General features: G+C 40.7%; 4 protein-coding genes, 1 non-coding gene and 1 pseudogene across 6 annotated transcripts; 3 read left to right on the top strand and 3 right to left on the bottom strand.

Annotated features, from left to right (window-relative positions):
- Positions 1-2,951: 2,951 nt before the first annotated feature.
- On the bottom strand, positions 2,952-85,539 carry LOC121459273 (HORMA domain-containing protein 2-like). Its single transcript, XM_041668804.1, has 10 exons — positions 85,492-85,539; positions 84,188-84,329; positions 79,777-79,840; positions 79,269-79,305; positions 75,219-75,239; positions 74,039-74,065; positions 67,543-67,610; positions 64,321-64,472; positions 63,908-64,161; positions 2,952-3,056 (listed from the first exon to the last, which is right to left on the bottom strand). Exons 1-10 carry the CDS (start codon positions 85,537-85,539, stop codon positions 2,952-2,954), a joined length of 918 nt encoding a protein of 305 aa, XP_041524738.1.
- Positions 55,960-57,000, bottom strand: LOC121459571 (high mobility group protein B1-like). The gene has a single exon (XM_041669463.1). It carries the CDS (start codon positions 56,995-56,997, stop codon positions 56,353-56,355), a length of 645 nt encoding a protein of 214 aa, XP_041525397.1. The 5' UTR covers positions 56,998-57,000; the 3' UTR covers positions 55,960-56,352.
- A 57,660-nt stretch (positions 85,540-143,199) lies between the features above and the next one.
- Positions 143,200-258,176, bottom strand: LOC121459290 (myotubularin-related protein 3). Of its 2 annotated transcripts, XM_041668840.1 has the most exons (20): positions 257,995-258,176; positions 210,364-210,416; positions 199,258-199,335; positions 194,691-194,780; positions 194,217-194,333; positions 188,873-188,955; positions 186,384-186,550; positions 171,824-171,920; positions 167,399-167,512; positions 161,175-161,380; positions 159,772-159,903; positions 158,977-159,088; positions 155,347-155,542; positions 154,368-154,553; positions 153,582-153,752; positions 152,292-152,437; positions 149,561-150,959; positions 148,272-148,382; positions 147,745-147,833; positions 143,200-145,245 (listed from the first exon to the last, which is right to left on the bottom strand). In XM_041668840.1, exons 3-20 carry the CDS (start codon positions 199,258-199,260, stop codon positions 145,074-145,076), a joined length of 3,591 nt encoding a protein of 1,196 aa, XP_041524774.1. In that variant the 5' UTR covers positions 199,261-199,335; positions 210,364-210,416; positions 257,995-258,176; the 3' UTR covers positions 143,200-145,073. The 2 variants fall into 2 exon arrangements, with proteins under 2 accessions (XP_041524774.1, XP_041524776.1); XM_041668842.1 differs by lacking the exon at positions 148,272-148,382.
- Positions 207,579-208,337, top strand: LOC121459291 (glutathione S-transferase P). Its single transcript, XM_041668843.1, has one exon. It carries the CDS (start codon positions 207,642-207,644, stop codon positions 208,272-208,274), a length of 633 nt encoding a protein of 210 aa, XP_041524777.1. The 5' UTR covers positions 207,579-207,641; the 3' UTR covers positions 208,275-208,337.
- On the top strand, positions 249,299-249,720 carry LOC121459272 (annotated as a pseudogene).
- Positions 258,177-275,711: 17,535 nt separating the features above from the next.
- Positions 275,712-275,816, top strand: LOC121459938. The gene has a single exon (XR_005976007.1). It is a non-coding gene; the product is annotated as a U6 spliceosomal RNA (small nuclear RNA).
- Positions 275,817-288,358: the final 12,542 nt, after the last annotated feature.

The following is a 288,358-nucleotide window of genomic DNA, read 5'->3' as shown; positions in this document are numbered from 1 at the left end:
TATACAAATCACAGTTAGCATGTTACCACAGAAACAAACTAGTACTTTCCAAAGAGGACACGATTAGGTATTCACTCACGTGTGCAGAGCTAGACTGTCACTTGGGCTTCCTTCCAAATGACATTCATTATAATTGAACATTGCTTTTACTATGAGAATCTGTGGAAGTCACTGAAGATCTCATACTGTTGGTTCTGAAGCCATAAATCAACAATTCTCAGTTACACTCAAAATGAGCTCTAATGTTTCTAGAATTTTAAATACCACAGAAGTTTGAACTTATCTCAGTGCAACTTTGACACTGATACCATTTCCAGCCTCTTCCTGGCAGATGTGAGCTGGAGAGTGAAAGAGCCTAGACACCAGAGGGACCTGCAGGAGGGGAAACGAAGGTGTGGTTTTGGTGCCTGGCTTCAAAGGCTAGAGGCAACGCTGAGCCCAGCCTATTTCTTTTTAGCTAGACTAATTTCTGTACAGAGAGCAAACCACTCGCCAAAGTCAAACTTCCCCACATGAGTTTTAGTTTAACAATGCCCCAGTTTCCAAGCTATCGTCTTCTAATCTTTGTAACTGTGCTGAGGAAGCAAGCATAGCCAGGGTGAGTGAAGGGCCAGCAGAGCACTATGCGGCGTCCTGCCCTGCAGCTGGCTTCTCATGGAGTCACCGCTCCTTTCCCCACCGTTCTCTCCCTCCTTCCCTCTTTTCCTTTTCTTCTAGTTTTTGATGTAGTTGTATTTATTCATTTTCTGACAGCTAGGGACAGAAATGAAAGACTAAAAGATTTCTTTCCTTTAAATAAATCTTTCAGTGAATGAAACTGAATGTCTTCAGTCCTTGATAACTAGCTAGCTATTTTACACGTTCTTGTTTCTCAGATCTTCTTGATAATAGAGCCCCTTCCCTGTGCGGCTACCAAGGACAGGTATCCAGTAACTTCTCTCCCACCTCATGTACTCACTGCATCAGAATCACACTGGACCCAACGGCAGTGAGAAGCTCTTTAGTTGAGAATGGGGGAATTAAAAGATAAAGTCAGATCACTACAGACAATTTTTAAACTTTAAGGATCATTGTCAATTTTAGGCTAAGTTTCTAATAAAAGTAAACATAAATTGCGAGCTAAATTCTTTTAAACAGAATGGTTCCTTCTGAAATCCAGATTGACTAATTACTCTGTACAATTCATTTGCTCTGTAAATCAAAGACCCTCGAGATGTGAAGTCCCTGTGTGTTCACAGCTCGTGGTGACTCAGCTCGTCAACTGTGAGACAGCCCCCTGCAAAATCCTGACGACCTGCGCAGCTCAAGAGCTCTTCCTTACTCTTAGCCAAACTGACCTCTTGACGCTTTTACAGATTTGGTCTTGGATCTGCCCTCAGGAGAGACACAAAATAAACCTAATCCCTCTACTAGACAGCAAATCTCCTTATGTTATTCTCTTAAAAGAAATTATGATGACTCAGGCTACACTTCTATCAAGGATATAATAAACCCAATTACCTTTCCCCTCCTGCTCCTTTTAGTGGCAGAGCAGGCTTACATGAAACTACTTAATACACTAGGCAGGGAAAATCCAACCCCCTCTTCCACCACAGTCTTTGGTGCTTTACTCAGGTTTAAGGCTTCAATTGATACTCAGCCCTATGTCCTCAGAAACAAACTAAAGTCCAGCAAAGGGCAGTGCTAGACAGGCAGGCTACTTTGACTTTCCTCTGTACCACAGATTTCTGCAGACTAAGGTACATCCGGCCCAGAGATACTCTTTTGTCAAAGGTCATATGATCTCAACTTCTATGATAGAATCCTAAGAATTTTCCACAGGACTCAGCCCTGACAGTTTGGTTAGGTTCAGTTAAACCATACTGTGTGATAAGCACTCAAATGCGGAGAGCCACACTGCCTTGGAGAAATACTGATCTAAGGGAGAAGAGCAGCAAGTGTGAGATACGACGAGAACGCCCTGCAGGCCTGGCGAATGGCTCAGTGCATAAGGACACTTGCTGCCAAACCTGACGACCTAAATTCAGTCCCCAGAATCCACATGATGGAAGGGGAGAACCAACTCCAACAAGTAGTCCTCTGATTATCACCCATACACCATGGCAAGTAAAACACACACATACACATTTAATACTTATCTATCCCATTTATTAAGTTCAATTATTAAATTCAATGTTACATAAATCATATAACAATTCTTTAACTCATTTATTGTTCATAGCACATTAATTGTTAAGCCTATCAAAATTCTTCTAGAATAGGGAGAGGACAAATAGAATCACCTACAAGTTACAGACTGATAAACTCAAATATTTTTTGGAAAATATTCAACATAGGTCTTACAAGGGAACCAAGCTCCTGAATTGTTGCATGTCAGCTGTTTGGGACTGGCCAACAAAACAGGGCCTAGGCCCAGAGCTGAGGAATTTCACAGGGAAGACATCTTGGTCCACATGCTGCTGGCCAACTTTGTGATTGAAGTCAACATGTAAATCACGTCTGGCTAATCACCTCCATGCATATCCTATGCTATTCTGTGCGAGTTTTAATAAATCTATAGAAGGATTCCAACACACAGGGTACAGCAAGTCAGAATATCTCTCAGTAGTCCAGATATCTGGAGAGTTTAATTATGTAAAGAAAAACCCTCTTCTTTAAGAACAGCAACTTATTTCTTTTCAAAATAGCTGCTGTGGTTCTTTTGCAAATACAAAGTCTGTCTCATCTCTAACTTGGCCGTGAGATAATGCCATCCCACAGAAGCCCTGGTGATCTTGTTTCCTTCTGGCAAACTGAACCCATGTCCTTCTCAGCAGTTTGGCAGCTTAGTAAACTGAATAAAAAAAGTTGAGCAAAAACTTAAAAAAAGTTTGGTGATAAAAACTTACTTTCCTGTTACACTATTTCATACATGTTTTTGCAGAACAGATGTAGTTAAAGGCACCGAAGTTTCATTTTCTTTTTGGGATGAGGATTTTCACTGGCTCAGTGACCTTCCTCTTCTTCCCGGAGCTTTCAAAACTTGACTCAATGTGCACAAAATTCACTCTTTGAATCTGTGAGAATTACCAAAGAGAGGTATAATTCAGCAGAGATGTGACATCTACACAAGACATGTAGAAGACAGGAAGACTAAGCGTGCATAATGGATCCAAACCTGCTGCTCTCCTGTGGTCTTGTTTGGCCTGGCACATAACCCTGCTGCCAGTATCAGAATTTGGCATTCCAAGTTTCAGGACTGAAGTCCCCTGGAGGCAGCCAGTTTCTGGGACAGTGTCTTGGCTCTTTCTAGTGAATTCAGCACATACAACTCTTGAGGGAAGGCTTGTTGATCAAGGTGTGGGGCCAACAAGGAGCAAGTAAGGGTCAAGGGAGATCTAGGGCACTGATTACTTAGAGGCAGACATAATGTAAATCCCTTTTTTAACTAGCAGAGAATACAACCTTGTCTTTTCTGAAACTGTTTAGACAAAGGCTTACAAAGGACAGTGACTCCTTCAGCTGCAGAAAAGGATATATTATTGATTACAGGGGAGCTGATCAGTGAATTATTACTAATCATCAACAATAAGACAATTTTAGTGAAGATCTTAGGGCTTATTTTTGCTCAACTGAATGAGTAAGTGGAGGTATATATGTTCTGCCAGACAACCCCTGATGCCTGGAGTTCCAAGAAAGGTATAAAGGGCATTGTATATTATTCAGCTGCTAGAAAGGAATAACGTCCCCCCACCCCCACATCTTCTGGTGCTGTGGAAGGAAAATGTAATCCAGTATATTTTAAAGCCAGACTTCTCAGAATGAATACAAGAGGCTCCAACATTATCCCTCTTTTCTATTGTAGTAGATGCAGGTTATTATTGATATAGTATAACTGTTGACAGAGATTGCTGCCCTGCCCTATCCCGTAGCCATTCAGCCCCAAATAAACACACAGAAATTTAAATTAATGATAAACTGATTGGTCTGTTAGCTCAGGCTTCTTATTAACTAATTCTTACATCTTAAATTGGCCCATTATTCTTGGGCCATGTGGCTTGGTAACTTTATGAGTGAGGCAGTCCCATCTTGCTTCCTCTTGGTCTGGGTGATAACTGCAGACTGCGTCTTTCTTCTTCCCAGAATTCGCCTGTTCTCATCGCCCCGCCTCTATTCCCTGCCTGGTCGCCCCTCCTATCCTTCCTGCCTGGCTACTGGCCGATCAGTGTTTTATTAAAATACAAGTGACAAATCTTTACAAAGTACAAGACCATTGTCCCACAGCATTTCCTGATGGCCCATATGTCTGAGTTCTACATCCAGAACAACCTCAAGACTGCTGGCCGAAATGATCAAGCCTCACAGGATGGCTTTAATTTCTCATCCTCTTGTCTCCATCTCCCAAGTTTTGACATTTCAGGTGTATATCACTACAGCTAGCTGATGTAGTGAACCTGAGCCACATCTCTAGCCCTGCTGTATTTTTAAACATACAGTAGTTCTTAAGGCGTTTCTTAGCTAAGCATGTTGGCTCATATCTCTAACCCCAGTTCTTGAAAGATTGTAGGATTATTGTAAATTCAAGGCCACCTTGGACTTCAGTGTCTCATAGAGAATAAAACTTAAATCACAAAATTCACATGGGCCTGAAAAAACTCACTTTCTGCTGTGCAGTACTTCACTAGTTTCCATTGTTAATTTAGTAACATTCTCTGCTTAAGAAGCCTAAGAACAGGATTTGCCTTATGCACAGATAAGACAGCCACCCGATCTGCAGTATTTAGATAGCATTGTGAAAGGTCTTTTCTTTGTAAATGACTGTTATACTTCCCTGTATATTCAAAATGCTTTTTATTTGAACATTGTTCCATCTTTTTCTCTTTAGCTGTCTTTTCTGTTTTCTATCCCCCACCCCAGTGACTTTATTATCTCCTAGGAATCAATTACATTTCATAAGCAGCAAGCCCCTATAGTTAAGCATTCAATGTAGACCTCTTCTAAACCCCACACTTGCATGTATATCTAACAGCCCACTATAAGTCTCTACATAGTCATTCCAAAGAAAACCCAACCATACTATGTCTTAGATTGGAATTCATCACCTGCTTCTATAAGCCTTCTTCCAATCTTTGTTTACACCTAAGGTATTCAAGTTAAAAGTCTGAGATTGGGGAAAAGCTCATGAGGCCTCAACCCTAGGCAATGAACTAAAGGTTACTAAGGGATATTGAGTGGGAGAAATAGTCTTCCCCAGGGAAGAGTACACCAACTGGTTATCCAATACCAAATGGTCAGCCCTGAAAACACACATACAAGTAACATTATATGAACTGATCAAGCTGTCTTTATATATTTAAGACTCCATCACCCCACACACATACCCCCACACCCTCACACCCCACCATGCATTCATGTGCCTAATGGCAAAGAAAAAGAGAGCATGAATTTGAAAGAGAGCAAATGGGACGTCTGGAGGAAGAAATGACACAATCATATTCCAATCTAAAAAAAAAAACCCTAAATTAAAAAAAATTGTGATTCAACCATGGCCACCTTGTCATTCTCACTCTGCTATATTAAATCCTGTTGATTTTATCTTAACAGTGTTCAAATCCATCTGTGTGGCCAACAAAAACAAACTTGATGGCATTTTTATAAACTTTTTGTCTCATACTGCTTTGAGCTATTTTTTGTCTGGTTGGTTTTTTGCTTGTATATTATGATTTCTGATTTTGTGTTTCTGTGGTTTTGTATGTGTGTGTTTGTTTTTTGGTTTGTTATCTAAAGAAAGGACGGACTTTGAGTTGAATGGTTAGGGAAGTGGGGAGGAAGGGGGAGGGGAATGCATGATCAGAATATATTATATGAAAAAATTTTCCACCCATCTGTGTTTTTCTACTATATCTAATTTAGTGCAGGCCAATGTCATTTCTTCCCATTTATAGTTGCTGTTTGGCTGACCAACTCTTCAGTCTTCAATATAAGCAGTGTTGTATCCACCTCATCTGACCAGTCATTCTTCTGTATCACTATTCACTCCTAACAAGTCCCCACTCACCAGGATGAAGCTCAGTGTTTTCCTGCCTCGGCCCTTCTCTACAGCTTCCACTTGCCCTCATGCAGATCTCTAAATGTGCCCTTCTCTCCCTTCAGACTCTGCCTTTATGCTCAGTCCTACTATTTTCTCTTCCTTTCATCTGGCACAGGGTAGCCCTACAGCTTCTACTATCTTCCTTGCCATCCTGACAGCTGTACTGTGTTCTTACCCCTTTGTAACATTTACTACAAAGAATTACCAGTCCTTCTTACCAGTCTTCCTCCCAGTCCTTGTGATAAGAAACAATATTTTAGTCATCTTTGCATTCTTAGTTTCTAGCCTCAAGCAGGAACCCTTTAATTTATTCCCTGAATGGAATGAACACATGCAATACTGAAATTGACCAACTGAGTGTGTGTGTGCATTTGTGTTTTTGGAGGTATACATGTATGTATGTGTATATGTACCATCCATCTTGTTTGTCTTTGAGGCAGGGTCTCTTACCGGCCTAAAGCTTATTGATTAGACTTGGCTGGCTGATCAGCAAGTCCTATAGGGATCTGCCCGTTTCTGCCTCCTGCGTCCTGGGATTATAAGCACATACACCATGTATGGCTTTTATTATTATTATTATTATTATTATTATTATTATTATTATTATTATTAAACAAGTGGGTTCTGGGGATTAGACTAAGGTCTGTGTTTGACAAGACTTGTACTGAATGAGATATCTCCCAGTCTTTGAAACTGATGTTTTAGCCAGGCACTAGAATAATATATCTAGTAATATAAAGAAAATAATCAAAGTCAATTTTCAGGATTAAGCTTTGTGAAGAGTCATTAAGCACATGATTACAATATAATACAATGCTATATTATCCAAACAGACATCCATCCTTTCAGCAATTACTGTCTATGACACAAATCTAAGTGAACAAGAGTGATAAAAGTCCCTGTCCCATGGATTGTGTAATCTGATTACATTACTTTTTGGCTTAGTAATTTCCAATGGCATCACTTCAGGTTTGGCTGTCTGCTTGGAAGTAATGCTTCTTTACAACTCCTGTTTCCTCAGGAAAGTGTTCACAGTGCTACACACTTTGGCAGGCCAGGTGAGAGCTTACTGGACCCCTTGAGTGAGTATCTCCTCACTTCTCTGGTCACGTCTGAAATGCAACCTTGTGCTTTGATTTCATACCCCGCTCCCTTTTGATTCTAGTCCTTTGCATGTGATACTTCATCCTAAAATACTTTTTCTTATATCTTCACTTGTAGGTTCTGACTCTGATGAAGAATTATTTCACCAAAGAAATTTTGTCCATCCCTGTGATATCACTACAGACATATATCTAGTTCTCTAGTTTCTAGCTACTAATTAATGCCTCAAGGCATGTCACAGAAACTCAAATCTTCCGTCTTTCTCTGACCTTTTTCTGATAGTAGATGATAGGTAAAGAACAGCAGATATTATCTTCATTTCAGACAGTGATCTGTCTCATAACTGGAAGCTGCAGAGAGAGGTCAACAAGGCTGAACGAAGACATAACAGTCTCCTTCATCTAGTCTGTTAGCATTATATTCCCAAATGAGCCCTTGAGGTTCCTGACCCATAGAGAACATGCAAGCTTTGTGCCCCTTCTCCTATACTCCACCATGGGCACCTTCTAATACCCTTTATAAACATAGTGTGTCCCCACAAATTCTATGAGCCATTCAAACAAATTATTTGAACTTCAGGGAGCTGTGGGAATCATAAATTGTGCCAATGGGTCAGGGGCACAGGAAAAAGAAATATCTGTACCTTGCAACTGGTATCTGAAGTGTGTGTGCTTGGGGGCTCAGGATTCACTTTACATAGACAGTGTCAGAATGGAATTGAGTTAGAGGACACCAGATTGGTTAGAGCAAGCAGAAATGATAGCTTGCTTTTTGGTGAAGAGAAATCCTCATACCTTTCAAGTCACAACAGTCTTCTGCGTTGGAGCTGGGAGATGGCTTAGTGGGTAAAGTACCTGCTGCTCAAGCATAAAGTCCTGAGTTCATGTCTCCAAGCACTCATGTAAAAGCGGGGTACAGTAGTAACATCTATAACCCCAGTTCTGGGTGAGGGTCAAAGATAGGTGGATTGCTGGAGCTCAATGGTCTGCCAGTCTGGCTGAACTGGTGAGTTCCAGGTCCTAATGACACTGTCTCAAAAAATAAATTGGAGAGTAACTGAGGAAGGCACCAGATATTGACTTTTAGCATGCATGTGCACACACAGAGAGGCACACATACATATACATGTATCCTGGAACACATATGAACACATACACACATATAATGTACACACATACACAGAAAAGGGGGAAGAAGTCTTGTGTTGAGGTGTGAAAGCAAAGAAAAATAGTTTGCTTTATTTAAACAAACACAATCCCAATCAAGTTAGGTTTCACCAAACATACAATCTATAGAATTCTAGATTAGAAACATGCCGTTTTTGTCACATTTGAATCAGCAACATCTAGGAAGTGCCCTGAATGTATAAGAGACTAAAGAATGAATGAATCTGGGCTGGAGAGTGCCTGCTCTTCCAGAGGTCCTGAGTTCAATTCCCGGCAACCACATGGTGGCTCACAACCATCTGTAATAAGGTCTGGTGCACTTTTCTGGCCTGCAGACATACACACAGACAGAACACTGTATACATAATAAATAAATAAATACATATAAAAAAGAACGAATGAATCTTCAAACAGCACCATGTTTGCAATGTAGAAATGTAGCAGAGGCATCAAGTGAGTGCAAGATGATGGACCTGCATACTGTTGTGATCAGGTGATAACTTGAGTGGCAGTGGAGATGTACAGAAGTCAAACTTGAGATCAATAATTAGAAGCCAGAAGATTGGTCGCTGCATGTGATGGTAAAAGAGATTTGGAACATCAGCAATAACCATAGGCTTCTAGTTTGCTTAATGTATAAACGAAGGTGATATTCTCTAAACTAAAAAACAATGGGGATTTTAAACCTGGTGAGAATAGAGAGAGTACCTACAAAATTTCCACAGGGACATATTGAACAGAAATAAGCAGAGGTTTGAGTATCAGGAGAAAACTCTGGTTTAGAGATGTAAATCTGAGAGTCAGCTGCCTGAATAATTAAGGCCCTGGGTGTGGAAGTGTTTGCTTATTAGGAGAGCAGAGCGTGAGAAGGAAAAGGGATCAGGACACAGCCTTAAGGAATCCCAACATTTGGAAATTAGCCAGTAAGAGGAGCCAACAAACAAGACCGAGGGAGGAAACTGCCAGCAGACTGTCAAGAAACCCAGGTGAGAGCGATGCTGAAAAGGAGAGGTAGAAAATAGAAAGGGGGTGGTCGGCATTATCAAGTGCCGCTGAGAGTAAAGGGTGATCAGGACCCCAGAGACTACTGGGTGCACTGGATTGGTCCGAGTAGAAGTCATCTGAAAAGTGAATAAATAAAAAAAACAATAAAACTTTATGAAAGCCAAGAGCCTGGGGAATAAGGAGAACAGAGGAAAGATACTGATTTGTGTCGTGAAGAATGGGCAGCCGTTTGCCAGGCTGCAGGTGGCAGAGACAAAGGAGAGGTCACTTGCAACAGAGTTCAGCAGATTTAAAGTTGCTGAGTTATAAAAAAACAAGGAAAGAAAAAAAAAAAGACAAGAAAAGTATATGGGAGAGTGAGAAATGTCCCTCTATAAGAGCAGCTCTCAGGGCTAGGTTTTATATATCCTCCAATTATTACTCAATATTATGTTAGTATAAATTAACTTATCAAATAATCTCCAGGTGTCAGCCAGCTGGAGCCAGGTCTTTCAGGCTTTGGAAAGAAAACGATATATTTCCATACGCAAGAGAGAGCAGTTCAGGCCACGGTAATTCCCCTGCATCAGGAGGTAGACCTGCATGGGGAACCAAGGGATGGGCTGTTCCAGGCATCCAGGAAATACAGAGAACTTTACATGCTTTGGATGAGAATGCAATGAATTTTGTTTACTCTAAGCTCATTATTCAAGTCAGATTTGGCAAAAAATGTTTTTTCTATAAAATGTTATTTCTCTGGTGTGAATTCATAACCAAGCCTTAACTACGAATTCTCTGTCATTTCCCAAGTTAAGAAGTTCTATAGTCCAGAGTTTGTGCCCCTATAAGGAAGTTGCAGCATTGATATCAGTTTGATTCTTCTCCCATTTATCTTTCTGGCATCATGAAAAGATTAACAGTAATTTAAAAATAAATGATATTAGCATAAATGTAGGTCATGTTAACATTATAATGAATGTACAGTGTCAAGGCAAATGCTTATAGAGAACACTTATCTCTAACTTCAGGGGAGCTATGGAAATGCCGATGTGTTACGGGGCCTTAGGAAAGCTTTGTTCATTTGTTTAATTTCTTTATATTCTATTACAGAAAAGGATTCTGAACCAAAACTAGTTTTATTTAGGAGATTAATGTGTATTCTTCATAGCGCTTTAACTAGATAATTGCATTTACCTCAAGAAGCTGTTATATAAATTATCTTTTCATGTTCTCTAAGGTAAAAGTCTTACAATGAACTCAGGTGTGGTGGGTATATGTCCTTAATTCCAGAACCACTGTCCCTAGAAAGGCAGATATCTGTGAGTTCAAAGCCAGGGCCTACATAATCTGTTTCAGGACAGCTAGAGCTACATAGTGAAACCCTGTCTAAATAAGTAAAGTTTTATAATGACTGAATCTGATAAATGCTGTTTGAGAACTCTTTCTGTTGCAGACACTGTGCTAAGTACTATAGAGCCAAAGGAGATCAAAATGCACCCTATGTCCTTAAAGAGATCCTGGGAGGAAAAACAGACAGGATGGATAATATAACAGCCATGTTTAAGGCCGGACAGTGTTGGCGCACACTTTTAATCCCAGCACTCAAGAGACAGAAGCAGGCAGATCTCTGTTCAAGCCAGCCTGGTCTACAGAGCTAGTTCCAGGACAGACAGGGCTGTTACACAGAGAAACCCTGTCTCGAAAAACAAAAATAAAACAACAACAAAATGTTCCAAAAAGATCTTAATCATTTTTCTTCTGGAGACATATCAAGGTTTCAAAGACATAAAGCTTGAACTAAGAATTACAAGTAGACAGACACTCACCAGACAAATGGCACAGGAAAGAGGGTTGCAAAGGTGACATTCTAGACAGAAGGAACACAAGCACAGGAAGGGATGAGGGCAATGGACTGCAAACACCCTGAAATGGTGTGTAGACAAATGGTTCCCAAAGCTCATCAGTTTTAGACAGATATCTAGGTCAGTATTGTGAAGGGTGATGGGAGAGGTTGAGCTGAGAAGCAATGGCACTACTTCAAAGGAGAAGTGATCTGCAAAAGCAAGAGTAGTAGCAAGGTTACCGGGGGAATACTGACAGGCCAGAAGGGTAAGGCGAGAATGAAAGCCTAAACTTAAGCCCTACTTGGACCTACCTGTTCATTGGAACCAGCACAAGAATGGAAAAGCAAAGAATGAAAAAAAAGGACAAAGTAGCTGTGTCTGGTAACGCTACTGACCACGGTGAGAGACAGAGAAAGCTAAGGGTATAGGAGCTGTGAACAGGGTGACTAGGATGGGTGGGAAAAAACTTAGTGCATTTTCAAGATTCTGAGTGGAAGATGAGATATCCCAAAGAAAGACACCCGTAAGAGTGAAATAAGTGGTAGAGGAGACTGTACCAGCAGGACACACTGAAAGAAGTATTCGGACAAAGGAAGGGAGAGTGTTTTCTGACATTTGGAAGAAAAGAGATAAAGTGGATTTATAGATTTTTCTCCTCCTCTTCCTTCTCCTCTTCCTCTTAACAGGTTGCTTTGACTAGAACTTGCCATCGGGTAGGCCCTTAACTCACAGAGATATGCCCTCTGCCTACAATGCAGATACTTCTTGATTGATCATGGAGTTTTATTATGACAAATCTGCTATTATGCTGAAAATATACTAAGGTAAAATGTATTTAAAACACCCAAGCTAATGAATGTCTCAGCTTAGCAGCACAGTACACTACAGAATATCAGTTGACTGTGGTCAGCCGAGAGCAGTGGCTTATGGCCCTGTCCGGCATCACACAAAAATGCAGGCAAAGGAGGCAATAAAAGACTTGTGAAAATAATGTTCAGGTGACTTAGGACTCAGATAGTTTTAAGATATATCACTTCCAGCCTACTTCCATCTCTCTGGGACTCACTTAGCCTCCTGGTGCTAACACAAGGTCCCCCTAGTTTTTCCCTACTACCCCTTTCTAGCACATCTCCATTCCTTCGTGACTCCACATTAATCCACAGAATGGTGCCCTATAAGGGACTGACAGTCCCATCCTTGGCTTTATCCTCCTTTCCCTCCTCTATTCCAGTCTCTGCATACTACTCTTAAGACCTGCTGCTGCCTGATTGCCTGGGCCCCCTCTCCCTGCTCACCTCTTTCCCCTTTGGACTTGGCCTCTTGGTATGGAGTTAGGGTTCCCTAGTTCTTCCTTGCTGCCCCTTTCAACCTTTCTTTCTAGCCCATCCCCATTCCTTTGTGACTCCCTGGGAATCTGCAGAACTGCTTTGTCTAACAAAGACTCACAGCTGCCATACTTGGCTGGGACTTGGGGACACCTATTGCTGATACACTTGACTGGGACCCTGATTGGGGCAACAGCAACCAAAGATAGGAACCCATCCATCAAAGGCTACCCACCCATCGATGGTAAGACCATATATCTACATCAAGAAACACTTCAAACATAACTACAGATGTCTAGATTCTAGTGCTGTGGGATATCTTTCTGCACGCTGTGAATATGTGTTGCTTTCATTGGTTCATAAATAAAGTTTCTTTGGTCTATGACAAGGCAGGATAGAGCCAGGTGGGGAATGCAAGCAGAGATACAGGAGAGGAAAAGTGGAATCTGGGAGACACCTTCCAGCTGCCAAAGGAACAACATCCCAGCAGACCAGTAATGCTATGGCCATATGGCAATACTTTGATAAATAGAAATGGGTTAATTTAAATGTAAGAGCTAGCTACTAATAAGCCTGAGCCATCAGCCAAACATTTGAAATTAATATCAAGCCTCTGAGTGGTTATTTTAAAAGCAGCTACAGGACCAGGCAGGATGAACCAAGACAATATACCTCCCCAGAAGACAGCAACTATATTGTAACAGTCCCCAATAAAAGTGATTTAGTTGAAGCACAAGACAAGAACTTCAAAATAGTTATTAGGAATATGTTCAAGGACCTTAACAATATGACAAATAAACGTCTTGATGAAGACCATGAAAATTAAATATGAAAACAACATAAATACATAAAAATAGAACTCAACAAAGAAATAGAATCGCTAAAGGACAAACTTAAATAAAACTCAAAATGAAAATCTCAGGAAACCTAGCAAAAACCTCACAGGGAAGCCTCACTAAGAGATTAAAAGTCATAGAAAAGAAACTTTCAAGTCTTGGAGACAAAGTAGAAGAAATAGGTGTCTCAGTCAAAGAAAATGTTAAATCTAAAAAAAGTTCAGGCACAAAACATCCAGGAAATATGGGACACTATGAAAAGACTAAACCTGTATATAATAGAGGAAGAAGAAAATCAGGTCAAAAGCATAAAACAATTTAAATAACAGCATAGAAAAAAATTTCCCCAATCTAAAGAGATACTCAATAAGGCATAAGAGGTATAGAGAACACCAAATAGAACCAGAAATGAAACTTCTCACAACACATAATATTCAAAACACTAAATGTACAGAAGAAAGAAAGGATTTAAAAACCTTCAAGGGAAAAAGGCAGGCTCATTAGAATAACACTTGACTTTCCAGTGGAGACTTTGAACACCAAAGGGGCCTAGACATATATCTTATGAGTTTTCAAAGACCACAGATGACAACCCATACTACTATACCCAGCTAAGCTTCCCATTACAATTGATGGAGAAAGAAAATAAGCTTCATGATTAAAGATAAATTTAATCAATTTTTACAGAAGGCACTAGAAGGAAAACTTTAATCCAAAGAAAAGGTTAACAACACCCAATAGGACATAAACAACAAGTAATCACAGAACAAATAATCAAAAAAAGAGGAGGGGGCAAACATACCACCACAACAAAATAACAGAAATTAATACACACTTCTCTGCTCAATATTAACTCTCAATAATAACTATCTCAATTCCCTAATAAAAAGACATAGAAAACATGATCCAACTCTTTGCTCCATCCAAAAGACACAGAAAGAGAATCCAAATCAGAACAATTAAAGATATAAAGGCAGACAGTACAAGAGACACCAAGGACATTCTGAGAAGCATAAGGATATACTTTAAAAATCTACATTTCATCAAACTGTAAAACCTAAAAGAAAAAGATGAATTTCTTGATATATAATAAAAAAGTAAAAAATTATACATACTTATAACCCCAAGTGAAATAGAAGTAATCAACACTAAAAATCTCAGGGCCAGATGGATTCTGCACAGAATACTACCAAACTTCAAAAAGAACTAATGCCAATCCTCCTCAAATTATTCTGCAAATTAGAAACTGAAGAACCATTAACAAATTCTTTCTATGAAGCCACTGTTACCCTCATACTAAGACCATGAAAGGCCCAGTTTCTGTACAGCAAAGGGCACCATCACTCAAAGCATCAGACTACCAAATGGGGAAAAATCTTCACCAACTATACATTTGATAGAGGGCTAGTATCTTTAGAATGTACAAGGGACTGAAAAACAAAACAAATAACCCAATTAAAAATGGGGTATATGCCGGGTAGTGGTGGCACACGCCTTTAATCCCAGCACTCGGGAGGCAGAGGCAGGCGGATCTCTGTGAGTTCGAGGCCAGCCTGGTCAACAAGAGCTAGTTCCAGGACAGGAACCAAAAGCTACGGAGAAACCCTGTCTTGAAAAATCCAAAAAAAGTAAAATAAAATAAATAAATAAAAATGGGGTATAGATCTAAATAGAGAGTTCTCATCAGATAAAACACAAATGACTGAAAAACACTATTAAAAAGTTCAGCATCATTATTCATCAGGGAAATGAAAATCAAAACTAATTTAAGATTTCATCTTTCTCCAGTTGAATGGCCAAGATTAATAAAACAAATGGCAGCAATTGGTGGTAAGGGTGTGGAGAAAAGGGAACACTCACTCATTCACTGCTGGTGGGAGTGCTCACTGGTACAGGCACTATGGAAATCAGTGTAGAGGTTTATCAAAAAGTTGAAATTAATCTACTACAAGATCAAGCTATCCTACTCTTGAGTGTCTTTCCAAAGGACTCTCCATCTTACTGCAGTGACACTTGCTCATCCTTGTCTGTTGCTCTTACATAATAGCTAGAGTTGGGAACAGCCTGGTATCTATCAGCTGATGAATGGATAATGAAAATGCGATGCATCAACAAAATGTGCTGTTATTCAGCTGGTAAGAAAAATGAAATTTGCAGGTAAATAAATGGGGCTAGAAACAATCAACCCCAGTAAGGTAACCCAGACACCCCAAAACAAATGATTTTTTTATAGGTGTAGGTTAGCTTTTAAGCTTTGGATATGTGTATTTCAATTAGAATGATCACACAGATTAGGTAGCAAACCCTGTCTTGAAAAGCCAAAATAAATAAATGAATGAATGAATGGGAAGCTAGGAGTAAATGGGGGAAGGAATAAAAGGCAGGGTAAAGAGGGGAATATGGGGAGAGATAACTAACAGCAAAGCTTTTGAAGTCATATAGTCGCCCACTACTGTAGAAGCTTCCTATATATAATATAAAGTTAAATGAAATCACCATATAATGGCAGGGACAATGTCCCAACTAGACATTTTTTACCACCATATGGTTATTTACCATTTGTATTATCATCTTTTGTGAACTGTTTATTAGACTATTTATTGGCCAGTTGTTTGAGTTCTTAATTAGGTTTTAAAAATTTTTTAGTTGTTTGGGAATTTGATTCAATGTTATTTGGTCATTTTTACCTTTGGTTTCCAGACCAATCCCCTCTCCCTGCCCACACAAATCTGTGTGTTCTCTCTCTCTCTCTCTCTCTCTCTTTCTCTTTCTCTCTCTCTCTCCAAGTCTAATGTGTGCTGCCCATATACTCTTGGGTGTGTGGCCATCCACTGGGGTGGCCAATCTATTAGGAGTCACATCCTTGAAGAAAACTGATTCTTCTCCCAGAAGCTATCTATGGTCAATCTTAGACATAAGACTTCACGTTTTAATCCCTCTCAGTGCCGGGATTTTGTCTAGGACTTATGCATGCACAACTGATTTCAGTTCACATGCGCAACTGCTCTGTCATATCCAGAAAACATCCTTGAAGTCATCTGTAACCTCTGACTCTCACAACCTGTTCTAGTGCTGTGAAGAGACACCATGACCAAGGCAACTCTTCTAAAAGAACATTTAATTGGGGGCTCTCTTACACTATCATCATGGCAGAAAGCATGGACGTACACAGGCAGATATGGAGCTGGAGAAGGAGCTGGGAGTTCTACATCCTGATGTAAAGGCACCAGGGAGAGAGACTCAGCCTGGCATGGGTTTTTGAAACCTCAAAGCCCACCCCCAATGACACACTTCCTCCAACAAGGCCACACTTTCTAATCCTTCTAATTCTTCCAGAGTTCCACTCCCTGGTGACTAAGCTTTCAAATATATGAGCCTACAGGGGCTTTTCTTATTCAAACCACCTCACATCTGTTCACTCCATCTTCTGCAATGACCCCGGAGCCTTGGGAGGAGGGGATGTGATGTAATGCCTCATTTAGTGCTGAGCATTCCAGTCTCTCATTCTCTGCACCTTGACTTCTGTCATCCCCTGAGAGAAGTTTCTCTGATGAGGGTTGAAATATGATGAATCTATGGGTATAAGGACAAGTCCTTAGGAGCTAGTTTAATATTATGTCTATTTAGCAGAATGATGGTGGAATTTAGCAGAATTCTCCCTTAGGACCTGTGACCTTTCTAGCTACAAATTTTAGCTTTCATAATGGTGCCAGGTATGGATTTCATCTTGTGGAATGAGCCTTAAATGCAAGAAAAAAAGTGGCTACTCCCATGACATTCAGGTCATTTATTGTACCAGTAAGCATGTCTCTCTAGGCCACAACAACTGAGTAAACCTGATGTTCACTTTTCTCCTCCAGTAGCACGTGGAGTGCCTTCTAGCACGATGAAAGCTAGCCAATACGGATGAAGATCTCAGGTCTGTACCAGTTTGATTTCTCCATGATCCATGACACAAGTACACAGTGTCTTCAGCAATACGGCCTTACCATCAAGTTCTGGAAGGTAACCAAGAGTACTGGCAAGAACCTGTAATGTTTGGGATTCTATGTACCCTTGCTAGCTAACAACTACAAAAGTGGAACACTCTTAACAACTTTTAAGAGGAAACTAACATCTGGCAATGTGCTTTTTCTTAGCCTGTGGTATCTAGTAGGAGCATTATTGCCCTGGCATAGAGTAAGTCTTTTAACTATTTTTATATATGTGTATATATTTATTTTAGAAAGCATCTACAGTAGTAGGTTTCCTTATGATTCTTCCAAAAGTCTTCAGTGTTAATCTTTATCCATATTCCTTCTCTGTCCTCCCACCCCCACCATATTTAGCCTTTCCTGTTCCATATTACTCCTTTCATATCACTGCAGTCTATCTCCCCTCCCCTTGGAACTGCCCCCCAACTACATTCTATCCTCCTTCCTTAGAAGACTTCCATGTCTCATTATTAGCTTCCTGACCTTTGTGAGTATTCCAAATGAGACATAGATATTTGAAGATTCAAAAGCTAACATCCACAAACTCTCGAAGTCATTCAGCACTTGTCTTTCTGTGTCTGGGTCACCTTAGTAAAAATGGTGATTTTCAGCTCTATCTACTACTTGTGAATTTTGTAATTTCATTTTTAGCAGTCAAACAACATTTCATTGTGCAAAATACCAGCACTGAGAAGGAGAAGTGGACACAAAGACCCACCTCTAGCCAAGAAGCTGCTTGCAATTGATACCTGTTGACAAAAAGAAAATTAGTTTTCTCCAATGGCAAAACCAATATTCTTCCAGGTTCCATTTTGTGTGTGTCTGTGTGTGTGTGTGTGTGTGTGTGTGTGTGTGTGTTTGCTTTTAAAGAATAAATACATGCAGTTGGGTACAGGATCTCAGAGGAGTTGGGGAAGAGAAAATAATATAATCAAAATGTATTATATAAATTTAAGTACAAATTTAAAAAGTCCATTGTTAAAATGTACCACATTTTATCCATTCCTTAGTTTTAACTCCTTTTATATGTGTTTATGCATCTATTTTAGGAAGCTTCTACCATAGTAGGTTTACTTACACCTTGTTTCAAAAGTTTCTAGTGTTCCTTATCTTTCCTCATATTCCCTCCTGTTTCCATTTCCTGGCTATTGTGAATGCAGCAGCAATGGTCCTGGATGAGCTAAGTATCTCTATAGTAAGATATAGAATCCTTTTGGGAGTAGATCCAAGAATGGTATAGCTGAATCATGGGGCAGATTTCTAGCTTTCTGAGGAACTTCCACACTGATGTCCATAGTGGTTGTACCAGTTTGCACTCCCACCAGCAATGAATAAGTGTTTCCCTTTGTTTATATCCTCATTTCTTGTGTTGCTTTTTTTCAACTTGACACAAATGTAAGGGAACCACAATTTTGAGATTATCTCCTTCAGACTGGCCTGTGTGCATGTCTGTGGCAGGGGGTATTTTCTTTCTGCTAATTGAAGTAGGAATACCCAGCCTTCTATGGGCAGTACCATCTCCAGGAATGTAAGCTTTAGCTATATAAGAAAATTAGCTGTGTGCTCAGTGGTTAAAAGCACTGGCTGCTCTTCCAGAGAACTTGGGTTTGATTCCCAGCATCCACATGGCTCACAACCATCCAGTTTCAGAGGATATGACACCCTCTTCTGAACTCCCTAGGTACTACACACATATGCACAGACATATATGCAGGCCAAAACACCCATACACATTGAGTACAAATAAATAAATCTAAAAAGTAAACAGTAGTTATATGAGCCAGAGGAAGCAAGCTAGTAGGTAGCATTTCTCTGTGGTATCTGAGTCAGTTCCTGCCTCCAGTTCTGGCCATGGCTTCATTTGATGATGGATTGTAACCTGTAAGCTGAAATAAATCCTTTCCTTTTGGTTATGGTATTTACCACAGAAAGAAAACTAGAAAATTCCTCTTTTACAGATGTGGAGACTGATGATCAGAGGATTGACATGGCATATCCTATCCACTTCACACATTTAGTAAGTATAATCCAGGTCTCCTGATATCAAACTCAGTGTTCCTTATAATTTACTCCTTCAATCCAAAAGGAGGGAAACAAAAGTAGGGCATTTTAGGAGAGGTCATCAGAACTCTATGTTAGGGCTTCCAGGCTGCTACAGGGGATCACTCCTTTCTTGAGCATAGTCTACTGTGACCTAAACACAGATGAAACAGAATTACTACTCTTATTTTAAACCCAAGTTTTCCTTATGACTCTTAAATTTCTGTTCATCATTTCCCTGTCATCAAAATGGTGTACACAGCATTCTTGTAATGAGTAAATGGAATGACACAGATAGAATGCCTAAAAACAAAACAAAACAAGACAAAAGAAAACAAAAAAACAGGATCTCACATGTACAAGTCATCCGGTGACTGACAGTTGCAATCACTCTCACTGCCTCAAGATGCTCCTGTCATACTGCATTCCTTGGCAGGCTAAAAATTGGGTCCCAAGAGGTGTCTATCTCCTAAGCCCTGAAACGTGTGACTGTTCCTTTATGTGGGAAAGGCAAGTACAGAGATGCTGATGTCATTAACAATCTAAAGATGGAGAGTGCAGTCTTAATTACCCAGGTGGGTTTAGATGATCATACGTGTGCTTAAAAGAGGGAACATGGAGGGACATGAACAGCGAAGACACTGGTGAGCACACAGGGAGGGTGCAGTGCTATGGCACAAGTCAAAGAAGACCGCTGGCTACAGTTCTGCAAAGAGCCGCTCTGTAGAGGCTGTCCGAGTACAGCATATATGCAGAGCTTCCTAAGGATCACAGCGGTAGCAGAGATATAGATACAAATAAATAAGATTCCTTAAGACATGAAGATTATTGTAAAAACAATTGTTCCCAAAAGGAATTATTATATTAACTAATCCTGACCAAAATTCCAATAATATGCATGTTGGACCTTGTTACATGGATTCTAATAACCATACAGAAGAAAGAGACTACTGTAGAAACATTTAAAGAGGAGAATTATAAAGGGAAAGAGCTAAACTTCCACATGCCAAGACAAACCACAAAGTGAGAATTAAAGAATGGTAACAATGTCACAAGAGTAGATTAACAGAATAACAACTGTAAAGCATCTACTTGTGTCTAAGAATATGACATTACAGTTTTGTCAGGGCAGAGTAGACTGTTTGAGTGGTTATCAATACAGGGAAAAGTCTTCCTACTAGAAAAAAATTCAGATATCTTAAAAAGTCAATTTTTTTTTTAAAAAAAAGCAAATTAAAAAAATTAAGCTGGGCAGTGGTGGCTCACGCCTTTAATCCCAGCACTTGGGAGGCAGGGGCAGTTGTATCTCTGTGAGTTTGAGGCCAACCTGGTCTACAGAGTGAGTTACAGGACAGCCAACGCGACACAGAGAAACCCTGTCTTGAAAAACAAAACACAAATACCAAAAAAGTGTTAGAAGTAAATATAGAATATTTTGATTATAACTTTAGCATTGAGTGTTTTCCTTATCTTTTCTTCTCTCCCTCCTCCTCTTTCTCTTTGTTTTTCTTCTCCTCTTCTTTCTTCTATATAGGCTAGCTGTCCTGAAACTCACTCTGTAGACCTGGTTGACCTCAAACTCACAGACATCCCCCTGCTTCTGCCTCCCCACTACTGGGATAAAAGGTGTGCATCACCATGCCTAGTGGGAAGAGTTTCTTATAAAAATATATCAATGAAACAATGGAAATACATCCACATTCAAGGGTTGTAAGACTTGATATTAACAATGTCAATACCATAGATTCAAAGCAACTTCTTTCAAAATTCCAATAATGGGATTGCTCATTATTAAGTGAGATGGCTCAGCAGGTAAAGGCTTTGCCGCTGCACCTGATGGCCTTGGTCCAACCCCTGGAACCAACAAGGTGGAAGGAAAGGACTGACTGCCAAAAGTTGTCCTCTAAGTTATACATATGTGTCATGGCCTCCTCCCTAATAAACAATGAAAAAAAGTCCAATAATGTTTCTTACATAAATAAAAATAGGACTATTCTAAAATTTATAATGGGGTATAATGGCATAGCTCATAGTGGAGCCTTTCTCTACCGTCTGATATGTGCACACCATTTATAGTATAACTCACAATAGCAAAAGTGGAAGCAATCTACATGTCTGTCCTAGTCAGGGTTTCTACTGCTGTACTGAAAGATCACACCTGAAGGAAAAAGAGCTATCTGGGGAAAAAAGGATTTATTTGGCTTACACTTCCAAATCACTGTTCATCATTGAAGGAAGTCAGTACAGAAACTCAAACAGGGCAGAAACCTGAAGGCAAGAGCTGATTGCAGAGACCATGGAGGAGTGCTTACTGGTTCACTGGTTCCTCATGGCAGGTTCAACCTGTTTTCTTTCTTTTTTACTTTATTTTATATTTTATTTTTTGGTTTTTTGAGACGCGGTTTCTCTATAGCTTTGGAGCATGTCCGGAACTAGCTCTTGTAGACCAGGCTGGCTTTGAACTCACAGAGATCCGCCTGCCTCTGCCTCCCAAGTGCTGGGATTAAAAATGTGTACCACCACTGCCCGGTTGGTTTGTTTATTTATTATTTATTTATTTATTTTTGTTTTTCGAGACAGGGTTTCTCTGTAGTTTTGGAGCCTGTCCTGGAACTAGCTCTTGTAGACCAGGCCGGCCTTGAACTCACAGAGATCTGCCTGCCTCTGCCTCCTGAGTGATGGGATTAAAGGTGTATACCACCACTGCCCAGCTATTTAGTTTACTTTTAAAAATCATAACTTATTCTAAAACATTACTAGATGCTTTTCAATATAAGTCATTTTTTTTTTAAAAACCAGGCAGTGGTAGCATATGCCTTTAATCTCAGCGCTAGGGAGGCAGAGGCCGGTGGAAGATGGATCTCTGTGAGTTTGAGGCCAGACTGGTCTATGGAGAGAGTTACAGGACTACACAGAGAAATCCTGTCTTTTTTTAAATTTTTTTTTTTTTATTTTTTCGAGACAGGGTTTCTCCGTAGCTTTTTGGTTTCTGTCCTGGAACTAGCTCTTGTAGACCAGGCTGGCCTCGAACTCACAGAGATCCGCCTGCCTCTATGTCCCGAGTGCTGGGATTAAAGGCGTGTGCCACCACTGCCCAGCAAGAAACCCTGTCTTGAAAAACAAAATAAAACAAAAAACAAATAAAAATTATTTCTCTACTTTCAAATAACTAAGTAATTCATTTTGCATTCTGGTGGTAAAGATGGACACACAAAGCATAAAAGCTCTCACACGCACATACTTAAGTAGTTATAAAAAAAGAAAAAGTTTGTGTTTGGATTGTAGTATGAATAGAAGAAACCTTCAGGCAATGAATGATAATGATGACATTATTAGATGTATCACATCTGATATACATTTGTTGACTCTTCTAACAAAAGAAGAGGGTTGGGTGGTGGCACACACCTTTGACCCCAGCACTCAGGAGACAATGCCAGCCAGATCACTGTGAGTTTGAGGCCAACCAGTCTACACAGGGAGTTTCATGACAGCCAGTACCACATATCAAGACTCTGTCTCAGAGAGAAAGAAGAAAGGCTGAAGACAACTGTCAAAAGAGGAGTAGGCACCTAAACAATATTCTTTTTAAAAATATTAAATTATATTTATTGATTGGTGGTAGAGGATATATCAAAATGCTCTTGTGGAGTTCAGTGGACACCATGCAAGAGCAGATTCTTTTTTTCTACTTTGTGAGTCTCAGGGTTTGAATTCAGGTCGTCAGGCTTGGTGGAAAGCACCTTTACCTGCCAAGCCATCTCACTAGTCCTAAACTTAATTTTTAAAAAAAAGGATTTATTTATTTTTATTTTTGTGTGTGAGTGTTCTACACTAGTACTCATCGAGGCCAGAAGAGAGCACTGGATTTCTTGGAACTAAAATTGCAGACAGTTGTGAGACACCATGTTGGTGCTGGAAACTGAACCTGGGTCGTCTGCAACAGCAGCCAGTGCTCTTAACTGCTGAGCCATCTCTTCAGAGCCCACATTCAACATTCATATCAAAGTTTTTGACACAAAATGAAAGCCAGTCTAGGTAGCTCACCTCCTGATTCTAGCTCTCAGAAAGCAGAGGCAGGAGGATCCTGAGTTCCAGGCAAGACTGGGATATACAGTGAGATCCTGTCTTAAAAAAAAAAAAAAAAAAAAGCTGGGTATGGTAGTCCACTTCTTTAATCCCAGCACTCAGGAGGCAAAGGTAGGTAAATCTCTGTAACTTCCAGGCCAGATCCAAGCTAGCTGGGGCTACATAGCGAGATTCTGTCAACTACATATATCCCAAAATTGGAAAAAAATACTCAAAAATATTTAAAAAGAAGTTCCTAATAAAAAATTAAAACAATTATACTTTTTTTCTTGATCAAATTTATTAATACATTTAAACCACTTCCTATATAATCAATGAGTTTTCTGCCATTAAGTTTGTTGGGATCTATTTAATTTCCTGTTTAAATTTTTGTATTATTTATCTATTTCTATGTCTAGTGCATTCACGTAGTATGAACACAAAAGCTAATTAGGAAAAGTCTACAGTGGGTCTGTATCCTGGAGTTACCTACCCAGTTACCCTGGTAAGAGACTTATGTCTTGAAATTTTCATTTTCATGAATCTTTGCAGAAAGTACCTATTCAGTTGGGAGTTCTGCTTCAGGCTTCCTCCATTCTAAACCTTGCCCCTCACAGAAACCCACCAAGCAGTGGCTCCTCCCACGAAGCTGCTCAAGACCATGCTGACAGGGTATTTAAGCTCCAGTCCCTAGACCTGCCAGTGATTTATCTTCTTCCTCCCTCCCGCCTCACCTCTGGGGGTCTTGAGAGTCACTCAAGAGTGCTTGGCTCATTAAACCTGGACTTTTAAGTAAGCTTGATCTGGCTTATTGTGTCAGCGGAGAAAGCCACTATGGCGATACAAAAATACCTATCAGTACCTGTTCTCATTTTTAAGTCATCTGCACAATTAAAAACTGAATATAAATAAAATAAAATTGCTATATAAAATTCATGTTATTCTTTCCAAACTGTTAATGTAAAACTATATCAGACCTCGTTACAGTGAGATATGCAAGGCCGAGGGTCAACAGAGATACTCTCGGTCCCTGAGATGGAAGTTTCACTTTTCTCATCTAGCAACCACATGGTTCCCCTAGCTAAAGGAAATAAAAGGGAAGGTAAAGGAGAGAAAGGCAGAAGACTCAAATTTCCTAGCTAAGTGCTGTGGTGGTAAGCAGGGCATGGCGGCAGCAAGAGGGCAGGGATTGACACTAGAGCATTTCAAGGTAGTAAGACTTAGAAACCACAAACTCTAACCAACATCTAACACAAATAAAATGAAGAAAGGGCTAAAAAACAGTACAAGCACTATGCTTTAGGAATGCAGAAGGGCAAGGAATGGAGGGAAGGACTTCATAAATTAGCCTGGAGCTGGCTGAACATGTCTGACAAGATTCTCCTCAGAGTGCACAAGTTTTCTCTGACTCATGAAAACTGAGCTGAGACTATGCCAGAGCAGTGTGCAAAGACTGGGAAGGAAGTCTTTTGTAATCAACATGGAAAGGGAAAGTCTAAGAAAACTTCAAACACACAAATGTAGAAATAACAATAAGAGACCCACTACTGGTCTTCAGCTGCATGTCAGAGAATTTTTGAAGCTTTATTGTCTAGTTAAAATTAGGGCTGCCAGACCTTGTTCTACTCAAGAGATGCCCAGTTACATTTCTATGTTTTAGGTGTCCCTCAAAGTGTGCAAGATGAATCATCACAGCATGCATGGAACCCTGCTGGAGAAAACATAAGTGTTATTTTGCTGCTGCCACTGTTTGCACTTTTGAGAATCAAACCCAGGGCCTTACACACAGTAGACAAGCACCCTACCACTGAGCACACTCCTGGCCCTGAACATCAGTTTTTAAAAATACATTCTAATCCCATCACTAAGTTTTTGTTTGGCATACAAAGAAAATCCCTTTGTCTAGCATTTCCTATAACAGGAAATACTGTTTGCAGTATTTTGAAAAGTTCTTTAAAACCTAAGGCTGTTGAATATTCACTGCAATGCAGCAATGCTTCAGAACACAGCTACATTACACACCTAAAGTGTGACATATGTTTTCCAGACTATAAAGATTTTCCATGATGTGTCTAGGCTGCTCAGTTTCCAGTTAAACACAATTTAGATGCAGGGCCATTTCACATCTAGCATAGCTGGGGAGCTGAGTGGAACAGAACTGTTGCAGGGCATTTGACATTTTGACTCTGAGGCTTTCGGGATTTACTGACGCAGACTGGAAAGTTTCCACCAGAGTTTAGAAGAGCATCTCTCATTTTTACCTACTGTCTCTCAATCTAGTACCATGCCCAAAGCCACCCAAGTACTAAGAACGTGACATTAGGGTACACAACAGTTTTAAAATGGGATGAGATACGATTTTTTGCCACTATAGTTCACAATTCTGAGTTCTAATAATCCTGCTCAGAAGTTATCTATCCAAGTGATATGAAGAAATACTTAGCCTTAGTGTCAGCTGTGCTCCTTTCTCTTCTCCATGCTTTCCACTAATTGCACTGCAACTGACCTTTTGAGTTTTGACTTTGTGGGTATAGAGCTAACTCCGGGCAATTTTTATAATTTACTCAAATTTTTGTGAAAAGTTACCCTTGAGATTTCCACTAAGGTAATGAAAAGTTAACTGAGGGAGTTCTTTGGAGAAGGGAGATATATCTTAGGAGATATTGCTATAGCACCTCTTTTAAAATGTGTGGTGCGTGCGTGCGTGTGTGTGTGTGTGTGTGTGTGTGTGTGTGTGTGTTGCATGCTGTTTATGTGGAGGTCAGAGGAGAACTTATAGGAGTCAGTGCTATTCTTTCACCAGGTGGGCTCCAGGGATTGAGTTAACTTGGTAGCATGCCTTCACCTGCTGAGCCATCTCGATGGCCCTCAATTTTGATTGTTTCACACTGGGTGATTTTTGTTTTTTTGTTTTGTTTTGTTTTTGTTTTCAGTTTTGGAGACAGGTTTCTCTATGTAGCCCTGGCTGTCCTGGAACTCACTTCATAGACCAGGGTGGCCTCAAACTTGTAAGATCTACCTGCCTTTGCCTTCTGAGTATGGGAATTAAAGTCATGTACTACTCCCGTGTGACTCTAGGTGAGTATTTTCACACATGTAGGACTTAAAAAGTTTTCATGCAATATTACATATGTAAATAAGATCTTATGTTTGCAAATGTTTGACATAAAGGCTAGTATACGTTGAACATTCAATACAGATTAGTTGCATCTAGTTGAACATTATCTGATTTTGTTGAACATAAGACGACTATAAAATGAAATACACTCTGAGTTGGGATGGTGACTTAAAATTAACTTTATTTGGGGGATGAGAGTGTAAGGGATCTCTGAGTGGCAAGTGAAAGTCCACGTCCTATTATAAAGTTTCTCATTTTAAATCCCAGCTGCAAACTTCTACTCTTCCCATATTACAACAGTGGAGGTAAACTACACATGCTTGAGCATGCTGAACCCACAATGAAGAAAATTCTGAGAGGAGAACTGAAACTGGAGACACCAAATACCAGACAGCATACAAACGGAGACATCCTTTTAAATCCCATCAAGAAGCAAGAGACATTGTGGAAAGTTAGTCCTCTGGCTCTTTTCATGTTATAGGATATAAGGTAAGAATCTGGGAACTGGGTTCTATAACTGACTTGCAAGTTTCCACACAGAAAAAATAAAAAAGGAAAGAGACTCATATTTGCCATGTTGCAACCAGGGATGCTTTGAGGATTAATGACATAATGTCTGTAAAGAGGTTGGAGTTCCTCGGAAAACAGACTCTACCATAAATATAAAGTTATAATATTTAGGCTTAGTCCACAATGTGAGACCTGGTTTCTTTGGTACATGAGGTCATCAGCAGTTCTGTAGAATGTGCTCAAATACTCACCAAGCAATCTTTTAAGGCCCTCATAAGTAGACTGCCCAGCCAATATGAGCCACCTGGTTGGAGAAAAAAAAAATCACAGAGCCAGTTTTCCTTCTTCATGGCTCCAAGAGGATACATGTGGGGAATGTTGATTCCATAAAGGAGAAAGGTGTAGCCAAGACAACAATTCCACAGCATAGGGCAGTGGTTCTCAACCTTCTTAATGCTGTGACCCTTTAATACAGTTCCTCATGTTTGTGGTAACCCCCAACCATAAGATTATTTTGTTGCTACTTCATAACTTTAATTTTGCTACTGTTATGGATTATAACATATATATGTGTGTGTGTTTTCCAATGGTCTTAGGTGACCCCTGTGAAAGAGTCATTCAACCCCAAAGGGGTCAAGACCCACAGACTGAGAATCACTGATTTAGGGTTTCCAAGCAATGCAGTAGGAGTTTGGCTCAACAAAATTCTTATCATTATTCTGACTTAAAGACTAATTTATGATTCACACAAGGAAACCTTGGAGTAAGTATAGGAATGAGAAAGCTTCTTGGAATGGTTGGCTTATATACTGAAAATATTTGGAGGCAAACTTAAGGGTGTTAGCTATTTTCCTGGGCTAACTGTAATGTCTAAGAGTTTAATGTCTTTGACTGCAGGACACTGACTCCTCCTCATTTATTTCTATGGTAAGGTTATCAGGGTTATCTTGCAGATACTTTAATTTTAACATTCCAAGGAACAGTCAATTCAACATAGGCATAGCTTTGTAAAATCTTGTGGTATACTGAATGATAGTAATGTTATTATGTAAAATATTTGCATTTCTCAGTTTTGAAAGATAAAATGAATTGTATTCCAAAAGCTTCAGGCATCAGATCTTCAAGATTTGAGGTTCATAAACATAACTCTCAATATCATTATCTCTCAATAGTAATGCCGAGACTGTTGTAATACCACAACATTTAACAGAAGATGAAAAAATACAAACGAGCCTTTTATTTGGCTGCTTTGCCTCTACATTTATTCTAGTTAGTTGTTCTTTCAATGGCTTCACTTTTTACTGACTAGTATGGTATTTTGGACAGATTGTTGGTAAGCACAGAAAAAAAATTTTAAGGTAAAGGGAACAGAAAGGGTATAGCCTTCTCAACATAGTAAAGATATAATTTCTAAATAAAACATTGACCTTAATTCTTCTTCCTCTTTCTAATCTTTATCAGCTCAGTTCTGAAGCAGATGTGAGGTGTGTCTAAGCAACTGCATGAAAAGAATGGAGCCTAAGCAATATATAGAGGATTCACAAGGAAGACAGGATTGGTGTAAGGAGGTTGGGTGTCAGAACATGACCAGGTTTAGGATTCCTTTGTAGAATTAATCTACATAAAGAAAAGGCTTATTGTAAAGTATCAAAGATCAAGTGGGGTGAGAAGCAGTTTGCGTGGAGAGTCAAGAGTCCTGGGGTGGGAGGGAGTGATACAGGTATATGTGAATGTGTATGAAAAGTGAAGATAGGAACTTGGTTACATTCCAGGGCACTAACTAAACATGTTATGGACTGACGGAGCCCAAGCCCTCACTGATAAAAAAATTACAAATATGAAAAGTGAGAAAGCCAGAATGATCTTTATAGATCATTCACACTGAGTTGGCAGTGTGAAATCATGGACTTCCACACAGATACATAAACATAGGTGTGGGTGTGTGTTTGTATTCATGCATTTGTGCACTGACATGTATTCTCAATATCTGTCCACTGAAAAAGCCCACAGCTTTGCTACTAAAAGAAACCACTACAAACCCAGGGGTTTCAGAGAAGTGGCTGATTCTGGGACTGGAACAGGTAAACTATAAATCTGGGACAGCTTGTTAAGCCTGATGTAAGGAAGTACTAAAAAAAAAAATTAGGAAAACACTTAAGCCTTCCTGGTAGGATAATCAATCACTACCAAATCTCAGAGATGATCTGAGCATAAAAATAGTCAGCAGTGGATAAAATAAAGACTCATGAATTCATACTGATATAAATGAATAAATGAGAAGTTTGATGAACATAGAGATAATGTACAGAGTTTCAGAGCACTTCCACATACTGATCAGTTGCAAAAAATTAAAAAACAAAAAAGACTGACTTTGTTATAGAGAAGCCTGGCAGATACCACCTTAATCAAATTACCAAGTAAACATATTAACAATGGGACAAATCAAAATCATTTGCCACTTGAAGGAAATAGTGACTATTCAACACTGCTTCTGGGATATTTAAAAAACACACATACCCTGAAACTAATCCTGAGGAAACACCAGCTGAATGCATAATGAATGAGCAGTTAAGTTTGTGCTGTTAAAGCATGCCAGTATCAGGATGGTCAAGGAAAGACTGAAGACCTGTTCCCAACTAAAGGATGCTTAAGACATTTAACAACTAAATGAACCACCAGGAATCTGACCTGAATCCTTTTGCAATAAAGAACATTAGGATAAGTGGAAAAACTTGGGTCAAATAAAAGTAATCCATAGAAGTTTATTTCTAGCTTTGATGGTTCTGTTGTGACTATGTAGAAGAATGGTCCTATTTCTGGGAATTGCTTAAGTTTTCAGGGGTGATAAAGCAAATTGTTCAAGAAAAAAAAAAAAAACCCAAAAACCTGATTTGGGATAAACTTGCAGTTTCTCTATAAACATGGCATTATTTCAAAATAAAAGTAAATAGAAAAATGTTGACTTTTTAAGGAAAATATTTTTAGGAAAAGGACTTGTCTTTTCTGTTACACACATTTTTTGACAAATATTTTGGAAAATGAAGACACTTATTCTTTTCTAACCTAGCTACCGACTGCTCTGTGATAAGTACATGCACAAGTCAGGTGTAAAAAGGTACAGCACTAGTAGGGCAGTGGTGGTGCATGCCTTTAATCCTAGCAGTCAGGAGCAGGTAGATCTCTGTGAATTCAACCTGGTGTACAGAGTGAGTTCCAGGATGGCTAGGGCTACCCAGAGAAACCCTGTCTCAAAAAACAAAAACAAACAAACAAACAAAAAAGCACAGTGCCAAACAAATTGGAGACAATGAGAAGAAATTGGAAGGATGTAAAGTTATAGTCTGGACTGGAGCCTATCAGAAATGTCTTTTAAGACCATAGACATCTTTAAAAGACAATTCTGGATGTTTTAGGTCAACTAAACCATGCAAGGAAAAAAATAAAGGCAGAGAGATCATTACAGAGGTGTTATGTACTATTTGCTTTGACTGGCAGTAGATAGAATTGGTTTGATTTAAAATATATCTTGAATGGAAAGCTCAGGGGATTTCCTGATGAACTAGATGTGAGTTATGAGTTAAGCAGGATGACTCCCAGGTCTTTGACTGAAGTAACTAGATGAAAGATGGTATTATTTACTGGAAAGCAAAGGACTGAAGAAGTGTGATGTTATCTTTAATTGTCAACTTGATAGAACCTAGAATCACCTGGGAAAGCAGTCTCAGGGACTGTCATCATTGACTTAGGCAGTGTGAATGTTTCAGTTAATTAGTAGGGGAGGCTCCAGTCTGAGGTAGGAGGGACATCTGTTTATGCGTTATTTTCATTGGTTAATAAAGAAACTGCCTTGGCTTTTTGATAGGGCAGAATTTAGATAGGCGGAGTAGACAGAACAGAATGCTGGGAGGAAGAAGGCAATGAGGCAGATGCCATAGCCCTCCTCTCCGAGATGGACACAGGTTAGAATCTTCCCTGTAAGCCACCACCTCGTGGTGCTACACAGATTATTAGAAATGGGTTAAGCAAGATGTGAGAATTAGCCAATAAGAGGCTAGAACTAATGGGCCAGGCAGTGTTTAAATGAATACAGTTTCTGTGAAATTATTCTGGGGCTAAGCAAACTGGGCGGGAGCTGGGTGGGACGAAAAGCAGGCCTGCTTGCCTTATCACTACACCAGTCCACTGTGGGTAGTGCTATTTCCTAGGCAGGGGTTTCTGAATCCTATTAGGAGTAGAGAAATCAAGTTGAGCACCAAACAAGGGAACATATGTGCATTCATTTTCTCTCTGCTCGAGATTGTAGATGTGATGCTGTTTCAAGCTCCTGCTGCCGTGACTTCCCCACAATGACAGACTCTGGCCTGTATGTAACTGGTTTCTCCCCTCAGCTGTTTTCTGTCAGGGTATTTTATCACAGCAATAGAAATGAAACTAGGACAAGAAGTGAATAACGATAGGAAAATGAAAAGAATTGAGGACTAGATAATGGAGCTGTGGAGATGAAAGCCCGATTAAAATGGGTTAAAAAGAACAGAAAGCAGAGAAGTACATACAAGACCTTAAGGAAATATCATTCAAGGTGGAAATAGTTTGTATATGTAGTAAAAAGGACATTTTGGACAAGATAAAATACATTTGTTAAAATAAGGAAGCATAAATGAGCTTGACTATTTTCTCATGCCAGTAAGAAACCAACCTGACTCCAGGAAGGAGAATATGTTGGGCAATAGTGAAAAAGAAAACAGGTAGGGTGGAACCAGATTAGGAGCAGCCTGAAAGCTGGGTAGAGGTGTTTAGACTTGATGTAGTAGGAAATGGGAGCCATGAGACTTGTTGATTTGAGAAGTGATACAATCAAAGTTATAGTTAAGTTAAAGCAGATCAGATGGTGGTGAGGAAGCTGTAGAGGGTCTGGAGGCAAAGGAAACAATTCACACGGGAGTAGATGAATGTTTGGACTCACATTTTTTCTGTAAGATCACACTGGAAACTAAAGGCTTGGGGGAAAATTTGAGACACTGAGAGCCAGGGATATTGGGCAGGAAAATGTGTTCTGGGTGTGGAAGGGGATGGGTGGTAGTGAAAAAACTGATGTGCATACTGAATTTAACGTGGCAGTGGGACATACAGGGAGAAATGCTGAATAACAGCTTAAAGATGCAGAAATAAACATTTGGGACAAAGTGACCGACTTCAATCTAGTAAATCAAGCACTCCCTCAGATGGATGTGGGGAAGAACAGAAGCAAAAGAGAAATGTGTGCAAAGTCAGACAAATGAAAAGGAAACGAGAAGCCTATAATTCCAGAAATAAGGGATGTTTCAAAAAGAACATAATCAATATCATACAGTAGTTCCAGAAGAATGGAACAGGAGCAAAGATTATACGACTTTTTAATTTAAAAAATTGCTTTAGTTTGAAGAAAACGGCTACAAAAGTAGCTGCAAGAAGCAGCTCATTTTCTGCATGGAAGAACTGGTAAGGAGGAGCCAATTTAGAAGGAATCTGTAAGGCAGGGAAAGAAACAGGACGACAACTAGAACATGGGTAACCAGGGCTGGCTGAAGGCTACATTTCTTGTTTTACCTACTGAATCTTACATCAGTGTCTTCAAATTTCCCTTACGTTCCTCTTCTCTGAGAATTTCAAAGTCTAACTTTTGAATAATTTCAGGTTTATGATACAAAAGTAAATGGAAGAATTTGACCTCTCTGTCCTTATAAATCAATCGGAAATTATTTTTAAGATTTTTTTTCCAAAATTAAGCTTAGAGTTGTTCTGATAAGCTCTCAGAAAATTCTGAATGTGAAAACTTTTAAAGCCAAAGGTTTTGTTTGCTTGTTTGTTTTGTTTTTCTGAGACAGGGTTTCTCTGTGTATCTTTGGAGTCTGTTCTGAAACTTGCTCTGTAGACCAGGCTGGCCTTGAACTCACAGAAATCTGCCTGTCTCTGCCTCCTGAGTGCTGGTATTAAATGTGTGTGCTGCCACCATCCAGCTCAAAGTTTTAAGACAATCTAGTTTATATCCAGTGGCCTTCTACCAAGCTGAGATACTTATTTCCAAATGTAGCACAATGTATTAATAGTTTCTCTTCAGGTCATTCAGGCTTATTCTCTAAATATATTTGTAGTATTTTTACACTATTTTGAAGTCTATTTAATATAAAATTTTATTTAATCTTTGGCAATTCTTAAATCCTGTACAAAACATATTTATATATTTATTCATTCTTCAGATAAAAATACATAAAAATCTTCCAATACTATGTTCTCTAACTATTTCTTGAAGTATTTTCTGAACCAAAATGATGAATTGACATTTCCTTTACAAACCTCACTAGAGCACACTCCCAGCATTCCACAGGCAAAGGTAAGAAAATCTCCGTGAGTTCAAAGTCATCCTGGTCTACAAAGTGAGTTCCAGGACATCCAGGGCAACACAGAGAAACCTTGTCTTGAAAAACAAAACAAAATAAAACAAAACAAAACAGGAAAACTTCACCAGAATGTGATAAATTTCAAAGGCAAAAACTTATAAGGACAGAAAGCATAAGAAGACAATAGCTGGGCTGGAGAGATGCTTCAACAGCTAAGAGCAGTGGTTGCCCTTCCAGAGGCCCTGAGCTCTGTTCAGTTATCTTTAAGTAGGTAACGAGAAAATATGCACCACCCAAAATGTGGGACAAATCCAAGAGCAGGAAACAAGATACCCAATATCGGCAAAGAATTCCCTGAAAGCTGACAAAGGATGGTTTTAGGATGAGAACAGTACCAGCCAGAAAACCTTAGATGCTGATCAAAGATGAAACTGATGTTTGCGACTGGGAGAATTTGACCAGCATTGTGTACCAGAACCTTCTATGATGATGGGAGTTTTCATAAGCATACTGTCTAACACAGTAGCTACAAGCAAGAGTTTGTCAGATGTGCAAACACAAACATCAAAGACTGAAGCCATTATTTTATTGCTCTAGCAAAATTTATTAAATCAATCCTTCTCTGAGGGACATTCAGGTTATTCCTAATTTAGAACAATTATAAATAAAACTTTAATCATAATACTATGAATTAGGGGTTAAGATCATTTGTTGCTCTTCCAGAGGACCCAGATTTAGTTCCCAGCACTCATAGCAGTTGGCTTACAAATGCCCGTTATTCCAGCCCCAGAGGGTCAGATAGCCTCTTCTTGCCTCTTCAGGCACCACACACATGTGCATATGTTCTCAACACACACACACACATAAATAATAAATCAATTTTTTAAAATAAAAATACTATGAATAACTCCTTTTTCACATTCAACTGTAGGCAGGTGGATCTGTGAGTTCAAGTTCAACTAGTGTACACAGAGAGTTACACCAGCCAGAGTTACACAGTGAGACCCTGTCTCAAAACAAACTCCATGGTCATGAGGAAAACCACAAAGAAATGCACAATTAAATGCATCTATTTTAAGTGTATATATTTTTCTGTTTCGATAAAAGGTAATCATAGCACAATGAAGATATAGAACATTCATCATTCTAAAAATGTTCCCTTATGTCATCTCATCAACCAACCCAGACAAATATAGATTTGCTCCCTCTCATTATAAATCAGTTTGCTTTTATTTACATACATATTTTAAATAAGGTCTCACTGTTTAGCTCTGGCTCATCCTTGTGTAGACCAGGCTTGTCTTAAAGTCAGAGATCTGCCTGCCTCTGCCTCCCAAGCGCTGGGATTAAAGGAGTGTACCACTTAGCTAATCAGAGTTTACTTCTTTTAAGTTGTACAAATGTGTTCTTTTGTTTGGCTAACGTATAAAATTCATAAAAATTGGCCTGTATCAGTTGTTTTTTATTGCAAGCAATAATTCATTTTCCAAAGACATCAAAATTTGCTTATTCTTTGATGTACTACTGACATTTGGGTTGATTCCAGTTTGAAGTTATTATAAATAGACTTGTAATGAATGTGCACATAAAAGCCTTTATATGATTATGTGCTTTCATTTCCTTTGCTAAATACCAAGAATAAAAACTGCTACATTATGTAGTAAGTACATGTTCATAAATGCTGATGTCACCTCACAAAGCACTAAGACACGATTATTTTGGGCTTTTGTTTTGTTTCCTTCACTATGTGTCAACTAAGTTTCTCTTGTTGTACAATTCAAATTCCCTGACCTATTATGGCCTCTTATCTGCTAAACCTATCCAGTGATGTTTTCAAGTTGCAAATATGGTATTTGTCAGATCTGTGGTTCATTTTGTGCTTCTCTCTTTAAAAACAAACATTTCATATTTTCTTTCCTCATTATATCATGCTTTTCTTTAAATCTGTGATCACACTCATAATAGCTTTCTTTTAATTTATCTTATTGAGGTCTAATCTGCATAAAATAAAAACCATCTGTGAATTTTGATAAATGCATACACATTAACTACCAAAGTCAGTTCTATTAACAAACTCTTTTGTTCTTAGGACTCCGATTCAGCTTTCAAATCAATTTTCTATCTCTACAGTTTTCTTTTGCAAAATATTGTATAAGAGGTCGTCAGCTTCTTGAGTATCCATGTAAGGAACTCCATAGACTGCTCCAGCAAAGCTGAAATAATACTGTTTTTAATAAAGTCTCAGTCGTACTTGGAAGCACATGCATGTCATCCTAGTCCTGAGGCAAGCGAATCACATTTTTTTATTGATTTTTATTGAGCTCTACATAAGAATCACATATTTAATGCTGTTTCGGCTTCACAGAGAGATCCTGTATTAATAAAATAAAGTCTCTTGAAGCACCCCGAGTAATACAACAAATGAAGAGGTCTTTATTCAAGAATAGCTACTAGAAATTGCTAAGAATAACAAAAATCTAAGATATTTGAACTAAGACCATTTCCCCCACCATCTCAGTTCAATGAGACTTTATTCTGCTCTATTCCATTGCTGACTAGCTCAACCAAGAACAGAGGCTCTTGCTGCTAAACTCTAACACTGAGGGCTATCATCATACCCAAGAAACATCAACATTTACTTTATTCTCAGATACGTACTGCTGGCCATAAGAGCCAAGACAGTACAGTCATATGGAGGCATCCTTCTTTCACCCAACCCACATGGATGAGTTCTGTGTACAGCATCACTGAAATTCTGCAGCCCCTCTTTTGCCTTGGCAGTGAGTGCCTCCATGATATGATATGCAAGTAAGGAAGATCTGGGTCTACTGCCCCCACTCCACCTAGCACTGTTTTGGTATAAATGTGAAATGCCCACACAGGTTCATATGTTTAGACAGCTGGTCCCTAGATGGTCTTGTTTTAGGAGGTTCTGGGCTCTGGCTGGCACTAGAAGGCTAGTCTCAGGAATGGGCTGCTGAGAGTTACAGCCTGGCCCTCCTTCCAAGTCTTCCTGCTTCTTGATCTACCAAGATGTGAGGAGCTGCAGAGCATCCTGCACCATCACAGACTAAATCCATGGACACTCCAAGCCAAAATAAACCTTACCTCCCTTAAGTTGTCTCCATTTGAAACATTGCCACAGTGATAAGAAATACTAACCCAATACAGCTTCTGAAGCATCACTGTTACTCAGAGAAACATGGTATTGTCCTCACCACTAGCCCCAAGGCTGTGAATCAAAGACCGTTTTAAGGAAGTTAAGTAAAAGCTGAAGAGAGATTGGCTGGTTTACTGTTGATAAAGGTAGAAGACACTGTAAGATGATTCTTTCTTGGGGAAGACTCAGAAAATGGGTCATTTTTTTTTTTCTGGAGTCAGAAACAATTTTCAAACACAAAACCCCAGACACATCTCTTCAAATGAGTTCAACCATGACTGAATTAGGCTAACAACTGTGACTGGGGTAGGGAATAGGGCACTGTGGAAAACAGTATTATCAGTCTCTAGCAATTTTAAATCCTGAGTGTGGTCTTGTAAAGAGACAGTGGAAAGTCATATTAAATTATTCTTATCCCAGTACACCTTTAAATCCCAGTGCTGAGGGGCAAAAATTGGTGGATTTCTGAATTTGAGACCAGCTTGGTTTTCACAGGAAGTTCCGGCCAGTCAATGATAAGCCACCCCCACCCCGCCATCACAACAGAACAGCCTACTATCACCAGTGTGACTATGGACAAACCCATAGCAGAATCCCTGAAGGGCAAAATCAGAGATAGTACTGCAGATGAAAAGTCAATTAACTGTAATAATCTAGCCAGTCATTAAATAAATAAACAGCAATAATCAGCCTTAAGGAGTAGGGAAAAAACCAGAACTTGAGTTGTTACTTTATCTAAAAGGTCAAATTTCAAACAGAAAGCTGTGGAACATAAAAAAAAAAACAAAAAACAAAAAAAAAAAAAACCATGACCTGAACTGGCAAGGTGTCCAAGTGACCAGATGTCAAATAAAATGCAGACTTCAAGATGCCCATTATAAATATGTTCAAGGGGGCTGGAAATATGGCTCAGTGGTTAAGAGCACTGACTGCTCTTTTAGAGGTCGATTCGCAGCACCCACATGGCAACTCACAATTGTCTGTAACAACAGTTCTAGGAGACCCAACATCCATGGCAAAACACCAAAGCACATAAAATAAAAGAATACGTTCAAAGAACTAAAGGAAACTATGATTATAAAAGTAAGTGAAATACAAAAGCATAAATTAAATAGACAATATCAATAAAATGATAGAAATTACTAACCAAATGGTAATTCTGGAGATAAAGAAAATTAAAAAAAAAAAATCACTAGAGAGATTCAGTAGCAGTCTGAACTAGTGAAGAAAACAATTAGCAAACTTGTAGATACAGTAAAATAAATTATAAAATTAAGAAAAATGTTTGGAAAATGAATGACAAACTATATCTATTTTGGTGCTCCATCAGATTATAATAGAGTTGTAACATGCCTAGTGAAGGCATGGACGAAGAAGAGAGAAAATTGCAGATGAAAAAGAGCCACCAGACAATGAATAATGATCAGTTTAGCAGAAGCGTTTGCAGGCCTTAACAAGTTCTTAAAAAGCTTAAGAGCCAAACAAAACAAAACAAAATAAGAACTTAAAAACCTAGATAACAAAACTGAAAGGTTTTCATCCATAATGACGAATATTTGTGTGCATATAAGCAAATCTATAGGGAAATAAATAAATAAGAAAATCGGTCATAGTTTTTAAAATGGTACATTCTCAGCTGAGCAGTGGTGGCCCACACCTTAATCCAGGACTCAGAAGACAGAGGCAGCAGGATCTCTGAGTTTGAGGCCAGCCTAGTCTACAGAGTGAGATCCAGGACAGCCAGGGCTACACACAGCCCTGTCATGAAAAAAAAAAAAGCAAAGAAAGATACATCCTCAAGAAAACCCTCAGAAGGTCTTTTAGGAAGGATCCTGGAAAAAGGCAAGTCACAGGAGTGGACAGCTCCCAGAGAACTGCTGACTCTGAAGCCCCAGTAGAGCGATATGGAGTAAGATGATGGACAAGATGTGGAGTGGGAAAATAATGATACCAATTATTCTGATCTGGTATAGTCCCTAGGCTCATGTATAAGTTTGTGTTTTTGTTTTCATAAACAAATTTCCAAAATAAAATAATAAAAACAAATTTTAATAGAAAAGTTTCTGAAATATATAGAAAGAAACACTATTATGGCTATATAAATGAGTATAGTAAACTGAGCGTTATTGTAAATAAGTCAAAATGTTTTTTAAAGTTTATAAAGCTAAAATGTTAAAGCAAACTAATTGACCATCAAAAGAAGAAAAAATTAGTGTAGTCTAAGTGTAGAATGGCTATCAATAGTTTGCAGTAGGGTGAAGTAATGGGGGCTGTTAGTCACTTACCACTCAGGTCTGACTCACTGAGAGCAACTTGCAGCCTGGCAAGCTTCTTTGTGGTAAGTGCCCTACGGAAGCACGCCATTCTCAAGTCTGCCATACCATATTTTTACTGTAACTTTTCTATGTTGAGATACGTAAATACTCACTACTGTGCTGTCACTGCCTACACCAATTAGTAGAGTAACATCCTTTCCAGGTTTGCATTCTGTGATAATAGGCTACACCACATTGTTAAACTATGTTGTAGGCTATCTCATCTAGGTTTGCTGAAGTACGTTCTGATATTCATACAACAGTGAAATCACCTAACAAGAGTTTCCAGCAATGTGTATGACTGTACTATAAAAAGTTCTTAAACTGAAAATAAAAGTCCCAGTTATTTAAATAATCTAAAGAAAACAGTACTGCTAAAACTGCCCTTAAATCCAATTTTCAAAAGCAGTATAAATGTATAATTTTCTTTCACCTATTAAAAGAAATTATATAAAAAATGTGCATATGATATAAAGTTTCATCTATAACACAAATAAATATATTTTTTTGCCTGTACGACACAAAGGAGTCAAGTGTCAATAAGAAAGGAGATCATCAGCACGCTTTAACCCCAGTACTGGGGAGGCAGAGGCAGGCCGATCTCCGTGAGTTTGATCTACAGAGCAAGTTCCATGAAAGCCAGGGCTACACAGAGAAATCCTATCTTGAAAAAAAGGAAGGAAGGAAGGAAGGAGGGAAGGAAGGAAGGAAGGGAAATCATCGTGTTAAATAAGTTGGTCTCAGAAAGGGTAAATATCATTTGTTTTTATTTTTTTCTCAAATGCAGAGCAGTCGTGACAGAAAAGCAGAAAGTGACTATTTTGGAGGAGAAAGCCTAGCAAAAAGACTAAGGGGAGGCAAGGAGGGCAAGAGGGGGAATATGAGCAAAGCACAATGATAGACATTTATAAAAATGTCACAGCAAAACTGGGCGGTGGTGGCACACGCCTTTAATCCCAGCAATCGGGAGGCAGAGGCAGGCGGATCTCTGGGAGTTCGAGGCCAGCCTGGTCTACAAGAGCTAGTTCCGGGACAGGCACCAAGGCTACAGAGAAACCCTGTCTCGAAAAACCAAAAAAAAAAAAAAAAGTCACAGCAAAACCTGTTATTTTGTATGCTAATTAAAATTAACTAATGAGAAAAAGAGATACTGGGGGATAGGAAGATGGCCCAGAAGGCAAAATGTCTATTGTGTAAGCATGAGGGCTTGTGTTCTAATCCCCAGAACCCATATAAAGCTGGATATGGCAGCCTCAAACCTGCTATCCCAGAGCTCCTACAGTGCCCGGGAGGAGATAGAATTCCCAGAAGATTGTAAACCACTGGCCTGGTGTACACAGCATCAAATGACAAGAGACCTCACCTTAAATCAAGTAAAAGAAGGGACTGACATCCAATACCATCCTTGACCTCCACACAAGTGCCATGGCACACATGAATCTGCACACACACACACACACACACACACACACACACCGTACATATACATACACACAGACACAGACATTAAAGAAAAAAGAGGCACTGGGGAAAAGTTGCACTTAGCCAGGAAAATGGCTATGGCTACAGGTAGAAAAGTAATAATTATAACAATGGTTGTACTTTTAACTTTAAGCAGTCTAAAGTATATAAAGCAATAATACCACAAAAGAAGAAGAGTACTGGGTCTATGTAAGGGTAACACTGAAATATCTCACTGGAATTAAACTAGTATGTAGTTGAAGCTGACAATGATAAATTGGTGTATGTATATATATATATGTGTGTGTGTGTGTGTGTGTGTGTGTCTACTCCAGTTTCAGTAATGAGTAGGATGACTAAGTAACTGAAGAGAAAACCCTCAATATCATAATGTAAGACATCTTCCAGCATCAACTGTAAGCTTGGTATTTTTTAAAACAAATAGAAATAAAGCAGTTCTCTAACTACAACTGAATGAAATTAGAAACCAATAAAGAATAAAATTTGGGACATTAAAAAATATGTGGTGATTAACTCCAATGAGGAAATGGCCCCATGTATCTGTAATCCTAGCATGAGAGGCTGAAGAAAAAAGGATTATGAGTTTGAAGGCATCTTAAGCTACACCATAAGTTTTAGGCCAGCTTGGCCTAAATACAGAGTGTCATCTAGTTTATATAAAAATTAAATTGGGTTGGAGAGATGGCTCAACAGGTAAAGGTGCTTGCCTTCAATCTTGATGACCTAAATTTGATCCCTGAAACACACATGGTAGAAGAAAAGAACAGACTCCTGTAAGTTGTTCTCTGACCTTTAAACACACACACACACACTAAATAAATATAAAAAATTAAAATACAGACAATCAAGGCTGGAGATATTGTTCAATAGTAGATATAATACTTGCCAAGCACACAGAAGTCCCTGGGTTCAATTCCCAGTTCTGCAAAACAAACAAATAAATAAACAAAAGCAAGTAATCAACATACTCCTTTTTAAAAATTAGTTCATTGAGAATTTCATACAAAGAGTTTTGACTATACTCCCCTTTCCGAAAATCTTCCCAGATCTATTCACCCTCTGCTTCCCTTCCCACCCAATTCTCTTTTTGTCTCCCCATCAAAGACAGTTTGTGTTGTCCAAATCTGCAACCAACATACTCTGAAATATTCAAATATATCAGAAAGAAAGCAGAAAACACTGAGGCAAAGTAAATTGAAAACAACAAAACACATGCAGCTACCACTCTGCTCACAGGAATTTACTACTGCACATGTAGCAGAAATCTCATGCCTTTAGTGTATACATGTGTGACCCACCAAGAGGTGCCTGTCATTTTCTCTTTTATCACAAGAGACACAACTAACAAAAAAGAAAACCAGGCACAGGATAAGAATATCTACGACGACATTGCCACAGAACTGTCTCTTATATGAAAATCTCTTTAAAGCAAGAAGTTGAGATTCTTTAAAAATACCACCCTCTAGCTGGGCACTGCTGGTGCACAACTTTAATCCCAGCACTCAGGAGGCAGAGGCAGGTGGATCTCTGTGAGTTCGAGATCAGCCTGGTCTACAAAGCTAGTTCCAGGACAGCTAGGGCGTTACACAGAGAAACCCTGTCTCAAGAAAGAAAAAAGAAAAAGAAAAAAATTAAATTTAAAAACCCACCTTCTTCATGATCTACCTAACAAAGTAGACTACCTTACCACCTAACAAAATCCATTTTTTTTCTTTGTTAGCAGACAGCTTGAATCTCAGACAAACAAAGCTATTTCTTACTCCCTCACCCACTTTGCTTTCAATTAAACTTTTCCATGACAGTGTACTGTCGCCACCACAGTCATTTCTGTAATTCCTGGGTCAAAGTTCTCTTTTGTCCAATATGATCCTATGAGCCCTGCAGAGAAGTATGAGGGTATGCAAGAGTTGTTCAACTTGGAGCCCCCAAACATGATTTCCACCAACAACTGAACAGCTGCCTGAAGTTCCCTTCTCCAGAGTGACCATAACCAGTATGCTGTCTCTGGGAGTCACCGACTCTGTCAGTTCTTTCATCCCTGCAGGCAGAAATTCCCTCTTCTTTACTCTTCCCTGTACTTGTAAGTGGCAGTTGGGCAGTGGAATATGCCATTACTGGGACCTGGTGAAGTTTCTAGAGTCCAACTGTATCAGGGTTTAAGTTTCTTTTATCTTTTCCTCTTAGCCCTCATTTAAGATGCTGGTCCCATAAGAAGACCTCCACAGGGTCAGTCCTCCTAGCTGAAAAATCAACAAGTGGTTAGTATGTCATCTGACAGGTTCAAATCTTCTGTCATGTTTTGTTGTTATTTATTTAGTGTGGTTATTTTTCCTTTTCTCTTCTTCTCCTTTCCTTCTTTCCACACTGCTCCATCTGTCTTGGAGCCCTTTAGACAAACCTGTCTGTGCCCCTACCCTCTGTACTTTGTTTTTTGGGGAAATTCTCTTGTTCTACTCTGATGGCCCAAGTGAGTCCTTTCAGAGCTAGGCCAATCTTATTGAACATGGTACTACTATCTCAGCTACACTTGCAACATCTCTCTAGAAAGCCACCTACCACCTCAAACACATCATTTGCTGTTTTAACCTTGTATCTAAATTGGACTGTGATTTAGGTTTTGATGAGAACTGGCACAAAAATCAACATCTTTTGGGTCAGAGAGCTGGCTCTGCCTATAAGGCAGGCTCACATTTAAGACTCCTCATCTGTGGACTGGAGAGAAGACTCAGGGAATAAACTGTTTTCTGCACAAGCATGAGGACCGAAGTGTGGACCCGAAACATATGTAAAAGCTAGGAATGTGGTCCATATGTAATCCCAGTTTCCAGAAGGCAGACCGTGAATCTCCTGAGGCACCTAGCTAAACTAGTTGGCTGGCAATCTTTGAGTGTAACTGAGAAATCCTGCTCAGTCAATAAAATGGAGAGCAGCCAAGGAAGACACACACCAGTTCTGGGCACACGCATCAACACATACAAATACTCACTCTGCTGGCTAGGTTTTAGGTCAACTTGATACAGGCTAGAGTCATTTGAGGGGATAGAGCCTCACTGCCTTCATAAGATCTGCTGTGGGGGGGGGGAGGCTGGAGAGATGGCTCAACGGTTAAGAGCATTGCCTGCTCTTCCAAAGGTCCTGAGTTCAATTCCCAGCAACCACATGGTGGCTCACAACCATCTATAGTGAGATCTGGTGCCCTCTTCTGGCGTGTACATGTTAATAAATAAATAAGTCTTTAAAATATTAAAAAAAAAAAAAGATCTGCTGTAGGCAAGCCTGTAGGGAATTTTCTTAATTAGTGATTTATGGGCTGGTGGCCCACAGTTCTATAAGAAAGCAGGCTAAGCAAGCCAGGAGGAGCAAGCCAGTAAAACAGCGATGAAAGGAGACAGAGACAGAGACCCACATTGGAGCACCGGACAGAAATCTCAAGGTCCAAATCAGGAGCAGATGGAGAGAGAGCACGAGCAAGGAACTCAGGACCGTGAAGGGTGCACCCACACACTGAGACAATGGGGATGTTCTATCGGGAACTCACCAAGGCCAGCTGGCCTGGGTCTGAAAAAGCATGGGATAAAACCGGACTCGCTGAACATAGCGGACAATGAGGACTACTGAGAACTCAAGAACAATGGCAATGGGTTTTTGATCCTACTGCACGAACTAACTTTGTGGGAGCCTAGGCAGTTTGGATGCTCACCATACTAGACCTGGATGGAGGTGGGTGGTCCTTGGACTTTCCACAGGGCAGGGAACCCTGATTGCTCTTTGGGCTGACGAGGGAGGGGGACTTGATTGAGGGAGGGAAATGGGAGGGGGTGGCGGGGAGGAGGCAGAAATCTTTAATAAATATATATATATATATATATATATATATATATATATATATATATATAAACAGCATTCCTCCAGGGCCTCTGCACCAGCTGCAGCCTCCAGGTTTCTGTTCTGTTTCAAGTTCCTGTCCTGACTTTCTTTGATAATGAACAGCAATGTGGAAGTGAAAAGCAAATAAACCCTTTCCTCCCCAAGCTGCTTTTAGTCATGGTGTTTCATAACAGTTGTAGCCCTAAGATATCCACGCACATATGGATACACATAACATATATGGACTGAATACCTATTAGATTTCCTTAAAACTAAATGGAGAATCAGAATAGATTCTTTAGAGATCCAGCCTGTACCGTCTCAGGCTACCGTTGTCCAATTGGGACAGATCTATAAACATAGCTCGTAAGTATGTGGGAGGAGTATCATTCCTGGGTTTTATACCATTATATTTATAGGAGTCCTAGGTATAGAGGCTCTGAAATTATTCCAAAAGATAAAGAAAAAGAAGAAGATAACTGTCTTTTGCAATACTGCTTGGCCTCAATATGTGTTTTTTGTTTGTTTTTTATAGATAGAGTTTCACTATATAACCCTAGCTGATCTGGAATTCAATATGCAAACCAGGCTGGCCTCAAGTTCACAGAGATCCTTCTGTTCCTGTCTCCCAAATGTTGAGATTAAAGGATTATGTCACCACACGTGGCTCAATATGGTCTTAATGACAAGAAAAGATGGCCTCTTAATATCTCTCTATATTCTAATGACATTTTACCATGAACTGCTGCTGTAAGAGACAAGAAAATGGGAAATCTGTACATACAGACTTTTATGTTCAGTCATCCAAGATCCAAAAATTAAAAAAAAACATAGCATCTACATAGCTCACAATTGCCATTTTAAAAACTTCTTTCAGAAGAGACAGATATTATATTCTATATGACACACTCTATACCCTGTGCCCATGGCTGGATTTAGGGCCTCCTGACATCTTGCCCCCCACAGTGTTTTCTCTATTACCACTACTTCCATGTGGAACTGGTCCACTTCTGCATTGCTAGACTCCTCAAGAAGCTAGCCCTTACTTTTCCTATGGGACTCGTGGACAAAGCTGGAATCAACTATTAGAATTTTCTCATTAAGGGATATATCTACTTGGAAAGGTGGGGTAGCTTTTATTAGAGTATATGTCTTCTTCTCTATTTCATATTTAGGACATGAAAAGAAAACTTTGCCAAGCTTTCACAATTACAGTAAGTTCCAGGATGAATTAATAAAATTCACAGCTTCTCCTATTTCTTCCCCTAGCATGTGTAATGACAGTTTTGGTTCATTACTGCATAACTGCTATAAAGACTAAATTAATTGTGATGTTGTAGGATATTCAGATCACACTTTCACACTCCCAAGGCTGCCAATAAAGTTTACCTTGAATCATAGACAACAACATCCACATAAAACCCGAGAGAAGCACAGCTTCTTGGTAGCAGCACTTTCTTGGGTGGGCTCTGTTTGCTAAGGCAAGTGTGCCTCATTTAAGAGAGGCTTCCTGACTCAGCTTTAGCTGCAAAAACCTTGCAGCCCTTTTAAGAGGCTCGACCACAAAGCACTTAAATGGTGTTTATGAATAGCTGATAGCATGCTTCTTGGTGGTGGCAGGGACCTTGAAACTCCACAGAGTTGTGGCAAAAAACACGGCTCCCACCAGTACCTCTGCCATGAAGCTGTACGCTCAGAAAGCTAAGGAATGGGGTAAATCCAGCCGTCAAAGCCATGGCTTTAATCTTAGCCATATCACTTAGCAAATTAAAGACTCATAGTCAGAAAAAGATACATACAGTAAAGGCAGATTCAGACCAAAAAAAAAAACTCTCTAAACGGTGTACAGTGTGTTTAAAAATATATGTAGTTCTGGGAGAGAAAAGGAAAAGGATAAAGTCCTTAGAAAAAAAGAAAAGAGAGAAATTGGGTGTGGTGGCACACAATTTTAATCCCAGCACTTGGGAGGAAGAGTCAGGCAGATCTCTGTGAGTTCAAGGACAGCCTGGTCTACAGAGTGATTTCCAAGACATCCAAAGATACACAGAGAAACTCTGTCTCAAAAAATCAAAATTAAAGAAATAGAGTAAAAAAATTAAAGCCACATTAAGATGGAAAATACACAGAGAATCTGGATTCTGTATGTGTTTGTGTTGTCTTTGAACTGTATGACTGCTGAGGAAGGAGCAACAGCTGCTAGAAGACATTTGATTATAAATGCTGCTAGATTAATCCAACATATATTTTTAAAATGCCCTGACTTCAAATTTTAAGCCAAAAGATATGTTACTTTGAAGAAGAGGTTTTGCTTTTGTTTCCACAGAAAATTCATTCTGAGTTAAGAAAAATCAGGTTTGATCAATGAAGATCTCCCCCCCCCCCCGAGAAATCTCTGATAGAAGCAGATGGTCCAGGTGTCTGAGTTCTACATCCACAATAGCCTCAAAACTGCTAGCTGAGATGAAAATGCTAAAGAAAAAAGAGAAAAGGTACCAAGCCACGTGGATAAACATAGATAAGAATTATGGGTTAATTTAAGTTGTAAGAGCTAGTTAATAATAAGCCTGAGCTAATAGACCAAACAGCTTTTAATTAATATAAGTCTCTGTGTGTTTCTTTGTGGCTGAAAGGCTGCAGGACCAGGAGGGACAGCAACTTCTAACTACAAATGGCACGCAATGTGGGGCAACTACATCCACATAAAACCTGAGAGATCTTGGGAAGGAATTCTAGACACAAAAGAATAGAGTTAAGTACGGCTTCTTGGTAGCAGCATTTTCTATGTGGGATGTTTGCTAGAGGCAAGTGTGTAGTCTTTATGAGAGGCTTCTTGACTCAGTGTTAGCAGCAAACACCTTGCAGCTCTTTTAAGAGGCTCTGCCACCAAACACTTAAATGGTGTTTATGAGCAGACACCAGCATTCTTCTTGGTGGGGGCATGGACCTAAAAACTTCACTGAGTTGTGATAAAAAAATATGGCTCCTTCCAGTATCTTTGCCATGAAGCTAGACCCTCAGAAAGCCAAGGAATGGGGTGGATCCAGGTCCCAAAGCCTTGATGTTAATCCTAGCTATATTGCTTAGCAAATTAAAGACTCACATGGTCAGAAAAAGAGAGATATACAGTAAAGACAGATTCAGATGAAAAAAACTCTAAACAGTTTACAGTGTGTTTAAAAATATATGTAGGCTTAGGAGAGAAAAGATAAAGAATAAAGAAAGTCTAAAGACAGACAGAAAAAAGAAAAAAAGAGAGCAGTTGGGTTTGGTAGCATATGCCTTTAATCACAGCACTTGGGAGATAAAGGCAGGTGGATCTCTGTGAGTTCAAGAGCAGCCTGATCTACAGAGTAAGTTACAGGGCAGCCAAAGATACACAGAAAAGGCAAAAATTAAAAATAAAAATAAAAGAAATAGAGTAAAAAAACTGAAGCCACATAAAGATGGAAAATACACAGAGAATCTGGATACTGTAAGTGTTTGTGTTGTCTTTGAATTGTTTGACTGCTGAGGAATGCCACTGGATTAATCCAACATATATATTTTAAAAGTGCCTTGACTTCAAATTTTAAGTAAAGATATGTTACTTTGGAGAACAGGTTTTGCTTTTGTTTCCATGGAAATGAGAGGCTGTGGATTCACTCTTGGTTAAGAAAAATCAGGTTTGATCAAGGAAGACCCACTGGAAAATCTCCAGCAGGAACAGATGACACATTATCCAACATTTCAGAGCAGCTCTGCTGCAGTTTTCTCTGAGTTCCACATCCAGAACAGCCCCAAGACTGCTAGCCAAGATGATCCAGGCTCACAGAATACTCCAGTCAGGACTTGATCATAATCTTAAACTTTCTTTAGGTCCCCATAAGATTATCAGCGCCCCCAATCATCAGCAAGTAGCCTAGAAAACTATACCCACAATCCTAAAAAAAATGAATTATGGACGTTTGTCTTTGTTTAGAATGTTGGTTACAAGTTGTTATTGATAATGGTCAGGAAAAAAGCTCAAGAAAGGAAAACAGATTCAGAGTCCTTGTTTTGAAAAGAAAACAAGAGGAAGTGCTATGGGATAATGCTCTTGTACCCTGTAAAGATTTGTCAGTTGTATTAGTTTATAAAACACTGATGGGCCAGTAGCCAGGCAGGAAGTATAGGCATGGTGACCAGACTAGGAGAATTCTGGGAAGAGGAAACACTCAACCTATAGTTGCCACCCAGATGCAGAGGAAGCAAGATGAAAATGATGCACTGAGAAAGAGTACCAAGCCACATAGCTAAACATCGATAAGAATTATGGGTTAATTTAAGTTGTAAGATCTAGTTAATAATAAGCCTGAGCTAATAGGCCAGACAGTTTATAATTAATATAAGCTTCTGTGTGTTTCATAAGCCTGAACTAATAGCCCAGACAGTTTATAATTAATATAAGCTTCTGTGTGTTTCATAAGCCTGAACTAATAGCCCAGACAGTTTATAATTAATATAAGCTTCTGTGTGTTTCATAAGCCTGAGCTAATAGGCCAAACAGTTTATAATTAATATAAGCTTCTGTGTGTTTCATAAGCCTGAGCTAATAGGCCAAACAGTTTATAATTAATGTAAGCTTCTGTGTGTTTCATAAGCCTGAGCTAATAGGCCAAACAGTTTATAATTAATACAAGCTTCTGTTGTTTCTTTGGGACTGAATGGCTGCGGGACCAAGCAGGGCAGAAACTTCCATCTACAATTAGCTCTTTGCTACAGCACCATGCCTGCTTGCCTGCCTGATGCTTCCCAACATAATGGAAATAGACTAACCCTATGAAACTGTAAGCAAGACCACAGTTAAATGCTTTCTTTTATAAGCTGCCTTGATCATGGTGTCTCTTCACAGCAACAGAACAGTAACTAAGACACAGACAAAAACCCTAAATGGGATCACAGTTGTGATGCCCACAGGGAACAAACAGAACATTTTTTTTACCTGTATTTTGCCAAGGGTATAAAGAAGTGCATAATGAAACCAACTTATTACAAGGCTTAGGAGATCATATAGAAAAGGGATGAAAATCCAGTTCTATTTTTTTCTGGCTTTTCTTGACAGGATTTCTCTGTGTAATCCTGACTGTCCTGGAACTCATTCTATAGACCAGGCTAGCCTTGACCTCAGAGATTTGCCTACCTCTGCCTCCGAAGAGCTGAAATTAAAGGCATGTGTCAATATGTCTGGCTATTTTTTCTTTTTAAAAAACATTTATTTCTTTGTTTGTTTATTTATGGAGGTTTTTCCATGTGATAGGTAAAAGGACCTGACTCTTTGTTGATACCGAATCTGTTCATTTTGCTCACTGGCCTTTTTGAAATTGATATTCAGAACTGCCACTGCCGCCACATTATATATCAGAGACTAGCCTTGAACTCTTGATCCTCCTGATTAAGCCTCACAGCTGGGATTACAGGTATGTGCCACCATGCCTAGATTCCAAGTCAATATCTTTATGTATTTTGAGTCCTGGGAAACACCACCCCTCTGTTAGGAAGGGATCTACTGACTAAATGAGGAAGAAGCAGTTCATTAACTGGAAGCCACAGTTGAAGGTGCCCCTAAAACAGGGTGTTCATTGGCTAGTCCTTTTTAAAGAGAAAAAGTTCTCCTCTTAGTATCTTTCAAGGAATACTTGATTTAGCATAATTCATACTCTGGGATACCACAACCCGAGGGCATGATTTTAACTTTCCCCCGGTCGTATCTAATTAAAACTTTGGGTCCAATACTCTTAGAAAAGATAGTGCCCCTTAAGTTCAAAGTCCTTCATGGAATACAGACCCTACTACAAAAATTCTTGGCCACCAGTTTATTTAAGCCATGCCAATTTCCATTAAGTTCTCTAGAAAACGTCACTATGACAGGATCTTAGAGATATAAGTGAAGTTGTTGTTCCCCATCTATCTTATAGTCCGAGAATTCTAGACTTTATTCAAATAAAAGCTAAATATTTTACTATTTTAATATTAAACCACTTATTACTTTACACACTATTTTACTCAGATACATGGTTTATCTTTATTTTTAAATGGAGGAACTCCAAAATTCAAGAAACTATCCAGTATACCTGGATTTGTAGCCTTAGGAATTTAGGGACAGTCTACCTGTTTGGTAATGCTATACCCAAGACCTAATGACATTATAACTTTAAAATGAATCCTATTATAATATAGTGATAATGACTTATTGATACTACCACTAAGATAGATTCAGACTACTGTACCATAGTTACTTTTTATTTTTCTTCTCCTTTGTGTGTGTGTGTGTGTGTGTGTGTGTGTGTGTGTGTGTGTGAAAGAGAGAGAGAGAAAGAGAGAGACAGATAGACAGACAGATAGACAGACAAAGACAGGCAGAGTCACTCTAGCAATGGCTGGCCTGAACTTGCTGTGTAGATCAGGCTGGCCTCAAACCTGCTCCTTTCTCAACCTGCTAAGTGCTAGTGTTACAGGTATAAGCGCCTATATCAGGGCACCATAATGACTTTTAATTTCCTTGCTGATTACCTTTTAGAATCCAACATGTAGGATTCTTACCCTAGAAGTCTGCACACTAGGCCCCAATGGAAAGCAGGCTAATATTTTGTAGTCTAAATCCAAATCTAAAAGACATGTTTGAGGGTTTCTAGGCTTGAAAGATTTCTGCTAAATATGGGCCCTAAATTATATCCTCTTGTAAGAAACTCTAAAGGAAGAGTAAGGAAGACCTCTTTGCTAGGCTAAAGAGTGTCAGAGGGCATTTGACCAACTGAAGACCAGACTAAGTCATACACCTCCATGTTAGGTCTCCAAATAACTAAACCTTTCATGTTTTCTATGTATGAAATGCTAGGTTATTTAAAAGCAGTAGCTACAACTACTTCAGTTTAAAAGGTTTACAAATTAACTTTGAGATATGATACGAAGTTCAGAAACTGCCCAGTTTAGAGTTTCAGAAATCAAGGGGCACCATTAACTTGCCAGAAGACTGACAAAATATCAAGCCCTGCATGTGTGTTAAAACTTGAAATTCAAGTCAGGCAGTGGTAGCACACACCTTTAATCCCAGCACTTGGGAGGCAGAGTAAGGCAGATCTCTGTGAGTTTGAGGCCAGCCTGGTCTACAGGAGTTAGTTCCAGGACAGGCTCCAAAGCTACAGAGAAACCCTGTTTTGGAAATAAATAAATAATAAATAAATACCTTAAAATTCAACTACCCTGCTCCCAATTTTGATTTCTCTAGATTATAAATATATAGAGATCATTAGACAAATCTTTCCCAGCCAGTCCTACTTGAAAGGTATGCTTCTGATTAGAGTTAAGGCTGACTGTTGACTGAAGGCAGCAGTTTTGTAGAAGTTGGTTAAGCAATGGTGCAGTTGTTGACTGCCATGATACCATAGAAGCAAGTGCCCTTCCTCCTTATGCCCTGGCCCCCAAAGCAGAGCTCCCTTGCCCTTCTCAGGTCCTACAACTAGGCCAATAAAGGATCTTAAGTAGCTACACAGACTTGATGTAAGCATTTCTAGTACTGCAAGTCCACGGGCTTCTGGAAGAGAATATTAATGGTTCTTCAACAGTTCAACTCTCTAAACAAATTAAATAACTTATTACAAGGAACATGAACAGGATGCATTTTTAGCAAGCCAAAATAATAGCATATTACAGATAAGATTGCAAAGAATGTAACAAAACCCAAGCTCACAACATAGGATCTCACAAAACAATATAAACTAATAGTCTTAGTGCTAGATTTTCCTGACCTAATCAAAATGCTGAATGCTTCTTGATCAAGTATATAAAAATGGAATAAGTGGGGATTATCTATCAATGACGCAAGCTATTTCACAGATGAACAAAAGGCTGATTGTAGAGGCATATTATTAAATACTGGGATAAAGCCACTCACCAGAGAAGGCATGCCCCCAGGGACCTAATAAAAGGCTACCTCTATAGAAAAAGCACTTCTAAAATTACTTTAAAAAAGTGTTTATTGCTATCAAATTTGCATATAAAATAAGGCTCAAACCCACTCAGCACCTCTACAACTTGGAACACCTGTCCAATACCTAGGTACCTAATAAGGGGAAACTGGCAATTACATTTTACTCAAATGCCTCCTAAAGCTGGACACTTATTAGTGTCTACAGATATTTTTACAGCATGGATATAAACTTTCCCTACTAGAGTAGAAAAGACTATAGCAATATCAAATGCCTCTTAAATTATTCTTCTACTTAGGCTATCAATATCCCTCCTAAGTGATGATGGGCCTACTTTTATTGTCAATGTAACTTTCTACAACTTTTGGGATTAATTATAAGATGCATTCTGCCTGTCATTCCCAGTGCTTGGGAAAAGTGAAAAGTGTCAATTCTAACTTAAAACAGTCTTTCGAAACTGGACGGTGGTGGCTCAGTCCTTTAATCCTAGCACCTGGGAGGCAGAGGCAGGTGGATCTCTATGAGTTCGAGGCCAGCCTAGTCTACAGAGTGAGTTCCAGGTCAGCCAGGATTGCTTCACGGAGAAAGTCTATCTCGAAAAACAAACAAACAAAAAAGTGTATGTATAAGTTTATAAGTCTATGTATCTATGTATGCATTAATGGAGGTAAGCAGAATCACAAGGCAGTCAGATTTATCAAACAGTTGTAATCAAAAAGCCATCCTCAGAATGCAGAAAAACTAGAAGCTTCTGAAAAGTGATTTGATAATATTCATTCAAGAGCTATAAAAATTTTAACTGTAAATTTCATTCCTGCCACTGTGTATCCAATAGAAAATAAGGAAAGGAGCTTTCACACCTGTAAAGGCATTTATTACAATGCTATTATAATACCATTATCAGGAATTAACCTATCTCTCTGTCACTAAGAAATGGTTGATTCTGATTTACAGCTTTGGAGGGTCTAGTACCTGACTGATTAGTCCCACTTTGAGTCTATGACAAGGAGTACATCATAGTGGGAGCATGTGGCAGGACAGATTGTTCACTTCATTACCAGGAAGCAAAAAAGAGGATAATTTTCAAAGGATGCCTCAGTGACCCACGGACCTCTTACTAGGTTCCACCTCTTAAAAGGTTTCATCAGTTCTCAATAATGCCTGCCTGCAAACCAAGCCCGTAAAATACACAGTACTGGAGAACATTTAACAGTCAAGTATGCCAGCCTAAATATTTTAAAATGAGAAATAGCAGAAAATTCAAATGAACCAACAAATTCAGTGAACTTCACATATAAAGACTAGGGTAGGACACGTAACATAAGTGCTAAATAAAACTATATATGCATGATTGAAATAATATACAAATAAGTCTATCCATTGGAAAATATTGGAAAGGATGGGGCAAACAAAAGTAAAATTTGTTTTGATAGGACAGTAGAACAAGTAAAAGATTTGAATTTTTAAAATACTTTAATGTTGTTAACTGCATTGTTTAAAAAGTTCTTTCAGCCAGGTTGTGATGCCGCACGCCTTTCATCCCAGCATTCGGGAGGCAGAGGCAGGTGGATCTCTGTGAGTTCAAGATCAGCCTGGTTTACAGAGTGAGTTCCAGGACAGTCAGAACTGTTACACAGAGAAACCCTGTCTCAACAAACAAACAAACAAACAAAAAGTTTTTTTCAGACTATGGATAAAGTTCAGTAGTAGAACATAAACCTAGCATGTACAAGGCCTGGATTCCGTTCTCAACAGCAAAACTAACCAAAGAGTTCTATTGAGCCAAAATCAACCTCTTCCCCACCTATCTGCTCTGCTCACAACTGCTATTTTCATCCACTGTATCCTTATGCCACAGAAACTACATAAAAAATACACTTGAAGTATGTGAAAATGATAATTACCATTTAATTATTTTAATTAATTTCGTTTTCTGGCCCTCCTAAACACAGACTGAATGTTAAGAGACCCAATCAGGATCTGTAGGTATCTAACACTAAGAATGCCTCACACAGTTCAGTCAGCACAGCTGTGGTAGGGCCAGGCTTGAGAAGTATTTCAAAGCATAATCAGACTGAAACATATCCAAAAGGATATGCAGTGCAAGGAGAAAATAAAGATTGAATATGTTCTTGGGAAGGCTGCTCGGAAGAATGATAGTGCCACAGATAAAAAGCATGAGAGGAAAATGATGTTTTGTCAGACACTGAAATTCTATTTGAAGAGGAATACGACAGATCTGTATGTAATACAAGTCTGTATATTGATGGTACTATGGTACTGTGGTGGTTTGAATAAGAATGGCTCCCACTGGCTCATATAACTGGAGTATTTTATGCTAAGCAAATTACAGACTCAGAAAAACAAATGCCATGTATTCACTCATATGGAGACTCTAGATTTGAGTGTGTGTGTGCACGTGCACACACGCGCATGTTTAGTTATCGGGAGTGGCATTATTTGAAAGGATAGAGGTATTAGGCAGTGTGGCCTTGTTGGAGGAAGTGTGTCACTGTGGTCACATGGACTTTGAGGTTTCAAAGAGCCCATGCCAGGTCCAGAGTCCTCTCTGTTTGCAAACCAGGATGTAGCTCTCAGCTACTCCCTGTCAAGATAATAATGGACTAACCCTCTGAAACTGTAAGCCCCAATTAAATGCTTTCTTTTTATAAGAGTTGCCTTGGTCATGGTGTCTCTTCACAGTGACTAAGACGGGTATGCAGGTCTGTACACGGATGGAACTACGAGGAATCTGTACATATGCAGTGCTATATACTAAAATGAATAACCTGTAGTATACAGGTCTGTACATTGATGGAAAGATCAATGTGAAGTCAGAGAAGACAAAGATAAAAGAAACCATGAGCTAAGTAGAAAACAGAAGCAACAGATGTGAACAGCACAATCAAAACATGACTTTTTAGCCAGGTGGGTCATGACACACACCTTTAATCTCAGTACTATGGAAGCAGAGATAGGTCAGTCTTTGAACCTGAGGTCAGCCTGGTCTGCGAGTTCTGGAATTGTCAAGGCTACACAGAGAAAACTGCCTCAAAAACAAAACAAAAGATGACTTTTTGAAAAGATTGATAAAAATACTGGTTTGGGGCATGTATAATAAAAAAAATGGGACTCAAATAAATAGCACTTGATACAAAAAAAAGAAACAACTACAGAAACATAATACATTTCTAAATTGTGAGCATCCATAAATAACTCCACATGGTCAGACACCTATATGTTCATATGTGTTCATATGTATATACATATGTATGTATGTATATATACACACACATAAATATTTATGGTGATTTTATTTCTGTTCCTCTCAACCTCTATTCCAGTACTGGGGCAAACTGAAGCCAGTTCCTCGAGGGTGCTCAACACATACTCTACTATGGAATGACTCTACCCCCGCATAAACAAAGAACAAACTACTTCTTTCCCTGTAGTTACTGTCCCCTCCCTTTTAGTGAAATTCAAAGAGAGTAGATCTCTGTAAACTCTGGAGTAAACAAGTATTTATTTTCTTTAAGTATTTTTTTTCTGTGTATATATGAGTGGGTGGTGCCCACAATGCCCAAAAGAAGGCACTGGATTTCTGTCTAAGTTTCCTAAACAAACATTTCATAAGCAGTATTCTAAGATGCTGACTGTAACTGAAAAGACTAACAAATTGGATTTTTTTTAATAAAAAAATTGTATTTACTTAGAAGCATTCAGAATGTCAACAAAACAGCTGCAATTTTTTTTTTGCAATTACAGAGTGGTATTCAGTTAACAGAACAACAATTATCTTCGTATAAGCTGCATCATAGACAACTGAAGATGAAAAAAAAAACAAAAAACAAACAAACAAAAAAAACCTACCGTCCCCATATATAACTAATTTGTGCTGTGCACCAACAAGAACCTGCTTTAAATTTCCATGCCAATTTACAACCCCCAGACTGTACCAGGCAAGGTTAGTGGCTATTGAAAATACCACTAGGACAGGGCTATCTAAAGACACATTCGGTAGTGTGTTAACTATACAAAAAAAGACACTGTACAGTTTAAAAACAAATCTTACACAGCCTTACATTTCAATTTTTTTTCTTTAAAAGGAGTGAGTTGTGTACAGGGGGGTTAAATGCTTTATAGACAAGAAAAAAAACTGCGCTAGAACCAACTTATTCATCATCATCATCTTCTTCCTCATCTTCGTCTTCCTCTTCTTCCTCCTCTTCATCCTCTTCGTCTTCCTCATCTTCTTCCTCTTCCTTCTTTTTCTTGCTCTTTTCTGCCTTGACCACCCCCTTTTTCGCTGCATCGGGTTTTCCTTTAGCTCTGTAAGCAGCAGTATCCTTTTCGTACTTCTCCTTCAGCTTGGCAGCCTTCTTTTCATAGGGCTGCTTGTCATCTGCAGCAGTGTTGTTCCACATCTCTCCCAGTTTCTTTGCAACATCACCAATGGATAAGCCAGGGTGTTCTCCTTTGATTTTGGGGCGATACTCAGAACAGAACAAGAAGAAGGCCGAAGGAGGCCTCTTGGGTGCATTGGGGTCCTTGAACTTCTTTTTGGTCTCCCCTTTGGGGGGGATGTAGGTTTTCATTTCTCTTTCATAACGAGCCTTGTCAGCCTTGGCCATGTCTTCAAATTTCCCCTTTTCTTTAGCAGACATGGTCTTCCACCTTTCTGAGCACTTCTTGGAGAACTCTGAGAAGTTGAGAGAAGCATCCAGGTGCTTCTTCTTGTGTTCCTCCCGGGAGGTTTGCACAAAGAATGCATACGAGGACATTTTGCCTCTCAGCTTCTTAGGATCTCCTTTGCCCATGTTTAGTTGATTTTCGTCCGCGAGGCACAGAGTTGCCCAGTGCCCGTCCGGCTCTCGCTTGCCCCGGTGCTGTCTCTATGGAGCTCAATGTACTGCAATGGCTGTGAGAGCGGGAGCCAGCTGGATTTTTTTAAATTAAAAAATTCTGCTCAAAATTTTGGTAATATAAATTACTGATCCACACATTTTTTTTTTTACCCTGAGTAACTTTCCAGTACTTGGATTACTGGTTTAACAGAAGTCAAGAAAATAATCTTATAGTACCAAATGCCATTCAATTGCGTACAATGTACTTTATTGTAAATAATGGTGAACAGTGGTCAAGAGATAGTTTTATATTTCTTTTAAAAAGAACTGTTCATAAAACATCTCTACAAAACAATTAAAAAGAAATTTATAAAGGTAAATAAGATTTTACTATACGTTTGGCAAATTACATCTATGTACAATGTTTCTGTATAATTCCTACATATCAGTAAGTCAGACAAATGTGCTGATTTTCACTATTCAGTAGTAAAGGAAAATGAACATTAAAGTCACAACAACATACCCTGCACCTCACCATACCCTGCACCTCACCATACACTGCACCTCACCATACCCTGCACCTCACCATACACTGCACCTCACCATACCCTGCACCTCACCATACCCTGCATACTCACCATACCCTACACCTCACCATACACTGCATACTCACCATACCCTGCACCTCACCATACCCTGCATACTCACCATACCCTGCACCTCACCATACCCTGCACTTCACCATACCCTGCATACTCACCATACCCTGCACCTCACCATACCCTGCATACTCACCATACCCTGCACCTCACCATACCCTGCACCTCACCATACCCTGCATACTCACCATACCCTGCACCTCACCATACCCTACATACTCACCATACCCTGCACCTCACCATACCCTGCATACTCACCATACCCTGCACCTCACCCTGCACCTCACCATAGCCTGCATACTCACCATACCCTGCAACTCACCATACCCTGCACCTCACCATACCCTGCACCTCACCATACCACTGCATACTCACCATACCCTGCACCTCAACATACCCTGCACCTCACCATACCACTGCATACTCACCATACCCTGCACCTCACCATACCCTGCACCTCACCATACCCTGCACCTCACCATACCCTGCACCTCACCATACCCTGCATACTCACCATACCCTGCATACTCAACATACCCTGCATACTCAACATACCCTGCACCTCACCATACCGTGCATCTCACCATACCCTGCATACTCACCATACCCTGCACCTCACCATACCACTGCACATCACCATACCCTGCACCTCACCATACCCTGCACCTCACCATACCCTGCACCTCACCATACCCTGCATACTCACCATACCCTGCATACTCACCATACCCTGCATACTCACCATACCCTGCACCTCACCATACCCTGCACCTCACCGTACCCTGCACCTCACCGTACCCGCACCTCACCGTACCCTGCACCTCACCGTACCCTGCACCTCACCGTACCCTGCACCTCACCGTACCCTGCACCTCACCGTACCCTGCACCTCACCGTACCATGCACCTCACCGTACCCTGCACCTCACCGTACCCTGCACCTCACCATACCCTGCACCTCACCATACCCTGCACCTCACCATACCACTGCATACTCACCATACCCTGCACCTCACCATACCCTGCACCTCACCATACCCTGCATACTCACCATACCCTGCATATTCACCATACCCTGCACCTCACCATACCACTGCATACTCACCATACCCTGCACCTCACCATCCCCTGCATACTCACCATACCCTGCACCTCACCATACCCTGCATACTCACCATACCCTACACCTCACCATACCCTGCACCTCACCATACCCTGCATACTCACCATAACCTGCACCTCACCATACCCTGCACCTCACCATACCCTGCACCTCACCATACCCTGCACCTCACCATACCCTGCACCTCACCATACCCTGCATACTCACCATACCCTGCACCTCACCATACCCTGCACCTCACCATACCCTGCATACTCACCATACCCTGCATACTCACCATACCCTGCCCCTCACCATACCACTGCATACTCACCATACCCTGCACCTCACCATACCCTGCACCTCACCATACCCTGCACCTCACCATACCCTGCACCTCACCATACCCTGCACCTCACCATACCCTACACCTCACCATACCCTGCACCTCACCATACCCTGCACCTCACCATACCCTGCACCTCACCATACCCTGCATACTCACCATACCCTGCATACTCACCAGAATGCTTATCACTAACAAGATAAAACACACTCAGTATACAAAACATACCTGGAAAAAGTGATGGAAATAGCCAAAGGAGATGAAGATGTGACATGGCCGCAGCTACATTAAGGAATGTAACTTGGCAAAAGCGCTTTGGAAGCTGCTTTTTACTACCTATCAAAGCTAACTGCACACATATCCTTTGGCATAGCAGTTCTACTCCTATCAATCTGACTTCCACTAGAAATGTGTGTGTATCTGACTGAAAAACATGTTCCATAAGTCTCAGAAGTACTGGTCCCAATGACCCCAAGTTGAAGCATATTCAAATGTACACCAGCAATAAAATGAAAAAATATCTGCTAGCAGAAGGAAGGGTGGCAATGTTCTTGTTAACTAGCATAGGAACTGTGAGGTTAAAACTCTTTCTAAGCAGGAGGTACCCTACTTTTTGATGTGACTGATGTTATTATCAGATTATTCAGTAGTGCCAAGACATGGTGAGACTAGCAATAATCCATGAAGCACAATTTAAGGAGGCTCTCATTTTTGGCACTTGAGGGCATCCAACTCCCTGGACATGTTTTATGTTGGTGGTATAGTGGTGAGTATAGCTACCTTCCTAGACATCTTGCTTGCCTCACCCATTTCCCAGCACAACTGTTCAGTTTGTGGGTATTTACTGAGATATATATTTTTCTGCATGTATATAATACTTTGACTTAAAACTGTCAAGAGGTCTGATCTATCTCATATCATAAATAAAATAAACTTCAAGAAGCATATATATTAGATTATTATTCATCATCTTAAATAGAGAAGGATTTCTTAAGGGTATCAGAAGAGTCTACATTAAGTAAACAGCTTTTCTTTCCCAAAGGCCTTCTAAAGACAGTGAGAAGACAAGCCACACATGTAGACAAATAATTACAACACTACTAAGTAAAAAAATGGCTATAAGAATTTTTTCTTTTAATTATGTGTATCTGTGTGTGTGCATGTGCACATGCGCATGAAGACAGGTACCCTCAAAGGCTAGACAATGCGTCCCTTTGGAGCTAGAGTTCAGGCAGTTGTGAGCCACCTGACGTGGGTGCTGCGAACTGAATTCAGGTACTCTGGAAGAGCAGTATACAGTGTTAGCCACTGAGCTACCACTCTAACCTCCCAAACATTTTTACATCAATGAAGAAAGATAACTCTTATGCGCCAGAAAACTAGGATGACTAATGAAAAGATGCTCGAGTATCAGCAATAAGGAAATATGCTAAAATCATGCAGTGTTAGCATGTCAAGCAGACTACAAAAAACATAAATTCAAGCAATAATAAGTACCTGCAAGAATACAAGATCTCTCTTCCACTGTTGGTACAATAAATACAGGTACAGCACTATTTTGTGCTTTTTATCAAAGTTGAAAATGTGCAAGTCTGTGGTGGTTTGAAAAGAATGATCCCCATAGGCTCATATATTGTATGCTTATACATCAGGGAGTGGCATTATTTGAGAACAATCAGACCAATTAGGAGGTAGGACCTTGTTGGAAGAAGTGTGTCACTAGGGATAGGCTTTGTGTTTTCAAAAGCCCATTCGAGGCTTAGTCTCTTCCTCTTTATGGATCAGGATGTAGCTCTCAGACACTGTTCCAGAGTCTGCCTGAACGCTGCAATGCACCCTGTCATGATGATAATGGATTAACCTTCTGGAACTGCACACAAGCCCCCAATTAAATGCTATCTTGTCACAGAGACACTTCATGTTGCCTCTTTATAGTCAACAGTGACTAAGCTAGTATATTTCCTATAGACACTCCTGCATGTGTACCAGGAAGTGTGCATATAAAAGCAGTACACACCTTTTTAATCTCGGCACTCAGAAGGCAGAGACAGGTGGATCTTTGTGAGTTTGAGGCCAGCCTGGTCTACAAGAGCTAGTTCCAGGACGGGCTCCAAAGCTACAGAGAAATCCTGTCTACAAAACAAAACAAAACAAAACAAAAAAAACAAACAACAACAACAAAAAGAGTTTTGGGCCAGCTAGACTACAATATCTAGACGAGGGAGATCTTAACAAAAGGGGCAGGGAGGGGAGAGGAAGGAAGGAAGAAAAACTAGTAAAATACTAGTCAGGCTTAGTGACCCCTATTTCTGGTTCCACTACACGAGAGGCTAAAGCATATCTCCACAGACCCAGGGATCATTTGAAGTTAGGAAAATGAGATTAGATTAGGCAACACAGATTCTGTTTCAATAAACAAAAACAAGGGCCAATCTGAGTGTTATAAAACAAATAATCCCAGCACTAGAGAGGTAAAAGCAGGTAGATGTCCATGAGTTCTAGGCCAGCCTGGTCTATAGTGCAAGTTCCAGGTCAATCAGGGCTACATAGCAAGATTCTGTCTCAATAACAACAAAAATTTAAAAAAAAAAACAAACAAACAAGAGAGTAGGTCACACCGTTGGAAATGAAAAAAATATGCACAGTAATGAAATCACATTTTTTGACAGTCAAGCAAAAGACAGAGATCACAGAGTACTTGATTTTGATTACTTCTATATATTTACATTCTCATAGAGAGTGAAATTACAAAGAACCATCAGAGCTATAGAGAAAGAACTTTCTCAAAAACCTTTTGTTGGTTTTAAGGTAAATGTTCTATGTATTTGTGTGAATATGTGTATAATTGTGAATACTTTCTAGGAAGAAAAACAATAGAAATACTTAGTAGGAAAATGTCAATAGGACATAACCTACTAAATTCTCTAATATAACTAGATCACTAAGAGAGGAAACTGAATTAACCAAGTTACCACAAAATCTAGATCCTTGTAAATACAGTTTCCCCTGTCAGGCTGTCCTGCTTACATTTATTTGGCAAAAAGAGACAAAAAAGAAAATCTCTTTTTTTTCCTTTTGGCTTTCTAAAACATGGTCTCAGATAGCCCAAGTTGACCTTAGACATATTATATAGTTTAGGATGGTTTGAACTTCTCTTATTCTTGCCTTTGCCCCTACAGTTGGAGGCATGTAGAACCTTGTAACTATGTAAACCTTTTAATTTATTTATTCTTTTATTTATTTATTTTTAATTATGTGTATCCTATAAAGAAAGTATTCACATTCACACACACTCACACACATATAAAGGATATATGCATGTATGGACAGGTATGTACATGTGAGTGCAGGTGCCCATGGAGGCTAGAGGTGACAGATGCCCCTGAATTTGAAGTTATGGAAGGTTTTGAACTACCAAACATGGGTGCTGGAAATGAAACTCAGGTCTTCTGTGAGAACAGTATGAGCTCTTAACCATGAGCCATTTCTCCAGTCGCTTGAAAAAAATTTCCTTTCTTTCTCTCTCTTTCGTGTTTTTGTTTGTTTGTTTGTTTTGAGACGCGGTTTGGTCTATAAAGCAAGTTCCAGGACAGGCTCCAAAGCTACAGAGAAATCCTGTCTCGAAAAAACAACAACAACAAAAAACCCTATTGTTTGTTACATTTGTCATATTTATTGAATCGAAACCAGGACTACCTCCCTTTCAATATACTACATACAATACAGAATTAAATATTTGGAAGGTACTTTTAGAAGCTACCCAGCATAGTCATCCAAAAATATTTCTGTAATAATAATAATTGTTGTTGTTATTGTTGTTATCATTATTATTCATATTGGTGTTTTGCCTGCATATATGTCTGTTGAGCATGTGTATGCCTGGTAGTCACAGAAGCAAGAACAGGGTGTCAGATTCCCTGGAACTGGAGTTACAGACAGTTGTGAGCTGCCATGTGGATGCTGGGTCCTCTGGACGAGTGCTCTTAACTCCTAAGCCATCTCTACAGTCCCTATAATCATCTTTTTAAAGTAGGATTCTAAGGCAAAAAAAACAAAAAGTTATTTTAATTTCAAAATACCTCCTGAATTATTTTTATAATATCCCTTCCCACTAAACAGCCTGAAAATGATTTTGTTCCAGAATCTTTTTAACTACAATGTCAGCACAAAGCAAACATTATTATCCAGACAACGGCCAAGGTCTCAGCTTTAAGTCTCTACAGAAAGAAAGTCAAGTGCTCTAAGCAATGCCTTTATCAGCCCCACTGGCTGCAAGCCCACCAACCCCTCAGCTTTCCCCAATGATCAAACCGCAATGCTTGTCATAGAAGTTGGTTTCATTCTTTTTTTTCCTCTGATTCAGGTTAATCTGTAAAATTTTCTTACCTAACCCTCTTGTGCCCAGTTACTACAGTAATCGAGTTAATGTATACTTTTATTGACTATAAACTTGCCAGATACTTAAAATATTTTAAGTACTAAAAATGTTACTTTTGAAATGTGAAAAAAATAAATATATAGGTACCTTTTAAAAAAAAATAAAGCACACTGGGATTTTTTTCTTATTGCTAGACAATAAGAAACATGTATTTCCTTCTGGAAGACTTTTTTTTTTTTTTTACTAAAAAGTTCTTGACGTCAGAGGCTAGTTTTGTTTCAGTTTTCATACACGCCATGCTCCGCTGGACTCTGTTACAGTGACATGACCTGAATACACACTGAAAATGTCAACTGTGTTTAAGTGAAGCAGTGAAGGAGCACTAAAACTTGGCCTTACTTGGTTGCTGCTGTCCTCTTCTTCCTCGTCACAGTCAAGACCCTGATGGGCTATCTCGGTAGTGCCATTCTCCTGAGTGGGACTGTTCTCCCCATCAAGCATTCTGGTGGCCTCGGTTGTAACTTTTACTTTCATGCTGTGAAAGCCAGAGGAGACTGAGCCCATGCGAAGGCTCACAGGCTCCCCATCAAACAGCAGGAAGTGTGAGTTACCCCCTTCTTTAAAACCAGGGGGTTGGTAATCATATGGTGTCACTGCAGAAAGGGCAGAAAAAATTAAGTTTCAATAGAACAAGTGACAGTAATACTTCACATATAATACAAACATCTTTCGAATGCTTATAAAATCCTTCTACTTATAGACAGCATCACTTTAGTACTTAAGAAGGAATTTGACCAAAGGTCTTTACCTACCTGAATTATAATAATGGAGTCTCATGGTAAGTATAACATCATTAGGAAGGGGTCCAAGGTTCTGCATCAGTATATACAATTGACGGATTAGTAGGGTACAGGCCTTCTTAATATCATCACTGTTTATTCCACTTTCGAAGCTTGTACTACTACTATAATCACAGAAAAGTGGTACTTTCAATCATATATAGTATTTACAATATACTCCAAAACAATACAACTATTGACTATGTCACCTAATAAATTAAACATGAGGATATTTTTGTAGACAATTTTTAAGAGGTAACTTAATGGAATGATAGTACTTTCTGTAATGTACATGCAAAGGATTTCTGAATAATAAACACCCCTAAGGCATTTTAAATATGATCATTTTAAAATTTTGGCTTTCAAATAACCACATCTCACAGTAAAGAGAATAATGGTCTTGTAATTAGGTGACCTAGCATCGAGTAACAGTTGCGCTGTTAACCAGCTGAATGACCTCAGTCAAATCGTTTGCACCTATTCTAGGTCAGTTAGCCCATTTGAGAGATAAGTTTATGGACATTTCTGCAGCTCTTCAAACATGAAATCAGTCACTAGTGCTACACTTATCTACCATATGATTGTCTCTTAAAGAAATCCCCTCCTCATTCTTGCATGGATTGCTAAAGCATCTATTCTTATTTCTTTTTGTCTACACTGCAAGACATTCTCCATAAATTAATACTCCCAATAGGAGAGTCTCTGTTCATGTCACCTTCTTAAAACTCGTCTATTACCTCCATCACACAATCAAATAAAAGAAATGGTGTACATACAACTAATTATTTTCACCTCTACCCTCCCCTGAAGCTACGCCCACATGTATTTGCAGATGCTATTCACGTCGGCTGTACTGTGCTGATGCCCTGCTGCACCTATCCAGCTCATGTGCCATCTCATCTCTTCAAGTCTTCCCTATACTCTTCATCTTCCCCTCAGAAAAATTATTTGTCCCCGTATAGACTACGAATGGCTAACTCATTTCCACACCACTAGGCTTGGTCTCTAGCTACCTAGTAAAATTTGCTGAACTAATAAATGAGTGAGAGTTGGGCTAATTATCTTCTAATTAAAAATCTTCATTTCCCTCCAACGATTTCTTCCCAATTAGTCTCACATTTAAGTACCTTCAAGGACGAGCTACAACTGCAATTTATTTGCAGTACCTTGAACATATTGGCACTAAGCAATGAAAAATCATCCAAGTAATTAAACTGTTAGGTCTTTCCCTGATTTTTGGAGAAAGTGAGAAATCACAGCATAAACATATATTAAGTAGATATTTTAGCTCCTCTATCAATTTCCAACAACTACAAGTTTTGTCTACTAGGATTTTTAATCAGTCAGAATGAAGGAATATAAACATAATAGTCCATGGGGCCAGATCATATTCAGGACCCTCATTTAAGCAATCATTCTAGAAATATATGCTATATATTAACTTCTCATTTCCTTAATATCAGAAAGATTTACCTATTTGCTTTACTGTTAACCTTTCAACATGTGTCCCTAAAACAAACAAAAAAGGTTAATCTGGTTGCTAAAAATACGTATATTGAAGTTTTGGAGAGTAAGAGCAACTGTTTGTGGTGGGGGAGAGTGTGAAATACAAGGTTTGCAGCTGGGCTTCGTAGAGCAAACCTTGCCACATGTTAAGTTCAAGGTCAGCCTGAGCCACATGAGACAATACCTCCAAGAAAATAGTATATAAATACTAGTTAAATGTGGCTGATACTTTTATTTTATTTTATTTTTTGGTTTTTCTAGACAAGGTTTCTCTGTGGTTTTGGAGCCTATCCTGGAATTAACTCTTGTAGACCAGGCTGGTCTCGAACTCACAGAGATCCGCCTGCCTCTGCCTCCCGAGTGCTGGGATTAAAGGCGTGCGCCACCACTGCCCACCTGGCTAATACTTTTAATCTCCTTTCTGGAACTGACTTTTCCTCTTATATCTGAGTACTTTCTGCAAGTCTCAAATATGAGAGGAAAATTAAGGAAGTATTTGTGGTAGTTCAAACGTAATTGGCCCCCATAATCTCATAGGGAGTGGCACTATTAGGAGGTGTGGCCTTGTTGGAGGAAGTGTGTCGCTGTGGGAGTGAGCTTTGAGGTTTCCTATGCTCAAGATACTGCTCAGTGTCTCAGTCATCTTCCTGTTGCCTGCAAGATCAAGATTTAGGACTCTCAGCTACTACTCAGCACCATGTCTACCTGCATGCTACCATGTTCCCCATCATGATGACAATGGACTGAACTTCTGAAACTGTGAGTCACCCCAATTAAATGTTTCATTTATATGAGCTGCCATGGTCATGGTGTCTCTTCACAGCAATAGAAACCCTACAACAGTACTGGAGAGAAACCCTCAGCTCTCCAGGAAAACTAGAGAAAAGGTAGCATTTTTGCCAATTTTTTTCTTCAGAATTGTTTCTTTCAGGGTATCTATCTCCCTTATTGGAAGCAGTTTTCTACCCGTCTTTTTACAGTATCTATTTCATCTACTTCTACTACATTTCATCAGCAGTCCTTAGTTCACCATGCCTGTTGACTGATCTGAAGTCAAAAGCTTCTGAGAGAAGAATGTTGTTCCTTAACAAACATTCCATGTGCACAAGGGTCTTCCTTGGTTTTGCTCTTTGACTTGTTATTGGATCTAAAACATGGATTTTAAGACTTGATAGGGAAACACAGTGCATATGAGTTTCCCAAAGAGTGGCACACAGAAAATGGTATGTGTATGGATAACCAGATGATAGTATATGTAGGCAAATTAATCTGCCAACATTAAAGATGAAAAAGATCAACAGAGCCAACAGATTAATACCAACAGAGCCACTGAAACAATAGCCAGAGACAGTCATATAGGTTCTTTTCCTAACATCATGTTGACAGCCTTATTAATATATTTTAATTATGTGTTGTTTGTTTTTCAATATTTATTTATTGTTATTTTTGGTTATGTGTAGGCGTGTCTGCATGTTGGTATGTGCACATGAGTGCAGGTGTCCTCAGAGGCATGACTTCACTTAGTCTATAGACTTCAGATGTTAAAACAACTATTATCATTTCTACTCATAATAGTGGGGTTTATAGGGCTTATGAGAAAATGATTTAAGGCTTTCCTCTGGCCATATAGAAACTTATTTTACTTTACTCCTATACATTTCTTGAGTTCATTAAACAATTAGATTCTACCTGTCAAAGTCCATAGTGGTTCCCTTTTCTGTGTATTTGAATTTGAATTGGTATATCTCAGTTACTTTCTAGAAAAAACAAAGAGAACAGAGAAAGAGGTTAATTGTGAAACAAAACCACATTTTTACCTGATAAAAAGGAACATTTCATTGATGCTTCCTCCGAATGTTTCACAGCATTACTTTATCCAGGAGAAATGATAACTTAATCTCCCTCCTCTCAGCTAAAATTAAGTTAGGTAGCAAATATTTCCATTAAATTTTACCAGTTGAGGAATTATTCAGTCATGTAATGAATATTTCATCAAATGTCTACTTTGAGCTAGAAGGTGAACAAGGCAGAAAAGATTTCTTTCCCACCGAATCTACAAAGATTCTAGCTCATAAACAAAGAAAAGATAATTTCAGATAAAATAAGTGTTATGAACAATATAAAGTGGTGGTAGGAAGTACAAAATAGAGAAAGAAGTGCTAGATTCAGAGGGGTCAAGGAAGACTTGCCTGAAGATGTGGTATTTTGAGATGAGCCTCATGACATGTCAGTCATATACAGACACGTGGGGTAGTGCCTTGGGTAGACAGAGCAGTAATGCAAGAACTCTTAATTGAGAAGGAATGTATTTTTTTTAGAGTCCAAAAGAGGTGTGGTTGTGAAACTGTTTGCAGCAGTAAGGATTTTGAATTTTATTCTAAGATCATCAAAGTCTACTGAAGGTTTAAACAGGTCAGAGATCCCAAGACCTGATCATCTGTATGCCTTAAGAATACAGACAGTATGTTGGTTTGAATAAAAATGGCCCTCATAGACTCATATGTTTGAATGCTTAGTCACCAGTGAGGGAGTGGAATTATTTGAAAGGATCAGAAAGGTTAGGAGGTGTGACCTTGTTGAAGGAAGTGTGTCACCAGTGATACCAGGCCCAGTGTCTGTCTGTATCTCACCACCCCCTCTTGGCCTACAGATCAGGATGTAGCTATCAACTACTGCTCCAGCACCCCCTTGCATTCTGACATGCCCCTCACCATGATGATAGCAGACTAAACCTCTGCAAATGTAAACAAGCCCCAATTAAATGCTTTTTTCTTACAAGAGTTACCTTGGTCATGATGTTGCTTCAAAGCAAAAGAGCAGTGATTATGACAGACAGGAAAGGACCAGGTGTGGTGGCATGTGCCTTTAATTCCAGCATTTGGAAGGCAAAGGAAGGTAGATCTCTGTGAGTTTGGAGCTAGCCTGGTTTACACAGCATGTTCCAGGACAGCCAGGGATACATAGAGAGACCATGTCTCAAGAAAAGGAAAAGAAAGGGAGGGTGGGAGGGAGAGAAGGAAAAAGGAAAGAAGGGAGGGAAGGAAGGAGGGAGAAAGGGAAAAGGAAGGAATACAGACAGAGAAGTCATAAGAACAGCTAGAAAGTCACTGTGGTAATTTAGGGAAGGAGTGAATGGCAAGAAAGATTTAAAAAATGGAAAAAGGAACTATGGCTTATGGCATCAAGTCTTATTTCCTGCACTAAAAACTATTATTGCTATCTGCTCTTAAGGGTTTGGTAGAATACAGGGAACAAATTTCCTCATAAGAAATATATACTATTGAAAATAAACTAGTTCTTTTTATTAAACTGGTTCAGGCTGGTGACATGGCTCAGAGGTTAAGAGCACTGGCTATTCTTCCAGAGGTCCTGAGTTCAATTCCCAGCAACCACATAGTGGCTCTTGACATCAGTAATGAGATCTGGTGCCCTCTTCTGGCCTGCAGGCAGACCTGCAGGCAGAACACTATGCATAATAATTTTTTTAAAAAGTGTTTACAGTGCAAGCCTGATGACCCAATTTTTAATCCAGGGACCTACAGTGGAAGAACTGACTCCTGAAAGTTGTCCTCTGTTCTCCCCGCTCTTGCTGTGTGAAAGCACATATACATGGATAAATAAAATAAAAATTAATTTAAAAGATTTCCGCTTAAAAATAAATGTTTCACTCAGATAAATTTATAGTTTGTAGACAGAGCTGAAGATGCTAAAGGCAGATAGAGTATAAGTTAAAATCAGAACACAGAATATGACCTTCATTCATCTGGTTCAGAATAAATCCTTGACAATGTGGAATTGAGGATGTTAGCGTAACCAAGAACAGCGTTAGTGTTCCTGTTACCTTTCTCTATGATTTGGTCTCATAGATCTGCTGATCTTATACTTTGGCATACAACTTAATCACAGGTGAGCAGGTCCTGGGAAGTTAGCTCATATTGCCTGAACCTAAAAGACTGATTGTAATAAGTTAATTTTAAAAGAGAATTGCTTTTACTGGTCAGCCTATTTGAAAAAAATCAAAGGAAGCTCAGAAGGCTGTTTTGTGAATACAATAGAAGAGATGGGTCAGATTAGACATAGCTGCAGGTGCCTAAAAGCAACAGGTTCCCTCTGGATGGGCTAGATACACAGTGTCCTCTTAGCCAGTGGGAAGTGTAATTGTTAAACAAACAATGCCTATTCTTCTTGCCTGCCCACATTTCTAGTCAACTCTAGCCTCTTCATACCATGAGAATGTATTTTGTAAATAAAATGGACCTTTAAGTAGTTGGTAATTTTTTATTATGTGACTCCTAAACTGATTGTTTTACTGTAGAGATATATAACTGCTTTACAAAAGATGTTAATCGCAAGGGTAGAGAGAAGGCTCTGGTTAAAAACACTTATTACTCTTACAAAGAAGTTGGGTTCAATTCCCAGCACCTGTATGAGTTCTGGAGACCTGACACCCACTTCTGGCATCTAAGGGCACTGCACACACATGATGCACATACAGACAAGTAGACACAAATGCATGCAAATTTAAAGAATAATTATTTAAAAGTGTAATTCTTGATAATTTCAAACATACTCAGGCTGCTTCTCACTCTACATTCAAATCCACTGGAAAGACTTCTCAAGTCTGTCTCCAAAGTGGATCACAAATCCGTGTGATCTTTATTCTCTGTTGTCCAGCCAAGAGTTTTTGAAAGTACAAATTAGGCCAGGTATAGATTACACATACTTGCATCCCCAGCTAATCAGTATGCTGAGGCAGGGAATCACAATTTAAGGCTGACCAGGATAACTACAGATACCCAAACTCAAAATAATGTTTTTAAAAAAAAGCCAGGGTTGAGTTCAATTCTGAGGACTATAATAAAACAGTAAGATTGCTAGTCTCACAAAATTCATACACATAGTTCTTAATGATTTATAACAATTTAAGACTTATTTAGCTTATGTGCCTTATTAATATTCTCCTACATTTCAGTCTGTGCTTGTAGAAAAAAAGCTCATTATCACTTTATATTAATTTAGTTACTTTTCTCAGGTTATCTCTTTTTTGTTTTGTTTTGATTTTGTTTTCATTTTTTGAGACAGGGTTTCTCGGTCTAACAGTCCTAGCTGCAATGGAACTCGCTCTTGTAGACCAGGCTGGCCTCGAACTCACAGAGATTCACCTGTCTCTGCCTCCTGAGTGCTGGGATTAAAGGCGTGTGCACCACTGCCTGGCTTAAGTTATCTCTTTAAAGAAAGCAATCAGAACAAAACTGTGAGTGCAAATGTACCACAACTGTGCACACTTACCCTACTTCTGTACAAATGTACCACAACTGTGCACACTTACCCTACTTCTGTACAAATGTACCACAACTGTGTGCACACTTACCCTACTTCTGTACAAATGTACCACAACTGTGTGCACACTTACCCTACTTCTGTACAAATGTACCACAACTGTGTGCACACTTACCCTACTTCTGTACAAATGTACAACTGTGCACACTTACCCTACTTCTGTACAAATGTACCACAACTGTGTGCACACTTACCCTACTTCTGTACAAATGTACCACAACTGTGTGCACACTTACCCTACTTCTGTACAAATGTACCACAACTGTGTGCACTTATCCTACTTCTGTACAAATGCACTACAACTGTGCACACTTACCCTACTTCTGTTACTTCTCAACTAAACACATTGGGATTTAATCTATGGTTCAATTATTGTACTATTATTGTACTATGATCTCAGGAGTGCTGTTAATTTTAACACCATGTGTAAAGTCTATTTTTCTTCCAAATAAATAAGAATAGTTTTATTTTGTGCTATTTTGTTTATGGAAGGTTATCCTTTCAGGGGTATGACTCAAACTTTTGGCACAGTATCAATAAATGCCAGAGACTGTTTATCTGAAAATGTTGTTTCATGAGTATTTATGAGAATGAGATCAGAGAGCTACACAATTTTCTCAGTGCCTTGATGTTAGGCAGTAGCCAAGAACACTGTAGAACTATTGTAGGAGTGATAATGTAATCATCATTGCTATAGTGATTTGAATGAGAAATGTCCCTTATAATCTTAGGTATTTAAACACTTGGTCCCCAGTTGGTGGCATTGTTTAGAAATGTGTGGAACCTTCAGGAGGAACCTTGCTGGAGGAAATGTACCATTGGGGGTGGACTTTGGTAGCTTATAATCTCATTGCCTCTTCCAGTTTGCTCTCTCTGCTTTGTGTTTATGGTTGAAGTTGTAAGCTCTCAGCTTACTGTTCCCGCTGCCATGCTTGTTCCTTGTTCCTCCCTGCCAAAAGGAGCTCATTTCTCAAAAACTGTAAGCCCAAAAAAACTTTCTCTAAATTCTCTTGGTGACTGTGTTTTATCATGTCAACAGAAAAGTAACTAATACAAATGCTTTGTTTTGAGTTGGTTTGTTTTGTTTTTAAATTAACCTGTGGTGTTTGAAGTTTTTTATTTTATTTTTATTTTTGTTTGTTTTACTTTTTATTTTTTGTTTTTCAAGACAGGGTTTCTCTGTAGCTTTGGAGCCTGTCCTGGAACTAGCTCTTAGAGACCAGGCTGGCCTTGAACTCACAGAGATCTGCCTGCCTATGCCTCCCAAGTGCTGGGATTAAAGGTGTGTGCCACCACTGCCGAGCTTCCATTTTTTTTAAAGACTCAACTACTCTATCATTTTTTAGTAATGAGAAGTGTGCCATGAAAACCTAGTACTTAGGGATTGCTACTATAGTGTATAACTGGTTAAGTATTCAAAGTATTTTTGTTGCGTCATAGAGAACTTGGAGAAAAAATTAGGGGTCGGATGGAGCTCAGCTGGTAGAGGGCTTATCAAGCATACACAAAGACCAGGTTCCATCTCTAAGACGGAGAAAACCAGGCATGTGGTGCCTTGTAATCTCAACACACTCACATAAACAACTAAGGCTTTTGGTGGAGGCAGGAGGATCTAAAGTTCAAGGTGATCCTCATCTACACAGTGAATTCTAAAAACAGAGGATTGGGGAAAGAGATTCAGGAAGCAGAACCTAAGACCAGTTTGGCCATTAAGGAATTGCTACACACTTACTCGTGTGCAGCCATTTCCCCTTTACTTACATGGTTATTTGTAATCTTGCAAAAAGAAAATACTCAGGACTTAAAAACAATTTAGTCTTGAATATCACCAGTTAAACTAAATCCACTGGCTTAGAGAAGGAACATTCAAAGCAAGGGGAAAAAAAGAAAAAAAAAAGCTAGGAGAGACAAAACAGAATGAAAAGCCAAAGGGCTTTCTCGCTCCATCTCTGTGTCACAGGTACAAAAGTCATGACAGTGGCGCAGTAACACGTGTTTAAGGCTGTTCTACGCACTCTGAAAGGTAGAAAACAACAAACACCCTTATCCTCAAGAACTCCAAATAGTCTTAGGAAATATATGAATCAACTGAGAGGGTTAAACTATGGAGCTCTTCTGGGAAAGAACTTTAGAAAAGATAGAAGTTATTACAGTGAGTCAAAGAGGCTTTCACAAAAGACTTGAATACCAGCAGGCCAGCGAAGTTTAGGAATCACTAAGCAAGTTGGAGAATCTAAAGATAGGAATAAAGACTAATGCTCTCAAGCCCAGTGTGGAGGAGGTGTACAATTTTAATACCAGCACTTGGGAGGCAGTGGCAGGTGGATCTCTGTGAGTTCAAGGCCAGCCTGGTCTACAGAGCAAGTTCCAGGACAACCAGGGCTACACAGAGGAACCCTGCCTTAAAAAAAAATTAAATTAAATTAAAAAAGAAAGAAAGGAAGGAAGGAAGGAAGGAAGGACGAACGAACTAATGTTCTCAAAGTCTGTCAAAACATCAACAAGGAGAAATCTGGTGGTAAAGAGCTCAGAATTATTCTGAATCTTTTATTTTTCCAAAAGATCATAAAAAGAAATAATTAAAATAGATAAAGTATGGTCACTGAACATTTATATTAATGTTGAAATGTTACAGAAAAGTCTCAGCTCTAATCAATGTTGTTTTTCTTTTTTCTAACACTCTTACACAGTTTCTTAAAAAATTACATAATAAAAGACTAGTTCCACATACAATAAAATATAAAGTTCACGATAAACTGCTCTGTTCCTGTGGTTGTCTAGTAACAATCTACAGCCTCAACTCAGATAAACATACCTATATATGATACATATATTACCATCTTACCTCAGGTTCCTTGGGATTTGTGTACAGCTGTTTAAGAGAAAATATAGAGTACTTAATTTCCAAAATTTACTAGATTACTGCTCATTCAATACACCGTCTATGTAAAGGATTCAATTTGTGCTGTTAACTGAGTACTACCTGGGCATATTTCAAGCTAGAGATAGGATTAACCCTTACTTTATTAAGAACACAGAATCTTTTGTTTGTTTTTTTCAAGCCAGGGTTTCTCTGTGTATCCCTGGCTGTCCTAGAACTCTGTAGACCTGGCTGTCCTCTAATTCACAAAGATCTGCCTACCTTTGCCTCCAAGTTCTAGAATTAAAAGCATGTGCCACCACACCCAGCAAGAACACAGAATCTTTAGATCTATGAACACTAAATATGAGAAAGTTTCTTTTTTAAGATTTACTAAACTATACAGTGTTTTGCCTGCATGTGTGCCTGCACAGCAGAAGAGAACACCAGATCTTATAAATGGTTGTGAGCCACCATGCGGTTGTTGGGAATTAAACTCAAGACCTCTGGAAGAACAGTCAGTGCTCTTGACCTCTGAGCCATCTCTCCATCCCTCAAGAAAGTTCCTTAAAATTGATGTAAAGTATCCGTAAGAAAAATTACAGATATGACTGAGCTATAAAATAGTTAAATAATTAATATATATTATCAATGGTATCTCAATTTTCTACCATCATTTTATACCCATGGGTATATAAAATTTCAAAAAAAAAGTCCAAAAAAACTTCAAAACAATAAACTTTAAATCTGTTACATAACTAAAAAAATGAAATTGTGTCAATAATGGTATATTCTATATGTTCTCTCATGTAATATGTCAAAGAAATATACTGAATATTTATAATATCTTATTAAAGCTCTGATATATCCATTTTTTTCCTTGTTTTTGTTTTTTGAGACAGGGTTTTTCTGTGTAGTTCTGGCTGTTCTGGAACTCACTCTGTAAACCAAACTGATTTTGAACTCACAGAGATCTGCCTGCCTCTGCTTCTTGAGTGTTGGGATTAAAGGCATGTGCCACCCCTCCTGATTGATATATTCAATTTTTAAATGTTAAAATGCCATAAATCTCAAAAAGGGAGAAAGAGAAAGATTACTGTCCTAATGCTTCACTTGCCAAAAGTCAATGCAGAGTCAGAGATTTAGTCTTCAGGTATGTACTTACTGTTAGCACTGCCATGTGAAGCTTCAAGAGAAAAGAAAACTGCGTTATTATATGGTTGTACTATTGTATTGTCATTTCTGATGGAGACTAATTCAAATATTACTTCAGAGAGGTTCCAAAAACTTGGGTGGGAAAATATTCAGAGGGCCAGAAAAAGGAACTAATAATTTCACTCATTCAAACAATGTCTATTACAAACACTGTCTTTACTGGGACAGAAGAAGGATACCAAAAAGAGCTGTTATTTTTCTAATTTGGGAACCAACTATATGCAAAACAATTCATTATTGATCAAAATATACCACAAGAATCTCTTAAAAGTACTTTTAAAACTAATCTAACAAGTTAAAAATATTAGAAAGTCTGTTATATCTTACGAATTCTTATCTCTCTATATTCCACACAACTATAAAGACATTTTCTCAGCTTTAACAAATTTTTAAATATATAGACATATATACAATCAAGTCTATGATAAATTTTTAAACCTAAAATATAAAATTTGAGGACCATTAATTCCATAGCAATTGACTAAAACTCTTTAGTGCCACCATGTGGCTATTTTTGTATATAACTGATTTTCATAGCCACATAGTAAAACTATTAATCATTTATTACATTATAAAATGTAATAATTTTTTAATTATACATTAAAAATCTGATCACTGATATCAAGAAACATGCAAGGGAGACAATAAGAAAAAAAATCACATGGATACACTATTATATTCATGGTTGGGTTTTTTTTCTGTGAAGAAACAATACAAGGTGTAAGGAGAACACCAGATGGGGACAATTTTAGCTGCAGGAAAAAAAGGAAAAACTGGAGTTAGGCAGGACATACACATGGGGTCTGGACAGAATTTTTCAAGCAAGAGGAACAGTATTGCAAAGATAAAGTAACTGACATGCTCTGGAGTCTCTATGTAGCTCAAACATGGGAGTGAGGGGCTATTTTGGAAAAGAAAACAGGAATCATTCAGCCTTCTTGATTATTTGAAGGACTTTAAACTTTATTTTAAAATTCTCAGAAAATTTTTAGGCATAAATAATAACATGATCAGACTTCAGTTTCTGAAAGAATGTAGTGTGGAAAGTGGGCGGGATTGTACAAGATGAGAGTGAAAATAAGGAGAAAATTATATAATTCCTTTTTATAAGAATTATTTTAATATACACATGCTTATTTTAAAGAATTCAAATTTTAAAAAAAATAATTCAAATTTACCATAAAATAAAAAGTACCCAGAGTTTTATAATTAGTAATATCATGGTCTTCAACAGAACATCTTCCAAGGGCTCTAGTTAATCAAAACTTGAAACTACATTTTTTTATTTTTAAAGAAACAGAGTCTTGTTTCATAGCCTGGATAGCCTTGGTCATGATCTTTCTGCCCCAATCTCCCACTGAACTACTTAATTTTATATACTCCCTGCAATAAGATCATATGAGAAAAGTTATAAAGCACTAACAATCAAAAATAATGTCAGTACTATTTAAGAGTCCATCAGGCATGTCCACCTTTTGATACTGTGAAATGACATTGTCATCTACAAAGTGCACACTGGAAAACCATGTAACTGAATTACAAAAAAACTACAACTGTCTGATGCTTTAACTGTTTACAAATTTGAATTGGACCACATTCATAGTTATCCTGAGCCACACGGCCCACAGACTGTGGATTGGACACAACTGTATCTAAGGTTTTGCCTATTCTTTTTTTTAAGACATATTAACTTGTGTGTATATGTTCTTGTCTGCATGTATATCTGTGCAGTATTGCATGCAGTGCCCACAAAGGCCATAAGAGGGTGTCAGGTCCCCTGAAACTAGTTACAGATGCTAGTGAGCTGGGTGCTGGACGCTGGTCCTCTGGAAGAGCAACCAGTATTCTTAACTATTAAGCCAACTCTCCAGCCCCAGAGTTTGTGTTTTCATGTTCCCAGAACAGTTCAACTACTGTTTTCTATTATTAACTCACTCAATATTTTTTAATTTGAAAGTTTCATTTATTATTTCTGTATATGTGTGTAAAATTCAAGTGTCTGGAGTACACATTCCATAGAATGTAAAAGTCAGAGGACAACTTTGTGGAGTCAATTTTCTCCATTTTTACATACATTCCAAGGATCAGTAGGTCGCAGGCTTGTGTGACAAGTACCTTTATCTGCTGAGCCATCCTGCCTGCCTCTAAATCACTCCATTCCAAAAATAACTTTCACAAGGTAGGTTCTGTTATGTCACATTTTTTGTTGAAAAAATAAGATACTGTGGTAGGCTGCTTGCCCAAAGTCACAAAGATATAAATAACAAAATCAGGATTCACCTCAGACTGACTATAAGAATGCTGATCTTTTTTAGTATTATTATTTTTAAATTTATTTTTATGAGCATGAATATTTTGTCTGCATACATGTATGTACACCATGTGTGTGACTCTTAGAGCCAATGGAATTAGATGGATGGTTATGAATCACCATGTGGGGGCTAGAAATTGAATTCTGGTCCTCTGTAAGAGCAACAAGTGCTCCTAACCACTGAGCTATCTCTCTAGCCCAAGAATGCCTGCTTACATTGTAATGCCTCTGGATAATGAACATCCAGGATATGATGCTAATTAATCCTGTGATGACCCTCAACCCATTCTCAACTTGTCCAAGTGCTCAGAGGCTTCAAAGATCGATAGTCATTTTTTCTTAAGCTAGAGATATAGTTTGCAGGCACAGCACTAGACTAGGATGTGTGAAGCCGTCCTGTACTCATCCCCAAAGATTCTTTCTTATAAAGATTCCCCTTAAATTTCTCTGCTGGGTTGAGCCCCTCTATTGTTCTGTTTTCCTGATGCATAGATTCTCCATCTTTCCTTTGGCATGCACAGTTAGGAGTAGTACTGTTTGTTACTTGTACTGTGACAAGGTGATGTCAAAATCTCTCTGCATTTTTAAGTTATCAAACTGACATGGAAAACATCAAGTCCAATATGACAAAAGTACTGACCAATCAGAAAGGGTGCAAACTTAACTCTCGAGTTGGGTTCCATGAACAACTTTTAGACTCTTTAATTGGTGACCTTTACAGAAGTCTGGGAAGTCTCAAAAGAAACTCTGGTGGGGCAAGGAGGAAAGTGTTGGTAGGAATTCACACTAGGACACCAAAAAGCAACTTCCCATTCATACAGAAGTACTGGCCAATAGTTTAACAACAGGTACAGCTGGGCAAGTGTGTAACTGCTAACCATCAACACTCACATGGGCACTACTCACCTTTTGTCACAGTCTATAAGCCCTTCCCTTATCTGTCTTATCTTTGTATATCTCTGTATATCCTCTAGGTCAACATGGAATAAATCATGAATAATAACTTCACTCAAGAGAGGGAATGTATAACTACACTAAATAATTAAATAAAAGCTTAGTCACCCCAACAGTTCTTAAATTGGAGCTGAAGAGTAAAGACACAGGAAAAGTGAAGGAGCATAAAGGCAGCAGTTTCATTTATATGCATCTGATCTCTTCAACCAGGCCTAGAGCCTTCGTTTTTCATGCTCTTCCTAATTGTCTAGGGAAGCATGAGAGATCATATGTATGTAAAATTTGAGCTGTGTTTTTAAAAAAAAATCAGTTATACATGAGTTATAGAATAGAATAAAATAAAATAGGGTAAAAACCCATTATTTAACTATTTTTTCCTTTCCCTACTGCAAACTGAATTACCACTATTCTGAACATATCCAATGTGCTACCAGATTGTTGTCTTCCCTAACCCACATCCTGTGGATCTTGTCCAGTGACTTCAGAGGAAATTTTGTGGTTAAAAAGATATGAGTATATAAAAAAGAAGAATGGAACTTTCGTTTCTAATTGATGTTAAGGGAGACATCACTGGGACAACAAAGACAAAATAAAAGAGAGTTGACTGGTGAATACAAAGGTAGGCACTGTTACACTGTTAAACACTACAAGATACAAAGTCTAAACACTTTGTAAACTTTTTTAAAGGTTAAAAGACAGTCTTTAATCCTGATGTAAATTTTAAAACATTCTTACGTATCTCTTCTCCAAAGCATCAAAACAACCTTGAATCCTGTTAAGAAATAAATATCCAATGTCACTTTGGACCACATGAACAGCCAAAAAATAAATCCAAGTATATAATTAGTTTACACTTCTATTTTGAAGTATATAAATTAACAATCATCTTGCCTTTTCTGTTTAGCCACATTTTAATTCTCCCAATACTTTTCCATATATTAATGGAATATTATAAAAATAGACAAGCAGTTCTGAAGCAGAGTCTTTTCTCTTCCTGTAACCACAATGTTAGGACACAGATATACCTATGATGAATAATCAAATTTAGAATTTTTTCTTCATACAAGTCCATTTTCTTCTAAAACTAAATCAATAGTTTAAAATAATACTGAATAGCTGCTACGTTTTCCAGGAAAGAGGACTAAGAAAAGTGGTTTAAGGAAATTATTTTACAAAATAAAGTCTTATGGGTAATTTCAGCCATGACAAAAAATGTTGTTCAAATTTTACAGAATTTGCTTACCATTTAATAATATGTAATGACCCAGGGCACTTTTTGTCTTCCCGGAGAATTTTTAAACTGAGGTCTAAAAAAATATAAATGCAACTGTTGTACTGAAAAATCCATGCCAAATACTGCATTTCCTGCATATTTTCTCTCTCTCTCTCTCTCTCTCTCTCTCTCTCTCTCTCTCTCTTGTTTTTCAAGACATGGTTTCTCTGTGTAGCCTTGGCTGTCCTGGAACTCACTCTATAGTCCAGGCTGGCCTCAAACTCACAGAGAGCCACCTGCCTCTGCCTCCTGAAAGCTTGGATTAAGGTATTTACCACCACTACCAGATACATTTTTAAATTTCTAAATACCTACTTTAAAAATAAATTCTATGTTAATAATTATCTCAGTACAAATTTTGGAAGCACTTTGGCAGACTTCCCATTCTACAGTGTAGCCCAGCCGAGTTTATTGCAAAGTTGGTTTCTATTACTTCATTGTTTCCTTCTAAGTAATCTAAGCTATCACTGAGATAAATCTCAACTGACAATTTAAACATAGTCCAAATTTAATTCTTTATTATTTCTTTCCCTCTCAATGAAAAAATTAAACACAAATGTATATATTATTCTCAAACATTTCCATGTGAAATATAACTACTTTTCCATAACAGGAAAGAAAAGAAAGACATTACAATTTCGGGTTAAAATTAGTATAAAATCATTGATTCATATATGATTTAACAGGAGCTTCTTGAATTTTGAAATATTTATTAATTTATGGATTTTTGTATATGTATGTACAAGTGCAAAAGCATGGGCCACGTTGCATGTGTAGCAGTTAAACAACTTACCGGGATCTCTTCTCATGATGTGTTGGTCTCAGAGATTGAATTTATTATCATTACCTTTGGCAGCAAGTACATTTATATCTGATGAGCCATCTCACCAGCTTTCCGTCTTTCATCTTTTAATATTGTTTTCCTATACTAAAGTTAACATCACTTCCACTATTGTTGAAGGATATGAAAATTATCCTAATTTAACAAATACTTAGAAATTATTATTTTTTTTTGCGAGACAGAGTTTCTCTGTGGTTTTGGAGCCTGTCCTGGAACTAGCTCTGTAGACCAGGCTGGTCTCGAACTCACAGAGATCCGCCTGCCTCTGCCTCCTGAGTGCTGGGATTAAAGGCGTGCGCCACCACCACCCGGCCTAGAAATTATTTAAAAAGAAGAGTGTTGTACAAACATGGAATATGGAACAATCTTTCTGTACACAGTGAATAGGTAATATTCTCATTGGTTAATAAATAGCTGACTGGCCAGTAGCTAGGCAGACAGAGAAGTTAGGCAGTACTTTCAGACCAAAAGGGTGCAGGAAAGAAGGAGGGCAGAGTCTTAGAGGAAGAGGAGAGAAGCAAGATAAACATGCTGTGCTAAAAAAAAAAGTATCACCACGTAGTAGAGTGTAGATAAGAAATATGGGTTAAATTAAGTTGAAAGAGCTAGTTAGTAATAATGCTAAGCTATAGGGTGATCATATATAATTAATAATAAGTCTCTATGTGGTTATTTGGGACCTGGCCAGCAGTCCCAATGAAAAATTCCACCTACATATGAACATTTTTGTGACATGTCACTTTAAATACAAAAACATTGAGGAAGACTCACTTCTACTATAAGTCATAAAAAATGAAACTATGAAAAATGATTTTGTCTCCATGCCTACAGAAGTATGAGCCAAAACTCCTAGAAAGAAGCTGCCCTTTACAAGGCTGACTGGTTAAAACTTCAATGATTGTGGAAAGCTTGGAATGTTGCTGGTCCAGAGTCTAACTACAAATATCTTCTGCTGTCACTAGTCCCCTTAATACCCATTTATTGCCTACATGTTTATGAGCTAACATCCTTGGGTATATTAGGTGAGTCTTTTGGGGAATGTACTGACAGACTTGCTAGCTTACACCAACACAAAAGCTGAAACTGTCAGCAGACAGCACCTAAAGCTGATAAGCAGAGATTTCCCCCACTTCGCTATACCCCCTACCATAAAAGTGTTTGAAAAGTGCCTTGATTAGTGACTTTCTTTTTCTGTCATAAGAACTTCATGAAACTACTTCCATACGAGAACATGGAATTTGGCTTTGGCAGCAACATAAATTTTAATCGCTCATAATTGGCTCGAGAATAAACTCTTTTAACTTTTTTTGTTTTGTTTTGTTTTTGTTTTTTTCAAGACAGGGTTTCTCTGTAGCTTTGGAGCCTGTCCTGGAACTAGCTCTCAGAGACCAGGCTGGCCTTGAACTCACAAAGATCCGCCTGCCTCTGCCTCCTGAGTGCTGGGATTAAAGGCGTGTGCCACCACTGCCCGGCCCTCTTTTAACTTTTGAGGTTAAGAGCTGTGTTTTTCTTTTTTTTTTTTTTGTCAACAGTAATAATTTATATATAACAAGTATTTAATTTTCCAAAGCATGCCTTCTTTTATAATTCTGTGTTCCAAACAGGAGGGGAAGCTAATTATATGATACCTGTAAACAGATCTGTAAGATCCAATTCCATAAGTTTAAAGAAGTCATTAACACAAAGAAAGGTGCCATGATTACAAGTACCAAGCTTATGTGTTTACAGCAAACATGCATTTCACTAGTGTTCATTTGGTGAATCAATATTGTTAAGAAAATTACACTGGAATGAAGTCATGGTATATTATTAAATATAAACATGAGAAATTTCAAATTAAATTTTGAAAAAGTAGCATCTTAAAAGGAAATGTGTGGTTCTCTATATTTATTTCCCAAATGATAGTTCCCATTTTAGTGATTAGCCAACAAGACTAATCTTGTTATAACAATGCTTTTTAAAATTTTATTTTATTATCTTTATGTGTATGGGTGCCTTACCTGCAAGTATGTCTGCACACCATATGTGTGTCTGGTGCTAGGGAAGCCAGAACAGAGTGTTGCATCCCCTGGAGCTAGAGTTACCGATGGTTGTGATGTACCATGTGCATGCTGGAAATTGAACCAGGTCCTCTGGAAGAGTGCTTTTAACTACTGAGCCATCTCTCTAGCCTACCAGTTGGTGCTACAGCGCATATGGAGAGGTAAGAGGACAACTTGGAGAGCTGGTTTTCTCCTTCCACTGTGTGAGTTCTGGGGACTGAACTCAGGTTATCAGGCTTAATGGTAAACACCTTTACCAGCTAAGCCATTTTGCTAGTTTTTTGTTTTGTTTTGATTTGGGGTTTGTTTTTGTTTTGTTTTGTTTTGTTTTTTGAGACAAAATTTCTGTCTCAAAACAGCTCTGGCTGCCCTAGAATTCACTTTGTAGCCTAGGCTGGCCTCGAACTCATGAGATCCACCTACCTCTGCCTCCCAAGTGCCAGGATTAAAGGCAAGCACCACAACATCTGGCTTGATTTGTATTTTTAAGACAGGGTCATCTATGTAGCCCTGGTTGGGCTAGGATTCTGTAATCAACCAGACTGACCTTGAACTCAGAGCTCTTCCTGCCTCTTCCTGAGTGCTGGAATTAAAGATATACACCAGCACATGCGACCCACAACTCAGGTTTTCAAACAATCATAAGATTTTTTTTTTTTTTGGTTTTTCGAGACAGGGGAGAGCCTCTGGTACAATTTATTCTAAGGAGCCAGATACAGCTTGAAATATAAAGTCATAATAGGGTAAATTTAAGGTCACAAAGAAACAGAAAAAGTAAGAGTTGAAGAACTTGGGGCCAGTGAGATAGCTCAGTGGGTAAAAGTGCTTGCTACACAGGAGTGAGTTCACTCCTGGGATAACCACAATGAAAGGACAGATTGACTAAAATTGGTCCTCTAACCTCCATGGTCGCATATGTCTATATATGAAATATACACACACACCAATAATAATAATAATAATAATAATAATAATAATAATAATAATAATAATAAAATGAAGAGGTAGGACTGGCTATTTTAAAAAGAACATAACTGATTAAAATAACTGTCTAAATAACCATACTAATCAACAAATGGATTTGCCTCTCCCACGCATATTTGTATATGTTAATAAGGAGAAGTTTCTTAACGGATTCCTTTGAACTTCCTCAGGGCAAAATGCATACCTCAAAGGACAAATTCAACCAAGGCACAAAATAATGTAAATCTTCACCATTAAGACAGATTTTTGTTCTGACTTTTATAGGGATGGCTTAGAATTAGTAAACTTAGCTCTACGCGTTTCTTTTTTCATTTGATAGCTAGCTAGAAGTGAATGGCTCCTTTAAGTAAAACCAAAACAAACAGCAAAATTGAAGTGGAAAATGAATTAGTAAATTGATTCTGAAGAACATGCCCCTGAGTTAGAATTAATGCACTCTGTGGAAGAGAGAAGGTTTGCTCTTGCTAAGAAGAAAAGGGACACTAGCCAAAACAATCATTTAATTCCACTTTACCATCCAAATGGCGATCTCTATAAGAACTCTCTGGGAACAGGCCCCTCAAATATGTTATACATGAGATGGAAGTAGCAAAAAGTTTCTTCACCATTATCAGTGACTCATGTTCATTAGTGATTAGGGCTGGGAAAATTGTGCTCTGGAAGAAAAACAAAGATGAAAATAAATCAGTATTCATGACTATATTCAGCCCACCAAACAATTGCCACAGGTCAGATGGAAAGACTTTTAAGATTTCAAATCTGATACATTTATAAGTAATCCAAAAGAAAACAGGGCTCTGGATACTGTGTTAAAATAGATCTTCTCACAAGCAAGGCAAAACAGAAAGGCAGGCAATTACTCAAATAATTCAGGACTAAAACAATTTATTTCAATGATCCATTGACCTAAGGCAAAATAGGAAGTTTTACTCTAATTATATAACCTCATACAATTATATAACTTTACACTCACCTCAGGCTTCTCTGGAATCTGAATTTTATTTACACTGCTCTCTCCAAAGTAACTATGTACGTCTATCTCACCCCTGCTTCTTCCTATCCCATATCAATGTGTAGCTTCTTGGCAGCATTTTACACTGTATCCGTATTTCTCCCACAAGTTACCTTAACACTACTTTGTTTTGTTGTTTTGGCAGAACTGGGAATCAAACCTAAAACCTTGTTCCATGTTGAACAAAAACCTGTTACTGAGCTAAACTTCTACCTGCTAAAACTATTTCAGCTCTCATCCATCCATACACACCTGACTCCCACCCCACCCCGAGTCTCATTTGTTTGTTTGAATAAGGTCTTCCTGTGTATCCCTGGTTGGCCTGGAATTCAGAATTCACTCTGTAGATCAGGCTGACCTCCAACTCAAAGGTCCTGTCTCTGCCTCCCAAGGGCTGGGATTGAAGGGTGCACCACTACACCCAGCCCATTTTTCTTTTCTTTCTTCCTTCCTTCCTTTCTTTTTTTTCTTTCTTTCTTTCCCTCCCTCTCTCCCTCTTTCTCTCTCTTTACTCCTTCCTTTTTTCCTTTTTTCTTTCTTTCTTAACCAGTTGTCCTCCCCAGGAGTCTGTTTTCAATCCTCTCCTCTACTCACAGTTCTCTTGGATAATCTCACGTCTTCTCACAGCTTCAGTTATAGCCTGTAGAAGACTTCAATTTCCAACTTATGTTTTCTGCCTACACTTTTAATATCTGGACATCTGTTCCTATACTGCTTTGTAGACCCTGAAATTCAATTTATCTCTGCTGCTCTAAGAATGTTGCCCAGTTTCATTCCTAGACAAGTAAATCATTTATTCCAGTTACCAGGTTGCGAATTTCATTCATCTTTGACTTTCCTCCATCATATGCCATATCTAAACCACCAAACTGTCTCTTTTTATAAACAATTTTTAAAAGCATGAAAAGAAGCAAGAAAAGTTCTCTCTGTGCTAAGTGTATGCCCCTGTGTGTGCAGGGACACACATGTAGTTATACAACCATGTATGTACACATGCATGTGGACACCAAAGGCTACCCTTAAGGTGTGGGTTTGTTTGCTTTTTTTTGTTATTGTTACAGGGTCTTTTACTGTCCTGGGATTCACTAATTAGGTGAATCCCAGTAAGCACCAGGGACCACCTGTCTCCACCTCCCCAGTGCTGGGATTACAAGTGTGCACAACGCCTAGGATCAAACTCAGGACCTCATACTTGCAGAATGTAAAGTTACAGGCCCTAGCCACTTGAGAGTGGCTTGAGAGTGGACTGGTAAGAGGGAGGAGGTGTGATGAAGAGGTTAAGGGCACAGACTCTGCATCCCAAGAGCCAGGTCCAAATCATTATTGTGTTACTACCATGATTTATGATTTGAGCAGAGGTCAGCAACCTTGTATAGTTGATGTCCAGATAGTGAATATTTTAGGTTCTGCAGTTAATTCTCTCTCTGCAATATAAAAGAAGATGCAGACACCATAAATAGGTGATTGTATTACAATAAAACTCTATTGCTAATAAATTGTTGCAGGTACCTGATTCTGCATTGATCCATCTCTCTTGTACCTCAATCCTTTTATCTGTAAATAGGCGTAATACTAAAACCTACTTTATAGAGGATTAAATAGAATAAAGTCTATAAAATGCTTCTATGGTCCCTATTTCAATCATTTATTGCTTTGGTTTTGTTGTTGTTGTTTTGGTTTGTGTCTGCATGCATGTGTGCATATGTGTAGTTTTACTTGTTATGTATTACTCTGTTAATTTGTAAAACATCAATTACAAAGCAAGTTCCAGGACAGACAAGGATACACAGAGAAATACTGTCTGGAAAAAAATAATAAAAGAAGAAAACCAAAAGAGAATGTATGTACTCTAATGGAATTTACAACCCAGGTGGAGAGAGAGAAAAGACTTGGACTAAAAGAGCAGAGACTGGGTTTCAAATGAACAGACAGACACTAAAGGTTGCACATGAAAGACAAGAGGAGCAGAGGCTGCACATGCAAGACAGGAGCAGTGGTTTACCTGAATAGGAAAGCTGTGGGAAAGCGAGACTACACTGGGCCCTACGGACAAGTGGCAAAGACAAGGAATGCTACTAGTACAGGCAAGGGGGCAGAAGTGTTGTAGTCATATCAGGGGCATGACTGTCAGATCAGGATAACCAATGCTGAGTGTTTAAGAAGGGTAGATATGGGAGAGAATCAAACAGAAGTCAAGATGCCCCAAATCTAGGACACTATACTAAAAAAGCTGTATTTAATCTTTAAAGCAACAGTAGATCCATGAAAGTTTGAAAATAATTTTCATTTTTAATTAAATATTTTTTTAATTCTGTCTTTGGGACTACCAGAAATATTTTAGAGAACTGCTGAGCCCTGCCAAGATTATAAACGGCAAAGTACTAGTCCTAAAAAGCTCACAAAGTTCTTCTTAAGAGCAAGTCATCCCTAGAACATTTTGTTGAAAGAAAATCTCCAAATAATACAATGTATTTGGTTAAGTTAGGGAAATTCCAAAATGTAGCAACAGAAAAAACTCTCTGAGCTGTTGTTACTAGAATGAGGCTACACTAATGTATGTCATCAGAACTTTAGAAATAAACACGCTAGAATTTCTGTTTCCAGGCCAGCAAAATTGTTCCTCGTATAAGGGCACCACACTTGATGGCCTTAGCTCCATCCCCAGGATCCACAAAGTGGAAAGAAATTCACTGGGAAGCCGGCAACTGATCTATGCAAGCACACATGGCACACTGCCCACTCTCCTCACTCAATTTCTTAGTTAGGGTTTCTACTTTTGTGATGAAACACCATGACCAAATCCAACATGGGGAGGAAAGGGTTTAACTTGTCTTATGCTTCCAAATCACTCTTCATCACTGAAGGAAATTAGGACAAGAACTCAAGCAGGGCAGGATCCTGGAAGCAGGAGTTGATGCAGGTCATGAAGGGGTGATGCTTACTGGCTTGCTCCTTGTGGCTTGCTCAGCCTGCTTTCTTATAGAACCTCCCTATCAAACACTAATTAAGAAAATGTCTACTAATTAAGGTCTGCTTACAGCCCAACCTTACAGAAGTGTTTTCTTCTTTTCTTCTTCTCCTTATTCCCTCCAATCTCCTCTTTTATTATTTTTCAAGACAGAGTTCCCTTCTGCAGTTCTGATTGTGCTAAAACTTATCCACCTTGCTCTGCCTCCAGAGTGCTGAGATTAAAGGTGTGTGCCACTACCACCCAGCTAGAGATGCATTTTTAAATTTTTTTTTTAAAAATATATATATACTAGTCCCAGTTCCACCTCCCCACTTCTTCCACCCCCACCTTCCCCTATTCCACCTCTATCCACTCCTCAGAGGAGGTAAGGCCTCCCTTGGGGAGTAACAAAGTCTGGTATACCAAGGTGAGGCAGGAACAAGCCCCTTCCCCATATATCTAGGCTGAGCAAGGTATCCCTCCACAGGGAATGAGGTCCAAAAAGTTACTTCATGCACCAGGATAAGTTCTGGTCCCACTGTCAGGGCCCTCCCCCAACAAATCAAGCCAAATAACTGTCACCCACATTCAGAGGGCTTAGTTTAATCCTATGCAAATCCCTGGGTGTCAGGGTCCATGAGCTCCCACTAGCTCAGGTCAGTTGTGTCTGTGGTTTTCCCAGTCATGATCTTGATTCCCCCTTGTTCATATGATCCCTCCTCCCTCTCTTCTACTAAGCTCTAGGAGCTGGGCCCAGTGCTTGGCTATGGATCACTGCATCTGCTTCCAGTTACTGGATGTAGGTTCTGTGATGACAATTAGGATAGTTGTCTGATTATAGGGGAAGGCCAGTTCAGGCACCTCCCCATTACTTTTAGGAGTCTTAGCTGGGGTCATCCTTGTGGATTCCTGGGAATTTTTCTAGCACCTGGTTTCTCCCTAATCCCATAATGGCTCCCTCTATCAAGATATTTCTTTCATTGCTTCCCCTCTCCATCCCTCCCCCACCTCGGCCATCTGGAGCCCTCATGTTCCCATCCCCTATCCTCTCCCTTCTACTTCCCAGGTGACACAGATCTTAACTAGTTCCCTTGCTGGGGCTCTCCACGTGTGATCCTCTTAGGATCCTTCTTTTTACCTAGCCTCTCTGGGGTTGTGTATTGTAGCCTGGTTATACTGTGCTTAATGTCCAATATCCACTTATGACTACATACATGTTTGTCTTTCTTGGTCTGGGTTACCTAACTCAGAGTGCTTTTTTCTAGTTCCATCCATTTGCCTGCAAATTTAAAGACGTTATTGTTTTTTTTTTTTTTTTTTTTTTTTTTTTTTTTACTGCTGAGTAATATGCCATTGCGTAAATGTACCAAATCTTCCTCATCCATCCTTTGGTCGAGGGGCATCTTGGTTGTTTCCAAGTCTTGGCTACTACAAATAATGCTGCTATGAACATAGTTGAGCAAATGTATTTGTGGTATCAGTGAGCATCCTTTGGATATATGTCCAAGAGTGGTATTGCTGGATATTAAGATCGATTACCAGTTTTCTGAGAAAACTGCCATACTGATTTCCAAAGTGGCTATACAAGATAGCACTCCCACCAGCAGTAGAGGAGTGTTCCTCTTACTCCACAACCTCTTCAGCATAAGCTGTCATTGCTGTTTTTGATCTTAGCCATTCTGACAAATATAAGATGGTATCTCAGAGTCATTTTGATCGCATTTCCCTGATGGCTAAGGATTTTGAACATTTCTTTAAGTGCTTCTCAGCCATTTTAGATTCCTCTGTTGTGAATCTGTACCCCATTTTTGAATTGGATTATTTGGTATTTTGATGTCTAGTTTCTTGAGGTCTTTATATATTTTGGAGATCAGCCCTCTGTCTGATGTGGGGTTGGTGAAGATCTTTTCCCATTCTGTAGGCTGCCATTCTGTCTTATTGACCATGTCCTTTGCCTTACAGAAGTTTCTAAGTTTCAGGAAGTCCCATTTATTAATTGTTCTCAGTGTCTGTGCTACTGGTGTTATATTTAGGACTGGGCTCCTGTGCCCATTTGTTCAAGGCTACTTCCCACTTTCTCTTCTATCAAGTTTAGTGTAATTAGATTTATGTTGAGGTCTTTGGTCTGTTTGAACTTGAGTTTTGTGTATGAGGATAGATATTGACCTATTTGAATTCTTCTACATTTCTTTTTTAAAATATTTATTTATTATGTATACAATATTCTGTCTGTTTGTATGTCTGCACCAGACCTCATTACAGATGGCTGTGAGCCACTATGTGGTTGCCGGGAATTGAACTCAGGACCTTCGGAAGAGCAGGCAATGGTCTTAACCACTGAGCCATCTCTTCAGCCCGAATTCTTCTACATTTCAACATCCAGTTATGCCAGCACCATGGGTTGAAGATGCTTTCTTTTTTTTCCATTGTATAATTTTGATTTGTCAAAAATCAGGTGTTCATGGGTGTATGGATTAACATCAGGGTATTCAACTTGATTCCATTGATCCACATTGTCAGTTTTTATGCCAATACCAAACTGTTTTTATTACTATAGCTCTATAGTAGAGATTGAAGTCAGGGATGGTGATATCTCCAAAAGTTCCTTTATTGTACAGCTTATTTTTTTGGGGGGGGCTATACTGGGTTTTTTCTTTTTCCATATAAAGTTGAGTATTGCTCTTTAGAGGTCTGTGAAGAATTGTGTAAGGATTTTGATGGGGATTACACTGAATCTGTAGATTGCTTTTGGTAAGACTGTCATTTTTATTCTGTTGATCCTACCTATCCATAAGTATGGTAGATCTTTCTGATATCTTCTTCAACTTCTTTCTTTAAATACTTAAAGTTCTTCTCATACAGGTCTTTCACTTGTGGCTATTGCAAAGGGTGATGTTTTACTGATTTCTTTCTCAGACGATTTATCATTTTTATATAGGAGGGCTACTGATTTTTTTTTTTAGTTAATCTTGTATCCTACTACATTACTGAAGGTGTTTATCAGTTGTAGGAGTTCCCTGGTAGAGTTTTGGGGGTCACTTATGTACACTATCATATCATCTGCAAATATTCAATGTTTGACTTCTTCCTTTCCAATTTGTATCCCCTTAATCTCCTTTTGATGTCTTATTGCTCTAGCTAGAACTTTCAGTATTATATTGAATAGAAATGGAGAGATTAGACAACCTTGTCTTATTCCTGATTTTAGTGGAATCACTTTGCATTTCTCTCCACTTAATTTGATGTTGGCGGTTGGCTTGTTGTATATTACTTTTATTATGTTTAGGTATGTTCCTTGTATACTTGATCTCTCCAAGACCTTTATCATGAAGGAGTGTTGGATTTTGTTGAAGGCTTTTTCAGCATCTAATAGGTGACCATGTGGGGTTTTTTTATCTTTCAGTATTTACATGGTGAATAACACGGACCAATTTTCATATGTCAAACCATCCTTGCATCTCTGGGATGAAGCCTTCTTGATCACGGTGGATGATTTTTTTGATGTGTTCTTGGATTCTGTTTGCCAGTATTTTTGCATCAATGTTCATGAGGAAGATTGGTCTGTAATTCTTCCTTAATTGTGTCTTTGTGTGGTTTTGATATCAGGGTAACTGTTGCCTCATAAAAAGAGTTTGACACACTATCCTGAGTGAGGTAAGCCAGACCCAAAACGAGGAACATGGGATGTACTCACTCATATTTGGTTTCTAGCCATAAATAAAGGACATTGAGCCTATAATTAGTGATCCTAGAGAAGCTAAATAAGAAGGAGAACCCAAAGAAAAACATATAGGCATCCTCCTGAATATTAACCTTCATCAGGCGATGAAAGGAGACAGAGACAGAGACCCACATTGGAGTACCGGACAGAAATCTCAAGGTCCAAATCAGGAGCAGAAGGAGAGAGAGCACGAGCAAGGAACTCAGGACCGCGAGGGGTGCACCCACACACTGAGACAATGGGGATGTTCTATCGGGAACTGACCAAGGCCAGCTGGCCTGGGTCTGAAAAAGCATGGGATAAAACCGGACTCGCTGAACATAGCGGACAATGAGGACTCCTGAGAACTCAAGAACAATGGCAATGGGTTTTTGATCCTACTGCACGTACTGGCTTTGGGGGAGCCTAGGCAGTTTGGATGCTCACCTTACTAGACCTGGATGGAGGTGGGTGGTCCTTGGACTTCTCACAGGGCAGGGAACCCTAATTGCTCTTTGGGCTGACAAGGCAGGGGGACTTGACTGGGGGAGAGGGAGGGAAATGGGAGGCGGTGGCGGGGAAAAAGACAGAAATCTTAAATAAATAAATAAATAAATAAATAAGAGTTTGACAATGTTCCTTCTGTTTCTATTCTGTGGAACAATTTGAGGAGTATTGGTATTAGACTTTCTTTGAAATTCTGGTAGAATTCTGTGCTGAAACTATCTGGCTCTGAGCTTTTTTTGGTTGGGAGATTTCTATTTCCTTAGGAGCTATAGGTCTATTTAAATTGATTATCTGGTCTTGATTTAATTTTGGTATGTGATACCTATCTAGAAAATTGTCCTTTTTATTTTATTTTTACATTTTCCAATTTTGTGGAGTACAGGTTTTTGAAGCATGACCTAATGATTCTCTGAATTTCCTCAGTGTCTGATGTTATATCGCCTTTTCATTTCTGATTTTACTAATTTGGATATTCTCTTTCTGCCTTTTGGTTAGTTTGGATAAGGGTTTGTCTATCTTTCTGATTTTCTTAAAGAACTGATTCTTTGTATTGTTCTTTTTGCTTCTATGTTACTGATTTCAGCCCTCAATTTGATTATTTCCTGGTCTCTACACCTCTTGGGTGAGTTTGCTTCTTTTTGTTCTAGAGCTTCCAGGTGTGCTGTTAAGTTGCTAGTGTGAGCTTTCTCCATGTTCTTTATGTAGGCATTTAGTGCTATGAACTTTCCTCTTAGCACTGCTTTCATGGTATCCAATAAGTTTGGGTATGTTGTACTTTCATTTTCATTGAATTCTAGAAGTCTTTATTTCTTCTTTGACCCAGTAATGATTCAGTCGAGCATTGTTCAATTTCCATGAGTTTGTAGACTTTCTGCAATTAGTGTTGTTGTTGAATTCTAACTTTAAGCCATGATGATCTGATAAGATACAGGGGTTATTCCAGTTTTTTTTTTAATCTGTTGAGGTTTGCTTTGTTACCATGTATGTGGTCAATTTTAGAGAAGGTTCCATGAGGTGCTAAGAAGCTGAGAAGAAAGTATAATCTTTTATGTTTGGGTGGAATGGTCTATAGATAACTATTAAGTCCATTTAAGTCATAACATCTGTTAGTTGTCCCCAGCCCCCTCTGCCTTTTTTTGTTTGTTTGGTTTGGTTTTTGAGATAGGGTTTTTCTTTGTAGCTTTGGAACCTGTTCTGTACTTGCTCTGCAGTCCAGGCTGGCATTGAATTCATAGGGATCCACCTGCCTCTGCCTCCTGAATGCTGGGATTAAAGGCATGTGCCACCACTGCCCAACAAATTTCCTTATTTCTCTGTTAAGTTTCTGTGTGGCTGACTTGTCCATTGGTAGCAGTAGGGTGTTGAAGTCTCCCACTATTAGTGTGTTGGGTTTTGATGTTGATTTAAGCTTTAGTAATATTTCTAAATGTGGGTGCCCTTGTGTTTGGTGCATAGATGTTCAGAATTGAGACTTTAAGTAAGGAGTTTTCCTGTGATGAATATAAAATGTCTTTCTCTAATCTCTTTTGATTAATTTTAGTTTGAAGTCTACTTTGTTAGATATTAGGATAGCTACACCATCTAGTTTCTTAGGTCCATTTTCCCAACCTTTTACTCTGTGGTAATGTCTGTCTTTGAGGTTGAGGTGTGTGTGTGTGTTTTTTTTTTAATTTATTCATTTATTAAGGATTTCTACCTCCTCCCCGCCACCGCCTCCCATTTCCCTCCCCCTACCCGGGTCAAGTCCCTCTCCCTCATCAGCTCGAAGAGCAATCAGGGTTCCCTGACCTGTGGGAAGTTCAAGGACCGCCCACCTCCATCCAGGTTTAGTAAGGTGAGCATCCAAACTGCCTAGGCTCCCCCAAAGCCAGTACGTGCAGTAGGATCAAAAACCCATTGCCATTGTTTTTGAGTTCTCAGTAGTCCTCATTGTCTGCCACATTGGAGCACCGGACAGAAATCTCAAGGTTCAAATCAGGAGAAGAAGGAGAGGGAGCACAAGCAAGGAACTCAGGACCGCGAGGGGTACACCCACACACTGAGACAATGGGGATGTTCTATCGGGAATTCACCAAGGCCAGCTGGCCTGGGTCTGAAAAAGCATGGGATAAAACCGGACCTGCTGATCATAGCGGACAATGAGGACTACTGAGGTGTGTTTCTTATATGTGGAAGGATGGATTCTGTTTTTGTACCCATTCTGTTAGCCTGTGTTCTTTTAGAGGTGAATTGAGTCCATTGATAGTAAGAGATATTAATGACCAGTGATTGTTAATTCCTGTTACTTTTGGTTTTGGTGGTGGTGACAATAGTGTGCGTGTGTGTTTCCTTTCTTCGGGATTTGCTGGTGTGAGGTTTTATATTGCCTGTGTTTTCACAAGTACAGCTAACTTCCTTGCGTTGGAGTTTTTCTTCTAGCACTTTCTGTAGGTCTGGATTTGTAGATAAGTATTACTTAAATCTGATTTTTGTCATGGAATATCTTGTTTTCTCCATCTTGGTGATTGATGGTAAAGAGCTTTGCTGGGTATAGTAGTCTGGGTTGGCATCCATGGTCTCTTAGGGTCTGCAGAACCTTTTGCCTGTTCAGAACCTTCTGGCTTTCAGAGTTTCCATTGAGAAGTCGGGTATAATTCTGATAGGTCTGCCTTTATATGTTACTTAGCCTTTTTCCTTTTATTCTGTATGTTTACAGTGTTTTAGTATATGGAGAGAGGACTTTTTTTTTTTTTGGTGATCTAGTTGGTGTTCTGTAAGCTTCTTATACCTTCACAGGCATATCCTTTAGATAGGAAAAATTTTCTTCTATGATTTTACCCAATATATTTTCTGTGCCTCTGAGCTGGAATTCTTCTTCTTCTATCCCTATTATTCTTAGGTTTTTCTTTTTATGGTACCCCAGATTTCCTGGATGTTTTGTGTTAAGAATTTGTTGTTTTTAACATTTTCCTTGACCAATGAATATGTTTCCTCTTTCGTATCCTCAATGCCTGAGATTCTCTCTTCCATCTCTTGCATTCTGTTGGTTCGCTTGCATCTGTAGTTTCTGTTCATTTATCCACCAGATTTTCCATTTCCAGTCTTCCCTCAGTTTGTGTTTAGAGGCATTTTCTTAATTGAGGCTCCCTACTCTCTAATGACACTAACATATTAAGTTGACATAATAGCCAGTACACATAAAAATAAATATAATATAAATAGGCACGTGCACACATGCACAATAAATAAAATTAATAAATAAATTAATGTAATAAACCCTCTTTCAAGTTCCTCAATGTGGTGATTTAAATGAGACTGCCCTTATAGGATCACGTTTGAAATCTTTGTTCCTAGTGGAAGGAGTTACATCATTGAGGGTGTGCTGTGAGGTTTCAAAAACCTATGGTCATTCCCAGTTAGAGTTCATATCTCTCTCTCTCTCTGTCTCATACTTATTGATCAGAATGTAAGCTTGTAGTATGAATAATAAAAACCCAGAGACAAATATTGGGGTTCAAGCTTAAGATCAGCTTAAGATCAGAAAAGTAAAGCAGCCAACCTTTTACCTCTACCAAATATTCAGATCCTGTCTCCACAAATCCTCAAACTCCACAATCCACTGAGTTCCTGTCTCTTCCCTTTTATATTCCTCTCTCCGCCCAGCCATATTGCTCATGTCTCCACCTCCCTAATGCTGGGATTAGAGGTGTGTGACTCCCCAACACTGGGATTAAAGGTGTGAACCACCACCTCTGGATCTTTTTCTGGATCAATCCTGTGTAACCCAGGGTAGCCTTGAACTCACAGAGATCAATACGTCTCTGTCTCCTGAGTCCTGCAATTAAAGGTGTTGCCACCATTCCCTGGCCTCTAGTGGCTTAGCTTTGCAATCTGATCCTCAGGCAAGCTTTATTTATTAAAATACAAATAAAATATCACTACATAAGCTCTTAGCTACTGCTCCAGTGCCATACCTGCCTACTGATATGCTCCCAGCCATGAGGGTCACAGATTCATCCTCTGAAACTGTAAGCCCCCACTAAACTCTTCCTTCTATAAGCTGCCTTGGTCATGGTATTTTATCATGGCAATAGAAAAATAACATTCATCAAATTAAAATTTATTTAGTCTAATTTGGGGGAGCTTTGCACAGTATTTTTAAATTGAAAAGACTTTAGAACTCATTTAACTAAATGTACGTATGTCATAGGCACTAAAGGGAATTCTAGAAAACTAGTGATTTACCATATCATAAAGTTGGCAAGTTACTAGTGTCCTTTTACTATATTATACAGCTCAACAGCTGGACTTCTAATAATTCTAATAAAGTTAATTAGAAGTAGTTACTACCCACAAACATCTTCAGATAAAAAGGAACTTCCAAAAAGTATACACGCATGAGTACACATAGAGACAAATGGACAAGACACACACTCACACCATCTGTACATTCTAGATGTGATTTTGCCACATGTAAGAATGTATCTTCTTTAGTAGTCTATATAATGACAATGAATTATCACTTTATGTTTTTGACAAATCACATTATATTCAGTGATTAGTTTAAAGGTATTTTAATTGATGCCAGGCATGGTTATTCACACCTGTAATCCAGCAGAATGACTATGAGCTCATACCCAACCTGAACTATATAGTGAATTTTGACTATGTACTATACTTCTAAAAAATAAAAACAAAATTGGGGATTTTAAGCCAGGCGGTGGTGGCGCACGCCTTTAATCCCAGAACTCGGGAGGCAGAGGTAGGCGTATCTCTGTGAGTTCAAGGCCAGCCTGATCTACAAGAGCTAGTTCCAGGACAGGAACCAAAAGCTATGGAGAAACCCTGTCTCGAAAATTAAAAAAAAAAAAAAAAGGGGGGTTTTGAACCTATAGATCCTGAGAAGTTAGGGTTTCAAGTTATTGGGTAATAACTGACATGGAATGCACAAAATAACTCACTAAAAACACTCCAAAATGGCAAAGTGATAGAAATAACTCATTTGTGAAGCTAAATAATTTGAAAGTATAAAGACATTAAATACAGGTAGTAAAAGGCCATTTGTAGTAAGAAAGACCAATGGCTGGAAAAGCCTCTGCAATTTTGTTACTCCAGGGACATTTCCCTTTACCTAAGCTAGTCTAATAGTTTAAATGTTACTGGTCATGTTTTTGTAAATATCTAATATATGAAAATACTATACTTTGAAATAGAAAGCATTATCATGTTTTGGTAGTAAAGCATGTTGCTGCTGAAAATTTAACTACTAAGTTGTGTGACCAGGAGCTGGTTACTTTACTTTTCCAAGCTTCAGGTTCTTCCTTCCTTCTCTCTCTCTCTCTCTCTCTCTTTCCTTCTTTTTGTTTTTTGAGACAGGGTTTCTCTGTGTAGCCTTGGCTGACCTGGAACTCAGTCTGTAGACCAGGCTGGCCTCGAACTCAGAGATCCGCTTGCCTCTGCCTCCTGAGTGCTGGGACTAAAAGTGTGTGCTACCACTGCCCTGCTCAGTTTCTTCCTTTCTGAGAGATTTAATTGAATAATAACATAATGCCCTTGGCACAATGCCCAGCACATAGTTAAGTGCTGAATAAATATTGACTTCTGTAGTTATTATCATTGTTTGTAGTATGAGATAACAGAACCACACTGTCACTTGAAATTTACTGGGAAAAGCACTTCATATAACCCAAACAAAGGTACAGTCGAAGCAAAAAAGTCAATTTGTTTAATTTAGAGTGAGAAAAATGCCTGCCATGCTGACTGCAGTTTACACACCCAGCTCAATGTCCCCCCCAGGAGGGAGTACACATTAAGAAGCTAGATGAGATTCGGTGTTGCCGCGGGGAGTACACTGGGGCAAAGCCAGAAAGATGACTGCTTGCTTTAAGCCTGATTTCTCCTTCAACTCCAAACTTTTTCTCACTCTCTCTCTCCCCTATAATTTAATATTCCTTGAAACAAGTCTACATTCACTCTTCTAACCAAACAAACCTTCTGACTTGGCACTGAGTACAGAATAAAGCATCAGTTCTTTAGCCTAGATTTTAAGATCCAAATTAATCTGTTCCCCAATTTCCTGTTCCATTTTGTTTCCATCTCCTGGCCAACGTGAGAGTCTTACTACAGAAGAAGCAGCTTTCCCTAAAGCATGCCATGCTTATTTATTATGAGCCAAGGCACAGGCTATGTTTCCTCAAGAAATTCTCTCTCCTCTATGAGCTTTTTCATCATTTCAGAGTATACAAAATCCCTAAATTGCTACAGTCTGAATTACTGTATTCTTTTATGGGTTCTGAGGTAGAGACAGCATCTCAATCTGGCTTAAGGTGACCTAGAACTCACTATGTAGTAAAACTGGTCTCAAGCTTGCAACAATTCTCCTGGGGTCTCTCATTCTTCTTCACATATATGTAAATATTTATACATATATGTATATTAACTTAATTACATGAATCTTATTTTTCTTAATCAGATTACAAACTTCTAAGATAAGGATCATTTTTTTGTATCTTCTCATAAACCAATACATTATTACATACAGAGTATATATTGAACCTAAACAAATAAATGATGAATTAATGACTGTTCTGGGATATGCTAAATCAGCCTGGGCATATCCAGCAACTAGCCTGACATACTGTAGCCTGTCAAGTCTGAATCATAAATGTCCCCCAAAATTGAAGATATGGTCATCAACCTGTTGTGCTACTGAGAGATGGTAGAACTTTTAATAGGTAGAATCTAATGAAAAGACATTAGATTATCAAGTGAGTCTCCTCCCACTCCCACCCCATTCCTGGCCACCACGGGTGTGCCACCTTGCTCTACTGTATTTTCCCCTGCATGTCCCCATGATGTTCTGCTTTGATACTGAGTCAAAAACAATAGAATCAACTTCTCAAACTGTGAGCCAAAATAAACCCTTCTTCCTCTTAAGTTTATTATTTCATATGCTGTCACCACACAGGAAGTGACTAACACATTCCCCCAGATTCTTAGCATCAAAGCTTCTCACAGTGCTCTCCTATTTAGTTCTGAAAATTACATCACAAGTTTCCTAATTGCCTCAGGAAGCAGATGTCTAATGAAGGACCATTCTCTTTAAACATCTCTTTGTTTCTGATTCCTTTTACTCTAGTAAACATGAAATAAGCACCCAGTAAGTCATTTTGTAATTGGTCTTAATTTTCCAAATATCCCCCTGCCCATTAGGCATTAAAATGTAGACATACTTTCCCAGAGTATTATGTACCAATTAACTGATAAAACCACTCTAACGAAATTTTAAATTAAGTAACTTACTAAGTGGTTATTGATTTTCTTTTAATTCTTAACAAATACCTTAGATGCTTCTAGTGTTCTGGTGTTGTGAGCGAGCTGAGCAGTAGTCATCGTGAGAGTGAGTCAGGATTCTTTCAACAATTCTAACCTGTTAAAAAATTAATTAGAGATTTGGCCTAACATAATACTTCCTATCTTGTCTTTCCAAAGATGAAACTGATTTTAAAATCAAAACTTAAAGTCAAGTAAGTTTAAGGATAGACTGTTTCCCAGACTTTTCTGTTTAAAGAGAAATTTACCAAGCTCAATTTTGAAAACACAAAGGGAGAATGAAGCTAAAATAGTTCTACCTGTCCCTATCAAAAATTATAAAAATCTGAATTAGAAATATTCTTATTTTGAATTTTTCAAATGAGAGCTATATAAATCAACTATAACTTGACAAGTAATTTTAACAATCATTTAAGCTTTCACTACAAGCTTTTTCTAAATCTGGTATGAAGTCTCTATATTAATTTTTCAACCACCCAAAAAAACTATAAGATAATCTATTTATTCATAAACACATTCTCAGAAGAAAGTCCCCTAACGATGCAACATATCTCATTTATCTTTGTTATTCCCTCAAACAGTAACTGTCTTCTTGTGCACAGCAGGGCTCAAAAACACTTCTTAGACTAACTTCTTATTTGTTTACAAACTCAAAACCTATTCAAAAAATGAAATTAACAGGTGTTGGTGAAGAGGTGGAGAATTAAAGTCTTTATGCATTGCTGGTTCAGATGTAAAGCAACCCAGAACACAGTATGAAGTTCTTCCGATTCTTAAACAAATTACCCTAATATGCAGCATTATCATTTCTAAGTATAAAGCCAAAAGAAATAAACAAGGAAGGGAAGAAGCAGGGAGGGTCTCAAATACTTGTTCATCAACTCTCATAGCAGCATTCTTCACACAGTCAAAAGGTGGAAACAATCCAAAAGTTGATCAATAGACAAATGGACAAACAGCCAGGGGCAGTGGCATGTAGGCCCAGCGACACTGGAAGCTAAGGCAATCAGCTCAGTCTAGGAGTTTGAGGTCAGCCTAGATAACATCGCAAGTCCTCATCTTTTAAAAAAAGGGTGGGGCATGAGGGTGGGGAATAGATGAATGGATAAACAAAAATGTGAAATATATATATATATGCTACTCAATCTAGAGAAAAGGATAAAATTACATGCCACAATGGAAATGGTAAATGGTTGGCGTTTGTCACATGACAGCTGAGCATTGCTAGACTGTGCACTGAGAAAGGCTCACATGATTAATTACACATTATGAATAATAGATCACAATTAAAAAGTTGATGAAGTTGGGGGGGCCCAAATTTATACTCAAAGACTAAATCATCATTTTAAAAAGTTTTAAAAGTTATGAATTAAAAGTGTATTTTTCAGTGGAATTTTTTAAAAAGTAAATCTATTTTCTTTCTGAAGATCTTAATTTTATTTCAATTTGGGTCTTATTTGTAATAACCCATTTAAAGAAATTCCACTCTGGCTCACCAGGGCTGTAACCTGTTATATTAGCAATTAAGGCAAGACTCTGGAAGATTTTTACAAATAAGAGGTTAGAATTATTTGAAGACAGTGCCACAAGGTGGTGATAGAGACTATAAGCAGATACTATTTAATTTCTCTTAAATTATTTCTTCAAAACAGCACTAGGTGACACTATTACAATATTTTTATATGAGTCTGAAATCTACCTGATGGTTCTTGAGTAGTCCTTAAAGGTTGTTTTCTTTTGTTGTCTTCAGAATGTAACTGTCAAGTCTGACCCAACACAACTATTTCCTCCCTTACATTTTAAGAAATAAGGAAGGCAGGCTTGAGAGAAGACCCAGCATTTAAGGACACTGGCTGCTCTTTCAGAGGCCTGGGGTTCAATTCCCAGAAGCCACACAAGTGATTCACAACCATCTAAAATGTCATGTAGGCATACATGGAAATAGAGCACTCATATACATAAATAAATATGTCTTTTTAAAAAAGAAAGAAGGAAGGAAAAGAAGAGTAGGTACAAGGGCTTAAGTTCCAGTTCTAACCCATTAGAATATAACCTCCTAAAGAGGAAGCAATAGATACCAGTAATTTTTTTTAAAATCACTTCCTACATTAGTAGAATTTTAGACAATTTCTGTAAGATCATAATATATTTCTGGAATGTCTAGAGAATCAAGACTTAAAAACAGCCATTAGTCAATTAGACCACCATGCACTATTTATTATGCACCTGTATTTTTAGAATATATGGATGGCCCAGATTAAATTAAAATCACTGAAAACTAATACATACAGGGCTGTTTCATCTGAAAAAGGATTAAAGATATTTGTAAAACAAGCAAAATTCAGTTTGATGGAACACAAATGGATATGTAAGAAAAGTAGAAATAGACTTTGGAATTAAGAAATCTGTGTTCTGGGCTGGAGAGATGGCTCAGTGGTTAAGAGTACTGCCTGCTCTTCCAAAGGTCCTGAGTTCAATTCCCGGCAACCACATGGTGGCTCACAACCATCTGTAATGAGGTCTGGTGCCCTCTTCTGGCCTGCAGACATACACACAGACAGAATATTGTATACGTAACAAATAAATAAATAAATTTAAATAAAAAAGAAATCTGTGTTCAAATTTGGATTCTACTACCTAAATTTGTATAACTCTGGCTAAATTAATTCCTCTGCAATCTAATTTCTTTTTTGTAAACATAAACATAGATCCAACTTTTCAGGTCTTATTCAGCATGCATCTGTAGTAGAACCATAGAACAGGGGTTAAGTACCTGGACTTTCCAAACCCTCAGTGTGCAATTCACTATGTAACCTTGGATAAGATATATGCCTCAATTTTTCCATCTGCACATTAAAAATGGAACAGTGACTACTTCACAGTTATTTCAAGATTAAATTTATTAAATTAATGTTACTTGAAACACTTTTTATATATGCTTCATTAAACATAACAAAGCATGCTTGCTTTAAAAGCAACAGAACAAAATACCTACTAGTCTAAGGCATTAGCCTGCGGCTGGTGTTTCTCCAGACTAGCAGTTCCCTCCCACTGTCCTCCCCGTCTTTTCTCTGGCCTACTTTCCTCTGGCATTTTAGTATTCCTCAAGCTTCTGTCCTAGTGTCTTCTATTTTTTTTTTCATTTCTAAACATATCCTCTGAGCAAACAAATATACTCACATTATATCAATCACTATTTCAATTCTAATGATTTTTGTATGTATATGCCCAACCCAGGTCACTCTGGGAGTTACTGACCTACAATTCTGTCCATTAGACAAATCCCCACTTTGATGTCCTTAGCACATCCAAATGTGAATTCTTGCCCCTCAAACCTCTTTCCTACCGAATGACATCATGAAACACTTAATAATTCAATCTGAAAATGTATAACTTAACTCTGCCTTCTTTTCTTATTTCTTTGTTCAGTCAATTTAGTAGTTCTCAAATGTATCAGCTACTCACTTTCTCCACATTGTTGTCAGCTTCTATGGGGGGGGGGTCTTCTTTTGTGGTTAGTGTTGATGCTGCTACTGCTGTTGTTGGGGGTTTTTTATAATTTATTTAATGTACACTGGTGTGAGGGTATCATTTCCCCAAGAACTGAAGTTACAGACAGTTGTGAGCTGCCACGTGGGTGCTGGGAATTAAACCTGGCTCCTCTGGAGGAGCAGTCAGTGCTCTTAACCACTGAGCCATCTCTCCAGGCCCCTACTGTTGTTTTTATAGGCTCTCACTACATGGCCCCAACTTCCTGGAATTTGCTATGTAGCCCAGACAGCCTTGAACTTGAGATGGTTCTGCTGCCTCCACTTCTCAAGTGCTGAGATTACAAGTGTGTGCCACCATGCTAGGCGTGACATTTCTACTTCAGATCCTACCTGAATTCCTCCAACAACCCATCTACCCATTGCTGTACTCTGCCATCTCTGTTGTCTCATACTACAGCCACACTTTTCTAATCACAACCTTGATTATATATTATTTCCAAACTACAGTCCTTACATAGCTCTCCCACTGTCCTCAGAAAAACTCTTCACCACGAAGATCTGCCTGCCTCATGCCTCCCCAACCTCCTCAGTCATTTCCCTTGTGCTTCTGTGCACTGGCCATTAGTATACAGTTAACCTCTACTCTCTCTGACTTTCAGGCTTTAACAATATTTTCCTGGTCAGAAACACCCTCTTCTACTTTAAAACTTATCTACTGAAGATGGTTTAGTTTCCCAAGGAAACCCTGATTTCCATTACCGCCAAGTGTTTGGTATTTTTAAAGGGTTTTATGTTTTGGCTTGATTTTTTCGATACAGAGTTTCTCTCTGTGTGTAGCCTTGACAATCCTGAAACTTGTTTTGTAGACCAGGCAGGGCTTGAACTCACAGAGATTGCCTGCCTTTGTCCCCCAAATGCTGGGATTAAAGGAATGTGCCACCTCAGCCTGGCTTTAAAGGTTTTTAAAAGTGCAATTCAAAGGGTTTTAGTGTATTTACCAAGTCATGTAACCATCAACACTAATTTTTCACCTCGAAAAGAAGCCACATATCTGTTAGCGGTTTCCCATTCTTGCCTTCTATCAGTCCCTGGTAACCACTAAATATACTTGTTTTGCTTTGGAGACAAGGCCTTACCATGCAACCAAGGCAGGTTTCAAATTCATGATCCTCCTGCCTCAGCCTCCTAAGTGTTGGGATTTCAATCATGTGCCAATATACTTGGATTCTAATCCACTTTTCATGTTAAATCACATAATATTGTGACTTTTGTGTCTTGATTAGATGAATTTTTATTTCTTAGAATCACTATAGTTCTGCAACAAAATTAGTTACTCAATATCTCCTGCCTCAATGAGGAAACTCTATAGGAACAGAAAGAGCTTGGGCAAAATGGCTAAAGAGATGGCACAGCATGAAGAGGTACTTATTGCTCAGTCATGAGTTTAAATCCTAACTTTAGGCTCACACAACTGCATGCTGTTTAACTCCAGCTCCAAGTAGTCCTTCTGCCCTCTTCCAGTTTCCATGGACATCCAAACACACATGTGCACATAAACTCATAAAGACACATGCACATATACACAAAATAAGTATTTTAGAAAAAGAATTAATTTTCCAGGAAAATGATAAAATTTTAAGTTAGAGAACATTAAATATAATTTATTTCAAATACCTATCTTTGTAGATTAGAAAACCAAAATCCCAAGAAATCATTGGTTTCCCAGAGTCTAAAACACAGGAAGTTGGACACCCAATAAAGGAGCACTATAATAGTGACTCCCCAGATGAAATTCTCCTTTGGTTTCACTTCATGCACATGACTTACTCCCTTGTTTCTAAATATTATAGCCTCTTTCTGGGGTTAGAAGTTTATCTCAAGATAGTAAAAAGACCCAAATGATTTTTCAAAACAGACAAAATCCTTTTAACTTCTAATTACTCTGTTATTGCTGTTTCTCTCTCTTTAAACGACTGTTTTATGGAGGTCTCCTATCCAAGTTCAACTCAATTAATTTTTGAGCTCACAAGCCCAGAGCCCCCAGGAAGTATGAACTTAAGAGATCATCCTCTCTCAGAGAATACCTGTTTTGTTTTGACTCATTATCTGTGATAATTTGGGTGAGAATGAGAATATCGGCTCCTATAGTTAAATGTTTGGTCCCCAGCTGGTGGAACTCTTTGGGAAGGATCAGGAGGTGTGGCCTTGTTGGAGGAGGTGTGTCACTGAGGGCTGGGCTGTCTGAGGTTTCAAATAGTCAGGCCATTCCCAGTACTTGCTGTCTTGCTGTCTCATGGGAGCTATTTCACTCTCTTGCACTTGTGCCCTATGCTTCTCTCTCCTCTCTCCCTTCCTTCTCCCCATCCCTACCCCTCCTCTCTCTCCTCCTCCTTCTTTCCCCTCTCCTCCCTCTTCCTCCCCCCATCCTACCTTGTGTTTGTAGAACAAGATATAAGTTCTGACTAGAGTTTCAGTGCCATGCCTGCCTGCCTGCCTGCTGTAAGGACAGTCTCTTCAAAAACTGGTGCTGGAACAAAGGAACAACCACAGGAGTAGTGACGTCAGGGCAGAGAAAAAGGATAAGGTGTTAAACCAAATCCCATGCCATATATGAATCTAGATTCCAGTATGTGGGAAAACATAATATTTATCTTTCTGAGTCTGGTTTATTTCACTTAATATAGTGGTCTCCTGTTCCAATTAAAACAACCAAGAGCTATTCATGGTGGAAACTCAAGGTGTACCAGTCTAGTTCTCCCTACTCTCTCCTCTTTGTTTTTAGCGGGAGAAATTTTTCACCATCCAGGGTAGAAAACCGAGTTACCTGATGCTTCCGGTCCTCCTCCGCTCTCGGCCCTGATTCTACTTCTCCTCAGAGGGCTTTCCACTTCCACGAAATACTTCCAAATCAGGCTTCTCAAGGAAAAAGAGCAACAGAGAAGTCTCAACATGGGGACCACAGAACCCCACCCAAATGCCTTCCTCCGCAACCCCAGGAGGCTTAGGCCTTCAGGCCTTCACCTCGGGTGTGAACAGCGAGGCTTTGGCCTTCACCTCAGGCTACTTCGCCTCAGCCTCCTTCACCTCAGCCAGTGGTGGCAGCCAACGGCTTTTGCTAGGAAAACCCGCCCCTCGGGCTTACGAGTAACCAATGGCGCTTTCCGGGCAGGGCCGCAGGTCTCTTCGGGACAACTCTCCAAGGTTCACCCCTCAGGCGCAGCTCCACCTCATGAATATGCAAATAAGGCCTGCGATTCTCGCCCACCCTGGTTCTGGGCGGGACCACGTGCTGTGCCCCCGAAAAACACGTGGGGAACCCCCAGGGACTGCGTGGGGGCCACGTGAGGGGGCGGGGCTTCTGTACGGCTGGCCCGCCGAGGTGAGTGAGCAGCTGCTGCAGGCCAGGATGCCAGACCAGGGTTCCCTGGGGTCCGAGGGCGGAGCTGGTGCCACGGCGCCCTGGCTAGAGCCGGAAAGGCCTGGACTCCACAGGAGCAGAGCTTTGCAGTCCTGGAGGGCGGCTTTGACCTCGTCATCGTTGGGATTCTTCTTTGTGTTGGTGTTTAACTGAAACACGGCTATATTAACCATACTTTGCGCTTATCTTAACCCAAGACTCCCCAGACCTTTCCTGTCTGTGTACTATGGAACTTTCCAGAACTATCTGAAGTTCCTTAAACGGCTGTGGTGGGATTTCCCAAGGCCGTAAATGAATGAAATACTTGACATTTCTTATTTTATCCCCACGGGAAAGGAAAAAATGAGGTTCTTAAGAACACGGGTTTAAAACATAATGAGTAAACCACCATCTGGGTTAAAATAGTCTGGATTTTCTCAGCCTCAGCAGCGGTACCCCTCTCTCCAATCTTGACAATCAAAATGGCTTCTAGATTGCCAGCAGTCCCCTAAGGGGCAAAATCACATTTAATTCAGTTCTGCTTGGGTCTTTACTTTCCAGAAATAACCTTTTGTTTTCTTTTTAAGTTCCAACCACAGCCCTTGCCAGTCTCAAAATTAATTTGCTTCCTGACTGGACCATTAACCTCCTCTCTCTGCTGGTGTCTGTCTTAGTTTGTTCTCTGTTGCTGTAATACAGACCTCATTACCAAAAGCAACGTGGAGGAAAAAAGGGTGTGTTTCACCAAACATGGCTTCCACTCTGTCTTGAAATGAAATCAGGAACTCAAGCAGGGCAGGAGCCTAGAGGCAGGATAAGCAGAAAGCACAGAGGACTGCTATTTCAGCTTGCTTTCTTACACAACCCAAAACAGCCTACCCAGGGGTGACTCCACAGCCTTGCCCACGGGCCAGTCTCTCAGCTGAAGTTCCCTCCTAGAGGATGATGCTGGCTTCTGTCAATTAGACGTGTGTGTGTGTGTGTGTGTGTGTGTGTGTGTGTGTGTGTGTGTGTGTCTTCTGCCAATTTGACCAGTGTGTGTGTGTATGTGTGTGTATGTGTGTATGTATGTGTGTGTGTAACCAGGCCACTATTCTAATTGTCATCTACCTTGCAGTCTGAGCTCAGCCAACCACCACCCTGATCAAAGACCTTCCTCCTTGCCTTTCCACTAGTGGCTGTCTATCATATTCAGTTATTTTTTCTCACTTTCATTGTTTTGTTTTCTTCCCAGAACTTAATATGGGTTTCATTTCCTTGTTAACCTGTCCTTTCTATCTAGGATGTGCATGAGATAACAAGTTTCATCAGAAGACCTGTCTTCCAATATTCAGTATAGTCCCTGGCAAATGGTAGGCACTTGGCAAATATTGGTGAGCCAGGGGTTGTGGTGGGTACCTATAATTCTCAGCCATTTGGAAGGCTGAGGCAGGAGAACTACTCTGAGTAGTTTAGTAAGTAAGGTCCTGCCAATAGATAGACAGATGGATGGGCGGGTGGGTGGGAGAGGCAGTGTAGGTATATAGCTCAGTAGAACACCTGCCTCTTCAGCATGCAGCCCTCAGCTAAGCCCTCATATCCCCAAAGAAATAAATATTGCACCATCAGTGAGATGACACAGTAACTTGTCCTCTCTTCCTCCTAATCGTGTCATCAGCGTTTCTCTTCTTTCCCACTGCTGGCTCCTTGGAATTCCATGTGGAACGTGAGTGGATGGATAAGCAGCTGTCGTGAGTAAAGCCTGCCTGGTGCCCACTGCTGCTAAACTCTTGAGGGGATGTTAATTTTACTTCTTGCATCATGTTCATTGAAGGCATACAAGTAGATAATTGAATGAACTGATCACCGACTTAAGGAAAAATGTTTAGATAATCAAAATTGGCTGTGCTCGGGGAAGCCTTAGAAACCATCCTCGTCTCCTCCTTTGCTTCACAGATGAGGGTTTAAGTATTTGCTCTTGGTCCCTGTGCTTGTTAGGAGAGCAGATTGCAAGCACAACCCTTGGCTCCCATCTCTCGTTGCAAGGCTTTTTCTTGTCCCTAGCCAAGCTAGTTTCTAATTACTTTTCTGTGAGCCCAACCTGCAACTTAAACAGAAATCCCCACCAATTGTGCTTCTTGTCTACCAAAGGCTTGAGCTTGGTGCTCTTAGATCAAGTCCACACTAGGCTAATGACCCAGGGAGCCCAAAAATGGAATATGATACCCTCAATTTTGTGGCTGCCACCGACACCTGCTCCTCATCTTCCTCCTCTTTCCCTTTCCTCTTTTCTCTTCCCTCTCCTCTTCCTTCTCTTCCTGTTCTGCTTCTTCCTCTTTTTTTCTTTCCTTTCAGTAATAAAGACTGGAATTTGTCTCTACCAAAGCAAAGTACGTGGTTCATTTTGGGACAGAAGTGTTTACCGCTTTAGAGAATGACCAACAGGTAGAAACATCCACATTCTCAGAACTTTTATCTTTGTCAGAAATTGGCAGTTGTTTATGTTCTGACGTCTGGAAGTAAAATGGCATGTGAAACATAAAAAGAGAAGTGGGAGAAATCCTATCTGAGAGGACTTCACCGCCCAACCCTTCCTGCTTAGAGCCTTTATATCCTTTGACTCATCCCTCAGTCGCTAGTCAGAATCTTCCCCTTGCATGCTGACGAGGGTTGGTTTGTTTTTTATATTTTGGTTGTTGTGGTTTGGGGGAATTGTTTTTTTGTTGTTGTTTGGTTTTATTTGGTTTTGGTTTTTTGGAGATAGGGTTTCTCTGTGTAGCTCTGACTGTCCTGGAACTCAATCTGTACACCAGGCTAGCTTTGAATTCAAAGATCCACCTGTCTCTGCCTCCTGAGTGCTGGGATTAAAGGCATTAGCAGAATCGCATGGGTTCTTAAAGTCTTCTCCCAAGGCCTGTGATGGCATACTGTACCACAGGAAGAGCAGCTAGTTACCAAAAGGTTGCTACTTAGACCGGGCGAAGCTGCACGTTACATTTAGTTTAATCTGGGGAACCATTTGAGGGCTCTCACAGTAGACATCATATTGCAGACAAACTATATCCCAAAGAGGATGACCTCTCTAGAGGCACGTCCCTCTCAGTGTACAGAACTGATACCAAATCCAGAGGGCAGAGGTTAGCCGCCAGATAGGAAGGGGGAGTTATTAACATGTTTGCTTCCAACCTTCATAGGATGGCTGTCATCACCTCAGCCTCCAGTCCTGCTGCTGGTACTGTCGTGTTACTTCCTCTGCAAGCCGGCTGATTAGCTGTGGGGCTGTGGGAGAGGATGACCCAGACCCTAGGCTGGGAAGTTTAGAGCTTGGTGAGAAAGGGGGAGCTGCAAACACATTGGAAACCCAGAACATATTTTGTATATAGTGATGGGGCAGAAGGGTGTGACGTGGGGCAAAGCAGAAAAACCTTCCACAGGCGCTGTCCACAGGGCAGAGAAAGGCGTTTTAGGAGAGTGCGCACGGTCCCTTTCTTGGGTGATGACTAGCTCGTGCCACCCCGACAACAGCAGGCATTTTACCCCCACTTGAGAACCAAGAGAGAAAAGATGGCATGAGCTCTTCCCAGTGTCGACGGATGGCAGCATGCTCCCGAAAGCTAAATGAAGCCTCTGCCATCTCAAGGGTCTCGCTCGCTTAGGAGCAGAGCTGAGTGGACAAACCCCTCTCATCTGTGTTTTCTTCCTCGACAAGGTTAAGGTGAATGTGGCCCTTCCGTGCCAGCTGTATCGCTTCAAGCGCTCTCATTTCTGTTGGGATGTTATTTTATTTTGGTTTCCATGGGAGCATTCAGTAGTTTTGTGGTTTGAATCTTAAATGTTCTCCATCTACTAAAGGCTTGGTTGCCAGCCTGTTACTGTTGGTAAAACTTTTAGGAGGCAAGGACAGGTGGAAGGAAGGAAGGGAGGAAGGGAGGGAGGGAGGGAGGGAAGGAGGGAGGGAGGGACGGTCACTGTGGGGTGGATTTAGCTCTGCTTCTGCTTCTTTCCTTTCCAGTAGCAGTGAGGTGAGCAGACTGCATGGTCCTCGCTGTGATGCACTACTTCCCCTTGGGCTGAGAAACAAAAGCACCAACCAGACAGCTGAAATGATGAGCCACGGTTCGTATCCGAGTCACGGCACCAAAAAAAAAAAAAAGAAAGAAAGAAAGAAATGATGAGCCAAAGTACATCCCTGAGTTGTTTCTCTCCAGTATTTTAGCCATGGCGCTGGAAAGCTAAAGTAAGTGGCCGTGTGGCTTGGAGCGAGAGTCCTCGAGGTTCGGGTGAATTTATGAGGTGATTCTGGAGTCCTAGGAGTTTTAGCAGTAAAGAAAGAGAAGCAAATTGCTTGTGAGATCCGAAGTTCTGAATGAAACTGACTACATTGTTAGATTACTTGGGATTTCTTTCCTTTAGAGAGAGAGAAAAACATCAATATAGATATATGTGTGTGTATATAGAGAGAGATATGTATGTGTACATCTATATATGTGATTATACATACACATATATATACATACATATATATACATATATGTGTGTATATATGTATATGTATATATGTATATATGTATATATGTGTATATATGTATATATATACATATATATATATATCTACGATTGCCAACTTGGCTGAACTTCTGAACTCTCTTCATCCTCTGGCAGCTAAAGAGAAGCCAATCGATATGAAACAAACTCCCAACTGTAAAGTCTAAACACAAATGCCTGCTCCTTCTGCCTTCATCCTGTCAACCTACAAAACATGGCTTCCTGTGTAAGTGGCAATTTATTGTGGCCTTCATGCCCGCTCAGAGGTGCATATCAACCCCTGCCTCCTTGGGGGCCGATTTCTGACAGGCAGAGCTCTCCATGTGGATTGTCTGCTTCTAGGAAAGCCAGGTCTAATGAGCTGGAACAGGAAGTGACGGGCGCTGAGTGACAGGCTGCTCTGCTGCCTGCTTGAGTGCCCAGGACTAAGAAATGGCATCAAGGCAAACGCTGAGTACTCTAGCATTATAGAAATATTTGGCTACTTGGTTCTGTTTTCCACTAAGTATCAAGTTTTGGGGATATGTAAAACAATGTTATTCTTCTTAATGATCATCCCTTAATATGGAAAGTTTCAAATAAAAAAATAGTTTTGAAACTGGCTTTCCAGTTTGAAACCAGGAATAGCACAGGTAACAGAAGATGACAGTTACCAAAAGGTGGTTTAGAGCTCCAGTGAGGCCATATTGCGGCCTCAGCCCTGGGAGATTTCTTTCCTTAATTCACTCTTAACAGGTGATAATTAAATTTATAGTCTCCGATTGAGAGAGTCTGTAATTTAAGACGTAAAATTCTTAAGATCGCAGCATAGGCAGAACATAATCATGCAAGAAATGTGAAGCAGGCTCCTTAAAGATCCTCTCTGATTAGAGAACAACATTAGTTCCTCACTGCCAGGAAGGACGCTAAACAGCTGGAACTATGAGCCATCACAGGCAAATTACCAACTTCACGTTCCAGTGGGAGGAAAAGGTCGTGACAAAGGCGTTATTCGGATGTTTGCTGGATGGGGAGTCGTCTTCCCGGAAAGCTGGTGGGTGCCCTATTCTTAGTGCGCGCGTGTGCGCGTGTGTGAGTGTGTTCACGTGGGCGCCCTTGTGTGTATATGTATGCAGAGACCAGAGGTCCATCTCAGGTGTGAGTGTGTTCACGTGGGCGCCCTGTGTGTATATGTATGCAGAGACCAGGGGTCCATCTCAGGTGTGAGTGTGTTCACATGGGTGCCCTTGTGTGTATATGTATGCAGAGACCAGGGGTCCATCTCAGGTGTGAGTGTGTTCACATGGGTGCCCTTGTGTGTATATGTATGCAGAGACCAGGGGTCCATCTCAGGTGTGAGTGTGTTCACGTGGGCGCCCTGTGTGTATATGTATGCAGAGACCAGGGGTCCATCTCAGGTGTCGTCCATTCCTCAGGAGCCACCTCCTTTGTTTACTCAGACAAGGTCTCTCATTGGTCTGGGACTCTGGTTAGGCTAGGCTGGTTGGCCAGCAAGCCCCAGGGAGCTGCCTGTCTCTGCTCTCCAACACTGGGGTTACAGACATACATGTCACGCCTGAATTGTTTATGTGGGTTCTGGGGATGGAACTGGGGTGCTTGTGTGGCTATCGTCCCAATCCCAAGAACTGTGCTTTCAAATGTGCCAGGGACTCATTAGCGCCACGTCTGCCAGCACTCAGCGCGGAAGGGTATGCTGTGGCAAGAAGGGGAGGCTCGGGAGGGGAGCTCTGCCTTCTAATAGCTTGTTCTGCCACACTTTCTTATGAAGAGTGCCTAGACATGAGACATGTTGAACTGACACGTTTTTGTTGTTGGGAGAATCCTAAATACTATCCAAGCAACTGTCAGGGATTATTCAAACTCGGCATAGTAAGATTTATCTTCTAAAAGAAATATCATAAATGTCCTATTTTGGTTGTTTATTATTATTTTTTAGGTAGTCGTTTGTTTTTGCAGTTCTGAAGACTAAACCTAGGGCTTTGTACATTCAAAGCCAACACCGTATTGCAGAGCTATATTCCCAGGCCTTTTATACTTTTGTGTGTGTGTGTGTGTGTGTGTGTGTGTGTGTAATCTCAGCACATATGTGGAAGCCAGAGGTTGAGGTTAGATGTCTTCCTCAAGTACTCCTCTCCTTTGTTTTGACACAGGGTATCCACCCACTCAGTGCCTGCCTGGCCAGCTAGCAAGCTGCTGGGATGACTCTTGCTGCAGGCGGCTCGCCAGTGCTAGGATTAAAGGTGCATGCCACTGTACCCATCTTTTTATCGGTGGTGTTGGGATCTGAACTAAGGTCCTCATGCTTGTGTAGAAATGCTTTACCATCTGACTTTTAATGTTTGAGACCTAGTTTCACTGGGGTACTTAGCTTAGGCTGGCCTTGAACTCACTCTGCTCTGTCTACTTGCTTAGATTTAGAGTCACCAAGAAAAGCAGGGTGTGGCGATATGTGTGTGTGTGTGTGTGTGTGTGTGTGTGTGTGTGTGTAATCTCAGCACTCAGGGGTAGGAAGCAGGATTCCCACTCCAAGGCCAACCTAGTCTGTCTAGCAAGTTTTAGGCGAGCTAGGGCCACGTGGTCAGTCTGTCTTTAAAAAACAAAAACAAATGGAAAAAAAAAAATCCACAAGAAACCTAGAAGACAGTGCAGGAAGGCCCTGGGTTTATCTGTGAGGGAATTTCCAGAGGGGATTAAGTGAGAGGACAAGCCCCAGAATGCAGGTGGTGCCCTCCCATGGGGAAGAAGAGAAAGCTTGGGAAGTGCCAGGATTCCCTCTTCCTGGTGGCTGCCACCCCATAAGAATTGCCGTGGTCCACCATGCCTTCCCACCACAGTAGACTAGGTCTCCTGCAAGCATATGCACGCAGAGACAATACACCATCCTCCCTTCGGCTGAAATTTCAGTGGGTGTTTTGGTTCCAGCAGTGAGAGGTGGCATGCTTCTCTACTTGACCATCCAATGACTTTCTTGGAGGCCACTACCTGCTGGACGCTGCTGCCGATCCCGTCTAGTGCGGTCTTCACTTCAGCTATTGTAGTCGTCAGGGCACGGATGTCCGTCTGGTTCCCGTCTGTGGTGTCCCCTTTTGTTGATATTCTCATTTAAGTCTTGCACTGGTATCTGTATTTCCTTTGGTTGACTCAGTTCTCCTATAGTTCACTGAGCTCTTTTCAGAAGTCTTCTGAATTATGTGTTAGAGAAAGTAGATCTTAGGAGATTTATTTTGGTCCTTTGGGCTGTGTTTCCCTGTTATACTGTATGCAGTGTTATTTTGATGGCACATAAGCATTTGAAGAAACACTTGGCCTAGTCTTCACAGACTTCCACTGTCGGCCCAGGTAGGGACTCTTTGTGCCTCTGGTTTTCTCTGGAGCTTCTTCTCTGTGTGTACCTGTCCCCGTTGTGGGAGGTTCTGCAAATCCGAGCTTCTGGCTCCCTCTGGTGTCTACATGCAGTACTGCAAATGGGTAGGTAGGTTCTCTGCTGAGCACAAAGCCACCAGGAGCCTCCTTTGTTCCCAGGGGCTCCTGGACTTTACTAGTTACAACTAGAATCAGACAAGATAAAAACCAGTCCTTGGGAAGATTCCCAGAAAGACAGAAAGTTGGCACACGTTCCATTCTTTCCTTCCAAAAGAAGAAACAAGAACTGGGCACCTTTCCTGGTCACACAGCGCTGTCTGGCTCGTAGAAGACTGTGAAAGCCATGGAGACTTACCTATTCGTTCTTTCCTGCGTACTTTGTTGGGTTTGGTGACTTTCAGTTGGTTCCTGGAGTTTTTGTTAAATCTTTATAAACTGTATATTGTGATATAAAGTCGGTCTATGGTCTATGGCCTATGACTTTCTAGTCCATTATCTTGCCAACCTCAATCTAGATTCTTAACTTTTTGGAATTGTGGTGTGCTGATTATATGAGAGAAGCTGTGAAATCCTACCTAGAAAAAAATACACATGAAATATGAGATATAAGCCAGGTATGGTGGCTCATGCCTGTAATCTCAGCACTGGGAAGACAGAGGCGGGAGGATCAGGATTTCAAGGTCCGCCTCAGCTACAGAGTGAGTGAGAGGTCAGCTTGGGGTACATGTGGTCACCCATTGCTGTGTTTGTACATGTATATGCATATATGAGAGAGAGACAGAGGAAGACAGAGGAGACAGGGAGACAGAGGCTGCATTTGTAGAGTGTTGCATTTATATACACATGACTGTATTCCTGTGCATATGCCCTAATTCAGAAGTCTTGATGGTCTGTGCAGTGAAGAGTTAAATAAGCAACTTTGAGCTACTCAGACTGCACATTTACAAGAGAACGGCGGTGGAGGATGGGCTCTGAAGCTTTGAATATCCTGCCTACAGTCTTTTATCTGCCTGGAGCCTTGGGCCGAGGAATTATGCCGAGACCTACCGGGATAAGCTGTTTTTATGTGCCGGAGATCCTAGGCCTCATTATATCAGTTTGATTTCTGTGCGCACTGGTCGTTCAACAGAGGTCTGTCTAAGTGAGTGACTGAACTGCGATAAAAGTCCTGGACCCTGGAGCTCACGAGAGCCTCCTCCTTCTTGGCACTTTGGACACACTGCTGAGAGACGTACTCTCTCTGGAACAGCAGCTGGATGCTCACTCCTGATCTCTCCTGGACTTTGCCCCATGCACCTTTTCCCTTTATGTCCTGATCTCTAGCCTTTCATTGTGATTAGTTTAACTGTGAGCATAGCCACGTTTTCCGAGCCCACTAGCAAATTACCTCATCCTGGGGACCATTCCTGCTCTAAGCTGCTTGTGCTGATGCGGCCAGCCTGCCAGGCCCGTGGCAGTGTGTGACCTCCTGTCACTTAGCACTCTCAGCATGTATAAGTTGGTCCCAACAGAATGTCACTTTCCACATGCTCCAAAAGTCCAAGGATTCCAAGGCGGGTAGGTTCAGACCTCAGCATCATCCTCCCCAGCTCCCCAAATCCCAGTAGAATGCCTGCATGTGGGTTGGTCTCTTAGCCTTCTTGCTGCTTCTAGTTTCTCTCAGCACAGCATTCTGCCATACCGCCCCCCACCCCTACCTGCCACACACACACAGCTGAGGGCGTTTGCTCTGAAGCCACCCGTGGATACCTGAAGCAGAGGCACTGTTGAACCTCACCTCCAGCGCCTTCTGTGGCGACTCACCGCCTCCAATGCTGCACCGTTGTGTTTGCTATTGGAGGCATCAAAGCCAGCACGGGCTTCCTCGTACTTCAACTCCGTCAAGAGTTTGCCCTCATCAGAACTTTTAGCAGCTTCCCGCTTTAAGCATATGATTTATTTTTCTTTACTCGCTACCTCAAGAGTCTTCACCTTTCACCTGTACCCCCGCCCCCATTAACCTCTTTCTCCAGTTTTTCTCTCCGGACCCTTCTCAACAGTATCAGTAGCCCCTGGTGCCACTGTCTTGTTTCTGCCACTATGGCGTTGGAATTATATGGTATGAGCTCTTTTATGTCTGCCTTTTTTCTTTGGCTGGCTGCTGTTGGCTTGGTGAGATTCCTCTGAGTTGTTTGCTTGTGTGGTGGTCTGTCCCTCTCATTGTTGAGACATATTCTGTTGGAGATGCCACAGTTTAATTATTTCCAGTTATTTAGTTATTTCCAGTTTGGGGTTCCTGTGAACTAAGCTTCTAGTCACATTTATATCTAGTTGTTTATGTGGAAATATTTTATTTCTTTTAAGTAAATGCTGAAGACGATTACAGTGTCATATGGATGAGCATGTTTGTGAGGGGTTGCCTAGTATTTTCTAATGGCTTTCCAGGTCTGAATTCCAGCTAGCAATATGGGGAGGAGTCCCACCTCTTCACCACCGCTGCTAGTCTCTTCCAGCTTCAGCCGCTTACAGAGTATATAGTGGTAACGTGGCTCTAACTGGTGTGTGTCTAGTGACTGATCGTGCCAGGCTTCTTTCAAAACCACATACCTGCTGCAACTGCAGTTCCAACAGACCTGACGCCCTTTCCTGACCCCTGTGGGCACCGGGTATGCCTGTGGTGCCCATTCATTCTTACAAACACTCCTACACATAACAGAAAATAAACAACTTAAAGCTTACATTTATTTCTTCTCTGTGTGTGTGTGCATGGGAAGGAGTGGCAGGGTGCCACAGCACTCAGACGGAGCTCAGAGGACAACTTTTGGAAGTTGGTTCTCTCCTCCAACCATGTGAGTTCTGGGGACTGAACCCAGGTCCTCAGGCCTGGCTGCGAGCCCCTTTGCCCACTGAACCATCCCACTGGCCCTCTGAGCATCTTTGAACAGGTTGATTTGTCATTCTTTTGTTTTCTTTGGTGAAGTCTGTATTTTTATTTGGGCTGTTTATCTTATTACAAAATTGTAAGAGCTCCTTATAGACACACGTGTATGGTTGCATTCGTGCTGGTTTTTGAAGCAGGGTCTGTTCGTGGTCTGAGCACCAGCCCTTTACCCCAAACATGGCTTGCCTTCTGAGTCAGGGTCTCTCTCTACAGTCCGGGGTGACCTGGACTCACTATGTGCAGTCCTCTTGCCTGACGTAGCCCTCAGAGTCTAGGATCCCAGGCCGTGGTGCCCTGCTGTTTCCAGGTGCTTCTCCCAGTGTGTGGCTTCTGCTTTCATTTTCCTGACGATGTCTTGGGCTGAGCAGGCTCTGGTTTAAGTAAGAACATTTCACTCTTCAAGCACTTGCGTTCTGGTCACCTTGACCCAAGGTAAGGGCCAGAGCCCGGGGCAGCTTCTGCGAATGGATGTGTTATTTTTCCAGCAGCGGCTATTTAAAGACTTTTCTTTCCATGGGTGAGTGCACACCTTTAATCCCAGCACTCAGGAGGCAGAGGCAGGCGGATCTCTATATTTCAGGACAGCCTGGTCTGCAGAGTGAGTTCCAGGACAGCCAGGACTATTATACAGAGAAACCCTGTGTCAGAAAACAAAACAAGAGACTTTCCTATCTCCCACTAATATTGGCACCTTTGTAGGACTAATTGTCCCTGAATGTGTGGGCCATTTTTGTCCTCTGTACAGTTCTACTAATCTATATGTCTGCCTTTATGCTTTTCCTGATTTTGTTTCCCATGGTTTTACAGTAAGTCTTGAAAGTGTGTGATTTAACTTCTCTGATTTTGTTCTATGTTTAAGATTGATTTGACTTTGTGTTTTCACTGTAATTTTAGAACCAATTTGTCAATCTCTGCAAAATTACCTGCTGGGATTGCATTGAATCTTTAGATCAATTGGGACCATTTAACATCTTAATAATTCAAGCCTTTTAATCTATGACCATGGATTATTTCCCCCACGTATTCAGGTCGTCTCCAGTTCCACTCAGCAGTGGTTTGCAATTCTCATTGTGCAGGTCTTGTGCGTGTTCTGTTTAACTAATCCCTAGATACTGTCCGTTGGCTGGGGCTGCTATCATTATTCTTTTTTCACTTCAACTTGCAATTATTCTTTGTAGTGGAGAAGTCCAGTGGATTTTGTATGTCTGTCCTATTTAACCAACACAAAGACATCATGTAATGCTTAATATTTGACAATCAAAAGTTCCATATTATAGGTATTGTTATTAGCTCAATTTAGAGATGAGGAAACAGAAACCTGGAACAATGAATTAATTGCTAACATCCCACCGAGAATACGTGGCTGGGCCTGGGAATTGATTCTGGCACCTGGCTTTAGACATCAGAAGTCCTCAGACCTTTTGCTGTTTGGACACCTTCATAGTCTTAGCAATGACTGAGCCCAAGTGTGCGTGAAGAGAGGCGGGTGTGGTTGAGTACTGTCAAAAATGTTGGCTGACAGCTGGGCGGTGGTGGTGCACACCTTTAATCCCAGCATGTGGGAGGCAGAGGCAGGAGGATCTCTGTGATTTTGAGGCCTGGTCTACAAGAACTAGTTCCAGGACAGGCTCCAAAGCTACAGAGAAACCCTGTCTCAAGAAAAAAAAAAAAAAAAAAGAAAAGAAAAGAAGGCAGACTTACCCATCAGATTTCAGTGTTTGCCCTAAGGTTCAGATCAAAATAGGGTTTACCTCTGGGTCAAGGGTAGAGGAATAAAGAAAAAAACTCAGAGAAAGACTCTGATATGTACAGTCCCACCCCCACCCCCTAATAATATAGGGGAGATATGTCCCAGCAGCCCCAGCAGATGCCCAAAGCTTTGAATTCTAGTAGAAATCAGACTTTGTATCTTTTTCTAGAATAGCAATGTATAGTGCAGTGCTGTGTTGAGATGGGGCAGAGCAGTGAGCTGTGTCCAGTCAGTCATGTGACCGTGGCAGTAAACAGCCAGCCCTACAGTGCGAGATGCAGCTTGTTGAAATAAGAGCAGCGGGGCTGCGTCCCCAGCACCCGGCCGCCCACATGGCTAGCTTAGCTTATGCCCCAAAATAATTACACAGAAACTGTATTCTTTTAAACACCGCTTGGCCCATTATATCTAGCCTTTTCTAGGCTAACTCTCGCACCTGGACTAGCCCATTTCTAATAATCTATGTAGCCCAAGAGCTGGCTTACCAGGAATGATCTTAACCTGCGTCTGCCTGGAGTGGGAGAATCATGGCGACTCCTTGACTCAGCTTCTTTCTCCCAGCCTTCTGTTCTGTTTACTCCGCCTACCTAATTTTTTGTCCTATCAGAGGCCAAGCAGATTCTTTATTATTTAACCAATGAAACAACAGATAGAAAGATGACCCTCCTCCATCAGCAGCTAAACTCTGAATTGCAGGTCAGCCACAAGCCACATTGTGAGAGCTTGTCTCGAAGAAAGGAAAGAAAATTAGACCACCTATGGACTGTTAAAGAATTCATATACAAAATTAAAAAAAAAACTCCTTCAAATCAATAAGTAAAAATTAGTGCATTACCCACCGAGAGACTCCCACAAAAATGTTCATGGCAGCTCTTTAATTGACTAAAATTAGATAAAATCCAAATATGTATCAAGAGGAAAATAAAACAGTTTGTGATGTAGCCATATAATGTAATATGATTAGCAGTAATAAAAGAAATGGACTACTAATATACAGAGCACAGATGAATCTCGAAAACATGCTGGGCGAAAAGCCAGATACGGGGCTGGTCTAGCTCCTGGGGGGGCACATCCTGAACCATGCCTTGGAGTCAGCCTCCTACCAACCCCCAAAAGAAAACCACAGAACAATACAGACAACTGGGTGCACTGCACACACCTGAAGCCCCACCGACACAGAAGACTGGGTCAGGAGATCTCAAGTTCAAGGCCAGCCTAGGCAACTTAGCAAGACGCTATCTCAAAAACGGATGATGGTTTGGCTGGAAACCCTGAAATATATACTATACGGTTTAATTCATAAGCCATTAGAAACTAAGCCAAATTAATATGTAGAGATGCATATCAGACTGGTCACGTGTGGTAGACTGGGCATTGACTCGGTAGGACGCAGGCGCCCTTCCGAAGCGGCAACAGTGACCTGTTCCTGGGGCCCAGGTTATGCCATGTGCGTATATGTTAAAAATAAGGTGTATGTCTAAGAGTTGTGTACTTTACTATATATAAACTGTGTGCCAATTTTTATGAGACAAGGTATCACTATGTAACTCTGTCTGCCACCTGGAACTGGCTATGTAGACCAGACTAGCCTTGAACTCATAGAGATCCCCCTGCCTGTGTCTCCCAAGTGCTGGGATTAAAGGTGTGTGCCACCATACACAGCCCTATAAGACAATGTTTTTAAAACTTTAGGTTAAACAAATTGCTGAGGATCCCCAAAGGCCTATTTTTTTTATTTCTGTCTATCAAATTTTAGCACTTTAGGAATTGAAAGAGAAATTTTAAAATATTAGGTCATTAAAATACTATTAAATTCATTACATATTATGTAAATAATGTCTTTATGAAAAATAACTCTATTTTCTTAATAATGATAATAAAACCATCAAGCCTCACTGGCGGGTGCTTGTGTTCCCAGCATCTGAGAAGCAGAGGCAGGTTTGCATTCTAAGCCAGCCTGGGCTGGTCACAAGGCTGTCTCCGAAACCAAAATCAAAACTATTCCTGAGCAAACCGGTACTCTGATTCCCTTGGTGAGAAGGGAGACAGTATTGCCCTTCTTTAAGCTTTCTTTAATGTCGGGCTTAAAAGAAGACAGCTGAGTTCAAAGCCTGCGTCTGATTTAATTCCTTACAACCTCATATTAATCAGCCTTTGGAAACTCCAGTGTGTACCTGGGGGAAAGCAAATGAAAAGACAAATAGCAGGTTAGAATCATTAGGAAAACAACTTGGACCTCGTGACCTTCCCGAGTCTCAGAGAAGCACTAATGTCTCCCCTTGTGGCTGTGCCTTGCTTCCTTGGCTGCTGCTTCCATGTGTGGCTGGAGAAGAAATTAAATGCGGAGTGGAGTCTGCATGCCGAGAACAGCCCAGGTTTTCCACCGTTCCCTTCCCTCCATGACATTTTCCAGGTTTGGTGACTTTGGTGCCCAGGACATCTTTTCCTGTAGTCTTTTCTTCAGTTGGAGACCGTAGTCCTCGTAGTCCGAACAGCGGGTAGACAAAAGCACAGCACGCAGACGGTCTCAAGGTGACCTCTGTCCCTACATTCCTAGGCCCTCTGATCACCTGCTGGCACAGCCAGCATTCGTGTGATCTTCTGTGTGTTCAATATCCAGTTATAAAGCACAAGTGTAAGGCAGGCGGATCTCTGGGAGTTCGAGGCCAACCTGGTCTACAAGAGCCAGTGCCAGGACAGGCTTCAAAGCTACAGAGAAACCCTGTCACAGGTGTAGAAAGGCCACTTGTGTCCTGTCTCAAACACTGTCCCCACCACACTCCACGTATTGTGTTCACATCACCTGCGAGCCATCAGGTTCCTGAGTGACCCAGTGTAGTTTTAGGAGCGGAACTGCTGCAGGAGCAAGTCTTTGAACCGCCAGCACATCTCCCCAGCCAGCCCCTGAAATTTGTCTGTAAATGATTTGGGAAATTTCTGTACTACTTAGACCCACTGGTTTGACTCTGTCAAAGTCGGGAACATTCTGTTCTCCAATTTCCCCATAAGTGGTAATAGATACATTAGGGTGTTTTCCTCAAAAATTATTTTAAACTGTGAAGTGGGAACAGATCTTCAAACAAAACCTTTTATTCAACAAAAACCTTTTATTTCCATAATACTTAATTGCCGCTTTCTAAGGAAGAATATTTTTTAATGGCAAAACCTTGAGACAGAAAAGCAGGCTGCCACTCTTCACTTCCACAGCAAAGCGGCGAGAGTGGGCACCCAGGGCACGGTGTCTGGCAGTGAGAAGGAAGCTGGGGGGCTTCCGAGTTGCTGGAGGGTGACTAGAGCCCCAAGATATGAGGTCTGTTTCTCAGGCAGCTCCATTCCACCCCTGCACTTCAGGCTGCTCAGAACCGTTCAGAACCAGGGAAAACACGCCCCGTAGTGCGTAATCATACACATCTCCAGCCTTGGAGATAAACTCCATCAAGAGAAGGCTTGAGTCTCAGATGAATGTCGAGTGGCCCACTTACTCCCCCACTGAAGTGGTGTTTTAGTGCTGAGACTCATTCTGGGCACGTGTGTGATGTCCTTGTGTAGACCTCTCCCTGGGAGCACGTGGATGAGAAACGTGCCTCCCAGGTCCAAATTGTTTGCAGTGTCGCTAGCTGTGTTTTATGGGGGACACCAGGTATAGAAGGATTCCGACTAAGAGATGAGCAGGGTGGGGAGAACATCTCGACCTGAAAATACTGCCTAAGGTTTGCAGATAAGAAGCAAGAGCCCATCCTGTTCTACACGGCAGCCCAAGTGTGATTCCGTTGTCCTGCGTAAAACCCTTCAGGGTGGGGGTGTCTTAAGCCCACACAGCAAGTGAGGAATTAAAGCCCAGAAAGGGGTCCTGTCCACAAAGTCACCTAGTTAATGGCAGTGTCTAACTAAAACTCTGTGCAGTGTTCTAACGCTGCTCCCTTGTACCGCAACAGCCATTCTAAGGGAAAAAACCCAAATGTCTGACCAGGCTATGAGCCTTTGCTGAAGCTGCCAGAGGACCACCCCGTCCACAAATCTGCTGTTTCCTGGCTTGCTCGCCTCCTCATCTCCAAAGACAGCCCACAGAGTCCTTGCGTGGGACTCCTCTCTGGGCCGCTACATCATCTCTATGCTAAGGCTGCAGTGAGATTGGTCAAATAGTTTCCTGTCTCCAGCACCTTGCTCGATCATCGCTACAGTCTCTTCTGCATTGTAAAACAGCATATTCAAAGGGTTCCGAGGATTAGGAACTGGTCCCCTTTGGAAGACTGTGATTCTGACTATGTCAGGTAGAGCCTGACTGGTATTATCCTGCAATGGTGTTTGTGGTGGTTTGACTCATGTGTTTGAATGGTTGGCCCATAGGGAGTGGCACTATTAGGAGTGCCACTACTCCTTGTTGGAGCAGGTATGGCCTTGTTGGAAGAAGTATGTCACTGTTGGGGCCAGGCTTTGAGGTTTCATATGCTCAAGCTATTCTCAGTGTGGCGTACAGTCTCCTTCTGCTGCCTGCAGATCCAGATGTAGAACTCTCAGCTCCTTCCCCAGCACCATGTCTGCCTATGTGCCGCCATGTTTCTCCGCTATGACAATAATGGGTTAAACCTCTGAAACTGTAAGCCAGCCCCAATTAATGCAAAGAGTTGCTGTGGTTGTGGTGTCTCTTCACAGCAGAAGCAACCCTAACTAAGACAGCAACTGCTGCAAGGGACTGAAAACTGCCACCAGGGCTGTCTTCATGGGAATTGACTGGAACGCCAAGGAAAACAGGGACAAGCACTCCTACCGGCCTCCTGTCTTCTAGTCTTCCTACTGCTCCCAGTTTGTAAGACAGATCAAGAAGCCAGCTGGATACAGGGAGGTTTGTGTGGCAAAGCGGAGTGCAGAATGGCAGGCTGGGAGAATGACATCGCTTTGTAACAAACGAAGACACCAGTGTTCTCGTCTCATAGCGGGGCTATGTCTCAGCAAATCTATTCTAAGTTGAAAATACCCTAAATCAAAAATGTATTTAATGCATGGTTGGTTTCCCTCATGTTATGTGGATGCCTGGGATATAGTGATATTTTATTTATGTTTTAATAAATAGAGCTTGCCTGAATATCAGAAGAGCAAAGTTAAACCACAAGAGGTCAGGCAGTAGTGACACACACCTTTAATTCCAGGATTTGGGAGACAGAGGCAGACGGATCTCTGTGAGTTCAAGTCCATCCTGGGCTATACAAGATCAATGCAGAAACAAACCCAGGTGGTGGTGCCTCACACTGTTAATCCCAGCACTAGAGGGAATATAAAATGGGAGGAAAGAGAGGCGCTAGCTGCTTAGTCTGCGGTCATCCTGCCTTGGTGGAGGTAAGACTTTTCTAGTAGCTTGGCTGCTTTGCTTTTCTGGTTTTTAGGCAAGCTTTATTTATTAAAGCATAAATAAAAATATTACAATATTGGGACCTGTATAAAATGCCCGGGAGTGACTGAGAGTTTCATACTCACATCGCTAGCGCAGGAGTATCTAACGTTTGAAAGAGAGCAGTTGCTACTCAGTGGGTATTATTTTCACACCAGCACGCTAAAACCAAAACTTTCTAAGTCTACAACTCCAATATGTAATGATTCTAAAGCCAGGAAGAAAAAGGCAATCCAGGCTGACTATGCTGGCACATATCTGTGATCCCAGCGACTCAGGGCAACGAAGCAGGAGGATTACAAGTCCAAGGCTAGCTGGGGCAATTTAGTGAGACCTGTCTTAAAATGAAAAGTTAACAAAAAAAAGTGAGCATCTGGAGATATGGTTTCATGGTAGAACACTTGTCCAGCCCATGGGAGGCCCTGGGTGTGGTACCCACAGACTGTAAGACGTAAGCCAGTAACACAGCTGTTCGTTATCATGAACTATTCCACAGTGTGTGTAATTGCATATGCCACTGTTTTTACATCCTGGCGGCACGGTGGGTTTGTTACAGCAGCAGCAGCATAAACTGATGATTAATAGATTGTACTGTCATTTTATGATGCCCACCATAGTTTCCTGTGACTGCTGCCGTTGCACAGACTGTCAACATGCAGCACATGGCTGTGTGCAGCGGTGAGGCTGGTCGCTCCTGTAGAGTAGGAAGCACGGGAGTACTTACATTAACAAAACAAGAAGACCCATGAGGATGGGTTTCTACAGGGCAGAGGGGCTGACCAGAAGAACACTGTCTTAGTTAGGGTTTTTACAGCTGTGAAGAGACACCATGACCACAGCAGCTCTTATAAAGGAAAATATTTAATTGGAGCTGGCTTACAGTTCAGAGGTTTCGTTCATTAGCATCATGGCAGGAAGCATGGCAACACGCAGGCAGACATGGTGCTGGAGAGCAGCTGAGAGTTCTACATCTGGATTGGCAAGCAGCAGGAAGAGAGAACGGCACTGGGCCTGGCTTAGGCATCTGAAACCCCAAAGCCAAGCCCCAGTGACACACTTCCTCACAAGGCCACATGTCCTAGTTCTTTCAAATAATGCCACTCCCTATAAGTCTGGGGGGGGGGGCATTCATTCAAACCACCATAAATGCCAATGGCAAAAGTAGACTAATTTGAGCAATTAAAGTGAAGCAGGAAGTTACATTTGTAATTAGAAAAGATTGTGTGGCAAGGAGACTATTAAAGATGGTAATATGTAAAGGCAGACCACCCGTCTCCTGGAGACTATTAAGGAGATGGTAATATGTAAAGGCAGACCACCCGTCTCCTGGAGACTATTAAGGAGATGGTAATATATAAAGGCAGACCTGTCTCCTGGAGACTATTAAAGATGGTAATATGTAAAGGCAGACCACCCGTCTCCTGGAGACTATTAAGGAGATGGTAATATGTAAAGGCAGACCACCCGTCTCCTGGAGACGGCAGTGCCGACTGTGTGTGGACTCATGTCAGCATGAATTACCTCCCAAAGTATGGAGCAGATACCCCCAGACACTATTTAGACTTTAATAAACAATCATGTAAATCAGTAAAGGAGACGGCAAATCCCCAGATACCATTTGGATACAGTTTTCTCCTAGGGCATGGTAGCTCTTTTATGTAAGCCCCGCATTAGGGAGGTGGAGATGGGGGATCAGGTGTTCAAGGCCATTCTGACTTAGTGAATCTGAGGCCACTCTGGCCCTAGTGAGACTTCCAGTTATTAAGAGTGGGCTTCCAAAGGGAACCGTGTAGGCTGGGAGTATGGCCTGGTGGTAGAGTGCTTGCTGAGCATGCTCAGTCAAGGCCATGAGTTTGGTTCCTAGCTCCCCCACCCTGAGACTGCAAAAAAATTATTCGCAGTTCAAAGTTTCTTTTTTAGGTGCTGGGGGCTTGAACTGAGCACCTTGCTAACACCCTAGCTCTAAGACACCTGCCAAGCCTGGGAGATTCAAAGAGACATTGTGCTGCCTGAGACTTTCTTTTATAAAATCTGCGCACATTTGAAATCAATTAAAATTGTCCTGAAATACTATTTTTCCAAACTTCTAACTAAAATAGTCCAGGAGCAAGCAAAAGGATGTTAAAGCTTATGATAACGAAAGATTACCTGTCTACACAATTGAGTGCTGTCCTGGGAGCAGCAGTCTCCCGGTGGCCCAAGCATGGCCTTCCTGAGGTGTGGGTGGGCCTTGCAAATGCTCAGGTTGTACCAGGTAGCAGAAGTGGCACAGGCTTGGTTTGCTTTGGTTTGTATTTTTATCTTTTTCTCCCTCAGGGCTGAGAGTTAACCTAGGTTTTATATCTGATAAGCAAGAGATCTGTCCAGACCAGTTTGGTTTGTAATTCTGTTATTTTATTTATTTTGAGACAATAGCTCACTGTCGCCCGAGTTATCCTAGAACTTTCTATGCAGATCTAACTGGTCTCAAACTTTCAGAGATCCAGCTGCCTCTGCCTAAGCTGAAATTAAACATGTGTACTACCATGCCCACTTGACTTGTTAGTTAAAAGTAAAATATATACTCTTCATAAATAAAACAAGAAAACACGCCACCACGAAAGCAGTCATCCTGAGAAGGCCTACCTGGCCTGGCGAGCCCTTTAAATCCTTGGCACAGTGGGAGCTTTGGGATGGGTTGGTTCACAATGGATTTTAGGAGAGAGTAGCATTTCCCACTGGGGAGATCCCTTCATACTGTCTCCGAAGAAAAAAGGCCTCACTACAAAGAACCCCGCCACCTGAAGAGCTAGAAGAAGCCCCCAAGCCTCAGTGTGGAGGGCCCAGTGACACTAGGATTTCAGGCACGGGAGCTCCTTGGGCAGAACCCAGCTATTTCATACCAAAGTCTCAAACCATGGGGCCTTGTGGCTGCAGACGTGGACTAGCGTGTGCTATAGCTGCTGAGCTGATGGTGAGGGCGTGTCTAGGTGAAGGGGAGTTACCACACACAGCTTCACACAGCACCTGTATGCCACCCTGGGCAGGAGACATTCCACAGAGACACCGTGCCTTCCCCCTGACTGCCAGACTGGTAAAACAGTGGATCCCGAGGAACAATCTCCTCGGCCTGGGCAGCCAGAGGAGGGATCTGTGTCCCGGGAAGAGGTTTGTAAGTTCTGACACCTTGTCAGATCACCTAGCAGGAGAGCCGGGAGCCTGGAGCCTGGACAATGACTGTGGGACCACACTAGAACTACCTAGTTATGCACACTTCTAGCCCACTATTTAAACCTAAACCTCATGCCAGGACCCCACAGATGACTTTATGCGCACAGGGTGGGTGGGCCACTAAACATCTTCATTTGTTTTTCTTTCCCAAAGTGGCCTCATTGAATATATCTCCTTTCTCTGCTTGCCTGTTTAATTGACTTATTGAAGATAGGGGCTTGTTAGGGTTGCCAGACCCAGACTCTCACTCTTAAGTCTAGTAATAACTGGAAGGCTGAGGCAGGAGGATCACTTGTTTGAAACCAGCACTACATTTAAGAGATACCCTGTCTCTTAAAACCAAAACACACCTCGTGTGATCCCCAGAAGAGCTGCCATAGGCCAGTTCGTGGTGTCAGGGAAAGCACCGGAAATGCTGGCACAAAAGCCTAACGGTGGAGTGGGATTGGGCAGAGACATTTCCCTTGCTGATGGGTACACTTCTTTGTGGTTGGAGTTTGTTTGGGTGGGAGCAGGGATGCGGCCTTGCTTGATTTACCAGAAACATGAATTTTCGTTTTGATGAAAAATAAATCTCTATGCTGGGTCCCAACTTGTTTTACATGTCTTTCTCCTGGCGCTGGCTCCACATGCTCACGGCGGCCTCCGTGCTCTGGGTGGCCACTCCTCCCTCCCCCTCTTCCCTTGCACTTCACAGTACTGTTCTTCAGAGGACACAGTTATTACCCTTATTCTTTTATAATCTCATATATAATCTCATACAAATATGCATATTGTGCATATTTGGTCATTTTATCCCCATTACCTTCCCCTCTCAATACTCCAGCTCACTCCCAGCAAGCTGCATCATATTTTCCTATCGTGTGTGTGTGTGTGTGTGTGTGTGTGTGTGTGTGAGAGAGAGAGAGAGAGAGAGAGAGAGAGAGAGAGAGAGAGACTAAGTTTAATTAGGACTGCTTGCATGAGGGAGAGTTGGTTTGGGTTTTTTTAACCAAGCATGACAACTTACCAGTGGCTGCACTGCTGAAGAAAAGGGCTTCCCCTCCAATAGCCACCCTTACTGCCAACACCTCTCTCTCTCTCTCTCTCTCTCTCTCTCTCTCTCTCTCTCTCTCCTTCCCTCCCTTCCTCCCTCCCTCCCCCCTCGGACATATCTCATATCTACCCCTATATGCAGGACAGAGACTTAGCCTTTCCCTCTCTGTTGCCCAAACACTTCATAGGATCCCCTGTGAGTGCCTAGTGCCTCCTGGAAACGTGCGTGGAGCACTCTTCATGCTGCTCTAGATACATCTTCCTTTCTATACTGCCTGTTGCTTGGCAAGACCATGCTCATCTGCCCCCAGCTCAGATGCCCGTTTGCTGTGTGGCTTGAAGCATCCACTGCCGAGCTGCCTCCTTTTGTCCTTTTTTCTTTTCATTGTTTTTGTTTGTTTGGTTTTGTTTTGTTTTTTTTTTTGGGGGGGGGGGGTTGACATAAGGTCTCACTCAGCAGCTCAGACTGATCTGAAAGTCATAGTAGCTCTCCTGCCTTAGCCTAGGTATGAAGGCAGCTACCACCTTTGTAATCACTGACAAAACCAAAAGCCTAATGGGGCCTCTGGGGAGCTTGTTCCAGCCTTCACAGCCAGAGATTCCTTGTGGAAGGTTTGCTACCTGACGGAATTCCTGTGTTCCTGAGAATGTCTGTCTGTTCCTCCTTGGGATACTTGGGTCTCGTGAAGGGGTCCTTGGGTGCATAGATAGGCAAGCTGTGGGGAGGGTGGAGCCTGAGAACACGCTATGGAGAAAGGCACCTGGTAAAGGACAAGCTGGTGCTAGACATGAGCCTTCGGGGAACATGCTGGAAGGTGAGCTGCAGAAGTCCAAAATTTAGGGTTAGATTTTGTGGTTGGAGGGATGTCAACCAGTTAAACAACAGCTCGGAGGGAAGAAATGGATGGAATGGACTGATAGAGCTTTAAAAGCCCTCAACAGTCCGTCTGGATTGACAATTGTTGTCTTTGAGAATGGGAAACTGGGAATTGGTGTATTTCTTGTATTCTACGCTCACTGAGAATACTCAAGTACTTCTGGAGGTCAATATTCTTGGCCTTATACTGCTTTGCTGAGAACGTGAAGAACTGTGATAATAAGCGTTTTATAATGTCTGCATTCTACTTAACAGGAAATGTTCTTAAGGGTTTTGGGGTGGAGCTGGAGATTGAACCGTGAGTATTAAACCAGTGCACGGTTGCTGAGACATACCCCTAGCCTAGGTTAACTTTTAAACAAGTTTGGCAAACTGAGCAGAGATTTGGCGTCTGGGAGGCAGAGACCAACTTCTTGGGATTCAACTGTGAGTCCTACTGAGAAGGATGCTGCTCCGCTCTGAGTCACTTCCATGTCATTAGAAGGAGCTGGGACCTCAAGTAAGGGGCCCCAATTGCCCAAGTTGGTGAGGCCCTGGTGGTAGCTGGGGCCTTCAGGATGTCCCTCTGGCTCCCCCCTCTGCCTCTCAGGAGCTTCAGATCTTGTTTAACCAGCCCTCCTTCAGTACCTGCAACTGAGTGCCAGAGCCGCTGAGATAAGCCTCCACTCTGAGCTGTAAAGAAACAATTAGGCGCAGTTAATGGCCCATGATTTGTTATTCCTATGTTCTCTTCCCAAGGGTTCACTCCAAGTTATTACCCAGGAAGAAACATAAAACTGCACATAAATCTGTGCATGTCATAGAAACAGAGGAAGCATTTTTCCCTGTGTCTCCCTGTGATTATAATTTGTGGTTCTTCACAGTTGGAACTGCTACAGCTTGGCACAGATGGAAGGGACTGCCACTCTCTGGCTCACACCGCTGCAATGCAGGCATTTGTATAGAGACAGCCACAAAACTTGTGGGTCAGTGCACAATAAACACATGGGGGCCTCTTGCTAAATATATTAGGTCTGTAACTCAGACGCGTCAAGCCCAGGGTGGGAGACCCTCCTCAGTGTGGGGTCCGGACTCAGAAGGAACTATGCCTGTAAAGCCAATGCTGCTCCTGCAGAAAGAAGAACAAGGCCTTGCAGTGGGCTCCTCTCTTTGCAGGGCCTCTGCAGACGGGGAGGGAGCCCTGGATGACGAGGAGAATGAGCTGGCCAGGGGCACTGCTTCTGGAGAAGCTAGTTATTTTCTGTGTGTCTGTGACAAAAGACTTACAGCAGCAACTTAAGGAAGAGTTTATTTTCATGCAGCTTGGGGGTGCAGTCCATATGGCACACAGTGTGGGGCCTGGCACTCTGTCTGCAGTTAGGAAGCAGAGCGAGGAGCATTGGCACTTAGCCTGCATCCTCCTTTGTTTTCCCGATTGGCTTTATGTAGCCCCTAGACTGTTCGGCAGCATCTTTCTCACACACTTCTCTCAGTGTTCCCTTAGGAGGGCAGGGATCCAGGCTTGTCAACATAATCCAGGCCTGATAGAAGCCTGCGCTCCTATTGCTCTGTGACTGGCAACCTCAAATATAATCAAAAGTTCTAATAACTGTGCTAGGTGACCACGTCAAATGGATGAGCAGCCACGTGTAAACTCTCCAGGGATTGCATTCCTGAAGCGTGGAACTAAGCTCTTCCTTAGGAAACTGGGGGCTGGTAGCTCACACCTGTAATGCCAGTATTCTGAAGTGAGTAAGGTCAGCCTGGTCTATATAGAAAGCTCCAGGCCATCCTGGGCTACAGAGTGATACCACAAACTCCCCCAGAAACCCCACACCTGGGTCTGGTATGGTCAGTCACAGCAGACCTGTCAGAGCCAAAAACTGGGTGCTCCCATCAGAAGAGCAAACTCACCAGAGAAGGAATGAAGGTGTGTGACCCAGAGTCATCTGAGGACTTAGGCCAACCTCAGACTGGTAGATCCCTGTGCTGGCCAGTGCTATGTCCACTTGACACAAGTTAGAGTCATCAGAGAGGAGAACTGTAACTGAAAAATGCCTCCATTAAGGGATGTAAACAAGCCTGTAAGGCATTTTCCTAATTCGTGATTTGATGGGGGATGGCTCAGCCCATGGGCTGTTTGTTGGTCCTGGGTTCTATAAGAAAGCAGGTTGAGCAAACCAGGGGGATCAAGTCAGCAAAGAGCACTCCCCATGGCTTCAGTGTCAGCCTCCAGGTTCCTGCCCTGCTGGAGTTCCTGTCCTGACTTCCTTTGATGATGAACTGTGATGTGGAAGCATAAGCTAAATAAACCCTTTCCTCCCTAAGTTTCTTTGGTCATGGTGTTTCATCTCAGCATCAGGAACCCTCACTAAGATACCCCTATCTCATTTTACACACTAAGACCTTCGGGAGGAGAGCATCCATGCCCTGAGAAGTGTCCAAAGCAGGGCTGTGGATTGGGGTTCTTTTTGTGATCTTAGTGAAATAACATGAAGGAAAGTATATGAGACACATACTCAGAGGCTGATGAATGGTACTAGGTACTGATGACATTCATCTCCCATTGTAGTCCTGGAGCCTCTTCTGCTCTCCAAAAACTCCATCTGCCCCCTGAAATCTGCCCATCGTCACTAGACAACCTTGGTCTTGCTGGTGTCTGTTGTCATGTCCTTATATCCTCTACAGAATATTTCTTCTTTCCTAGTTTCCAATTTCATATGGATGGGATTGTACAGTGCACGATTTCAAACACTCAGTATTTTTCTTTTCTTTTCTTTTCTTTTTTTTTATTGAGAAAAGGAAAAAAAAAGTTTCCCCCTCCTCCCAGCCTCCCATTTCCCTCCCCTTCCTCCCACCCTTCTCCCCCTCCCCCCACTCCTCTCCCCCTCCCTCTCCAGTCCAAAGAGCAGTCAGGGTTCCCTGCCCTGTGGCAAGTCCAAGGTCCTCCCCCCTCCGTCATGTCTAGGAAGGTGAACATCCAAAATGGCTAGGCTCCCACATAGCCAGAACATGAAGTAGGATCAAAACCCCGTGCCATTGTCCTTGGCTTCTCATCAGCCGTCATTGATCGCCATGTTCAAAGAGTCCGGTTTTATTCCATGCTTTTTCAGTCATAGTCCAGCTGGCCTTGGTGAGCTCCCAATAGATCAGCCCCACTGTCTCAGTGGGTGGGTGCACCCCTCGTGGTCCTGACTTCCTTGCTCATCTTCTCCCTCCTTCCGCTCCTCATTGGAACCTTGGGAGCTTAGTCCAGTGCTCCAGTGTGGGTCTCTGTCTCTATCTCCATCCATCACCAGATGAAGGTTCATAGGCAAGAGGATAACTATATGTTTTCCCTTGGGTTCACCTTCTTATTTAGCTTCTTTAGGTTCACCAATTGTAGACTCCGTGACCCTTATTTATGGCTAGAAACCAATTATGAGTGAGTACATCCCATGTTCATCTTTTTGGGTCTGGGTTACCTCACTCAGGATAGTGTTTTCTATTTCCATCCATTTGCATGCAAAATTCGAGAAGTCATTGTTTTTTACCGCAGCGTAGTACTCTACTGTGTATATATTCCACACTTTCTTCATCCATTCTTCCATTGAAGGACATCTAGGTTGTTTCCAGGATCTGGCTATTACAAATAATACTGCTATGAACATAATTGAACAAATGCTTTTGTCATTTGATCGGGTATCTCTTGGGTATATTCCCAAGAGTGGTATTGCTGGGTCCAGGGGTAGGTTGATCCCGAATTTCCTGAGAAACCGAAACACTGATTTCCAAAGTGGTTGCACAAGATTGCATTCCCACCAGCAATGGATGAGTGTACCCCTTCCTCCACAGCCTCTCCAGCAAAGGCTATCATTGGTGTTTTTGATTTTAGCCATTCTGACAGGTGTAAGATGATATCTCAAAGTTGTTTTGATTTGCATTTCCCTGATTGCTAAGGAGGTTGAGCATGACCTTAAGTGTCTTTTAGCCATGTGAACTTCTTCTGTTGAGAATTCTCTGTTCAGTTCAGTGCCCCATTTTTTAATTGGGTTAATTAGCATTTTCAAGTCTAGTTTCTTGAGTTCTATATATATTTTGGAGATCAGACCTTTGTCTGTTGCGGGGTTGGTGAAGATCTTCTCCCAGTCAGTAGGTTGCCTTTTTGTCTTAGTGACAGTGTCCTTTGCTTTACAGAAGCTTCTCAGTTTTAGTAGGTCCCATTTATTCAATGTTGCCCTTAATGTCTGTGCTGCTGGGGTTATACCTAGGAAGCGATCTCCTGTGCCCATCTGTTGTAGGGTACTTCCCACTTTCTCTTCTATCAGGTTCAGTGTGTTCGGACTGATATTGAGGTCTTAAATCCATTTGGACTTGAGTTTTGTGCATGGTGATAGATATGGGTCTATTTTCATTCTTCTACAGATTGACATCCAGTTGTGCCAGCACCATTTGTTGAAGATGCTTTCTTTCTTCCATTGTATATTTTTAGCTCCTTTATCGAAAATGAGGTATTCATAGGTTTGTGGGTTAAAATTCGGGTCTTCTATATGATTCCATTGGTCGACTTCTCTGTTTTTATGCCAGTACCACACTGTTTTCATTACTGCTGCTCTGTAATAGAGTTTGAAGTCAGGGATGGTAATGCCTCCAGAAGATCCTTTATTGTATAGGATTGTTTTGGCTATCCTGGGTTTTTTGTTTTTCCATATAAAGTTGATTATTGTCCTCTCAAGATCTGTGAAGAATTTTGAAGGGACCTTGATGGGGATTGCATTGAATCTATAAATTGCCTTTGGTAGAATTGCCATTTTTACTATGTTGATCCTCCCAATCCAAGAGCAGGGGAGGTCCTTCCATTTTCTGGTATCCTCTTCAATTTCTTTCTTCAATGCCTTAAAGTTCTTGTCAAATAGATCTTTCACTTCCTTGGTTAGAGTTACCCCAAGATATTTTATGCTGTTTGTGGCTATCGTGAATGGTGAAGCTTCTCTGATTTCCCTCTCTGCTTCCATATCCTTTGTGTATAAGAGGGCGACTGATTTTTTGGAGTTGATCTTGTATCCTGCCACATTACTAAAGCTGTTTATCAGCTGTAAAAGTTCTTTGGTGGAGTTTTGGGGGTCGCTTATGTAGACTATCATATCATCTGCAAATAACGAAAGTTTGACTTCTTCCTTTCCAATTCGAATCCCCTTGATCCCCTTATGTTGTCTTATTGCTATTGCTAGAACTTCAAGCACTATATTGAAGAGGTATGGCGAGAGTGGACAGCCTTGTCGTGTTCCTGAGTTTAGTGGGATGGCTTTGAGTTTCTCTCTGTTTAATTTGATGTTAGCTGTCGGCTTGCTGTATATAGCTTTTATTATATTTAGGTATGACCCTTGTATCCCTAATCTCTCCAATACTTTTATCATAAAGGGATGTTGGATTTTGTCAAATGCTTTTCAGCATCTAATGAAATAATCATATGGTTTTTTCTTTCAGTTTATTTATATGATGGATTACATTGATAGATTTTCGTATGTTGAACCAGCCCTGCATCTCTGGGATGAAGCCTACTTGATCATAATGGATAATTTTCCTAATGTGTTCTTGGATACGGTTTGCCAGTATTTTGTTGAGGATTTTTGCGTCGATATTCATGAGTGAGATTGGCCTGTAATTCTCTTTCTTGGTTGGGTCTTTGTGCGGTTTTGGTATCAGAGTGACTGAAGCTTCATAAAAGGAATTTGGCAATGACTCTTCTGTTTCTATATTGTGAAATACATTAAGGAGTATAGGTATTAGGTCTTCTTGGAAGTTCTGGTAGAATTCTGCATTGAAACCATCTGGTCCTGGGCTTTTTCTGGTAGGGAGGTTTTTGATAACAGCTTCTAATTCTTCGTGACTAACAGGTCTATTTAGGTTGTTCACCTGGTCCTGGTTTAACTTTGGTATATGGTATTTATCTACGAAAGTGTCCATTTCTTTTACATTTTCCAGTTTTGTGGCATACAGGCTTTTGTAGTAAGATCTAACAATTCTCTGAATTTCCTCTGTGTCTGTGGTTATGTCCCCCTTTTCATTTCAGATCCTATTAATTTGCAAATTCTCTTTCTGCCGTTTGATTAGTTTGGATAGGGGTTTATCAATCTTGTTGATTTTCTCCAGGAACCAGCTTTTTGTTTCATTGATTCTTTGGATTGTTTTCTGTGTTTCTATTTTGTTGATTTCAGCCCTCAGTTTGATTATTTCCAGTCTTCTATTCTTCCTAGGTGAGTCTGCTTCTTTTTTTTCTAGAGCTTTCAGGTGGGCTGTTAAGTCTCCAATGTGTGCTTTTTCTGTTTTCTTTAAGTGGGCACTTAGTGCTATGAACTTTCCTCTCAGGACTGCTTTCATAGTGTCCCATAAGTTTGAGTAGGTTGTTTCTTTATTTTCATTGAATTCGAGGAAGACTTTAATTTCTTTCTTTATTTCTTCCTTGATCCAGGTGTGGTTCAGTAGTTGACTGTTCAGTTTCTATGAGTTTGTAGGCTTTCTGGGGGTAGCATTGTTGTTGAATTCTAACTTTAATCCATGGTGATCTGATAAGACACAGGAGGTTACGAATATTTTTTTGTAACTGTGGAAGTTTGCTTTGTTACCAAGTATGTGGTCAATTTTCGAGAAGGTTCCATGAGCTGCAGAGAAGGTATATTCTTTCCTATTTGGGTGGAATTTTCTATAGATGTCTGTTAAGTCCATTTGATTCATTACCTCCATTAATTCTCTTATTTCTCTGTTAGGTTTCTGTCTGATTGACCTGTCCATTGGTGAGAGAGGAGTGTTGAAGTCTCCTACTATTAGTGTGTGCGGTTTGATGGCAGCCTTGAGTTTTAGTAATGTTTCTTTTATGTACGTGGGTGCTTTTATATTAGGGCCATAGATATTCAGGATTGAGACTTCATCCTGATGAATTGTTCCTGTTATGAGTATAATATGTCCCTCTCCATCTCTTCTGATTGATTTAAGTTTGAAGTCAACTTTGCTAGAAATTAGTATGGCCACACCTGCTTGTTTCTTAGGTCCATTTGCTTGATAAACCTTTTCCCATCCATTTACTCTGAATAGGTGCCTGTCTTTGTGGTTAAGGTGTCTTTCTTGTAAACAGCAGAATGTTGGATCCTGTTTTCGTATCCAATCTCTTAGCCTGTGCCTTTTTATAGGTGAGTTGAGCCCATTGACATTAAGTGATATTAATGACCAGTGGTTGTTAATTCCAGTCACTTTTTTAGAAGTAGAGTTTGTGTATTTCCTTTCTTTGAGTTGTGCTGGTGAAGGGTCTCTAGATGTTTGAGTTATTGTGGTTATTGTTGGACTCCTTGGTTTGTGATTTTTCCTTCTATTACTTTCTGTAAGGCTGGATTTGTGGCTACGTATTGTTTAAATTTGTTTTTATCCTGGAAAATTTTGTTTTCTCCATTTATAGTGAACGAAAGCTTGGCTGGGTATAGTAGTCTGGGCTTGCATCCATGGTCTCTTAGTTTCTGCAGTACATCTATTCAGGACCTTCTGGCTTTCATGGTTTCCATGGAGAAGTCAGGTGTAAGTCTGATAGGTTTACCTTTATAAGTAACTTGGCCTTTTTCATTTGCAGCTCTTAATATTCTTTCTTTATTCTGTATGTTTTGTGTTTTGATTATTATATGGCGAGGAGATTTTTTTTTTTTTGGTCCAGTCTGCTTCTTGAACCTTCAAAGGAATATCCTTCTTTAGGTTGGGAAAGTTTTCTTCTATAATTTTATTAAATATATTTTCTGGACCGTTGAGCTGTATTTCTTCTCCTTCTTCTATCCCAATTATTCTTAGGTTTCGTCTTTTTATTGTGTCCCAGATTTCCTGAATGTTTTGTGATGAGAATTTGTTGGCTTTGCTGTTTTCTTTGATCAGTGTGTTTATTTTCTCTATGGTATCTTCAGTGTCTGAAATTCTTTCTTCTATCTCTTGTAATCTGTTGGTAGTACTTGTCTCTGTATTTCCTGTTCGTTTACCCAGATTTTCCATCTCCATCCTTCCCTCGGTTTGTGTTTTCTTCATTACTTCCATTTCATTCTTCATGTCTTGAACCGCTTCCCTTACCTGTTTGATTGCTTTTTCTTGTTTCTCTTTATTTTCTTGGGTATCTTTGAGCGATTTATTCATTTCCTCTACCTTTTTGTTTGTGATCTCTAATTGTTTATGGCAGTTTTTCACCTCCTGTTTAAGGTCTATTATTTTCATATAATTCACTTTTGAGTCGATTTCTTCTAATTCTTCTAGAGTAGGGATCCCTGGATTCTGGTGATGTCATGTTGCCTTTCAGGTTGTTGGAGGAATTCTTGCCCTGGCGCCTTTCCATCTCTTCCTTCAAATGGAGCCAAGAGAGGCCTGGTGTCTTGGTCCAGTCTTTGCTGTGACTGACTCTCTGTTTGTAACTCTTCAGTGTAGAAGCAGGAACCGTCCGGTACAGATGGAACTCCTCAGCACCGAAACATAGACGCCTGGTAGTCCAATGACCCGCGGACAAAAGGGAGAACTTGGGGGGGCAGGGCGGGGACGGGTAGAACACAGGACACCCTGCTGCAAAAGCTGAAGGTGCCCGGGCTCCCTTTGGGGGGGGGGTCCTTGAGGCCTGCCCGATAGGCAGGCACTCACCTCTCTGGGTGGGTAGCCTTAGTGTAGGAGCAGAAAACTGTTCCTGAGCAAAGGACCTAGCAGAAAACGCAGGCTTGTGTGTGTGTGTGGGGGGGGGGGGTCGTGTGTAAGAAAGACAGCCCTGCAGAAGGAGCTGGGGGAGGAGGGTTTGTGGTCTCTTCTGGGACAATCCGCCCCTGGATAGCACACACTCACCCGTCCAGATGAAACTCCTCAGTACCTAAACAGGGCCGCCTCACACTCAGTATTTTTCAAGACTCACGCATGTAGCCATGGCCTTGCCAATGGATGGTTTTGCTGTGTCTGGTTTGTGTGTTCTCCGTGCCTTAGTGTGAAGCTGGCATTTCAGACTGCTTACAGAGGCAGGAAGAATTTGGAGGGAAGGAGACAGGGAAGAACCTGAAGTAGTTTTGGGCACAGAGGACAGTGTGGTTGGAGAGGCTTTGCCACAGAAATACAGAGTGGGCTTGGGGGGGATGGGTTTACCTGACAGTTGCTTTTTAAGACCAGAGGGGTGTGCTTCCTCCAAAATCACAGTTGCAGGTTAGACAAGCAAAAAGTATCACTGTGAAGTTACCAAGGAAAAACACCCTTATTTCTTTTACTCCTTTGGGGGTTCCAGTTCAGTTCTGTGTGCCTAAGAAGACCAGGCAAGAGTTCACTGCCTATAGAAGATGAAGGAGTCACAAGTTGGCTGGCCAGTGCTTCTGCTTTCCCACCAGGGGCATGCTGGTTGGCTGGCTTGGAGGTGAGGTTGCCTCAGTCCTGAAGAATCTGACAATTGCTGGCTGTTCCCATATCATGTCCCCATATGCACTGACAAGTGAGGTCTCATGTGTGGTATATCCCAGGAGGACTTTCTGAAGCCAGGGCAGGGCGCCCCACTATTGCCAGAAAGCCTGACTTGGACAACACCTTTCTCTAGTATTTCGGCTTAGATGGTCAGAAGTATTTTGTCCCTGAGACCTGACAGATGTCCCGCTGCTCTCTGTAGGTGTAGTAGATGTTGGCGCCTGGAGCTGGCAGGCTACAGTTTCACAGCCACAGAGACTCTGGCAGGATGCCGTCCTCACACTGTAGACCAAACAGACTTTTGCTAAACATAACTTGCTTCCTCACTGGCTCCTCAACATCCCTACTGAACAAGAGTTTGCACAATCCTCAGACGAGCAATAACAGCAGAGAGTGGTGGTCAAGACCACCTGAACTAGGCAATTTAGGGGGCTAGACATTAGGTGCACACACTGGGTCCCTGACTTCTAAGCAGTTTGTTTGGTTGTCATAGTCACTAACAACATCAGCTGCAAACTAATAAGATTTTGTTGCTTTTATTTTTTTAAAGCAGGTACTATATAGTTCAAGCTGTCATTGAATTCACTGTGTAGTGAATCTGAGTCCAAAAGAGAACAAACCTAGTTTAGAAATTGAGTTTAAATGCAGGCTGGCCCCATTAGACCTACAAGTTACAGGAGTGAGGACAGCTCCCCACAGGAAACAAAGCAGTTAGTACCTACCTGCTTCTTTACTGAAATGTTGGCTATTCCTTGGATACTTTAATACAGCTTGGATAGCAAATTCAGAGGGAATCAGTTATCTATGTGTGTGGTACTGAGATTGTACCTAGGGCCTTGAGTATGCTAGCCCACCAATGGTGCTATACCCATCCTTTTTAAAAAAAATTAGATAGGCTCTCACCAAATTGTACAGGTGTACTGGCTGATTTTGCATGTCTACTTGACACAAGCTGGAGTCATCAGAGAGGAAGGAGCCTCAGCTGAGGAAATGCCTCCATGAGAGCCAGCTGTAAGGCATTTTCTCATTCAGTAATCAATGGGGGAGAGCCCAGCCCATGGTGGGTGGTGCCAGCCTCCAACTGTTAGTCCTGAACAAGACATAGGAAGTAAGCCAGTAAGCAGCTCCCCTTCATGGAATCTGCATCAGCTCCTGTCTCCAGGATCCTGCCCTGCTTGAGTTCCTGTTCTGACTTCTTCCTTCAGTGATGAACAGTAATGCTGAAGTGTAAGCCAAATAAACCCTCTCCTCCCCAACTTGCCTTTTGTTCATGGTTTCATTGCAGCAACAGAAAGCCTCCTAGAAACCAGGATAGACTTGAATTCACTCTCAAATCCAGATAGGCCGTGCATTGGTTGTCCTGCATTGGGCCTGTAAGTAGCTGTTATTATGGGTCTGTGCCACACTAGAAACACCGCAGCCCTTTGGTCCTGTGCTTAGCCCCCTCCCCTGCTTTAGACGTTTTCATCTTATGGCACTACTGCCCACCTCAGCTTGTTTCATGTTTCCCCTGCCACTTCTCACATCCAGCTGAAGGTGATCCGCAGTCCTGGTGGTGCAGTGGCTGGTACAAGGCTCATTTGCTGGATGGACAAGAAACTCGTGGGGCGTACTTCTGCAGCACCTATCTACAGTAAACCTTCTCACCTCAGTTCACTCTCTGCCAGCTATAGGACAGGCTGGCCTGTCGCAAGACACGTCTTGCCTGAACTTTTAACTCTGCTGCCTTTCTGCACTCACTCACCCTGTGCTCTGGCACAGTTCTCACACCTGCACTCCTGCCCAGACTCACACTGGCCTGACTTGGCTAGGCCATCATCTCCCTGGGTTTCATTCTTCCTCAGAGCTATGCTCCTGCAGTCAGTAGACTGTAGAGAGCACCAACACCGTCCATTTGACCATGACAGCATTCTCCTAGCAACTCCTTCCCTGTCCAGTGTCTCCACTCACAGCCACCTGCCCCAGCACTGAACATACCCAGCGATGCTGGAAACTTCTGATGTGGGCAATGCAGTGAAATATGAGCCAGAGGTTCCACAAAGCACATAGCCTAGGAAATGCTCTTACAGGACAGCCATTGGGAAATGGGAATGACCAATCAGATGCTTCACGAAAGTAATCTGGCATGCGTGTGGAAGCAGAGTAGTTAGCTAGTTCTCAGTTCACCATGTAGGGAACCAACTCAAACAACCCAAAGCTCAGGTTGTCAGACTTATCAGTTGAGGCATTTTGCTGGTCCCTGCACTTTGTTATTGTTTTGGTGAAACTCTGGTCTCTCTTTTTGTTGACTCTGAGAAGCTTTGCAGGTCCCAGGTCTGTTGAGATAATAAACCTTCCAATATATTTATTTACCTGTTTTTCCATAAAAGGTGACATTTTTGAAGACAAATAATACTGAAGGCACATGCCATCTTGTGGAACAGCGAGTCAGGGATGCCCCTGAGTCACTAATGAAGCCTGGACAGAGTTTCTGCCTCCAGTGACATGTTAAATGAATCACTTACAGGGTATATTCATAGCTGATAAGTGCAAAGCCCCATGGGGGGGGGCTTGGCCAGGGTCCCCATAATGGGGGAGGGGTACAGTGTCAGGACAGATGATCTTGCCTTCAGCCTAGATGGGGATCTAAGGCATACCTGATTAGCCAGTCTACCTGGAAGGCTCAGAATGGGTAAGATACTGGAAATGACCTCCTAACCCTTCACCATTCCCTTGGCATTACAGAGCCCTGGGGAGCAGTTTTAGTTGCTGGGATTCACTGCTACCTGGTATGGTCAGAATTGTAACCAAGCTTCATAAACAGATCAAGTGGAGGCATTTCCCCAGTTCAGGAAAGGCAGGTGGGGCATCCAAACGCAGCATACAACTAGAAGGCCAATTTCTACTTGGCAGTCATTGGGAAGCATGCAATGACCAGCTTACCAGATCCTGCAGGCTGGGGAGCACAGAGGTCAGGGGAGGCCCTACTGCTTCACTCCTTCCGCTGGCAAAGCTGGGCTAGAGGTCTAGTCCCAGGAGGGTGGGGGGTGTGGGCACACCTAGTGCAGGGGAGGAAGGCACAGTCATATGGAAGTGCAGCTCCCATTTTGAAAAGTCTTTCCTTGGAGGGTGGAGGCTGGAACTGGACCTTACCTATGTAACACTGAGCTACTCTCAGCTCAGCCGCTCGGTCTTCTAGGAAGCAAGTTTTACAGGAGGTCACAGAGCTGGAACTTGAGGACTCCTGCACTCAGGGAGCATCAAGGGGCACAGGGGCAGCTGCAGCAGCAGAAGCACCAGCAGGTATGCACTAAGATTAAGAAGGCCAGATGGGGGCTGGGTGGTGGCACACACCTTTGATCTCAGCACTCAAAAGGCAGAGGCAGGAGATCTCTGAGTTCAAGGTCAGGCCTGGTCTACAAAGCTAGTTCCAGGACAGTCAGGGCTACACAGAGAAACCTTGTCTCAAAGAAGAAGAAAAAAGAAGGTGGTCAAATGGTTGAGTGGTCCCTGGCGACATGAGCACAGAGTCCAGGGCATCAGGGATCAGCAAAAGAAGGGCAGGAACACACAGCCCTGCTGTAGGCAGAAACTTCAAGAACTTGCTTTTCACTTTTCAGGTTCAGGGACAGGGAGGAGCACAGTCAAGCTGAAAGAAGAGCCCGTGCCATCTAGTGTTATGTGACTGACTTAACTATTTCTGTGCCCACCTTTAAAGTTCTAAGATTTCTGATAGAAAAGCTGGGATCAGGATTTGGCAATGAGGCTTTGTGGCATCGTATTTTAAGACTGGGCTGACAGAATGGCACAGCCAGTATAGGTTCTTGTCACCAAGCCTTGGTTTTTATCCCCAGATCCCACATGCAAGCATAGTGGAAAGAGAACTGACTGCTACAGATTGTCCTCTGATCTACATATGTGTGTCACATACACATATGCACATAATGAATAAATAAGTAAGTGTAATAAATGTAATCCCAGCCCAGAGACTAGAAAGATGACTCTGTGGTTAAGCAGTAAGAGGCTTACTGCTCTTTGGTTGCTGGAAAACAAGTAGGTGCTTAAAAACCAAATAAAATTCAATGGCTGGGGGCTGGAGAGATGGCTCAGTGGTTAAGAGCATTGCCTGCTCTTCCAAAGGTCCTGAGTTCAATTCCCAGCAACCACATGGTGGCTCACAACCATCTGTAAAGAGGTCTGGCACCCTCTTCTGGCCTTCAGGCATACAGACAGAATATTGTATACATAATAAATAAATAAATAAAAAGATAAAATTCAATGGCTGCCTTTCAACATGAACCTGCTATGCACTAAGTATGAAACAGTAAAGATTCTAAGTGCTGACGTGGTTCTGAGAAAGCCTCTGTCATGCAGCAGCTACTTGGCCCTACACAGTCTCAGGGCAGTACCCTCTCAGTCAGCTCCAGCTAACACATGTGCCAGCCTGTGGTAAAAGACAGGCAGAGGTAACTACCACAGATGTGCAGTTTGTCCTTGTGATGCCCAAGTGCTCTGAATCACTGAGGAAATGGTTTAGAGTGCTTGGGCATGCTGGAAAGTTCCTTTGCCAAGGTCTAGAGTTGAAATGTGTCATTTTCCTTTGCCAAGGTCAGACTCGAAGTAGCTCCTCAAACCACTTCTCCTATGTGAGGGGGAAAAGGAGAAAGAGTTTACTACAGGGCAAAGAATCAGAACTCGTTAGCAGATGCCACTGTGTGGACACTCAACTTTATTCACTTTACTATATATTTAACAATTCTAAAGTATTTACTTCTTGCTTTGACAAAAAAATGAAAAATATAGGAGCACTGACTCCTCTTTAGGAGAAAAGGGTTTTATGTACAGCTACGGAGAGTTACGGTTCCTCCTTTACATACAAAGAAAATATTAATAAAAAAGTGCTTCATTGATCAAAAAGGGCGAAGAGCTGCAAGCATTTATTCACACTGTACAACAGACCCAAGAAACCCGTATCATAACCTCTTGGCACCTGTCACTAGGAACTGCACAATCTTCAATTACACCAACCTTTCCCTACCTGCACCTCCAGGCACAGCAAGCATGGAGGAGCACGTCACCCTGTTTCACTAGAGTCGGCCTCTGTGTGACTTGTTGCTTGAGGAATGAGCTCTGATACCCTGGGCTTCGTTTCAGCCAACAGTGCTAGGGAAGGCTTCTGGACTTCTCGCACCCACACTCAGGAATATGCAGAACCATCTTCCTGAGACACAGAATGCCCATGGTCAGGTAACAGCTTCCAAAGGAGAGGGGCATGGACCAGGCCAGCTAGAACTGAGGTGTCCACCCAACCACATCCAGTCCTCACACTACACTCTGTTCTGTTACCAGCTCGCGGCTTTTAGCAGAGCCAAGCATGGCCCTGGGGGTGGGAGCAGGCACAAATAGATGCCAACAATTCAAAGCACAAACCAACTACTCTCCACCCTTCCCACACCCACCTTCACCACAGATAATTACTGCTCTAAGGCTCTTTTTGGACCACATCAAAACTCCTCATGTCATTTTCTAAGAACCCTGCAATCACCAAGTGGCTCTTCATTCGTAGCAAAAGCCAGACATGTGCCCACTCAGGCAGCCAGAAGCAGGACAGGGGACTCCTGGGTCCTTCCTACTGCCCCCTGAAGTAGGGGAAGAGGAGGACTGATTGTGTGGAGAGCTTTGTAACTGTGGGACTCTGCCCCTCAAGGGGAGATGCATGATTGGTTTACTTTGGGAATGGGGACTTGTGGAACCCTGAGTCTGGATTTCCCTGTGTTGGTGGAGGAAGAGATTGTTTGTGGGACTAGGCCCCAGAAGAAGCTCCAGGTGCCTAGGCCCATGCAGGTCTTGAGCACAGCAGCAGGACACTGCATTCTGGCCGGTCTGCACCTTTATCTGGAAGCCCAGGCAAAGGGAGGCCTACCCAATCTGGTCAAGTTAAAGACAGAATCCATGTGGGCCAACATGTCAGCTACCCAGCCCCTCAGTAACTCAAAAGAAGCACAGACCCCTCTTTCAAAGTGAGGCCTGTGGAGTACCTCACTGTGTGCCCTTCCTCCCAATGTCATCCTGTTTTTACTTGTGAGTTGGGATGACCCTATCCCTCCCCAGAATAGCATTCTCCAGAAAGGTCCTTCCAGCCTCCCCAGCACAAAGGTTTACCAATCGGCTCTGCCGTAGCTGTGATGTGAGGAATGGTCACTCATGTTAAGCTGACTTTCTGTTGTGCTCACTCAGGCCTTCATTCTGGCTCCTTCCATTGGGAAGCATTGAGTCATCCCCCAGCATGCCAAAGAGCAAACAACTCAGCAGTTATAGGGGCCTGGCAACCTCTGGGCTTCCATAAAAAAAAAAAAAAAAGTAAGACAACTGGGGGCATTTTTCTTTTTAAAAGGCAAAGAGGGAACATGGAAAGGGAAGATGAAACAAAAATCAATTTACAATCCAGTGGTACATCCCAATCTCTGTACAGGTTGTTCCATGCCCCCATCCCAAAGTGTATGGGCCTCTCGGACTGCCCAGGCTGTGTATGAGCCTATGAAACGAACAGCAGCATGGCCTCTGCCACCCCAGGTCACTGGCTTCAGTTTGAAGTGGCAGCAATAGGCTTATCCAGTTCAAGGTCAATGCTGGAGCTCGTGGGATGAAGGCTGCTATAGCAAGACTTGCACACTCGACTGGGTTCAAATAGCTGCTGGCTAGGAACTGGAACCTTCTGGTTACAACAACTGGAGCAGAATACGTTCCCACAATTCCTTGAGACAAAAAAGAAATAAAATAGCATCAGTTTCAGGTGGTAGGTTTTTGTGGGAAAAACCCAACTTCAGTAAGCATTGCCGTGTATAGTCTAGATGTGCTAGGAACATGTTCTCTTCTCCAGGCAGGAAGACGCTAAGTAGGAAGACAAATCTACCTAGTAGAGTCACTTTCACTTCAGGCTGAGGACATGTGGCTGCCTCACCGCTCCAGCACATGGCTGTCAGATGCACAGAAAGATGCTCAGGAGAGCTCTCTGTGGATAAATGAGCCCAGCACTGAAGCAGCTGCCAGCTCAGCACTCAGTTCTGACCTGGTGACACACCCAGTGGCTGCACTGACCTTGGTACTGGCCATCTGGGTAGCTTAAGGTTACAGGGAGGCAAAAGGGAGGAGTTGACCTGTGGGTCCCTCAAAGAAGAAAACTATGCTACCCAGCTGGGGATGGAGAACCCTACCTAATGGTCATGACCTTAGAGGCAAGTTGGATGCAGACTGCTACCAGCAGCATGCAAAGCCAAAAGTCAAAGCAGCACTCGACACATGCTCAGCGTGAAAGGGAAGGGGAAGGACAGCCATGAAGAAACATATGCATGTATACATCCCTATTAGACAGCAGTCAGTTCAGCTATGCTTCACCACCCTGCCCCAGGCATCTCCAGGCTCCCCTCTCCTTTCCACCAAAACCCCTACTTCTTGCATCTGTGCAGCATTGAGCTGCACAGCTAGACTGACAACCATCACACACACACACACACACACACACACACACACACACACACACACACGAAAGGTAACCAACACAGGATGGGTCCTGCCTACCTTACAATCCTACATTTTCTGAGCCCTAAAGCCCAAACCAACACTGATCAGCATAGCACAGGAAACTCCAAGGTACCTGACACAGCTCTCCAGAGATGAGAAGTTAATAGAAAAGCTTCCTCTGAGCTAATTTCTCAGTCACCCAGTTCAGAATGCAGACCACACTGGGTAGGAACCACCTGAGCACAGGAGAAGCAGACACTGACAACCACATGAGACAAAGCAACACTGTAGAAGGGAAGGTGGGATACAGAACACAAAGCCCTTCATTTCTAGAGTAGGAAGCACTTCACAACTTTCTAAGAAGCACGAGTCAGCAAGAACTTGTGATTCTTGAACACAGGAACAGGAAATCTCTGGATGCCTATACTTCACAACTTTCTAAGAAGCACGAGTCAGCAAGAACTTGTGATTCTTGAACACAGGAACAGGAAATCTCTGGATGCCTATACTTGTTTGACGTACCTGCTTAAGTTCAGCTTTTTTCAAAGCCTGACATGAATTTGATCAAGTAAGCTTTTCTATCTGACTTCCTTTGGGAGGCCCTGAAAGACCTAAGTGGAGTCATCCATGCTAAGTAATTCTCTGGAAAGATCGTATTTGGTTACTTCTGTCTCTATAAAAACAAAACAAGGAAGCAATGCCATTTGACACCATCCTGGCATCGATGAATGACTGTCACCTCTCCTCCTCAAAAAAGTCCTGAAGCCCACTGGCTTCTCACAAAAGATCATCAAGAATATAACAGCCCAGCTGGCCTGTACAGTCCACAGGGGAGCACAAGGCTACAGCAGACACGCCCCTGGCACTCTCTTTCACCAGCTGCAGTGGATCCCCGTGCCCACCTGCCTGCCTGTGCTCTCCCTTACGAGGCTTCAGGCCAATGAGTGCAGAGAAGGGAATGGCAGCATTAGTGTGGAGAAGTTATTGTGGGTGTGCAGACATCACAGACAAGTTGTTGCAAATGCTCACCACGTTTGATCAACACAGTCAGTGTCCCTGAAAGGAGGGGAAAAAGAGCTCAGAAGAGAAGCCATTTGGTCTAGGGGTACGGGGTGGGGGAGTCCTATGGTCCTAAGAGTGTCATCTCTCTACAAAGAGATTTTTCCATCACTTTCAATCCAGGCTCACTTCTACATATGAGCCACCGTATGATTCTAATAAACTTCCTATCCTAAGAACACTAAACATCTACCAGAGAGTTACCCCTGCCAGGACAAAGTAGCCTTAGTAACTCACTGCTTAACCTGGGAGAAAGAAGTTAGGAGCAGCAAGGACTGGAGACTGCCCTCAGTTATGTCTACTATTCCCCGGCCACAGCTTCTCAGCAGTAGCACAGGGAGCAGGGAGCAGAAAGAAGTAGGAAAACCAGGCTTCCTGCCCACAGCTATAAAACTGTTTTTGCTCAAAGTAGCTATCATCAGTTTTATGCTGGAAATAAGAAATGAAGATCTGCATGGTAGTTGTTACCTCACCAATCTGGGAAATGAAACAAAGTATGCCCACATTTCAAAATTTAATAGTGATCAATGAATTGGAACAGAGTTCCCGAATGCAGTTCTGGAAGGACCAATGTCAGAGGCACAAAAATGTGACCCCAAGGGTAGTTCACACAGAACACTGCTGGTAAGATGTCAAAGTTCACCTTCCCACCCTAAAAGCCACCCCAATGGCACCTGCAGTGGTGCTTCCTGCTGGCGAGCCAAAAGGCACTGTCACAGGCATAGCAGTGGGCAGCCAGGTGGTCAGGTAGCCAACGGGTCATCTGTAAAACACATGGGACCGGGTTAGTGACAGGAAGTGGGCCAGTCAGCTAAGTCAACAGAGTCACACCAGGGGGAACAAGAATCACAGGGACTACATAGGCTCCAGTGGTACCAGCGGAGCAGGCCTGCTGACAACAGGAACGTGTCCCAATTGTTTGCCTGGAGGGGACGCTGCTCTCCCCAAGGCAACATGGCAGCAATGGCACCCTGATCTGCCATGAGAGCTGGCAGAGGCAATGGAGAGAGAGGGCCAGCTTACTGAGTATCCCTGGCTTAGAGTTGATGGATGTGGGTTCCCAGACACAGAGATACAAAGGCTCAATTAATTCTACTGTGAGTTTCCTTCTTTGGTGAGGGGCATGGGGCAGGGACTGGAGTGGAGAAGAACTGTAGGACACCTGTACGGATGGCACGCAGAGCAGGGGCTGAGCCTGTACCTCTGTGTCCTGTTTATCCACCTGCTCCCAGCTGGCTTCAGAGAAAATCTCTGTGCTGCAGCGAGACAAACAGTTCTGATCCAGATTGCTTTCCGAGTCGGGGATTGAAGTCTGTTGGCAAACAAACACAACTGAACAGAATGAACCTGTCTCCTCCCGCAGGAGAACAGAGCACTGGGGTCTGAGTGCTAAGGTACCAAATGTGCAGTTACACCAGCCATCAGGTGCAGAGGTGGGGCTGGGCTCAGAAGGCTACATGGATTTTGTGAAGTGGCACTGAGTGGAAAGTTGTGTCTTAGGTTCCAGGAAGCAAGGGAAGTGAGCGAGATGGAGAAGGAACCCCTGTGTCATCTGTTCTGGGGCCCTGGTGATCTAGTCCAGCACTTAATGTAAACAGTGATTTGGATATGCCTGCCTCTTTCTGAAGGACTTTTGGGACATTGAGAAACCATTATTAATTAGTATGAAGAAAAAGCTAAAAGTTCCATTGGCTGTAAAGTCACTAGTGGGATGATTACTCCAGAACCTGCCTTACACTTGTAATGGCACCCATCAAAGAAGAAAGCCCCTCTGGGAACCCAAGAACACTGACAGCCTTGCTTCTAGCCCCCAAGCCTCCTCAGTGCTAAGCCCAACAATGCTAAAAAAAATAAAATAAAATAAAATAAAATCAATCCCTTCTCTCCATTTCTCCTGCCAGCACCTGCCACAGAATGCGTATAATCACTTGTACAAAAAAGAACAAAGCTCTCAAAGTTCTCGAAGTCTAGGAAAGCAGGCAGCTTATTAGTGAGGCAGGACAAACACTCCAACATAACAATATCAGCACTGCTCTATAAATACCATTGTGAACAGGCATGCAAGCCCTTCTAAATATATAATATTTTTATTTGGGGGTGGAGTAAACTGAGACAGGGTAACTGTAGCCCAGGTTAGCCTGAAACTCACTATGCAGCTCAGGCTGGCTTCAACCATGTGGAAATGCTCTGCCTCAGTCTCTCAAGTGTTTGATTACAGGCGTGACCCACAAAGCCTGATTGACACAGGACCCCATGTCATGCATTAACTCTCTCCCATTTTCTTAACTGCCTAGAAGGAAATGGAAAGTCAATACAGCAGAAAAAAGGCAGACTGTTGTCTCCATGGCCAAGGCTAATTCCTAAACAATCTCTCTCCACACAGCAATTTAAGACCTTTCTAGTCCTTTCAAAATCTGTTCCAATAACCAATGCTTCAGGTGCGAGTGTCATCTCTTTGGATAGCTTTAAAGGAATCATGACCTAACTTACCACTTCATCCCCAAAGTCCCCATTGAAGCGCAGAGAGCTGGTCAGGTACTGGCTCTCCAGGCGACTCTTCAGCTCCTGGACTTGTTTCTTCAAGGTCTCCACTTCTTGCTGGTGGCCAGACTCTATCTGACGCAGGCGCTGTTGGATTGTATCTGTGTATACAGGCATGCCATCATCATCCAGGTGGCTGCGGGAAGGCTGGTCAGGGCTGCTGGTAGTGGATGGCCTCCCTGAGTGGCTATTCAGCCACTTGTGGTGCAAGTTCCTTGAGTACAAGTGAGCAGAGCTGCAGCTTGTGGCAGACAGTTGGTGGCTCAGTGAGTCCTTATTCCTCCCAGTCTCCCCATTGGCACAGTGTCCATTGGGTGTGGGGTACTTCTGAAAGGTGCCAAACCCTGAAGGCTGTTCTGAAGTCTTATTTTCAGTCTCTAGGGCACCGTTGCACACAATTCCCTGTCTATATTTGTCTAATGGCAAGGCACAAGGAGCCCGCATCAGGCTGAGGGTGTTACCAGGGGATGAAGTCCTATATAGCACAGAATCCCATTGGGGCCTTTCAGCAGACCTGGGCTCTGGAGCCATGGGAAGCATGTCCCTGCCACTGAACCTACCACTGCTTGCCAGGCAAGGTCTGTGATGGAGCTGGGGCGTACTCTCTGACTTCACCTTATCCACTAGTAACATGTGCATGGAGCTGTTTGTGTGTGGTCCTCTTGTCTCGAATGGGACTTGGGAAGGCAGCAGAGAACTAGACTGTGAGGTACCAAGGCCAACTTTTGCATCTATTGGGACAGCGGGAGCTACATTTTCCCTGTCCTCTGCAATATTCTCTACTTGAGGCTGCTCCACAGGGACCTCCTGGGAGTCCTCTCCCCTGAGGGGAGCCTGGGGTGAACTAGAGAGAACATTGTGTCCATCCTGCTGTTCAGGAGTATCCTGTGAGAACAAAGGCAGGCTGGGGTCTAGATGGTTTCTTAGAGTAGCATCATCTAGCTCTGGTTCTTGGTGAAGTACGAGTGAGCCCTCAGTCACCATACTGCTCTCCTTTGCTAGGAGTGCCTCCTCTTTGATATCTGGTACCTCAGTGTGCGCCCTGTGGGCAGGTTCTTCTGTCCCACTCTCCTCTTTGGTGGCCTCTTGCAAAATGTTCTCCATCTGCCCTTCAGCCACACCAGCCGCCACAGATAGCTCAGCACCTCCAAGCAGCCTGCTGGGCTTCCGCAGGCTGTCCATAGCAGGAGCCTCTTCCCCAGAGCCAGCAAAGCTGCTCAGCTCCAGGGAGCGCCCATGCTCCTGCCATTTCTCATTCAGGCTGGGGTCACTGCTGCGCCGGCTGGCCAGAGGCACCATGTTGTCACAGGCTGTGGTCAGATTGTCAAATGATCTAGTCTTGGGTAGCCTAGAAAAAAAGAGTTTGGGGAAAATGAGAATCGTAGAGGCTATTTGGAGCGCAGTCGGGACATGTTTTTAAATATGTCACTGTTTCACAACTGGACCATTACAGCAGCAACATCTCTGAAACAAGGCTCAGATTCCTGCAGAGGCAGGGTTCTCCATCAGCACTGCCCCACTGTCAGTCCCCGCCTCTATAAGATAAAACCATACACAATTTCTTTTTCTGGTTTTTTGAGATGGAGTTTCTCTGTGTAGCCTTGGTTGTCCTGGAACTCAATCTGTAACTAGGCTAGCACTGAACTCAAGAGATGCCCTGCCTCTGCCTCACAAGTACTGGGATTAAAGGTGTGTGCCACCACTGCCTGGCACATATTTCTGAAAGCCATAAAGTCATTCTTTTATTTATTTTTCTCTCTTTCTTTTTTGATTTTTGAGACAGGGATGCATGTATCCCAGAATGGCCTCACACTCTCTACATAGCCTAGGAATGACACTGAACTCCATCTTCTGCCTCCACCACCAATGTGCTGACAGTACAGGAATGTGTCATAAATGCCAGGGCTATGCAGCACTGGAGCTCAGACCCAGGGCTTCATGCAAGTATTCTACCAACTGAGCTGCACTGCAGCCTTCAACAAGCATTCCTCGTGAAGCTTCGTGTCTCTCAGGTAGTGGCAGAATAGCTTGCTGGTTCTTTGTATTACACATTTTAAGTTCATTTATTATCTATCACTACAATCTTAATAAAGTTAATTTACAAGTGGCCAAAATTTCTCTCATCTCAACAGCATCAGAAGACCAATCAGGACCCAGAGGAAGAAGCAGAGAGTAGTGGGTAAACAAACCAGAGAGTCACAAAGACCTCAATGGATGTGGTCCATCACTAAGAAACTTCTCATGCATGTAGTAGAATAATGTAGCAACAGGCCAACTCACTTCCAGAAATAAGGCCTTACTATTTTCCTTAAGAAACTCGACAGTGGTGGCGCATGCCTTTAATCCCAGCCTTCAAGAAGAAGAGGCAGGCAGCTCTCTGTGAGTTCAAGGCCAACCTGGTTTACAGAGCAAGTTCCATGCCAGCCAGGGCTACACAGAGAAACCCTATCTTGAAACAAACAAAACAAAACCAAAAAAAGCAGCAGCATTCAAACTTCAGCCAGATGTGGCAGTTCATACTAGTAAATCACATCACTGCAAGTCTGAGGTCAGCTTGGGAGGGAAAGGCGGGGGGGGGGGGGGGGGGGGTACGGACGGACGGACAGGAGGGGGAGAAGGAGAGGAAGGGAGAGGAAGAATCCCACCACACAGGACTTGAGACTTGTGGCCCCGAGCTCACCGGCTTAAGGGGGGATCGTCAGGGCTGGAGCCTGGGGCTGGGTATGGTGCACAGCTGTCATCTGTGGGAGTAGATGGAGATGGGCAGGGAAGGTATACTGCACTCCATAGCATCAGATTCCGCACATGGCACACGGGGTATAGCACCTGAGGAGACGGGGAGGACACAGGTTTATACAGACCCCCAAAGTCTCTCAGAAATGTCTAGAAATAAGGAACAAGAACAAGCACACCCAGGTGGGTCACAGATAAACAAGGAGGTGGTGTCAGTAAAGGAAGGTCTGTCTCCCAAGAGGACAGGTACAGAACCATGGGGTCTGTCTGGCAACAGTTTTCACTTAAAGAGCCTCTCGAGCATGAAAACCTAATGGATCCTTTAAAGACTGACATTATCTCAGGTGGTCTTTACTGAATGACTGACTTTAATATTAGCCTGATTTACTGCCTAAGAACCATTCTGTTAGACGGTGAGTGTCTGTTTCCTCAAAGTTCAGCTTCAGCGGAAACTGCCAAATCTGGTTTACAGACTTACTTAATCATGTGAAAAAGAAAGAAATCTCCCTCCCTTCCCAAGGAAGGAATGAAGCAGCATACATCTTTTAACTGTAATGAGAAGCATATCAATTGCAGCAAAGTAATATAACCTCTGATTAGCCTGCTTTGATTTCTAAGGGCTTAAAATGTATCTGACAAAGGGAACATAAATATATTTTGATACACATACATATGCGCCTCTTTTCTCTGTTTAGCAGAAGGTGTTCTTTGAGGGGGAACAAAGTCTTAAAAGGCCTACTAGCTCTCCATGTGGAAAGAATTCACAGACAGACACATGCCAGCCTCAGAAAAAGCTTTGTGTCTGACAGAAAGCTGCACTGGATCCTATTGTCTGGCTCATGGGGACAGTAGCAGGTACCTGGTAGCTGACCCTTCTTAGCCATAAAAGGCATCTGAAAAGGTGCCCAGTGCCTTCCCTCTGCTGAGCTGAAACATGCTAGGAACGCAGTGAGCTCTGGAAGAGGTACTGGCAACGATTCATGTCTAAGGTGGCAAAGTAGAGATGTGTACTACACCAAGAACCTTGAACCCAGCTGGGTCATGGGCAGGCTAGAGCATTATCAGAAAAACAGGCTTTGCTTAGACAAAACTGTAGAAAATGGAAAAATGGAACCAGAACCTTGAGACAGCAGACATATTTTTGCAAAAACAGGCACTACTCAAACCGGCTCCCACATGGTGACCCCATCCCCAAATCACTTCTGCTGATCACAGAGATGGGCTCAAAGGTACATACGGCTTCTGACTGAGATGAATACAGTAGGTTTTTGAAAGCCTTGTTGCCTGCCCGAAGAAGTGACCACACAGAGCATGTCCGTTCCTGAGTCTGCTTTTCCCCTCTCTCCTTGGCGTTGTTGCACAGGAATGTTCCAAACAGGCAGGAATAGGTATGCTGTACCAGTTTCACCTGCCAAGTCCAATCGGGCAAAATCAAACAGTAAGGTACATGGTCTTGGAAAGGAGGTCAGCCAAGTGAACAATTCACCATGACATCCCTGAGAACACTTCAGCTCACTCAAGGATATGGGGTGTATGTGCATAGGCAGTATACATATGGCCTCCTCTTCACAATTACCAATTGCAGGGCCTGATCCCAACCACCAGCACTTCTATGTCAAAGACAGTCTAATGCAGGAGGTAGACTGAAGGACAGCGGAACAGGGGTTGAAGCAGGAAGAGTACACCTTCCACCAAAGAAGAGGGAGCAGACAGCATTGGTAGAAGGACTGCAGAGAAGCATGGCACATTCAGATTGTTTCTATTTCTACCACTTTCTAGACCATACATTTTAGAAGTCAAGTTTAAAACAAACTCTGTTTACAGAGGAAAAGCTAGTGCACCTAGATTTATTGAGTGAAAAATAAAATGCCTATTAACTGCTATTGCTTTTAAATAAAGCAGTTCCTCCAAATTAAACGTGAAAATGCATAGTTTTGGTGAAAATGGCCCACTAACATTTGTATCAACATCCCCCTAAGTGTAGGTGGCTCCCAAAATGTAGAATCATTAAGTCCAAACTCACAAGGAATGCTTCATTGAACTCAAAAGAGCAAGGAAATTGCCTCTGAAGCTGATGAACACAGTCAAGCCACTGCAGAAACACTGGGCAACGTTCGTTCAGATCATCTGAATTCTCCCCATGACCGCACCGGTCAGCAAATTTATGGCCAAAATCCAGCCATTCCATCTCCACAAGGACTTGGAAACCCTGCAGGGAGGCACCAAGGAGAGATCACTTGTGTAGTACCATCACCTGCGACATCCCGAGCTCCATGTCACCTGTGGTAATCAATCTCCTTTAACAGCCTCCTGCTAAGTCCCTCTGGCCCAGGCTCAGAGCCAAAGGTTCCGTTCTTCCTAATGACACACCCATTTACACACACATCTCAATTCACCAGCTCCATTCAATATTCAAAATTTAAAGAACACTGACACAGTCTCTCATTTACTACATAAATGCTACCTGCCTACCTAAATTTCTCTTTTATTAATTTTTGTCTTCTATGTTACATTTACAAAGCTACATTCCTCAGCAGATTTTTTATAAATATTTGTATTTTATGTCACTTTATGCTTTTGTTCTTCTATCTTTAACCCATAATGATTATTTCAGAGCAGATGTTCCAGAATGCTGTGTGGTCCTGTCTAGACCCACCATCATAAGCATGCAGACATTCTTTGGCAGAAGCCCATTTTCCTGAGATAGACAAAATTTTTTCAAGTAGAGAAACTGCAAAAGAGATGTTTGTGTCCTCAGCACCTGTCATCTAAACCATGTTCTACTGAGCGAGGTAAAGAACTGGAAAGAGACCCCTCAGCCACACAGCTCTAGGTGAGGAGTATGATCATAACAAAGTGGCCGTTTCCACAGACCTAACTTCCAGTCCCCAACCGACAGTGCAACCCTCCTAAAAGTTTTCATCAACCTACCCTGAATGCTTGCTTACTCTTGCTCCCCCCTTCCCTCCCTCCTTCCCTCCCACTCTCAGACACACACTCACCTCTACTGTTCGGTAGTAAGGGTCCAGCAGGAGCTTAGCCAATGCCACAATCTGGGGAGTACGGTCCCAGCCATCTGAGCAGTGTACTAACACAGGCCGTTGATCACGGTCCACAGCATGTACTACAAGAAGCGCTGACTTCAAGAGCACAGACAGGTGGTGTAGCCACTTTGTGCTTTCAAGAGCTGAAAGCCAACTATAAAAAAGAAGATAAGAAAAGACTGATTTTTATGATTTTATGGTATCATATCCAATGCCTATCAAATTAAAAAGCAATTCCCCAAGACCTTTGTCTCTAATTACAGTGATAAAAAAGTCTATTTATAAAGCATGTCCAAATGAAAGAGTCAAGCTCCAGAATCAAGAGAGGGCAACTTTAGGAACAGGACTGTAATAAACAATGCCACACCACACCTAGAGCTTTAAAAAAAAAAAAAAAAAACATTAATTTTTTTTAAAATTTTTTTTTGTTTTTTTGTTTTTTTTTTGTTTTTCGAGACAGGGTTTCTCTGTGGTTTTGGAGCCTGTCCTGGAACTAGCTCTTGTAGACCAGGCTGGTCTCGAACTCACAGAGATCCACCTGCCTCTGCCTCCCAAGTGCTGGGATTAAAGGCGTGTGCCACCACCGCCCGGCAAGACCATTAATTTTTAACTGTCTATATGGGAGGTGGTGTGCACATGAGTGCAGAAGCCCAAGGAGGCCAGACGTGTTAGGAACCAAACTTGGGTCCTCTGAAAGAGCAGAATGTGCTCTTAACCATTGAACCCATCTCTCTTCCCTAGCCACACCCTTTTTTTCCCCTGCAGTGGTGGGAATGAAACTCAGGTTCTTAAATTTGTTAATTAAGTGTTCTATCATTGAGCTATATCCCCAACCCTCCCTGGTTCTCTCTCTCTCTCTCTCTCTCTCTCTCTCTCTCTCTCTCTCTCTCTCTCACACACACACACACACACCACACACACACACACACACACACACACACACACACATTTATTAGCTTGAGAAGTAGCTGGGCCCTGGAGCTAAGTGACAAATGCAAATGGATAATCCTCAAAGGAAAGTAGTCGGCTGTTCTTTGGTCAGTGCAATGGTCTGAATGAGAATGGCCCCATAGGCTCACATATTTTATTGCTTAGCCACTAGGAACTAGCACTATTTGAAAGGGCTAAAAGGATTAGACATTATGGCCTTGTTGGAGGAAGTATGTCACTAAGGGTGGGCTTTGAGGTTTCAAAAGTCCATGCCAAGTTTAGAATCTCTTTCTCTGCCTACAGATCAGAATGTAGCTCTCAGTTTCTGCTCCAGTGTTGCCTGCATGCTGTTTTGCTTCCTAGCATGATGATAATGGAACTGCAAGCAAACCCCCTCAATTAAATGTTTTCTTTCATAAGAGTCACCATGGTCATGGTACCTCTTCACAGCAATGAAACCCTAAGACGGTCACCTCTCCAAAGGACATTGCTTCATCCTCAGGGCTGACTGTGATAAATCTATTCATTTTTCGACTGGTTCATTGGTTTTCATTTTCTTTTTCCAAGACTGGGTTTCTCTGGGTAGCCTGGCTGTCCTGAAACTTACTCTGTACACCAGGCTGACCTCAAACTCAAAGAGCTACCCTTGCCTCTGTCTCCCTAATGCTGGGATTAAAGGTGTGCTCCACCACCACCCAGCAATTTAATTACTTTTACCAAGAGTCAGCACAAGCAGACTCAGGAAGCACCTGATGTTATAAATCCAGTTAAGAATGCAAAACAAACTGGATGTGACTATGCAGATCTACTGAGGGGACCCAAGGAAACAGCTATGGGCTTTAGCACAAATACCTAAAAAAGAAAATCCTATCTTTATTGGCACATCTCTGTCTTCCTGAAATAATAAAGAAGGGGCTTTTAAATATTTATCTGTTTTACAGAGTACTGCTCCTAATTTATCTTATACTCAAGCAATCCCCTTGTAGGGGTACTACTTTACCTTCCTCGCTGCAAATTCCAGCTATTCTTTTTCTTTTTTTAATTCTCTCATATATTATATCCCGACAGCAGTTTTCTCTCTCTTCCCTCTCCCCAAGACCCATGCCCCAACCCTTACCCTGGAGGAGGAAAAGGATCCCACCCAACCATCAATTTTTAATAAGCAATAGAATTAGAACATTATTACTGAGTCAAATTACTTTAGAAATGGAAGCTAACATGTAAAAAACCAAACAAACAAAAAACTGACTTAACAAGTTTAACACATAGAACATAACGAAAAACTGGAGAGATGTTCAGTCGGTAAGATATTTGCTACACATATATGACAACCTGAGTTGGAGTTCTTTAGTATCCAAGTTTAAAAAAAAAAAAAAGGTTGACCCTGAAAGCCTTCTCCCTTAGACTAGCTTTCATAATACCTGAAGAGGCTATGCAAGCTTCGAAAGGAGGGAGGCTGCCAACAGTCCTACCCAGCTGTGATACCTATAAACCACAACAATGACCAGCAAGGTATGAAATCCCTACAGGTGCAACAGTGACACTCATGTCTTGGCAGTAACCAACCCTGCTCAACAGGAGAGAAATCATGACTGGTACTGGAAAACAAATACCGAAGGGTAGTGAGAGCATGGACCTTAGAGGAGAATCCACAAGCGGCATGTTACTTACTAACCCAGTATAATTCCCAATTGAGTTTCAAATACTTATCCATTTACTCACAGATAAGTGAAGTTTTCACCTTTCATCAAACAAACGTCTCTGCAATAAGTGGAGACCATTACAGAAATCACAACTGGCCAGAGTGTAGAGAACAACTGGGTGTGCAGTGCCTAGCGCCAATCGGTAGACACATCTACAACACAGCTCCTGTACCTAAGGCTCAGGGAACACTGTAGAAGAGGGAGTGAGCGCCTGTAAGAGCCAGGGGACCAGGGAATCTGCTGTGAGACTGTGTCTCCTAGAAGTGATAGAGAAACCTGAACAATATGGCTGCCTTAATAAGATCTGAACAAGTATACCACCAACAGAAATGCTAACTTGGAAAGGTCACTCTCACAGGGTTCCGCCCTGTGACAAAGAACTAAACATTAACTAGGTAATACTTACAGAGAGAGAAAGTCTTCCATGGAGATGGAGTCCCTAACTAGTTCTCCAATGCCAAGCAGCCAGACTTGAAATTCTCACATACAATCAGGGTATGTGTGTGTGAGAGAGAGAGACAGAAAATGGTGACTTCACATTAAGACACCTCAATTCGGCTGGGCGGTGGTGGCACATGTTTTTAATAGCACCTGGGAGGCAGATATAGGCAGATCTCTGAGTTTGAGGCCATTCTAGTCTACTGAGCAAGTTCCAGGACAGCCAAGGCAACACAGAGAAGTTTTAAGTTCAAAATTAAATTTAATTTATTTAAGTTCAAAAATAAATTTAAAAAAACCTGCAGAAGAGCTGGACTGCTTTGCCAACAGCTCAGGTTTTATACTGCCTGGTTCATATCTACAGAGACTGAAAGTATAACTAAAGTTCACTACAGAAAGAAAATACAAAAATAAATAAAATAAAAAAAACCCTGAAGAATATCTACAATCTTGTTTTTGCTGTTGTTGTTTTGCAGTAACAACAAAAGAAGCACACAGACCAAAGCCCAGGCCTTACTTTCCAGGATCCGGCATCTGTGTACACAGCAGTCGCAGAGACTGGAAACTCCTCCGGATAGAATGGATGTTTGCCATTCCCATAAACACAACTTCACAGTTTGGGTAATACTCTGGAGAGAAAAACAATAAAGAAAGCATAAATACATTCAACTTAAGGATCAGATGAGCAAATTTAACAGCAACAAAATGGCAGCACTCAGACAGAAGGGGCATGACCGATTCAGAAAGGGTATCTTATTAGGATTTTGTGTTTACTACCTCAATTTTCACCCCTGCTTCTCTCTTTCTGTCTGTCTCTTTCTTTCTTAAAAGATTTATTTATTTAGTATGAATACTGTGTTCTAGCCACATGTATGCCTGCAGGCCATGGTTGTAAGCCACCACGTGGAAGTCACCATGTAGTTGCTGGGAATTGAACCAGTGCTCCCAACCTCTCCAGCCCTACCCCTGCTCTTCTAAGAAGTCTACAGCAAGTGTACTAGGAAGTAGTGATTCACATACGTACTGTGAGAGACAACAGTGCTTTCAGGAGACCAGACTAAGAACCAAAGCCTCCACAGCAGCACTGACAGACTTGGAGAGAGACGAGCTTTCCTATCACGCAAAGTTGGCACAGAGGAGGAAGATGATTGGCACTTTGTCCAAAGCACACGAATGTCAAGGATCCAAAGAGCTGCCTGGCTTCTAGATGCAGAGTGAGGAATGTGCCTTGTCATTTATCCTAAATTAAGTCCAGGTTGTGAGTGAGCTGCACTTACAAGGACAGATTATCAAGGGACGATCATACACTCACCTGGGCATTCACAGCCTCCTCCTTTGGCTCGATTTGCCACAGCTGCTGCATAGGAGCGTGCATCCAAGATCAAAAGTTTCTGTGGCTGGAGAGCTAAACTTTCTGCTCCTGAAGCATTTGAAAGAGAGGAATCTGCAGAAATCAAGAAGAGAGTAAAAGCTAAATGAACCTAGTTTTCCTAGAACTGTGAAAAATCAGAACCAGAGGCATTTATATTACAGTAAAACAAAACAAAATAAAACTCAAAGCAACAAAGTTCCCTAACTAGACTCTGGTACACAAACTTGGCTTCAGTCTACCCTGTTTTGCCTTCTGATTAAAAATTGATGGAGCTGGAGAGATGGCTCAGTGATTAAGAATACTAACTGTTCCTCCAGAGGTCCTGGATTCAATTCCCAGCACCCACATGGCAGCTCATAACTATCTGTAACTTCAGTTCCAAGGGATCTGACACCCTCACACAGACATACATGCAGATAAAACACCAATGCACATGAAATAAGTTATTTTTAAAAAAGAAAACCAATAAGGAATTATTTTACAAAAGCAATTCCCACATCACATGAAGACCCATATTGCCCAATCTCTTACTCCCATTTCTTTCTTTTTTTTTTTTTTTGTTTGTTTTGTTTTTCAAGACAGGGTTTCTCTGTAGCTTTGGAGCCTGTCCTGTAGTAGACCAGGCTGGCCTTGAACTCACAGAGATCTCTCTGCCTGCTGAGAGCTGGGATGAAAGGCATATGCCACCACTACCTGGCTCTTATTCCCATTTCTACCGCTGTAGTTCTTTCATAGAAGCTGGTATTTCTCAGGCTGGAGAGATGGCTCAGAGGTTAAGAGAACTGACTGCTCTTCCCAAGGTCCTGAGTTCAATTCCCAACAACCACATGGTGACTCAGAACCATCTGTAATGAAATCTAGTGCCTTCTTCTGGCCTGCAGGCATACATGCAGACAGAACACTGTATACATAATAAATAGAAGGGAGAAGAAGCTGGCATTTCTCTCTGTAGATTGGTGACAACCCAAATCCTCATTATAAACACTTCATTTTTTCATGATGGCATGGAAGACAACATTAGGCTCTCAAATCAAGCTTGAAACAAAAGGTCTCCCAGTGATTTGTCAAGACCTGTCAGTCCTCAAACAATCTCACTGAATTCTCTTTTACAAAAGTAAGTATAGCCAGGTGTGGTGGCACATACCTTTAGTCCCAGCAATCAGGAAGCAGAGGCAGGTGGTTCTCTGTGAGTTTGAGGCCAGTCTACTCCAAATAGTGCGCTCCAGGAGAGACACTCAAAAAACCCAAAGTAACATTGTGTCTTCTAAGAAAAGGCCACTTTTTAAGAAAAGCTTCCCAGGTGCTTTTAAAAACTGCTGTCATGGGCCTAGAGAGCACCTTACCAAACTCCACATCAGAAAGATCTCCGCCATTGGGAAAGTCCCGACAACTGTTCCTAGTGGAACCCTTGCTGATACTTGATTGGGAGTCAGAAGCACAAGCTTTGGCCACTGACTGCACCAGATGTTCATCGTCAGCATTCCGCCAGCCCCACCAGCTAACCTCCGGTTGTCCACAGCGGGCAATGACAGCTCCATTGCTCTGGTGCCTGTGTGGAGGCAAGAGACAATAACTACTATTTCAAGACCCCAACCTGATGCTCTGTACTCACATAAAAAGTATGGTAGGTGATTATAAGTTCTTTAATGAATAGCTTGACACTAGGTAAATACTGAATTGGCTTCAAATCTTTACAATATTAATAGGGGCAGAAATGAATAACAATGTAGCACAAATAAAACCCAGAAACAGATATTGGGATTCAACCTGAAGAGCAGGAAAACAAAGCAGACAAGCCACTAGAGAGCTCTTACCTCTATGAAATCTTTACTGAAAGAGAGTGAGTTCCTGTCTCATCCTCCCTTATATTCCACTCTCTGGGATTAAAGGTGTGCACCACCACTGCCTCGTCTGTATGGCTGACTAGTGTGGCTGTTTTGCATTCTGATCTCCAGGCAAGCTTTATTTATTAAAATACAAATGAAATATCACTACATAACAAAACCTACATAACTTTCTCAATTATCATCCCATTATAGTGCTCTCTATAAAGTTACCAACAAATGATAAATGAATATTCTCAGAGAAAATAAACTAACACTCACAATTTAGATATTCAGAATGTTTGTTTGAGAAATAAGCTTTTTAAAAAAATTATGACTACTATAATTCTGCTATGTAATAACTAAGTACAAATACCTCATTTCTAATACTGAATCCAATGCATTAGATGCTAAAGTATAGAACAAATTCCTTTCCTCACTTCTGAGGGTCCACTGTAGTACCCATGCTCATTACTGCTGGCTTGAGGATTCTTTTTAAATATTGCCCATCTCGGCAGCTGTAACATTCACCTGGCCCACAGTGGACTCCTGAAGTTATTTTTCTTAGAGGCACAGCACTCAGTGACCCAGCCAGTCATGCCTCCTTCCTCGGGCTCATAGAAGGAAGAAATCACAATCCCAGTAAACCTTACTTTGACAGATCCTTTTCCAAAGGCAGAACTCATTCTCAGAGTCTACTCTGAGATGCTATTAAAACCTCAGGTGTTTTCCAGTATGTCAATTTAAAAGTTGGGGAAATGTAATAATTAGTAGTAAAACAGGAAAAAGGTTCAGACACACGCTATATCATCAATACTGGAATGTGTCACATAAAGTGAAATAAGCCCATCACTGATGACATACATTGTAAGATTCTGCTTATATGACACATTCAGACAGGTGAATCTAGAGGAACAATGTATTACTGGGTATACATTGGGTTAGAGCAGCTGGGGAAGGAGGAACGACTGCTAATGAGTATGAGGTTTCTCAGGGTAGTGAAGATACACTTAAGACAGATTGAGAGATGGGTTATACAACTCTAAATGTAATACACTAAAAACTGCTAAAATAATGACATACTTCAAGCTTATTTTTGGTTATAAAACTAATCATCTGGCTATATATAAAGATGGAGGGCTCAGTGGGTGAAGCACATGCCTGGGCAAGCCTGGTACCCTGTACTCTATCCCTGAACCCATGAAAAGATGGAAGGAGGCAACAGACTCCACAAAATTGTATCACATGTGCTGTGGTATATGTGCCCAAACACACCACACACGTATAATAAATAAATCAATGAATAAATAACATTTATAAATCTTTTTAAAAAGATTTTTGTATATATTTTATTTCTGTGTATGTGGACGAGTCTGTGTGTGGAAGGAGAGAGGTCAAAAAAGGACAACAGATCTCTAGGAGCGCAATTATAGGCAACTGTGAGGACCCAATATGGGTGCAGGTAACCAAACTCCATTCATTTGAAAGAGCAGGAAGTGCTCTTTATCACTTAGCCAACTCTTCAGCCCCAATAAATACTTTTAAAAAAATTCCCCAATTCAATACCCTGAAGAAAATGCCCATATTTTTAAGAATGCTCCTGAACACACACACATGTAAATCTGCACACAAACAGTACAAATGTGTTTACACGGAACACAGTACTCCATTCCTGTTTCTTCTTTAGGGAACAACTGGGGAAAGTTTGCTTTTAATTCTCAGATTCACAAGTAATAAATTAATTTGGTGGTAATCAAACCATAATAGAACAGTTTGCTAATAGGTTTTCAATCCTCCTTCACTGTGAGCAGCAGGTAGAAACAGTACACATTATTACCAACACCTCATTGGCTCACACACAAATGAAACAAATGTCAGGAAACCTAATGGATTCTTGCTGTGCATCCCTAGTAGGCTGGGGAAGCATAGAGCTGAATGACTGCAAAAGGCTTCCCAAAAGAGGGTAGTGGGGACTTTCTGAGGCTTCCTGTCTCTGCGAGGCTTTCCAGCACTGAGCCAGGACCAGCAGACTGTACTCTTCAACCTGGGTCTTAGGTTTCTCAGGGTCAACTTGGTCACTATAAGTAGCAGAAGTCTTTTAATCTCTGAAAATGCTTGATATTTCATCAAAGATAGCTCAAGCCAGATAGCTACAATTACTTTAAAAGGAAAAGTATAAAGAAAATAAGGTAAAATAGACATTTTACTACTTTAACAAAGAGAATATGGAAAAATACAAAAGGGTAAAATGTCTAGTAAATGAACCCACCTACTAGAGTGGTATATTATTTGTGTTTTAATAAATAAAGTTTGCCTGAAGATCAGAGGGCAAAGCAGCCACATTAGCCATTCAGGCCAGGTAGTGATGGCATACACCTTTAATTTCAGGACTCAGGAGACAGAGGCAGATGGATCTCTCTGAGTTCAAGGCTACCCTGGACTATACAAGACTGATCCAGAAATAGATCCAGGTGGTGGTGGTTCGCACCTTTAATCCCAATGTTTGGGAGTCACACACCTTTAATCCCAGCACTAGGGAGGTGGAAACAGGAGCGATATGGCTGGGTGGAGAAAGAAATATAAAGGGGAAGAGACAGGAACTCAGTGAAGTGTGGAGTCTGAAGATTCGTGGAGACAGGATCTGAAGATTTGGAAGAGGTAAAAGGTTTCTCTAGTGGTTGACTGCTTTGCTTTTCTGATCTTCAGCTTGAATGCCAAAATCTGTCTCTGGGTTTTTATTACTCGTGCAACAACCTACTAAAAAATAGAATGCTTCCATTTTACATGAAAATGCAGTGGTTTTAACTGCCTCTAATTCAATGGTCAGAGAAGCTCCCCATAGATACAGTGTTTCAAATGATTGACAAGTGCAAAGACAGAGGCGTTGTGAGCCTCACTACAGATGAGGGAGGCCTCCCAAGATCTTGCTGTGTTAGAGCAACTCCACAGTTCTAATCAGTGCTGCCAAGGAACTGCTGTTAGTTATCTCAGAAATCACTGCTGCAGTCCACAAATAACTAAATCGAGGAAATCTTGGATTTAGAGGCATCTTGCCACCTTTGGTAGTTTGAATACAATGTGATGGTTTGGATGAGAATGGGCACCATAGGCTCATAAATTTAAATGCTTAGTTATCAAGGAATGACACTTTTGAGAAGGATTAGGAGATGTGGCCTTGTTGGGGTAGGTGTGGCCTTGTTGGAGGGAGTATGTCACTGGGAGTAGGCTCTGAGGTTTTAAAAAGCCCATGCTTACAGATCAGAATATAGCTCTCAGCTATTGCTCCAGCTCCATGATCCCTGCCATGATGATAATGGACTAAACCTCTAAAACTGTAAGTAGTCCCCCAAGTAAATGCTTTCTTTTATAAGAGTTGCCTTGATGTGGTTTGAAAAAAAAATGGCCCCCAAAAGGAGTGGCACTATTAGGAGGTGCAGCCTTGTTGGAGGAAGTGTGTCATTGTGGGTGCAGGTTTTGAGGTCTCTTTTCTCAAGCTTCACTCAGTGTGAGTCGATTTCTGTTGCCTCTGAGTCAAAATGTGGGACTCTTCAGCTCCAGCATCATGTCTGCCTACATGTTGCCATGGTCCCCATCCTCAAGATAATGGACTGAATCTCTAAAACTGTAAGAGAGCCACCTCAATTAAGAGTTGCTGTGGTCATGGTGTCACTTCACAGCAACAGAACCGTGACTAAGACAACACCTCTGCTGGCATTGAAGAGTGGTGGAGTGTCCTGAACAGTCTTCAACACATCCCTCACAAAACTAAACATAGGAATCCAACTTGGAGATCAGAGATGTAAGATACACATCCTGCGATAAAGAATAGCTCCTGGAAGCCTGCTTGATTTACATGGGCTACATCAAGAACTTTCAAGTTTAATCTCTATAATCTTGATTTTCTCTCAAAGACTGAAATGAAAATTTCCATTTATGTATATATTCTAGGATCTCTAGAATTTGGAACCCTAGAACTCATGCCTTCTAGAATAACATTTTAGAAAAGAAAAAAAAAGCTAATGTTTTATCACATTCTAAGGAGCTTTTCTTACCTAGTACAATTGTGCTTTCTGCCTAAGGGGGGATTTATTGAAGCCTGTTACTCAAAAGATGAAAAGTATTTCCCCCTTCTGCTCCAAGTCAGCAAGTCTCACAAATGCCAGGCCTCTGATCTAATACAGCTGCCCGTCACAACAGCAGCCAGCTTCTTTTCCCATTCTCATAAATCCCTTCAGCTTTCACTGCTAACTCACATGTCAATTCTCATCACTTGATAGGTAAATTTGGTGACCTACTTTTCCAGTAGTGTATGAAAACAAAATGATGAAAATGGAAAGCGAAAGCTTAATGGTTTCCACTGACTTTCTGTGTTCAGGGTGGGCATTAGAATTTGCCTTCAACAGACAGGAATGCATTAAGGAATACACTTTCCTAGGCCTCAATACTTGAGTGCAATGGCTTCTGGTGGGCAGTTTTGAACTAAGCCATGGTTTTAGCTCACCTTGGGCAGAATCTAAAAAGTTTGCACACCAGAAAAATTAAATGGAGACTGTTCACATTACAAAACACAATAATGACTTCCTAAAACTATAATATGATTGTGTAAGAACAAAGAGGTCACTGACTTATCTCTGAATCATTCATCTGTCCCTCTAAACCACTCCTCACTCATGCTCCTATAAGCAACTTTAAAAGCTGCAACTGAGCTGGGCGGTGGTGACGCAAGCCTTTAATCCCAGCACTCGGGAGGCAGAGGCAGGTGGATCTCTGTGAGTTCATGGCTAGCCTGGTCTACAAGAGCTAGTTCCAGGACAGGAACCAAAAGCTACGGAGAAACCCTGTCTCGAAAAATCCAAAAAAAAAAAAAAAAAAAAAAAAAAAAAACCTGCAACTGGTCAGCAAGCTAAACCAGATGGAACCATTTCTTAGGCCTGTAGTGTGTGTCCTATCTGGGATGAATAGAGGTTCATTCATGTCTTCCCACAAGAAGACACATACAGCTCTCATGCCTTGGATTTCTTAAACTTTCCATCCAGTCTCAGCATTTCTAATTCTATCTCAAAACAGGAGTCTTTCCACATGTCAAAGTGACAACCACAGACACCATTATAGTTCATTCATTTCTATTCTAAGTTTCACCAATCTTTCAACACAAAAGCCCCTGCTAAGGTTAAATGCAGCAAGCACAAGAAAGAATGCTCCTCCATACACACACACACACATGTTTTTTTGAGACAGAATTCGTAGGCATAGCTGTCCTGGAACTTGCTTTGTAGACCAGGCTGGCCATGAACTCACAAGGGTCCACGTGCCTCTGTCCCCAGAGTCTGGGATTAAAGGTGCACACCCCCACAACCCAGCTTAAATATAACACCTTTTTTTTTTTTTTAAAGACAAGTTCTCCCTGTGTAGTAGCCCTGTCTAGCCTGGAAGTCCTTATGTAGACCAGGATAGTTTTGAACTCACAGAGATCCACCTGTTTCTAACTCTGGCCCAGACACTTTTCTACCAAAATGATCCTCAGTGTCTACTCACACCACCAGCTAGTGTTCTGGACACAATGGGTGTTGGTATATTTCTTTCTGCAGGCACAGCTTCAGCAATAAGGAAGCATGGACTTGCCAGGGATTGTCTCTGAACCCAACCTCACCTGTCACTTGTCAGGTTAGCAGCTGTAGAGTCAGTGAGCAACAGGTGCTGGGGCAGTACTACCAGCCTAACTGGGACTGGTCTGGCTTACTTACCTGTAGATAACAGCAGGGATGCGCTTCCAGGATCGGAAGCCTGCCACGCTTTCTAGTTCTTTGTCAGTGATCCAGGCAGGTACTATGAGCTCTTGTGGATAACTACCACACAATCTGTTGGATAGAAGAGGATGGTGGTGAGAAGAAAGGAGGGGGAGAAAGGAGTGATATTAATATGGGGGACTGAGAGAGAGATGCAGAAGGAAACTATAGAAGCCAGTACAGGATCACTGTTCATGCCACTGCAGAGCCAGCTAAATGGGCAATGAGGGTGCCTGCTTAGCATGTTCAAGGATCTGTATTTATTCTCTAGCACAGGAGAGAAAAAAGTAACAGAAGAGAAACTGAAGGGGCATTATTTGAGTTTTTAGTCTCCTTAACTGAATGAGAAGCCATTATTTTGCTTATATTTTATACACATTACCTTTGATGGTTCAATCTGATTCTACCTTTTGTAATCTGATAAATCTAGCAATAAAACAATGAGACTCTCCATGATAATTTTGTTATAATTAATGTGTGTGTTTGTGTGTGTATCTTATTTTTAACTACGGGAAAAGCCACTTAAGTTGCAGGAAGAAAGCGTCTATGTCACTTCCCTTAGCTTCAGTTTTCCAGGCTCTTGTCAAAGGAAGCATGAAGAGGACAATGCCTACCACTTCAGACTTCTAGAGACCTCCTCAGATTAAGTTACTCAATCTCTGGTTTGAACCAGGAAGTCCTAATGTAAGTAACAAGTGCAGCCAAGCAATATATAGATACAATACCCAGAACTGATCCCAATGAGCTAAATTTGTAATGTGAATAAGCTATTAATTATAATTTCTATAAAACACACCTCAGAAGAAAATATATACTCTCTCTATAAACATGCTGTCTCTTGCTTGCTCTACCCCCCCCCCACACTCTTGATTAAGGTAGCGTGTTTGTGCAGTTCATTTTAAAATGTAATGTATACTTAAAAATATAGGTTAATAGATAATCATCTATAGTCAAGCTTATAGTCATGTTAGTTAAATTTTCTAGCTGTACAGAGATATATTTCAGATGGATAGGCATTCTTCAAAAACTACAGAATATGGCATTTAAAATGTTTTAGTAACTTAAAATTTTTCATTACAATGAGACACATCTGCTCCTGACAGCACAATTAACTCAAGAGGAAGATGGACATCAAAAAGGCTCCTTATGGAGTTTGCTAGTCATTTGGGCAAAAAACTGCTCTTGCCTGGACTTCTTGAAGTTATATGCTGTATGAACTGGACATACAGGACCCACAAAAAAAAAATGACTGCTAAAGTTGCCTAACGAAGGTGAGACAGTCCTTTGGGGGTTCCTGCTTCATGAAAGGCACAGAAGAAAGTGACTGACAAACTGTCAATATAGGCGAAACTCTTTAAAATTTACTGCTTCATGAAAAAGTCTGCTGGATACTATGGGCCTGTAGGCTAAAGATGGATGCTCCAACATTACAGAAGAACTTTGGGTGGCTGTCCAGGCAGCAAGCTATCTCTGTTCTAGAGTAACTAGATAATATTATATCCTTCTGGAGTCTTTGATGGAGTTAAAGACTAGATAGTTATAAATGCAGTTTTTCTTAGTTATTAATAAAAGATAAAGTAAATATAAATGCTATAACTATAATTCTTACTTAATACCTGTTTTGTTATATGAATTTTACTATGTTAAAGCTAGAAACTTCCTTTTTATTTAAACAGAAAAGAAGAAATGGTGGGGAAGTCCTTCTGTCTATGTGTTGCTTTTATTGGTAAATGATTCAAAAAAACCATGGAGCTGCCAGGTGGAACCTTGCTGGTAGGCCACGAGTCTCATGATAAAATATAAAATGGGTTGATTTAATGTGAAAGAACTTGCTAGGACAATGCTAGAATCATTGGTCAAGCAGTGTTTTAATTAAAACAGTTTCTGTGTGGTTATTTCGGGAGGCTGGGATTAAAGGCCAGGAAATGAACAAGTAGTCTCTCACTATATCCCTCTGTCTCACTGTGCTCTCTCTCTCTCTCTCTCTCTCTCTCTCTCTCTCTCACACACACACACACACACACACACACACACACACACATTAAAACAAAAGGGTATATGAATTCACAAACCATCCGTGCTATCTAGTTTTCATGTCAACTTGACACAAGCTAGAGTCGTGTAGGAAGAAGGAAACTTAAGAAAATTCCTCCATAGGATTGGCCCATAGGCATATACTTGATTGATGACTGATGTGGGAGGGCCCACTGTGGCTAGTGCCACCCCTGGGAAGGTGATCCTGGATGAATGGTACAGAAATCAGTTGAGCAAGCCATGGAGAGTAAGCTAGTAAGCAAACAGTACTTCTCCATGGCCTCTGCTTCTGTTCCTGTCGCCAGGTTCCTACCCTGAGAACACCCCCTGACTTCATTTGATGAGGGCTGAGATATGAAAATGTAAGCAAAAAAAAAAAAAAAAAAAACAACCTTCCTCTTGTTTGTTTGTTTTTTTTTTTTTCGAGACAGGGTTTCTCTGTGGCTTTGGAGCCTCTCCTGGAACTAGCTCTGTAGACCAGGCTGGTCTCGAAACTCACAGAGATCCGCCTACCTCTGCCTCCCGAGTGCTGGGATTAAAGGCGTGCGCCACCGCCGCCCGGCTTAACAACCTTCCTCTTGAAGTTGCTTTTTGGTCATGGTGTTTTCAGCAATAGAAATCCTACCTAACACACCATCACCTTCATCACCCTCTCTTACTCTATCCTATGCGTTATTACAAGATTAGGACTTAGGAGTTTTGATCACTCTACACTACAGCTCTTTCTTTCCTGCTCTCATTTTCAGAAGATAAAGAATCATATGTTTAAAAGTCACTGAACCAGGAAGATGGCTGTGGTTGAGAAAAGCTACACAAACTTCCTAACATCCATTCAAGCTTGTTTTTTGTTTGTTTGTTATGTTTTCCTAGACAGGGTTTCCCTGTACAGTCCTGGTTATCCTTGAACTCATAGATCCACTTTGTCTCTGCCTCCCAAGTGCTGGGATTAAAGTCATGTGCCTCCATTCAAGCTCTTGCCAGTGACTATGGCAACTACTCTAATATCTCATCTTGTTCTTTTCATTTTGTTTTAGGTTCAAGACTAGACCTGGACCTCATTCTTTGGCAGTAGGATGACTGTTTCACAGTGCTGGAGACTAACTTACTCATAGGAATCAGTGATTGTTTGTGCACTGTCTAGCAGACCCCACCCCTCTTTCTGAGTCACTGTAGGTAAGCAGCTGCAGGGTAGGGAAAGAGGGTTCCACTCAGCAAAGCCTATGTAGCCTCAGATTCCTATGGTTTTTCTCTACTCCAGTTTGCCTCTGAGAGCAGCTCCATGTGAATGAAGCACTTGTACCTTTGTAACCCCAGGTTCTTAACTTCTTGGCTAGGCCCACATGAAGAGCTGCAGTAAGTGGTAGGTTTTTCAGTTAAAATTGGCCAAGCACAAATAGACGAAGAAAATGACTATTATAATTTGAGGTAACTGAAAAGATCAAAGGATGATTAGTGCTGAAAAGAAACTTATAAGAAGAGATTCATTTCAGTCTCCTGGACAGTTAGTTTACAGAAACTAAGACTGACAAAAATCACAGTATTTAGCCATCTTTTCTCTAAAGCATTTACATGTTTTAAGGGAACAGGTAATGGATGAACATTTAATAATAGTTATTTAGTATTTAATGGTTAAATAGTCAAAGCTGTGAAATTTTGCCATTAAGATTAGAAATGAGGGATTAGGGCTATTCTTCAGGAGGAAAGTGCTTGCTGTGCTATCATGAGTACCCAAGTTCATTTCCCCAGGGCCCATGTAAAAGGCTGGGTATGGTGGCTTGTGTTTATAATCCTAGCACTGGGGAGGTAGAGACAGAAGGTTCCTTAGAGTTTGTTGGTTAGCTAGTCTTGCTGAAGTGACAAGCTCCAGGTTCAGTGAGAGACCCTATCTCAAAAAATATGACAGGTGATAAAAGAAGACACTTAACACTGGCTAGCCTCTGGCCTCCGCCCAAACCTACACAGATGCATGTACATGCGCGCACACACACACACACACACACACACACACACACACACACACAGAGTGTCTGTCCTTCCTTTTAAGATCACCGATCCTATCTCTAACATAGCACCAAAGTGGTGATGAAAACACTACGCCCACCATAAGCACAGTATCATCTAGACACGCATGTCGAAGGGAAAATGGAGGACTGCAGGGGTTAAAGGAAGGTTCCAGGATCTTATTAACTAAGGATCATTTCCCACTCCAGGAATATTGAACAAAAGATTCCAAAAGAACTCTGAAGAACATGAATTTTGAGCTAATAAACTAAATTCCATTTCAAAGTACCTACGTTCAATGTTCTGCCACCTGAGAACTGGGGCTCTACAAATATCCATGTGACTCACTTGTATTTCTCATTGATGTTGGAAATCCTCCAGGCGTTGTTCATATCAAAACCCATCCGCTCCACTTCATTCTTAAACCTTGACGTTACATGCTCCCCTAGAGACAGAGAGAGACAGCAGAAACAAAGAAATAAATAAAAATTTTCAAAATGGAAAAATGGTGTGGGACCATGGTCTATATTCTGTCAATTATATTTTAAATAAACACTGATTGGCCAGTAGCCAGGCAGAAAGCATAGGCGGGACAACCAGACAGGAAGTAGAGGCGGGTCAATGAGAAAAGGAGAATTCTGGGAAGAGGACGTAGTCCTGTCCATCCACAGAAGAAGCAAGATGTGACTGCCTTGCTGAAAAAGGTACTGAGCCATGTGACTAGCATAGACAAGAATAATGGTCTAATATAAGTTATAAGAGTTAACAAGAAGCCCGAGCTAATGAGCCAATCAGTTTATAGTTAATGTAGATCTCTGTGTGATTTCTTTGGGACTTAACGATTGCAGGAAACCAGGCAGGACAGAAACCTCCGTAAACAGAAAAAGAAAACCACTACTACTTTGCTCTGTTCTATTTACATTGTTGTAAAGGCAGGAATGTATACATAAATAACATATATTTAGCTTTATTTGAAAAAGTAAGCAGAAAGAAAAGAGGACTAACTTAGATGAAGAATTATGTCATTGCCAAGTGGTGGTGGTGCACGCCATTGATCCCAGTACTCAAAAGGCAGAGGCAGGTAGATCCCTGTGAGTTTGAGACTAGCCTGGTCTACAAAGTGAGTTCCAATACAACCAGAGCTACACAGAGAAACCCTGTCTCAAAAACCAAAACCAAAACCAAAAAAAAAAAAAAAAAAAAAGATATGTCATCTTAGCCACTGCACATCTTTAATCCCAGCACTCAGAAAAAAGAGGCAGACAGAGGCAAGTATATCTCTATGAGAATTCTAAGGCAGCCAGGGGGTTATATAAGAAAGACCTTATTGCAAAAAAATGTTGGGTTGCTTGAACTTTCTGTGGGTATTGCTGTGCTCATTAACTACACTCAATTTTTCAGAGGGCAAATGGTCTGGCGGAGGTTAGTATGACACATCTCTCTGTCCCAAACCCCATGTTTTTTCTTGTAACCACACAGACTACTTTCCTACGCCCCCACCCAAACTGACAGTATGCATAAAAAGAAATAAAATCTGTCTTTAAAACCAGCAAGATTAGTAACATAGATCTAAAATTCTTATCTAAACCTTCTGGGTCACGTTTCAGGACCTGGGAATTCTCTGGCTTTTAGATAGCTAAGACAGTGCATGTATGGAAACACTACAGTCACAGTTCCAAGGGAGCTACTAAGGCTCCTAGTTCCTCAGACAAACACGTGCACACTTCACACCACAGGAGGTAACTCTGTCAGCTCAGATAAGGTCAAACCGCAAATAGGTTAAGAAATGCCTTCTGGTTTTCAGAGATTGCAGCAATCAGGCAAGTGATCACAGGATCCTAACTGCCAGTGACCAGAAGTCCAAGGGAACACCCCATTATTAAAAGAAACTCTAGGCATTTGTAAGAACACATCCCATCCCCTAGCTATAACCCGGTCACATTTCTCATAAATGTGGCCCTTTCTCCCTGAAGACCCTAACAAAGGCAGAGCCAGACCTACACTTAAAAGGCTTCCCATTTAGAGAAGTGCATGGTTCTGAAGCATAACTTACTAAACAAAATTATCAAGCGGGCTCCTAATGTGTACAACCCACATTGCCAGCTATAAAACAAATGTTTGCCGGACTAAAAGAAAGCACAACAAATAAAATACGCAACAGACTGCTTTAGAGAGAAGGATAAAGCTTTGCTTTCCCTGGGGAGTGAGCTTCAGAGCAGGAAACACCAATTGCTTGGATGAAGGCCAACCCTGTAAAACCATGTTCCATTTAAACTACTTTTCTTGAGTTTAAGCTAAGGTATCACATGCTTCCGGAAGATGAGCTATAAAAAGATAATGTTCAGAGCAGCAGGAAGGAATAACAGTTAAATCTGGTCCATTTGGAAAAGTTTTAGAATCGATGTAACAGACTCTCAAATAGGGTACTAAGCTATCTGAACTGAGGTGCCATCTGTCTACAAATTGTAAAGAGTATTGGCCCTTTCATTTAAAATATAAAGCTGTAAAATTGTGGAAATTTTCAAGTTTGTTAAAAGGAGATAGCCGGAGAGATGGCTCAGTAGTTAAGAGCACTGGCTGTTCTGACAGAGTTCCTGAACTCAATTCCCAGAACCCACTCGGTGGTTAACAACTGTCTATAATGGTATCTAATACCCTCTTCTGGTGTGCAGACCTATATGCAAACAAAACACCCACATACATAAAATACATGCATACATACATACATCTTTAAAAGAGAAAGGTGTTGTCCCTTCTCCTGATATACTTTTAGGTTTTACAGAGGTAGAATGCATTTTTATTAATGGTCTTTTATATTAACACCTTGATTTTAGGATAAACAGTTATCCTAAAAGGATCCTGTGATTTTAAGAAATAACCACTGGCTTCTGGGCACCATCTTGGCAGATAATCTATTGTTTAAAACTGAGCTATGCTGGAGACCTAGAACAGAAAACGGCCACAGGGCAGGTGTTTAACCTGCCACAGCCAAAGGGATCTACGGCTTGAGAGGCAGCTGTGGCCAGGAGCAGATCTCATTAACTGACACTAACTCTAGAGTTAGACAGACTTGAGCTTGAGGTCTGTAGGTAGATCAGGCTCTGGAGTCTGAAAACTCTGCAGTTCCAATGATCAATACTCAGGGGGTTAGAAAGCGTGGAAACAGGCCCTTCACCCGTGCAGATCTGAATGCCGTGGATGCTTCTCCCACTCTCCACTCTCTAGCTAGGACACAAGGGAAGTCTACAGGGGTATAAGAAATCTGTCTAGCCCACCAACCACAAAGATAAGTGTGGCCATCAGAAGTTTTTGGTACACAAACAAGAGAAGCTATAAAAATGAAGATAGTTAGAGTAGACATTAGATACAGGCTCAAATCAGCATAAATCTGAAAGAGTAAGAATCAACAGGTACAGCTAACCTTTCCCTTCCTCACCATGCATACTGGCAGTCTGCCATCTGAAGCTGCTAACATGTCAGCTTTTCCTTTCATTCCTCCATTTCCTTTATAGTATTTTTGTGGTAATATTTTCACTTCTAACACTTTTAAAAAGTTTTTATTTATTTTAAAAATAGTATGGATGTTTTATCTGCATGAATGTCTGTGTATCACTTGCATGCTGGTGCCCATGGAGGACAGAAGAAGGCATAAAATCCGCTGGAACTGGAGTCACAGATGGTTGTGAGCTACCATGTAAGAGCTGGGAATCAGACCCTCGTCCTCAGGAAGAGCAGCCATTGCTTTTATCTTAACTGCTGAGCCATCACTGAAGCTCCAACTTTTAGGTCTTTAATTCTTATTCTTCATAACTTAATCTAGCATACTATTATCCTTTCCTTACTTGGTTTTTCCTTTTATATTTCTTATTATCTTTCTTCCTATGATATTTTAAATAGTATTTTGACTTTATTTTAATGGTTTTTGGAGACAGGATGTCACAAAGCCTTAGTTGATTCTAAGGCTTATCCTCACACCTCTGCCTCCCCAGTAATAGAATGATAAGCATGCTCCATCATGCCCAGCTATCTTGTTAGCTTTTAATTTAAAAAACAAACAAAAACCATGTTTTCTATTTATCTTCTTATTCTCACTATTATTGCATTGTATAAATGCAGGCTCATGCATGCATGTGCAGAGGACAACTTGTGGGGATCAGTTCTCTTCTCCCATCTTGAGTACTGGAGAGCAAACTCAGTACTTAAGCAGCCAGGACTTTTACCTGCTCAGCCATCTCACTGGCCCTTTTGTTTTAATTATTATTCCTATTTTTACATTATCTAATTAAAAACTTTAGATTTATATGTTTTATTTTATATGTGTGGTTGTTTCCTGAAGTATATATGTACATCACATATTTGCCTGGTGCCCTCAGAAGACAGTAGAAGGAGTCAGATCCCCTGGCATTGGAGTTACAGAGGATTGTGAGCCTAGGAACTTAGATGAGTACTAGGAACCAAACTTGAGTCTTCTGCAAGAGCAACAAGTGTGTGCTTTAAACATAGCACCATCACTCCAGCCTCCTCATTTATCTAATTAAAAAAAAAAATCACAAATAGGTTATCATTTTCATTTTCCCTTCCATAACTTCCCCACTTGTCTTTTTCTGTATGTTAACTTCCCCTGTCTCCTATAACTCGTCCACTCACTACTCCAGTTTGCCCTCGCAGCACATTCTATATTAGTTTCACCACTCTCTGCCCCACAGCCTCTTCTAATGTAGGAGTGAGCTTTAATCAGGCTTGGATCAAATGGGTTCTCTGTCAAGTACGGTCTGACATTGCCATCAGAAGGCTTATTTTTCCCTTCCTCAGTGGGAGGAAGGCCCCAAGATTAAGCTTCTCACTAAGAATACCTTCAAATAAAAAACAGAAGCAACACCCGAACTAGCAGATTCACAAATCGCAATCTAGGAACAGAAGAAACATGAAAGGTCAGAGCATTTTAACTCCCCGACTGCTGAAATCAAGGCACTGCCAGATGAAAAATCCAAGTTTATTGGTGAAATAATTGGTGTTCTCAAAGAACATGCAACCAGCAACTAAAGAAAAAAGTCAGCAAGAAACAGACAAAGCAGTGAATGAAAAAAAATCAGTAACATGGATGATAAAACAACATGGAAGAAAATTTCAGCAAAATTGGTGTTTTATAAAAAAAATGTTAAAAATAAAGAACTTGGTAAATCAGATTTTAAAAAAAATAAAAACAGTGGAAAGCATCACCAACAGACCACCCATGCAGAACATTCTCAGGGGGGGAGGCCAAAGACAAGAAAAAACCATATTAAAGCATTAATAAAAATAATTAGTCAGGTATGGTGGTGCACACTTTAACCCCAATAATCATAAATTCAAAGTTAACCTAATCGACATACAATTCCAGACCAGCCAGAGCTATACAGTGACACACTATCGCAAAAACAAACAAACAAGTGAACATAACAGTGATAAATACTGGGACACAGTCAAACCTAAGATAAAGATATAAAAGGCCCATATATTAATAGAGAACAATTTATTGAGAAGATATAACAGCTGTAAAGGCATATGCATCAAATGTTGGGGCTTCCAATTTCATAAAACAAACATTAATGAACACAAAAGGTCACATAGTTCCACAGTAATTGTGGATGACTTCTATACCCCACATTCATCTTTAGACATGTCATCAAAATAAAAATTCACAAAGAAAACTTCAGAATTAAACTACATCATAGATCAAATGAATATAATAGGCTTCTACAAAATATACAGAATATACATTCTTCCAGTAGTCCCTGGAACCACCTCTGAAATAGATCACATCCTAGTGAAAAGTGGAAAGCTTATAGCTTGAGTATTTAATTTCTTTTTAAAAACCTATTTAGCTGGGCGATGGTGGCGCACGCCTTTAATCCCAGCACTCAGGAGGCAGAGGCAGGCGGATCTCTGTGAGTTCGAAACCAGCCTGGTCTACAGAGCTAGTTCCAGGACAGGCTCCAAAGCCACAGAGAAACCCTGTCTCGAAAAAACCAAAAAAAAAAAAAAAAGCGCTATTTGTAGACATTAAAAAACCACACTTGCCAGGCGGGCAGTGGTAGTGCACACCTTTAATCCCAGCACTCGAGAGGCAGAGGCAGAGGCAGGCAATCTCTGTGAGTTTGAGGCCAGTCTAGTCTACAGAGTGAGTTACAGGACTGGCTCCACAGTTATTGAGAAACCCTATCTCAAAGACAACAAAACAAAACAAAACAAAAAAATGAAACCACAGTCATGTCACACAAACATAGTAAAGACAATACAAACATATATAAAAATGAATGCTTTAAATTTTTTGGATGTTATATATTTATTTATGCGGGCTGGGTGTGCATACCACAATACATGCATAGAAGTCAGAGGATAACTTTCAGGAGTCAGTTCTCTACTTCCACCGGGTAAGTCCTGGGGATCGAACTCAAGTCACCAGGCTTGGTAGCATGTATGTTTACCTACTTAACCATCTAGATGGTCCAATACATATTTCTTTAAGATAACTGAAATATTTTTAAGTGCTGAACAGATGGTTCAGTGGTAGTAAAAGTATTTCCCATGCAAGCTTGACGACCTGAGCTCAGATTCCAGGAACCCCTGTAAAAAGCCGTACACAGTTGCACATACCAGGAATCCCAGCATTCACAGAAAAGAGGTGGGAAGTATAGATAAGAGGATCACCCAGAAACTAATGAGCCAGCTAGCTTGGAATACACAGCACATCAAACAACATGGTGGAAGGTGAGGATCAACACTCAGTTGTTCTCCAACCACCACACGCACGCTCACTCCCAAACATGTAGATACACATATGCATAAGAAAGTGAATAAAAACTTAAAAATCAGAGATCTCAATAAATAACCTAATGATGCACCTCCAAGGACTTACAAAATAAGGGCAAGTCAAACTCAAAAACTGGCTGGCAAGAAATAATAAAGAACAAGGCAGAAATTAACAAAATGAAGAATAAAAGAGCAATACATAGGGCTGGAGAGATGGCTCAGTGGTTAAGAGCATTGCCTGCTCTTCCAAAGGTCCTGAGTTCAATTCCCAGCAACCACATGGTGGCTCACAACCATCTGTAATGAAGTCTGGTGCCCTCTTCTGGCCTGCAGACATACACACAGACAGAATATTGTATACATAATAAATAAATATTTTTTTAAAAAAGAGCAATACATAAATCAAACAAAAAGCTTGCTTGTTGCCAAAAGAGGGAGAGAAGACCAAATTAATAGAATTAGAAATGAAAGGGCCAGTGAAACAGCTCACCAGGTAGAGAAGCTTGCCGCCTAGTCTGATGGCATGTGCTCCATTCCCAAGATCCAATAGTACTAGAGATGGATCTCAGATCATCGGGCTTAGCAGTAAGCTCCTTTACTTGGTGAGCCATCTCACCGGCCCTTCATAACTAATTTTAATATATCAGATCAAATAGAAGCAAAGTGGCATTTCCTCTAAAATGAGGAATGAGGGTCTTATTCAATATAGTACTTCAAGACTTAGCTACAAGAGCAAAATAAGAAAAAAACAATAAAAGAGATACAAATAAGAAAGTAAGGATTTTACAGATGTCATAATTTAGAAACCCTAAAGGCAACCTCAAAGCAAGGTGTGTGGTATGCACTTGTAATACCAGCTCTTCGGAGGTAGGTAGAGACAGGAGGATCAGGAGTTCAAGATCAAGGTAGTTCTTCCTGTGTGGTGAGTATGAGGCTAGCTTGGGCTACATGAAACCGTGCCTCAGATTGAATGAATGAATGAACAAACAATCACCAGAAAAGTCTTGGACCTAATAAACTATTCCAGCAAGGGAGTGGAACAGAAAAAAAATCAACATATAAAAAAATTAGTAACATTTCTGTATGCCAAAAAATTCCATTCACAATAGCTTCAATAAATGAATGAATGAATTAATGAACCTTACCAAAAAGGTAAAGACCTCCACAATGAAAGCTTTATGACATAAAGAAATTGAAGAAGTCATTAGAAGAAGAAAAAACTTCCTGTGCTCACTGATATGCAGAATTAATATTGTAAAACCGGCCTACTAGTTGCAATGCATCTACATCAAAATTTCAATTACATTCTTCATAAAACTACAAATACAACCCTAACTTTTGTGTGAAGCATAAGACCCTAAATAGCCCAAAACAACCTTATGCAGAAAGAAATGCTATTAGTCTCCCAAACCTGATTATACTACAGAGCTACAGCAACACAAACCATATGTACTGACACACAAAATGAGATATGTAGACCAAAGAGTTAGAAATAAATTGACACAGATACAGCCTTTTGAGAAAGGTATCAAATTATACTTGGAGAGACAGACAACTTAATAATGCTGTGAAAGCTGGATTTCTACATGTAGAAAAATCAAACTGGAATCCTGTCACCCACCATGTACAAAATAAAAAATAAAAGTAAATTCAAAGGTCTTATTGTAAGACCTGGATCTTTGGAATGCTAGAGGAAGAAAACAAAGATGGAAATTCAAAGGAAGTCCAGCCATAATGTTTATCTATACTTTCCAAGAGCTGGGATTACAAGTGTGTACCACACACCCTCAAGATATAGGAAACTACCTCCTGAACAAGACCTCAATAATTCAAGGAAAAAAACCCTAAGAATTAATAAATGTGTTCCTATGAAAAGTAAATGCTTACACACACAGCAAAGAAAACAATCTCTATAGTGAAGAGATGGATCACAAAGCTGAAACATCTTTGCCCACTACATATTAGACAAAGGATACAACATACATACAAACATACATACCTAGAGAAAAAAATTAAACACACACACAAAAAGAACAAAATAAAAACAAATCAATCAATCAATAAATGATATGATGAAGTGAACAGGTAGTTCTCAAATGAAGAAAAACAAATAGCCAATAAATATTTGAAAAAGCGTTCAATATGCCCAGCTATCAGAGAAATGCTAATTAAAACTGCTTTGAGCTTTCATCTCACCCTAGTTAGAATGGTTATTGCCAAGAAACCAATAACAACAAACACTGGCCAAGAATATAGAAAGAGAAGAAGAGCCCTATATATTTCTGGTAGGAATATAAACCAGTAAGCTCACTATATAAAGTAATAGGAAGGTTTCTCAAAAACTCACTACTATATATACCCAAAGGACTTTTTATTTTTTGAGACAGGGTTTCTCTGTGTAACAGCTCTGGCTGTCCCGGAGACTAAAGTGGCCTCAAACTCACCAAGATCTCCCTGCTTTTTCCTCCAAGTGCTGGGATTAAAAGTGTGTGCTATTCTTGGCCAGTAACCCAAAGGACTCTTAGGTCAACTACCAAAAAGTTATCTGTACGCCCATATTTATTGTTATGCTAGTTATAATAGCTAAGAAACTTGAACAAGCCTAAATGTCTAACAATAGATGAATCAATAAAAAAAATGTTATCTACACAATGAAATTTTGTCTATTTACTAAAAATTTTACACGTATTTGTGTGAATTTGAGAGGTACACATTTGCCTCAATGTTCACGTGGAAATCAGAGGATAATTTTCAGGAGACAGTCTATAGGCTCTAGTGATTAAACTCAGGTCATTGGGCTGCACAGCAAATGCTCTTACCAGCTGAGCTATCTCACTCACCAGTCCCCATCTCTCAAGCCCACATCTGTGTTTTTTAAGCCAGAAAAGTAAATACAAATACATCTAGAGCTGGATTCTCCTTAAATTTCCATCCAAAAATTCCAATGTCTACACTGATAAAACATTAGGCATACTGTAATATCCCAACTTACTTCACTTAAATTTTATTTATTTATTCGTTACTGTGGGTGTGATGTATATGTGTGAACACACATATGTACCATTGCATGTATACCCGTAACTTTGAGGAACTGGTTCTCTCCTTCTACTTTTACTTGGGTTCCAGGAATTGAATTCAGACTGTCAACTTAGTGTGGCAAATGCTCTATCTACTGAGTTATCTCGCTAGGTTTTTGAATGACTCTTTATTTCTGCTTCAACTCTTCCTGTTTGCCTCTTCTGCTCCCTAATCTACCTTCTCAACCTTTAATATTTCTTGAACTACATTTATACACTCCAAGCATTTTAATTTTATTGGAAATAAATTTTTAAAACAAATAGACAATCTTATTCATAGGCCACAGTGTGAATCTGCAATTTTTAAAAAAATCTAGCTCCCCAGATGATTCTGACAGGCAAGGACGCAGACTAGCACAAGTCAGAGAGGTTAAAAGATACCCCTTTCAGATTTCTAAGTGATGGGGAAAAATCATTTTTTCTATGTATCAAGGTTCCAGAAAATCCTTGAAGTACACATTTCTTGGGCTCTGTCCAATGCCTGAAGACAGTCAACCTAACAGTAGTGTAGGATCCAAGCCCATGTTACCTACAGATAAACAAGATGTAATGTAAGTGATGGGCACTTCTTACCAGAGGTCAGAGAGTAGACATGGCACTATTAACGTAATAGATGATCAGTCATCTGTCACTCTAGTTTGAATTTAAGCCTGATTTCTACCACAGAGGCAGCACCAACAAGCTGACTATGACAGAGAATGGAAACTGTGGTGGTTAATATCAACCATCAACCTGATGAGCTCTAGAGCCACTTCGGAATTAAGTCTTTAAGCATACCTGTAAGGAATGACATACATTGGTTAAGTGAAATAAGACATGCCTATTCTGGCAGTACATTCCCTGGGCAAGGGCCCTGAATTAAATAAAAAAGGAGAAAGTGGTCTGACCACAGACACAATATATGCAGCTGGCCCAAGTTCCTGTTGCCATGTGTGGTGGTTTGAATAAGAATGACCCACACAGGCTCATATATTTGAATGCTTAATTACCAGGAAGAAGAACTCTTTGGAAGGATTAGAAGGATTAGGAAGTGTGGCCTTGATAAAGGAAGTGTGTCAATGGGGTTGAGCTGTGAGGTTTAAAGGCCCATGCCAGGTCCAATCTGACTGAGATAATTCCTACTCGAGATGTAGCTCTCAGTCACTTCTCTAGCACCAAGCCTACCTCCCTGCTGCCATGCTCCCCACCATGATGATAAAGGACTAACCACTGAAACTATAAGCAATCCCCAATTAAATGCCTTCTTTTATAAGAACTACCTTGGTCAGCGTGTCTCTTCACAGCAATAGAACAGTGACTAAGACATGACTTCCTCACCATGATGAAGTATCATGGACTATGAGCAGGAATAAACCTTTCCATTCATTGTTAAAGCACCTTTTGTCAGGAATTTTGTCATAGCAATGAAAACTGTAACTATTGTTGAAGCTGAGGATATGACAGTGAAGGTGACAGTTCTGAGTACACTGTTGCCTGAATTGTGGTTAAAGTAGAGTCAAGATTTAACAAGGACTTCCAAGCCGGGCGGTGGTGGCGCACGCCTTTAATCCCAGCACTCGGGAGGCAGAGGCAGGCGGATCTCTGTGAGTTCGAGGCCAGCCTGGTCTACAAAGGGAGTTCCAGGACAGGCTCCAAAGCCACAGAGAAACCCTGTCTCGAAAAACAAAAAAAAAAAAAAAACAAAAACAAAACAAGGACTTCCAAGTTTTGCAAATGAATCCTTAACAATGTTAAGACCTCTTCCAAGGCTGAGTAAGTCCTAGAGCACTGGCTGCAATGTGGCTGGTTCCACTATGACACGCTCAACAGCCAAATACTAAAATTACACAAATACTAAGACATCCCAGTACCCTGCCTGCTGATACACTCAGTACTTAGAAGGAAAGAAGTCAGGAACCACTCTATGTATGACTAAAAGACTAAACCAACTTCTGTACCTCGACATCTATACTTATGGTTTCATGTTCTGGGGAAGACTATACAAAGGCATCACTCTGAAATGTCTCACGTTGTTTCATCCTTGAGATGACATAAAAATATGGCTGTCTGGAATATTCCTATTTTGTGAGTAAGCTGTGGCCACCAACATTCAACACTATTGGGAAAGCACTATAACCAGGATAGCTGGAATGAAAAATGCTACCAGAGTATTTTTTTTTTACTCAAATACAAGTTTTCTCTGTGTATTACATAGTAAATACAGTAAAAGAAAAAATCCAAACATATTCTTTCTCCCACTCTCTTTCTCTAATGTCAGTAAAATTCCATGTAAGTGGTTAACAGGTTAACATCAATGTGAACTGTGCATCTTTTTTTTTAGTGCTAATGATCAATCTTTATTTATACTTTTAGAAATAATTGTTGTATGAATATAGTTCCTCTGAACAATAAATCATGTTACTTCTTTTAATTTTTATTATAAAAAAATTTAAATTTCATTACACATACCTAATCCAAGTTCCCACTCCCTCCCTTCCTCCCATTCCCTCCACTTCCTCCCTCCCCATCCATTCCTCAGAGTAAGACATATTGCTTTGGGGAAGGTGCAAGGCCCTCTCTACTATATCTAGGCTGAGAAAGCTATCCATACAAAGAGAATAGGTTCCCAAAAAGCCAGTACAAGCAGTAAGGATAAATTCTGGTACCACTGCCAGTGATTCTGTCCCAGCCATGCAACTGTCAACCACATTCAGAGGGACTAATTTGGTCCTATGCTTGTTCCTTCCCAGTCCAGTTGGAGTTAGAGAGCTCCCATTAGCTCAGGTAAACTGTTTCAGTGGGTGAACCCATCATGGTCTTGACCACTTTGCTCAATTTCTCATTTTTCCCACTCTTCAACTGCACTTTGGGAGCTCAGTCCAGTGCTTCACTGTGGGTCTCTGCCTCTGTCTCCATCAGTTTCTGGATGAAGGTTCTATGGTGATATTTAAGATATCCATCAGTCTAACTACAGGGCAAGGCCAATTTGGGCACCATCTCCTTTATTGCTTAGGGTCTTAGCTGGGGTCATCCTTGTGGATTCCTTGGAATTTCTCTAGAACCAGGTTTCTTGCTAACCCCATAATGACTCCCTCAATCAAGGTATCTCTTTCCTTGCTCTCATCTCTGTCCTTTCTCCATCTCGACTATCCCATTCCCTCAAGTTCTCCTTGTCCCTCCCCTTTTCCGTCCTTCTTCCACTTCCCCCACCCTTCTGCCCCCACCCCTATATTCCCAATTTTGCCATGTGATCTTATCTATTTCGACTTTCCAGGTGGATCTACATATGTTTTTCTTAAAGGTTTGCCTTGTTACTTAGCTTCTCTAGGATCATCAACTATAGCCCTAATATCCATTGCTTATAGCTAGTATCCACTTATGAGTGAGTATATACCCATATTCATCTTTTTGGGTCTGGGTTACCTCACTCAGGATGGTATTTTCTAGTTCCATCCATTTGCATGCACAATTCAAGATGTCATTGTTTTTTGCCACTGAGAGTACTCTAATGTGAAAATGTGTTCTATTTTCTTTATCTATTCTTTGGTTGAGGGGCATCTAGGTTGTTTCCAGGTTCTGGCTATTACAAATAATGCTGCTATGAACATAGTGGAACATATGTCTTTGTAGTATGATTGAGCATCTTTTGGGTATATGTCCAAGAGTGGTATTGCTGGATCCTTAGGTAGGCTGATTCCCAATTTTCTGAGAAACCAACATACTGATTTCCAAAGTGGTTATACAAGTTTGCATTCCCACCAGCAATGGATAAGGTCCTCTTTTAAAAGTGTGTTGTGAAGTAACAGGTAAAAGACAAGCAAGCCTTACAAGCAAAACGCAGGCAACTCCAAGTCAAAGAAGGTCTCTTAGAATTAGTGTCACAAACAATGAGGTGCAACAAGCTCACTTCTAAGTTACTATTTTAGGAGACAACAGAGAAATAAAAACTGAAATAATACGCAACGGTTAAAACTCAGCAAATGTAAATATAAGAATTGTGCATTTCACTGTAACTTTACCATTAAAAAAAACTTTTAAAAAATGTGGCTTTTTCTTTTTTTTCAAATTTGATATAGGATCTTACTATGTGGGACTGGCTATCTGGTCTCACAGTAGACCTTGTCATGTAGACCATGTATGTGGCCTTGGACTCAGCAGAGATCTGCCTCCTGAGTGCTGGGATTAAAGGTACACCGAGCAAAAGCCACACACACACACACAATTTTAAAAAAAAAAATGATGACAGGGCAATGGCTGGGGAGATGACAAAGTAAAGAGTTTGCTGAGCAAGCAGGAGGACCTGAGTTTGAATCTCTAACACCCATGTAAAAAGCAGGGCACAGTGGTACATGCCTATCATCTAAACTCTAGAGAGATGAAAACAAAGGTTTTGCTAGAGCTTGTTGGCCAGTTAATTTGATTGACTCAGTGAGCTTTACCCTATCTCAAAAAATAAGGTGTATAGTCATAGAGGAAGACACCCAGTATCAACCTCTGGTCTCCACACGTATGTGTATCTACCATCTACACACACGCACCTGCGCACACACATTGACACTACAAATAATTGTCTTAATATATGTAAGATCTAGACTTCAATTCCTAGCACATCATACACATCTTACATACACTTTAATTTTAATATAATATTAAATATATCATTTTAATAAAAGATCAGGTGAAAAGTAAAAGAATAAAATGAGAAATTAAGCACTTTCACAAAAATGTCCAAGGCTTATGTGGTTCAAAGTCTACTCAAATACCATTTTAATATGAATGTTACCAAATACATATACAAAATTCACAGCTTCTTTTCATTAGGGTTTCATAACCCCCACAACCTTCTTATAGTCAATATAGGCCTAGGAAACCACTAAAGTGTCAAACAGTTTTCTTCCCTTTCCCTAGAAAGGAGGATATGTATCTTACTAAACTTAGAAAACCGGAAACACACATGGTACTTTATAATAATAGACAGAGATTGAAGACATGAATCATATAGGTTCCCATTTCATGATAAAGGCACCTTCAAGCAAAGTTCTATAAGAAGTCTGGCCTACCTGGTCTGCACAAGTCTCCATGCTGTTCTTTTTCACTGGCGTAGACCTCCATGCACCAAGCATGGTATGCAAATGAGAAGAGATCTTCTATTTTACCAGGTGGTCGGATTGCATTGTTCAATCTCTTAAGCCAGTCTTGACACTGCTCAAAGGTTGGGAACTGACACCTTTGCAAAGCAAAACAAGTATGAATGTAATCAGATAACAGTTGATAATGAAGTCTAAGAAAAGCCACCATTTCAAGAGTGCCTGTTCATAATGAAGGATCAACTAGAAGTGAAGAAAGCATCACAGACAGTCATTCACTACTACTTACAATAAAAACAACAAATTGCAGCCAGGGGTACAAAATCTTTAAAAAATGGGAGGGTGGACATATGGAAAATCTATTATTTTGATCTAATGAATCTCTTCTGAAAGTAATTAATGGTGATTATCAAAGTAAAGCATTAGTTTGTCTCTCCAATGAATTAGGTCTCACCCTACTTCTTCAGATAGTTCTAAAGTCATCTATCTCTCTCAAGAAAAGTCAGAAAAGTTCAGAAGTTCTTTTTCTTTTGTTATGATATAATAGGTCAACCTAAAAAACAGACCACAACACTATCCATAGCCAGTTGGGAGGTGGTTTCAAAATTTGTCTACTTAGCAATTAGGACAATCAGATCCAAATTAAGCCAGAGGACATGCAAACTTTCAGCTACAACCACACAGAGAACAAAATAGTTGCATTATCAACAGCAATTTTCAGTATATACAATTAAAGGGTTAGAATAATTAATACAAATTGAGTTTTTGAGGACTTACATAACTTTTATTTTTAAATGTAGTACTGAAAACTGAAACTACACAAACTTTAAAATCTGAATGGCTGTCAGTTATCAAAAGTAAGTCAGAAAGTTAAAGCAGGAGTACTACAAGTCTCAGGCCACCTTGGGCCACACAGACTGCTTCAGGAAGGAAGACTAATGTGAGTAGCTAAAAAGGCAAGTTAATGTTTTCCTTACACCCTTCCCTTGTCCCAACCAAGGTAGCTCATTAACATAACAACACGGTATTTACTGGTACCCCAAAACAGATCAAAGGAATAAAGTAAAAATGTCAAGAATGGAGCATGTCTAGAGTTATTAAATTAAAAACCTATTTTAGGCATAATTTTGCAACAATTAGGGTAAAATTAGACTTGATAAAATCATGAATAAATGTTAAACTTAAGAGAAATTTTGGTGAGAGATAAGACACTTGTATTTTCTCAAAGTGGTTTATTGGTTATATGGGGAAGAATGTAGAAATTTACTACTGCTGCTGCTGCTGCTACTACTCTATTACTAGAGAAATTGGGTAACACTCCGGACTAATAAGAAGTCATCAATAGGGGACAAGTAGATCAATTGTCTCTAGATGTAACACAGGACCTTGAAAAGAAAGTGTGTGTCTGTGTGTGTGTGTGTCTGTGTATTCCAATTGTAGAAACCTAACTTCAATTTAACTTTGAAGAAACTCTAGACAATCATAAAATGAGAAACAATCTACTGAAACTACAGTATTCAAAATGCCACTGTCATAAAAGACACAGAAAGGTTACAGAAAGATTCCAGATTAATGAAGATTACAGTCATGCAGCTAAACACATTATCTGACTCTGAATGAATTCTCTACTGAATGTGCTGAATGAGAAGGGGTGAGAATGAATGTTATAAAGGACAAAGATAATAGATCTGGCAAAAGTCTTATCATCATATAATTGTGAAGCTGACAATGGTATACAAGTTATATGAGGAAATATTCTATTATTAGGAAAGGATTTAAGGTTGAAGAGCCAAGTGGAGCAACTTAATTTTTCAGAAAAGAATCTCAATCTCTCATTTCTCTCTCTCTCTCTCTCTCTCTCTCTCTCTCTCTCTCTCTCTCACACACACACACACACACACACACAGGCTCTGCAAATAATAAAGTAAATTGGGATACAGTAGTAACAAGGGTAAATGTTACACGACTGCTATTTTAATTTTTATACTTTTTTTTTTAAATTTATTTATTTATTAAGGATTTCTGCCTCGTCCCCACAACCGCTTCCCATTTCCCTCCCCCTCCCCCGATCAATTCCCCCTCCCTCATCTGCTCGAAGAGCAATCAGGGTTCCCTGACCTGTGGGAAGCCCAAGGACTGCCCACCTCTATCCAGGTCTCGTAAGGTGAGCATCCAAACTGCCTAGGCTCCCACAAAGCCAGTACGTGCAGTAGGATCAAAAACCCACTGCAATTGTTCTTGAATTCTCAGTATTCCTCATTGTCCGCTATGTGTATGTCCAAATAAAAAGTGTCTGTTTATATAACAATATTCACTAAAAATAAAATATTTCAGGAACTAACTAGTCAGAAATTATTCTAACAAATGGAGCCTTCAAAAGACATTTTGCTAACAAACTATGTAACAACAATTTAAAGAATATTTTTGCCAATACTTCACAGCCTCACAAACACACCACCTACCTGATAACTTTGCAGTCTTTGCATGTCAAATGAAGCTGGAATATATCACGGCATTCAACACTTTCTATAAGCTGTAATGGAACCTAAAATTAAAAAGGATAAAGTCCTCTTAGTCAAAAGGCACTAATGTTGCAGGCACACTCAGCCCAAATGATTAACAGGGAAAGAAGCAATCAGAGCCACAAGTTTAGCTGGACCAGTAGTGACTTACTAGAGCCCATTAGAGTTTCCCTTTCCCTAAATCAATGACCTCAAGTCACAGCATGATGACCACCAAGAAGAGGTAGGGACTTTGGAAAAGAAGAGGGAATAGATCCTTGAATATCAAACTCACAAGGTCATCTCTCAAGGTTCTACTTTAAGAAGCTATGATTTGCAGTAACACAAAAGCTGAAGAGCTCTACACAGAAGTACTACAGGTCTAGTGCAAACAGGACTCCAAGTGTTCATTGTTCCAGATGGCAGAGTAGATTCATTCCTCAGTTCTTAGCAAAGGAGGCTTCTGAAAAAGGAGGAGGCCTAACTGCCTGCACGGCACACCAGTAGCCACTGGTCAGAGTCTCTACTCAGTAGAATAGAACACAGATAACAAGAAGTTATACAGTAGTCAAAGAAACTAAAATAGGCTAGATCCAACTTGCTCAAAAAAAAAAAAAAAAACAGTTGAAGAGCCTTGTTTGTCAAGTAGGACTCAAGGCTTGAGTGAATTGGAATGGTCCCCCTCCCTGACAACTAGGTCAGCAGGTCCTACTTAACAATAGTGGACAGAGATCGATACGCCAGTGAGAGAGAAGAAATGTCTCTCAAGTGTGTAAACGACTCTCAGGTTGACGCAGTGACATTCTTTCTGAAAATATCTGACTTAACCTCCAACTACAAAAGCATTTTCCAAACAAGATATGAAAAAATAAAAATTCATTTTTTTCAAGGCAGGGTCTTATGCATTCCAGGCTGGTCTTAAACTCCCTATGCCACTAAAGACAGCTACTAACTCTCTTACCTTCCCAAGTGCTAGAATTACAGTCTATACCACCATGGCTTTATTTGGTGCTTTGCATTCAGGGTTTGTTCGATGCATGCTAGGCAAGTACTCTACCAACTGAGTTACAATCAGCCCTGAGTGCATTCTCCCACCCCACCCCATCCCCGAGACAGGGTTTTTCCATGTAGTCCTAGCTGTCCTGGAACTCACTCTGTAGTCCAGGCTATCCTCGATCTCATAAAGCTCCATCTGCCTCTGCCTCCCAAGTGCTGGGATTAATGGTGTATACTACCCCCACCCAGACTGCATACACTCTTAAGGCCTTGTGAAAAAGAGTAGCTTACTTGTCCCTAATGCTGTATCAAACCCAGTCAGAATGTGGCTATAGGAACTGCAAGTAGCACTCCAAAAATTTGCTTAGGTTTGCTCACTGACCATGCTGCCTCCAAAGAGTAGCCCCATGTCAGCCCTGCTCATTTCAGAGCTGGCTTACTACAAACTCTGACCTACTAGCTGGCAGAATAACAAAAAAGATCTTTCTGGTGTATGGTGACCAAAGGTAACTGCTAGACAAAGGAGAATACCAACAGCTGTTAGACTGCCACCTGTTAGGCACTGAGAGACTGACCAAGAAACAAAGTTTTATAAACCATTTCTGCTTTAAACTCTGTTTACATGATATTCTAAGTTTATTTATTATTCTGTGTACACACACAACACAGTAAGCATATACAGGTCAGAAAACAACTATAGGGAATTGGTTCTCTCCTTCCACCTTTATGCAGGTTCCAGGGAGTAAACTTGGGTCAGCAAGCTTGTCCAGCAACTGCCTTTAGCTTCTGAGCCATCCCTTCCACTCTCAGTCTACGTTTTTGATCATAATACTATTACTTATTATAAAATTTATTTTCACCCCACAAAATATTCTCGTAAGAGCACCAACTAGGGCACTGGTAAAAGAGAATAGACTCACACAGGAGACAGGTTTTCAAGACTGCAAGGTAACATGAAACAGCCATCACCCAAGAGTCTCATGCCACCCACTGTGGTTTCAGAAATAGCAGATTAAGATCAGTCTGTTCAATTACACAACAAAAACTGTTTTAAACTTTCATAAATCCCACTTGAACACTTAGTTGCTTAATAAATTATCTAAGTTTCAAAGAAATATAGTTTGGAAAAAATAAAGAATAGACGATTGCTCATACCAGGAATGCTACAAATGGACTCTCCACAGAGGTATTTCACTCTAGGAACTGTAAACTTGATGTTTACTGAGGTTGTATAGATAAAAGGAATAGTGCTCATTGTATCCAAGCCTATAAGCAGTCAATGTGCTGTGAAATTAAGAGAATATTTGATATTAGGTAGCTATTTAAAATTTAATGGCAACTTTTTTTTCTGAAGTGCTAAAAATGCAAAGTAGGGCATGCCACCATAGAGATAGCACATTTGGGTTCTAATGGCTTAAATATGCATGATTTAGATAAAATGACCTTTAATAGTTTTTTGTTTTGTTTTGGTTTCGTTTTTTTGTTGTTTTATTTTTGTTTTTGTTTTCGAAACAGGCTTTCTCTGTAGCTTTGGAGCCTGTCCTGGAACTAGCTCTTGTAGAGCAGGCTGGCCACAAACTCACAGAGATCCGCCTGCCTCTGCCTCCCGACTGCCGGGATTAAAGGCGTGCGCCACCACAGCCTGGCTAATAGAGTTTCCTGATCTCCTGTGTTTTGCTGTAGCATTTATCTGCTGAAGAAAGAGCAGAGGGTCGCAGAGAGGGGAAGGGAGAAAGGCAACCACTATCAATCCTCTGGTCTAGATCTAGGATCTGTTGCAGGAGGAATAAGCTATCTTGTTCCTAGAATGACCTCAGGAACCCTAGCACTGTGGTGTTTCTCAATAAGAAATGTGCATAGTCCCTACAATGTCAAGATAACTTTGCATAATCATTTTTCTGTGCAAACACAGTGTCTGGGGTTTTGTAAGTGACACATGGATCTAAGACTTAGAGATTTAAAATGCTAGAGAAAACACTTTCATCTAAGGAAATGGATTAAAAGTAAGAACTGTTGTCAGTTTCTTAAACATTAAAATCACACTATGAAAAAATATCACAATACAATCTACTCATATAGTTACTATAAGAAATAAATGATGAATGACACAGGCCTAGTCACAGAAATGCACTGTTTTAAAATGAACTTAAAATCCAAAAGGGGAGAGAAGATCTAATATTCATTTCAAATCCATAATAATTTCAAGTCATTATTTACTGAGTTGCAGGTATCAAGAGACATATTGGATCCTAAAGACACAAAGACAAATCAACAAAGCGTTACAACATGTCTAGTAAAAGCTGTGAAAGTATGTTTACATACAGAAGCAGGCCACTGAATGCAATTACTGCCAAGAAGGGAACAGACTTGAGCAAAGCTTCACAGAGGAAGTTACTACCTGAACCAAGTTCTGAGAGATGAAGAGAAAGTCCCCAGGTATGAGAGAAGGGAAAATGTGCAAAGTATGAGGTCTGCCAGAGGGGCCCAGTTTTACTATTAGAAAGGAGACAGAAAAGCTGACAGGGACAAGGACCACAGCTTCACATCATGCTGCATAATTGACTTTCATAGAACAAATAAAGAAAACAGCTTTAAGATGGTAGATGATGTGATTTTCTTACAGACCCTAGTCCCAAACAAATCTAAAAATAGACCTTTAAGTATTTAGCCAAATCTAGTGAGCTGATAAATGGGATGATATGGGAAAATGTAATAAGATGAACCTTTATCATTCTCACAGGCAATTGAATTATAAGTTCTCTGATGCCAGCCACTTAAAGAACAAAAAAAATTAAGTTTAAGTTGAGTGGTAAATTGACTCCCTCCCCTAGGACATGGCAGGGAACTTTCAATTGCTGGTTTGTTTTTGTTTTGTTTTTGTTTTTTTTTCCCCGAGACAGGGTTTCTCTGTGGCTTTGGAACCCGCCCTGTCTTGTAGACCAGGTTGGTCTTGAACTCATGGAGATCTGCCTACCTCTGCCTCCAGAGTGCTGGGATTAAAGCGTGTGCCGCCACCACCACCCGGCACCATTTCCACTTTTTATCCACTGGTCAGAAATGATCAAATCCAAATGAACCATTGTGCTGGTTAGTTTTGTTAACTTGACACAAACTAGAGTCACCTGAGAAGAGCCCCCCCCCCCCCACGCTTGAGGAATTATCTCAATCAGATTGGCCTGTGGGCATATCTGTGGGGCGTAATCTTGATTAATGATTGATGTGGGAGAGCATAGTCCATGGTGGGCAGTACTACCCCTGGATTCTGCTTCCATTACTGCCTTCAGATTCCTGCCTTGACTTTCCTCAATGATAGGCTGTAAGCTGTAAGGTGAAATAAACCTTTTCTTCCCCAAGTTGCCTTTGGTCATGGTGTGTATTACGGCAACAGAAAGCACCCTAGAACTCTGTGAACATAGTACATTTTCTTTTTCCTTGGTGACTCTGGTGTGCACTGTTAGCTAATGGACTGAATAGAGACATAACCCAATTATAGAAGGCAGGCAGAAGAATTCAGGTCAAAATGGCTCGAGAACGTGAATGAATGAACGAATGAATGAGTAAGTAAGTAAGTAAATAAATAAGTAAAATGTTAGCTCAAAAACGACAGCCACTGATCTTATAAATCACAGGCTGCAACTTGAATAGTTAGGTAATTTCTAGAAAGATGAATAAAATTAATGCAAGCAATAGATTTCAAAGAATCCTCCAAATCACATAATCTGAATGTAGACCTGAGCTCTTAAAGACATCACAACACACTTCTCTGCACTGGCACTCAAATGCAGAAAGCCACAACACCGGCAAGTAAAGGGGAAAAAAAATACTTCCACTGGTGGAAACTGGTGAAGTTGTGGGGCTTTCTGGGCTGGTTCACTGGAGACTACCAAGGACAGAAGTGCACTGGAAGAACCAGTTCTACTTAGTGGAACCTCATAACCAATAAAGAGCAAATGCACTCATAACAACTTCCAACTTCCTTTGCATTAGTAAGAGTTCATTATGCAAATAAACAACATACTAACATGGATCCTTACCAATGTAGGAGCCTGATATGTCAGTCTGTAATAAACTTTGTACCTTTATAAAGCTTAATAAAACAGCAGCATCTGGTACAAGTATTAACTAACAAGCAGACAAGATGAATTGTTTTAAATAAATCATAGGAGTACCTTACCAAACAGTCCTTGAGCATGAAATTAAATGAGAGAAATGCACAGTACAAAATGCTTTCAAATACCCAAGCCTGTACAATTCTTATTTCTTCCTTTTCTTATCTACCTTACAGGAAGGATGGTTGGTAATCACTTACATTAACAAGTGACTCCTTAAACTTGATGTGAAGTCTGTAATTAGAAAGGGCAATGATGGCATCCTCAGCACGGCCCACATACTCTGTGCTCTCTCCATGAAGTTCAAGGAAAGGAACCTGGAAAACAAAAGAAACCTTTCATAGTTCCAGAGCAGAAATGGTCCAGATTAAATGATCAGGTGAACAAAAGGACAATAAACCCTCTGCCATACAGGTTTAAATCAAGAATCTGAAAGACAGCTTACACTCACCTAATTTCAATATACTTACCAAAATTAGGAACTTTTATGATGATAAATAATCATACTAAACAATGACCTTTTAGGAAATAAATCTTTCAAAAAGGAACAATGTTTTCCAGATTGCACTTCTATATGTACAGTTTAGGAAATGCATCTATTATACATTATTTCAATCCACTAGTTTTGCTCCATCGTTATTATAATACACTGTCAAAAAATGGTCTGTAATTACCTGCAGATTCTCATCTTCTCGAATCAGCTGCTTCCTGGGAAATATCTGATTGGCTTGGATGCACTCCAGGCTATGCCGCATCTCTTCATCCTGGAAAACCCCAGTGTTTAATTTAAAAACTTCTACTTATCATCCATACTTGATTTTTCTGCCATGTTTACTTATGTAATCACAATAATAATCCAATGACCATTTTGAAACAAGCAGAAAAACTCAGGAAAACTATCCCCCAAAGTGCTTCATCTACTATCTTAGTTATTGCTATAGTTTGGATAAGGGTTCCTCAAAGGCCCACATGTTAAAGGCTTTGATGCTAACACACAGCACTGTTAGCAGGGAGCTGGAAATTCTGAGAGGCAATAAGAGGAAGATAGGCCAATGAAGGGAGCTAGCCCCTTCCCTGTTTCCTCCGCACCACAAAGTGAGTGGGCTTTCCATCCCATGTTCCCACTTTGATATAAACCAGGGCCAACTGACAAAGACAATCAGCCAAAATAAATCTTTTCTCTTTTTTAGTTTTTTAGTGGACTTCTCTCAGCATTTGTAATAAGAACAGAAGTCTGACTATTACAAGTATCCCTAATCTGAAACACACTGATGCAAAAATTATCAAGCATTACAGTCTCTGTGGGCACCAAGAGGCTGTGGTGCCTTTTGAAAGAAACCAATAAGCAGTAATTTTGCTCCTTATGTTATAATTTTACATCTTTATTTTTGAAAAATATATACTTACTTAAAAATAAAGAAATTATGTTTGAAACTCACTTCAACATAATTAAGGGGTATAATAAAGGAATGGGAGAAGAATAAATGAAACAGCTCTATGAATTGATAATTCATGAAACTATTAAGTGCTGAATGTTAGTTTGCTACACTGTATATCCTTTATGCAAAATCTGCATACAGAAAGCTTCAAAAAGGTGTGCTTTAGGGTTGGAAAGATGGCTCAGAGGTTAAGAGCATAGGCTGCTCTTCCAGAGGACTGAGTTCAATTCCCAGCAACTACACAGTGGCTCACAATCATTTATAATGAGATCTGATGCCCTCTTCTAGCATGCATGCATACATGCAGGCAGAACAATATACATAATAAATAAATAACTTTTTAAAGTGTTTTAATATAAAAGAAAACAAACAAAAAAACTAAACTAAAAACTAAATTTCCAAAATTTAAAGCAGTGTAAACCACTATCCCTGCTCATTCTGCCTTACACTACCAAGAGGTCTCTTCCAGTTAAGACAATTTCAAAGTAGGAAGTCAAGCACTCTCAAAAATAACTACTTTAGCCGGGCAGTGGTGGCGCACGCCTTTAATCCCAGCACTTGGGAGGCAGAAGCAGGTGGATCTCTGTGAGTTCGAGGCCAGCCTGGTCTACAAGAGCTAGTTCCAGGACAGGCTTCAAAACCACAGAGAAACCCTGTCTCGAAAAACCAAAAAAAAAAAAAAAAAAAAAAAAAAACTACTTTACACTCTGGCTGTTACAGTACAGGGAGGCCCAAAAGACATAAATAGTCCATGAGAGAGCCTGGCTCTAGATTATGATGAACTCTGCTCACATAGTCAGAACCCCCTCCATTTTCATTTTACTGGGGATCAAACTGGGGCCTCAAACATGTTAGACAAGCACTACACAGAAAATTTTTTTGGTTTTCTGCTTTCTATAGATGGGGTCTCACACTATATCTCAGGCTGGCCTAGAACTCAGTATATATGCCTGTGTGCACTTCTTTCTCCTTACATAGGCTGGAGAGTCCTACTGGGAACAAATAACAACCCTGAAAACATCTGCCAAAAGACACACTTTAAGTCTCATTTAAAATCCTTTGAAAAATAGAGGTATCTAGGAGAAGGAAATGATGCAGGTGGTGTTGGGGAGTAGGAGTGGAGTTGGATATCATTAAAACAATGTACATGCATGAAACTGCCAAAGAATAACTGGAAAAAAATCTTTAAGAAAACCAAAATTCAGTATTCTAGAATTTTCTGTAAAAACTAAGGCTCAAAAACAAAAATCCAAATGATAAAACAATACTATTTACACTAAAATAAATCAATGACTTAACAATTTCAAAGAATTACATAGCTAATAAAGTAATTATCAGGAATCCAATAGACAAATGAGAAAATGTTTAAATAATAGCAAAATTGAAGCTTGCATTATAAGACTTATGACTTAGACATATACTGATACGTACATGTGAGTGAGTAACATGGACCAATCAGAAAACAATACACACAACCATGAGTTCTCATAGCAAAATTCTAACTTTTTTTTTTTAATTTGATATAATGATCTTGGGGTAGTCTGAATGAGACTAACCCCCACTGGCTTACATATTTGAATGCTTGGTTCCCAGTTGGTGGAACTGTTTGGGAAAGACTAGGCTGTGTGGCCTTATTGAAGGAGATGTCTCACGGGGGATGGGCTTTGAGGTTGCAAAAGCTCTTGGCTACCATTTCAGCACCATGTCTGCCATTTGTTCTACCATACTCCCTACCATGATGGTCACGGACTAACCCTCTGGAACCATTAGTAAACCCCCAATTAAATACTTTCTTTTACAAGTTGCCATAGTCATAGTGACGGTTTAAAAGAAAATGGCTCCCGAAGGGAGTGGCACTATTAGGAGGTATAGCCTTGTAGGAGGAAGTGTATCACTGTGGGGACAGGCTTTGAGATCTCTTTTCTTCAAGCTTCATTATGACAGTCACTTGACTTCCTGCTGCCTGCAAGATGTAGCAGTCTCAGCTCCAACACCATGTATGCCTATATGCTACCATGCTCCCCATCATGATGAAAAAGGACTGAATCTCTGAAACTGTAAGCCAGCCACCCTCAATTCAATGTTTTCTTTATAAGAGTTGTGGTCATGGTGTCTCTGCATAGCAATTAAAACACTGACAGTCATGGTGTCTCTTTACAGCAACAGAACAGTAACTAAGACAGATCTTTTATGATGTGTGGTCACACTGCTCCATAACTATTGGGATCTCCAGAGGACTGTGCTAGGTACCACAGAGACCTCAACAGTACCAGGAAAAGGACTGTACGGCTGGCTATTTAGCACACGGTGAAGGGCAAGCAGTGCACAGCAGAGCTGCTTTGATGCCCAATTGCTGATCATTGGCACTGGCATGCACATCATGTTAATATTAAGCAAGCACACTTTTAGCTTTGAAAACTGAGGGAAAACAAAAACTGTATACTTTAAATTAAAAAAAAACAGTAAAATGTCATCATGCTTTGGGTACAAGATTAAATTGGAAAATTGTGATGCCCACTGGTCCACCTTTAAAAAGGGAGAAATTAACTTCCTCTCCCTTTTAGTACGACATTACCATACAACTAGCTGGGCAAGGATTGTTGCTATTTCACTTTTTTTTTTTAATTTTAAAAAGCATTTTCCACGCGTCCCTAATGAAGTTAGAAATTAACATGCTATTTTCAATTTCCTCTTTGTGCACCAGCATGAAACACTTAGGGTCTAGGAACTACCACATGGTTAACGACAAAAACAAACAAATAAATCAGACAATGCTATAGAGAGCAATTTCTCTAGTCCTCAAAGCTTTGCTTACACTTTCTTAGGACTGATGAGATGTAGCTGGCTGTGTTCCATTTTCTCTGCCTAAATGGCCCATAGGCCACCGAAATGCCCATTGTGTTCTTCAAGGAAAGGGAAAGGCTGGGTGTGCACAGCTGCCCATCTGTTATGGGTCAAAAGAATCTTTTTTTAAAAAAAAATATTTATTTATTTATGATGTATACAATATTCTGTCTGTGCATATGCCTGCAGGCCAGAAGGGGGCACTAGACCCCATTACAGATGGTCGTGAGCCACCATGTGGTTGCTGGGAATTGAACTCAGGACCTTTGGAAGAGCAGGCAATGCTCTTAACCTCTGAGCCATCTCTCCAGCCCGGGTCAAAAGAATCTTAAAGGAAAGGCAGGGAATTGCTGCCGTCCAGAAAACAAATTCATTTAAAATGTGTGCTATGGTGACAGTGTATGTTAATTAGCTCAGTTTGATCAGTCTATAATATATAATTGTTTTATAAAGCATTTTACAATATTTCACAATTCTGCAAATCAAATAAAAAAATTGTGAGTGGCCATCTCACAATCTCTACACTCACCAAACAAACACATAAAAATCATTTTTACATGTCTTGCTTCTTAGAATGTTTTTAGGGAAAGGGAAGAAGTGAGCCTGGGCCTCACATATGCAATAGCATGTGGTTTAGCCTGAGCTACACCTCCAAGCCAGCTTCCTATTAAAGGAAGATATGAAAATCCTGGAGCCCGAGAATGATATATTTCAATCTTGCCTCCATTTACTGACTGACTTAAGGTGTGCTACATATCTAGCTCTCAGGATTCGGCTACCGTAAAAGTAGCTCTTCTATTCATAGTGGACAGGTACTGAGGAGCTGGCAAAGGAGGTAGAGATAATTACGAAGTGGGCAAAACTGAAATTATTTCTTATAAAACATAAACAGATGTATTAGTGTTCACGTTTCATCAAGATAGGAGTCCAACTCTAATTTCTTTATTTCTGTACTTACCATGACCAGTCCAGGGCAGGAGAGACCCCGTCCTTCTCCAATCTCTAACAAGGCTCTTCTTTCTCTTCTCCTTGAGACCTTTTATTTTAGGAAGGAAAAAAAGGGGGAGGCAAAATTGGCAATAGTTTTTCCCCTAATTGGTCATACCCTAATTAAAGAGACTGCATACACAGACCTGAAATTCAACCAGAGTCATCCCTGAATAAGCTGAATATCAACCAGCCAAATCCTCACCATTAGTTCTAAACTGAATAACACCTTTGTGGAAGTATTCCTAACTTTAACTAGCTCTGTAAGGAAAGTGAAAACCATTGACATTCCTGTGTTGAGAGTAATTTTCAAATGTTATGAATCTTGAAGATTAAAAAAGCAATAATTAAAATCAATCTGCAAACACAATATTCTCCTAATGTTTCAGGATATTTGTGTGGCTTATTTTATGGAAAATGGATCACCCTGTCTATGGAAACAAATTGACTTAGCAGGTAAAATATGAATCAACTGCTCTATTATCCTGATATTCTGTACTTACCTGAAAATTCCTGAGCTACTATAATCCTCTCACCTGTGCTTCTAAAAACAAAAGAACGTCCAACTAGAAATGCAGAGGAGTGCTAGCACTCTCCCGAAGGGCTCCTTCCCTCAACAGATTACCATCATACAAACCTGGTGTTATGGCTTTGCTCAAGTTTAATTTAAAAAAAAAAAAAGGATGGTATTTTGGGGAGTTTGAACGTCAATACTCAGCATAAGAGCTGTAAAAGCAGCATTAAATAAGTGAAAGAGAACATCAAAGGAACAGCGGGGCCAAGGCTCTGTCTGTGCCTGTTCCTCTGCTGGGTTGTGAGAAAAGGATTATTTTAACAGAGTGCTATGAGGGACAATCACTGTTGGAGACAAGGGACAAAGAAAGATGCTGAGAGCCCTGGATGTGACAGTGCAATACCAGACTTACAAGGCAGCAGTGACACAGTAGTGCTACCAGATTCTTCATAGTCTCTGAAGCGATAGTTGTGTGTATGCATGCATGTGTGCACACACACACAAACGCACACAATGAGTTGATCCACTAAATGTGACAGAAAGGTATCTCAAACTTGCTGTCTCAGCAACTAGAAAAGGGACTAAGGACTTTCCTGGTGAAGGACACCCTTAAGAAAAGTGAATTCCTCAGCCCATAAGTGATAGGGAAAAAGAACACAGAGAAACCAAGTTTGTTTCAGATGCCTATTGCTTATCCAGCTGAAAGTGACAACATCATTCACATATTTAAACTACTGTACTATGTTTGTTGTTGTCTTATGTTGTTGTGAAATGAACCCAGGGCCTGGTCACGTGATAGGCAAGTCTTCCACCACTGGATTATTACTTACAACTCAAACTGCTCTATCTTAACACAGACATAAATTTGATACATGTTCTAATTATTAGTATTACATACTAAAAACTGGGCCCAGTGGCACACACTTGTAATCAAAGCACGGAAGAGGCATAAAGGAGGATCCTTGGGGCTCACTGACCTGCCAGTCTAGTAGCTGGTGAGCTTTAGGCTAATAAGAACCACAAGAGATTGCTTTTTCTTGTTTCTCTTGGTTTTCTTGCGTGTCTTTGAGCGATTTATTCATTTCCTCTACCTTTTTGTTTGTAATCTCTGCTTAAGGTGCTGGCTTGGTGGGAGCCTAGCCAGTTTGGATGTTCACCTTCCTAGATATGGACGGAGGTGGGAGGACCTAGGACTTACCACAGGGCAGAAAACCCTGACTGCTCTTTGGTCTGGAGAGGGAGGGGGAAAAGAGTGGGGGGAGGGAGAGAAGGCTGGGAGGAGGTGGAAACTTGTTTTTTTTTCTCCTTTTCTCAATAAAAAATAAAAATAAAAAAAATAAAAAATAAATAAATAAAATATAAATACAGAATATGGTGACAGATGCCGAAGGCAGCAAGTGGTTCACCAGTCACTTATTCTACAGTCTGACAATGGACCTTCTTTTTATGGATGTCCAAAGTAACCAAGTTGTGTCTTCCAAGGAAGGTCGAAGAAAGATTAGTATTAGAGAGATTTATAAATGTGATTTGCCACCTTGGATGCAAATCTCATGAGCCTCTTTAGATTGCTTTGTCTTAACTATTTTATTAACTTCCCAGCAATTGTGAGATGCTTGTTCATCATCTGAACTGAATGCCAGGCCATTTTCTCTGAACATCACTGCAGAGCTAAGCCAGCTAACCACACACCTGCAGAGCCTGGCTCTTCCTCATATTTCTGGAGTAAAATGAAACACTTTACTTCAGGACCTGGGCCGGTTGTGGTATCCTGAACTGTCATCAAAGGGACTAGATGATGAAGTTTGGATATATAGGATGGTTTTCCTCTGTGTACTAAATCTGTGTATATATGTGTATATGGATGTGTGCACACACATTAGTTGGTGTGAATTTGGGCATACCTGTGGCAGTCAAAGGAGAACATTGGATATCTGTCTTTACTGCTCAGATAGGGTCTCTCTGCTATTTTTCTACTTTGTATTTCAGGCTAACCAGCCTACCAGCTCCTGGACATTCTCCTCTCTCTCTCTCTGGTCTCCCATTAAACTACAAGAATTATTGATACTAAAAAAAAAAAAAAAAAAAAAGAACCACAAGAGAGCCGGGCGGTGGTAGCACATGCCTTTAATCCCAGCACTCGGGAGGCAGAGGCAAGCGGATCTCTGTGAGTTCGAGACCAGCCTGGTCTACAAGAGCTAGTTCCAGGACAGGCTCCAAAACCACAGAGAAACCCTGTCTCGAAAAACCAGGAAAAAAAAAAAAAAAGAACCACAAGAGACCCTATCTTAGAGCCAGGTGGATCTCTGAGTTTGAAGGCAGCCTGGACTACAGAGCAAGTTCCAGGACAGCTATGGTCACACAGAGAAACAGAGAAACCTGTCTTGAAAAACCAAAACCAAAAGGGGATGGGGGAGGGAGGATCAAGATCCTGCCTCTAAGGAAGCAGATGGCATTCTTGAAGATGCTATATAAGGTTTTCACACATGTACACCTGCACACATACATGTACAGGCACACATTTTAAAGTATATGCATATGTATAGAATGTAGGTGGAATATGAAGAATCTGAAATTCTCAGAAGTACATCTCTGTGAAAACAGTTCGACTGTTCCCAAAAGAGCTATGTAGTCATATTTCCCATCAGTTTTACTGCTGGGCACATACCTGAAAGGATGGAAGGATTTTCTTATACAAAACTTGTACACTAAGAAGCTGGGCTCGGTGCTGCATAATTGGAGTCCCAGATACTCAGGCAGCTGGAGTTATCACTTGAGCCCAACACAACAAGAACCCATCTCAAAAGCAAAAAGAAAAAAAAACATAAACAGAAATCGAAAGAAATTAAAAATTAAGCCAGGGCATGGTGGTGTATACCATGGTGGTGTATGCCAGCACTTGGGATGGAGAGGCAGGCAGATCTCTGTGAGTTAGAGGCCAGCCTGGTCTACAGAGTGAGTTCCAGGACAGCCAGGGGAAAGACCCTGTTCAGAAGGAAGAAAGGAGGGAGGGAAGAAGAGAAGGACTGATTTTAAGGCTCGTAAAACATTCATGCAACAATATTCATAATAGCCAAAGAATGGAAACAATTCAAATGTACAGCAAATAAAAAGATAAAGCAACATATATAGAATGGAATCTTATTTAACAATAACAAGAAAGGAAATACTGACCCATGACAGCATGGATAAAAAACATTATGCTAAGTGAAAAAAACCTGGAATGTAAAACGCTACAAATTCAATTAACTATCCAGAACAGGTATATCCAGAGGAACAGAGAGGAATATGGAGTGCTTTCTGTGGGCTCAAGGTTATATTCATGGGGGACAGAAATCTAGAATGAGACAATGAAAAGGTTTGTACATGATGAATATACTAAAATCCACTGAGCTGCATACCTTGGAAAGAGTGGTCTTTATGTGATATGAATTATACCTCAATTAAAAAGTGGGTAAAGGGGGATGAATACTCAAACTAAGTATAAATATTTTTACTCCAAAGAAAGTTACAGAATAAACTGAGCAGCAACAACCTTAATTTTAAACACACGGGCTATGGTCTCTAACGTGCGCACAAATACACAGAGGGTGTGGTTATGGATTTTTGCACCTGGTTTTAGCTTTTTTTTTCTCTTTAAGGAATTCATCTCTTAAATGTATCACTACAATACACATAGATGAAGTGATAAATGAAGGTACATTTGGAATGGAGAGTACCTGTGAAACAAGATGGACCATGAGCTGATAACTTTTCAAGATCAGTGAAATGGGTAAATAGAGATTAAGTTATTGTCTCTATTTTTAGACCCTCAAACAATGCAAGCTATCATTGAAAACCTTAAGTTTTCAAAGGAACTGAAAAGAGTATATTGAAGCTTTAGATGCATTTCTATGTTTATTTCATATCTAGTTGTGATATATAAGATATGGGATCAACTTAGATATCCATGAATGAACTAACTATACATGCAATAGAACACCAGTCAGCCATAAAAAGAAGAAAAGTCTGGCCAAAAAAAAAAAAAAAAAAGGAAGAGAAGAAGGAGGAGGAGGAGGAGGAGGAGGAAGAGGAGGAGGAGAAAGCCCAGCATGGCAGTTACACTCTGAGCACAAAATAAAGAAATTGAGTCATTGCAGTTAGTCTGGTAAGCACCTTAAACATCTTCATGTTTTTGTTGTAATAGTATTACATGCCCTTCAATGGAAGAATGGATGAAGAAAGTATGGAATATCTACACATTAGAGTACTACTCAGCGGTAAAAAAACAATGACTTCTCGAATTTTGCATGCAAATGGATGGAAATAGAAAACACTATCCTGAGTGAGGTATCCCAGACCCAAAAAGATGAACATGGGATGTACTCACTCATAATTGGTTTCTAGCCATAAATAAGGGTCACGGAGTCTACAATAGGTGAATCTAAAGAAGCTAAGTAAGAAGGGGAACCCAAGGAAAAACATATAGTTATCCTCTTGGCTAAGGGAAGTAGACAAAATTGCCGGGGAGAAAATTTGGATCTTGGGGTGGGGTGGGTTGGGGGTAAGGGGAGATGGGGAGAGAAAAGTTAGAAGGGAAGGAGGTCGGGCCTTGGGAAAGCAGGAGGATTGGGATAAAGGAAGGTTGGACAGGGGAGCACAGAACCACAATTCTTAGTTAAGGGAACCACTTTAGGGTTGCCAAGAGACCTGACCCTAGAGGGGCTCCCAGGTGCCCAAGCTGAGGTCCCCAGTTAGTTCCTTGGGCAGTTGAGAATAGGGAACCTGAAATGACCCTATCCTTGAGCAATACTGACGAATATCTTGCATATCATCATAGAACCTTCATCTGGTGATGGATGGAGATAGAGACAGAGACCCACACTGGAGCACTGGACTGAGCTCCCAAAGTCCCAATGAGGAGCAGAAGGAGGGAGAACATGAGCAAAGAAGTCGGGACCACGAGGGATGCACCCACCCACTGAGACAGTGGAGCTGATCTATTGAGAGCTCACCAAGACCAGCTGGACTGTGACTGAAAAAGCATGGGATAAAACTGGACTCTCTGAACATGGCGAACAATGAGGGCTGATGAGACGCAAAGGACAATGGCACGGGGGTTTGATCCTACGTAATGTGATGGCTTTGTGGGAGCCCAGCCAGTTTGGATGTTCACCTTCCTAGATATGGACGGAGGTGGGAGGTCCTAGGTCTTACCACAGGGCAGAAAACCCTGACTGCTCTTTGGACTGGAGAGGGAGGGGGAAAGGAATGGGGGGAGGGGGAGAAGGGGGGGAGGAGGGGGCATAGGGGGGAGGAGGGGGAGGGAAATGGGAGGCTGGGAGGAGGTGGAAACTTGTTTTTTTTTCTCCTTTTCTCAATAAAAAAAGAAAAAAAGAACTGTTAAAAACATATGTAAAGAGTAAACAATTAGTGTACAACAGTGCATTGTCTCTTTGAAAACTGGGAGGTTTGTGCTCAAATGATAAAACATAGTTATTATTATTGTGTGATCCTGCAAGCCCACTCCTATATATCTAACCAAGAAAACAAAACATACATTACATGAAATTTTCTATAAATGTGTTTACAGCAGTTATTCAAAATAGTCATAGGACCAGGCAGTGATGGCACACATCTTTAAACAAGCACTCAGAAGGCAGGAGCAGGCAAATCTCTGTGAGTTCAAGGCCAGCCTGATCTAGAGAGCAAGTTTCAGGACAGCCAAGGTGACACAAAGAAACCCCATCTCGAAAAACAAAAAACAAAATAGCCAGATCTAAATGACCACTACGGATGAATGAATGAACAGAATGCCTCACACTGAAACAGTGGGCTACACCATTATAGTTAAAGGAATGGATGAACCTTGAACACATTACACTAAGTGAATAAAGCCAGTCACAAAAGACATAAGATAGGGTTCCAGAACAGTGAAATCTGATAGACTGCTGACGGGATAGAAAACAGACTAGTGGTTGCTTAGTGCTGGTGGAGATAGAAGGTGAAGGGGATGACAGCTAAGGATAAAGACTGTCTCTCTGAGATGATGAGACACAAGTGACTAGGTAATATGTGAACTGCACCTTAGAAACTTACTTTAATAACTAAGTTGCCTCTGTGGCACTTCACCCACACCTAAGTACAGTCATTGTTAACTATTTTGTACTTTTGTTTCAAAAGCTTCTCTATACATATATAAAAATGCACATACTAGAACCCTAAAAGAGGAAGAGAAGTAAAGAGAATCACACTATATTTACTATTCTCCAATTTACTTTATTCTAATAGTAAATCAAATCCTTCTTACATCCGTGCGTATATTTGGATAGCAGTCCGGCATTTCATTATATCTCAATCTACTATAATCTAATCAGATTACCTGATCATACATTTATACCATTTCCATTTTTCCATTACCACAAAAAAAAGTTATTTAAAAACGACAATAACAACAAAACCTATCCGTAACTCTCTATACAAGTCACTATTTCTGTAGCACTGGGTCTTCAAACAGTCTACTGAATGAAAGAATATAAACTGTGTGGAGGGGCCATACAAGGGTTACTGCTAAAGTGTGCATACATGTATGCCTCAAAATCACCACAGTCATCAACTTGTAAGGTTACTTTTGTTGTTTGTTTACTTTAGTTTTGTCTTTCGATGCAGGATCAGAAACGCAGCCAAGACTGACCTCAAATTTATAATCCTCCTTCTTCTCCTGAATGCTGGGATTATGAGACCTCACCACTCCTGGCCTCAACTTGGTGAAAGTTCTAAGAGTTCTGTTATTTTAAAAATTAGATAAATTACACATAAGCAATATCTGTACCAACTATTAAGCACATTTTTATGTGCACAGAAGAATGGTACAGTAATGGTTAACAATGGCCACCCCTCTTTAGAAAAGGGTGGGATAAGGACTAGAGACCCAGGCCGGTCAGTAGTGCTAACCTAATACACACAAGAGCCTGAGGTTCGTCCCCCAGATCCCAAAAAAACTGGGTATAGTGACACACAGTTACAACCCAACACTTGGAAGGTCGGGAGGAAAGACTAGAAATTCAAGGTCACCATCAGCTACAGGGTAAGTCAAAACCAGCTGGGAAACATAAGACCCTATCTCAAAAAGGAAAAAGTAGGAAGAGACTTTCCATTCTCATACTTTTAGAACACTTACTTTATATTTCTATTAGATGGGTTTGTTTTTGGTTTGGTTTAGTCTGGTTGGTTCTAAGACACGCAGAGTCTTGCTGTGTTAGTTTCAGACTGGCCTTAAATTTGTGATCCTCAATTTCCTAAGTGATGAGATTATAGGTGTACATTACCACATCAAGCTAGGAAAATGTATTTTTCTATATAAATTTTTTTGTTGGCCTTTCTGGTTTTGTTCACCCCCTATACTATATACCCCAGGCTGGCCTAAACTCACAACTGTAACCCAGAACTGGCAGAGATCCTGTTGCCTCAATTTCCCAAGTGCTGGGATTACAGGAACAAACCACCATGTCAGCTACAAAGTTATTAAAAGGAAATTGAAAATAACTATTATAGAAAAGGTTTTCATTTGGGGCTGGAGAGATGGCTCAGAGGTTACAAGCACTGACTGCTCTTTCAGAGGTCCTGAGATCAATTCCCAGCAACTATATGGTGGCTCACAACCATCTACAATGAGATCTGGTGCCCTCTTCTGGCGTGCAGGCATACCCACAGGCAGAATGTTATATACGTAATAAATAAGTAAAAAAAAAAAAAAACAGATTTTCATTTAACTAGCCTAAAAAAAGTACAGATAGGGCGTCCACACCCAAGATCCGTTACCGTCTACGCAGCTCGGAATTCGTGCCTCCGTCTACGCAGCAGCCATGCCGCCGTACACCATTGTCTACTTCCCAGTTCGAGGGCGCTGTGAGGCCATGCGCATACTACTGGCTGACCAGGACCAGAGCTGGAAGGAGGAGGTGGTGTCCATAGATACTTGGATGAAAGGCTTGCTCAAGTCCACCTGTCTGTATGGGCAGCTCCCCAAGTTTCAGGATGGAGACCTTACCCTGTACCAATCTAATGCCATCTTGAGGCACCTGGGCCGATCCCTTGGGCTTTATGGAAAAGATCAGAAGGAGGCTGCCCTGGTGGATATGGTGAATGATGGGGTGGAAGACCTTCGCCTGAAATACATCACCCTCATCTACACCAAATATGAGGAAGGGAAGGATGACTATGTGAAGGCCCTGCCTGGACACCTGAAACCTTTCGAGACCCTGCTGTCCCAGAACCAAGGAGGCAAAGCCTTCATCGTGGGTGACCAGATCTCCTTCGCCGATTACAACTTGCTAGATCTGCTGCTGATCCACCAGGTCCTGGCCCCTGGCTGCCTGGACAACTTCCCCCTGCTCAGTGCCTATGTGGCACGCCTCAGTGCCCGGCCCAAGATCAAGGCCTTCCTGTCCTCCCCTGACCATTTGAACCGTCCCATCAATGGCAACGGCAAGCAGTAATGTAGGGAGAGACCGGAGCTGCCTGTCCTCCTTTCCCCAGCACTAATAAAGTTTGTAAGACTTTGGAAAAAAAAAAAAAGTACAGATAATGGCCTCAAAGAAAACTGATAAAAAGCAATGACTAAACACAAAGGAATTGTGCTCAGATTCTGCTCAAGTGCAGCATTCCTTATCAAAAAAAATGCACCACACCAGCGGGGTTCAGATTTCAGGGTTCTTTCAGACTTTGGAACACTTAAGATTGTGGATTTGGGGATTAGGAATGGCTATCCGATACTAAAGTTATGACCATAAGAGTAAATCATATTATTTATGTGAGCCTCGGATTCATGTGATATATTTAGTATTCTCAGCCGCATAATTAATTATCTTTTTATAGTTATTACTATTATGACTCAATCATATATTTGATAATGCATGATCCTACAGGGATAGATTGACTTTGGTAAGACAATGCCCAAAATAGTCTTTTTGTATATGCACACTTCAAGCTTTAAGACAAAGTGGAAACAAGAAGGGGTACAAACATCAGAATAAAGCAAAGGAACACACTGGAGTACATTTGAAAGCTAGGAAGAAGTTCAGGGTAGCTACACTGGTGCATAGGAAATAAGTGACTACATATAGACAATTTGTTGCATGCCACTCTAAGGAACTTGATCCTGGCATGGAAACTAGGTGAGGTCATTGCCTAACGGTAACTGAAGAGAGAACAGGTTAAAGAGCAGGCCAGTATTCTTCCAATTTTTATTTTCTCTGAGAGCTGAACATTATGTTAAGGGGTAGAGTCACCCAAAGCTAAGAGTATATATTAAAAATCCATAAGGAAACCTACTATTTTGTAAGTTAATAACAAAATAAAATGTAAGACAAAAAAGTTTCAACAGAGATTCCCTGCATGAGTAGATAAAGGTACTCTAAGAAGTCATCAGTTACTAAAATGAAAAGCCCCAGGACCAGGGTGAAGCCACTTCTCTATGAACCCCTGGGGCTCCCCAAACAATATTGTTACTACACTGGTTGCCCACTAGAATTACACAGTAAAACTCTACGACACTAAAAGCTTTGGTCACAGGATATAAGGAAATCAAGTTTTAGCTGAACTAGAAGCTTCCTCCCTTTCAGAGGGTGTTCCACATGCTGGAGCACTGTCATTAGCAGTCTTACTTAGCTGTGAACCCTGTGTGCTATACTACCAACTGGCCAGGCAAGACATGCCCAGCAGCACAATAATGGCACTACGTTAAAGGGGCAACAGCTTCCTGACTGGACTTATCACTCCACTGAAGCCAATGCCTGCCTGGTACTGTAAACCTACTGAAAATCCCTAGTTGAGGGGTCATATACTGTAGTAGCTAAGCTACTGCTGTCCTTAAAGTGAGCATAGCACACCTCTCAAATTACCTTCTAAATATTTTTATTTATCCCCACAGAACAGTGCTGCTATTGTCTGTGGTCAAAAGCTTATTTTTACAAGGGACAGAGGTTACTGAAGAAACTGGCCATCTAGTCTGAGTAACTGTTGAAAGTCGAGCCCTCATGCATGAGACACTGCACTCCTACTCTAAAACTCAGGAAATAATGCAAAAAGGGGAGGAAATTATGTATAAGCTGGAGGGAGGGATGGAGTGCTTAGAATACTTTATCTTGTTGTGTTTTCTTTTTTCTTTTCTCTTTTTTGGGGGGTGCCTGTGTGTTTGTGGTATTCAAGTATGTATGTATTCTCACCTCACATGTGTTGGTATATATGTGTGCATATATAGACATGAATATAGACACATGAATGTAGAGGCCAAAGGTTGGCACTGAGTATCTAAATCAATCACACTTTACTTACTAATGCAGGATCTGCTCTGAACTGAGAGTTTGCTGACAAAGAAGTTGACCCTATAACTCAAAATAACAACTACTCAACACATTTTCAGACATAAAGAACACTGCAATATGCCACAAATAGACACATAAAAGGTAACCTGGCATGGGTACTAATGAAAATGGACAGGGACAAACAGTGTCACAAATCTAATTTGTAAATATGTTTTCCCTGCTTCAAATCAGCAGAGTGATTACAGGAGGAAAACAAACTTACCAAATGAATACTGTCCTGAGAACTTTTTCTTCTATAAGGCTTCACAAGGAATTCTGCAAAACAAACAAATATCCTACCATCATGATTATGCCAATTGAAAGCCCAGCTTACCTCTCACACTAACATCTTTAATTGCTGTATGGACTGCTGGTAGATGTTCAGACTTTTTCCTCACATGATTCAGAAACCTAAGATGTTCCTTTCTGAGCTTCCCTCAGTGAACAAGTATTATCTCCCACAGCTGGTGAGGGAATCTCTGCTGCTTATCATACCTATTCTATCCTGTCTTGGACTTCTAGTTCAAGGTCTTTTGTGCATACAACTGACTTCTACCAAAGGATCTAACATTGTTTTGAGGACATAAAGTAATGGGTATATAACTACAAACAAAGAATTCCTGCCATTAGGCAATAATCTGATCTTTGTAGAAATAAGAGAACTATATACCCAATCTCTTTGGGGCAAATTCTCTGTAGTATTTATTTATAGACAGAATCTTTCAGCTTGTTTTGGAGCTTGGTTTTTCCATTTGTACTTGTTTGGGGCAGTGTTGTTTAGTTGGTTTTAGTTGTTTGTAACAAAGCCTTACTCTGTAGCCCAAGCTAGCCTGGTATTTACCATGTAGCCCAGATAGCCTACGATCTACCTGCCTCAGCCTCCTGAAATCTGGGATTACAGGTATGACATACCATATTGAGTACAGGATTATTATTTAAATTACATGAAGTAAAATAAATGAGTAAGACCAAATAGAGTACCAAAACTCTAAAGAATTAGAAATGAAGGGCAAAATTCAAGAAGCAAGACAATGATATGTTGGTGACTTCTCAAGTAGATTAGGTCCAGTGGTAACTAGGTGTGTAAAGAATAAAACTCAAGACACAGGTCAAATCTATGGAAAAAAACAAACTTATGAGCCAGGCAGTGACGTATACTGTAATTTTAGTATGTAAGAGACTGAGGCAGCAGGACTGCTGCAGGTTCATGAGTAACCTAGGCTATATACAAAGACTCTTTTTTTACAAAAAGTAAAAAGAATAACCAGCTTACAATGCCATATAAATCAGACAACACTCAACAAAAAAAAAAAAAAGACTGAAGTAGATTAGTTAGCTCTGTGTCAGCAACGACTCCTCAGCCTTAGTCAGGTAGTGTATCATCACTGTAACGATGCCAACCAATCCATTCCTCTAAGGACAATGTGCCAGATAAGGGCTATATAAAGTTGAGTCTGAAAAAGGCTCTCTGGTACCATAAGGTTATAAACACAGCAGAAAATAGAAGATTTATGTTCTCCTCTTCATTGAGATAGAATGTAATGTGGCTACGTTAAATCCAAACAATTAATAAAAGATCTAACTATAATGGAAGTTAAATACATGAGATACAAATTGAAGCAGAGGATAGGACAGGCATAGAAAAAACTTGAAGTTAATCCTTTAGGATTTACCCTAGATTCTATCACTAAGGAGTAGAGGAACAAAAAATTAAATCTTTCTGAACCTATCTCACTAAGGCACAAATTTCTATGTACATATATATATTATATGTGGTATGATATGTATATTATATATATCACACATATATAATGCCATGTGGATATAATGTATCATAGGAAATAGCCCGGGGCTAAGGTCAAAGTTCAGGACCTATATCTAGTTAGAGCCCCAACATCCATGTAAAATGACAGGCATGGTAGCATGTGCCTATAGTCCCAGCATTGAGAATGTGAAAACAAGAAAATACCTGGGACTTGCTGGCCTGCTAGCCTACCAAATCAGTGAGTTCCAGGTTTAGTGAGAGACCTTCTCAAAAAATAAAGTGGAAAATCAATCATGAAGACACCCAAACACAACCTCTGGCCCCCTTCATGCCCACTCACCTCCACCCACATCCAGGCATGGGAGAGTCCTAACAAGTGTAAAGTACAATATACCTGATTTTAAATACCATGATAGTGTATATTACTGTGCAGCTGCAATAGAAGTTAACAACTTAAGGGCCTGAAGGCTCTGAGACCATAAGGGAATACACACATTCAGTTCCTATACAAACTAGTTTGTGATTAGCTGCATGCAACCTGAAACACTGGCTTCTGCAAAGACAAAGTGACACCAGTTTATATATCATTTATACTGTTTAAAACTAAATATGAAAACAAATCAAGTTAAACCAAATTAGTAAGGAAAATCTAAAGAGAGGGTAGGCCCCCTGTAATATTTGGGGGTGGGGAATGTGTAAGTAGAACTTGTTGACTCTGGTATGTTTCAGGGGGAAAATAGAGTGCTTTTTAGGTGGTCCTCTCTCACTTTTCAAATGGAGGATAAGAGTTCAAAATTTTAAGAAGGCAATATTAAAAACTTATTTTTAAATAATCTATTTTCCACTGAAATGAAAACAAAAGGACTTTCCTGTCTATAAATAGTAATAAACAGATTCTGATATAATTGAGTACAGAGGCAACATTCAAACATTCAAGGCTGCAGATGTGGCTCAGTTGACAGAGTGCCTGTCTAGCATGAGAAAAGGCCCTGGAGGTCCTGGTTCAATAAGAATAACCATTTGGTGCATGTCTAAGTGCTAGCATTCAGAAGTGGAAGCAGAAGGATCACAAGTTCAAAGCTATCTTTGGCTATAAAAGGGTTCAAAGGAGTCATGAGCCACACGAGAGCCTGTCTAAAAAAATTTTTTTAAAAAAAGAAAGAAACATGAAAGAACAGACAAAACTCAGTGATGTTAAATTTTAAGAAGCATATCTTGGTGACTTTTCTCTGAATCTTAGTGCTTCCTTGCTATGGCTATTAAAGTTTCTAATATCTAAAACTAGACTTCTGTAGCACATTTGGTAGGATTATTCAATGGTGGGAAAATGATTTAATCATAAGAACTAACCCAAAGCCAAGTATTTAACAGCTGAATGAAATGAGTATAACAGAAACTTATTCCCTGAACCTAAAGTTTTCTTTGGAGTTTTTGCTGCTGAAATCAAGAATAAATGAAAACAGAAACAAGTATTCAGTCAAAAAAAAAACTGACTGCATTCATTCCCCGTGGTAAGTAATGAAGAGCCATTCATCTAACAGCACTTGTGGGTGGGAAGGGTGATGCAACAATGAATAGGGTTCCTACCCTTGTGCAGCTGCCATCTGGTCTGTGTGACTTTCCAGAATTATGACATTTTCTCATTTATGAGCATGCTTTGTAAAGACAAATGATGGTACATACAGAAGGGGTCAGTGCCTTGACGCAGTGAGACCACCAAGCAACATGCTTAAAATCAAAACCAGACACTGTGTTTCTTTTACACTTCTGAAACATTAAAGACTAAGAGCAGTCAGAGCCCTGAATGCAACTTCATGATTAGTTTACTGCATTTTCTCTGCCAGCTGTGAGACATAGATAAGCAGCTAAAATATCATCCCCTACACAAAAACAACCATCCTTCTCCAGAGGGAAAAAAATAGCAAGTTATCAGAAACAGCTAGACTCCATGTTATTACATTTCCGTATCAACAAACACACACTGGTAACAAGTTGCTTCAAACAGTAATAATCAAATACCACTGCTAAAAAGAAATATTTGGTTTCAAAAGGAAATAACCGAAGGACCAACCTGGTATAATTCTGGAATTAGACAAGTGATGCAGATTGTGTGACTCATTAGTTGTACACATTTCTTTTTAACATGGGAGAGATTCTGAACACAATCCTCAAAGGGAGCTCTGCTACAGAATTTCAGTTGGTGACAACACTAAAGGTCATTTGTCTTCGATGAGTAGCTGAATTACTGGCAGCTATTTTTCTAGCTGTGGACCTCAAATGTGACAAGTTTACACTAAAGTAACTGTGCTTTCCCATTTTTAGACACTAAGATTGATTACACCTCACAAATACCTTCCTACATTCCTGTCTCAAGGAACCAAGCACGAGGATGCCACATATTCACAGAAAAGATTAACTATATTCAAACCAACAGCAAATCTGACTGGTAACCTTCAAAATAACTTATTTTACAAAGATTTTTAATTTTAACCTTTTAAATGGCAAGAGAGAGAGAGCACCAGCTACATATGATGTCTATTATCATAAAAGATTAAAACCAAAGATCATATATTATTTATTTTTTAAAAGTTAACATTTAAAACTTCAAAAGTGGAGAGATATTAAGTTCTGACTTGCTCTTTATAATCACTTTGGTGCAGAATACATTCTTTTCATATTTGACTCAGATGTATTAAGCCATTAACAGAATTATAAGAAGTTCCACAAGTAATCTATAATGTTATTACCTGCCTAAGGCATCACTTTACTACCGAAATTAAGAATTAAAAATATAATTTTGGAGTAAGAAAAATAGTTCAATGGGTTAAGTAAAGAACTCAATTTGGATCCCCAGATCCCATATACAAGCCAACATGACAACACACACCTGTGCTGGGGAGGTAGCGACAAGGCCCAGGTTCAGTAACTGTGTAAAAATAGGGTGGAAATAAAACCACTTGATGTCAACCTTAGGCTTCCTAATGTGTGTGTACTAGCAAGTGTACACACCACACACACTATAAGGCAGTATATTTAGGTAGGTCTGCCATCTAAAATGAAGAAATGCTTCCTATTTCCTAAAAGGGAAGAGACATAATTTATTGAGAATAAAAATGCCTGGGACTTGAGAGAGCTCAGAAGTTAACAGTATTTGCTGCTCAATCACAAGGACCAACATACTCACGTACGGAAGTTAACAAATTCCAACTCCAAAGAACCCAAGCCCTCTTCTAGCCTCTGAAGGCAGTTACACATACATGTGTACATACACACACACACACACACACACACACACACACAAAGTAAATAAAGTCATTTTAATTTTTTTCACTTCAGTTTATGTGTGGGGATATTTTGCCTGTGGGTATGTCTGTGTAGCATGTGCATATAGGGTCCATGGAGGCCAGAAGAGGGCTTCAGTTCCTCTGAGAATGGAGGTACAGGAGGTTGTGAGCTGCCATAGGGTTGCTGGGAAATGAACTCAAGTCTTCTAGTAGAACAGAGAGTATTCTTCACCTGCTGACCCTAAAGTTATTTTTTAAGACTGCTCAAGTCTCATTATTAACAAAAGATGATAGGAACTCTAGCATGCAATCACTAGAAATTAATTTAATTAAAAGCCAAGTAGGATCAATGTGCCTAAGTGTCAGAGGTAGTTTATTATTTATAATTACTGTGGAAACATCAGAAAGACTATCTATAGCACCGGAAAAAAGTTTCCTGACTTTTGTTCCAAGGTGTGCCTCTGGAAGGGCAAATTTCCTACAAGCATGAGTTAAGGTCTTACACTTGTTCTCAGTTAACTTCAGGTAACAGAAGTAACTGGGGAAGTTGTCCACATTCTTTTCACCCTACCTTGCACTAAATCTGTCCTCAACGCACAGATCACACATTCTATTAAAACTGAATGACAATTCAAATTTCAGAAATTTAAATTCTCATAATCATAAGTTTACAATGACTTCCTCCTTAACATTTATTTAATATTAAACCCCAAAATCTATCCCTTCTGCTTCCTAAAAAACTTAGGTGGGTTTCTTAGATAAAAGACTTAAAATATCTGTCCCTATGGAGATGGATTAATTTTACAAACAGGTTCTCAAGCAAATTCTGTAGTAATGTTTAATTTAAGAACTCCTATTTTTTTCTCCTATTTCATTTTTTTAAGAATTTCATATATGAGTACTGTATTTACATCATAAAAACTCCTCTCTATTTTTTCTCCCAAGACAGGGTTTCTCTGTAAACCTCTGGCTGTCCTGGAACTCACTCAATAGACCAGGCAGGCCTCAAACTCATGGTGATCCACCAGCCTCTGCCTTCCAAGCACCGGGACTAAAGGCATGTGCCACCAACACCTGGCTAAGAACTTAGCAGAAAAAGAAAAGAAATCTGTAAGTTATGTAGCAAAACAAAAACAATTTTAAAAGCCACTAAAGCCCCAAACTGACATTGCTTATACCAGCACACTTTGCTCCTCAATCTTCCCACAAAGCAGAATCTCCAGACCCACTTGAACACTAAATCCTAAGCCTCTCAGTGAGCAGATCCATAACAGATTTTTTTTAAAAAAAATAAACAAACAAACAAAAAACCCCAGTCTAAGATAAAGGACAGCTTGCTAAAGGAACCCAAGAACTATCTATATCCATGTATAAACAAACAAGTATGTCTTATTTTCCTATCTTCTCTAGACACTTTGACATATTAAACATGAATTCTAGGAAAAGTATGAAAGTAAACCACACACCCCCCCCCAAAAGAGGTATCAGTAACCCAAACCAAGCTGATCTGTACACTGCTTATCATACATGAATACTTTATTAGGAATGATAAGGTTTTCTCCCATTCCGTGAATTGACTCGAGTTTTATGTACAATAACAGGCATTAAAATGGTCAAGAAGGGGATATAGCTCTGCTGATAAAAGTGTCTGCCTTGCAGGCATGAAGCCATGGGTTCTATCTGCATCAACCTTAGAAAGGTTAAGAACCAGAAAGCTGAATGAAAATGCATAACAATTCTTTCAGCATACAATATAACAATAAAAATTAAAAATTTAAACTTTTGAGCTGGTCAGTGGTAGCAAACACCTTTAATCCCAGCACTCAGGAGGCAGAGGCAAGTGGATCTTTGAGTTCAAGGTCAGCCTGGTCTACAAAGGACAGCTAAGGCTACACAAAGAAACCACGTCTCCAAAAGAAGTGAGTGAGGGAAGGAGGGAGGGAGGGAGGGGAGGGAGGGGAAGGAGGGAGAGAGAGAGAGAGAGAGAGAGAGAGAGAGAGAAATAAAAATAAACTTTGAACTGATAGCTTCACAATTAAAAACTTCTGTGCTCAACAGTTAAAAGCACTTCTTGCTTTTGCAGATGACCTGGATTCAACTGTCAGTCCCTATGTGGTAGCTCACAACCATCTGTAACTCCAGTTCCTGAGATCAGATGCTCCTTCTTCTAACCTCTTCCAACCTCCACAGGCACCAGGCATGCATATAGTGCACAGACAGAAAATGCATGCAAAGTAGCACAAACATAAAATAAAAATAAATAAATCTTAAAAAAGTCTTTCCAATCCTGCTCTACTTACGTAGCACATAGAAAGCAAACAACGAACTGTCTACCTCTCCAGCCTGTAAGTGCATTCAGTTAAGAGTACACTCAAAGAAATAGAACTCACAAGGTAAAGGCTGTGTGAAATAAAAAGAGCCTACTCTTCTACAGGCCTAGTTAAAATTTATATTCTGGCAATTAGGTAGGGGGCTACTCATATTTCTGAAAACAAGCCAATAAAAACTTAAATAACCTCCAATAACTACATACCACAATGAGGGCTCTGTTCATGTGGCAAACTCAAATAGCCTTTCTAAGCAGTCCTTAGAATATTTAAAGCCAAGAGACCACAAATCAGCATCTTCACCACATACTCAGGAGAAAATAAAACAAAACACCCTTTACACTGGCAATATTTATCTCATGTAAACAGAAGGTACATATTATGACTGACATCCCAAATATGTACAGGAGGAAAAATAGAACTTTTCAACTAATGCCAAAGGAGTTCATCACTATGTTTTACTGATGAAAAGAAAATCAAAAGTATCAAGTTAAATAAAAGTTAAGTAAAAGGAATTTTTCCTTGCACTTTTAAATAACTACATTTAAATCAGCAATTCAAAAAGTTTAAACAACCCTGAATTCACACAGAAGACAAAATTCAGAACCATGGCTTTAAAAACTTCTTCAGCTGTTATTCTTTTTTTTTTTTTTTTTTTTGTTCTTCGAGACAGGGTTTCTCTGTAGCTTTGGTGCCTGTCCTGGAACTAGCTCTTGTAGACCAGGCTGGCCTCGAACTCACAGAGATCCGCCTGCCTCTGCCTCCCGAGTGCTGGGATTAAAGGCGTGCGCCACCACGGCCAGGCCAGCTATTATTCTTAACTCAGTTGGAAAATCAAAGGCAGCTTTTTAAAAGATATGCCTCTATTCATACAAATATTGGCAAAACAGTCTCAAGATGGAAAGACAGCCAAACAGAAACTTATTCTACATACATTATAGAGTAATCCAAAGATACTGCTCATACATGAAAAACAGTGACAAGCCAGATGTGGTGGTGAGGCTAACACAGCAAGGCAACAGAGTAATACTTCCACCTCTAAGTAAATAACTACTACTATTCAATTCAGATGACAGAAAAAATATGTAACTAAATAAACAAATCATTCAATTAAGAAAAATAGTTCATACAGACAAGACCTGTCCAATGGACAAAGGGTGTATGAAGTAATTGTAGGTAGCAGTCCCCAAAACTTAGAAAGACTGACTGACACACAAACACACACACAGATGAATGCACATACAAGTGCAGACACACAGCACAATATGTGGTATACATGTCATTCACAAACAGTAAGGTTTTAAGCCTACCAAGCTGCTTTTTAAAAATATATTTTGAATATGTCACTCTCCCTGTTTAATACTCTCTACTATCACCAATGACAACTTCAATAATAAAGGTAGCAGCTAATATCATTAAGTCAATCCACTGGTCTTGTTTCTGTCCCTGCCTGTTCTTTTATCTGACAAACCAAGTAAAAATAAATACGACCCTCCAATCTGTCTTACATTATTTAGCAGTAAGCACATTAAAGTACCACCATGAATACTTCCTATCGTCCCTAAAGTTAAAAAATATATACATCCCTTGCCTTTTACCATTGCCATATTACAAAGCAAACTGCCCTTCAGAACTAAGTAGTCTATTTATCTTTAAAGTTTTAAAAGGTATCTAGATATCTTCCCTAGATATCTTTTTATTAAAATTTAATCAGAAGCCCTACACTGTGGTCTACACCCTTAATCCCTGCACTCAGAGGCAAAGGCTGGTAGACCTCTACCAGTTCCGAGTCAGCCTTGTCTACATAATGAGACCCATTTAAAAAAAAAAGAAAGAAAAATCAATCAGCCTATAACTGACACACGATGTACATTTAAAGTGTACTTTTCAGTGTTTTATTAAGAAAAAGTATGTATTTTATTAAGAAAAGTATGTATTTATAATTTTAAATACATATTTAAGTACACAGTTAATGGACATCCACAGTGCTGTATGATCAGTATCTAGAAAAATCACTATCCATATTTCAGAATCTTTTCATCCTACTAAACTGCACCTCTCCCCACGCTCTGTAATTCATTACTTCCTCCCCTCAGTCCCTGTATTCACTGTCACTTTGTTTTGATGGATTTGCCTACTCTAGCTTATATAAATGAACTCATCAAGTATTGATTTTATATCTGGCTTATTTTGGCTTATTTAGCACAGTATTTCTAGGTTTGTTCATGTGTAGTATATGAAGAATTATAAGTCTCTTTAACACTGGGTACCATTCTATTGTCTATATATTCTTTGTTGATAAATGTATCTGCTGACTATCCTACCTTTAAATACTATGAACAATGTTATGAACAATGGCACATAAAACTGTGAGTCAAGCATGGAAGCTCGCTCCTATAATTCCAGTACTTGGGAGGTTAAAGCAAAATGATGACAGATTCCAGGCCAGACTGGACTACACAGAGAGTTCCAAGCCAACCTGAAGTATACACTGATACACTGAAACTTTATTTAAAAAAAAAAAAAAAAAAAAAGGTCTGTCTGGGTCCTTCTATTTCTTTGTAGTGTATAGCGAGATGCATAACTGCTGAGTCAGTCATGCATTTTAATCTCTGAGGCCAATCTTCCAAGGTGCTTAAAACAAGGTAACAGCGCTCTAATTTATTTATGCCCCATCAACACTTTCATTTTTTAAAAATATTTATTTATTTAATGTTTTCGTGTACCACATGTATGGGGGCTTGAGGAGGTCAGAAAAGAGCACTGGATTCCCTAGAACTGAAGTTGCAAGTTGTGAGCCTTGATGTTGGTACCTTTATAATACTGAGCCATCTTTCCAACATTCTCAATTCACTTTTTGGCTAGTAGCCATAGTGAGTGTATTATATTATCTTCTTCCTTTGATTTGTATTTTCCTAATGGCTGGTGATGCCATAGAGCCTTTTTCATGTGTTTACTAGCCATATTAACGTTTTTGGAGAAACATCTATTCAAGTTGCCTTCAATGGATTTGCTATTTTTTGTTTTTCCCCTTTGCTGTTACTGAGCTGGTAGTCTAAATACCCAATCCCATGGGTTAATTTTTCAAATAGCCAAATTATTAGAATAGAAATATTTGATCCTACCTATTACTTATACAGAATTCTTAGCTACTTCTTTTGGCCCAGGCAATGCTATGGAAATAATTTAGAGAGAATTTGGAGGAAAAGTATATACCATGAAGACATGAGTCAAAAATCCTAAGAGAATTATCCCAATGCCCAGAGGTCTTTATAGAGTCACTTTACTCAAACTTCTAGTCCTCAAGATACCCAAGTTGCCTGCTAAGTTCTTCCTTCAATTATGCAAGATGTTTCAGTATTCTGCCAAAGACTCTGTATCTTCCTCATGTTTATTTGTTTAAGCTTTAAGTGAGTTTCGGTGTCACCAATAACAAAGAGTCCTGAAAAATAAATCATACTTAAGTCAGGTGTATCAAGTTTAAAAACTAACAACAAAGAGAAAGAATTACTGCAACCTAGATAAGAAATCAATCTGTTCACTATTCCCTGTATCAACTGAACACAATACTTTTCCTAATAATTGTTAGGTAATACCCATGAGATACTGAATAGCTAGCAAAACTTAGTTTTTTTAAAGTCTTATCATAGTTTACTGACAAGTACTCACTTGAATTCATTTTTAGTAACTTTTCATTCATGCTAACATGAAAAATTAGGGTTAAGATTGTAGCACAGAAAATGGGTCAAGACCATGGAAAACCCACAGAAACAGCTGACCCTGGCTAGTGGGAGCTCACTGACTCTGGAATGATAGCTGGGGAACCTTCATAGGACCGAACTGAATGTGGATGGCAGTTGTGTATGGCTGGTGCAGTCTGTGGGGCCACTGGCAGCACAGCCAAAACTAGTACATGAACTGGCTCCATTTCCTATGATATGGTGGAGGGCCTTGATCAAGTGAGTCCCCATGGGGAGGCCTCACCCCCTCTGAGGAGTGGATGGAGGGGGAAGTAGGGAGAATGAGAGGAGGGAAGGGAAAGGGAACTGATATTGGTATGCAAAATAAAAAAAAAAGTTGCCTTAAAAAAGAATGTAGCTCAGTAGTAGAGTACCCACCTAGCACGTGCAAAGCACTAGAATTGATCCCAAGTATCAAAAGAAGAAGGAAAAAAAAATCTATGGAGAGATAGAGTAAGGAAGGAGAAGAAAAGGAAAGTGAACTTATATATATATATATTTTTTTTTTTTTTTCTTCGAGACAGGGTTTCTCTGTGGTTTTGGAACCTGTCCTAGAACTAGCTCTTGTAGATCAGGCTGGTCTCGAACTCACAGAGATCCGCCTGTCTCTGCCTTCCGAGTGCTGGGACCAAAGGCGTGCGCCACCACCACCTGGCCAAGTTAACAATATTTTAAGCCATCCAAATTCTAATATATTCAAAAATTAGTTTAAAAGGACAAAAATTCTATTGTTTTATACTTAAAAAGTCATCAAATAGTTTATTGACCCTATTTAAACATTCATCTCCAGAAATATATTGATGTATATATTGCATTTTACTTCAATATATGGAGAAATGAACTATTGTTTTAGAAATAACAGTGATGATTCTAGCAAAGTACAACATATAATTCATTTATTATAATTGATTATCCTTTTGTAACTGATGATTGAAATAAAAATGTGTTTAACAATCACAAACAAGCATTTCTAAAGTTCAGGTAATTTTACATTAAAAAAAAAAACAGCTCAGTGATTCTGCCACAGTAGACAAAAGCCCTTCTGACTGAGGCCCCACTCCAAACCACTGGGCTCCGTCCTCCCAAAGCTAGCCAGCACATGTCCCTATTACCCACTGCACAGAGAATGAAGCCACTGATCACTGCCATGTGTGTTGCACACATGCCCCCCGTGCCCTTTCTGATGAACACCCTGAAGAAAGTCATCCAGGTGTTTCAGGCCCAGGGATGGTGGTTGGTTGTAGATTTGTGTTGATTGTTGATACTTATTTACTGTATAAATATGTGATTTATCATTTGTTTAAAAAATGACTGAAAACAAAATTAAGAGATTCAAAGTGCTAACATGCACAAGGCCCTCAATCACTATCTAGACAAAAAGAAAAATAAGGACACATGAATACAAACAGTCTAATAGTTTGTACATAGCTACTGCAAATAAAGATTTATCAGGGTGAAAAATATGACACAAATTTTCTACTTATCTTGTATTCTTCCTGGTCACACCAGCTAAGAAACCTTAACTATCAACTCCTTTATATCACTTTCTTAACACTTTCTAAAGAATAAAACAATGTTGTATTTAATCTTCTCATTGTTGTTTCCTTGTCTAGTGTATCCATATTTATTTTCATCCTGTGTGTTCATGTCCTTTGTCCATACCAAGAAAGGAAGGAAGAAGGAAGAAGGAAGAAGGAAGAAGGGAGGGGAGGGGAGGGGAGGGGAGGGGAGGGAAGGGAAGGGAAGGGAAGTGAAGGGGAGTTGGAAGCTAGGGAGATGCTGAGTAGCTAAAAATGCTTTCCATGTAAACTTAAGGACCTGAGTTTCAATACCCAGAACCCATATACAAGCTGGACACTGTAGTTTCAATCTGTAACCTCAGTGTGCCTAAAGGGAGATGAGACAAAGAGATGTACAAATCCTCAGGTCACAGGACAGCTAGTCTGGCAGACTCAGTGGAAAATAAGAGACTATGTCTCAAACAAGGTGGGCTGACACCCAAAGTTGTTTTCTGATCTCCACAAGTATGTTATGGCATGTACATGCCCACATTACTCACATGTGGGTGCACACACACACACACATATATACACACTGAATATATTTTAGCCTTAAGCATATTTTTCCATATCATTTGCTTTTTGACTTGTTTATCCCTCTCTAAACAAATGTTTACTTTCAATGCAACATTATTTACTGCCTGCTTAGTATAATTATGATTATATAATATATTATGAAAACATAATCACAAGAAGACTTTAACCCAAATGTTTACAATTACTTTTTCACAATTGTCCAAAACCAGAAACCCAAAATATCTAACAACAGGTGACTAGATGAATCATTGTTGTGTATTTCTATAGTAAACTACTCAGAAATAAAAAGGGACTAAGGTAATGTACTTACCTAACACATGTGAAATCCTGAGTTCTAGCACTAATATTACAAAACAACAACAAATAAATCCACTGATTCCAATAAAAAGTGAGTCAAAAACATGATGCTGACAATATCACAGTGATCACTACAAAAAATTGTATATCCAGACCACATGCTACATTTCTCCAAAAGCCACCAAGGGTATGTATCTATTTCAAACCTGTCTCAGGGAAGGTAACCATGAAATCCCTGAAATCAAAAGGCAAGAATTTACAGTCCACAAGGTTTTCAAGCAAACCCTTCAAAAGGACAAATTTTTCCACACATGATGATGAACAGGGGCAATACTGTCAGGATTAATTGGTCATCCAGAACCTTTGATCAAGCAAACACTGCTCATCTGCTGGTAACAAGTACTGCTCTTTCCAAAAGACAAGGGAAGAAGAAATTTGGTCCCCAATCATTTCCCAGTTTCCTACTCAGAAGAAAAAAATTGTCTAGGTTTCAACTCCCATCAAATGTCTCATCAATTAAATATAGTAATACTCTTAGTTATAGCTGATAGCTGAAAGTCCAAGCCAACGGTCGTTCTTAGTCATATCATCACACATGTAAAGTTGTCTCATAGTAATGTCCACTTTGAAAAGTTAAGGCACATTTCTTATTTTATTTTTAGTCCTAGGAGTTGAACACCCAGAACCTCATGCATGCTGGGTAAGTGGGTTTTTTTTTTGTGGGGGGGGGGGGATTTTCGAGACAGGGTTTCTTTGTAGCTTTTGGTTCCTGTCCTGGAACTAGCTCTTGTAGACCAGGCTGGCCTCGAACTCACAGAGATCCGCCTGCCTCTGCCTCCCGAGTGCTGGGATTAAAGGCCTGAATTAAATCCCTAGCCCTAAAGAGTTGCATTAAAACATTTTACTTCCAGAAATCGATCTTCAGTTTTGCTCAGTAGAAAAACAGCATATCCTGCTGCACACCTGTGCCCGTGCACAGCGGGGAGCAGACCAGGGGGTTGAATCCTTGAGCGTGTGGAGGCTAGAGGTCAATCAGTACAATTCTTCTCTCACTGGTATGAACAGAATTGTGTGTATAGTTCCAAATCAAAGACTGAATTCAAAAAAGCATGTACTTACAGAAGAATCTGCTCGGTACAGAATACCAAAGAAAGAAGTAAAGCGTATTTAGAAAACATTTTACTGTTGCTCATTTTTTCACATCATCCACAGTGGGTCATGTGACCACATTTAAAAGACTGTGTTTTGAATTTTTTTTCCTGCAACGAGGTAGTGGAGAAAGGACTATCAAATTAAGCAGCAAACTTCACCAAAGAGCAAATTATTTTTCAAAAGTCAAATTTAAAACAGAACTTCCTGAGCTGAAGAAATGGCTCAGCAGTTTGGAATGCTTGCTGCTCACGATATAGCCCTGGCCATTCTGGAATTTGCTATATAGAGCAGGCTGGCCTCAACCCCACAGAAATCTACCTACCTCCGCCTCCTGAGTGCTGGGGTCAAAAGAATGCACCACCACTCTGAACACAACTCCCTCTTTTATGCTTAAGTTTCACTCCAGTTCCTACTGTTTTACACACAGCCTTTCAGAGGATTGGTCCAATGGTCATTAAGTCAAAAATTGAACATATACACTAACAAGTTAAGCAATGTTTTTTCAAGGTATTCTTAAACAGCTTAGGATCAACCTGACTTTGCCTCAAAACCCAAACCAGATCTTACAGAAGTCACTTTGTCTTTCTCATGGTACCAACAGCAACTGTACCCAACCGTATTACAGGGAATAAATATACTATATAAAGATCAAGCAAACTAAGAGATGCACCTATTAGCTTTTACCATTAATGTCATGCTATAGATCAGCTACTACACACTCTCTCAAAAAGTATATAATTATCTCTCCTGAGCCACCCCACAACCTCATAAAATTACTGGAAAACCAACAAATTGGGAAAAATAACTCTTAAAGGTTTTAATTATAGAACTGTGTGTGTATGCATGTGTGTGTGTGTGTGTCTATAGAAGGTGCAAGCAGGGGTGGGGGAGTGCGCGCACACACATACACACATGCACAAATTTAAATATTATAACTGAAAAATACTGCAAAAGTAGTCTAAGTAACAAATTTTATCTTGTTAAGTAAAACTAAACTCTAAATAAACATTTATTTTCATAAAGCTAGAATCAATGATCTACATGCCAATCATTATGGTATATATATTTTTCATGCATTATCTCATTGTATCATCACAGAGTTGTTGAAGCAGACCCTACCTTTACGTTTCACAGTGGGGGATTCAAGCTCCCCAAGGATTAAATGTTTTGTCTAAGGCCAAAGAGATAGCCTGTTTCTAGATTCTAAAATACCAGAGTAGAATAAAATCAATCATCATGCGACAAAACAGTTTGTATGCCCCAGTTTTCCCCAAGTTAATAAAATCTTTTCAACTTCTCCAAAGATTACAATCTATAATAAAGTACTGAAAACAATTTAGTAAAAAGAAGATACCTGATCAATCTTACATTAAAATGCAAACCTGAAAATTGTAGAAGTTATCTATTTAAGAAAAGAGCGGCTGTAGAATATGCAGTCAAGTACCACCTTCTTGGGGGCTGGAGAGATGGCTCAGAGGTTAAGAGCTTCGCCTGCTCTACCAAAGGTCCTGAGTTCAATTCCCAGCAACCACATGGTGGCTCACAACCATCTGTAATGGGGTCTGGTGCCCTCTTCTGGCTTGCAGGCATAGACACAGACAAAATAAATAAATAAATATTAAAAAAAAAAAAGTACCACCTTCTTCAAGTTCTTTAATAAAGAGTTCTTTATCTTGTTTAGATGTGTGTTGAGATCCTGAGTACTCTAATTTTCACAAGCAAATTTAATTGCTTTCATAGATAATATAAAGAAAATACTGTCTTTAGCCCATAAATCACCACCCAAACATGGGCACTACTACCGGAAGAACAAGAGCAGCTGGGCAAGCACAACACGTCATCTACACAGTCCTGAAGTTGTAGACTACAGAAAGAACAACTAAACACACCTGTTGTGTTAAACTGGCTCTCTTCTCGTGAGTGTGTGTGTGTGTGTGTGTGTGTGTGTGTATTCATGGGTGTGAGTGTCTTGGGAACTGAACCTAAGGCCATGCTACCTACCACTGAACCTCCAGCCTACACCATCACATTTACATGCAAAAGACTGATAAATGCTTCTCTCAATTAAAAAATTAAGTGAAGATACTTTCAAACAAGAAATCTGCTGACAACATCTCAATAAAATACAAACACAACTTCAAAATGTCTTAACCAGTAGTAAACCAGCAGTATATTTGCATCTAGTTAAAATTTAAATATATACTGAAATTTCTAATGATATGCCAACTTGAAGTAAATATGTGAAATATTTTGCCAGTCGTGAGGTGTATCCAAGAATATGGATACAAAAATTTTATTCAAAAATTATACTACACAAAACCATTAAAAAACTGTCTGTGGTTAGGACAGGGAGCTGGCATATATCTTTAACCCAAGCACTAGGGAGGTAGAGACAGAAAGATCTGTGTGAGTTCCAGAGCCAGCCAGGGGCTACACAGTCAGATACTGTCTCAAATAAATAAACACAATAAAGTCTATTGATACGCAAGAGAGAATGTTTTTTTAAATTATACTGGGAAAACAAATTCTGAAGTATTTAGAGGGAAAATACAGTGCCTCTAACTTATTCTCAAATGACTCCAAGGAGAAAACTGGGGAAAGACATGTATAAAACAAAATATAAAAAAAAATTCAAAAAATACCAGGAGTTCCTTACACTGCTTCTAGAACTTGTGCTGAATTTCAAACTATATTATAACAAAATATTCTTTTTTCAAAGTGTGGAACAACGAGACACGATAAATAATATTTCATTTAGGTCATAGGTAGGTAATGGACATTCATTATAGCATATCATGTGTTTCCTTAAGGTTAAAAATGAAAAGGAACTCTACACTCTAATCCCAGTAAAGTGTCTTTAGAATGTTGCTGTTAAACATCTGAGTCATATCACTGGCTTCACTCCCATGCCTTCCTTTGATTATAACTTTGCTAACTGGTCAGGTATGCCAATTCAGTGCTCTGTAAACTTTGCAACCAAAAAAGGAAACATTCTGAAAAAAACTTCTATCATGACTTGAAAAAAATGAAAATAAATAAATAAATAAGACAAAGGCGCTAGGGTAATAAATGACAAAAATGGTGACTATCTCAAGTGTGTACTGAGAAGAAAAAGGAAAAAAAACCTAAGGAAACAACTGGAAATGCTGTTCATCATATTCTATCTACAAATCATGAGTCTATGAATGAATATCTTATTAAGCTTTAATTTAAAGATAATACATCAGTGGTTCTCAACTTTCCTAATGCTGTAATCCTTTAAATATAATTCCGCATGTTATGGTGACCCCAACCATAAAATTATTTCCTTGCTACTTCATAACTGTCATTTTGCTACTGTTATAAATAAGAATGTAAATATCTGTGTTTTTCTGATAGTTTTAGGCAACCCCTGTGAAAGGATCGTTCTACCCCCAAAAGGGTTCATGATACACAGTGCTGTAATCTCAGCACTCAGGAGGCTGAAGAAAGATCAGAAGTTCAAGGTCAGTCTGAGAAACAAAGCAAGATCCTGTCTTGAAACAAAGTAAGAAAAGAATAATCATGAACACAGTTTTAAGTGGAACATGTGCAATGAAATCAAAGTACAGGTGATGACATAAAGGTGACTATCAGAGTTCCTATCAGAAGGCTGGAAAAATGGTTCAATGGTTAAGAGCACTGGCTATTCTTCCAGAGTACCTGGATTCAATTCCCAGCACCCACATGGCAGCTCACAACTGCCTGTAACTCCAGTTCCAGGGGATCTGGCATCCTCACATATACATGCAAGTAGAACACCAATGCACATAAAATTTTTAAAAAGTTTAAATATATATGTATATAAAAATACTGAGTCCCTAACAAATAACATGACATTTTACTGAATATGTAGTTAGCACTAATTATCTTAACAATAGAGTTAGAAGTGTCTATTAGATTAAGACTGTCACGTGTTGGATGAATAAAGGAAATGTAGTACACGTAACAATGAATACAATTAGCAATAAAACAGAAAAAAATTCTTGTCATTTGTGACAACAGGTTCAAACTGAAAAACACTACATGCTAAACGAAGTGAAGAAAGTATAGGTAGACAAAAAATATCACATGATCTTACATATATATATTTAATCATAAAAAGTAGGCCAGGCATGGTGGTCCATACCTTTGATCTCAGCACTGGGAACAGGGTTTGGGGAAAGACTGGTGTATCTCTGTGAATTCAATGGCAGCCTAGTCTACACAGTAAGAGCCTATATAAAAACCCATTTTTGTTTTTGAGTTGATCTGGGGTAAGAAACTTGCCACATGAGCTTGATGACCTGAGTTTGATCCTCAGAGCCCACATAGGTCCATGAAGTCACTCCATATATGTGCTACAGCATGTGAGCTGAATACACACACACACACACACACACACACACACAAAAAAAAAAAAAAAAAAAAAAAAAAAAAAACATGGGCACATATTTTTTTTTTTTTAATTTAAAGTTGATCTGGGACTTGGGAGATGACTCAATGGATAAAAATGCTGCACCATTGCTGGGAGATGGTAGTACACACCTTTAATCCCAGCATTCCAGAGTCGGAGGCAGGTGGATCTCTGAGTTTGAGGCCAGCCTGGTCGATAGAGTGAGTTCCAGGACAGCCAGGGATACACAAGAAATCCTGTCGGGGGTGAGGGGAAGAAGCTGTACCATGCAACCATAAGAACCTGAGTTCAAATCCCCAGAACCCACATAAAATAGACACACAGTGCAAGTGTCTGTAATTCCAGTATTCCTATAGAAAAACAAGCTGAAACAGGAGAATCCCCAGAAGCCCACAGGCAAGCTAGTCTGGTATATTCAGCAAAAAGACTCTTTCTCAAAAAGGCAGAAAGTCTAGAACTGACCCCCAAGGTCCTTTGACCTCCACGTGTATATCAATGCAGACACACACCTGCATTCACACACACAAAGTACACACATATATACATACATATGAATCATATATGGGTGCAAAAAATGGGGGGGTGATCTATAGAAAGCTATAAAGAGACTTGGTTGTTAGAAAGAAGAGGAGAGATGGAAAATACTGTTAAATATTTAGATAATGAAAATGTTATAAAATTGTGGTAATGGGTGTGCAATTCTTCGAACAATAACAAAATCACTGGCTTGTATAATCTGAATGGGTGTAATATATGTGAATTACATGTTTAAAAGTTACTTTGTGTGTTTACATGTGGTATTTGTGTGCAGGTGTATGCAGGGACACACAGAGACCACAGCTAGACTTCCTGGCAAGCCCCAGAGATGCTATTGTCTCCACCTTCCCAACTGGGGTCCCAGGTACATGATCCAGCTTTCTACATTGGAACTAGCCATCTAATCTCAGGTCCTCATGCTTGCAGAGCAAGCATTTTAGTGATTCTCATCCCTAAACCTCATTAAAGTTATTTTAAGGGAGGAAGGACAGAAATCAGGTTAGACACACTAGACATTCTATACAACACACACAACATACACACACCCGCGCATGTGTTTATTTAAGTCTGCTTTTTTATGAAAAAGAACCAAGAATAATGAGATACACCCTTAATCCCTGAACTCAGGAGACAAGAGACGGTGATCTCTATGAATGGGAGGCTAGCCTGATCTACACAGCAAGCTCTAGGACAGTCAAGATAAACAGTGAAAACTTGTCTCGTTAAACAAATAAAGAATCCCACCAAAAAAAAGTGGGGAGGAAAGGGGGTGTCGGTTCAGTCTCCCTTCTAAGAGGACTACAACATTTTTTAAAAAAGCAAACCTTGAGTAAGAATTAAATATTGAATCACTTTATACATTTTCTATTCAAAGCAATATCTGTATGTATCAGACCATACAAGGCAAATGTCAATATATACAACAGATAGCAGGGCTGTGAGGCTAACATATGGCAATCGAGAAGGGTAGATCAGCTATTGCTAGCGTCCTTCCACTGCATTATATCTCTCATTTCAGAGATTCAAGTTCTGATAACTTTGTTGTGTCAGTTATTCAACTGCATGATTTAACACAAATTTTTGCTTATTAAATAGGGATGTAAAGTTGCCAAATCATCATTCAGAAATATGCCACAACTCTAGGGAAACAAGATTTCTAATTAACTGTTCTTAAAATTAATCATTTGTAGTTTGTAGGTTTTTGAGACAGGGTTTTTTTAGTTCATATTTTTTTTTAGTAACCTACGTATATATCATAAGCTCAGAAGTCCTATTAAGAGGTCTAGGTATGAACATTTCTTTTTTTTTTTTTCAAGACAAGATTTCTCTGTAGTTTTGGAGCCTGTCCTGGAACTAGCTCTTGTAGACCAGGCTGGCCTCAAACTCACAGAGATCCGCCTGCCTCTGCCTTCCGAATGCTAGGATTAAAGGCCTGCGACACCACCGCCCAGCTTGAACATTTCTATTAAATTGTAAGAGTCCAAACTAATCTCTAATGACAGCAGTCAGATTAGTCATTCAACAAGGAATGATACCTTCATTGGGTAGTAATTTCACAAGAATACGTATTTGAGAATATGTATTTGTCAAAAATGCACTAAGTAAATGTCCTTGTAAACAAATTTATCTTAAAAGTTCTTTATTTTTTTAAATAGAAACATGGAAGGGACTGAATAAAGACGACTCAAGGGTTAGAAGTATTTGCTGCTCCTGCAGACAACCTAAGTTCATTTCTCAGCAATCACATTAGGCAATTTGAAATTGCCTGTAACTCCATAGAACCAGAGGCATCTGATGTCTGTAATCTTCAAGGGCATCTATGCTTATGGCACATACCCCAGCAAAGATACAGACACACATAACTTCAACTTTTAAAATACACAGAAATATGGGCTGGTGAGATGGCTCAATGGGTAAAGGTACCTGCGGCCAAGTCAGATGCCCTCAGTTTGATCCTTGAGACCCACATGGTGGATGGAGGGAGAGAACAGATGCCTACAAGCTGTCCTCCAACCACCACAGAAATGCTAAATAAATAAATCTAAAAAAAAAAATTTTTTTTTTGGTTTCTTGCGACAGAATTTCTCTATGTAACAGCTCTGGCTATCCTAGATCTCGCTCTGTAAACCAGGCTGACCTCAAACTCAGAGATCCACCTACCTCTGTCTCCCTTCCGAGTGCTGGGATTAAAGGCCTTAGCCACCACCACCTGGCTATAAAATATTTTTAAATAGAAACAAACAGTTCAAGCTTTGGAAAATTATTGGGAAACTAAGTATTAAAAAATTCACTGATTTAAATGAAAATCAAGTTAGGCTATTTTGATTTCTGCTTTGTTTTGATAAGGCATCACTGTGTTTAAAGTTAATCTCAAATTTGCAATCCTCCTGTCCCTGTACCCCCTCCCCGTCCTAAGTGTTAAGACTACAAATCCTAGCATGACTCTACCAACATCTAATATTTGTATCAAGGCACCATCACATCGAATCCTAATGATATATCACAAGGCCTACCTCACTTCATTGCATCCTGTAGGTGCTATTATCTTGCATCATCATAAGGATGAGTACAATGCAAAATATTTGAGAGATCATACTCACATAACTCATCATACTTTATTACAACACTTTGTTATTGTTATTAATATTACTGTACACAGCCTGGTGGTACATACCTTTAATCCCACTTGGGAAGAAAGAGGCAGGCAGATCTGAGCTCTGAGTTCAAGACCAGCATGGTCTACTTAGTGAATACCAGGACAGCCAGAGCTACACAGAGAAATCCTGTCAGGGTAAAAAAACAAAAAACAAAAAAACACCTTATTGTACGTACTTTACAAATTATCATATATGTACACAACAGAAAAACCATGTTTATAGAGGGTGTGATGGCGTTATGTGCAGCTTTCTAGGTACCCAAAGTTTCATCTACTGTTGGTTACAAGATTGTTGTTCAGTCAAACTATTTTCAGCAAGGACACTGTACCCATTCAGAGGGAAAAGTACACACTTCTCAATGAATAGTGCTGGAAATTTTGGATTCCTACATGTGAAAGAATAAAGTTAGCCATTTAGTTTATATGAAATGTAGAAACTAGGTCAAAATGAAGTAAAAACTAAGCGATAAAACTCTTAGAAGAAAACAGGAAAAGCTTCATGATAGTGCATTTGTTATCAAAGACATGGGGAACAAATGAAAAACCAAACTGCATCCAACCAAGGAGAGAATCTTTTGTGTATTCAAGAGTACTACCAAGACTGTAATAAAGGACACCTACAGAATGGGTGAAAACATTGGCAAACCACATGCCTGGCAATAGATTAATAACCATAAAGTATTCTTAGATTCCTACAACTTAACAACAACAACAACAAAAAAAACCAGTAAGTATAAAGTGGGCAAAGGATTTTGTTACAGTCTTTAAGTCCCTCAAGCTTCAAATTCAAATGTTATACACTGATTTCCAATGTCACTGTGGAGGTAAGGCCTTTACTAGTGTGATTAAGGTTGTATAGGATCACTGTGCTTATGAGAGATACCAGAGAGTTCACTATACAGAAATCAGCCCTTGGCAAAAACTAAATCATGCCAGAGTCTCAAATAGAGACTTGAAATAGACATTATTCCAAAGTATGTCTATAAAAGGCCAATAAGAAAAGATGGTACTTGTCTTTAATCCCAGCACTCAGGAGGCAGAGGCAGGTGGATCTCTATGAGTTCAGGACCAGCTTAGTCTAGAGAGTTCCAGGACAAGCTCCAAAACTACAGAGAAACCCTCTCTCGGAAAAAAAAAAATACACCCAACATCACTAGTAATTAAAGACATAAAAACCTAAACAATTAGGTACTACCTTAGACCAGAAATTTTTATTTCTTGGAACTACTATTTAATTTCTAACTTCTCTATTTTTGTTTGGAGACAGGGTATTCATATAGCTAAGGCTGGTCTTGAACTCCTAATCATCCTGCCTCAACTTTCTAAATGCTAGGAATACATATACATGTATGTATATATATACACGCACCACCATGTCTACTTAACAAGAATTTTTTTTGGTTTTTTATCTTTTCTTCATTAGGAGTTGGTTAGGATACAGTGGGATATAAGATACAGCCATTATGATAGATTTCTCGTAAATTAGTAAGCACAAAGTAACGTGATTTAGCAACTGTACTTCTGGATATGTACTCAGAAGAAAGAGAACCAGTTACCCTGAATAGATACTTGTACATCAACATTCATAGCAGCATTATTTACAATAACCCAAAAGACAGAAGCAAAGCAATTGTCCATCGATGGGTAAATATATAAATATGGAACATATGTACAGTGGAGTATTATTCACTATTTAAATGGAAGATAAACTTTGAAACATTATTCTGAAAAAAATTAATTACTCCCCTTCCCAAAAACTATTATATGTTTCCATGTATATAGAGGTACTTATAATAGTCGAATAGTCAAATTCAAAGAAACAGAAAATGAAAGAGTGGTTGAGAGTACTAGGGGGAGGAGCAAAAGGGAAATTAGAGTTTGATGAATAAAGAATATTCCTAAAGTGTTAATCTTAGTCAAGAATTTCTTGTTGGGCATATTCTTAAATATGAGAGACTCCAGCAAAATGTTTATTCCTTTAGTCTGTCATAGATGGTTTAATTGGCTAAAATAAGTTATTTTAATTCATACAACATGCAATGAATGACCAAAAAACATTTTAGCTACTAAAGAAAAACTAATGAGTTCAGGAGTTAGCTGATTATATTTTATTTTATTTTATTTTATTTTGGTTTTTCTAATTTTATTTTATTTTATTTTGGTTTTTCTAGACAGGGTTGTGCAACCACTTTGGAAAGAAGTGTGGCAGTTTCTCATGAAATTTGGGATCAACCTACCCCAGGACCCAGCAATACCACTCTTGGGAATATACCCAAGAAATGCCCTATCATGCTACAAAAGTATTTGTTCAACTATGTTCATAGCAGCATTATTTGTAATAGCCAGAACATGGAAACAACCTAGATGCCCTTCAATGGAAGAATGGATGAAGAAAGTGTGGAATATATACACATTAGAGTACTACTCAGCGGTAAAAAAAAACAATGACTTCTTGAATTTTGCATGCAAATGGATGGAAATAGAAAACACTATCCTGAGTGAGGTAACCCAGACCCAAAAAGATGAACATGGGATGTACTCACTCATAATTTGTTTTTAGCCATAAATAAAGGACATTGAGCCTATAATTCGTGATCCTAGAGAAGCTAAAGAAGAAGGTGAACCCAGAGAAAAACATATAGTTGTTCTCCTGGATATTGGAAGTAGACAAGATTGCTGGGCAAAAATTGGGAACTGGGGGGTGGGGTGGGATGGGGGTAAGGGGTGATGGGGAGAGAAAAGTGAGAAGGGGAGGATGGAGAGAGCTTGGGGGAATGGGATGGTTGGGATAAAGGAAGGATGGATATGGGAGCAGGGAAGTATATATCTTAATTATGGGAGCCATTTTAGGGTTGGCAAGAGCCTTGACTCTAGAGGGGTTCCCAGGGGTCCAGAGAGATGTCCCCCAACTAGGTCCTTAGGCAGCTGAGGAGAGAGAGCCTGAAATGGCCCGATCCTATAGCCATACTAATGAATATCTTGCATATCACCATAGAACCTTCATCTGGTGATGGATGGAGATAGAGACAGAGACCACATTGGAGCACTGGACTGAGCTCCCAAGGTCCAAATGAGGAGCAGAAGGAGGGAGAACATGAGCAAGGAAGTCAAGACCGCGAGGGGGGCATCCACCCACTGAGACAGTGGGGCTGATCTAACGGGAGCTCACCAAGGCCAGCAAGAATACATCTTTCTAAGAAGTGTTACTTGCTAATCAAGAAGAAATAATAAGTTCAAAATTAACTGGAAATCATGGAAGCCATTTAAATCAGGTGGCCAGTTTAGAGATCCATGCTCAATACATGAACTCACTTTTCGGCATAGGAAAACAATAGTAGACACAGGTGCATTGTGAGGCTCTGCTAAAAACCACATCTCTAAACAAAGTTCCAACAGCACAAGGACAAGTCACACTCACTAATATTTCAAATTCATCTCATGCCAGATGCCAACACCAGCTGCTAACCTCCCTAAATTTAAACTTGCATAAGTTCCAAGGCAAAAATTTATTTTAAAATTTTAAAGTACACATATCACTTCCCCTCTGACCTTAAGTATTCAGATGCCATTTAATTCATTAAATGGCATTATCATATAATCTTCAAGCTAAATATTTTATCTATATAACATGTATCAATTTGCCTATTACTATTTATGTACTACCTCTAACTCACTATTATTTACCTAAAAATATTGATAAAAAGAAGTGATAAACTATTCATCCTCATTTATAAATATTTAAATGCTGTTATCTGGTAGACCCGTGCTAGTAAAACAAAGGACCTGTAAATAAGAATGGCTTGACTTAGCAGTCAAATAAAAATCATACTTTATATGACTATAAGGGCTCCTGCAGGGGGAGACTAAAGGGGTAGCTAAAGAGCACTGGCTGCTCTTCCAGGGACCGGGGTTCTATGTCCAACACCCACATGGTGGCTCATGATCATCCAGAACTCCTGTACCAGGTGATCCAATGCCCTCTTCTGGCCTCAGAGGGCACCATGAACACAAGTGGTACACAGACATTACATGCAAGCAGAACACCCATACACATAAAATAATTTTAAATGTTTAAAAACAAAGTCTCATAGGTATTATTCTGCAATTGTAATGCAATTTCCATTTTTAAAATCTTACTATAGCCAGGCTGCTGGTATTTGCAGCTACATGACAGTTTAACATCAGAGGGTCACATAAGCCCAGAAGCTAGAAGTCTGCCTAGGCAACACAGCAAGATTGATGAAAGAAAGATGGGAGGAAAGAAGGCAGGCTGGCAGGCAGGCAAGCAGGCCTACAAAGAAACACTACAGGAAAAGTCCTTGTTGAGTAAAAAAGAGTAGTGAGAAATACTGTTACACAAAATTGAACTGTGCAATTGTAAACAATAACCCAAATATAAGGCATAGAACTTTGCAAATAATTTTCTTAGAATAACATAGTGCTTCTTTATATAAAATCACCATTTGCAACTTGCTTTCCTCTTCAAATATTAAAGCTATTTTTAAAAGCTTTGTCTTCTAGAATTGTTTTAACATTCTAATTAACACAAGTTGGTAAGACCCAACAAAAAAACTTCTTGAAGCTGCAGATTTAGCTGAGTTGGCAAGGTGTTTACCTTGAAGTTTGATCTCTAATACTACATATATGCACTGTCTGTGGTGGTGCACACCTGTACTGCCAGCACTCGGGAGGCAGAAGAAGCAAGAGTTCAAGATCATTCTTTACTGCCTGTGAGCTGAAGGCCAGCCTGGTCTGTATAAAGTCCTATCTCAAAAAAAAAAAAAAAAGTTTTTCAAACTTTTAGTTACACATGCTAGAGTATTTATTACTGACCAAGAACGGAAGTCAGGTGTGTTAGCACATGCTTCTAATCTCAGCATTCAGAACGGGAAGACAAGAGGACTGCTTTGAGTTCTACATCAGCCTGAGCTGCAGAATAAGACACTGTCACTAAACAAATAAATAAATACAACCGACAACTCAGTAAGTAAGGCACATGCTGCCAACCAGGAATCCACATGGTAAAAGAGAGAAGCAACTATATTATAGCTTGTTCTCTGACCACAGGTAGCTCTCTGACCTCCACACATGTGCCTGCACACATATGCACACATGAACACACATATCTTGGAGTTTTTACTGCTGTGAAGAGACATCATGACCATGGCAATTCTGTTTATACACATTTAATTGGGGTGGCTCGTTTACAGTTTCAGAGGTTCAGTCCATCATGTTGGGAAGCATGACGGCATACAGGCAAGACATGGTGCTGGGGCCAGGGAGTCCTTACATCTTGACTCAGAGGCAACAGAAAGACAACTATTCCTGAGAATAGAAAACCTCAAAGCCTGCCCCCACAGTGACACACTTTCTCCAACAAGACTGTGACCACTTCAACAAAGTCACATTTCCTAATAGTACCACTCCCTATGAGTTTATGGGGGCCAAATACATTCAAACTACCACAGTACACATGTACACACAAAAAAAAATATATTTAAAAATAAGGACAACAAAATAATTCAAAATTGACTCATGAGATTATATATAAATAAATACAAATATAATATAAATAAAATGTTTTTGTTTTGTTTTTTGAGACAGGGTTTCTCTGTAGCTTTGGAGCCTGTCCTAGAATTTGCTCTGTAGACAAAGCTGGCCTTGAACTCACAGAGATCCGATTGGCCTGCCTTTGTCTCCAATATGCACGCACATATTACAGTAAACATGTGGAGGTCAGAAGAAAATTTTTAGGAGTCAGTTCTCAGTTCTCTCCTTCCACCATATGGGTTCTAGGGATTAAATTCAGGTTGCCAGGGTTGGCAGCAAGCACCTTTACTGACTGAGCCATTTTACTGGACTCATCATGTATAGTTTTTTGACTAATATTTACACAGTATTATTTTTCTGTCTTTTCATGTTTCAGTTTCTCTATTCATACTGCATTTCTTGTGATAAGTTTATAGTAACATATCGGGGTTTGAATAAGAATGCCTCCCTTAGACTCATATTTTAACTGCTTAGTTACCAAGGAGTGGCACTATTTAGGATTAGAAGGTGTGGCCTTGTTGAAGAATGTACTTCACTAGGGGTGGGCTTTGAGGTTTTAAAAGCCCATGCCAAACCCACTCTCCCCAGCCCACTCCGTGGAATCAGGATGTAAAACTCTCAGCTATTTCTCCAGCAAAATGCATGATAAAATGCTCCCTATTTCTCCAGGACATGCACAGTAACACATTCCCTGCCATGATAATAAAGGACTACCCTCTGAAACTGTAAGCAAGCCCCCAATTAAATACTTTCATTTAAAAATGTTGCCTGATCATGGTCTTCACAGCGATAGAACTGAGACATTGAGTGTTGTTGTTTTCATAAAAACTACCAGGGTCTTGTACTTGCTAAGCAAGAACTTGTACCACTGAGCCATACCTCTAGCCTTGTTTTCAAGGCTAATACAAATAGCAGGAACTCAGGCAGGATAGGGACCTGGAAGTAGAAACTAAAGCAGAGACCACGGAGGAAAACTCTACTTACTGGCTTGCCTCCCATGCTTGCTGAGTCTGTTTTCTAATACTATCCAGGACTGCCTTCCCAGGAGCAGCCCCAGGGGTAGTACTGCCCATAGTAGGCTGGGCTCTTCCACATCAATCATCAATCAAGAAAATGTCCCTTAGGCTTGCCCACAGGCCAATTTGATAGGGGTATTTTTCTCAATTGTGTTTCCTCTACCCAGATGACTCTAGTTTGTATCAAGTTGGCAAAATAACTAACCAACTATTATCATAAATTTTTCTTCTAAATATATCACAAAATCCATAATTTATTGTTACTATACCCAGTCTGAAATAAACAACTATATCCTTTTCCTTATTTTTTGGTACTGAGATTAAACCTATGACTTCAATTGTACTAGGGAAGTATTCTACTTTTTTTTTTTTAACTTTTTATTGTTCAGACTAGCCTGAAACTTGCAGCATCAATCTTCCCTAGTATCTGGGATTATAAACATCAGCTACCAGGCCTGGTTTCAGAGAAGAAAAGATATCTTTATGTGAACTCTTCTAGGCTTGCCTTTTTTATAGTTCTGTTAGAAGAGGCCTAGAGAGCACCCTTTATCATAGGTCCAACTTAGCCTTGCTAATAAGCTCTCAGCTGAAAGTTAGGCCCAGAATTAAGTGACATCTTTTTACTCTGGTGGCTTAGCACTGGAACACCTGTGTAATGTAACTGCTACATTTATGCTTCCCAAGTAGTGGCTTACTATATAATGATTTTTTTTTTGACAACACTTGAGAACCTCATTCAATGCCTGGCATCTAGTTTAGGAGAGACAAAGGGCCGCGGCAGCCTTCTAAAACTTGTAAGTTCCCTTGGGACAGGGCTCCTCCTCTCCTTGGATTCCAATTTCTTCTTTCAGGAAAGTACATCAAAGCACCAAGCTTGGACAATCATAAAACTTAGGTAATTTATTTCTGTTCTTTCAGGGATCACAGTTCTGTACTATTTATTGTCTAATTCCAAGACAATTTCATGTATTTTGTTTGCCTGGATTTTTTAGGGTTGTTGTTTTTTGTTTTTTAACTCTTTAGGGACCCATCACCTAGCTCCCAAATAATCACATGGAGACTTATTCTTACTTATGAAGGCCGGCCTTAATTTGGCTTGTTTCTAGCCAGCTTTTCTTAAATTATCCCATCTACCTTTTGCCTCTGGGCTTTTTACCTTTCCCTATTCTATATACTTTCTTTCCTTCTTACTCCAAGGCTGGCTGTGTGGCTGGCCCCTGGTATCCTCCTCTCCTCTTTTTCCTTTTCTTGCTCCTCCCTCTTCTCTCTTCTCTTGAGCCTAGATTTCTCCTATTCATTCTCTTTGCCTGGCAGCCCTGCCTATCTTTTCTACTGCCTAGCTACCTGCTGTTCAGCTCTTTATTAGACCAATCAGGTGTTTTAGAAAGGCAAAGTAACACAGCTTTACAGAGTTAAACAAATTCAACATAAAAGAACACAACACATCTTTGCATCGTTAAACAAATATTCCACAGCATAAATGAATGTAACATATCATAAGCTAATATTCCACAATAAAGTAGTCTCAAACAAGTTATACCACCATAACTGGACTAATTTAAATTTTTGTAAATACAGAAGTCTGAGGTGACAAAAATACACTATAGTTTAGCAATTGGTGAGAGAGCCTAGGGAAGCTCCCTCTCTAATCTGTACACTGTATAATATGTGACTACATAATTGGCAAACTAATCCATGACAAGATGGCTCAAGGAAATAACCATCTTTGTTGTTGAGACCTGCAGAATAAAAGGCATCTCCTGACTTGGTAAGTAGAATCAGATGTACTCCATCTGCCCTGTTCTGCCTGCTCTCCCCAGGCCTGTCCACGTCCCATGAAGTCATCTACCAGTCTGGGAACACCCATCATTATATAAGCCATTACTAAATCAGCTTCCCAGCAGACAGAATCTGGTGAAGTCTTCCATCTTCTCAGCCAGCCAACTCTTCAGATAAAGTTGCCTGCCTTGCTTCAACAATTTATCTTTCACCTTTAGCTCATAATGCAACAAGCAGTCAGATCAAGGTAAATGAAACAAGTCATTATGATGAAAGAGTGAAAATACATAAGAAAAGGGGATAGGAACACACATACACATGAAAAACTAATCAGCATCACAGTTTGTGATTTTATTACTACTCTTTTGGGTGTGTGCGCACACGAGCAGCATGATGCAGAGTGCACCTGTGTGAGTGCACAAGTGCATGTAAAAAGGACAAACGTCTCTTCCCCTATAGATCTCCACCTTTCTGATATTTATTTTTATTTTATGAACATAACTGCATCAGGTATGCACTCACGTACATAAAATAAACCTTGAGCTGGAGAGATGGCTCAGAGGTTAAGAGCACGGACTCCTCTTCCAGAGGTTCGGAGTTCAATTCCCAGCAACCATATAAAATAAACCTTATGAAAGAAGTCAAAACAGGCATCATATCCTCTGGAACTGGAGTTACAGACAGCTATGAGCCATTGGTGCTGAGAACAAATCCAAATCCTCTGCAAAAGCAGGTGCTCTTAACCACTTAGCCATCTCTGCAGCCCCAATAAGTTTTTAAAATAAAATGAAAATGTTTGATTTACAGTTAACAGCATAAGAATATTTATATAGCCGGGCGGTGGTGGCGCACGCCTTTAATCCCAGCACTTGGGAGGCAGAGGCAGGCGGATCTCTGTGAGTTCGAGACCAGCCTGGTCTACAAGAGCTAGTTCCAGGACAGGCTCCAAAACCACACAGAAGCCCTGTCTCGAAAAAAAAAAAAAAGAATATTTATATAGCTGGGTGGTGGTAGCACAAACTTTAATCCCAGCACTAGGGAGGCAGAGGCAGGAGGACCTCTGTGAGTTGGAGGCCAGCCTGGTCTACAAGAGCTAGTTCCAGGACAGGCTCCAAAGCTTGAAATCTTGTCTCGGAAAAACAAACAAACAAAAAGGAATATTTATATAAACAGGTTATTTTCACTTATTCCAAGTGGGTTTTTCTAGGAATGAAGTTTGCTAAATAACTGACAATATTCTATGAAAACTCCTAGTTTTTCAGATTCTGTAGTAAGTTATAAAAGATCTAGCATTTAGACATGTCCAACCTGAGACTCACACACATCAAAGAAACCCAAGCCAAGCAAACCAACAGAACCAGAATTTATTGCCTCACAGGATACCGAGGCGAAGCACTGAAACAAAGAATGAAGACACCAGGCCCTCGAAGGCTCGGTGCCACAAGATGCAGTCCTTCATCTCATGCTACTCGGTACTTGCCTGGCCTCATTCTCTCCCTGTGCAGCTAGACGCCTATCTCTGACAGAGCAAGAATGGAGAGGCAGGCAGCTAGAGACAGTCCCAACTTCACAAGCCCAAAAGAAAACTGATAGCTGTTCTTATCATTTGTGTTATCAATTGAGTGAGAAGGTGAAGGGGAAAATATCTATCTATATACACATAGATATATAGATAAATATCAAATGTCAGTACCTTATACCAATCTGCACAGGAGGAACAAGTAGAAAACTGCGCTAGCCTGGTAGACATATTCTACCTTTCAGACACTTAAAAAAAAAAAGAAGAAGAAGAAATGAAAATGCTTACTGAATATAAAATCCAATGGTTTGGCCACTATATATGTTGACTTATTTTTCTAATTTTCTTTTTTAAAAACTTTGTGTGTACATATGTTTTTGTAAGTGTTGTGCCTCCAGGTATGTGGTGTATATTATATACATATCTGGAACCCACAGAGGCAAGATGATGTCAGTTAGAACTGGTGTTACATGGAGCCACCATGTGGGTGCTGGAATCAAACTCAAGTCCTCTGTAAAAGCAGCAAGGACTCTTAACCACTGAACCATCTCTCTCCAGTCCCATGTTGATTTACTTTGATGTCATAAATTAAATGCAAAGACTTCAAAAAATGTAAAACTCCAGCAAATATCCTATTCATTTTATTAATATAATTAAGTATTGTAAGATAATTTCTACATGCTTAAAAAAAATCTGGTTTAAGGATAAAATCTAGGAATTAACAACAATTCTACTAAATGTAAAAGTAAGGATATCTAACCCTGTCACAAAAGTCACTGAAAAAGTCCTACCATGGGGAAACAAGGAAAAGATGCAAAAAATCAATAAGGCAATTTAGTAATCTCATATTTCAATATCTTTAATAATGGTCCAAATTTAAAAGTATAGTATAGATTCATACTATTGTTGATCACCACTGGCAGCCACTAACATCCATAAAGCATTCAAGAATCTAAGTATCTGAAGAGAAATGGTTGTTCTTTTAAAAAAAAAAAAAGAATTTTTTTTAAGTGGAAAGAAATCTAAAGTTACCCACATATCTAGGTTTTAAATTACTTTGTTTCAAAATAAATCATTTCAAAACAATTAAGTATTATATAAAAGCTGGCAACCTCAAATTCTTGGCTGGTCTACTACTGATGCACTTAGTTACTTGCTTTTTTTTAGATTATTTATTTAGTATACAGTGGGGGTTTTGCTGTATATGTCTGTTGAAGCTAAGATCCTCTGAAACTGGAGTTACAGGCAGTTATGAGCTGCCATATGGGTGCTGGAAATTGAACCTGGGTCCTTTGGAAGAGCAGTCAGTGCTCTTAACCACTGAGCCATCTCTCCACTCCCCTAACATTGTCTTTTAAGGACAATCTAGGGCAACAAAATATTCTATTTTTAATAAGCAGCATATTATGGTCATTTATGATAAAGAATTAAATACAAGGTGAAGTTTATTATTTATTAACACCAAGTTATGTTGAGTTCTGAAAATTGGAGTCAACAAAAATGAAGCATTGTAGAACATATATATGAGTCAAGATTCTTGGCTTGTAATAGCCAAGACATACAGAGCATTCTTCTAAGTACTTTACCATTTATCAATCAATCTTACAATTCTACAAAGTAAATAACAGTCCCCTTGTTTTACAAAAACGGAAAGTGAGGCAGATAGAAATAACTTTCTCAAGTCATAAACTTAACTAATAAATAATTTAAAGACACAAGTTTAAATCATATAAGAAATTACATGGGCCCAAGAGACAGGCATGTCTCTGAATTTGAGGCCAGTCTTGTCTATAAGCACGATTTCCAGGACAGACAGTCAGGGCTACACAAAGGAAAAAGGAAAGGAAAGGGAAAGGAGAAGGAGAGAAAAAAAGGAAAGGAAAGGGGAAGGGGAAGGGGAAGGGGAAAGGGGAAAGGGAAGGGAAAAGGAAAAAAATAGGAAAGGAAAGGGAAAGGGGGAAAGGGAAGGAAAGGAAGAGAAGGGAAGGGAAGAAAAGGAAAGGAAAGGAAATTAAGTGGAACCAGTACATGCACAGCCAATTCAAAAGACCAGCAGAGGGCTAGGTTCAGTAACAGGGTTCAATCCCCTGCATATTGTAACTGAGTAACTGGGGTTTATTTTTCATTTTATTTTTTAGATTTACTTTATGTGTATAAGTATTTTGCCTTATGTGTATTTTGTGTATGTATGTGTACCCTGTGTAACCCTGGTGCCTGCAGAGATCAGAAGGCACTGGCCCCCTGGAACTGGAGTCATGGATGGCTGTGAGCTGCCATGTGGGTGCTAGGAACCCAAATCCAGGTCTTCTGCAAGAACAAATGTTCTTAATCACTGAACCTTCTTCTCTCTAGCCAAATACTAGTGCATACTATTCTGAAAGGTCCTTGCTATGAGGAGCATTACTCCCAGGAGGTACAAGCAAGATCTCATCTTGATTTCTTGGCTGCCTTTTACTGATGTAATCACAACATTAAGCTTTGAAATAGAATCCTGGGATAGGTCATTCCCTTCCAAGTGTCTATCATTACTTCTTAGTGAGTCAGCTTTTGCACTATTGCCAATGTGCTTTCTATTGGATTTAGTATGAAAACTTATTTTTGTAGAGTAGAAACAGTGACATTTCAAGATTTCCTCAATTATCAAGCAGGGAATACAGAGACATATCAAAGCGAGCCACTCAAATGTTTGAGTAACACAACCTCCCCACATACACAAATAAAAAATTTGAGGGGAAAAAAGACAAGTAAGCAATACAGAGAGAAGATTACTGTGTATGCCAGTGTCCAAAACTGTCCTGCAAAACTTCCTGATAATTTTCTTGAGTAGAATTTATGCAAAGCACATTTAAATTTGTATAACCCTGAAGACAGAAAAGTCATATTAACTTTCTCATTTCAGGCAAGAATATCACTGAAGTGAGGGAAGTCTATGCCCCTGTACCTTTTAAGAGAATACTATTAATTTTAAAGGGGGAAAAAAAAGAAAAATAAAAGCAATCCTTAGAGACAGTAAAATAAAATAAATACTGAGCCAGGCATGGTGGTACACACCTTGATCTCTGAGTAAGCAGCCAGTGTGGTCTACAAAGCAAGTCCAGGACAGCCAAGACTACATAGAAAAATCCTACCTCAAAAAACAAAAATAAAGCAGGGCGGTGGTGGCGCACGCCTTTAATCCCAGCACTTGAGAGGCAGAGGCAGGTGGATCTCTGTGAGTTCGAGACCAGCTTGGTTTACAAGAGCTAGTTCCAGGACAGGCTCCAAAGCTACAGAGAAACCCTGTCTCGAAAAACCAAAAAATAAAAATAAAATAAAAGTAAAAATACTGAGATGGGCAGATATATGGATGGATGAATGAACTGACACATGGACAGGCAGGAAGAAAGAAACCAATTCCAGAGAACAAATTGAGACATCATCTCCTTATTCTGAATACAGTAATAAATCATTAATGTTTTGGGTATAAATGAAAAAATGCAGATAAATATTTGCATGTACTGTTCTCTTTAGACACTAAATTTTTCCTATAAATTTTAAAAACTAGTGTCAGGCATGGTAGCATATACCTTTAATCCCAACACTCAAGAAACAAAGGGCAGATGGATCTCTTTAAGTTTGATGCCAACCTGGTCTATAGAGTGAATTCCAGGACCACCAGGACTGTCACACAGAAAAACCCTGTCTCAAAAAACCAGAAATAAATAAATCATATATAACTAGTATTTTATGTGTATATGCCTAGTACTATAAAACTAGTATTTTATGTGTATATGCCTAGTACTATAAAACTAGTATTTTATGTGTATATTTTATGTGTACACAGTACATCTGTGTACCACATATGACTGATGCTCTTAGAGTCCTGTTAGATCTCCTGAAACTAGTTACAGATGATAGCATATCCTCTTAACCACCGAGCCATCTCTCCAACCCCAGTAAAGTTTGTTTCTTTGTTGTTCTGGTTTTTGGTTTTTTGGTTGTTGTTGCTGTTGTTGTTTTGGTTGGTTGGTTTTGGTTTTGGGGGGTGTTGTTGTTTTTCGAGACAGAGTTTTGCTGTAGCTTTGGAGCCTGTCCTGGAACTAGCAACTAGCTCTTAAAACCAGGCTGGCCTCAAACTCACAGAGATCCGCCTGCCTCTGCCTCCCAAGTGTTGGGATTAAAGGCTTGCACCACAACAACCCAGCTCATGTAAACAGTTTATTCTCACTTATTCTTTTTTTTTAACTTTTTAACTTTTTATTTTGAAGCAATTACTCTCACAGAAGTTGCAAAAATAGCACAAAATGTCCCTTGTACCTTTTTCCCAGCTTTCCCAATGGCAACACCTATACATGGTGGCACAAACTGTCTTCAAAGTTCCAGAATTTCCTTCCTTTTCTTTTTTCTTTTTGTTTGTTCTTATTGAGCTATATATTTTTCTCCTTTCTCCTCCCTTCCTCCCCTTCTAGTGAATTTTTCTAGAAATGAAATTTGCTAAACAACTGACACTATTCTAAGAAATTACTAGTCTTTTCAGATTCTGTATTAAAGCTACAAAATGTCTAGAATCCAGATATGTTCATCCTGAGGCTCACACGTGTCCCAGACAGTTTCGAGTATTCCAAAACATTTATAGATGTTGGAATGGTTTGGTATTGTGTTCACATATGTGGAGGCCAGAGGTCAGCATCAGATGTCTTCCTCAATTACTCTCCATGTTATCTCCTGAGACTGACCCTCTCACTGACCCCAGAACCCAATGATTCCACTAGACTTGCTGGCCAGTAAGGTCCTTTGCCTTGCTCAGCACTGGGATGACAGACGCATACCACACCTAGATTTTATTTGAGTGATAGGGACCCAAAAGTCAGGCTTGTGTAAGTTCTATCGAGCACTCTTCCAACTGGCCCATCTCCTCAGTGTCAGGCACTTTACTCTTTTAACCATGAAACAATACACATGTGGGCATACATACAAGAGTACACGTAAGGAGTTTTCTGGCACCTTTATCTGTAGTTAACAAAACCTGAAAATAACACAAATAAGCTAAAGGATAAATAAACTATGGCATATTCATACAATAAAATACTATTATACAATAAAAACTGATTACTGATAACCAGAACACAAATGACTATCAAATTACACTATATTAAGTATAATAGGCCTATAACCTCTGCCCTTCAGAGGCAGAATCTGCAAGTTCAAGGCCAGCCTAGTACATAGAGCAAGTTTCACGACAGTCAGGACTACATATAGCGAGACATCATCTCAAAAAATAAAAAAAGGTTACATGCCACAAGGTTCTATTTATATAGAATTCTAAAATAGTCAAATGCCATACAGACAAAACAAGTAGCCAGACCAGATTAACTACATAAAGGAACATAAAAAAATTGTTTAAGATAATGAAACAAACTATTCTTTCTTGATCATAATGGTTTTTACACAATTATGTGTCTCAAACTCAACACTGCTGTATATAAAGTATATCTTAGTAAACGTTTTGTTGTTGTCGTTGTTTTTGATTTTTTGAGATGGCTTTGGAGTCTGTCCTGGAACTAGCTCTTGTAGACCAGGCTGGCCTCGAACTCACAGAGATCCACCTGCCTCTACCTCCCAAGTGCTGGGATTAAAAACGTGCACCACCGCTGGCCGGCTTAGTAATAAGTTTTCTGCTTACTTGTCATGGCCAAAGCTGTTGGCTTAATCCCTAGCACCAAATAAAAGGGGAAACGCATGCTCTCTTGCTCGGCAATACAGCCTAGTAGCAGTAGTACTGTAACCCCGAAATAGCAAGTATGCATAGCATGAATAAGGCCATGAGTAAGGCCCTGTAATCCAAGCTACTCACGAGGATGAAGCAAAATTGCTTGAGCCTACGAATTCAAAGACCAACCTGGAACATGTCTCTAATCCCAGAGAGGTGGAGGCAGGAAGATTAGAAATTCAAGATCATTCTCTGCCACACTGAGAGAGCTCTAGGCCAAACCTGAGTTACATGAGACTCTTTATCTCAAAGATGGATGGATGGAATGGATGGGATGTAGATGGCTTTAAGCACATACTACATTTAAAGGAGAGAGAACAAAGCTTTCAATTGAAGTGTAGCAGCTCACACAAAAGTGCTCATAGCCAAAGCCCAGTGTGGTGTCACCTGCCTTGAATCCCAGCACTTGACAGGCAGAGCCCTGAGTTCAAGGTCAGCCTGGTCTGAGTGTCAGGATAGCCAAGGCTACACAGAGAAAACTTGTCTCAAAAAAACAAAAAGTGACACACAAGTATCACTCAATGATTCTTAAAAACTCAACACAGTCATAACATCAACAACTCAGATCTTAACTCAGAATATTTCCAGCACACCTCTCTTTTGTCCTCAAAGCCAAAGATGATTGTTCTGACTTCTGGTCCATCTTTCAATTCTGTCTGACTGATTCTTCTTGTTTGTCTGTTACTATTGTTTGCTTTTTGTTTTTAATTAATTTATTTTATGTATATGTTAAGTGTTTTACCTGTGTATATATGTACCACATGCATGCCTAGTGTCCATGGAGGGCAGAAGACAGCATCAGATCACCTGGAACTGGAGTTTTATGGATGGTTAGGAAAGACCACAGGGGAGTTGGGAACTGAATCAGGGTCTTCAACAAGAGCAACAAGTGCTCTAAAATGCTGAGCCAGTGTTCCAGCCCTCTATTTCTTAAACTTTACAGTAATGTAGTCACACAAGTATGTTCTTTCATATATGCTTTAATTATCCTTCTTGCAAGGAAAATATATTCAAGTCAGATGTAATAAAAAAAAGTCCTATCAACACTATCAAAAATCATATTCATCAAATCCCCCCAGGAGGCAGGCAGATCTCTGACTTCAAGGCCAGTGATTTGGGGGAGGGAGGGAGAGAGAACACAACACAAACTTAAACTATAAATCATTCTCAAAGTAAACTTCTCAAACATAAAATTTGAAGTATCATTGTATTTAAAGGTAAATACTGGACAGTGTGACTAAATGACCCTGCTTGATGATATCAATAGAACCTTCACTATGGGTTTCGTTGGTGGTGTAATCTTCCAGCTATTAAAGGCTTTCAAAATGCATCTGATGAAAATCAACACCAATTCAGAGGTAATATCAATTCTGGGAGGATCCAAGTACCTCTGATTGAAGGTAAGCTTTGCAGAGTGTAGGGGACTGTCTTCCACCATCAACTGCTACCTGATACAGCTTCAGGGCAAAGAAGACCCCTGGAACTCCATCATCAGTGGTGTGCTGGCTGCACCAAGTGGACTACTGACCATGGTGGGCTCCACAATATTGGGAAACATTCTGTTGGCCCTCATCAAGGGTGTCACAATATTACTTGGCAGTTCCACAATGCACCCCTATTCCTGGAAGACCCCAGTCAACTAACCCCTAAAGAAGGAGCACCAGTTTCAGGTTATCCCAACTACCAGCAATACCTCTGAGGAAGCCAGTGCCTGCCCCCACCACCATGGGAGCTACTCCACAGTTCGTTCCCAGATGAGCTAACTCCAAAGGAAGACTGGCTCCCACATAGCCCTTTGACAATCCAGGGAGGGCCTCTCAGACTCCACTCCCTTTCCAATTAACATACTTCTATTTATTCTTGCAGGCCCAAAGTATACCAACTTCAAATTTCTCTTGCCTACATTCAACTAATCAACAGATGTATACTTCCTATAAGGGTCTAATTGGCCAGCCATTTGCCACAGTCTCACTCCAGCTGCTGTTTCTGAGTATAGTACAGAATAACTGTTGCCAATCTCTCCACAGCCTCACTCAGGCACATTACTACCCAACACCTCTCCCTGAAGTTGCCTTTCATTTCAAAAACCTAAAAGGACTCAATACAGATAGTAAAAGAAAATTTCAACATTCTAATAATTTGAATCTAACAATTTATGGAATATATTTTGCAAGCTTATCTTTGCCTCCACTATCTTCTATTTTGTGCTAGTAGAACTACAACTCAGACTATCTGCTTGCCTCTGCCTCCCGAGAACTGGGACTAAAGGTATGTGCCACCACCACCGCCTGGCATGAGCCATGTGCTTCTAATCCTAACACTTAAGGGGTATAGGCAGGAGAATCTCAAGTACAAGGCCAGCCTGGGCTTCAGAGATCCAGTCTCAAAATAAAAAGCAATAAACAGGCTGGGGATACATCTCAGGGGCAGAGTGCTTGCCAAGATGAATAAGGCTCTGTGTTCAATTCCCAGGCCAAAAACTAAGAGGAGGAGGAGTCATCACTATCACAATCCAACAAAGCGTTTTTAAAATGGTATAGACCAGGCCCTTCCAAACAGAGAGAGTTAAAACAACAGGTTACTTGTGGTACTTTGCAAGCAAAGGAAGGCAAAAGCATATTACTTCACTCAGTCTCCAAAAGCTGAACTCTAAAAAGAACAAGGATGTATTACAACAAAACTGTTTTCCACAAACCATTTCACACTGTTTATACTGGTTCCTGTCATACAATTTGTCTTTTTTTAATTCAATTAGTCAACAATCACAAAAAGTATAAAGTTGATGATTTAGGTGTATATTACCCTTATTATATTACAAATAAACTCTCTCTGGACGCATTAATCCCATCACTCAAGAGACAGACACAGGGAGATCTTTGTGAGTTCAAGGCCAGCCTGGTCTACAAAGCAAGTTCCAGGACAGCCAAGACTGTTACACAGACAAACCCTGTGTCGAAAAGGAAAAAAAAGAAAGAAAAAAAGAAACAAAACAAGACTCTCAATTGCATGGGGCACTTTATAAATCAACTAAACAGAACTATTTGTAAAACTGGAGAAACGCTCACTGAGAGGCAGTAGCAGGTAAATCTCTCTCTGTGAGTTTGAGCCCAGACTGGGCTACACAACAGTTCTTCCAGTCTAGTCAGTCACGTGGTGAAACCTGATCTCAAAAAAAGAGAAAAAAACAATATTCCATCTTAGAAATCTTAAACACTGACAGCCAAAGCAAAACACAGCAAACCTCAAGAGGAACTCAAAGATGCTCCACTGGGTGAAAGAAAAAGGGATTTAAGCTTCATCTCTAACTCTCATCCTTGTTCATATTGTGTCCTACATTTCATAAAACACAAACAAACATATAGTTTATAAATTAAACACCAAGGTATTGAAGATTAATGTTCAAATTTTCCACTGATGGGACAAGCAACCAAAAAGCCAAAGGCCTAAAAGTATTGCTTGCGATTGAACTCATGTTTACCCCTCCACAGAGTTTAACTATAGAGGTTTAAGTCTTGGTGCTGAAAAAAAGAACAGGGAAACTAATCCTCTTTAATCTCACAATTATAAGATATAGATGGCAAATTGCCATATGAAAATAGGTTCCAACATGTTGATGGAAATTAAGACATCCATGCTATCAATATGATAGCTTCATTATATCCAAATTTTAAAACACCTCCATTTTAAGGGATGGAGGTTCTAAGCATTGTTCAAGGCTCATTATTCAACAGCCAGGAAAGAAACAAAAACAAGAAACACACCCTTTGACCTGATAAGCAAACTTAAAAGAATAAAAAAATAGCATAAATGCAGAAAATGTCCAGACAAGTTCATCACAGAACTGTTTTAAAAAATTAAGGCAATGTAAATTAACAAAAAACTGCTATAAACTCTGATTAAAGAATACTAAATCTCCATTATAAAAATATAAATTTCACATGGAAAGCTTTTCTTGTAAGTATTCCAATAGAAAATGCATAATCAAAGAGTTATAATTCAAGTTGGACAGACCATCTCTACTTTTATGTATTCTCCTGGAATGGTTCAACTGGTTTGTCATTGGGTTGGTTGCCTGGGTTTGGTTGTGTGTTTTGTTTGTTTACTTTTTCAGACAGAATCTCTTGTAGCCCAAACTGGCTTTAAATTCACTATGGGGATAAGGTTAGCCTTAAACCAATCCTCTTGCATCCACCTCTCTCCCAAGCACTGAGATTACATATGTGCACCACCACACCCAGCATCTTGTGATTTTTTTTTACAATTTACATATACTATAAAACTCATAATCAGAAGTAATTTCATTTTAAAAGAAACTATATGAGGAGAAGAAAGCTGAGGAGAGGAGGGTGGAGAGGAAAAGAAAAGGTAAAAAGAAGGAAGGAAAATAACATCTATTCCATCCTATGTGAAATCCAAATTTAACAATATATGTGTGTGTTTATACATAATATATATACATATACATATACATGACATGAAAACATGAAATCAAACAAGGTGGGAGCAAGAAGTCCACCATAAGAAGAGCGGAAGCAAATGCAAAGGGTAAATGAATTTACATGAAAAGTACAATGTTATACATGAATGAAACTATAACACTAAGAAGACAAGACATTTTTAAACAACTTAGGGTCAGTAAGATGGTTCAGCAGATAAAGAGGCCTGCTGTCACCAAGAGTGACAACTTTAGTTGACTCCTTGGGACAAAACAAACAAGGTAGAGCGAAGTGACTTCCACAAGTTGTCCTCTGACACTTAAGATGCCTACCTACATCCATACCTGCACATGAACACACACATACCCACATACTAAATAAAAATATAGTAAAAAAAAAATGTTAAACCTAAAAAGAAAGTTACAAGGCTAGGGAGATAGTTCAATAGGTAAAGTGCTTGTCACACAGTTATGAGAACTCAAGTTCAATCCCCAGAAACCCCCTAAAACTCTGTGTGTTGGTGCCCCATGTTTATAATCCCAGCACTGGTGAGGAAGCATGAATAGGCAGATATTTAGAGCTGGAAGGTCAGCCAGTTGGTCAGCTTAGACAAATTCAAATACACAGTACCAGGGCCCAATGAGAGACTGTCTCAAAATACAAGATGGGCAGTTCTCAAAGACTGATACCCAAAGTTAACGTCTAGCCTCTGCTCTAAGACACATGTACACACATATATACCTGCACATATCTATGCAGCCCTGGCTGGCCTAGAACTCTACATGTACATCAGGCTGCCCTCAAACTCAAAGATCCTCATGCCTCTGCCTCTGCTTCCAGAGTGCTGGGATTAAAGGTGTACATCCACACCCAATATAGATTTAGATGATGATGATGATAACAGTAATAAACATAGTCCTCAAACCAACAGTTTTACCATTAGCATTGTACTAACTTATCTTTTTAATACTTTTTTAAATAACCACACTGATTGCATTAACCTGTAATATGTCACTCAACATTTAGAAAACACAGTTTTGGGGCTGAAGAAATTGCAGAGAACTTGGGTTTGGTGCCCAGAAACCACATGAAGGCTCATAACCATCTTCAACTCTCCAGGGGATCTGCTTTCTCTTTAACCTCCACAGGCTCTAGTACATACATGGTATACACACATACACATAAAATAAAATAAAAATTTTAAAAAGGAACAAAAACACATCTAAAACTATACACAGAACATGCTAAGCTCTTTGCTCCATCCATTTTCCACCACAGGCTCCAAAATAAGAAAAAAGATCAAATATAGTAAGTCTATTCTACATAATCCTTATCGGCATCTGAATTGACAGGCTTTACTCCAGTTCCAGTAGCAAGGCCCAACCAGGGCTCATACTGCAAGATGAGATCCACTATTAACAGATACAAGTATTGCAAGGTTTCTCCACTTCTGTTGCCTTTTCAATGGCATTAGGAAATTCTGCATTTAAAAACATGCATCTGGTTTACCAATGCTCACAAGCCAACTCTGTTTATTGAGGCGGGGCAGTGAGACAAGGTTTCTCTGTATGGCCCTGGCTGTCCTGTAACTAGCTATGTAGATGAGGCTGTCCTCGAACTCACAGATATCCGCCTGCCTCTGCCTCCCAAGTGCTGGGATTAAAGTAGACAAACCAACTCTTTCATGAAAATCTTTTTAAAAAGAATTCTAGGGGCTGGAGAGATGACTCAAAGGTTAAGAGCACTGGCTGTTCTTTCAGGATCCAGATTCAATTCCCAGCACCCACATGGTGGCTCACAGCTATCTGTGTAATTCCAGTTCCAAGGGATACAATACCCTTACATAGACATACATGCAGGCAAAATACTAATGCACATAAAAGTAAATTATTTTTTAAAAAATTCTAATGCAATGGGATTCTAACATCATTACATTTTTAGGTTGTTTTTCATATACACCATTCCAGTTGATCTTCCCTCACAACAGATGAAATAAGTAGACACTGTTCTTCCTCTAAAAATGAGGGAATGTTACATGGCTTCCCAGAAAAAAAGAGCGGGGGTTAATGAGTAACACTAGGTAGAATCAAAACTTACTGTTCTATCCACTATCATGATAAAACAATTTTCATTTGTAGTATAGAATACAATTATGAACTTAGAAGTACAAATACAGTATAAAAATAAAAATGAAAGCATCAGTATCAAAATCACAAAATTAATATTAAAAATAGCAATGACATGTTAATAATTCTAGTAGTTGTCTTGAATTACTAGGAAACCTAGTTCAATCCAATATGGAAGTGACCTCAAACTTAATTCTAAATCAATGTTTCACTGATTATGAAATTACATAGAAATTCACCATAGAAGCATGGGAAATAGCAAATCTGACAAGCTGAGTTCCATCCCCAGAACCCACATGATGAATGGAGAGAATAAACTCCTACAAGCTGTCCTCTGACCTACACATGTGTACCATGGCATGCATGCACCCACATTCATACGCACAAATAAATAAATACAATTTCTAAAACTTAAAAATGAATTCACCATTTAAAATTACAGAACCGGGTAATATGTTAAAAAAAAAAAAAAAACAGCCACACAGATTGCAAACTTCTCCAAAACATTCTCAGTATGGCTTCATACCAAATTACGAAGTTCCCTCAGTGAAACCCAACTTGATTTCAACATTAAGAGTATTACAACAGCATAAGTATGTTGTTTCTGCATATTTGCAACATGCACTCAAGTTCCAGAGCACTTTTAGGAAATGTATAAAATCCACAAGCTAAAAGCAAAACTCAAGACAGAATATTGTTTCTGGGATTTTAGGGCAAGGGTTTTGTTTACTTTTTAAACTTTTGTGTGTGCATGTGTAGTCATGTGAGCCACTGCGCATATGTGGAGGCCAGAAGAAAACTTGGAATTGTTCTTTCCTTCCACCACATGGGTCCAGGGGATCAAACTCAGGTTGGCGGGCCTGGCAGTAGGTGTCTTTACCCAGCGAGCCATCTCTCAGCATCAGGCCTAGCAGTAGGTGTCTTTACCCAGCGAGCCATCTCTCAGAGTCTTACTATTAAGCCCTGGCTAATGTGGCACTTATTTATATGGCCTGGCAATTTTCGCCTGAGTTGTTGTTTCTTTTAAATAAAAGATGCACTTTCCTATATATAAAAGTAATTTAAAATGTGTAAAATTAGCCTAAATATGAGCTCTAAATTATCTAGATAAGGAAACTCAAGTCCAGAGAAGTAATATCCCAACAACAATTAATGATGCAATGAAATCACAATCCATGATCAATGCAGAATTTCCCACCAGTGTGTATACTACCTCTAAATTCAATACAATGTGTTAGCACCTAAAGTTTTGGCGGGTTGTTTTTTTTTTTTTTTTTTGTGGGAGGGTGGGGTCTGCAGCTTTGAAACCTGTCCTGGAACTTGCTCTGTAGACCAAGTTGATCTCGAGCTCAAAGAAATCCGCCTGTCTCTCTACCTGAGTACTGGGATTAAAGGTGTGCGCCACCACCGTCCAGCTACCACCACCGTCCAGCTACCACCACCGTCCAGCTACCACCACCGTCCAGCTACCACCACCGTCCAGCTACCACCACCGTCCAGCTACCACCACCGTCCAGCTAACACCTAAAATTTTAAATACATTAAGACTCAAAAACAGTTCACAGTCTACAGAAAACAGAATCTCTTAAGGAAAAGTCAAAGTTGCAAAGACTGAAAACTCCCTCTTCAATGTAAGACATCACATAATTTTAATAACCGATTTTTCTCATATCAATACTATTCATTTGCTTAAAGAAATAATCTGGAAAGAAAATTCTGCTGAGAACTGGGCTAAGTAGTGGGGACATCAGGAAACAAAAGGCTTCTGATCTTTACTGAAACCAGGTGTACCTCTCTAAAACTACTTCTCTGTAGTATGACAGGATGCGGACCCTATGCAACAGTAACAACACCTTCTTTCACCTCTTCCAAAACTGCAACAATCCTCAACACACCCCTCTGAAGTATGAATACATCCCTTGACAACTCAGAATTCCACTTTACCACACGAAGTATTAACCAGGACTCTAAGCAGGTTTTTAAACTGACTTTACCACACCTCACAGCCTGAGGCAAATCTCAAGAACTTTTCACAATCCACTGTACACCTTCCAGGTTCACAACCCTGGTCTCAAATGACTGTAACACACCCTCCTAGCCTCCACTTTACTAGAAACCTGAGTCAGATGGTTCAGGAGTAACTACAATGTTGGTATGTTAGAAAGCGCCTTCAGGACCCCTCTCTGCGGGCAGAAAATCGACTTCACGCCTCACTTCCCCTCCTTTCCTCTAGGCTCTGCCGTCCAATGCCTCTCTGGACATACCCTCAGTTAGCAGCCAACTTGATAAACTGTGTTCTAACGCCTTATGAACAAAATAACTATGCGGCTCACAACGCTCAGGGTTACCTAAATGTAAAAATGGTAGATGTCTTCATAGGCAATCAATCCAACCTTCCAGAAGATTCCACACTTAGCCTAATAATATACTGCACAACATTTACCCAAAACGGTGTCACCCTGCAAACTCTTATATTCGCTCAAGCCATCGAAAAGAAGTCTTTCTTCGGCCACCAACTCATTTGGCCTCCAAGTAAAAGCACAAGAGGGTGGGTCTTTTTGGATAATCACCTTCTATATAACTCAATCATAACCTCTGACGGGTCACTGTTCTCATGGTGAGAAACAAAGTTGGACCTCCACTACAAGAACATATGCACTTTTTAATACAAAAGGCTACACATCAAAAAAAAAAAAAACCAAGTGGGTGTCAAGATAGTAGGAAAAGTAGACTGTAAACTTCAGTCTGAAGACGACTGAACATCAAGATCTAACTCCCAAGTGAGATGGACAGCCTCCAGAGTGCCAACGCTACCCCCTAACTGTGAAACAAGTTTTCAGACCCCAACCAACAAAATCATGTTGGGTCCCGAAATGCAATATGTCCAGCACAATTTCAACCCAAGAAATAACATTCATATTTTGCAGCGCCATTTGACTAGTGTTCCCTGAACTCCTTCACGCACCCCTGAACTTTCATTCCCCTTCGAGCACTCCCAGGTCAGGAGGATGCCCTGCTGCAGTCAGGCTGAGGCCCGCACCGCTTGCCCGAAGGTTCCAACAGCACGACCTCCAGCCTCTCCCTCCGGCGCAGCCAGGGCCTCGGGCCACACACTCACCTCCCGGGGGCCCGGAAGCATTTTCCAGGGCGCTCTAGGGGTAGCGCCCCACATTCTGAGTGCTACCGGCCGCCAGGTTCAGGATGGCCGCCGAGCTCGGCAACCCCGCCTCCCCCGCGTCGCCCGGTCGGGCCTCTGCGATCCACTCCGCCAGCTCGCCCGGGCGGCCGAGGCCACCCCAGCCCCCCGCTTGCCACCGCCTCCTCAGCCGGTGACAGCCGCCGCGCCCGGCCGAGGCCCGCCCCTCCTCCAGCACCTCCTCGCCACCGGAGTCGGGGCGGTGGGCTTCTTACCAGGTAGCAGGACATGGCGAGGCCCGCCACCGCACGGCCTCCTCCGCCACCCCACGAGGCTGCCAGCCAGGGCCGGCGTGGGGCAGCGCCTGGGCCGCTGGAGCGTCTCTGCCGGCTACTCCGCTGCCGCCGCTGCCGCCGCCTTCTCACAACCACAACAACATGGCGGCAGCGGCCACACAGAGCGCGCGCCCGAGACAGATCGGAGCTGCTGGCGGGGGCGCGCGCGCACGCTCCGGCGCTGTCGGCCGTCGGGGGCGGATAGAAGTGGGCTGGCTGTCACGGGATGGACGGGGGCGGAGCCTGGCGAGTTGGTCACGCCCCGGAATGTGGGCGGGGCTGCAGGTTGGCAGAAAGTGGCTGCGTTGAAGCAACCGCAGATGAGTGAAAAAAGAATAGAAAAATGGGAACTGACTAGATGAACCGTTACGAATTAAGAAAAAGAAAACCAAAGACTAAAAAGATGTTCAGGAGGCTTCTTTTACTAGCTTAGTAACTCAAGACAGCACCTTAGCTTACTCTACTCTCTATTAGAACAGTAGTGATATTATTTCCCCAGCAGGTATAGGCAATATAAAACTAATTTAATACGGTGCATGTAAATATAGTGTGCTACAGGTTATGCTCAGAATACAAGTTCAAACTGCCTCAATCTCAGCTCCTAATAAAAATCTCAGTGCTCAAACAAAAGCAAAAAAAAAAAAATTACTCAAACTAACCTGCAGAAGAATCCCATAGTCCAAAACTGTACTAATTTAGGTCAGCAGTTCAGAACCTCTGGGTTGTAACCCCTTGGGGATCCAACAACCATTTCACAGGGGTGGCATATCAGATACTCTGCACATTAGATATGTCCATTACGATTCACAACAGTAGCAAAATTATAGTTATGAAGTAGTAAGGAAAATAATTTTATGGTTGGGGGTCACCACAACATGAGAAACTATATTTAAGGGTTGCAGCATTACGAGTTAAGAACTACTGCCTTAGGTTCCAATAAAACCCGACCTTCTCTCTTTCCCTCAGTTAAATCCTTGACTTTTCCAGAAAACCAGTGAATGAAATTCATCCTTGTGTTTGTTACATTGTTTTTTTTTCTTCCTCGGCACTCTGCAATTATTTGTTTCTTTGTATTCAACATCATTGCCTTTCTGTCTCCCTGGAATTTAAGAACTATTAGAAAAAGAAGGATGTGTTTGGCGGTTTGGCCCTGGCCTTTAATCCCAGCACTTGGGAGGCAGAGGTAGGTGGATCTTAGTGAGTCCCAGGTCTCTCTAGACCTAGAATTGTGCAACACAATAACCAAACAAATCTCCTAATTAACTAAGGAATAACAGGTATTTATATTTTATCTAGCTGAATCTTCACAGCTTTAATGGGTAAAGGCTATCTCCACTTTACAAATGAAAAATGTTAAAACCCAGAATCAGCTGAATTTAACTAAAAATTCAAACCCAAGCCCAGCTGATAACAAAACTATACTATCACTCACTGGGTTGTGCTGCCCACAACATCAGAAAATCTCGGGAAGGCACCGCATCACAGTTCGAAGTTAGGAAAGACTTCCCCTTGTTCCCTGAGAAACCGCTGTCTTCCTCCTCTTCCAGGCAGTGGATTGTGTGTCAGTTTTCACCTTCACTAGAAAAGCACAAGGTTAAATAAAACTGAAGTACAATGATTGCAGCTCCTCTTTCAGACCTAAAAAGAAGACCTAGTAGTGATAGGAACAAATCCTAGGCTTTCACTTTAGATGCCACTGTCCTGAGTTCCCCTGTGTATATCATCATGGCCTTTGTGGGACAGGAAAAAAAATTGGACACCAGATGGATGAATGAAATGAAACATAGAATAATAAATGGGCTGCTCCCAATGGGTGGCCACTGATTGGACTGGAACTAGGACTTAACTGCCAGGGCAACCCCATGTTGGATAGATAGCTACTGATGAAGTGGCTCTGGGTGGACAGTTCAACCACTCCCCCCAGTCCCACAGTCCCCACAAGAGCAAATGAGTTGGTGTGTCACCTTCATATCTCTCTCCCTCTCTCTTATTTTTTTTTAATTTTTCCAGATAGGGTTTCTCTGTGTAGCAGTGTTGGTTGTCCTGGAACTCACTTTGTAGACCAGGCTGGCCTACAAACCCGCAGAGATCCACCTGCCTCTGCTTTCCAAGTGCTGGAATGAAAGGCATGTGCCACCACTGCCAGGACCATGGGCAGAGGGTGCCATGTGCACTTTCATCTCTTTTTACCAAGAATAACAATTTGCTTTTTGATCTGGAGTGAGAAAGGAAACCTTTAACTGGATACTCAACTGTAGGAGGAAGCCACTTGTTGGTTCCCAGCTGTTCAGCTCTGAAATAATCACACAAAAATTGTATTAATTAAATCACTGCTTGGCCCATTAGCTCTAACTTCTTATTGGCTAACTCTTACATCTTAGTTTAACCCATTTCTACTAATCTGTGTATCGCCACGAGGCTGTGGCTTACTGGCTAAAGTTCCCAGTGTCTGTCTCCAGAGGCTTCATGGCTTCTCTCTAACTCCGCCTTCTTCCTCCCAGCATTCAGTTTAGTTCTCCCTGCCTAGCTCTGTTACTGACTCAGGACAGTTTCTTTATTAACCAATGGTATTCACAACATACAGAGGAGAATCCCACATCACTCAACCAGTATTTAAAGCATTCAAAGGAATTTGCCTGTACCCATGAATTCGCAGTATGCATTGAATCTTTCAGTGTGCATTAAGCTATGTGAGCATTTTCTATGTAAATCTAATGTCACATTCACCTCAACCTCATGCTGTACCCGAGATGCGAAGGCTGGGGTTGAACTCAAGCAATCTGACTCTGGGGGACATCTCTGAACATTATCCTACACTTCATCCCCACTATGGCTAATCTATAAGGTGAATGTTAGCAAATCGTCTCTGAAAACAAAGCAGCAAACTGCTGCATGGCCTGGAAAACTCACTTCATGGGGCCTAGGGATGTAGAATGTGTGCTTAGGATGCACAAGGTGCTAAAGTCCATTTCTCTCATCACAAAATAGATTTCAAGGACAAGTGCTAAGAAGACAAAACGAAGAGAACGAGGCTAAGTATGATGATTTAAATTTGAATCCTGGTACTAACTTGTTTCTCATTTCCTTTTCCTGTCCTCCGGTTTTCGTCACCCATGTGGTCATTGTCGCTACTTTGCTTAGCACACAGAGCTGTGTAAAAGTTTTCTGATGTAATGGATTTGAAGAGTTTTTTAGATTTGTTTATTTTATGTGTGTGAATGTTTTGCCTGCCTGTATGTCTGTGTGTCATGTGTGTGTCTGGTACCCCTGGAGGTCAGATGAGAGCATCAGATCCCTTGGAAATGCAGTTACAAATAGTTGGGAGACACAATGTAGATACTGGGAAGCAAACCCAGATCTTCTGCAAGAGTAGCCAGTGCTCTTAACCACTGAGCCATTTCTCTAGTTCCAAGATTTGAGGACATTTTATATTTTATAAACAAACTAAACCAGTGAATAAGATCCTTGCATGCAGAAGACAAAACCCAAGGTAGAGTCCCAGGAAGAGAGGAAAAGCAAGCCAGTTCCAGAGGGCTGTCTCACTGCCCATGTTTAACATAAGGGGCTTCTTCTCCCCGCCTGACCTTCCTCTCCCCTTTCCTGCTATCCTTCACTTCACTCTCTCCTGCTATATTCAAGAGTGAAAAATATTCTCCCAGCTTCTTTTTTTTTTTGATTTTTTGAGACAGGGTTTCTCCGTAGCTTTTGGTTCCTGTCCTGGAACTAGCTCTTGTAGACCAGGCTGGCCTCGAACTCACAGAGATCCGCCTGCCTCTGCCTCCCGAGTGCTGGGATTAAAGGCGTGCGCCACCACCGCCCGGCTTCTCCCAGCTTCTTGAAGACTCTTTGAAGTAACCCAAGATGGAAAGGCTGACCGAAGGAGTGTGGAAGCTTCCCAGAGCCTCCAAGTCCTCCTGGGAGTCCTTCAATCCCTAAAAACACTAGGCCCTGCTGAGAAGCTTTTGTGGCTTAGCCTCCAGTCCTCACAAACTTCAGTAGCATCCTCTTTACCTGCCAATCTGGCTCATCAACACAGTAAGTTTCCAGCTGCTGAAAAACAACTTGTCCAAAGCAGGCAGAAATTGAAATGAAGTCATGTTTCCTGATTCAAAATTGTTTAGATGTGAATTCAGGATAGACAGCAAAATTTTGGGACTGCCTATCTTATCCAACTAATTTTGCATAGCCCCAGCCCAAGTTACATGAACTATGGCATATTCACTCTCATAGTGCCCGCGAAAGAGCTTAACCATGGATTGAAATATCATTTTGTAGGTTTGTTTCTAGGCCTTTAAGTTTTGGGAGATTATATATGATTACATCATTTCCCCCTTCCCTTTTCTCCCTTTGTCATACCTAAATCCATGGGTATAACAAAGCCACAAAAGCCAACAAAGGAAACTGAGTCTCATATGTAAAAGCAAAGAGCCTTTTTAATCAAGTTTGCAAACTCGGTCTCTCGGTATGTCCAATGTATTGGAATAACCAGAGAGCCCCAAGAATTGGGTTTTTATAGTAGTAAAGGTAGGGGTGAGGGGTCTCTGAGGTTCAGGACCCCTGATTGGCTGACATTTGTCTAGGGGTGCCCTAGTGAGGTGCTGGCGGGTGATCCTATCTACAGCGGTTGGAATATCAGGCATTTCCTTTTAATGTCCTGCCCTTGGGTGAGGGTCGGGTTATCTCAGCCTGTGGTTCTTTTCTGCCACCAGGTATTGCTTCAGGGCAAACCACTGAGACCCAGGCCTCCTATTTAAATTCAGAGTCCCAGGTGATGTGGTTGGAAGTAAAGAATTTCCTTTTGATGACCAATTATCACGGCTGGCCCTCACACCTTCAAACCCTGCCAGGTACCATGATTCCCTCTTTAAAATTCATGGTTTCTTTTTTTTTAATTGTCGTGATATATGTGTGTGTGTGTGTGTGTGTGTGTATCAGGGCCTGTTTTTAACAAGCAAGAAAGGAACCTATCTATATTCAAGAAAATATTACAGAGACTTTAATGAGAATATAATTACTTTAACCAAAATCATGAAAGTGGGTATTTTTAAAAATAATATAAACTATATGCCATTATTAGAATTGTTACTTTTATTCTGTATCCAGTGATATGAATATAAAACAAGGAGAACAGAGCCCTGTGTGTGAGCTTAAATTAAAATTTCCAGTAAGTATAAACTATCTCCCAGGATTTTTCAGACAACACATGCTGTCCCTACTGATTGGAGTGGATCAGTTCAATTTCAGTCCTAATTCAGTGTAGAACAACGGGTTTCAAGATGTGGTCCACAGGTTCTTCAGGTAACCTGAAATTCTCGAGGGTCTATATGGGTTAAAACTCTTTTCATAATAATACTAATTAACTATTGTCTTTTCCCCATGTTGATATTTAAACCAACGCCCCAAAAGGACTCTAGTTTAAATTGCTGGTGCTTTGTCAGAAAGCACCAGTACACTGTGTCCTAACAGCCATTGTATTCCTCACAAAATGGGCTGGTACTAAACAATATGTCAGTTTCACTTAAGAATGTCTTTTATAAAGCAGTTAAAAAAAAAAAAGTTAATTTCATTGGCTCCAGGCCTTTGATGACAAGCCTTTTGCTCTTCCGTATGTTGAAATGGAAATTCCGTATGAAGCCCTTTTTTCAAAGTTTATTGAGCTGAAATTCACAGAACAGTTAATTAATCAAGTTAAAGCAAACAAGCCAGTGGCACGTAATAGCATCAGTGTTATGCAAACGCCTCCTTTATCCTATCCCAACATTTCACCACTCAAAAAGAAAATCCTGGGACCTACATTATCTCAAGGAAGAGCCTTCTGCCATCGTCCAAGCTGCAGGTGAACTGGTTTCTTACTTTAAGAAACACTATTTTTACATGAAAGAATGGTTAGCCTGCAACCTCCAGTTTGTCATAGTTGGTTATTTGGCTTAATTGCCTCAAAACTTCAATGAAGTTTTTAACTTCATGTAAAACAGATTATTGTATTTATTACAATAATAAAATCAACTGGTGGTGCTTTGTTATAAAAATAAAACAACAGATGCACACCTTTAATCCCAGCACTTGGGAAGCAAAGGCAGGCAAATTTCTAAATTCAAGGTCAGCCTGGTCTACAGAGGAAGATCCAGGAGTCTGAGAAACCCTGTCTCAAAACAAAACAAAAGAGTTTTTTTCTACTGAGATGAGTGGTAATACTAGCAAAAATGAATATTTGATAACATAATGAAATGAGCCAAGAATGCTACATAATCCAGTGAACTAGTATTTTCCATACAATCAATTCAGTATGTTACCAAATCATACCCATTCCAAGTAGAAGACAGACCCATGAATTTTAGTGCAGTAAAGTCCTAAAAGTTCATTCATATAAATTACCCAACCAAACTTTAGACTCCGGCAAGTTTTAGTATATCAAGAAAAAATACATGCAAGTATCTCATTTGTATGAGACAAGACTTTCTTTAGTACTTTCGCCAGAGAAAATTGCCACAAATCCACAAATCAAATGCAAAAACAAATGTAATAGTGCAGGTTTCGCATACAGACAAGCATGTGCACACACATGCACATAAACATATATGTATTGGTTTTTCAAGACAGGGATTCTCTGTAGCTTTGGAGACTGTCCTGGAACTAGCTCTTGTTGACCAGGCTGGCCTCAAACTCACAGAGCTCCACCTGCCTCTGCCTCCCGAGTGCTGGGATTAAAGGCGTGTGCTACCGCCAACCAGCTAAATTTTAATATTTTTAAAGGAAGAAGAAGAAAGGAAGTTGAGAGAAGGATGTGTAGTGGGATTCAGAAGAAGTTGGAGGGGAAATAGAGGTGGATAGTGATCAGATTTCATTGCATGCAAGTATGAATTTTCAGATAATAAGGAGCTCACCTCCAATCCCAGCACTCGGGAGGCAGAGGTAGGCAGATCAGGTTCAAGACCAACCTGATCTACAGAGCAAGTTCTAGGCTAGCCAAAATAACATAATAAAATGCTGTCTCAAAACAAACAAAAAAGACATATATACAAATGGCCAGCAGGTATATGAAAAAACATCCAACTTCACTAATCCCCTACGAAATGTATATTAAAACAGAAGTATGCAGTCTGAGGAGGTGGTTCAGCAGATAAAGTGCTCACTGCACAAGCATGAGGGACTGAATTTTGGACCCCAGTAGCCATATAAAAAAACAGGCATAGCAGAGAATGACAGAGGCAGGAGGATCCCAGGGGCTCAATGATCAAGCAGTCTAGCCGATCAGTGAGCTCCAGATTTAGTAAGAAACCCTGTCTCAAAATATAAGGTGGTGTACAATAGAGAAAGACAGCAAACATAGACCTCTGGCCTCCACATGTACACACCACACACACGCACGCACGAGCGCGCGCACACACACACACACACAGAGTTAGCTCACAAAGAAGGGTTGAAGTGTATTGCTCAATGGTAAATGTATGCTTGTATGTTTAACATGAATAAGGCCCAAATCAAACATCCAGCACCACTGCATGCCCAAAATAAACAGACATGAAGAAAGAATACAGTTCCTTTTAGGATGAGTATTATCATCTAGGACAGGCCAACAAATGCTGGCGAAAATGTAGAGGAAAGGGACCTTCACTGTTGGCTGGGATGTCAGCCAGTAAAGACAGTATGGAAAACAAATGAAAATACTTAAAACCAAAAATAAAAGTGGGGCTGTGATGTAGCCCAGTTAGCAGAGTACTGCCAGACATACGTGAAACCCTGGGTTTGATCCCCCTACCTCATGACTACATATACCTGGAGCAGTGGTACATGCCTGTAATTCCAGCACTTGGGAGGTAGAGACAAGATCAGAAGGTCAAAATCATCCTTGGCTACAGAGTGAAGTCAACTTGGATAACACAAGACCATGTCCAAAACACTAAAAATAGAATCAAAATAAGATCCAGCAATCTGCCAGGCGGTGGTGGCACACACCTTCAATACCAGCACTCGGGTGGTAGAGGCAGGCGGATCTCTGTGAGTTTGAGGCCAGTCTACAGAGCGAGTTCCAGGACAGGTTCCAAAGTTACACAGAGAAACCCTATCTCAAAAATCCAAGAGGGAGGGAGAGAGAGAGAGAGAGAGAGAGAGAGAGAGAGAGAGAGAGATTGATTACTGGTTACATATCCAAAGAAAATGATGTCCTATGTAGAACAAACATCTACCAATCTACCGACTTGTGTTCATTGCAGCATCATTCATAAGATCCAAGCAATGGAAGGAATCCAAGTGTGGATTTCAACAACGGATGAGTGGATAAAGAAATGTGGTCTATACGAGTTAGCATATTACAATAGCACAAGTGATTCCTATTGTCCTCTCAGGGAGAGCTACCTACAGCCTAGCATCAGTGGAGACTGAAAACCATGGGAGGTAGAAGGCCTGGGTTCCTGACTCAGCTGAGCCACTGACTCACTGGCGGATCCAACCTCACCAGTAGAGCCTCAGTTTTCCCATCCAGAAAATGAGAGGGTAGGATGTCATGTCCTGTGGAACCTGCCAGGCCTTCCATCATCCTCTGATTAAAGGATTGCCTCCCTTTGTTTGATGATTGCATCGGAGAATCACAGATTTGTGCCTTGAAAGGACTCAAGGGCAGGATGTCTCCCTGGCACCCACATCCTGTTTCACAAATCAATAAACTGAGGCACAGAGAAGTTAAACAATTGGTTTAGCCACGTTGCAGGAGTTGGGGGGGGGCAGGACCCAGTGGGGAGAGGAGAGGGCATCGTCTGTTCTTTGAGAAATGACTCTGAGGTTTGGCAGTTCAACCACCAAATGCTTTCACAAACACTCTGCAGATCCCGTAGGGATGCAAATCTCACTTGAGCCTGAGAAAATCAATACTGTAAGGCCTCCACTAGGTTAACAAGCTTGATGGATGTTTCATGTTACTAACTAAATCCACCTTTAAAAAGGTCAGGTGCGCCCCTAAATTCTCCCAGGAAAGGCAAAGGAAATGAAATTGGCAAGAAGTTAGGCAAGGGGGAGGATGGGGCAGGCTTCTCCTTCTCTTCCTCACCCCCCCTTCGACCCAGTGTAACAAGACACACCCCTCTCAGCGTCCAGTTCTCTCTGCCACAAGCTTCCCTGCAGCCTGGGCCAACTCACCAGCTACAAATAGAATCAGAACCCACTGAAAATAGCTTCTCTTCCCTCCTGTCCAGGCTCACTAGGACACCCTGCCCCACTGAGCAGGCCACAAGCCAAGAACTCAGATAGAGGGGTTATGGACCACCATCCTGGGAGCAGGAGTCCCAGTAATAGCTGACTCTTTAGTGCTGGCTCACAGCCAGCATTATATCCTCTTCCTGGCTATAGTTCCCAGGAAGCCAAAAATGAAGGTCCCTAGCTTGGCAGTGGTAGCGCAACGCCTTTAATCCCAGCACTCTGAAAGCAGAGGCTAGCAAATCTCTGTGAGTTTGAGGCGAGCCTGGTCTACAAAGTGAGTACCAAAACAAACAAACAAACAAATGAACAAAACAGTGAGTTCCAGGACAGCCAGGGCTACACAGAGAAACCTTGTCTTAAAAAAAACAAATAAAAGAAGGAAGTCTGGGCTATTGGCTTGATTCAACAGTGCACTTGAAGCTCAGAGAGGTGAGGTGCTTTCCCCAAAGCCACACAGCCAATGGGAGGTACAGATGGAATCTGAATCCTCTCCTTCGAATAGGTGAACCATTGTAATACATTCATCTCCATGCAAGGCCAACTAGCTCCAGATCCTTGAGGTTGAAAATGTTAACATAATTAGTGTCAGGCCCGTGCCAGGCTAGACCACTCATCCTTGATAAGCAAATTAAAATGCCAAATTAATAATGGAAAAGACTTATTCGCTGTGACCCCACTGAAAAGAGACAAAGAGATTAGTGTCCTCCAATCCAAGTCCATCGTCACGGTCCTAACTTGAGGGTTAGATTAAACAGAGGACAAAGATATGACTATTTGTTTGCCAGTGGTGGTGACACACGCCTGTAATCCCAGCACTCAGGAGGCAGGGGCAGGCAGATTTCTGTGAGTTCAAGGCCAGTCTGGTCTACAGAATGAGTTCCAGGACAGGGCTACATAGAGAACCATGTCTCAAAAAAACAAAACAAAAAATGAATATGTAAGTATTCATTTGTCCTTCACTGTCTCAGGGTCCTGCAGAAAGGCGGTCTATAGTTGTGAGTACCCTAAGTCCCCTTTCTGGCTGATACCAGGCTCAGCATCTTCCTTCTCCCAGATGTCCTGGGAGGAATTTCAATCCCTTGGGACATCTTGTTTCAATAGCCTGGAGAGCCAGAAAGCCAAAAACAGCTCCAGTTTAAGAATGTCTTCATTCCCGACATGCCAGCTACAAAGGGAGCTCAGATCATCCAGGCTATCCTTTGACAGCTAGAGAAACTGAGGCACACAGGGAGAGCGGACTCTTCTCAAAGCAGACAATTAATGAGTAAATCAAACACCCAGGTCTCTTGGTTCAGAGGCCAATTGTTTTCGCAGAGCGGAGGCAAACAGAATCACCCTTGTTCCCTCTCTGTGGAAACCCCGAGGGTTTTGTTTTTTGGGTTTTTTTTTGTTTGTTTGTTTGTTTTTTTGTTTTGTTTTGTTTTTTTGTTTTTTAACTTTTCGGCTTCAACAGAGCAAAGAGCTCAGAGCTCCTACCCGCTTCCGAGCTCCCAGACACCAAGTCTGGCAGACAGGGCATCCTGAGATCACCTCTTCTTCCTGCTCTGCTCAGGGTATTTAATGATCTAGGGAAGAGAGAAAACAGCAGGACATAAATCATGGGTAACACAGGCTGGCTTTCTCCTTTGCTGAATGTGGCCGACAGGACCCGGCAAGGGGAGAGAATTTGCAGGAATTTGTTGGCTCATTTAAATCCAAGGTCCAACTGCACACATTTCTCCTACTCCTGAGAGCTAGATGTGTTTTGCTCTGCCCCAAGATCCCATCTGTTATAAAGTAATTCTCTAAAAGGTCTCACCTTCGGTGGTAATGACAAAGGAGGAGAGAATGAAGCCAAGGGAGCTCCGCTGGGGAGGAATTAAGTTATTTAAAAAATGTTTCAGAGGTATGAAACAATTTTACAACTAGTGTGTCAGAAAATCTCAATTCCATTTCCAGCCCAGCTATGCCTCTCTAGAGTCTGCCAGGCAGGCTGTTTCCCTTGAACTAAGGAGCCAGGTGAGATGCACACACTCCCTCAATCTTTTCTTCCTCCCTTTCTCCCTTATTTCTTTCAGAACATGTGTATTAATTTTGACAGAGGATCTATATGTAATCTCAGCTGGCCTAGAGCCTACTATGTTGACCAAGACGGTTTTGAATCTGTCTCATTTCTCACCTTAAGGGAAATTAAAGGCATTGGCAACCACAGCTGGTTCTCGCTCTCTCTTCCTCTCTTTATGTTTTCCTTTTCTTTTTTCTTTCTTTCTTTTTTTTTAGATGGAGTCTCATGCAATCCAGGCTGGCCTCAAGTCTGCTGGGTAATGAAGGATAACTTTGAACTTCTGATCCCCGTTTCTACCTCCAAAGTGCTGGGATTACAGGCATGTGCCACTGTGCCCAGTTTATATGGTATTAGAAATCTAACCCACAGTTTTGTACTTGTAAGGCAGGTATTCCACTAACTGAGCTACATCCTCAAACTCAATCTCTCTCTCTCTCCCCATCCATTGTCTCCAGTGATGGGGTAGAGCTTAGAGCTTCATGCTTGTTTGACTACACATTCATCCCTGTCAATCTCTTTGCTGCCAGCACTGGTTGAACATTCCCTTTGATTGAGCACAGGGACAAGTTCTGCTCATGCAACAGTGAAGAATACAAGCCTGGCCTCTGCTTTCCTGAGACTCACAGACTAGTCAGGAAAGCAAAGAAGCCCAGATTAGTGCTCAGATGGAGAAACTGAGGATTCGTGGCTGTGAAGATATAGAAGAAGCCACCCTAGATGCAGTAAGGTCCAGGGGACATCGATTTAGAGACTAAAAGAGGGAATAGACTAGACCAGTGAGGAATGGGGGCTGACATCTGTAATACCAGCATTCAGAAACTCAAGGCAGGAGATTTGGGATCTCAAAGTCATGCTCTGCTACATAGCTCATCTGAGGACATTCTGGACTACATGAGATCCTGTCTCAAAACGAACAAAATCAAGCAAATAAAACAGATGTACATTCGATAAAACCTAAGGGGAGAGAAAATGGACACAGCACAAAGACCTGGAGGCAAAGGATGGCTGATCTATTCCTTGAACCATTGAAGCAACAAACTGAAATAGGCATTGGTTTATTTAAGCAACTTACTGTGGTCCTAAGAGGAGAAGGATGCCGAAATTCTATGACTTAATGTGGTGTTAGTCATAAAGTGCAGGCTGGGTTACACACAGTTACATTCTTTCACTATGACAAGTGCTTCATCAGCACCTCTAGGAATAGCCCTGTCCCAGCAACTCTCTGGATGGTGGCGGGTCCTTTTATTGTACTTATTCCATCTGTTCCCCTATGTCCCACGTTCCCAGCATTTTAAACAGGTTGAGGTTCTACAAATTGACGTACCCATCCTCCCTTATCAGGGTACATGTGGCACAAAAGGACAACTACTATGATACAGATGCCTCTGGCTCTCCAGAAAAATCACAGGATTATATTCAGCCAGAGTCATTTTTGACTCTCAGCCCAAAGACCTGGGAAATTGCCCATGAGCACATCTATAGGAAATTAGGCTTTAAAGGCCCAAATCAGGAGCTCCAACATGTATCTAGAAATTGGTCTTGTTGGGCAATGGTGACACACATCTTTAAGCCCGGGAGGCAGAGGCAGAAGGATCTCTTTGAGTGGGAAGCCAACCTGGTCTACAGAGCAACTTCCAGGACAGGCTCCAAAGCAGACAGAGAAAGCCTGTCTCGAAAAACCAAAGAAAGAAAGAAAGAAAGAAAGAAAGAAAGAAAGAAAGAAAGAAAGAGAGAGAAAGAGAGGGGAGGGAGGGAGGAAGGAAGGAAGGAAGGAAGGAAGGGAGAGAGAAAAAGAGAAAGAAATTAGTTTCTTGTTTTCATCAAAGACCCAGAGAAATCAATTGACTCTGTCTTAGGCAAAGAGGTAACCAATCCAGCCTTGTAACTTCTGAATTTCCCTTGTTTGTGAGCATGATATTATACAGGTAGTCTTAAAACTAAAGAGAACAAGAAGCTGTCATGGTGGCCATGATTTGCAGGACTTAGGAGGCAGAGGCAGATGGATCTCTATGAGTTAGAGGCCAGCCTGGTCTACATAGTGTGTTCCAGGACAGCCAGGGCTACATAGTAAGACCTTGGAGAGAAAGAGAGAGAAGAGAACAAGAAACGAGTTTCTCAGCTGAGTAAGGGCGTGTGAGACACTCTGCCTTTATCAGAATTGTTGCACAACTTCCCAGAGCCTTGATACACGAATGCACATCGTGATCACACGAAAGTTACAGCTGGGCATGGTGGCTCAGGCCTGTCGTCCCTGCACTTGTAAAGTCGAAGCAAGAAAAGTGTCGCAAGTTTGATGCCGGCCTACATAGTGAGTCCTGGGCCAGCTTGGGCTGCAGAGTGGGAGCCCTGTCTTAAACCACAAACAGAAAAAGGAAATTGTAGAGTTTGCAGAACAAATTCCTGGGACTTATAAACCCACGTTGAAAATGTTGTATACTGTCTTCCTAACTTGGTAAGCATATGTTCTTATATACAGCGTGAGCTCCAGCTGTATTTTAGATGAATGGATGGGTGTCTAGATCCTGATTGTTGGCCTCTAGCCAGACAGCACTCTCCCTTTTTGTTTCTTTGGCTGGTCAATTTTGACACAGGGTCTCACTATGTAGCCTTGACTGGCTTGAAGCTTGCTGGTCCAAACTCACAGGTCATCTGCCTCTGCCTCACAGTGCTGGGACTAAAGAAATATGCCACCATACTTAGCTAGCTTCTGCTTCTGGAGCCTTATGTTTATCTTCTACAACAAAGTACAACAGAATATTTCTATAAAGAACCAGACAATCAGTATTTTAGCCTTTGTAAACCATATACAGTTCTACAGCATCTTCCTCCCTCCCTGCCTTCTCCTCTTCCTCCCACCCTTTCTTCCTTTCATCCTTTCTTCCTTCCTTTGTTTCTTCCTTCCCTCCCTCCCTCCTCTCTCTGAAGTGTGAAAACTTCTTAGCTCTCAGGTCAAGAACACAGGTTAGTGGTAAGGACAGAGCAAGATTTTGGCCTGACCCATGGTTTGCTGGCTCATGTTCAACCATGCTCACTATATCTATGAATGGTGTGCAGAAATTTTCCAGGGTTTCTGCATTTTGCTTTTGTTGGTCCTTTTAAACCACCCTAGACAGTAGCCACTAAGCTACTTCCCTTTTCTAAAGCATTAGTTTTGGGGATGGCTCAGTGGTAGAGCACCTGTTTAATACACTTGGTTCAATCCCCAGTTCTCCTACACACACACACACACACACACACACACACACACACACTACCTTATTGAAAGAATAAGACACCACATGAAGATGCTCAAGAGAATGCTAAGAGAGAATATGGGATAAAACTTCCAAATTGCCAGGCAGAGGTGGTGCACACTTTTAATCTGCCATGCTGTGGCTACTATAGGCAAACTTAGTATCAGGGACTGGAGCAATGGCTCAGCAGTTAAAAGGACCTGGTTTAAAGTCCCAGCACCCACAAGGTCGCTCACAAATGTCTGTAATTCCTGTTCCAGGGAATCCATCACCCTCCTCTGTCGTCCTTGGGAGCCAGGCATACAGGTGATACACAGGCATAGCTTCAGGAGAAATACCCATGCACATAAAATAACTAAAAAGACAAAAACAAAAAATGTCTGTCAACCATTTTGCAGGTCCCCTCTCATTGGACCTCAAGCTGGTTCTAAGAGGCAAGTTAATATGATCTCCACTGATGCGCCAAGAGGCTAGTTAACGTGTTTACCTGCTTAGAGTCAGGTAATAAGTACAGTTCCCACAGCGTAAAAGCCAGTCTCCCTGGCTCCACAGTCAGAAACTGTTTCACTGTCTCCTTCTGACGGGAACCACTTCCCTGAGCTCATGATCAAGGTATTCACAGTCAATTTCTTACAGTGTCGTATTTAATTACAGAGAACATTAGCTTGATTGATAAACGTTTCTCATGCTGGCCTTCATTCAGTCTCTATTCAGATTGATTTCTTGCATTCACCCAAGTTCAATATTTGAGTTAAAATTCCATTGGGTTCTTGGCTCAGAAATACATTTATATAAATATACCCAGTCGGTTTTTGACAGATGCCAAAGTAATCCAATAGAGGGAAAAAATAGTTTTTTCAAAGATATCTAAGTAATTGACTATCCACAGGCAAATGAATAAACTTGGATCACATAAAAAATTAACTCGAAATGGATTTACGGCTTAAATGTAAAATGTAAAACTATACAACTTTTAGAAAGAAAAAAGAAAATCTTTGCAACCTGGGGCTAGGCAAAAAGTCTTTAGCTCCAACATCAAAATACAACCCATAAAGGAAAAACTAGTAAGTTATCAAATTTATCATAATTAAATACTCTATTAACCTTATCAAAATTAAAAACTCTATTGACAACAGCATAAAAGAGATGAAAAACTTACAGACTTGAAGAAAATATTTGTAAACTATATACCCAGCAAAGAACTTACAACACCTAGCAGTTAAAACCCAGACACCCAGATATGGTGGCACACGCTTACAAACCCACTCAGAAGCTTGTGCCAGGATTGTGAGTTCAAAGCCAGTTTGTATTATGTCATAAGTTCCAGACTAGCGGGGTTATACAGTAAGACTTTGCCTCAAAAAAATAAATAAAATAAAAATAAAAAAACAGTCAAATAGTGGTGGTGCATGCTTTTATTTTTTTATTTTTTATTTTTTTTTGATTTTTCGAGACAGGGTTTCTCCGTAGCTTTTGGTTCCTGTCCTGGAACTAGCTCTTGTAGACCAGGCTGGCCTCGAACTCACAGAGATCCTCCTGCCTCTGCCTCCCGAGTGCTGGGATTAAAGGCGTGCGCCACCACCGCCCGGCTTGGTGCATGCTTTTAATCCCAGTTCTTGGGAGTCAGAGGCAGATCTCTGTGAGTTTGAGGCCAGCCTGGTCCAGGACAGTCAGGCAGTTACACAGAGAAACCCTGCCTCAAAAAAACTTTTAAAAAAGGAAAGAAAGAAAAACAAACAAACAAAAACCTCACAAACACCAAACCAATGGGAAAACTGGAAAAGATGTGAACAGACATTTTACTAAAAGCAATGCATAATGGCAAATGGACATGAAAGGATACACGGCATCGTCAGAACTGCTAAAGTGAAAATGGACGGCAGTGCTGGCAGCTGGCGAGGATGGAGAGCCACCAGACTGTCCACACTTGTGCCTTGTCAGTGTGCACACCACACGCAAAGTCACCGTGGAAGAGATACAGCAGCTCCCACGTAACTCAACACCTAACAAAGACCATTTACCCTAGAGAAATCAACTTCATAATCAGACAAAACTTCTGCATGCTTGTTCTAGAAACTTCATTTCTAGTAGCCCCGAGTGGAAAACCACCACTCCCAAACGTCCTTTAGTGGACGCATTTTAAGCACACTGGTAAATCTATTCCATGGAATACTACTCAGCAGCAAAAAAGGAAAGAGCTTTTGCCACTTGTAGCATCTTTGTTGGTTTTCAAGAAAATCATGTTGAATAGAGAAAAAACAATCCAGGCTGGGGAGATGGTTCTGCAGGCACTTATCACCGGACTGAAAATTTAAGTTTGATCCCTGGAACCCATATCATGGTAGGAAGGAGCCAGCTTAGGAAAGCTATCGTTTGACCTCAACATGCATGCTCCACATACAGACAAACATCACACACACACACACACACACACACACTGCTGCTATCACACACACACTATTACCACACACACATTAGGTGGAGGCTTATTCATTCCCTGCTGCCCAGACCCGAAATAATCACATGGAAACTATATTAATTGAAACACTGCTTGGCCTATAAGCCTATAGGGCCTCTTGTTAACTAATTCTTATATCTTAAGTTGATTCATTTCTGTTATTTTATATTTTACCACGAGGCTCATGGTTTACTGGTAATGTTCTGGTGTGTCTGTTTCCTAAAGCAGCTACATGGCATCTCCCTGACTCCACCTTCTTTTCTCCTCCATCTCTGCTTGGAAATCCTAGCACCTGGGAGGCGCTCTACTCTGCCCTGCCAGAGGCCCAAAGCAGTTCTTTATTAACCAATGGTAACAAAACACATTCACAGCATACAGAAAGAAATCTCACATCTCACACAAACACACACACACACACACACACACACATATACACACACACCACTACCACCACACACACACATACAAATGAATAAATAAATAAATAGCTGGAGAGAGAGATGGCTCAGCGGTTAAGAGCTCTTGCTATTCTTATTCCAAAGGACATGAGTTCAGTCCCTAGCACCCACATTGGATAGCTTGCAGCTGCCTGTGACTCTAGCTCTGAATCTGATACCCTCTTCTAGCCTCCTCTAGCACTAGTGCACATGTGGTATGCACACACACAGACACATACATACACACACACACATAAAAACTAAAAATAAATCTTCCTTTAAAGGATGAAAGTATGCTCACACCAACAGCAAATATACTAAAATTGGAACAATACAGAGAAGATTAGCACGTTCTCTGTGCAAAGATGACTCAAATCCATGAAGTATTCCATATTTAAAAAATGATAAACTGGGAGATGGTGGTGCATGCCTTTAATCCCAGCATTTAGGCAGAGGCAGCCAGATCTCCATGAGTTTGAGGCCACCCTGGTCTACAGAGTGAGTTCTACATCAGCCAGGGCTGTTACACAGTGAAACCCTGTCTCAAAATAACAACAACAACAACAACAAAACTTAAAAATACTATCTCAAGCCATGCAGTGGTGATGCACACCTTTAAACCCAGAATTTGGGAGGCAGAGGCAGGTGGATCTCTGTGAGTTCAAAGCCAGCCTTGTCTACAAGAGCTAGTTCCAGGACAGGCTCCAAAGCTACAGAGAAACCCTGTCTTGAAAATAAAACAATGGGGTGGGGGGACAATAACAACAACAAAAACCCTATCTCAAAAGCATACATACTGTGTTAAGGTTAATCTTGATTTTTAACCTTACAAGTTCTCAAATCACCTAGAAGACAAACTTCTGTGAAAGAGTTTCTTCCTTCCTTCCTTCCTTCCTTCCTTCTTTCTTTTTTTATTTTTTTTCATGACAGGGCTTGTCTGGTTAGTCCTAGCTGTCCTAGAACTCTCCTTGTAGACCAGGCTGACCTCGAACTCATAGAGATCCCCCTGCCTCTGCCTCCCAGGTGCTAGGGTTAAAAGCATGCACCACCACTGCCTGGCTGTGAGCGAGTTTCTAGGTTAATTGAGGTGTGAAGACCTATCCTAAACACAGATAGTCCCATCTTATAGACTGGGGCACCGCCCTGAAGAAAAGGAGGGAATGAACTGAGACTGCATTCACTTTTCTCTGCCCAGACCTGGAGGCCAAAGTAAGCCCTCCGATCTCTGATTTGTTCTTGTCAGGTATTTTGTTGCAGCAATGAGAAAAATAACCAATACACTGTGTGGTTCTATTTATAAAGCATCCTTTATGTGAGCTGGAGAGACAGTAAGTAGGTTGGCGCTCACTAGTAAGGATGGAGAACAGAACGTGGTGGCTGTAAAGGGAGGCACAAGGCGTCCTTTCAGTGGGAATGTTTTGTAACCCAGCTGTGGGGGCAGCCAAGCAGTTCTACACACATGAAAAAAGTTATAGAAATAAATATACAGATGCACAAAGATAAAAGCATACATGAAGGCTGAAAAACTGGTAAAATCTGAAAATGGACAAATTGTGTTACATGTTACATGTATTCATTCATCCATCTAGCCATTAATTCATTCTTTTTTGGTTTTTCATTCATCTTTAAATTTTTATTTCTTTTTATGTGTTTGTTTTGCCTGCATGCCTGGTACTAGTGCCCATGGAAGTCGGAAATGGAAGGAGGTGTCAAGGTCCCCTGGAACTCAGGTTAAGGATGCCTGTGAGTCACCATGTGAGTACTAGGAATCAACGTGGTCCTCTGCAAGAGTAACAAGTGTTCTTAACCACTGAACCATATCCCTGGCTACATAACCCTGGCTGGCCTGGTACTTGTTATGTAGCCCAATATGTACTCAACTTCACAACCAACCTCCCAACAGCTTCCCAAGTTCTAGTATTATGGACATAAGCCACACCTAGATGGTAGGCCACAAGAATGTCAAGTTCCTAGTTATGATAGTTACACGTGCTATTACCATAAACTGGGCATGGTGGTAATGATACCTGTATTCCCGTGGTGCCTAAAATCCCAAATATTCTGGAGGCTGTGCAGGAGGATTATGAGTTTCAGGCCAACGTGGGACTGAAAGACTGCTGGTTAGCGTTTGTCAACTTGACACAAGCTAGAGTCATCTGGGAAGAGAAAACTTAGCAGAAACCCTCCACCAGATTGACCTGTAGACATACCTGTACAGCATCTTCTTGATTAATGGTCGATGGGAAGACCCAGTTTACTGAGGGCAGTGCCCCTCCTGGACAAGTGATCTTGAGCTGTATGAGAAAGCAGGCTGAGCAAGCCATGGGGAGCAAGTCAGTAAGCGGCATCCCTCCATGGCCAAGGAATGCCTTCAGCTCTGCTCCTGCCTCCAGAGTCCTGCCTTGAGTTCCTGCCCTGACTTACCTTCATGATGAACTACAGACTATCAGCTAAAATAACCCTTTCCTCCCAAGTTGCTTTTGCTCCTGATGTTTATCACTGAAATGAGAAGCAAACTAAAACACAGAGCAAGACCCTATGCTTAAATTAATAAATACCGATCAAGATAGTACCTATGTGGGAGTGAAAGGATTAGGGGTTTCTTAGAATGATTTATTTCTTCATTTCTTCCCTTTCTTTCTTCCTTCCTTCCTTTCTTCCTTTCATTTTTTCCTTTTAACCTGTTAATTAATTTTGGCTTATAGTTTAAAAAAAGAGTAAGAATCTACTGTGGTGAGCAGGAATGGTAGCAAGTGGCAGGCAGGGTGGTTTTATTTATTTATTTATTTATTTTTGATCTTTCAAGACAGGCTTTCTCTGTGTAACAGCCAGCCATAGCTGTCCTGGAACTAGATCTTGTAGACCAAGTTGGACTTGCCTCTGCCTCCCAAGTGGGGATTAAAGGCATGTGCCACCACCATCCAGCTCAGAATGATTTTTTTTTTTTTATTTTCGAGACAGGGTTTCTCTGTAGCTTTTTGGCTCCTGTCCTGGAACTAGCTCTTGTAGACCAGGCTGACCTCGAACTCACAGAGATCCGCCTGCCTCTGCCTCCCGAGTGCTGGGACTAAAGGCGTGTGCCACCACCGCCTGGCTTCAGAATGATTTCTTATAACTACATTTAAACCCATAGTTATCTCAAAAGGTTTTTGTTGTTCTTAACTTCCGAGATGGTTGCTTCATGGCTCAAGGTGAGTTTGCCATTTAGTTGGTCACTTAGCTCACCTCTAATAACTTGTGTCCTCCATACATCATCTCTTTAACACAGCCAGGGAAGAAAGAAACACTGTTATTATGACTCCATTTAACAAAGGAGGGAATGGCAGCTCCGCGGGCGATAAGTCACGCTCTAGTCCACAGAGAGATGAAGAGTCCAGCGCAAACCAGAGCCTCCACACCCACGACCTTCGCACCGCACCTCCACTCTGTCAGTGGTCACCTCTCAGATCTTTGCCGAAAGACTAGCCAAGGTTTTCCTTCTCTGGAATTCCTTGAGATTCCCTTAGATCTTTCCAGTTCTCAAGACTAAGTGTAAATCCCAGGAGCATCACTTGAACTGTGTCCCCTTAGAAAGTCGCTGAAGCTTCAGTCCCTAAGTCGGAGCTGGAAATTCCAGCTTTGTCGGTGGATCACATAAAGCAGTGCATTTCAAAGGGCTCTGGGCGCACCAAAGGGGGCAGTTATTATTAATAACAGGGGACGATGACGTAAAAGCTAAATATAGGCCACTCGGTCCTCTTTATCCTCTGGTTTGATGGGAGATGCTTTGAGGCTGAGTTTTAGACCTTTATTTTGTCTTAGCACCTTCTGAATGTTCCCTAGAATGGCTGGTTCCCAGGAGGCCTTGCTAGCTATGGTTCTGACAGAAACATGGTCAGAAAGAAAAGTAGAGTATTGATGATAAAAAAAAATAAAAAGCCTTGTGCCTAAGCAAACTTTTCTCATAAACTGTGAAGAGAACAGAGTATGGTTTTAGTCAGAAACTGGCCCCTGGACTTCCTGTCGCATAACCCCAGGTAACTCCTTGTTTTCGACTTTGCAAGGGTGGTCTCTGTCTTTTCAGGAGCACACAAGAATGTGGAATTTGCAAAGTACTTTAAGGTACACCATGCCCTTACTATTTATACCAAGCAGGCCCCTTGGCTGGCTTCAGGGCAAGGTTTTTCCACATAAAATCAAGCTTTTTGTGTGCTTTCCCAGCTATGACAGACAACCTTGCGAATTCGCAAACAAACTCCTCAGCTTTATTACTGGTGCCAGTAACACGGCTTTTAAAGGTACCTTTCATCTCCACATCTTAAGCAACGTTGCAAACAGTAATTAAAGCTCCCCGATGAGGGAGGAGGTACATATTATCCAACACATTTCCAAACAGGTGAACCCAGACTTACAAATTAAAGACCTGGCCAATAGGTCACCAGGGGTTGGAGCAGGGAGGAGAGTAGCAATAATTCTAGACTTAGAAGCCAGGGGTGGTGGCTCAGGCCTGTAATACCAAGACTTGGAAAATGGAGGCAGAAGGATTAAAGAGGTTCATGCTCAGCTACCTATGGGGCTAGCCTGAGCTACATGAAACTCCACCAAAAAAAAAAAATTCTAGACTTCCCAACTCTTGAATTCACCAGGGCTTTGGGTAGTAAGAGCCTAAGAAGCAAAGTGGAAGTGACCCCTCAGAACTGGCAGAGCTCATACAGTGATTACAGGGGCTGGGAAGAGGAAGAGGAAGGAGCCTCCTCTTAATAGTACAAGAAAAGGAAGGAAGAAAAGGAGGACGGGGATGGATATATGAGGGAAAACAGGTGGGTGTACGGATGGATACCCAGATACATAGACGAATGACAAGAGCTGAAGAAGGAAGGAAGGCACTTAGAAAACACTGTAAGTATATTTTATTCTTGAATTTGGTTGAAAGCTCACCCCAAGACTCAAAGATCTTTGTGGAAGAGAAGGGCAGAAAGACTGCAAGAGCCAAAAGAGGTGGATAACTTCCAGGACACTGTTTCCCAGGCATGAAAGGGCCAATGAACTTAAGAGGGAGTGTGGCAGCCTGCACACCACCTGCGGAGGCTCCACCCAGACAACGTGTTCTGTCTACAGACAGAAGGACACATGAGTCACCTCTAGCTGAAGAGCGCTGAGCATTTGATAGCTGTTGGGAGAAAGAGGGCCAGTCTTTTTAAAACGATGTGACCCCCTTGTAGCCTGACCATACCGTGGAGCAGACATGAATCCCGAGAGTGGGTGGGTGCCACAAACTGGATTCAGTCAGGAAAGAAAACACTTAATCTCAGAGTTAGGTGGGAAGGAATGGAAGGGCTGAGAGGCTAAAGGGAAAGAGTCGAGGAGTATAAATATGTCCAAAATGTGTTGAACAAAATTCTCAAAGAATTACTAAAAACATCTTTACTTAGACTGAAGGTAGAAGGAGCTTGACTAAAAGTGCCCTATTTAGAACACCTGATTTTTATAAGTAGACTAGGAAGTTGCTTTCTAAATTTAGAATTATGTACCCACAAGAAACTGGGGAAAAAGTCATAGAAAAAGGATATATATACCCATGATTCAACGTGTTTTTCCCCCTCCCCCCATAGGAACTTCTTACACAACTCTATTGTAGTATCAAAACCAGGAAGCTGCCATAATATAATTAATTAAACTATAGACCGTAATCAGATTGTATCATTCTGGGAAGCATAAAACTTTGCTTAAACTCTGTTTAAAATTTTCATTTCTTACATGAAGTGTTCAGATTTTGAATATACAACCTGCTAGAGTTTAGGTGGCAAATGTCCCCCAAAGTCCCACATATAAAGACTTAATCCAGATGGTACTATTGGAAGACCATGGTATTATATATATATATATTTCTTATTACATGTATATATTCTATATATGTATTATTCTTACTGAGGCTGGAGAGATAGCTCAGCAGTTAAGAGCACTTCTTGCTCTTGCAGAGGAACCAAGTTCAGTCCCCAGCAGCCTCATGGCTGCTCACTGTAACTCCAGCTCCAGAGCATCCAACACTCTCTTCTGGTCTCCAAGGGCACTGCACACACATGATGCACAGACTTACATGCAGGCAAAACACCCATACACATAAAATAAAGATAAATAAATATTTTAAACTACATGTATTTATTTGTATTTGAAGGAAGGACACACAGTGAGTGTGAACATGATGAGTCCAAGAGCAGCTTGCAGAAGTCAGTTCTCTCCTTCTGCCAAGAGAATCCCGGGAATTTAACACTCGTGGGCAGGCTTGGCAGCGAAGTACCTTTACCTGCTGAGTCATCCCATTGGCCTGGTGGTGACATATTTAAGAGGTAGTGCTGTTAGAAGGCACTTAGGTCATAGTGCACTTGCTCTTGAAGGAGATTACGGGCCCCATTTCTCTCCTTTGCTTTCTGGCAATGAGGCAAACAGTTTTGATCTGGCATGTGCGCCTGCCATGATGTGCTGCCTCACTGAATACAACGGAGCCAGTGTATCACGGACTGACACTTCCAAAATGCGAGCCAAAATCAATCCTTGCTCTTTACAAGTTGTCCTGATGTATATCTATTTACATTATCTATATACAAATATATCTAGACTGCATTTCTTCGCTTCAATGCATCTTTTTATTTTAAAAAATTGTGTGCGTTTTTGACGGTCATCTGTTTTATGGTGCTGGGAATGGAAGCCAGAGCCTTACATACTGCAGAAAAATATTTTACCACTGAGCTATACTCCCATTCCCCACCCCCCACCCCCATGTTTTTTCCAGGTGTGGTACATTCCCTTACTTTAGGTTGTCTGGAGGCAAAGAAAGCTGATCTCTGTGAATTCAAGGCCAGCCCAGTCTACTTGGTGAGCTCCAAGCCAGGGTGGGCCACAGTGAAACGCTGTCTTGAAATAATTGATTTTCACTGATATAGATGTTATCACCACCCCCACTTCACTGTGTTCCCAGGGCTCTCATACCCTCTTTAAGTCAGCATTCCCTCTTACACGACCATCACTCTCTCTTTCCTTTTTTTTATTTATTTGTTTATTATGTATACAGTATTCTTCCTGCAGGCCTCATTACGGGTGATTGTGAGCCACCATGTGGTTGCTGGGAATTGAACTCAGGACCTTTGGAAGAGCAGGCAATGCTCTTAACCGCTGAGCCATCTCTCCAGCCCCCACTCTCTCTTTTCTTTATTTTTGCTGTATGGTGCAGGGGTTGGAACCCTGAGCCTTGTGCATGCCAGGTAAACTCTCTACCACTGGGCCACAGCGCCAGCTGACGATTTCTCTTTTATTGTTATCGTTTGTTCTATCTTGGAGCCATAAATAAATCAAGCCATGTTCCTTCCTGTACCCGGCTTCTTTCAGTCAACCGTGTATTCATGGACACATGACTTGGCCTGTGGCAGTGGTTCATTGCTTTTCCTTGTGGGGTGCAGTGATTTTTTTAAATTAGGTTTTAAAAACTTATTTATTTTATTTTTTGTGTATGGTGTGTTTGTATGTGTATCACATGCATGCCTGGTGTCCCAGGAGGTCAGAAGAGAATGCTGTATTCTGTAGTTGTGAGGCACCATGTGGGTGCTGGGAAGCAAACCTGGGTCCCCTGGAAGAGCAGCCAGTGCTCTTAACTGCTCAGCCAGCTCTCCAGCCCCACATTGTTGTTTGCGGGTTTTTTATTTTTTGTTAATGAATAGACAAAAATTGTTTGTGCATTTTCTGAGGGTGGACATAGTGGTTGTATCCAGAAATTGTATACAGTCAGATTGATTTGTTTAAGGCTCAAGATAGAACAAACGATAACAATAAAAGAGTTATTGTCAGCTGGTGCTGTGGCCCAGTGATAGGGACTTTACCTGGCATTCTCAAGACCCTGGGTTCCAACCCCTGCACTAGACAACAAAAATAAAGGTAAGAGAGAGTAGTAGCTGCAGGAGGGAATGCTGACTTAAAGCACTGAATAAGAAAGCTGTGAGCATCCTTGTACCTCTGTGATGTCTGTTCAACCTGTGGGCTCATCTTTTTACACCCATTCACTTACGGAGAGTGACAGAGAGAGGTGTGCACACACACAGAGGATGTGACAATCTGCGTGTGTTAATTTCTCCTCCTATTATGTGGGTTCTAGGACCAGAACTATATAGTATAGATTCTACAACAGTTTTGTTGTTTTTGTTGTTTGTTCTTTGTGTTTTGGGACAGGGTTTCTCTGTGTAGCCCTGGCTGTCCTGGAACTCACTTTGTAGATCAGGCTGGCCTCGAACTCACTAAGATCTGCCTGCCCCTGCCTCCCAACTGCTGGGATTAAAGACATGTGCTACCACCATCTACAGCAGTTTTTATTTTCCAAAGTAGTCATACCAAGGTACCAATTTACTTCCCAGCCAGCAGTGTGTGAGACATCCACGGCACTATACAATTTTGTATCATCAAACTCTAATAAATGATTATACACAAGTCAAATTTTGATTGGTCTTGGCCTCCGAATCCTTGTTTCCAAGTATTTTCTTATTCAGAACCAATAGTGGAAAAAGCACCAAAGAGATCTCAAATGCCATGGGGCAGGAAGGTGACATCATGGGTCAGAAAGTTAAGAAACTAGAATTGTCATTCTATTGGGAGATTTGGAACGGGTCACTGTACTGAACCACAGTTTGTCTTATCTCTAAAAATAAGGCAGATGGGGAGGACCATTTCTAAAGCCCCATTTTAGCTCCAAAGGTCACCATTCCAATGTGGAAAAATGTTGATGTTGTAACGCTAAGTGAAAGGGTAGAAAAAGCATGTGCTGCTACTTAGAAAAATACAGTCGCCCAAAGGCAAGGGCTAGCGGGAAACACAAACTGCTTGTGTTTTCTGTTGCTGTATATTTATTTTCTGCCCACATTTAATAATAGTTTTTACTTTGTGCTTGTGTCACTTTTAAGGTATTTGACTATGCAAATATGTATTTAATATGTTACTATAACTTGATAATATTAACATGCCCTATTAACATGTGAATTATTTTCCTTTTTTAAAATTATATGAGACATAAGATTTCATTTCCTCTGAGTACACCCTCAACTAGGCTTCTTAGATTTTTTAAAATTGTTTAATTATTTATGAGACTGGATCTCACTACAGTATTGGCTGACCTGGGACTCATTATGTTTATCAGACATTCACATAGATCCCCTTGCCTCTGCCTCTTGAATGCTGTAATTAAAGGTGTGTGCCTCCACACCTGGCAAAATTTTATTTATTTACGTGTATATATGTACAAGTTAACATATGGCACACACATACAGGCACCACCATAGCACACATGTAATTTTTTAAATTTATATTTATTTATTATCTGTCTATGGGAGGGTATACAGTTAGTATATAGAGGTCAAAGGGCAACTTGTAGACGTTGGTTCCCTCCTTCCATCATGTGGGTCCCAGGAATCAAACTCAGATCATCTGGTGGCAGGTGACTTTACCCAGTAAGCCATCCTGACAGCTGAAATCCTTTGGGGCAGGTGGAGGGTGGGGGCAGTGCTAAGAATGGAACCCAAGGATTCACACACGCTAGTAAATGGAACTCTACAGCTGACTTCCATTTACCCAACAAATATCTACCAAGCACCTTCTCTCTGTGGCCCTGAGGGACTGATGGATGAACTCAAAACGAGATCTGAATGTCTAGGAATTTGTCACCTACTGCAGGAGACAAACACAAGCAAATAGGCACAAGCAACGTGCTAAGGTTTATTTTAGGCAACCTGGGAACTTAGAGAAGGAGCATTGCTTAGCTGAAGATGGCAAAGACTTACTGGAGTACATAGCAATTATCTGAGACCTGAAAGATGACTCAAAGCATGCCAGAGATAAAGAGGAGCAGAAGTAGAAAGAACATCCTGCAGAGCGGGACCTTCTGGGCCACAAGCATGAGGCAGGAGTTTAGCATGGCCTGGTTAGGCAACACAGCTGGTTTAATGGTGGATGGTAGTTGGATAAGACAAGATAAAGTTGAAGAACTTATATACTAGCTCTTCTTTTATTTTTTTATTGTTTTTAATTGAGTTATATATTTTTTTTCACTTCCCTCTCTTCCTCTCCCCTCCCCTTCTACCCTCTCCCATGGTCCCCATGCTCCCAATTTACTCAGGATATCTTGTCTTTTTCTACTTTCCATGTAAATTAGATCCATGTATGTCTCTCTTAGGGTCCTCTTTGTTTCCTAGGTTCTCTGGGATTGTGAATTGTAGACTGATTTTTCTTTGCTTTATGTCTAAAAGCCACTTGTGGGTGAGTACATATTATATTTGTCTTTCTGGGTCTGGGTCACCTCACTCAATATGATGTTTTCTAGATCCATCCATTTACCCGCAAATTTCAAGATGTCAATTTTATTTTTCTGCTGTATAGTAAGTACTTCATTGTGTAAATGTACCACATTTTCCTTATCCATTCTCCGGTTGAGGGGCATTTAGGTTGTTTCCAGGCTATGACAAACAAAGCTGCTATGAACGTAGTTAAGCACATGTCCTTGTGGTACAATTGAGCATTCTTTGGGTATATATACAAAAGTATATATCTTTGTTTTGAGGTAGACTGTTTCCTAATTTTCTGAGAAATTGCCATACTGATATCCAAAGTAGCTGTACCCATTTGCACTCTGACCAGCAATGGAGGAGTGCTCCCTTTATTTCAATCCTCTCCAGCATAAGTTGTCATCAGACACACTAGCTGGTTTTTCGAGTCAGGGTTTCTCTGTAGCTTTGGAGCCTGTCCTGGAACTAGCTCTTGTAGACCAGGCTGGCTTTGAACTCACAGAGATCCACCTGCCTCTGCCTCCCAAGTGCTGGGATTAAAGGCATGTGCCACCACCACCCAGCTGACACACTAGCTCTTATACTGCCATGGGGACCCACTGGAAAATACCAGCCTGGGATAATCAGGACCATTCAGCTCTGCCCCCATCAGGTGGAGACTCCGCTAGATGCGTATGAAGTAGACACTTTGATGCCTTGAAGACACTACTGTGGTTTTCTCTTATGAAGAAAGGTAAGAAGCATCTTGGCTGTCAGCAAGGAACAAGGAACAACCTCATCCCAAAGGTAAAAAATGGTGGGGCAAAGGCCAGACATTGAGAGAGTGGAGCATTCCTCCCAACAGTGGCAAGGATCATGGGTGGGCACCAGGAAAGGAACCTGAGCCCGGGGCAGCAAGAAGCAGAGATGTACGTAGTACATCTGTGGTCAGTGAAAGAGAGCATCCTGAATACAAGGCAACAACCCAGGATGCAGTCCCACCTCAGGATCTCCACAAAGGCTGTTTTCTACCTTTGCTGACAAGCTACCCTAAGCAGGCCCGTCACACTGAGGGACCCCTGACATCCTCTGTCTGAATCACAGGAACTTAGCTGGAGGCAGGGCTAGTCTTGATAAAGCCTTCAAGGCCAGAAGTTAGTCCTTGACAACTTATCTGTCGCTGTCTGCTCTTCCCAGATACTAGAACTGGCTGGGTGTTGCCTCCTTCCAGGAAAGGCCTGGACCTCAGGAGGATTCCAACTGTTGCCTTTCAGAGCCACTTTCAGGAGGGACACTAACTGAAGATACAAAACCTACTTTTCATGTGTGTGCTGGGGATCTTTCTACCATTTACCTACATCCTCAGACCCCCAAACATATTTATTTTATATATGATATCTGTACCAGCCAGATGGTTGAGCAGGTAAAGGTGCTTGCCACCAAGTCTGATCACCCAAATTTTATCCTCAAGGCTCACACAGAGGAAGAGAACCTAACCAAATTCCCATAAGTTATTTTCTGATAGAGAGAGAGAGAGAGAGAGCAAATTAATGTGAAAAAATAAATCTCAGAAAACCTGAATCCTGTTTGCCATGGTTCCCCAGAACAGAGGTCTGCTCCGAGGCTTCTGAGTGGACAACTGTTACTAGGAAGTGACCCCACAGAGCAAGAAGACAGGAAAAGAAGAAAAGCAGAAGTTAGGAACAGGGTACGGTGGTGCACGCCTTTGATCGAGTACTCAGGAGGCAGAGGCAGGAGAAGCTCTGAATTCTGCCAGCCTGGTCTATACAGTGAGTTCAGGACAGTCAGAACTACACAGTGAGACTCATCTTAAACAAAACAAAACAAAACGTATGGGAACAGGGAATGTGGCTCAGTTGGTAGAGTGCTTACATTGTGGGCACAAAGCCAGGGTTCAGTCTCTAGCATCACATTACCCAGCATAGTGGCACACACCTATGGTCCCAGCACAGGGAGGGGGAGGGTGGAGGCAGGAGGATCTCTGTGAGTCAGAGGTCAGGCTGTTCTACATGGTAAGTTCCAGGCCAGTCAGGGCAGTGTAGTGAGACCCTGTCTCAACAACAACAACCAAAGCAAAAACAAAAAAAGAAGGAAAAGAGTTTAAGATTATCCTCAGACTACATTGTAAATTTGAGGGAAATGTGTGATACATGAGACCCTGTATAAAAAGAAATAAAATAATCCAAGGGGCTAAGGCAACAGCTCAGTCTATAAAGTGTTTGCTTTGCAAATGTGAGAACCTAAGTTCTATCTGCAGCACTCATGTAAAAAGCTAGGGGGGCTGGCACACACTTGTAATCCTAGCTCTGGGACGGTGGAAGCAAGCAGATCCTGGGGGCTCGCTGGCCAGCCAGTCTAGCCTAATTGGTGAGCTCAACGCTAGTGAGCAATCTTGTCTCAGAGGAGATGGATAGCCTTCCTGAAGATGAAACTGGAAGTTGTCCTCTGGATTCCATATGCGCTCTCTCTCTCTCTCTCTCTCTCTCTCTCTCTCTCTCTCACACACACACACACACACACACACACACACACACACACACATTTTTTTAAAGCTAAGATAAACAATGGTCCTAATATGGTAACTAATGGCTCAATCCTTGGAGACCTGCTGGACTGCCTCAGGAAATACATCTTGGAAACATTCC

Source organism: Microtus oregoni, unplaced genomic scaffold, assembly GCF_018167655.1.
Source record: "Microtus oregoni isolate MIOR12 unplaced genomic scaffold, Mior012 000019F_ref0000042, whole genome shotgun sequence".
In the NCBI taxonomy this organism is placed as follows: domain Eukaryota; kingdom Metazoa; phylum Chordata; class Mammalia; order Rodentia; family Cricetidae; genus Microtus; species Microtus oregoni.
This window is presented reverse-complemented; position numbering and strand designations above follow the sequence as displayed.

Bases quoted from the DNA above. Each gene is read 5' to 3' on its own strand.
- LOC121459290 (XM_041668840.1), bottom strand. The intron at 188,956-194,216 runs GTAAGTGATTAC...TTTTAATTTTAG, and splicing joins TTAAGGAGTCACTTGTTAAT to GTTCCATTACAGCTTATAGA. The intron at 145,246-147,744 runs GTGCCATTGGGG...TTTTGTCTCAAG, and splicing joins AGCAGGAAGCACCACTGCAG to GAATTGTGGGAACGTATTCT.
- LOC121459273 (XM_041668804.1), bottom strand. From the start codon at position 85,539: ATGGCATATGATGGAGGAAAGTCAAAGATGAATGAAATTCGCAACCTG. The intron at 74,066-75,218 runs GTAAGTACATAC...TCTCTTAAACAG, and splicing joins TTCACATGGCAGTGCTAACA to CTGTACACAAATCCCAAGGA. The intron at 64,162-64,320 runs GTAGGTAAAGAC...CCCTTTCTGCAG, and splicing joins ACTCCATTATTATAATTCAG to TGACACCATATGATTACCAA.
- LOC121459291 (XM_041668843.1), top strand. From the start codon at position 207,642: ATGCCGCCGTACACCATTGTCTACTTCCCAGTTCGAGGGCGCTGTGAG.
- LOC121459571 (XM_041669463.1), bottom strand. From the start codon at position 56,997: ATGGGCAAAGGAGATCCTAAGAAGCTGAGAGGCAAAATGTCCTCGTAT.